The sequence below is a fragment of the Pezoporus flaviventris genome, unplaced genomic scaffold (assembly GCF_033815535.1).
Source record: "Pezoporus flaviventris isolate CSIRO_AGI_PZ_B2104156 unplaced genomic scaffold, CSIRO_AGI_Pfla_v1 ptg000073l, whole genome shotgun sequence".
In the NCBI taxonomy this organism is placed as follows: Eukaryota; Metazoa; Chordata; class Aves; order Psittaciformes; family Psittacidae; genus Pezoporus; species Pezoporus flaviventris.
Genome location: NW_026892621.1, coordinates 6,227,757 through 6,514,723, shown reverse-complemented (window position 1 = coordinate 6,514,723; position 286,967 = coordinate 6,227,757). Strand labels below are relative to the sequence as shown.

Here is a 286,967-nt window from a genome sequence, read left to right as displayed (position 1 = left end):
TTTAATAAGTTTGCCCAGAAACTACTGGATGCATGCTGTCACATGCATGCTGTCACAACTCCTTATAAAAGTATCCTATTTGAAATGTGGAAACTGGCTTCAGTATTGAGAAACTCTCTTCACAAAATGGTCAATTCTCTCTCCAGCCCATCTGTTGAGCAGTATCTTCCTTGAAAGAATCTGCACTATAAGCCTGATTTCAGTAAGGGATCTAGAGAGAACGGCCATTTATACACATATACTTATGTGTTAGTTTCAGCAAAATAGCTACTTCTTTTGTTTTGGTGCTGCATTTTTACTAATTGCTGATTATTGAGTAATAGTTGCAAGATAAAGCTAACTCTGATCAGTAGTTTTTGATCTTTAGGTTGCTTTGCCTGCTGCACTGGATTTATGGAGTTATATTGGATTTATGTATTACAATGAATTTAACTACATATTGCTGATACCAGTTTGGAAATTGGTATTTGTTTTATATGGATACTAATGACATTTAGCAATTGCAATTGGTTTAAAAGTCTCAAAAGATTTTTTAGCTTTGGAACTACCACACAGATGGGTCCTGCAACAGAAGACAGCAGGTTTCTCCTGGGCTCCTGCCTGGTAGGATACTAAAAAGCTACTCCAGACCATACTGTATGCACATATGCTGTGCTATCCTTATCTCATGTACAGAACCATAACAACATTACAGCAGAGTTTAAAACTAGGTTTGGTAACAAACATGTACGTGATCTATTTCTCTGTTCCCTACAACACACTCCAAAGTGAGTTTGAAAAAACATAAAAATACCCATTAGAATCTTACATTAAAATCCAGTACCAAGAAATGGCATAGTCTTTTTACTCAATTTTTACTCCAATTGATCCTGCATCCAGGACATTATTGATGATTGAGAAAAGACAAACCAGAACAAAGGTTGCTTTAGCTAGAAAAGCAAAATGTACTTAAACAAACAAATAGGCATAGTGAAGAAATCTGAAATATCTTTTCTAATGGCGAGTATATCACTATCCTCCAGCTTCAGTTCCATAACCAAGCCAACATCAACCATCGTGACCCCAAAACAACTGTAAAAATGCCCATACAGCTCCTGAAAAACCTTTATTAAAAAAGCTGTGTGAGTTCTCACTCTCACCAGATAGAACTGACCCTTATGTCACAAGTGCATACTGTTCAGATGTGCGGTGCACCAAGAGCCAAATAGTTGTCACTCCTGAACTGCTAATAGCAGAAAAGCAGAAAACAGCTCAGTGAAGCAAAAGGAGGACTTCTTGGAGTTGTTTTCCTATCCTGGAAAGTGCTTGCCCATATTAATGTTTTCCTAACATTAGAAGAAATTAAGAATCTTCTTATCAAAGGACAGACAATATAGTCGTAGATGCCAGAAGAAGGAAACTTTGTAAGCTGTGGGCATTCTCACTGCTGGTAAGGTGCTAGAATGTGGTAGCCTCAGACAGAGAGGTAAGAAAAGGTACCCCTGTGCTCCAGACAGGCTGAGGATGGAGAGCAGCTGGAAAAGGGAGGCTACTGATGTCGTTTTCTCTCATCCTGGTTGCTACCCAGGACTGGAGATGCTTGCTGTCCATCTGCAAGGGAGGTGCTGTCTGGCATCAGAGCCCAGAACATTTCCTTTGGACCTTTATAGACATGTGCTAAAAACAGGAGCATGCTAAGGAGGTGAAATGCCAAAGTACTAGGACAGTTCACAGTAGTAGAAAGGCTGTTGTAGGAAGGTAGAGCTGAGGCCATTACTGGCTGGCCCAAGTCCTGCTGCATGAGGACTTCAATTTGAACATCCTTTAACTTTCCTCGGTACTAATTTCTTCTAGGAAAACCAAGTAGAATGTTTTAAAAACTGACAGTCATTCTGAGGCACACTAAAGATTTTGGCTCCTTGCTCCTTTCTGCATACCACAGTGGTGGTTTTCCCTACTGGAACTTTGCAAGTGCTCTGGCACAGAAACCATCTACTAGCAAGTCTTGTCTGAGTACCCTCAGCCATTTGCTGCAACAGATTCTGATCTTTTTTTTCAATGCCTAAATTATTTCACAGTCTCAGAATCCAACACACAAGCACTAAAGAAGGGTACAACCTACTTTGCAGCTTCCCCAAGATCGGTTATGTTTCTTGTTTTCCCTTTTCCATCTTTGAACATAGTCTGATTTGCCATGGTTAGCGCACCATTCTTTGTGGAGAAGCCCGGGAAGCATCTCTTCAGAGCTATTCAAAATACCAAAAGAAAGCAGAAATGTTAGACTTCACGTCAAGTGAGTTCCACTTTTGTCGCTTGTCTTTTGTGACATATTTAAACAATTTCAGAGTCAAGATGAATTGCTTTTCAGCTGATTATCTAATGGAATGTTGAATTTGAGAACTCTTGCAAGAGCCATTCTATTCAAAATTAGGATTTTTATGCTCAGGCATGGTGGGATCACCACTTTCAACTGGAGATACTAGGTGCTACCGAATAACAACAGTAGGATATGTAGCAGTTTAAGAACTCGTAATAAATGCAGAGCTTACCCTCTGTCAGTATCTTGGCAGCCAGCAAAAACTGCAGCTTCTTCTTCACAAAAGGTATTAGCACCCAAAACAATACATAACGGCAAGTGTCAGCTCCTCATATGCCAGGTGAGCTTCAGCAGTGGCCACTATCACTAGGCATTCTTGGAGAGGAAGCAACGGAAAAGAGACAGAAACTATTGGTTAGACAGAGGAAGGAGGAGATTATAAAAGAGGGAGACAAGGACAGAAGTTGACATACTCATTTACGTTACCCTGCTCTTTGCTGCACCAAGTCCTTGGTTACATTCCAAAGGGAAGAGCAGGTCAGCCCTCCTGCACACCTGTACTTCACCTTTATGTAACGGTTCTGCACTTTCTGTATCAGGTTCCAATTAGCGCTGATGCCTGGGCTCAATATTCAGTCTGCAGTATCTACCCCCCCCCCCCCCCAAGTTATTCTCAGAAAATAATTAACTAACATGTCTCTTTTCCTCCCTCTCTAATCTTCACCTCTGGCTGTAGTCTAAAAGAACATAATAGCTTCTTTGAAAATGATTTCCTGTCTTTTGCATCAGTACATCATTTTTCATACAGATTTTTATTTTTTTATCATTTCACCCATTATTTTCTCTTTTTGACAGCCTGTGCCTGGCTTACACAATCTATGTTTTAAAGCATGGAAAAATAAACAGCAGTTCCTTATTTGCAGGAGTTTCTAGGCCAGTGACAGATACTCTTGAGCTCTGACACTTGGGGTTGTCTACTCAGAAACGCCTGCTGACCACAGTGACAAAACCAGCTTTTTGTTCCCTTAATTCCTCTGCCTTCTTGCATAGGCAGCACTGTGCTGTAACTGTGCTCAAGTACCACCTGAACTTCAAGAGCTGCCCAGATGAGCCTTCCTACAGTCATGTCATTTCCTTCATGCCAACAGCTTGGCTTGGGCTGGGTTGGGTGCTCACATGTTTTAGAAGGCACAGTTTGCGCTGTAAAGCATTTCTTATCAGTGATAATTTAAGAGCAAGAAAGAGCTCAGTTTGACCCAATCACACTCTGAGTGTCCATGGATGGCTCTCTAGAAAAAATAATACTAAATCTTTATACTTTCAAATTGTTTAAAACTGAATGGGTACCACTGCTAGGTAACAGTCAGTGCCTTGTGATCTTGTCACAAAACACTTTTCAGACTGGAGCTGTGCTCTCATGTGAACACTTCCAATCTGCTAAGATGTGTGTAAGAAATAGAACCACTCACAAGGCCTGCTTGGAATGATCATCAAAGGACAATCTTCATCATGAAGGACTTGAGCAGCAGACTAAAAAGGGGAAATATCGGAATGTTGAATACACAGCAGAATAACTTAATTTTGTTTCTTACACACTCTGAGAAAATGCCCCAAAATGGACTCTGTAGCCTCCTTCCCAAACTTGACTGGTGGAGCTGCAAGACACATTCATGATGTGAGAATCCAACCTCTCTCAATGTGATTTGGGAAGAGACTATTCTTTACTTTTCTAGTGACAGAAAAGACCTGTTCACTTTGGATCGGCAGGTGAGGCAGCAATGACTGGGTGATCGTTGCTCGCTTCCCCCGTGCTTTTCTCTTAGAGTAAGAATTTAACACAACTAACATAGCTGAATTGCAAGGTGGTTTAGAGATAGGAGAAATAACACAGTACATTTGAGTCCAAAATCACTTCCATGAAAGACAGACTTCTTTTCCTAGCTGAATTACTGAGGAGCTCTATATGACTCAGGAGCCTTAAGAACTGGTTTGAGACACTCTGCTCTACTGCTATGGAGTACTTAAGTACTAAAGGACACTTGCCACAGTGCTGCAACCACATGGAAGTATTCCATCACCTCCTGATACATACAGACCTTGTGAGGACTGTTACCATGGGGCTTGCAGAACTGCTTGAAGTAATTCCACTGATCACGTTTGTATCTGTAGGACGCCTGAACATCAGTGTACGTCACAAACCTGCCTGGGCTCTTTGAAACACAAAGCTGCAAGAAAAAAAGGGTTTGAAATACCATGACTTCAAAAGGCACACTCTGTGCTTAAAGACAACATCACCTTTGGGAGACAGACACTCTCTGTGGTAAAAAAGAACGCTATCTTTGTACAATCTACGAAACTAAGCAGCTGCAAACTGCTGCTGTAGTTAAACAGTAAGGTGGGGTACCACATGTCTACCGGAGAGTTCTGTAATCAAACCTTAAGAGGACATAAATAAATAAAGAAGAGGAAGGGGCCTGCTGGACACCTGCACAGACAACACACGGCCGGGAGCCTGTCCACAGAGCACCAGGACAGTCTAGAAACAAGAGACTTCCCCAGAAACATTCCCCTGGAACATATTCAATTCATCCTCAAATAACCTCCTGTGACACTACACTCATTTTCAGCTGCACGCAGTGACTACTCAAGTCATACATATTTTGTCCTGTAGGGTGCTGTATACATAGGCTGCGTACTGGGCCATCCACAGCTGTCTCATACATTAAAAGCACTAGGATTTAAAAGGTATTTGTAAAGCTTTAATGAGAGAAACTCCGTTTAATCTTTAGATGTGAGACAAGGGGGACACAAAGTCACGAAATGAAATATATAAACCTTTAGAATCAGTTTTAAGTAATGTTAAGTTTGATGGCTTTGTAACAGTAGCAATGGAAAATTACTGAGGTGAATGATTCAGAGAGTAAAAAAATAGAGTACAGCTAGAGAACATACTGAGAATTCTTGTATAAGATAAACTGTTGTAGTTGATGTAGTTATGACCTTAGTACAAAATGAGTGTAAGAAAAACAGGATAGAAAAAAGGGGATGTAAGGATAAGGAGTATCTGGGAATAGCAGGTGTCCAGGATGGGCTGCAGTTAAACTAACTGATAAGCAGGACAGGATGATTGTTGTGTCTGTGGTGTTAACGAGACAATTAAGCTAGTATAAACATCTACTGCAGGTGCTTCAAAGGCTGCCAGAAATACTGAAGATTGTTGGAAGAAGTAAATGACCCTCAGAGGCCACCACCACATTTTTGTATGAATGTGGGGAAACTTTCTAGAAGAATGATGTAATCTATACGTAGCCCCATGAATATGTATGTATACCCAGTGGCTATATGAGGACAGCTCGTGTAGCAATACTGGGACACATGTTAGGAGGAGCTATCCCCTGTGTCTCCGGGTGCAGCAATAAAGAATACCTGCTTGTCAACTTGAAAACTTTGTTGGCAAGTTTTTTTCTGGAGTTTTTCTCCGAATCAGAGAGCTGTAAGGCTGGGAGGATAGACAGTGGGTAGGAGGGTATGTGCTTAGTGATATATATCTAAGGAAGATGAAAATATCTAAGTAACAGTCAGTGTAACTGTTCTGAGTTCTGGCTTTTTTAATGTTGAGGCTCTCACTGCGTCCAGGAGCTTAAGGACTGATGGGGGCTGATCATGGGGAGTAGGGAAAAGCAAGTCTTTCAGCTCTCTTTGATTAGATGAATAATGGAGAAGGTCAAAACCAAGAAGTGTCTTGCTTGCCACAAAGCCTCCAGAAGTCCCTTTTGATCCTGCAAATTCAGCAGGCTTTGGGTTGCCCCTGGGCTGAAGAGGTGCTCCAGAGCAGGGAATGACAGAACTGCACATAGGTTTTCCTGGAACTAAATGGGACCAACTGTCTACAGATACACACACACATTCCCTCTCTCAGCTCACACTTTGCCTCACCCCTTGAACAACATACCCCTTGTGCACAGGCTGTTCCCAAAGGGGAGAGAGCCAGCTCCCTTGTCTTCCTTTTATCCCTGATGCACCTATGGAAGCTTTTCTTGTTGCCCTTGACATCCCTGGCCAGATTGAGTTCTGTCAGGACTTCAGCTTTCCTATCCTGATCCCTGGCTGCTCAGACAATTTTTCTATATTCTTTCCATGCTACCCATCATTGCTTCCACCCTCTGTAGGCCTCCTTTTTATGCTGGAGTTTGCTCAGGAGCTCCTTGTTCATCCACACAGGCATCTTGGTGTTCTTGCCTGACTTCCTCTTTATCAGGATATATGACAAATATATACAGGAAGAATGGACTTGATAGGAAAATTGTGAGGCTGTGAAAGATGAAACTGGAATTTGGACTGTTGGAGGAAAACATATTTACTGAGAAAATATGTAATCACTTTGGCTAGGCGGTTTCATGATAAAACACATGGAGAAATGGCAGCAATTGCCAACTGGATTGAAAGAATGCAGACAGCCTCTGGAATATATGTGGTAGTAAAAAGAATTGTGAGTTCTTGTCCCACATATTTGAAGTTTTTCAATGCAAAGCCCATACTGGAGTCTGGAGGATGACCATGGGCATACTTCCTATTTCAAAGACTGCAAATTGATTATGCTGACATGCCTCATGTGAGTGGACTTAAGCACCTGCTGGTAAACATGGATCAAGTGTTAGGATTGATAGAAGAAGCTTTTCCTGCCAGGAAGGCTGATGCTGTGAGAATGTTCAAAGCACTTTTGTGGGAAATCTTTCCCAGGTATGGGATACCTGTCCATAGTCCTCAGGACAGGTGGAAAGAATGTACAGAACTGTTAAAAATAAAATTGCTTGAACATGTAGTCAAGTAGGTTTTAACTGGCCTGAACTTTTAGGAATATTGCTATTCTTCTACGCTACTCTAATACTGCTATTAGAAATGCTCCTCGTTAACCTCTAAGGTTGTCATCAGCAGAAATAGTGTTTGGCAGGCATTTAGCTATACCTGGAAAGCCTTATCCCAGATAAGACCAGCCTCTTAGATGGAGACAAATGTGTTATCAGATTTGCACTGGGGATACAAAACCATCTGCAGTAGAATAGTTCACAAACCCAACAGTTTCAACCAGTACCAGCAATAATGCAAGTATGTGACAGTCTGGGGATACAGTGACGATAAAAATCCACACTTGCAAAGCAAAGTTGAACCCTAAATAGGAGGGTCTGTATACTGTGTTATTAGCATTTTACTTGGCTTTAAAATTTACAGGGAAAGAGAATTGGATTCATCACTCACACATTAAATTAATTCCTAAATGAATAACCACCTGCCATGCAGATCCCTACCAATAGTTCCAAGGGAGATTAAAGCTGGGACCATTCAAATTTCCTAAGGAGGAAGGAATTCTGGAACCATGTTGCTTTGTTTCCTTTCTAGAGCTGCCTGAAATCATCACCAGATACAAAGTAAGACCAGGGAGACAGTTCACTTTTATGTCTCTAAGAAGTCCCACTCTAAGTTTCAGAAATCTACAGAAAATCTGCTTCAGCATTCAGTGTGAGCATTTGTGGGTTTTAATACTGTAGCAAGACAGATAATTTAGTTATACCTAAAATTCAATGCCTTAAATGGAGGAAAGGTATAGTAGGTACCTATATATAAACTAAAGAAAAATAGTCTGAGAAAAGATAATCTCTCTGATTTAGTCTAAGCATCCATTAAAAATACAAGAATTTCTATATGGCTACGCATTTGTGCAAAAGTCATCCGTCAGTTACTGTATCTCTATAATTTTTATATGTTGGTCAGACTCGCTTACAAAACCAGCGGTATAATGTTCATAATCACAAACCTTTTCCTTCCCTGGCAAACTGGTATAGTTCTGCTGAAATCAAGGTTGCTATAATGTTTCATCCAAATATGCCTTGGTCCTGATAATAATAAAGAACTAAAATTTGTGACACCATTGTTCAATTATAAAAACTAGACCTTGCTATGACCTGTAGGAAACAAGTATTTCTTCTGTTTTGCAAGAAATTCTTAACAGATGCGGTTTTGACATAGGAAGATGATTTAAATGGACACTTCCAAGATTATGTTAATTCACTTATCAGGTAACATGAAATTAGAAGAAGCAAATCCTAGAAATACCTTGTTTCCGGTTGGCCATAAAAGGTGGCTAAAAAGGTGGCAACAGAAAGATGGTGACATTGAAGAAATCTTACGCATAATCCACCCTAAATTTAGGGAATAAAGACACCTTTCACAGACATCCACATCAGGGTGCCAAATACAACACAAGACATTCGGGAAGCCTGACTACAAGTAGTGTTCCAAGGGATCAGTATTGGGGCAAGTTATCTTTAACATCTGGACCTGGATGAGGGGATCCAGTGTACCCTCAGTAAGTGTGGAAACTTACAAACAGCCCCCTACCACCTTTGTTCATTTGCTGAACAAAGACTGACAATATCAAGGAGGCAGAAGTTGTGACCTCTGCTACAACAGAGTAGTTCTCAGCTTCCACATAGAAAATGCTTCCAGGGTCCTCTCCCAAGATACCAACCTCTCATGATACATCCAGACTTTTCTCCAGAACTATACTACCTTCAGCGAGCTGGTGGAAGTTATTGCCGAATGGGAGGGCAGCTCTACACAGCTCAACACAGACTAACAGCACCTGCTTCAAATGGTTTTACAAATGATGGGTAACAATGAAACTGATGTCATCTATGGGAGCTGCAGATGTGTGTAAAATGAAAATTAAAACATTCAAGTTTTCACTAAGAACAGTGCCTTTACTCAGGGTTTGGATGGGCTTGGAGAGGTATTTACCAGCTGCAAATGAAAGCTGGAGCACTACTGAATTATTCGCACTAATTGCAGGAAATGGTCTTTGTCCACACCCCTGGCCCACCTCTGCTCCTGTTGCTTTGACACAGTACCAGATTCTATCAGCAGCTCATCAGCATGGCCAGGCCATGGAGATCTGGGAGGTGACAAAGAGGCATGGGGCCAGTGCACAGCCTGGGGGCATGGGGAGCACAGGCCTGCAGCTGGGCTGTGGGAATAGGGTTTGCCTTCCCTGCAGGAAAAATATCCACGTCAGGGACAATCCCCCAGTTAAACAGCAGATCAGAGCAGAGACGTATACCTATGCCATGCTGGGCATGCCTTCGCCTATGTGGCCTACAATGGCCAGGACTTCCTCAGCTTTGACACGGACAATGCCACCTGGGTCGTCTCCCAAGACACCAGCCTCTCACGGTACGTCCAGGCTTCTCTCCAGAACTATACCGCCTTCAGTGAGCTAGTGGAAGTCCTCTTCAACGAGGCCCACACGCCACATGCACCACAACTCTAGAAGGGCTTATTCTCCCCTGGCCAAACCCTGTGAACCACAGTGCTGTGGGCATGACTGAATTTTCCTGACAGCCGGAGTCATCTGTTGATTCATGACATGTGCGGGGCTCAAGAGCCTCACTGGAGGAGGAGTGATGCTGAGTCTCTCTGAGCCCTTGCTGAACTAGGACACACAGATGAAACTTCAAGCTGCTCACAGGTCTCACCTCCGGGCTGAGACCCTACAAGAGACCCTACAAATACACACACAGAAGCCCCAAGCATTTCAAGAGGGTATTGAGGTGTTTCAGCCTGGACAGGGGGGTGCTGGTGCCCTCACACTCAGTGCAGCACCCAGAGGCACTTCAGCCCTGCACACTGTGCCCCAACTCACCCAGCACAGCTCTGGGACTAGGAGGGGTTACAGCCCTCACTTGAGAGTGGACTGCAAGGACCACTGGCAACCTGAGGGGACTGCAAGGACCGGTGTTACCAGTGGGGTCTGAGAGGAGGAGTAGTTACATGAGGTGGAACTGTAAAGTCCTATAGGGACTTGGTGGGGGTGGACCTGCGGTCACCTGGGAAGACTGTAAGAACCAACTAACAAAGGGAGTGACAATATCAAGGAGGCAGCAGTTGTGACCTCTGCTACAGCAGGTAAGGAAGTGGAGGGAAAAAAAAACATGAGGTCAAGCACATTCGATAGAGAAAAGGAAGAGCCAAAGCAAAATTTCCCCCACTTCCCTCATTTCCCCCATGGCTGTGCTTTGCCATCCCACCAGCCAAGCAGCCTCCTCTGACCCCAGCAACTGGTGGCCCTACTGGCAGGGATGTGGCCATTGTGGTGGCATGGCTGGACATCCCCTGGGGGTGCCGAGGTGAGCTGCTGGGGAAGTTGGTGCCATTTCTGGGCCTGCCAGGCCACCACAGCATGCCAACTTCTCTGTGGGACAGCTCCATAGAAGGGAAGGGGTTCGGTGTCCTTGTCTCTCCAAGCCTGACTCAGTGTCTTGGGGTGTTGGAAGTCAGCCCACAGCAGCCCCATATGGGCCTTCCCCATGTTCCCACCACAGCTTAGGACACCTGAGATGGAGACATGCAGCAGGCTTGAACCAAGTTGTGCTTGGGTCTCATGGCATCCTGCCACATTGCAGAGGGGACACCTCAGCCCTGCTGGTGTTTGGAAGTTATCAGTGCAACCCCTCAAACTTCCCCTTGGCTGTGGATTCAGTTCTGCCTTTGCCCCCCAACATGAGCACTCCCAAGAAAGGGGAAGAGAAACTGTAGGGTGAGGAGAGATGCCACAAGACAGCCAACGAGGAGCAGTGAATAAGGGACGTTGTGCGGGTGAGGCCAGCTCTAGTCACCCCATTGTCCTTCCAGTGCTGGACAGTGGTGACAGTGGAGACAGAGCAGGGAGATGATCCCCGCCATTCCTGCTCCCATGCTTAGGGGGCACTTGAGGAGGGGGACAGGGTTCCCCACTGAAGTGGGTGGGAAGAAAGGGGAGTGCCAGGCTGCAGCCCAGCCCCAGGCACTCTCTTGGAAGCGTCTATGGGAGAGTCTGGGCTCCCCAGCACTGCGAGGTGCGGCAAAGGGGAGAGGCAGCTCCCAGGCCCCATGGCTTGCGTGGTGTTCCATAGAAATAGGGAGGCTGCTCATCACAGCAGGCCCCTGGAATGGGCTTTGGAGTGGGGGTGAACCATGGTCCCATCCCTGTCCCAGCTTGAGGATCCTGCCCAGCCAAGTGCCGCCACTCCACATGCTGTCCAATGTCTGTCCAGTGGGAAACAGCCCCTTCCAGGCCCCACAGCCCATCTCTGCCCTTGAGGACCATCGCACTACAGCTCCTCCAGCCCATCGACTGCCTGTGCCCCAAGAGGAACTCCTGGAGCAGATGTCTCCTCCAGCCCTGTCTGCACCATCCCTGATGTCGTGGCCACAGCCCACACTGGAGCTGCTCATGACCACCTGCCTGGGAAGCCCCTTCCCCCGGATCAGGACAGTGGTGCTGAGGGGTCAGGGGATATCATCAGCTCTCCCCATTCTCATCCCCCAGAGCCATTCATGGCCACAGTCTTTGTCCACACCCCTGGCCCACCTCTGCTCCTGTTGCTTTGACACAGTACCAGCTTCTATCAGCAGCTCATCAGCACGGCCAGGCCATGGAGATCTGGGAGGTGACAAAGAGGCATGGGGCCAGTGCACAGCCTGGGGGCATGGGGAGCACAGGCCTGCAGCTGGGCTGTGAGAATACGGTTTGCCTTCCCGGCAGGAAAAATATCCACGTCAGGGCCAATCCCCCAGTTAAGTAGCAGATCAGAGTAGAGACGTATATCTGCGCCATGCAGGGCCAGGCATGCCGGGCATAAGTGGCACCGAGGGGCACTCCTGTCAGGGACAGTGGATGAAGCCGATGGCCAGGTGGCACGTCCACCTACAACGGGGATAGAAAAGAGGGATCAGTTCACCCACGCTGCCCTGATTGTCAAGGTGCTGCTGCAGACGTGAGGGACCCCTTCCCACAGTCAGTGGGATGGCCTCATTGCCACCCAGGTCCCAACAGAACTCAAGCCATAGACCAGCCCACCCCAAGCAGGAACCTCAGGGCCCTCCCCAAGACCTCATTGCCAGACCCATTGGCTGCCAGGACCACTAGCATCAGCAGACCTGCCCAGGCGGAGCCATGCTAAGGAGAAGTGTGTAGCCACATCTCTCACAGTCCCTTTCTCCTGCCACTGCTCTCAATACTGCATGCTCAGGGCCTCGCTGCTGGCTCCATGCAGCCCTGTTGCTGCTGCCTCTTCCTCCTCTGCGTCTTCCACCTCTCTGGGACATGGGCAGACCTGGATGGTAAGTGACAGCTCTGGCTCATCCACACCTGCTCCCATGCCCCTTTGGGACCCCATGGACAACAGGCTTTCTGCTCCCCGCCTGCCTTGGGCACTTTCCTCCTCACCCCTTCCTGCTCCACGCACCTCCTGCAGCAATACACCCACCAGAGGTACATGCAGGGGGTGGGAGCTCTACCTGGCAAGGATGCAGGGGGTTTATGCAAGGCCTGCAGGTTCCTGCAACCCTGACAACCCATCCCTTAGCCCCCACACTTTTCCCAGCCCTCTACTCCCACTCCCGTTTCCCCCTGAGGCTCCTTTCTCATGTAGGGTCCATCACTGTTCGGCTGCTCCAGACCTCCTTTTTCCAAAACGCATCCTTTGTGGATACAGAGGGGCTGGGACTGCTGCAAGATATCGAGCTTGGTTCTCTTGATAAGCACACCTGGTCCATCCGCTTCTACCAGCCCTGGGTGCACCCAGCCCTGCCCCGCAGTGACTGGGACACCATTCAGAACATGATCAGGATCTATTTGCAGCAGTTCATCCACCTGATCAGCGAAGGTGCAATTGAGAAGAATGTGCCCTGTGAGTATCGAGTCTTCTCTGCTCCCCTTCTCTGAACAGCACCGGGGAAATGAGATGGATCTGGCTGTGCTCAAGCTGCACGGGAGATAGTGGCCACATCCAGAGGAAGGCAGTTCCCAGCCCCTCATACAACCTCTCTCTCCTTTCTGCCCCTCCAGACCCGTTTGTGGCCCAGTGCATGGCAGGCTGTGAGATGTACCCCAACAGGACCTCGCGAGCCTTCGCCTATGTGGCCTACAATGGCCAGGACTTCCTCAGCTTTGACATGGACAATGCCACCTGGGTTGTCTCCCAAGACACCAGCCTCTCACGGTACGTCCAGGCTTCTCTCCAGAACTATACCGCCTTCAGTGAGCTAGTGGAAGTCTTCTTCAACGAGACCTGCGTTGATGACATGGAAGTGTTAGTGCACTATGGGAAGGCAGCTCTGGAGAGACAAGGTGAGACCACCCTGACCCTGGCACCCTGGCACGGCCACCACAAAGCCCCACACACACACTGCAAACAAGCGTTGTTCCACCAGGGCTCCCCCAACCCCTTTGCTCTTGCCCTCCAGAGCCTCCCCTGGCCACAGTCTTCGCCCACACGCCCAGCCCAGCCCAGCTCCTGCTGGTTTGCCGTGTCACCGGCTTCTACCCACGGTCCATCAGCGTGGCGTGGCTGCGGGATGGCCAGGAGGTGCCACCAGGCCCGGCTCTCAACACCAGTGCCATCCTGCCCAATGCTGACCTCACCTACCAGCTCCGCAGCGTCCTGGCTGTGTTTCCCCATGACGGGCACAGCTACGCCTGCCGTGTGCGCCACCGCAGCCTGGGCACCCGCACCCTCCTCATCCCGTGGGGTAGGTAACACCCATGGGGACAGGGATGGGGGTCCTGGGCCACCCTGTTCCACGGGATGGAACAAAGCGGGGAAAGCTCATGGCAGTGTCTGCTTGTGTTTCCCAGGGAATGCAGAGATTGTCCTGATCGCAGGGCTCGGGGCTGGGCTGCTGGCAGCCTTGGTGGCGGCAGCTGTCATAGCACATTGGGTGTGGAGATGCAGGTGAGGCCACTTTTTGCCCCACAGAGCAGCACTGGGAGAGGAGTGGAGGAAATGCCCCAGTGGACTGCTGTACTTAGCACTGACGCTCCTGCTGTGGCTCTACTAGCCATTGTCCACACCCCACAAGGTCTCTTCCATGGAGTACCCATGAGTCTTCTCCCTCTCGTTTCAGAAAACACCAGCAGATGGAAGTATCCGAGTCCAGGAACTCCATCCTGAGCAAAGAAGCTTAGCCCTGAAGGGAGCCAACAGCCCCTCCCTCCTTCCACCACACTCCCAGGGACAGAAACTCTACCTTCTAGTGCTTTGACAACATTTGGAGCACTTCCAAGTGTAAGATCAACTTGGCTCAGAGGCACAGGGGGGAAGGCCTGGGGGGACTTGTTACCCAATTCAATTTGCTAAGCAGACAAGTATACGAATCTAAGACCTTCTCACTCATTGCGCACAATCATCTCTTACCTTGTGGCACCGCGCGTGCACCCACTGAAGCTCTTTACGGCACCCCATTGCCCAGTGGCAATTTCTCCCAGTTCTGGTACAATAACACATTCATCAGTAAGCAGTAAGGTGTGCCCTTCTACTATTGCTTTCTAGTATTTCCTTTTCCTGAAAGCTGCTTTTATTAACCATATTCCAGAAGTATTTGTGCTGAGACTGAACTGTTCTACACAGACTAACAGCACCTGCTGCAAAGGATTTTACAAAGTGCTGGGTAACACTGAAACTCTGATGTCATCCATGGGAGCTGCAGATGTGTGTAAAATGAAAATTAAAACATTCATGTTTTCACTAAGAACAGGTGCTTTACATCGGGGTTTGGATGGGCTTGGAGAGGTTTTTACCAGCTGCAAATGGAAGCTGGAGCACTACTGAATTATTGGTGCTAATTGCAGGACATGCCAAAGCAAGGAAAGAGAAAAAAAAAAAAAGGGTGTGTTTGGATATACAAACACATTCTTACATATGCCATGGAGATAAACAACTGTGCACATGGGTATAAGGTGCCCCAAGCCTCCCAGTTAAGGAGAAAAGGGAGCCAGCCTCCGAATGGGGACAACGGAGTTCAGAAAGGCATGAAAAGGAATTTAGTTTGCGCGCCCAATCAACCACAGGCTTGAACGTGCTGTTTCAAAGGGTTTGGTTTCATATGGCAACTTCCTGGCAAATTTTCAAGGGACAAGTCTCTGGCAGCCACGTGTGAGCCGACTATTAGCTGAAGCAGAAGAAAACCCAGCTGGCCTGTGGCCACATGCACCACAACTCTAGAAGGGCTTATTCTCCCCTGGCCAAACCCTGTGAACCACAGTGCTGTGGGCATGACTGAATTTTCCTGACAGCCGGAGTCATCTGTTGATTCATGACATGTGCGGGGCTCAAGAGCCTCACTGGAGGAGGAGTGATGCTGAGTCTCTCTGAGCCCTTGCTGAACTAGGACACACAGATGAAACTTCAAGCTGCTCGCAGGTCTCACCTCCGGGCTGAGACCCTACAAGAGACCCTACAAATACACACACAGAAGCCCCAAGCATTTCAAGAGGGTATTGAGGTGTTTCAGCCTGGACAGGGGGGTGCTGGTGCCCTCACACTCAGTGCAGCACCCAGAGGCACTTCAGCCCTGCACACTGTGCCCCAACTCACCCAGCACAGCTCTGGGACTAGGAGGGGTTACAGCCCTCACTTGAGAGTGGACTGCAAGGACCACTGGCAACCTGAGGGGACTGCAAGGACCGGTGTTACCAGTGGGGTCTGAGAGGAGGAGTAGTTACATGAGGTGGAACTGTAAAGTCCTATAGGGACTTGGTGGGGGTGGACCTGCGGTCACCTGGGAAGACTGTAAGAACCAACTAACAAAGGGAGTGACAATATCAAGGAGGCAGCAGTTGTGACCTCTGCTACAGCAGGCAAGGAAGTGGAGGGAAAAAAAACCATGAGGTCAAGCACATTCAATAGAGAAAAGGAAGAGCCAAAGCAAAATTTCTGGTCCACTGCAACAGTGGGAGAGATGTGGGGGGAAATATGTGGGGGACGAACACCTCTGAGCAAAGTCAGGTGCTGCACCTGCCCTACACGCTACTCAGCCACCAGTGATAGCTCATGCACAAGGCAGAGACCTGCTAATGGCCTATCAGCTGCTCAGCAAGAAGTGACCAAAAGTCACCCTTATAGGGGAGGACAAATGGTCACCCCATAGCACTGCAAGGACAAAAGCCCCCTGCCCCTTTCCCCCACTTCCCTCATTTCCCCCATGGCTGTGCTTTGCCATCCCACCAGCCAAGCAGCCTCCTCTGACCCCAGCAACTGGTGGCCCTACTGGCAGGGATGTGGCCATTGTGGTGGCATGGCTGGACATCCCCTGGGGGTGCCGAGGTGAGCTGCTGGGGAAGTTGGTGCCATTTCTGGGCCTGCCAGGCCACCACAGCATGCCAACTTCTCTGTGGGACAGCTCCACAGAAGGGAAGGGGTTTGGTGTCCTTGTCTCTCCAAGCCTGACTCAGTGTCTTGGGGTGCTGGAAGTCAGCCCACAGCAGCCCCATATGGGCCTTCCCCATGTTCCCACCACAGCTTAGGACACCTGAGATGGAGTCATGCAGCAGACTTTTTCTTCTCCTTCTTTTCCTCTCCTTTTTCCCCAGAAGTTCTGCCGGGTCCAGCACTCAACCTGAGCACCAAGGTGCCTAATGCTGACCCAAAGCATCACTTCTCCACTGACAGGACCATGGCTGTCTTTGTCCGCCCACAGCTATAACCCAAAACCATCATCAGCTGCATCAGTGCCCATGCACCCTACAGGAACAGGGACAGTGGTGACACACCATTAGTGTGGAGGACAAGTAAGGGGGACACAGACTGGGTCCTTGAGCATCCATCTTCTCCTTGTGCCTTTTCCTGTGCCTCCCTTTCTCTGCCCTCTCCTCCTGGCCAGGGTGTCCCCACCTGTCGTGGTTTAAAACCAGGCAGACAGCTTGTTCACTCACTTCCCCCCCCTTCTTGCCCTCCCCAACCCGACCAAGCACTGACTGATACCTCCTCCAACCCTGCAGTCTACCAGCCCTTCCGGCTAACTCCCAGTTACATCCTGGGCATGACGTGCTGTGGTATGGAATACCTCTTTGGCTAGCTTGGGTCTGGTGTCCTGTCTCTGCTTCCTCCCAGCTTCCCCTCCTCCCTGGCAGAGCATGAGGCTCACAAAGTCCTTGGCTAAAGCAAAACATCGCTATCAGCTCTGTTCCCAGGCCAAAAGTCAAAACACAGCACTGCACCAGCTACCACGAAGGAGAAACATGACTGCTACTGATGAACCCAGGACACCACCCCAGCCTCTCACGATACTTGGTGCTCAAGACCTTAGTTCAGCTTTCCTCCAGCCCACGTGACCCCAGCCCCCACCAGTAGGAGGCTCCCAGCTCAGGACCTCTGGGTTCCCCTTGATGTGTCTGCACCAGTCCCATTGGTGGGGAGCTGCCGCTGTGGGTGCCGGGCTGAGTGCAAGGGTAGGACGCTGCAAGTTCTTCCTCTTCCCACAGTCATTGTTTGTGCTGCTTCAGCCTTGCTGCCTGCACCATGCAGTCCTGTCATCTCTTCCTCTTTCTTCTGCTCCTTCTCCCTGGGATGTGGGCAGACCCAGAGGGTAAGTGAGCACCCCAGCTCACCCGAACCACATTCATCCCCCCACACAGCCAGGCCACCAGGCCACTGTCCCTTGTATAGCGTGGATGATCCCCAGCACCAACCCCCCCCCCCCCCCCCCCCCAACTGCACAGCACCCAACGGTGCCCTGTTCCAGACAACCTTCTCTATTCCTGCCTCCAGTTCAGGGCTTCATGGCACACTGGCTCCAGCACAGAGGCTTGGATACTCAAGCAGAAGTGAGGCCAGGGGTCCCCAGTCAGGCCTGGGTGTTGGGGTTCTCCCAGTAGTGCCTTTCTCCTTCAAGGAGCCTGTGGGTGCCAAGGGTGTCTCAGCCCTACATGGTGCTGTGGGCCTCTTACAGCAGACCCTTGTTTGTTGGGGAGCTGCACCTTCATAAGTGTGTTTCAGGTGCTGCTGTCACACACAGCATTTCCCCACAGCCCTGTGAGAGCTCACATTTCTGACGGTGAACAGCAGTAGACATGAGAATGCAGGATTGATCTCTGGGCTGGGCTACTCTCCTGCACCTGTCAGTGTTCTGTGTCCTTAAGCTATTGATGCTGAGAGCCCCCAGACTTGTACAAAATGTCCTTTTCCATTCTCCATCCTCTACATCCTCTGTGCTGTGTGCAGGTGTCTGGCAGATAAGGGTCCTGGCATGGGTGCTTCTTCTGGGGGGAGTATCACCCCAAACAAGCACTGATGTACCCCCACCATCTGCTCTGCACAGCCAGACAGCAGGTGCTGGGCAGGAGGGAGGAGGGGCTGGAAGAGGATGAGGTGCCTGAAATCATGTATGGGAGAGATACACCTCATTGAATGTGAAATAGGGAAGAAAAAAGAATAGTGGAGGCAGAGGAAGTTCAGACAGAAAAGTAACTCTGAGCAGGCTGAAGAGGTACACTTCACAGAATAGCATATGCTTTATAGAATCATAGAATAGTTTGGGTTGGAAGGGATATTAAAGGCCATCTAGTCAAATCCCCTGCAATAAGTAGGGACATCTTCAACATGCTCAGGTTGCTCATAGCTCCATCCAACCTACCCTTGAATGTTTCTGGTGATGGAGCATCTACCACCTCTGTGGGCAACTTCTGCCAGTGTTTCACCATCCTTACCATAAAAAATCTCTTCCTTATATCTAGTTTGAATCCCCTGTTTCCACTTCAGCCTCCCCACTCATCTTTCCCATCCCCACCCTCTTTCCCAGCAGAGCCACAGTTTCTTCAGCTGCTCCACACCAGTGTCTTCACCATCAGCTCTGCTGACGTATCAATGGTGACTCTCCTGGAGGATGTGGCCATCTTGGCACTGGATCCTGGCAACTGGAGCATCCATTTCCATTGGCCCTGGGCCAGCCAGGCAACAGCTGAGGGTGATGCAGAGAAGATCAAGTCCCACTTAAAATTCTTTCTGCGCAATTTCATCCAATATGTGCACAAAACGGCCCAGCAGGTGCAGCTAGACTGTGAGTATGGGGACAGCCTCAGCCAGAGCCCCAGTCCTTTTCCCTGGGTTGCGGCTGTGTCCTCATCTCCACTGGGGTGGCACTTGTGGAGTCTCATAGGGTTGAACAACTCCTGAAAGGGTAATGGGAAATGCTGCGGCTGCCAGGGCACATGACCAGCAGGGCTGGGCAGGACAGCATGCCAAAAACACCCCTCATGCCTCCTGCTGTCTGTCATGGAAGAATGCCTCTGTGCACTGTGGAATGGCCACCAAATCTACTGGGGCTGCCAGACCCACACAGCACAGATCAGGGAAAAAGAAATTTGAGGACAAATATTTGGGAGGACAATATTCTGTTTGAGCAAACATCCCGCACTAATTGTGCCTGTGTCCACTCCAGCCTTCCAAGGGCACTGAGGGCTTGCAGCGTTTCCTGGGGCTTTCTGAAGCATGGTCCCATGCCCTCCTGCCCATTGCACCCTGCTGCCATCACACACTGCTGCTCATCACACCCCATCACACCCCTGCACATGACTCCAGCCATACCCAGCTTTGTGCACCCATGTACCACACACTCATGGGACTTTTCTTCTGGCTCTGCAGACCCATTTGTAATCCAGATCCGTGCAGGCTGTGTGCTGCACCCCAATAAGACAAGCCGGGGCTTCATGGATGTCGGAGAAGGTGGCAGAGACCTCATTTCTTTCAACGTGGAGAGGCAGCACTGGGAGCCCCAGCGGCCATCCACCCTAGCAGAGCTGACCAGCTATGGCCTCACCAGCAAAAAAGCCATCACAGTGTTGCTGGTACACCTCCTCTCCACCTTCTGCCCGAGCTACATGCTCACCCTGTGCAACTACGGAAGGGCTGATCTGGAGAGACAAGGTGAGACCGCCCTGACCCTGGCACCCTGGCACGGCCACCACAAAGCCCCACACACACACTGCAAACAAGCGTTGTTCCACCGGGGCTCCCCCAACCCCTTTGCTCTTGCCCTCCAGAGCCTCCCCTGGCCACAGTCTTCGCCCACACGCCCAGCCCAGCCCAGCTCCTGCTGGTTTGCCGTGTCACCGGCTTCTACCCACGGTCAATCAGCGTGGCGTGGCTGCGGGATGGCCAGGAGGTGCCACCAGGCCCGGCTCTCAACACCAGTGCCATCCTGCCCAATGCTGACCTCACCTACCAGCTCCGCAGCGTCCTGGCTGTGTTTCCCCATGACGGGCACAGCTACGCCTGCCGTGTGCGCCACCACAGCCTGGGCACCCGCACCCTCCTCATCCCGTGGGGTAGGTAACACCCATGGGGACAGGAATGGAGCACAGGTTGCAGTTAGCAGCCACTGGCCCTGCGAGGGGCAGCTCCAGCTTGGTGCTATCACAGTCACAGAGCCACCCTCTTCTCTTTCTGTCCTAGAAAACCTCAGCACAGCTCCAACGGTCAGCATCATCATCACAGTGCTGCTCCTTGTGGCCATAGCCTTTGGTGGGGTGGTTTGGTGGTGGAAGTGCAGGTGAGGTCTCCCTCCCCGCAGCTGCTCCTGCGGTCATGGGAAGTTGGGGAAGGCCAGGGGTTTCAGCAGTAACAGCTCTACACAGATGAATCTTCCCAGTCCTGAGTTCACGGTGCCTCCCTCCTTGCAGGAAAGGTGCCGAGGCCACATGGGAGACCCAGGAATTCACTATTTGAGACCTGGCTGCCTGCCCAGCAATGATATCCTCACTACCAGCTCTCCATGCTTATGTCCCATCCCTGATGCATCAGCAACAACAGGGATTTGCTCTGGAAAACCACTATATTAAACAAACTTCCTCAGCTGCACATGGCTCCTATGGCTCTCACTCTCCTTCCCCCTCATGAGGTCACCCGAGCAAACCATCCAGTGAACCTCAGAGACCCCACATTATGGCCAGGAAGACTATCCCTTTTTGTGGACACTGGCCGATTTCCCTGGCACATCAGGAGGAGCAATTCATCTGCCAACCTCTCCCACATCTCGGCATCCCTGTGGACAGTGTCTGTCCCTAACCCTGACCCAGGCCAAACCAGTGTGGGGACACTGAGTGGCATGGGGGATGGAGCAGGCCACAAAACGGAGAGATGGAGGAATCTGAGCTGTTTCACTGGGGACAGAATGGGGAGGGGAGGTCCCAAGTGGCATTTCCAATCTCCTGACACGGGGAGGTGTTTCAAGCAGTTGCAAAGCTGCTCCAGCTACAGTGCTGATCTCATCCTCTGTCCAGGTTGGTCTTGGGTTGGGATCTCCTCCACTCCTGACTCCTGCCCCTGCAAAAGCTGGAGTGATGGGGAACAGTCACCCTCCCAGTATGCCTGACGCCTATGAAAAGCCATGCTGAGGCTCTAGGGGACTCTGTATTTGAGTGACATGCTCCCAAGAAGGGGGTGCGGCAGGTTGACCTTGGCTAGCTACCCACCAAGCTGCTTTATTACTGCCTTTCCTCAACTGGGCAAAGGAGGAGAAAATATGACAAAAGGCTCATGGGTCAAGATAAGGACAGGGAGGTCACTCAGCAATTACCATCACAGGCAAAATAGACTTGGCTTAAGGAAATTAACTTAATCTATTGCCAATCAAAATCAGAGTAGGATAGTGAGAAATAAAAACAAAACTAAAACCACCTTCCTCTCCCTGCTGCCCCTCTTATTCCTGAGCTCAACTTCACTGTTCACTTCTCCACCTTCTCCTCCCAAGCAGTAGAGTGGACTTGGAGAATGGGGACTGCCATCTGTTTATTATGCGTTGTCTCTGTTGCTCATTTCCCTGTTCCAGCATGGTGTCCCACCCGTAGCAGACGGCCGTTCATAAACTTCCCCATCATGGGTCCTTCCCATTGGGTGCAGCCCTTCAGGAGTGGACTGCTCCAGCACAGGTCCCCTGTGGGGTCACAGTTCCTGTCAGAACATGTGCTCCAATGTGGGGTGCTCTTCAGAGGACCACAGGTATTCAAACTCCCAGAGCCACATGTCCTCTTTCATGGACAAACAACTCAAAGGGTAATCATAGATTTGGGAGCCCTAGGGCTGGGGCTTTCATGAAGGTCTATTTAATGCCATCAAAATTTCCCCTGAATTCCGGAGTCCATTCTAGCAGTTCTTCAGCACCTTTGGTTGCCGCATGTAATGGTTTTGCAATTAAACCAAAATTTGGAATGCAAAGGTGACACGATCTGGCCATTCCCAGAAATTCCTTTAGTTCTCTTTTAGATTGCAGGGAATGTAGGGGAAGTAGAGGAGTTGTCTATAAATGGCTTCTTTTCTGTCATTTCCCAGTTTTTGTGGTCCCTGGGAAATCTCAAATCTGAGATAAATTACAGTCTGTTTTGCAATTTGTACTTTCTTTTCTGACAATACCCAACCGTTCATGACAAATTTAGGAGACTAACAGTCTTTTCTTTACATATTTCAGCAGTATCTACCCCTAGCAGAATATCATCAGCATACTGCAGGAGGGTTATTTGACTTTCCTTACCCAGCCAGTGATCCAGCTCCTTAGTCAGGATTGCTCTAAAGATGGTGGATTCAATACAATCTGGCAGAGCTGAGTCCTCTTCCCAGTCAATGAGTCCTCTCATTCAAAGGCAAAAATCTTTTGACGGCTTTTGTCCAAAGGTATGCAAAAGAAAGCATCTTTTAGGTCTAAAACAGAGAAATATGCATTTGATTTTTTAATAGTGGTTAACAATGTAGATGGATTAGGGCCCAGTGGGTTCATGTCCTCTACTAATTGATTTACTGCTCTCAAGTCTTGAACTGGTCTGTTATCTTCATTATGCAGCTTTTCACTGGAAGGATGAGAATATTATGTTTGGATTGACAATGTCTCATTTTCCTCATATTTAAGGAAATTATTCACTATTGGCTCCAAAGTTCTTCTGGCTTCCCTACTGATAGGGTGTTGTTTCCTTCTGACTGGCCAAACTCCCGATTTTAATTCAATTTTTACCAGTTCAGTATTTCTCGCTTTTCCCAATTTTTTGGTTGCCAATACAAACAGGAGTACCTGCATTCCTAACTTCTTCTGGAACAATTTTGAACTTCTCTGTTTTCTGTTTCTATCTGTAGTAAATGTATTTGATGTTGCCAAGCATTAGCTTTAGAGAAATTAACTTTCAGTTGGAACTTTCCGGTTTCAAAGTTAATTTGTGCTTCTAATTTATGTGATAAATAACATCCTAGAAGAATCATTGGGCACTCTGGTCAGTACGAAAAATCACGCATCACTGTCTTTTCTCCAGGTTTACATATCAATGGTTTTAAGAATGGTTTAACCTCTTGCTTTACCTGGGCTCCAACCACAGACGTATTTAACAAATTTACTCAAGAGTCCTTTACAAGTATTTATAACAGAATATTTTGCTCCCGTATCTACTAAAAACTTAAGAGTTTCATTCCCCAATTTTACTGAACCAGGGGCTCCCGTGGGAAGATCTCTTTTTCTGCCCTAGGTTCCCATCATTCATATTCAGTTTCCATCGTAAGTAAATCAGCTTCAGGAGGTAATTCCTGAGGCTTGCTAATTCTTTTATTTTTTGGACACTCATTTGTCCAGTGTCCTTGCCCTTTGCAAATGGCACATTGATTGATTCTTTGGGATCTTATCATATTTCCACATGCTATTCCGCCGCCTCTTCTTCCTCTCCCCTAGGAAATCCTTTACCTCAAGCTGACACATGGGCTTGGGCAAATGCAGCTGCCAAGATTGCAGCTTTTTGTTTTCTGTTTTTTAACTTCTCTTTTTCTATCACCTTTTTCTCTTCTTTTTCTCAATTGTTAAAAATTTTATTTTCAATGTCAGTCAATTGTGGTATGGTGACAAGTATCTCCTCCTGGGACTACAGCCTAGCAAAGACAACGTTTTACAGGGTTTTGTTGCTCTCAGGTTCCCCCTACTGTAGAGGACTAAAAGTATGGCTCACTCTGTCTTTCCCATTATGACTATTCCCAGTGTGTGGAGCTACTAACATTTGTACACCTTCATCACTCAATTTTAAACACCTTTTTTCAGTGCTACATGCTGAACAACAGCATGAATCTGTATCCCTATCATCACCTTCATCATTACATTAGAAACAGACCTTCACATTTTCTTTGAGTTTCACAATCATTTTTTACAGCAAAGAACAAATCAGCATAGGCTACTTCATCCCATTTGTCTTGATGTTGACAAAACAACATTAATTGCAAAATACTGTTATACCTTAATGACCCTTTCTCAGGCCATTTTTTCCCCCATCTTCCAACTTATATGTAAATAATGGCCACCATTTACTACAATATTAACAATTGCATTAACAAGCTGTTCCCTTGTTAATGCATCTCTTCCAAATTTTCCCCAGTGTTTCACAATACACCCAAGAGGAGAACAAGAATTCATTTTAGATGGCTGAGTTCCCATATTTTTACCCTCAAACAACATTTTGATACACAACTCCAGCTGTCACTGTCAAACGCACATGAATTTTATGTACTTTATCAACTGTTGTCCAAAAAGCAGATTTGTACCTGGTGTGCAGTAACCCTATTCCACATGCTCAGGAGATGCTGTGTTTATTCAGGCCTGGGTGATCAGTGGTCTGTTCACAAATCAAGCACACCAATAGGAAGTTTAGTCCTCTTTTATAGTCAAAACTCACACCCGCTACATACAGGAGACAATTGAGCTTTGCTCTCCCTTTCTGCCTTTTCTCCAGCACAGGCACTGCTTGCAGGTGCTCCCAGGTTTCAGGACATGCCTCCCACATAGGGATCACGGCAAGACTGCCTGGCACATGGATTTGTTGGAAAAAAAAAAAAAAAAAAAAGGAAAAAATCCTGTATCACAGAATCATAGAATGATCCTGTATCACAGAATCATAGAATGGTTACAGTTGGAAAGGACCTTAAAGATCATCTACTGTCAATCCGCTCCCCCACTGTGTCACGTTGGGGTGTATCACCAGTTTTGGGATGGTGATTGTTCATGTAAAGGTTTGATAGGGTTTTTTAATGCTGCATTGACAGCCCTGCAGAGAAGAGAAATGACCAACCTGGTGTGGAGAAAACTAGTAACTGTTTGCCCCGCCCTACCTTGTCCTCATGTTTGCACTGATTCTGTAACAAGACAGGAGGGGTTTTAAGAAAACTGCAGTGAAAACAGAGGTGGAAGTGCTAATTTCACCCAAGAAATTGACATTCTAGAGTTGGCAAAATACCTGTTGTTTTGTTTTATGCATGGGAGGATTTATTTCTGGGTTTAAAATCTCCAAAATGACATCTGAACAGTTTGTTTCTCTTTCCATATTTCTAAATAAATGGAAGTTTAGAATGAGCCACTGACTGAAAATAAAAACAAGCCTCTTATCTTTCTGTATCCTTAAATAGAAGGTGGGATGGACTGCATTAATCAAGCCTTGTTTGGAAGTCCTATGTAGTTTGGGTGTACTGGATAGGGAGACCTGATAAAGCTCTCCCTTCTTGAAAAATTTTCTGTTCCTCAGGAGTTCTTCATCAAGAAACAGAAACTTTTGATAAAAAATTGTCACAGGGAATTTCTTTGCTGGGCTCTTACTTTCTTTGTGCACATGAATCAAATTGTGATTTGCCAAGGCTTCCTCAAGACAGTTCCTAACCCCGTGGGTTCTTAGTGCACTGTAGTAAACAACAAAGTATTATGGCCCCTAAATATTTTCTGCCTTTGTCTGTATTTCACCATGAATGTGCTCTGATCTTGTATCTAAATTTTGTCCCATTAGAGTTAGACTTTTATTTTTTGGTCTTATTGGTCATGGCCTGCTGTCAACAGCTGCTAGATTTCACAGAAATTACAAAGGAGCAAAGAGGTTGCCAGAGCGTACATCATCTGCCCCACAACCTGCAAAGCACTGCACTTGTATACCATCTGCCAATTCAGCTCAGGGGTCCTGTTGTAAGGATTTTCCTGTACCATGGTTTATCACAGCAAGACTTCTAATTATTTGAGGAAACCAAGTATGAGCCCTGGTCATCTGTTGTTTTTTCTCCCTCTTCCCTCAATGCTGTGCCACTATAAACCACAGACACAAGGCATCAAGAGTGTACTAGCTTTGGGGAGAATCCTTCCTCAGTTCCTATGACTCTTCTTCCATATGGTTATATGTAGCAGATGTTCAGGCACTTGGAACCATTCAGCTGCATGAAGCGGCTTCTCTGTCATCAAGTATCCAAAACCATGCTGCTGAGATCAGTCTACTAAAACTGCCAAGAGACGCTCAGAAGTATGGTTTTCAAAAAATGCTTCCTGTGCTTGGCTTTACCAGCTGTCAGACTCACCTCATGCCTGGGAAGGCACATGAAGGACAGGGAGGTGATTTTAGACAGCCAGCATGACTTCACCAAGTCTCACCTGGCCAGCCTAGTGGCATTCTATGATGGAGTTACAACATCCGTGGACAAGGGAAAAGCTACAGATGTCATCTATCTGAACTTCTGTTAGGCTTCTGATATGGTCTCCCACAATATCACTCTCTCTAAATTGGAGAGATACGAATTGGATGGCTGGACTGTTCAGTGGATGAGGAATTGGTTGGATGGTCACATCTAGAGGGTAGTGGTCAACAGCTTAATATCCAGATGGAGAATGATGTCCCTCAGAGGTCCATACTAGGACCAGAACTGTTGAGTATCTTCATCAATGACATGCTGGGGTGAAGTGCACCCTCACCAAATCTGCAGATGACACCAAGCTGAGTGGTGTGTTTTACACACCTGAGGGATGGGACACCATCCAGATGGACCTGGACAAGCTTGAGAAGTTGGCCCATGTAATTCCCATGAGGTTCAATAAGGCTAAGTGCAAGGTCCTGCATTTGGGTTGGGGAAACACAAACAATATCAATGTATCAATATCAATCAAAACCTGATGCACCAATACAGGCTGAGGGATGAAGGGATTGAGAGCAGTCCTAAGGAGAGGGACTTGAGGGTTCTGGTGGATGAAAAGCTGGACGTGAGCTGTCAATGTGCACTCACATCCCAGAAAGCCAACTACATCCTGGGCTCTACCAAAGGAGCATGGCCAGCAGGTTGGAGGAGGTGATCCTGCTTCTTCTTAAAGAAGATAATGTTGAAAATAATGGTTTATTTGGTTTAACAAATTTGTAATTGATAACACAACAATGCTATCTGTGTTCAGCAGCCTCACAGAGAAATAAAGCATAAACATGTAGGGTTTTAGGACATACACTACACATTAAAAGAGACAATACTTAAATGTCCCTATGAACATACGCCAAACACTTGTTATCTAATAAAAAAACTTGTAACCAGCATTTTGCTCCCCACCCCCCAAGCACAGCTTGATCACACATCAGTTTATCAGACACTGGGAATTACTGTGCAGAAGACAGCTGTGTTCAGCAATATTGTCAGTAGCCAGAATACTGAAAGGTCCTGGGTTTTAAACACAAAGTGATTTATTTTTGCTAAGTATTCAGAAAATAAGTTTTCAATGTCTAGAAAAATGCACTGGTGAAAACGGAAGAGCCAGAGTGAATAATGATGGGATAGGATGCTATCTGAAGGCACTGCTTGGTCTTAATGCCATACTTATCTGTACCTAGAGGCTGAAGCCAAATAATAGACAAATTCCATATTTGCTAAAATCTGGAGCTATCTAAAACTCAATTGATTATTTCTGCTGGGGAAAAAAAACAGGCTTAGGGGGTTTGCTTTTGATGTGAGCCACTATCAAACTTAAACTGCTAGTGCTTCTCATCAAGGAATGAGCTGTAAATGTTTCACACCACCCAGCTGCTTATAACTTGAGCAAAATTAAATTAAAACTTTTGGGGAGCATTATTATTCACCTTGCTCAGCCATATTTTATTCACTGGTATGGAAAGTGGGTTTATTCAACCTACACATGCAATGCTTGGCACGCACTAGCAGACAGGAGTTAATGGGGTTTAGCTGCTGACAACCCTCTTGGCAGCTGTCAAGTTTCTTACTCCTAGGTCAGGTATTCTTACTCCGAGTTCAGGCTTTCTTACTGGTTCAGGATTCTGCTGTGAAGTATGGAGGGCAATGCTCAATAGCAGGGCAACGTGAAACACTTCCAAAATAAAATTCGGAATAATAAAATTAATTAAGATTAATTAAGATAAAGGGCAAAGGAATATTATACATATTATATAGATATTATATATGATATGTATGATATATATGACATATCATATATTAGTATTTTTATATATGCATAGGTTTGTGTTTATATATATAAAAAAATCTGATTATCAAAATAATTTGGAAAATTGCCTGACTGGAACCAACTGAGGGACATAAAGTAGTCAAGTAAAAAGCAATTCCAGGTAATCTCTGGATGAATCAATTCAGTGTCTCAGCTAATGCAGCAGGTCATGAATGGAGGCAGCTGGAAAGCCAAAGCATATTAATTTCAGCTAATTCTATTCTAAAAAAGGGAACAAGAGGCCTTAATCTCCAGCAGGACAGAACAGGCAGCTGTGGGAACTGATTTGCCCCCATAAGTGCCTCCAGAAGATTTTTGGGGCACCCTAATGAAGCAAAGGAGCTCAGAACCAGTGTCAGCATCTTTGTACCATGTGTCTGTATGTCAGAGCAGAGGTCCTCTCACACAAGTCAGTCAGGAGCTGAGGATGATATAAAACTGAGATTAGTTAAGAATGGAAAAGGTACGGAGCTATGTTAACCAAGCAGCTAGTGGCAGATGATTTCCATTTGGTGAACAGTTCTTAGTGTAGGTTGGAGTACTGACATGCATGCTATGAGTTTCTATGCCAAGAGGCACATAGTAAAAGACCTCAGCTTACACAGACCCATGAAACCTCTTCCTTCTTATTACCAGATGTATAGAAGACCTCCAGAGATGGAGAGGCACAATGATTTAAAGGTAAGTTTAGAAACACATGCATCAGAGAAAGAGGTAATATCAACTTCAGACAGGAAGTGGTGGAATGTTGTTTTCCTTAATTCAGATTTCAAGATAAGGCAAGGAATCAGAAGGATGATTTGTAATTGTCATGCCTGTTTGAAAACACAGAGCCATGCTGCATCATCTGTCTTGGGAAGACATAGAGACATGATAACACAGTCTAACCATTTTACAAAGTACAGAATGATCAGACCTCTGTGGACTTCACTGTCATCATGTCATTTCCCTCTTCCTCTCTCTTTCTGTATGTGCGTATATAGAAAAAATATGCATATAAAAATACTGAAAATACCAATCTTCCAATTTCATACCAAAGCAAGGAGATCTCCTGCTTTGGGTGGGATATCCTGCAATTTCAATTTTTTTTTTTTTTTTTGTGAAATATCTTGTGCTGGCAGGCACGGCAGGCAGAACTCTTGAGAGACCATGGTACTGGCATGTTTGCACCAACAAAATAGAAGCTTATGAGCTCGAGGGAAAAACCTTTTTTGTAAAACAAATTAACCAGTGGATATTACAAACTGAAAAGATTCAAATGTACCAGGTCTGTGAACCCTTTACCCCTCATTCAGACAATGAGTCTCTGAATGCTTTTAAAACCTTCTCACCACTATCAGTGTATCAGCAGCTGGCTGCAAACCACAAGCTGCAGAGCCAGGCACAAACCCCATGGGAGTTGGAAGATCAAAGAATATTCAAAGAATAGGCATTTGGACTCTGATCCAGCCATGTCCTACAATCATACTAGTGACCTTGAGAAAGGACAAGCCCCAAACACTAATAATTAAGGTTTCCTAAGCCATCAGTTTCTCCCAGATGGTCATTAATCCTCAGGAAAAGTGTGCTGTGCCTCAGTTGTTAATGCCTAATTAGCCCCATAATGGCAACACCTCTGCCACAGCTACAGGTTTGCTGTACCTCCTTAAATGTATAGAAGACCCTGATTCTTCTCTGTCAAGGCATATGCTTCCCAAGAGGTACAGCAGACTGTAGCCTATCAGCCACACTACTGGTAAAAAAAGATCCTTGTGGAATACAGATAGGTCAGATGAAACTTTTACAGCTTTAGGAAATGCATTAGCAGTAAAAACCTGCTGATCCTAAGACTGTAGAAGCATTCCAGATCCCTGTATGCAATGCTCCCTTGAAAGTTATAATACAGAGGAGGACTGCCAGCTTTAGTGACTTTTCTTGCAAAATATGCTTTCCCAGAACTTCCTTCAGCTGTTGCACATGATGTGGCTTTCCAGGATTCCTGAAAATGGTGCCTATCACTGAACTGATCACAGCAGCAACAAGCAACCATGACTAAGTAGTTAATGTATTTTCGCTTCACTAGCAGTGGGTGACCCAAGTCTTACCTCCTGCATCCATGATAACCGTTGATCCTTCTAGCTGTGACACACAGTAAAGGCACTGATAATTCACAACAGGGAGGGGATATTTTGACCCCCATTTTAGAGAGAAGGAGCTAAAGCAAAGAGGGAGCCCCCTCTCAGTTCATCCATGCTGGACAAATTTCTTTATTGCCTTCTCTATTTCATTATTTTCTGGTGCTCTAGAAACCTCTCTGAGAGAGATGCTGAGCTGATGCTCTGTGCTTGCATGGGTTGCCTGCAGCACAGTCCAGGAGCTGAAGTGCTGGGAAAGGTTGCAGGAGCTGTTTCAATCATGCTTTAAAATTACTTGTTCCAGATTTTTGCTTCTGTAAATAGTCTTAGAATTTTAATAACCAACTCCAAATTTGACAAGAGATATTTTTTCTCTAAAAGATAGAGATAAGCTAAATACACACTGTTCCTATTTCTCCCACCATTACAGAAATCATGATCAAAACACCTAGCAAGTTACTCCAGCAGGCTTGATCCCTAATTGTTCTCTCACGCTTTCCTGACTTACTTTGAAGGTAGAATTAGAAGGTCTTAAACTCTGTGCTCAAGGACACAGCACCTTTCAGAATAATCTTGATACATACCATGGAAAGAAGGGTCAGGAATCCACCTGGCACCTATTAATCCTTTGCCATTGTTATCTACCTCAGTTTAGCCCTTTTTTTGTTTTAATCCCTAGATGATTCCAGCCCACCATTCTGAAGCATCGGTATGTTTATTTTAGCTTGTAGCAATCTGGCAGCTGGAATCACTCAGCCCCATGCACCACATCACCTTCCAACAGCTCAGACCCATAAACATGACCTGTACAGCTTGCTTGGGATGTTTCCTTGTTTACATCTTATTTCAGCTTCACCTTTGCTACCTACTCACAACTGGCCTTAATTAGCATTGCAGTGTGGGTGTGCCTGCTATTTAAAAGGTATGGTCCCCCAGGCCTAAAGGCAGCATTGTGTGGACCACATGGGATGGTACTGTACAGGCAGAGTGATGGAGGGCAGCAGCTATGCTGTGGAAGCCTAGGATCAAGGTCTCTTCACTGTGGGTGGCAGCTTGACACCTGGAAGTTGCCTTATGTTGCCATAGCACTTTCTGGCTTTCACAAAGTGCCAGAAAGAGCCATGATGTCTGCAAAAGAAAAAGCAGCATTTAAAGTGGCAGTAGTCAAAATGAAAGGGAGTTACAGCTCGAGCAACCATAAAGCTGCACAGATGGATTTGAGTAACAGAGTAAAGGTGAAATCTGAAGATCTGTCTTCCTTCTCTTTCTTCATCCCATCCTTCCTCTCCTAACTCCCCCAAGCCAGAGCAATCTGAGCATTTGTGCTAATTCATAAGCTGAATTTTCCTTGCAGATGACAGAGTTCACCTTAAGTCAACTATCAGATTCACTTCGATAAAAGGCTGTTTGGAAACAGAATGGAGGCATTACCACTTTTCAGGGTCTGGCATCTGGGTATTTGGTTTCCTTCGTGGACTGGGACATGTCTATTTACTTTTTCTTTTCTTTTTTTTGGCTGTTTTTAATTTCTTTTAAAGTTCTGTGTGTAAGGCCTGAAACATAAAAGGACTTCAGAAATATATATAGTAACAGCAATAATAGCATGTTAAATTTTAATCCTCGCAGCTGTGATAAACAGAGAAAGAGCACCCAACTCGTTCTTTCAATTTGCATTAAGTGTATTGATGCTGACAGACTGTGTCTCTGGGTTGACTGTTTCTCTGTGGTTGTTGTGTAGAAAAGATGGCAGAAATTTCTCTTCTTCTGAAACCTCCTTTGCCTATTTTCAAAGCGATCAGGCAGTTTCTTTTTTCCCCAGAATGAGTTTTAACACTTTGAAAAAGAGTGGGTTTGGGTTGGTTTTTTTTTTCTCTGACATAGGCTTAATATACTGGATTTTAAAGAACATTTTAAGTTCATTTTTACCTAGCCTGTAGGGCATGATTTTTTTTTGGTCTACTTGTTCATCTAAACTTTTCATTAGCTTCAATGGAACTGGAATTACGTTTGGAAATTATCTGTCTTACATTTAAAACCTATTCAAGCCTACCAACTTTACCCTAAACCCCACCTTAGCATTCCTTGGAGCAAACAGTCGAATCCCAAGACATCACATTCACAGCCACCTATGCTATCAAATGGAACTTTCTGAATTTGGATACCCAGGTAGAAACCTGGGAGCTTTTCACAGTATCACAGTATGTTAGAGATTGGAAGGGACCTCAAAAGATCATCTAGTCCAATCCCCCTGCCGGAGCAGGAACACCTAGATAATGTTACACAGGAATGCGTCCAGGCGGGTTTTGAATGTCTCCAGGGAAGGAGACTCCACAACCTCCCTGGGAGGCTGTTCCAGTGCTCTGTCACCCTCACTGAGAAGTTTCTTCTCAAGTTTAAGTGGAACCTCTTGTGTCCCAGTTTGTACCCATTACCCCTTGTCCTATCATTGTTTGCCACTGAGTAGAGCCTGGCTCCATCCTCGTGACACTCCCCCTTCATATATTTATATACACTAATAAGGTCACCCCTCAGTCTCCTCTTCTCTAGAGACCCAGCTCCCTCAGTCTTTCCTCATAAGGAAGATGCTCCACTCCCTTAATCATCTTAGTTGCCCTGCGCTGGACTCTCTCCAGCAGGTCCCTGTCCTTCTTGAACTGAGGGGTCCAGAACTGGACACAATATTCCAGGTGCGGTCTCACCAGGGCAGAGTAGAGGGGAAGGAGGACCTCTCTCGACCTACTAACCACCCCCCTTCTAATACACCCTAGGATGCCATTGGCCTTCTTGGCCACAAGGGCACAGTGTTGGCTCATGGTCATCCTGTCGTCCACTAGGACTCCCAGGTCCCTCTCCCCTACACTGCTCTCTAACAGGTCGTTTCCCAACCTAGACTGGAACCTGGGGTGTTCCTGCCCAGATGCAGGACTCTACACTTTCCCTTGTTATATTTCATCAAGTTACTCCCTGCCCAACAATCCAGCCTGTCCAGGTCTCGCTGGATTGCAGCACAGCCTTCTGGCGTGTCAGCCACTCCTCCCAGCTTAGTGTCATCAGCAAACTTGCTGATAGTACACTCAATTCCCTCATCTAAATCATTGATGAATATATTAAATAATACTGGTCTCAGTACTGACCCTTGAGGCACTCCACTGGTTACAGGCCTCCAACTAGACTCTGCCCCATAGACTACAACTCTCTGGCTTCTCTCCTTCAGCCAGTTCACAGTCCACCTCACTACCTGATCATCCAGACCACACTTCCTCAATTTAGCTGCAAGGATGCTCTGGGAGACTGTGTCAAATGCTTTGCTGAAGTCAAGGTAGACCACATCCACCGCTCTGCCATCATCCATCCACCGTGTTATATCTTCATAAAAGGCTAAGAGATTGGTCAAGCATGATTTCCCCTTGGAGAAGCCATGTTGACTGCCCCTCATAACCCTCTTATCCTTGATATGCCTTAAGATGGCACCAAGGATAAGGTGTTCCATCACTTTCCCAGGGATGGAGGTGAGGCTGACCGGTCTATAGTTACCTGGGTCCTCCTTCTTGCCCTTTTTGAAGACTGGAGTGACATTTGCTTTCCTCCAGTCCTCAGGCACCTCTCCCGTTTCCCAAGACTTGGTAAAAATGATGGAGAGCGGTCTAGCAATGACTTCTGCCAGTTCCCTCAGCACCCGCGGGTGCATCCCATCTGGACCCATGGATTTATGGATGTCCAGATTGCTCAACTGGTCTCTAACCCATTCCTCATCGACTAAGGCAAACCGCTCCGTCGACCTGACTTCATCTAAGGTCTCAGGGGTACAGGGCTCTTCAGGACTGCCTGCAGCAGAGTAGACAGAGACAAAGAAGGCATTCAGTAACTCTGCCATCTCTGTATCTTCTGTCATCAGGGCACCCATCCCATTCATCAGTGGGCCTACATTGCCTCTGGTGTTAGTTTTGTCTGCCATGTACTTGAAAAAGCTCTTTTTGCTGTCCTTGACCCTTCTCGCCAGGTTTAATTCTAAGGAGGCCTTAGTCATCCTAGCTGCCTTCCTACATCCTCTAGCAGCAGCCTTATATTCCTCCCAAGTGGCCAGCCCCTCCTTCCATGACCTGTAAACGCTCCTCTTCCACTTGAGCATACCCAGCAATTCCCTATTTAGCCACGCAGGTCTCCTGGCCCTCTTCCTTGACTTCCTACGTGTCGGGATGCTCCGATCTTGAGCATGGAAAAAGCAATCCTTGAATGCCAACCAACTATCTTGGGCCCCTTTACCTTCAAACAGCCTTGCCCATGGGATTTCCCCTAGCAATTGCTTGAAAAGGCCAAAGTCTGCCCTGCTAAAGTCCAGGGTTGCAATTCTACTAGCTATTCTACTAGTCCTACCACACAAGATCCTGAATTCCACCATCTCGTGGTCACTGCAACCAAGGCAGCCCTCAACCTTTACTGCTTCGACCAGACCCTCCTTGTTAGTGAGGATGAGATCCAGCAGCGCTCCTCTCCTGGTTGGCTCATCCACCATTTGCAGGAGGAAGTTATCATCCACGCACTGGAGGAACCTCCTGGACTGTGGCTGGGTTGCCGAGTGGTCCTTCCAGCAAACATCAGGGAAGTTAAAATCCCCCACGATGACCACAGCCTGTGACTGTGAGGCCGCTCTCAGCTGCCTGTAGAAGGCCTCGTCAACTTCCTCACCCTGATCTGGTGGTCTGTAACAGACACCCACAACAGTATCCCCCCTGCCAGCCTGCCCCTTCATTCTCACCCACAGACTCTCAACTCGCTCGTCATCTGTCCCTGGACAGAACTCGGTGCATTGTAGTTGCTCCCGCACATAAAGAGCAACCCCACCACCCCGCCTGGCTGGCCTGTCTTTCCTGAAAAGGACATAGCCCTCCATGACTATATTCCAGTCATGTGAGCTGTCCCACCACGTCTCTGTAATTGCCACCAGATCACAGTCTCCTGACTTAACACAGGTTTCCAACTCCTCCTGCTTATTTCCCATGCTGTGCGCATTGGCGTACAGACATTCCAGGGAGCGAGCTGAGCACACCGATTTCACCCTAGGATTATAGGAGGCCTCCCAGTCTTCATCAGTTCTGGAGTGCTGCCCCACTGGGGCAAGCCCAGCTACAACCCCATCCCCCTTCGAATCTAGTTTAAAGCTCTCCAAATGAGCCCTGCTAATTCGTGCCCCAGCATCCTTTTGCCTCTGTGAAGTAAACCTTTCCCACTTGTCATTGTCCAGGCTGGTGCCCTATAAAACCAGCTGTTATCAAAGAATCCAAAGCCCTGCCTGTAGCACCAGTCTCGAAGCCAATTGTTTATGAACTGAATCTTCCCATTCCTTCCCACATCATCAGTGGAAGATGGAAGGAGTGAGGAGAAGATCACTTGAGCCCCAGACTCTTTCACCATCCGCCCCAAGGCCCTGTAGTCTTTCTTCATCCCCCTCAGACTGCGGAAAGCAGCTTCCCCCTCACCTGTCTGGAAGATCAACAGCAGGTAGTAGTCTGTCGGGTGCACCAGGTTGGGGAGTGCCCTAGTGATATCCCTGATCCAGGCTCCAGGCAGACTACACACTTCCCTATGATGAGGGTCAACTCTGCATATCGGGCCCTCTGTTCCTCTCAGAAGGGAATCGCCTACTACAATGACCCTTCTTTCTTTCTTATCAGAGGCAGTCTTGAGGTGCAAAGTCGACCCCCTTTTCCTATGTGGCCTTGTGGGCTGGCCTTGCCCCACATTCTCACCTACCTCTCCTTCAAGATCCAGGGCCTCAAACCTATTACGGAGGGACACCTGGGGAAGCAGGGCAGGAAGGGGGGAGGGTTTCTCACGACACCAAACCGGAACTCGCTTCCAACCCTCGTCATCTTTTTGGTCCCCTACCTCTGTGCAACAGCTACAGGGCAGGGGCTGTCTCGGGCCATCCCCCTCTGTGTGAGAAGGCAGGGGGTCCTTCCCCTTTTGGGGGGTATCCCCCTGGAACCGTTCTGACTGGCACACCAGGGAGTTACTCCACCAGTTGATCTCCCTTTCACATTCCCTGATGGTTCTCAGCATCTCAACCCCCTCCTTAAGTCTTGCCACCAGGCTAAGCAGATCTTCTACCTGCTCACACCTCACACAGGTGGAATGCTGTCCTCCCTCCCCTGGCAGCAGCAGGCTCTGGCACTCCCTGCACCCAGAGACCTGAACAGCCACGGTTTGGGACGGGGTCTCTGTCCGAGTTGCTGCAGTCACCTTACTGCAAGCTCTCTTTCTGGAGGCGATCATATTGGTCCGCAGTCGGACGTCAGCAACAGGGTCAGCAACAGGGTCAGCAACAGGGTCAGCAACAGGGTCAGCAACAGGGTCAGCAACAGGGTCAGCAACAGGGTCAGCAACAGGGTCAGCAACAGGGTCAGCAACAGGGTCAGCAACAGGGTCAGCAACAGGGTCAGCAACAGGGTCAGCAACAGGGTCAGCAACAGGGTCAGCAACAGGGTCAGCAACAGGGTCAGCAACAGGGTCAGCAACAGGACCTGCGTGTTCCGCCTGGCGGCCACCGACGTCGCGGCCCTCTCTGAGGCTCTTTCAAGGCAAGCGGCAGGGGCGTGGTCACCGTCACCGTGGGCACGCCCCCCGCCACGTCAGCCTCTCTCTCGCAAGGGCTGCTGGGGCTTCGGGGATCGGGAGGTGTCGGGAGTCGCGAAGTCTCTGCGCTGTCCCCGCTGATTTTCCTAATCTCCGTTGACCCTCGCGGTCGCTGAAGCGTGCCGGCTGTGGCTCTAGCTGGGCTAGCTCCGATCCGCTTTTCTCCGAGGTGAGCTGATCCCCACCACACTGATACAGAAGAATTGGATACCACCATTTCAAGGAACTCTTTATAAAAGGGTGAGAAGTCAAAGACAGCCTGTGGCCCAGACCTTAGGACAAAACAGCACAGATCTGCCAGACTGTCCACTAGATGGAAGTGTTATACGGTCCCTGCGGAGGGGATGTACAGGATTGCCCCTTGGAAGACTTGAGAGGCCACGAAAATCCATCTCGAAGTCCCTTACTGTCCCATTTCCCCTGCCACCAGTTCCCTCAGCTTGAGCAGAGTGCAGCGAGGGGCACTTGCACTGCACTGAAGGCACTCACATGCCCACAGCTGGCACACTGCTGGACTGTCTATCCTGGTATGTTCCAGTGCCTGCACAGAGACTCAGGTACTGCTGCAGTGACAACAGTCAGTGAAAATGAAACAGAAGACTATATATATATATATAATTTTTTTTTTCAGCTTTTCCTGCTACAGTCATCACCTGAAATCCTAGACACAGCTTGTTCCCCTTTTGTCTGTTTTGGCCATCCTCTACCTGTTATTTCTTTATTCCTGGCCTCTTTTTTTTTTTTTTTTTTCTTGTCTTTCAAAAGATCAGGTACTGCATAAATATTGTCTTCATTATTACAGCCACCTCTGGGTCCTGCACAGTTGCTCCTTCTGCCAGAAATGCCCTGTGCTCTCCTGGCATGTTCTGTGTTCTGTACTTCAATTATTTTTCCTTTTTGATAATCCTTCCAGAAAAACTTGGCTCTTTGAGAGACTGCTCTTACCTTTGTCTCCTTGTTAATAATCTCCACACCCTCCTTTTCCTGCACTCTTGAGTCAGGTCTGGTCATGCTTACCTTCAATTGGAAACACCCTGAGGCTAGGGAGTATGTGTAATTATCAAAAGGATGATTAAATCTCATTTCTCTGAAGAAATTACAGTTAACAATGTTCTCAAGAAGCCAAGCAAATGTGTGATGCTATAGGGAGAAGGAAGAATTACTATATAACATTTTTGCCTTTTCAAAAAACAGTCTCAAAGCTTATTTTTGTCCAGAATCTGGATAAACCCATTATAATCTTATGCTGTCTTTACTACTAAAAAAAAAAAAAAAAAAAAAAATCTGATTCCTGCTTGTGGCAAGGTGTCGCATCAGATTCTTTACATCAGAAGAACACTATGTGCTGCTAAAACTGTGCTTAAAACAATAGAGTGTCATATAAACAAATAAATAAGTGTCATATAACTGGAAAAAACATAGGATCAACAGCCATACCCATGTGCAATTGCAATCATCATTGATCTAATGCTGTCTTCTTGTTATAGATACTATTTCCTTAGTTATTGGCAGGACAAATGCAACTGTCTGAGAGAGAAGCATTAAGCAATAGGTCACAATGTTTAGACTCTGAAGCCTCACTGTGTACTAGTAAAAAGGCTTGTCCTCATCACAGTTAATGAGGACTAACTTCAGTGACTTTGCTCTGAAGTACCTTGCACCCACAAGCTTCTTTCCCTTGGGTTTGTTTTGTTTTTTAATAACTAAATATTTGGAGGAATCATTTGGCACTTGCATATATGATTAAACCCATTTATAGTGATGCAAGACCTACTGCCTTTCAACAAAGTAGGTGTGCAATCTTCTCTGTCACTCACTGATCAGGTCCTCCCATGTTGCCCTGCTGAACCCTGGCTTTTCACCTGTGTTCCCTCTGTGATGACAGGTCCTCCAGGCAGCTGCAGCTTCCCTTTCGTGGTGTGCAACAAGGTTTGTCCTCTCTGATGTTGGCTTTCCCACCTTCCAGTACTTGATTGCCTGACAGCTTCAGGGAGACCTGTCCTGGCAGCTGGGGCTGCAGGGAAGCGTGCCAGGGCAGGTGAGCTGCTTGCCCAGCTGCTCCTGCTGGTCCAGTGACAGGGAGACAGAACAAGTGTGCCCTGAGATATTTATATAGCCTGAATATGTTCAAAAGCAAGGGTCATCCACTGAAATGTTTGAAGTGGGAATACAAGGAATGTAAACATGCAGGAGAAAGAATTACGGCAGGAGCTGAGCTAAGGGCTTTGATGACATAGCTCTAGTAAAGGAGACTGTGGTCTGCTCCAGCTGCAATCTAAAGGTGGGGTTGAGCCTTTTAAAGGTTTACTGGAAGGCAAATGGCATGAGGGAATGGCAGCAAAAAACCTGAATAAAACAGAAATTGAACCCTGCAAGTAAAGTTGTATGGGATCAGTCTTAACAGAGACATCATCTGTCTGCCAGGAGAAAAAGGAAAGGGCAACCTCAGCATCTATTTCTCAAAACACTCTGGTTCCACCCATTCTTAGTTCATGTAGAATGTAAACAGTTTAGTAGAATACAGACCCTTGAGGTAGGGGAATGATGAGGACATGGAATAAAATCTTCTTGAGATGACCCCAAGGGTATCTCACCAATCTCAGTTTTCTAAATAACTTTCTTAATTCTCACTCTCACCTCAGATCTCCTCACTGGGAAAGTACATTGCAACCAGAGCCTGAATAGCCATAATGACAGAAAAAAAATACAGTGAAATGACAAACATGTGGAGCATCTTTTCAAGTGTGACAGATCTGGGATGCATATGGGATATCTGCATGGAAAGTATGCTGAAATGGAAACAGGAGAATGCTGGTTATGTCTTGGCATAGATGTAGGTTTTCATTTATGGTAGCACTTTTTCAGTGGACCTTTTTATTGTAATGATGGAGTATAATTACCATATAATTTTCACTCATTACTGACTATAAGAATTGCAAGTATTCCAGTCAAGAATAGGACCTTTAGCATTTCTTTATTTGTGCTACATGTTGAGTGATGTTACCTGTCTAATAGCATGAATTTCTTCATGACAGGATGATAGATGGTTGCAGTTCTTTGGACATGGTTTCACATCAGGCTACCTCTGGCTTCCAGTTCTCCCCCTCCAACTACAGGTCTTTTTCCAGATATGGTGATGAAAGGAGTAGCTTATACTTTGGCCAGCCTATAGTCTTCCCTGGAAGAAGAAGAAACAAAAATCTAATTCTATTTTTGTTCATATTTCTATTTTTGTTTGTATTTTTGCCATCAGTTTTCTTTTTTTTTTTTTTTTTAATGTGTTATTGACAGTCCAGCATCATATAGCAAGCCTTAGTCAGCTACCAGACAGGCAGGTGCTAAGAAGAATCATAGAATAGTTAGCGTTAGAAAGGACCTTAAGAGCAAGTTCCAACCCCTCTGCCATGGGCAGGGGCACCTCACCCTAGACCATATCACCCAAGGCTCTGTGCAGCCTGGCCTTGAATACTGCCAGGGATAGAGCATTTATGTCTTCTTTGGGTAACCTGTACCAGGGCCTCACCACCCTCACAGTAAAGAACTTCTTCCTTATATCTAACCTGAACTTCCCCTGTTTCAGTTTGAACCCGTCACCTCTTGTCCTATCACTGCAGTCCCTGATGAAGAGTCCCTCTCCAGCATCCTTGTAGGCCCCTCTCAGATATTGGAAGCTGCCCTGAGGTCTCCACACAGCTTCTCTTCTCTAGGCAATTAAGTGCACCTATTCCCTTGCAAGGACCTAGTGGCCAGTCTGGTGGGTTGACAGTATGGATGCAGGCATCTAATCCCACAGGTAATGCTTATAAAAAGCTGTGACATGTCTGCTTTTATCTTTCTATGGAATGTAATGTTTATAGCAGCAAAGAATTTGACTACTGGGTATAAGCATGTGCTTCTGAAGTACTGCACTTCTGGGTTTTTTTATCAGTGTAAATATAGGCTCATCCTGCATTTAACAAGGTGTGATTAACATGGAGGCTGTTCCTTCGTTTTCCTGAATCGACCAGTGAGGGCTCTGAACTGAGCAGTGAGGCATTTTATTGTATTTTAATTGTGGATTTTACCACATCCAGTGAAAACGCTACCCATATCAACAAGTTAGTTATCCTTTTTCATACATCTGATGTTTTTATAGTTGCCTGGGTTGCTTTCTTTTCGATTTGGGGTTTTGGCTGTTTGTTTTGTTGTTGTTGTTTGTTTTATAGCAAGTGTTTTTAATCAGTTCTGGAAAGGCAACATTATCTGAAAGCCAGAGCAGAGATCAATACCAAAGGACAAAGACTAAAGTATAAGTCTATTATATTCCTAACCAGAATTATAAAGCAGGATATGGTCTCAGTTACCAGCTGCTGACATTGACCGCAAGGATACATTTTGCTTTTATCAAACATTTTAACTAGGAATAATACGAATTTAATATGAATCCAAGTTATTAGTAATTAATACAGGAATTACGGCAGATGTCAGTAAGATCTGTGAATTCCCAAATGAGTAAATAGAATTAACATTCTTCCCAAAACAATAACTTTCTGTCCCATAACTCATTAGTTCAGTGCTAAAAGCACAGACCAATTCAGCTGGCTTCTGGGTCACACCCTGTCTCTTTTATGATACTGCTACCAGTGAGCTGGCTGCTTGACAGCGTCCCCCTGTGCTGTGACCTCTCTGTGCTTCTCGCTTCTCGACCAGCCTACACAGCTACAACAGCCTTCTGAGTTTTCTTTTATAAACTTGATGCTCGTCATTGAGTGCCCTTACATATCTTGTCATTGAGTGTCCTTAATATAGCAGAAGAAAATAACAGTGAGCTCAGACCTACTGTGAATTCTTCAGTTGATTAGCTTTTAAATCGATGAAATTAATTCCACAGTTACTTTGGGGGATTTTTTAAGCTTTTCCTTAATCGCAAAAACTAGAAAACGCCTAAATCCCTAGGAAATGGGAATACTGTGTTCAAAACAGGGCTAAAAGAGTGGAAGACTAACAGCTATTTCTCACCTCGTTGAGGTACTTAACAGTGCAATGGACATGTGAACCGATCATCAAGAAATGTAATTTACAATAGGGCTTCCTTGATGTGGGGAAAATGCTCTATTTTTAATTTATGGGTCATCTATTGAGTGACATTAAGTCATCCAAAATAGATCAAATTCTGTCCCAGATACGAGGTGCCACAGAAGTGTGCTTCCTTGGAAATAGAAACTTTTGGAAGTGACTTTTACATGAGCCTTCTCTTAAATCAAAAGCAGATCTGATGCACCTCCCAGAGGCTTGCTTTGTATTAGGAAAACTGGCACTGTCAGGAAGTTGTTCTAGTGAGGAAATCATCTGACTGAGAAATGCTGCCTCATTTTTTCTTCAAAATTATTTCTTAAGCAAAAATGACAGAGAAGGAGATGCCAGCAGCATCCTGGGATTCTGGCAAGTTGCAGGGGGTTGCAGAGACACTCTTCAAAGACACCAAATCTGTTGTGTCCCATTGGTGTTATAAAAGCATCCTCTCTGGCACCAAAACTGACCCACTGACTTTACCCATGTCAGTCAACTGACTTCAGTAAAAATACCTGCTGGGTGTAAGAGTGCAGCCAAAAGCAGGTCAACCACTTGGGATGACCAGGCCCTTTCTGCAGACACACAGGAGAGGCTTCCTCTGGTGAATGACACCAAGGAAGAAAAATGCTGAAAAGCAAGAGGGCACAGCACGGTCTAGAGAAGCTGTAGGTAGCTCTGAGGGAGGTGCTGGGCTTGCTGTGCAGGGGAGAGGAGGAGAAAGCAGGGAGAGGTCTGGGGTAGGTGTGGGAAAATCCTCCCTTCCTCTCTGGCTTGTTTCCCCCCAGGGCAGAGCAAGGAAGTATCCTGAGCATCTGCCCTGTGCTGTGCCCAGCAGATGGTGTGCCAGACATACTGCTGCTTGGACCTTCCAGACATTCCTCCTTTGCGGCTCCTGGCAGTGGGCCAAGTGCTTATCAGGTTGGATATCCAACTGCTCAGGTCAAGGAGAAATCCCTGCTCCCAAATCCAGCCCAGGCATTTCATCAAATGGCCAAAGCTAAGTTGCCTCTTTCTCCTGATGCTTAGACATCTGAAGACTTTGGTTTCATGACAAACACCTCGTAATTTCTCTGCTCTTTTCTGGCAGGCAAGTGCTCTCTCCAGCAGCTTTTTGCCAGGAACTTGACAGGCTCTTGAAAATCAGTATTTTCAAGCCACCTGGGCCTTTCAAGTTCTTATTTTGAAGCATGTTTTAAGAACAGTCATTTCCATACCTTATGCAAACATCTAGCCAGTCCTGAAGTGTCTTTACCCCTGAAGTTTTTCTTTTTTTCTTAAATAGAAAATGAGAGCAGGATTTGGAGACTGCTTGCCAGGGTTTCTTACAGCTGTGTCAGGCCAGTTTAAAGATCTTTTCTTATTCTGATTTTGCTATAGCTGACCTGTACACAAATGCAGTGGATAAAAGAAGAATGAAGAAATGATGCTCTACCACCTTATTTTGGTACACTTGAACTGATCCAAATTAAGATACAAAAAGAAAGGCATTTTTAAGGATTCTTATGTCTGCACAGTTAAGGTTGGCCTTCCACATTCATTCAGCAGGGATTATCAGAAAATTCAGCTTGTTTGAAGCTGATCATGCCTGCAGATACCTGAACATTTTGCAGCATTGGACTAAAGCACCTACCTGCTTGGGGTTTGGACTCAGGTTAAATAAAACTAGCATTGCATAGCATTGCAGGGCTTTGTCTTTGCTGTGATTTTTCCACTGGGGAAACATTTTTCTGAGGGTTAACTACCACAAGAAGAAAGACTATCCAGCTTTATTTTAGTATTCAAGATGGTTCTTGTGTAATTCTACCACCTTGTGCTCAGTGGTTAGCCTTAAAATCACAGTAGAAAGACTGACTGTCTGCCTTCTCTACCTATTGTGTAAGGTTTATAGCACCACTGTGATGCCTTGAATCAGTGGGTAACAGCTAAACCTTTGCATTAATGGAGTCTGGGGATAGTGAACTGCACCAAAATGGGCAGTGGCCTCTGTGCCCATGAAGAGGTGATGGCCACCAGCCAGGCTGCGCTAGTGCAGTCATCACAAACTTTTATTATGCTGCATCATTACGTTGAACAATTATGGGAAACTTAGCTTTGACAAGCCACTTCACTTTTCTAAAACTGCAGAAATGCTTTTGAAACAGTTATTACAATATTTATAATTGCTGGTGGATATTTGCCTTTGCATCTTGGGCAATTTATCAAAACAGCAAAGTGTTAGCAACACCATCTTAGTTTTAAGAATGACCTTGAAAACAAACCATTACACAGTGACGACACTTGTGCTATGATGAGCCGACCAACTCATCTTTATTAATCCTCAAAGCTGGTCAGGTCTCACAATTTACTTGTAAACACAGCAATATTCAGGTTGTGAACTGAAGCTCCATGTCCTGAGAGCATGTCATTATGTGCAGATTTCAAGACTTCAGTTTCAGAAAGGGAGGAGCACAGAAGGGTAGCTGATTTGTTTGAGTCTGGAGTTGCAAAGAAAAACCTTAGCACAATTAAGGCTCAGAAAGTATGAGGTAGAAGAGAACAAGGTAGTATTTATTATGTAAAAAAATCTTATTGATTAAACAGTTGTGCTACGTAGCAGGGTCAAACAAAAGAAAACATAAACAGCAAAAGATTTGAGAAGAAATCCTAATACTTCAGAACATAGTGGGGCAGAGAATCTGAGAGGCAATGTTTCTGTGTTTCTCACTTGGGTTTAAAAAAGAATCAGGATGTTTAAACCCCCTAGATACATTCTAGGTTGTACAGTGACCTGATGGCTGTGGGGGTACAGCAGCATAAATCCAGTATAAGAGAGTAAAGATACCTTTACATAAGAATCTGGCTTTATGGAAATAACATTGAACTTTAATTTTCACATTAATTTCATCTGGAAATGGTGGGTTGCAGCTACTCCTATTTTAATATGGGCATTTCTTGATAAATGCACAAAGGAGGCAGTGTTGAAAACCACCAGAGCTTGAGCAGACCAGGAGCAGGAGGTGGCATTGCCAGTTCAGCTGAGTGTGGCTGAGGCAGGATTTTAGGGGATGAGGTCGAGTGAAGGTCCCCTGTCAGGCCTGGATCTCTGCCTCCATGTCACTCTTCCCCTGGTGGGTTTCAAAATATTCAGAGCTGGTGCAAGATTCCCACCACAGAGCTGTAGTATGGTTTGAGTTGGAAGAAGAGAACTTTGTTTATTTATACGTCCTTTATGATATATTTTTCTGCCTTCCTAACGTGTTGGCTACTCCCAGGGACAGCTGAGTTAAGGGATTAAAAGGAACTCTGAGGAAATATTACTGATTTTAAATGACCCTCAGTCATTTTAAATGACCCTCTATCTCCACTCTGTTCTTCATGAGATGTACCTTCTCTCACTGAGGATACTTGTCAGAAGCGCTTCTCAATACCCAAATCCCAAACTGCACAATTCGTGATGAAGTAACTACCTCTCTTTGGGGTGTAATACTAGAATTTCCCTGGGGAAAAAAAAAAACAACAACCAACAACAAAACAACAAAACCCAAACATAAAACAAAACCCAAAACCAACCAACCAAAAAAACCTCAACCAAATAGTAAATAGTTGAAGTCTCAAGTTTCGGGTAGAAGTTAGAAATGAGAAAAGAAAGCTGTTGCAGCAGCGTGAGGCAGGGTGCTCTCCTCCATGTCCTTAGCTGCTGTCAGCCTACCAGTTCTCATATGGGGTAATGGAGCAAAAGTGTATTTCAATAGTTTCACATGAATATGGGGTTGCCTGGAGGTTTTACAGTCCTGCTGCCTTATGGTCTGAATCTACTGAGGGCAATGTTATGTTCTGCACCAATCACAGGCAGCCCAGGTAGTGACTAGAAGTAACAGATACAGATTTTAAGTGGGCTTCAACACATGCAGCTGACATGGCTTCAGAGGAACATAAAGACCTGACACTGTACCAATGCCGACATATTGATCACAGAGGGGGTGCATGACTTTTTTCTGGCTTAAGCCAACCGATATTTATTTGCTATTAACAAAAAACTTCCCTGAGGACTTCTGAAAATATAAAGCTAAAAGAATTTGACATACGTAACATAGGCTGAGAACATTGACTTGCTAGTTCTTCAGTCCAGGTGACTGAGTGTTGCATTGGTGCTCATGAGACAAATACATCCCTGCACGTGAAGCACAGAGAGCTTCAAGCAGTTTCAGGGCCCTGAAGAAGAAAAATCGGCTGAGGCAGTTTCACAAATAAGAGGCAGTATCCAGCCATTACACAGTTTATGAAAGGCATAAGGGTTTATATGTACCAGGACAGAGGGTGAGGAACACAGACAGAAGCTGAAAGTAGTTCAAAAACACCCTGTGGCTGCAGACAAGTTGCTTTATGTTCTAGACCTTGTGGAGTGCTTGAACATGTAATTGCTTTTATTATTTTTGTCATGTGCTTACCAGTTCAGTGATGAGGGGGGTGGTGGTGTGTGTGAAGCAGTTCTCCCCCCGCCTGGAAGTAAAGCAGAGGCACATTCACATGGCCTCTATAGAGCTGCTTATAAATTGCAATGGTCCAACTAAGAGAGGTGTTGGGCTCTGTTCAGCCTTCATTATGGTTTAGAAATTAATGTTACCTGTGGTGGAGAACTGAATATCCCACTTGCTGTTTGCTGCCATACTTGCCCAATAGTGTACCCTGTAGCAACAGCTGATCACATTGTCCTACTAGACTGGCAATTCTTTTTTCAAGAGTGTAATAAAGTTGCCCAGGTATTAGTCTCACAACTATTTATGCCAGTTGAACTTCTTGTGCCATTTCCCTCCTTCTATTGAGCAGTCCTGCAGTATGCAAGGATCTTGGCCCGTGGATGTGCTTCTCCTCAGGATGACACTGGGGAAGACAGTTTTTGTTCCCTGTTGGTGGATGGAGAACTACTTGAAGCAGGAACGGCACTGAATATATGAAACATGGGAATCAGGATGCTGACAGTCTTGCATCTGGAACTGGGGCTGACACCAGTACTTCTCATGTTAATTAACCTTTTATGCTTTTCACACTGGTATGGTCTATGATACCCTCTATTCTGGCAAATGGGAACCATCCCACCATAGCCATGATTTTATCCTCATGTGGGACTTGCTGTTGTATCTCCCTTGCACAGTATTCACCTTTTTACACTCAGCTGCTTCCAATACCTCCTGACTTTCAACCGTCATAGAATCATAGAATCCCAGACTGGTTTGGGTTGGAAAGGATCTTAAAGCTCACCCAGTTCCAGCCCCCTGCCACAGACAGGGACCCCTTCCACTAGAGCAGCTTGCTCCAAGCCCCTGTGTCCAACCTGGCCTTGAACACTGCCAGGGATGGGGTCAGCCACAGCTTCTCTGGGCACCCTGTGCCAGCGCCTCAGCACCCTCACAGGTGCTCTTCTGCCTAAGATCCCATCTCAGTCTCCTCTCTGGCAGGTTAAAGCCATTCCCCTTGGCCTGTCCCTACAGGCCCTTGTCCAAAGCCCCTCTCCAGGTTTCCTGCAGCCCCTTTAGACACTGGAGCTGCTCTAAGGTCTCCCCTTCAGGAGCCTTCTCTTCTCCAGGCTGACCCAGCCCAGCTCTCTCAGCCTGGCTCCAGAGCAGAGCTGCTCCAGCCCTCACAGCACCTCCATGGCCTCCTCTGGCCTTTCTCCAACAGCTCCACGTCCCTCTGGTGCTGCTGCCCCAGAGCTGGATCAGGGCTGCAGGGGGTTCTCCCCAGAGCACAGCAGAGGGGCAGGATCCCCTCCCTGAGCTGCTGCTCACGCTCTGGGAGTGCAGCCCAGCACACGGGGGGATTCTGGGCTCAAGCTCACACTGAAGCCGGGTCACGGGGAGCCTCTTGTCAATCAACACCCCGAAGTCCTTCTCAGGGCGGCTCTCTGCCCATTCTCGTCCATCCTGTGTTTGTGCTCGGGATGCCCGGCCCAGCCGCAGGCCCTTACATTGTACCATCCTGCAAGCAGTCGTCAGCGAGGAGCCCGCGCTGGGGATGTGTGCGGGGGGTACATTTTCTGCTGCACACTCTCCCTTGGGCTGCTTTAGGGTTTATTTTCGATGCCGTGGCTGACGGGTGAGCGCGTTCAGGACGATACGTCCTCCTCCCGGTACGACTTCTCCGGCCCCACTCAGCGTGCACAGCCGCCGACGCCCAGCAGGGGGCGCGCTCCTTCCCCGTTACCACCACCACCGCCCCTCGTCGTGCACGCTGGGAGTTGTAGTTCGTGCATACCGACTTCCCGCTGGACGCGCCGGCCGCCGGACTACAACTCCCAGCGTGCTGCGGGGCGCCGGGCCGGCCGTTCCTTTTGAATGATTTCACTGCGGTCGGCGCTTAGGGCGAGCATCGCAGCAGCGGCGCTCGGGGAGCGGCGGCTCAGAGGGCGTTTCGCCCGCGGATGGCAGCCCGAGGGGGCCGCGCCATGGCTGTGCGTGGGCTGCGGTGCTGCTAGGAGCCGCACACGGGCTGCGTGTTCGCCTCCTCGCTCGCTCGCCCGCCGGCCGAGCCGGCTGGGAGCCGGCGGGTGCTCCCGCCGACATGTCGTTGGCCATGGAGGAAGAAGAATACTCCAAGCTGCTGATGGAATCAGAGCCCGAGTGGCTGCGGAGCGAGATCAAACGGCTGTTCCAGGAACTGGGCGAGACCACCCGGGAGAAGATCCAAGCGGCGGAGTACGGGCTGGCCGTACTGGAGGAGAAGCAGCAGCTGAAGCAGCAGTACGAGGAGCTGGAGCTGGAGTACGAGACCATCCGCACCGAGATGGAGCAGCTAAAGGAGGTGAGGCGGCGCCGGGGGAAGGCGCCTTTTGGGAGGCGAAGGCGGCTAGGGGAAGGTGGGAGCGGGGCAGGTCACCGTCAGGGGAGCCCGGGGCGATGGGGCTGTGGTGGGGCACGCGGGGAGTCCGGGCTGCCGGAAGAATTCGGAGGCGGGCGAGCAGGCCTCAGTGTTGCTGCCTGCGGCGCGGTCAAACCGTTCTCCAAGATGACAGCTCTTAGAGACAATTGATTTTCAGACCAGGAAAGTGGAAAAATAAAGGGGGGGGGGGAGGGCGTGTATCTGCCTCTAAGCCCCTGTGTTGTGCCGGGGGAATGTGCGAGGGAAGCGTGTAAATGCTTTTGTGTCTCTTCCCGTCCCCTCTTGTCTCAGGCTTTGGTGGCAGGTCGGCCTTGGGGCTGCAGCCAGGAAAGGAAGGCTGCTCTCGGCCGCCCCCAGCGAAGCGGTGTAGCGCTTCCCCGGCGGGGGCTGTCGGCACCGACCGCTCCTCCGAGCGGGCGGGGCCAGGTTCGGGAGCATCTGGAGGCTTTTGTGTGGAGGGAGGAATCCTGCGTTGGTGTCAGTAACTTCCGGACCGCGGACCACCACAGAAATAACATAGCACAGAAAAAGGCTTGAAGACAACTTATTTTTGTTCTTATAGGGCAGCAACACTTAAGAAGATTGTAAAAGTTATTAAAAAAAAAGGGGGGGGGGTAAGAAAATGGCAGGATCTGCAGTGATTCACTCCTTTTTGCTTTTAATGTTTTGAAGGTTTTGCTTTGTGTATGCATGTCTTGTTGTAATTAAGTCGAAACCTGGGAGGCAAACAATTCTGGCAACAGCTTGGAGACCCTCCTAGGTAGCCTACACAGGGAAAAAGCATTGCTCCTCGAGTTTTTCTTGTGATGCTGTAGAAGAATCTGGTCTGCATTAGATCTTTTAAACCTTCAGCAGATGCATGAAGCGTGCTGTCAGAGGAGGAGTTTGTCTTTGCTGCTTATTCAACTTCTTGCTTTTCCCAGGCACAGCTAGAGGAGTGTTGCATATAAGACTTGCCACATGTCAAGCTCCAACCTAAAGGGACTCCACCTTGGGTTACCTGAGGTTGTTCTTGGGGAGGCAGGGGATTAATGGGTAGCATGTCAGACTAGAACAGGAATGCTTTCCTTCTCTTGCTTCTTAACTGTGACTTCATGCAGGCTTTTAAAATGCAGCAGTTCTAGTCTCTATAGATTTATTCTTTTCTACTGTATCTGGAGCCCTCAATAGCACAAGGCCATGTTATGCCAACTGTTATGAAGGCATACAGAGAAGTTTCCTGCACTGCTTGGGTGTTGTAGGTTTGGTTAAACTTTAATGTTATAAAGCACCCCATATCATGGCACTGTTCATACTGTAGGCAAATGGGCTCCCAGTTTAGGAAATTTGTAATATAATTTGCGGAAAGTGCAGGCTGTTCTGCTACAGTCATCAGATCTTTCATAGCTTTCTGGTCAGGTTCTCCTACCTGTCTCCCATCCCTGACTTTGGCAGAATGTCATAACCTTAACCTCCACAGTTTTATCTCTTTGGTAAGTGCAGATGGCATCCTCAGAGCTGTACCCCATTTTATAAAGATGGCTGTGTGTATTTCCAGTGTTTGCAATTCAAGTCCTCCTGGTGAAGCTGGGGAGCTGTTCTGTCTTGCACTGAGGGTCCACACCAACCTCTCTTTAGTCATGGTCCTTGATAAATTGTCAACTCTCCTCAGTTCGTCCCTTTATCTGCTTTGTGTGCATACTTGATCTCAGATCTTTTATGGTAATTTGTGCTGCATTTCTTCTATCGATTTGAGAGAGCTAAATTTAAATACAAACTGTCTTCCTAAGTAAACTTATTATCTTGAGTTTCACCTTTGCTTTTGTAAAAGGGAACTGATTTCAAACTTTTATTAAACATTATACATGTGTTCCCTAACTCAAAGGAATAAGATACTGGCTTTCTTGGAGTGACATCGTCACATTGTATGCGTATAATTTTTACTGCTGTTTTTTTTCCGCTTCTAGGAGATGTAATAACGAAAAGTTGTTTCTGTAGGCTGTGTTCAACTAGTAAGTCATTTGGGAGCCTTTGTCTGCAGTCGTGCTGATCGTGTAAATTACAGGGCTTCTGACCTGTCTGAGCTGTCGAAGACAGGTAGGGCCAGCTCTCTGCATGCTCCAGCCTACAAAATTGATTGACTGGGGGTTCTGTTATTTGTGTTCTTGATGATTTGTAGCGGAGGATGGCATAGAATGTTAACTTAAATAGGGTAGTGCTTCACTCAGTACTTCTGAGTTGCTTTTGAGATGTCAGTTAGATTGATAACTATGAGCTCAGTTATAAAACTGGCTGCTGTCCAAAGCTTCTTTCTGATTAGGTAGTTATGTTGCGTTGGTGGTTATAGACTTGCATTTAAATCCTTTGGAAAACATGGGTGTTATGAATTACTTAGTTCTGTAATATAAAAGTATGCAAATAGACTGTGGCTGTCCTAAGAGTCTAAAAGCATGTGTCAGTGCATCACAGTTAATGTGATGTATATAGTTTATATATGGGGGGTAGTGATCTGTAGGGTGACCTTATATCTGCTGGCTTTTTTTTTTTTTTTTTTTGCTTTTAAGGATTGTGTATTGACTTTATGCCATGATTTGTATTGTCTAAAGGATTCCTGGTAGACTTGGAAGCTGTCTTTGACAGAAAACATTCAAATAACACATTCCTGCTTTGTTTCTGACTAGGCTAAAGTGGGGTGTCTTATGCAGCTGAGGTAATATGTTCCGGGCTGTAATATTTGTGCTGTTTATTTAAATGTGCTGCTCAGGTGGAGTGTACAGTATCTGTGATCACTGACAGAAGTTTTGATTTGCTTAATTCATTTAAATATGTAACAGTTACTTGGATATGTGATACATCATCCAGATTGGTTTAGTGTTTTTACTGTGCACCTTCAAAAGTAGCGGTGATTTTTCCTTATTGTGTTAATCTAATTTCAAAACATTTTACCAATTGTACTACTGTATTGCTGTGCTCATCTTGTGTGTAGGAACATAAGGGCAAAGAAGGTAAAAATGGCTGGGCTAGAGTCACATCACAAGCCAGTGGCAGATTGGGATTAAATCCTCTGTGCTCATAGTTCGGTGCTGGATTGACTGTTTTTTCCATTCTGTCACAGTAAATAATGATGTTCAGTAGCTCTATGGCCTCAGGTACACCTCTGCAGCCTCCTTCTAATAAACATTCAGGTGTGATATTGATTCCTGCTGAAAGGGAAGGACCTTAATGACATTTGAGATTACCCCTAACCTTCCAGTGCTGTTAAAGGAAATGTGTTTGGTGGTGTTTGTTTGGTTTTTTTTGTTGTTGTTGTTGTGTTTGTTTTTTTTTGTGGTTTTCTTTCTTTTTGTGTGTGTATGTGGGTTGGTTTTTTTTTTGTTTGTTTGTTTGTTCTTTTTAATAGAATTTAATTCTGCTTATACACGTGTAAATCTAGAATAAGTACAACTACAAATTGATATTGGGGAACTGATATAACTATTTTCCATTAGTATGTGAAAACTCATACTTCTGTGAACCTATTTTGTGGATTTAATGGCAATTTTTACTTGGACCCTAGCACCTGCAACAGCTCAAATGTTAAGAATAGAACAGAATTGCTGTGTCTAGTGTAGAAACAGACTGGAAACTGGTTGAGGTAAGTAAAATGCTCCCATGTAAACTAAGTTTCTTATATTTTGGTAAGTCATAATTGATGTATGTTAAGAATACCTGTAATTAATCTGATGCCTGCAGTGGTAAAGACCCTTAGTACTGTATTTTGGAAAAGCTACTTTTCTTACATATCCTTATTTTGGGAAAAAGAAAATCTGGGAAATTAAACATTCCAGTTTTTCCTGCTGTACTAGAAATAGTAATCTGTCAGGCTTCATGTTGCTAACTTCATTCTCTTTGCCACTGCTGCTTGAACTGCCTTTCTTAAAAATCTGCTTAATTATATTCTTAAAGTGATGATTTCAAATTATGTTCTTGTGAAATTGCTGAATTTTATTATTGGCCTTTTTCTGATAGAATTTCCTACACCTGAGGTAATATAACATCCATAGATATTTGGGTGACTTAAGTTGTTAGAAACACCCATGTTTCCAGAGTAGCGGTTTTCTCTAAGCTGCTGTAGTCTCAGTTGAGAGCTGGGTCTTGGTGAAACATCATGTTTTACTTCTGTTTTGTGATGCTTTTCTGTGCCTCAGCCCTCAATGAGGCTGTCCCTGACCCTCCAGCAAGTATTAGATAATGTGTTTCTAATTTTCTACATTAGATTAAACCCAAGGTTCAGGAAACAAAAGCTTGGCAGCAGTAGTGCCATTTACTGTATAGTACTGGGTGTTTGCTGTCCTGGTGGAGGGGATAAATGAACTGTGCTCTTTTTTTACTGTGGTTGTTTTTTTTGTTTTTTTGTTTTTGTTTGTTTCTTTGTGTTTTTTGTTTGTTTGTTTTTTGTTTGGTTTGGTTTGGTTTTGGTAGCAGATTTCTTCTTGCTTTCGAGTTACGTCAGTTCCCAGATTTGGGTTTCAGGTGTGTGCTGCTACCGCGTCTCAATGAACCTGTGCAGTAGCAGCAAATAGTTAATGAGAGGAGTATTTTAAGCTAGCCTTGCTGCTGAGCTTGACCATTAAACTGCTGCCTGAATAGTCCAAACCCCACAGCCTGTGCAGTGTGCGTGGGTCCATCTCATCGGGCTGCTGGGAATTAGCAGTCCTGGGGTGCTGCTGTGGCAGCAGCATTATTGTCAGGCTGGCAGTTATGGTAGTGGTCCCTACTGGGATGTAGTCTCTCTTGCAACGCTTTCTGTCTTTACCCAGATAAACTGTTCCTGTTAGAGACTTGCATTTGGCATCATTCAGTGCACAGTCCCAGATGGGGACAGCTGAGAGTTGAGGCTCTGCTTGTGGGCTGGAGGGCTGCTGTGGTGTTGAGAGACAAGGTGACAGGGTCAGCCCCAGGGGACAGACAGTCTAGGCAGAAGAAATACTGGATTAACTGCTTGAGGGATGGAACACCTCTCCTGTGACGAAAGGCTGAGATACTTGGGGTTGTTCAACCTGGTGAAAACTCTGTGGAGATGTTATTGCAGCCTTTCAGTAATTAAAATGAGAAAGATGGGGAAAGACTTTTTATCAGGGCCTGTTGTGATAGCATGAGAGGTGACTATTTTAAACTAAAATAGATTTAGGCTGGATGTGAGGAAAAAATTGTTTACAATGAGGGTGGTAAAATCTTGTCACAGGTTGCCCAGAGAAGTGGTGGATGCACCATCCCTGGGCACATTCAGGGCCAGGCTGGATGTGGTTCTGGGCAACCTGATCTAGTTGAAGCTGTCCCTGCTTCACTGCAGGGGGGTTGGACTGCATAAGCTTTGAGTGTCCCTTCCACTCTTAACTATTCTGTGGTTCTTCACACTGGCAGTCCCTCTCCACAGGTGCCACAGGGTAAGATTATTTCAAAGCGATATTCCTAAGGGCTTGTGTGAACCTAGAGGGGTTCTGACAGGCGCAGTTCTGCACGTGGCAACTGTGTGTTCGTACATCCCTGGAGTGGAAGTTTGTGCAGCCCTGATGTGCTAGACATGCTGCCTGGAAACTGAAAGTCTTAAACCTACAGTCATCAGTGTTTTGTCACGTGGGGTTTTTGTGTAGCTCTGCTGTGGTGATACCCACAGTTAAATCACAATTCTTACTTGTCATTTCAACATCTGCTGGAACGCGCTTGCTAGTTTCTGGGCTGTTAATGCAGAATTTGTACTTTGAATTTCGGACCATTTTTCTTAGAATCTGAAAGAAAATTCTAGTTATTTGGAAAATTACCTGGTTTCCCTAGGAGGAGGGCGAGTGGGTAGGAATAGTAGTTTTGGTCTGTTTCCTGTCTGTCACTGTTGAACAGAACTGGTCCTGTAGTTCAGCTCTGGTTCCAAGGCAGAGAACTGTATTGACCTAATGCATGAATAAACTTATTTCTTCTTTCCTGTGTGCTACCCCAGAATTAACGGATTCACCATTTCCTCTTTTGCTGTACTGTGTGTGAGGTTGTGACTAATCTGTAGGAGCGTGGGGCCATAACATGATTTCCAGAGGGTGGTGCTTCCTTCAGGCATTAGTTTGCTTTCTTTCTCTCTTTTGGCAGGCTGCAGAGAATTGTTTGTTCAGTTCTGGTAACCCAGCAACAGAGGAATATAAGTGGGTTGGAAATATGATCTACAAAACCTTAGCAGGGGCAAGTGACATAAATAAACTGCAATCCAAATGAATGCAGTATCCTCCATTTTGGTGAACAGCTGAAGTTTTAAGTGTAGTAGCTGCAGAAATGTGACTTTCTCCATATTTTTTCCCTTCTTCCACCTCCTGCTTTCCTTCCCCTTCTCTCTTCCCGTCACTGCTATGGCTGAAGTGGAGTCTGCTTCCACAAGCCAACATCCGTCTGCTTGCCTGCAGACAGGCATCACTTTGGAGTGGGTAGACGGGACCTATCTGAAGAGTGTGCTAAGTGCTGTGGTCTGTCTTGCCCATAAAACGGGATGGTTTGCCCCTGGGGCTGTAGGGAAGCAGGGATCCACACAGAAAACATCTTGGCTGTGGGATCTTGTGTGTGTGGACATGGGCCTAATTGGGAATGTTTGGCCCAAACTGAAGTGCAGTGCGGGGATGGTCTTGGTTTCTCTGCACTGCTGTGGCTGTGTTTGGCACTTGGGCTGGGGAGCAACTGTGCAGCACTGGGACCCATGCAGTTCTCAGTGAAACAAATGGTGTGCCTCGTGGTGTACTGCTCTCTGCTGTGGCATATGCCACACTGTTTTGTTTCTTTAAATCTTTTGTTTTCACCCCTTAATTGCTTCTAACATGCAGCCTGGATATTGGATATAGGCAGTGAAGCAGTATTATGATAAATTCATTATAATAGACTTCATTAGGAAGTCTCTCTGCATGTCCTGTCATTGTTGAACAGAACTGGTCCTGTAGTTCAGCTCTGATTCCAAGGCAGAGAACTGCATTGATGTAACGGATGAATAAACTTATTTCTTCAGTATTGCTACAAACTAAAAGGACACTTGAACTGCCATCTAACCTGCTGAAATCAAGCAAGTTTCACTGCTTCCTGTGTACAGAGATTTTGTTACATCCTATTTTAGTCTCTTTCCATGTTCAGAATCGTTTTGTTTTGAAATGATTGATGGATGATGTTTGTTTGGCACTTGTTCTGTTGCATGAACAGATGACTCTAAAGTTGAAGAAATTTTCTTGTACTCCCTGCCCACAAGGCTGGGTATGTTTTCTGGGAGGGATTTGGTTGGGATATCCATTGTGGCTAAATATTGTGACATGCATGCAACCCAGCCTGGCCCACTAGTTCTTGCTAGAGCTTGGCAGTGGGTGCACTGCCAGTAGCTGTGAATGAAAGCTTATAACAGTACGATGCTAGGAAGGAAACAGAGAATGCATTTTCAAGCATTTGGTATAGAATTATTTTGTGGGTTTCTCTGATCAGGTAATCATGTTTCACATAAATAATTTCTTGTGAAGTGAGGAACAGGGATTAAGCTATTAATTTCCAGTTCAAATTTTCATTTGTCCCTTTCAAATTTTATATAAATGTACATAATTTAACAGCTATAATGTGAGACTTGACCTATAACAAAAGTTGCCATTTTGCCCTTCATCAAATACCTATTCTTTCACACAATTTTTTTTTTCTTTCTCAAACTTTTGTGGCTTCAATCTCATATGTTTCTCATTGCAAAATCCAATTTACATGTTTGGCAATGGCTTTTATTCTGTCACTCGGCAGTACTGGGATGATGTTCATCATCTTACGACTGTGGTGGTACGCAGAGGGTTTTAAAGAAGAATCTGCATTGTGATGAAACATACAAGAAAATGCAAACCTTTGTGCACCCTCTGAAGTATTTGTACCCTTAAGAAGGCTTTGTCCCGGCCTTGTTCTCTAGAATAATATGCAGATTTTCTTTTATCCGAATTATAATTGAGTGCTAAGCTTTGTGATCTTAAATAAATCTGACTGCTGTAGCTTTTGTCGGCCAGCTTTGTCGTCTTTCATAACAATACAACTGGTTGTTTTTAAATTTGAATGGCTGGTTGGTTTTCGAGATGAATTAGATCCTGTCATGTAAAAATCTGCCTTGTGTGTACATAAGAAGTAGGCCCAATTTGAAAGTAGGATCTTTAGCATACTGTAGAGCTACAGAAAAATCTGCATTTAAATAGTGTAAATAAGTTAACTTCAAGTGCATGAAAACCAGAACATTTTGTTAAGTTGGAAAATCCCCTTACCGTGGCAGGTTTATTAGGCCTTATCTGTGTGTTTGTGGAGGCTTTTTTTCCCCAATGGCAAGGAGAAATTTGCAATTTCAGGTATTACACTGGGCTTATTTTTAGTCTTGTTTTGCAATTTCTTTCCTTGTCTATCTTTAATAAGAATTTTACTTTAAATCCAAACTTCTATAATTTTCATGTCATTGGTTTTGGCAAACAGCTCTGATTTTCTCAGTCTGCTTGTGTTAGGATATAATGGTCTTTTCCTGCTGGTATTCTTGTGATCAAAACCATTTCAGGCAGGCAGGAAAGCACTTACCTCTCTCATGTCAACTGCAGAGGTTACAGAGAGCTGACGAGCAGAGTAGTCACTTTCCCTCATTTCTAAGATTTCTCTAACAGCTAATGATTCAGTTGTGATGAGGTCCTCTGGGACTTCACTGGGGACAGAGACCAGCCTCATATCACTTTGTTTCATATGTGAGTTGTGACAAGCTTGCCAGAAGAACTAATTGAAGTGAGAGGAACTTAGGAAAACATTAAATCCTCTTTTCTTCTGTGTGCTGGGCTCACACAGGATGTGGTGACATATGTGCCCTGGTGCAGCAGACCTGTTCAGGGGAGACAGATGTGAGAAAGCTGCCCCTCTAGCCTCAAATACAGCTTTTTGTAGACAAAATCTTGGCTTTGTGCATTGCCTTTTTATTGGCAGTGTTGCCAGTCTTGAATGCCAAGAATTGAGCCTTAAAAAAGAAAAATCATGCCTGTAGTTCTTTGAAGTAAGGCCTGAGGAAGGAGGAATTGAGAATTGGGTGACTTGTTTCTTTTGTGCACCCACAGAAGCTAGAAAGCACTTGAACTGCCCCTGTGTTTCCCCTCCTCCTCTCCTGAAGAGGACTGCAGTAGTTGTATTTTAAATGCCAGATCATTTAAGACCTCTGATACTCGTGTATGTATGCACATACACATCTGAGATGTTAACTCAGTGTCTGACCTTGTACAGATGTTTGTACTCCTGAGCCCAAATGTAAACAAAGGCATGCATAAAACCATACCCGGAACTCTGTAGCTGCTGTGAATTTAACGTGGGTTAGGGCTCATGTGTTCAAAGAACCTTAGTTGCAACTTTTCTAAAACCAGCACAAAAATGTATTCTGTTGTGCTCTAGTTACTTACAAATGGGATGTGGACAGACCCTGAAACCTAAAGACCAGGACTGCTTCCCTAACAGGAAAATGATGTGCTAGCATTGCTTTGGAGAGCAGGCGCTGCAGCGGGGAAGTTCAGTGAGACACCTTCATGAATACTTGGATTCAGTTCTGCAGTTGCAAGCACCAGACTTTTGTCTTGTTTTTCTCCCTCCTTTATTTTAAATGGGTTAGGAATGTTTTATGGGCAGGAAATGGGAATGGCTGTTTTGTGAGCACAGCTGTTTTAAATAAACTAGTGGAAGAAACCCTCCCCTTTTGGAAATGGCCAAAATTCCCTTGGAATTAGAGTAGCTATTTTCTTTTTGAAACAGCAGACTTAGCTTTTAAACAGTCCTTTTGTATCCTTGGTTTAAAGCATCCCAAGTTTCCTTACTGAGGCTACTAAGGATGTTTCCCTCATTAAAATTTGTGATAAACTGAAGGAAAGGGATTTTAGATTTTACTACTGAAGCTTAATCTAACATTCACTCTTCTTTAATTCTGAATTTTTAATCTTGTTACCCGTGTTGAGAAAGGAGCTACATCCCGAAATTCCACAAATGTGTTTTCAAGTAAAACTTAATGTACTTAAACAATTATTGATAAAATTACCTTATGTACAGTCCATGAGATTAGCACTTCCTCATATGTGATACAGTACAATTAAACACTGAATGGATGGACTTGGCTAATTTAATGTGACCTTGGTGAACTGCTTTTAGAAATCTCTTTGAACATATCAAACCTAATTGTAAACAGAAATTTCCCCATGACACACAGCTAATACAATGCAGGTTTCTGTATTACATTGGAAGTTAATGAAGCCTAGATGTGTATCGAGTATCTTGCAGCAGGAGGCAGCTACTTCTATTTTTATTCCTTACTTTCTGTGTATACACATGCATGTCTGGCAATTTCCAGCATTATGAGAAGACTGAAAGAGCTGTTCTTTGTTTTTTTGCGTACAGTAGCTAAATACAAGAACAAAATATCTTCAACCTGCAGCTCTTTGTAAGAATGTATTTTGAAAAATGCTTATGATCATTCACTTACATATACATATAATGAAAGGGTGTGTAAATCATTGTCTTAAGTAGATCTTGGCAGCTGCTGTGGGGAAAGGGGTAAGGAGTACAAGTGTGGTATGAGCTAGGACTGAGCTTGCAACTTTCAGTCTTTGTTTACATGCCTCAGGCTTGTCCAAGCACAGCGCTCCACAGAAACCTTCCTAGAGCTGTGGCCGTGGAGAATGTTGCAGCTTTCTCCCATACCTCGCAGTCCCCGTCCCCGTCCCCCGTCCCCCCCCCCCCACCAGTGGGCACTGTGTTTGCTTTCCAAATAAACTTTCCTGGAGACTTTCATTGGATCTGTGACAGGATTTTTGATGGCATCTTTCCCAACAGTGAGTTGTGAAGTTGTGGAGGTGCTTCTCCCATTTTCTGGCTCCTAGAAGCATTCAGTCTGTGAAGGTTTGTCCCTTTTGTTCAGATCCCTTCTGATGACAGTTGCTGAACTCAGTCTCCTAATTCAGTACGCATCAATTTGGTCTTAAAGTTTCTTCAGAAAGATCAAAAAAACCCTGTCTTTTCATTTTAAATTCTTTTCCCAAAAGAGCTGTTTCTCACACCCTCCTGCCTGTCTTGTGCGCTCAAGAGTCACAGTCTTGATGGACTTGAAAGGGAGTCTCTGAGGCTGGGGGTAATGCGAACTGGGCAGGCTGGACAACTGGGAGGGTGGTAAGTGGGTCTGAGCTCCCCACAGGAGCCAGGAGAAACTGCAGTTGCTCGGTTCAATAGACCACAAGCTCCAGCCTCCTGCCTGTCTTGGGGCTGTATGTTTCTCTGTAGACCCTCAGGGCTTTGGTTTTGTTGTGTCTCTGTTGCTGATTGTGAAAATCAGTGCAGCTGGGGAGCAGAGTACTTTACATAATCTTCATAAAATTTCTCCTTTTTCTGTTCAGGAAGGATTTCTACCAAAAGGTTGTCAAAAGTGGAGTCTCAGATAACATAAAAAATACTAGTTTTATTTGAAATTTAGCATTACTAATCTGTTACAAGCCTGTAATTTTTCTTAAAATGTTAGCAATTACTGTATGTAACTTTTGCTTTCAGTTGTGCACGTACGTCACATTTTGTCTTGCATGGTTTATATATGTAGGTAAAGATTACACAGTAATTTCTATATTCACTATGTAATATTCTAGCAATGGCAGGGGTACAAGTATTTGCACCATTGGCTTAAAAAGAAAATGGTAAGTCTTGGCCTTTGACTGAAGCATAGTTAAGCAGTGAAGGAATGTTATTTTGCCTTGGGACAAGTAATGTCCGGACAAACTGTCTCCCTCACTTGTGAAAATCCAAATACCAGCCAACTTCAAATGAAAGCTTATCTTTGCAAGACTGATAAAGTTTGTCAGTGGTGGAGAGCTGATCATGATCTTACAGAAGACTTGCATGTTAATAGCTTGATGCTCATGTGTCTTTTCTTGATCAAGTGGTGGTTTATCTGGAGTGAGCATGCTGGGTGCTGTGATGATGAGCACTGCAAGAGAGAATAGTGCTCTGGGAGGCTGCCACACAGAGTAGCCTGTAGCTGACTTACAAACTGCATTGAGAGACTACTTTCTGCATGAGAACAAGTGAGATTAGCCTTGAAATAGTTCCAGGCTGGGATGCTGATTAGGAATTGTAGGAATGTGTGAGTGTGCACTAGATTCTTCCAGCTCTTAGGTGCAGTTTGATGGTTTGAACATAACATCTGCTAGCTTCCACCTTCAGCTATGTCAGTGGCTTCACTGTAGCCACATTTGACTGAGAAACAATAGGCAAAATATAAGGCAGCTATTTTTGTAAGTTTCTTCTTTTAGAATTACAGAATCCCAGCCTGGTTTGTGTTGGAGGAGACCTTAAAGCTCACCCAGTCCCAGTCCCTGCCACAGGCAGGGACACCTTCCACTAGAGCAGCTTGCTCCAAGCCCCTGTGTCCAACCTGGCCTTGAACACTGCCAGGGATGGGGCAGCCACAGCTTCTCTGGGCACCCTGTGCCAGCGCCTCAGCACCCTCACAGGGAAGAGCTTCTGCCTAAGAGCTCATTTCAGTCTCCCCTCTGGCAGGTTAAAGCCATTCCCCTTGGCCTGTCCCTACAGGCCCTTGTCCAAAGCCCCTCTCCAGGTTCTCTACAGCCCCTTTAGGCACTGGAGCTGCTCTCAGGTCTCCCCTTCAGGAGCCTTCTCTTCTCCAGGCTGCCCCAGCCCAGCTCTCTCAGCCTGGCTCCAGAGCAGAGCTGCTCCAGCCCTCGCAGCATCTCCACAGCCTCCTCTGGCCTCTCTCCAACAGCTCCACGTCCCTCCTGTGCTGCTGCCCCAGAGCTGGATCAGGGCTGCAGGGGGTTCTCCCCAGAGCACAGCAGAGGGGCAGGATCCCCTCCCTGAGCTGCTGCTCACGCTCTGGGGGTGCAGCCCAGCACACGGGGGGGTTCTGGGCTCAAGTGCACACTGAAGCTGGGTCACAGGGAGCTTCTTGTCAATCAACAGCCCCAAGTCCTTATTTGGGAGTAAGAAGTATGTTTTTTCTTGCATGAGTGCAGGCTGTGATCTCTACTGTGAGTCTACTGTGCTGCACTCTACTGTGCTGAAAGATTGAGTAGCTGAATCTAGATTTTAGCAAGAGGAGCATGTGAGATATGTTAGCTGTTTGACTGGATTTCAGGAGGGCTGAAGGAAAATTGACTGCTGTAACACTTGCAGCATTACCTCTTGTGAAAGGAATGTTGAGATGGGTTGTCTTCTGTCACCATAGGCCTTTTGCAGGCTTTATAGTTTTATGCCCATGCTTAGGTTTTTGCAGTGATCCTACTGAACACTCTCATGTTCAGGAGTTTTGAAGCCCTCCTCTCACCCCTCCCTGTATTCTACATCAGTCTACCTCCTCTCCTTATGAACTGCTATTTAACTCCTAGAATGGTGTGCATGAATTATGGTCACCTTTAACTTCTCTAGGGTTCTGGGATGGGAAAAAATCCTGTATTTCAGGATTAGGTTTGACATGAGTGAGCCATTATACTTTTCCATCCTCTTGGATCCCCAGTGGAGATAAGTGCCATGGTGAATTAGAATCACAGAATAGTTAGGGTTGGAAAGGACCTTAAGATCATCTAGTTCCAACCCCCCTGCCATGGGCAGGGACACCTCACACTAAACTGTATCACCCAAGGCCTCGTCCAACCTGGTCTTGAACACTGCCAGGGATGGAGCATTCACAACCTCCTTTGGCAACCCATTCCAGTGCCTCACCACCCTAACAGGAAAGAATTTCCTCCTTATATCCAATCTAAACTTCCCCTGTTTAAGTTTTAACCTGTTACCCCCTGTCCTGTCACTACAGTCCCTAATGAAGAGTCCCTCCCCAGCATCCCTATAGGCCCTCTTCCCCTAGGAATTGGAGGGATACTGTACTTGGGACTGTCCATGGCCAGTAGGATGAGGCTTGACGTATGTATCTTAGCCTGCTGTTAGCTCCTCTGTTGGGAGGTTTTTAGGAAGATGAGAGATCTTCTTAGTGTGTAGGTTTAGTGTCAGGGCTGCTGGCACAGCGGACTTGAACAGCATCTGGTCTGTAAATTTGGAGGAAAATTTTCCCATCAAAACGTTGTACATTTCAGCCTCTTACGAATATGTCTAGGGCAGGGAGAGCATAGCTTTCACAGCAGTTTTGTGTTTAAGACAAGCTTCATCCAAGGACTTACTTGCAAATCAGCTTGTTTTTATCCTCTCTGTGGAAGGAGAGGAGAAATGTCTCGGTAGATTCCTTGCTGCCTACTCATTGAATTTGGAAGCCAATCAACAGCAGTGCAGTAAGAAATATGTTGACAGGGAGCTGCTGATACCTGCAGGTACATCTGCATAAAACGGAAGCCGTGTGGATTTACATTAGCTACTGTAATGGTTTGTAGCTGTCTGTTCTAATCTAGCCTGTACAGGCAGGCACTTTAAAATACAAATGAGTTCTTGGGACTGAAGCAAATGGACCCTTTTAATGTGACACAAAGCCTGTTAACATCAAAATTGGTCTGATGTTCCTCTGACATCCCCATTGTTAGGGTTTGTGGGGAGTATAGTAGGGTATTCATTCCTTTCATGTTCCTCAGCCTGTGAGACTGCAGCTGGGAACCTCTCTTGGAATTTGGCTCATCCGGGGCTGGTGAAGCTCCTGCAAGGCATCTGTTCACTTCTAAGGTCTTGGCTCTGACAATTGTGAGAACTGGTCTCAAAGACTATGGACCCCGTGGTTTACCAAGCTTCTACTTGATCAGTGTGGGGTTTGTTGCCTCACAACAGTCCTGTCCTGTACTTACAATAAGCCTGAAATAGCGTTAAAGTTAACACTGTATTTTTATGTGTGCTTCACAGGGAGTGTATTTTGTCATCTTATTATCATTGTTCTCTGTGGCAGGGTCATCTCCATAGAAAGTGATTAATTTGAAAATATTTCTCTTGCCCTGGGCTCCCCTTTTGCTGCGTGTGTTTGTCATGTGTTAGCTTTGTCTTACTGCACATAATACTAGGCTTTGTATGAAGAACGTGGCCTTAATCTTCAGCGGGCTCTGCTATACAAGGCAATGGAGCTTCCACAAGATGTGGAGTTTATGCAGATCTGAGTTTTGTTCCATTGCCTCTTGGTTTTATGAGGCTCTAAAGGTTTTACTTGTAAAAGATTGCCAGAGCTAACAAGAACAGCCCAGCACTTGGTTTCTTCATGCATATGAATGCTCTACATTACACAGGCTTGGATTTTTAACCTTCCTCTTGAGTTTTAAGATCGGTGTTAATGCTGCCTTTGGTACCGGTGTTGCAGCAGAGCCTAGTTAACAGTGTTTTCTGATTGGGCTTAGTGATCTAGTGTCTTGAAATTTCAGGACTGTAGATAATGTTTTTATTTCTGTTTCTCTTTCTTGGAGTGCAGAAAACTGCTGTAGTAATGGAAAAGGTTATGTTTGAGTAATTTGAATAACATCTGCGAGGACAAATCAGTTCCTTTTACTCCATTTCTTCAGTTTTTCTTCTTTGAGGCCTTTGTATGCCTGAAAACAGTGTCTGTTTATGATGCAACAGAGCACCTTGCCTAAATTCCATCTCTGGATGTAAAATGAGCTCTTGGAGAGACAGGGAATTCTTCCTTGTAGTCTTAAAAAATAAAACTGATCTGCTTTAGTATGTCACCAAGTGCAAGATGGGGATCTCTGCTTCTCCTAGTTTTGTGTTGACATCATAGTCTGGTTTTGAATTAATCATGCTGTACAGGTTAGTCCATAGATGTTTCTTTGAGAATGAACAGCAAGAGTAGCAGTGGCAGTGAATGTAAAGTTATCCAGGGAAATGGTGGAATGGGTGCTTGCTGTTAAGTGTGCCTTTAAGAGCTGTGTGTCTGATTCAAAAAGGCTGGAGAATGTAGCCTTAAAACTTCCTTCAGTCCTGACTTTACTCTTTACTGCAGTCTCTTACTTACTGTTCTAAATCTGAGAAAATGTACTTTTAATGAATTACCTTCCTGTGACCAGAGTAGGGCAAACGTGAATGGAGAGGTGAAGCAGCAACTCATGAAGCTAAACACAGAGGTGTAGCTTAAGGCACTCTGTGGCACTGTACACATCTCTGCACATCTGCTGTGTCCCTGCTGTGTGGCTGCATTAAATACATATTGCATATTTGGGGTCTGATTTCCTTCCAGGCCCATTCTCCGTCTACATATAATGCATGTCTCTTAGCACATTACATCTTAAATGTAGTTTGATGCTTTCAGTTGGCAGCAACTTCAACATCCATACAGTTGCACCCTAGCATTCAGAATTGCTTTGCATTTAGTTCTGAGAAGAGCGGCAGAGCAACTTTTATCAGCATGCCAAGAACAGGGTTTATTGAGTCTGATAATATTAAATGAGTACTCTGAATATGTAACTGCAAAAATTATCCCTCATAAAAAAAAAACCAACCAAACCCAAGCAAGTCAGAATCCCTTTACTGTTTGATCCTTCAAGACAAGATCCATCTTGAAGTCATTTTTGAGCGTCATGCCAGGCTACCGGTGTTGAAGGGAACTAGAGAAGAATGCTCTTGGCAAATGATGCAGTTATTCAAGTCAGGTATTGTTCTCAAATAAGTAACAATGTTTTAAACTAGCGTATGCTTACATACTGAACCTGCGTTTTGGTTATCCACTTCGTTTACTTGAGCTTCTGCCACAACTTGAAGGGGGGCTTGCATGTGTGAACAGTAGTCAAAAAGACTAGTTCTTTCACACTGGTAAGTTTAAACTAGCCCTGTTCCTTGTCCCAGCTAGGATAATTTCCCTGTCCTGTATGAAGGTTTAGACTGAAATAGTGTCTTGAATGGACTTGTGTCTCTGACAGTTGCTGGTTAGCTAGATTTGGTTAACGTGGGATGTTTTTAACAACTCTTGCACAGCTCTGTTGGAGATGATGCTTTTTGCATTTTACCTTGGGAGGCTAGAAGGGGAGACAAACTGTAGCCTTAGGCTAAGAAGTTGGAACCAGTTACTGCACAAAGGGGATAAAGACTGTTGGCTGCCCATTCATATCTGAAGGGCAGTGTGGTCAAGCAGCTACCTACAGACTTGCATCTCCCCATTCCTACTTCCCCTGCCCTTCCTTTTCCTCAGTTTCCTACTGAACTCTGTTGCGGTCTCTGCAGTGCAGGTTCCCTTGATCTGCCAGCTGTTGTTCTTACTCTGTGGCGCTATCTTGGCTGTCTTCTCTTAACCTTTTCCTACAGACAGGTGTTCTTTGCCTTATCCATTGACACTAGTGGTTCCCATGGCTTCTCATCTTATCAGTCTTTTCCTGACAGTTTTCTTTTTCGGTTCCCAGCCCACTTGCTGCAGAACCTTTCACCACTCCCTGGTTTCAGGATGTTCCCATGGCTCAGCCAGATGGGCATCATCTTTCAGGCCTGAGGTCATCAGAAATGCCAGGGAATGCTAAGCTGAGTAGAAAGTGGAGGAGGAGGAGGTTTAATCTTGGTTTAAGGCTGTGCCTATGCATAGAAATCACTATTTTACACTAAACTTTTCAAAATAAAGCTGAGTTGAGTTAAACTGTGCTGTAGGCTCCGGGGTGTCTTGATTGAGCACGGATGTAAGACAGGCGTCACTGCAACAAAATCTGTTTGAACAAGAATTGCATTTTCCTGGAAGGATATTAGAATTGCTCCAAATTAGATGACATGTAATGGGCTCCTGAGCTACTGGCCCTTGATAGGGTTCCAACCACACTGCACCTAAGGCACACAATGTGTGTCCTCCAGCTGCCTGAGCACACAACGCAATGCCTCTTGCCCCATCACCCAGGAATAGCTGGGGAGGTTCCTCTGCTGACCTGGCCCAGCTGACACAGAAATGAAAGATACCAGCATCTCCCTTGTACCTGCACCAGCTGGGCCCTGACCTGAGGCCCAGTGTGTTATTAACATCTGAGCCTGTCAAAAGGCTGCAGCTCTTCCCTGTGTGTTGTGGCCAGTGTCTCTGCCCTTCAGCACCGCTGGCTCTTCAGGTTCTCCCTGATTTGCACACCAGTGGGGGCCTGGGGGTTTGTGTCCCCACTGGCTTCTTTGCCCAGACAGGGCTGCCTGGTTGGAAGCTTTGCAGGAGGAAGGCTTTTCACTGCTGCCTCTGTCTGCCAACTTCTATTGCAATTAAAGGGTAATCTTTTCTAAATGGTGCTAAATTAAGGCTAAATCCCTCCCTCATGCCACATAAGAGGATGAATCTCCGGTTTTCTAAAAACAGCTTATTGTTTGGGCTACTGTCCAGCTGACCTGGACAACAATGGCCTGGGCAATTTGTCTGTTGAGAGGAATCAAACTTTTTGTTCAGTTTCTCTGTGTAGACCCTACTCAAAGGTCTGCTATGGGGGATATGGAGAAGCAGAGGAGTTATTTACCACTTTCTTGTATTGTATTAGATTTGAAACTTATGAGGAGGCTTTGTTTGCTGGAGTGCCCATCCAGGCTGCCGTGGCAGTGGGGAGAGGACTATCCTTGTGTGCTGGGTCTGTGCTGTCAGCTGCAGCTCATCAGCTGCTGGCTGTGCATGGTACGAGCGTTATGTTGAAGAAAAGAGTCCTGGCAGCTTGTGTTGGTTTGTTTTAATCAAGGCAACTGTGTACATAAAACTTTAGCTTAAATTATTGTTGTTTGACACAAGGCTATAGCCACAACATAAACTGGTGGTCTGGATTAATACACATGATACGCAACAAATTTCACCTTTGGGGAAAGGCAGGGACTGCGTTCTGATCACTTGTTAACACTAGGCATTTATGCCTCCTTCTAGGTGAACTACTGTGTCCATAGGGCCAGCTGCAATCAAAAGTTGTATTTGCTTGAAAATATGTGGAGGTGTTTTTAAAAAGGTTCTTAAATAAGGAAATGAAGTTGAGTAGGAGGCAGGGGGCAGAATGTGGGAGCAAATTGATGCACAACTGATCAGTGAACGTGCTATTGTAAAATGTGTCCAGAAGCTTGCTTTTATTACGTGTTGTAACACACGTTCCTTGAATGGGGTGGGGTGGGTGGAATCCTGTAGTATTATAAAGTATTATGATATAAAATCCTCTGCTATACAAGATTTTTTTTTCTTTGTGTTCGCTTATGACCAGATGCATACACATCTGTAACATTCCTATAAAGATCAGGCTTGGTTTCGGCTTTCTTGGTGTGCTACCAGGCTCCCGGAAGAGATGACTCCTATAATACTCTTGTCTCACTGAAGTGTCAGAGTTGCTGGTTCTCTGCTGGCAGGTGGCTTCAGATGCACAACCACCTCAAGGCAGGTGACCGTGGCTGAACCTTTATACAGATCTTTGGGATATAATTAATGACAATGAAACCTGCATTATGCTCTTAACTAAATGTGAGGTCAGAACTTGAGTCAAGATGTTTGAAGATGTTTATCAATGAGCTGTAGCAAGTATTCCGAAAGCAGGCAGCACCACGTGAAGGGCTTTGCCTGGAGATACATGTAAAATCTCTAACAGGCACTCCCTGTCTTGGAAAACAACATAAGCAAAACTGAAGAGCTGGATGAACAGCTGTGCCGATGGAAAGTGGCCTTTGAATTAGTTGTTGCAGCAGTTAAAAAGTGAAGTTTCCTCACATGTCTAAAATCCAAATTTTTTTTAAGTTGGTAATGACATTTGTTTCTTTTAGTGGGTATGGAAGTTGATGAGAGCGGGGTTGAGAAATGTAAACATCCTTGCTTCCTGCTGCTCTCTGCTGCAGGCTTCTACCCTGCTGAAATCAGGAGCATGATGAGCTTGTGAGCAGAAGACAATAAAATTAGATTCATTCTACTTCCTTCTTATTTTTAAACAATATTTGCCACCACTTCATTAGTATTGCTAAAAAGAGTTAGTCTGAGCTTAGCCCTTACATCTTTCTGTTTTGTTTCTGTGTATGCAGCTCTGTCTTGTGGTGTTTAACAAGCAATTGGGGATCTGTGGGAGGATTTTACATTTATCATCCTGTCTGTGTTTGATGTCTGCCATGCTAACTACTGAATTCACACCTTTACACAAGGGATGTACAGTCATACTAGATCTACATATGTAGCACTTCAGTTACTCATGGAGCAAGGCAGCAAAAATGAGATTTTTATCTCCAGAAATGAAGGAGAATATTTAATTATTTTTAAATCTGTTCGGAAGGAGAGAAAATCAGTTCACTAGGTATACATATGAAGTCTCAGTCTTCTTAGTTGGAAATAAATTCTTTAATGAAATACAAGATGTATTTATGGTTTGACTTGGCTATGAACAGATGTATTACACCAGCTATTTTAGGAGCTCTAACTATGATCTGCTTTCAAAGACTCCAGAAGGCACAGACTTACTTTATTGCCTTTTATTTCTGAATGTCTGGGGCTTTGGAATAAAGTAACAACGTGTAGATTATTCAATTTTCTTGTCTTTGATAATCTTGAACAGATTGCTAAAGTTTGATCTACTTCTTTCTTTTGTAATGTTTCTTGCAGTTTCTCACTGTGTAAATCCATCATGCTGTTTGAACATCTTAATTGGTCTTCACTGGATCTTTGTAGCTGTAGTGTAGTTTCAGGTTTCAGACCTCGAATTTGGACTCGCAAGACAGATGTTTTCAGGACAGTCTTCTGGAACTTGTAATGATCTTTATTTCTGTTGATTTCTAACTGCAGTTAAGCTGCTCTTCGCATGTTTATTAAATGTCTGCTGAGCAATTCTCTGAAGAGTTTGGTAATTCCATCATTTCTGTGTTTGAACTTGCAAGCTTTGAGGCATCTTTTAACTTTAATTTTTTTTTTTCTTTTTTTTTTTTTATAACGGTTTTCTGTTCAGGTGCTTTAAAGTTCAGGCAATAAATTAGAAATGTACGTGAGTCTTCATACTCTTTTAATAAAAAAAAAAAACAACAACCAAAAAACCCCTTTGGCATCACTAAGAATAATCAGGCCTTGTTCTGTTATCATTCAGTCCTTTATTTTAAATAATCATTCTGATCTCTTTTGAGTAGGGTGTGATTGTGTACAACTAATCTGCAGTTTGAAGCCAGACTATTCTTGTCTCTTTCCTGTTGCTTGTTTTCTGGTGCATTGCTGGCAAGGACAGGCTCCTGACTGCTGGGTTGTGTTATTTTATTTTTTGAAGACCCATTTTGGGTTTTAGTGTGGGGTTATTTTTGTTTTTGTTTGTTTGGTTGGTTGGTTTTTAAATGACAGTTCCTCTGAAACTTTTTTAAGGCAGGAGTAGACCATGTTCACACATCATCTTGGCTTTCTCAGATTACATCCAGTTTAGAGAATTTTGATTTTTGAGATCTTCCCTGTGAGGGTGCTGAGGCGCTGGCACAGGGTGCCCAGAGAAGCTGTGGCTGCCCCATCCCTGGCAGTGTTCAAGGCCAGGTTGGACGCAGGGGCTTGGAGCAAGCTGCTCTAGTGGAAGGTGTCCCTGCCCGTGGCAGGGGTTGGAACTGGATGAGCTTTAAGGACCTTCCAACCCAAACCAGTCTGGGATTCTATAATTCTGAGTTTATTCTGCTTTCAGACAATGGGTATTGCTGTGGTAAGGTATCTAGACAAGGATTCTTCCGTTGCACTTCACAGCTCTGTCTTGCAAGTGATGAGTCTTGCTCACTTTCTGTCTTCCTGTGGGCAAAGGTTAGATCTGTCCTGGTGGAATTGAGAACCTTCTGTATGAAAAAAATGTGTGTTTTACACTGCTTGTTTTGAAAATCTTGAAATATGTAACAGGCTTTCATTTTTCTTAGAGCTGTAATTGCTCTCAGGTAGATCACGCCTCACTTGTTATAAAAGTACTGTAGCACTTGGTCCTTTTCCTGCTTTTCCGTAATCTGTTTGAACCCAGCTAATTCTGGGCATCCACAAATGTGGATGTGAACATATAAGTCCTTATCTGTGCCTGTCCTTAGATCGCCTTCTTCTAGTTAGCTACTCAGTAATGAAGATGAAAGTAGTGATATCACAGTGGGAACTGTGATGTCCTCACTCTTAAACCCAAAGGCGTGTTGTTTGCCATAGGAGCCCATCAGATGGAGGGTGTGCACTCTCTTACTATATAAAAAAGATGTGGACAGGCTGGAGAGGGTCCAGAGAAGGGCTACCAAGATGTTCCAGGGACTGGAAAGCTGAGTGAGGAAAGGCTGAGAGAGGTGGTCTTGTTCAGGCTGCAGAAAAGAAGGTTCAGGTGTGACCCTATCACCAAGTTCTAGTATTTAAGGGTGGGCTGCAAAGAAGATGGAAACTCTTTTGCAAGGAGTCCTGTGGAAAAGTGGAGGGCTGATGGACACAGGTTACTCCTGGGAAAATTCTGACTAGACACAAGAGGAAATTTTTTCACAATGAGAACAAGCAGCCACTGGAATAATCTCCATAGGGAAGTGGAGACTCCGCAGCGTTTGGGCACTGTTAAGATTCAGCTGGACAGGGTGCTGGAACATCTAGTCAGGTCATGCTCTGCTAAAAAATATTGAACCAGATGATCCTTGAAGTCCCTTCCAACCTGGTATTCCTTGATTCTGTGCTTACATACACGATCTGGCATTTACTTGCACAAGGGCAAATCTGCAGTGTGTCTGGTATGATTAGTGGAATTGCATCCCATAAACTGTGCTGAGTAAACTCTGGGACTCAAGCTTTCAGTGGATGATGCTGACTTGTCCGTCTTTTATTTTTAAAAATAAATAAATAGAAGGAATTTGGAAAGCCATTGAGAAGATGGATTTTTTTTATTTTTTTTTTTTTCCCACTGACATTTTGGTAGAAGTATCGAAATGAACCAATTCTGCCATAAAACTCATGCTGATCTAACTTGTATTTGGCTGAAAAATTGGGCAGTTTGGAGGAATGAGATCTGTTTGGTTTTGTTTTTTGTTTTTTGTTTTTTTTTAATCAGCTTTAATTACTGTGTTTAGTGAATTTTGAGCAAAGACCATTATTTCCAGCTGAAGTGGCCGAAGTCATTTGTGTTATTTCTGTTTGTATTTATGGGGCTGAAATTTAGGGGACATGCCCCCCTTGGTACATAAGGGGAAGAGTAGCTCTGAGAAGTAGCTGCCACAAGTAACTATAGCTCTAGCAATCTTTGTGCTGGCATGCACTGCTTAATTCCTGAAATCCAGACTGTGTGGCCTCTGTCATGGAATTTCTATGAGTGTTGTTTTTAATTTACCTTCTCTTTGTTTCCTTGTTTCCATGCTAACTTGTCTGTCACTTCTTTTTCTGCCCATTTAGCAGGAGCAGGACTGATGTGCTTTTTGATGATTGTCAGCTGTTGATTGATTCCTGGTGTAGCTATAATCTCTAAGTAAAAATCCAGTACCTACTAACAAACTCTTTACTATTTTGTGCACTCTGCACCTGTCTATGTGGGTTTTTGTGTTTTGCATTTGGGCTTATAGTTTCCTTGGCTGTTCACCTGCATTCTTCTTACTCTTAACCTGTTTGTGTTTCCAGTAACTTGATTCTGTTGCAGTTCAGGCAGAATACATAGGATAATAAAAGCTTTAATGTCTTAATGCAATCCATTTGGATCAATGCTGTTCTGCCGCATTGTCAGGGAGGAGGACCTACAACAGCAGGGAGAGTGCCTTTGGGCTGTATCTGGCTGCTGATCTCACTGTGGTCAGTGTGGAATAGTGTTGCAGGCATCCTGTTTGCAGGGCACAAACTGGACACCGTAATGGGTGACTTCCCATTGCTTCATCTTTGTTTCTGCAGCAGTTCTATGCTAGCGAAGATTCCCTAGTGTTAACAATACCTTTTTGTTTTGTCTGTGCATGTGTTAGACTAAAGCCTTACGGGGAGACCTCTATACTTAATGGTAATAAATAAAGTGAAAAATTATAAGACTCTCTGTTAAATTTAAATCTATTTGAAGAAACATGAATTGGCCATAGGGGCTGCAAGACTATAAAGTGACATGGAGAGTTCTAATTTAAGGAATGCTTAGTGTTTTAAACAGAAGGGCCTTTCATAGCTGGAAGAGTGGCAATCGATGCTTTTAATGGGGATCTGTAATTCACAGCAGCAGGACTTCTGCATTCACGGCTTGGGAGTGGTAATTTTTTTTGTAGTTCTAAACAACACTTGATGCTTATTAACATCAATAAGAGCTGAAGAATTAAGACTTTGTTTTTATATTTTATTTTATTATTTTATTATTTTTTAGCACTGACCATGGAAAAAAATTAGCATCTGTATTGAGTGAGGCTTCCTGGGTGCATTCAAGTTGTCTTACTAACATCAGCAATAGTACAAAAAAAGTGGCAAGAAATCACTACCAGAATGGCATAATTGCAGTTCCAGGAAAATGTTGAATGTACCGAATGTTTTGTTTCTTTCTGTGATACAAACAGAATCTAACTGTGTAGCATGTATAAAGACTTAGATGTCTCTTCTGATGTGGTCTGTTTTCCATACTTCTTTCTATCAGTCTAAGTCTTTACCATCTTCCACTTTCATTCCTGTAAATGAACACAGAAGTGAAGCCCTTGGTGTAAAATTTAGGGCAGGTAGTGGGAACAGGAAAAACTTTGTACTGAAGTTGCCTTTTTGAGCCAGCAATTAATTATGGCTGGAGATAGCAAGAATAGTTAACTACAGAGGTCTTTAAACTGCTCCTGTGATGCTTTGGAGTTACTCAGGAGGCAGAGGAAAAATGCCTTTCTCTCATACCATGACACAACTTGTGACGAGCATTAGGAATTCACAGGGAATGAAGGCAGACTATCCATGCTTTAAAGAAAGGTCTTAGGTTTTATTTGGGATTGTCAAGATGTTTAATGTTATGGATGTCTTTTGTTCTGACTTCATGCTGAACTTTGTGACTCCTCTTGATGCCGTTATATGTCAAGGTGCTGCAGCCTTGATGTCAAGGAAATTAAAAAAACGGGCTTATGTTAATGTTGATTTCATCAATGTATTAATTGGTGTTCATAAGCAATTCTTTAAAATTCTACAGAATTGTAGGTCATAGTTGAAGAGCCTAACATTAATGAGCAGTGCCCAGTGCTGGAGAGCTGGATGGTTTGTCTTTGCCTGTGTGATAACAGGAATTAAACCACCTCTTATTTGGTGCCAAACATGGACATCTTTTATTATTAAAGTGGAGTCGGTGATAAATTCTGAGGTTTGTACACAAGGTAGGTGGATATCTGACTCATTCCTCAGGAACATGGAAAATGAGTGTCTGGAATATTGTGTATCTACAAAATATTGGGATGCTGGAGAGGGACTCTTCATTAGATACTGTAGTGATAGGACAAGGGGTAACGGGTTAAAACTTAAACAGGGGAAGTTTAGATTGGATATAAGGAGGAAATTCTTTCCTGTTAGGGTGGTGAGGCACTGGAATGGGTTGCCCAGGGAGGTTGTGAATGCTCCATCCCTGGCAGTGTTCAAGACCAGGTTGGACGAGGGCTTGGGTGATACAATTTAGCGTAAGGTGTCCCTGCCCACAGCAGGGGGGTTGGAACTAAATGATCTTAAGGTCCTTTCCAACCCTAACTATTCTATGATTCTATTCTATGATTCTATCTAAAAATTGGAGGAAAATGAATGTGAAACTGAGATTTTACTTTTTTAATTTTCTTTTTGAATTTATAGTGTAGAACAAGTATGTACTTCCTAGCTACGCTATGGGTATAAAATGCAAGCAGGAAGCTTTCTGATAATATCAATTGCCAATGTTCTCTAATTATTAATATGCCACTTGAAAGAATCTAGAAAAGAGGTGCCAAAGCAGCTTGTGGTACTGTCAAGTCTGTGCTTTGGAGACTGGGTTTGCTTGTAAGGTGGAAAACAAAAATGGACTTAAATCATGAGAAGTACAAGGAATAATATGGGCCCTCTCTGGAAGCTTAAGGGAACACTGGCTACCCTAGATTTGAACAAGGCTGAGGTTCTCAGTGACTTCTTTGCCTCAGTCTTCACCCGCAGGTGCTCTGACCACACCACCCAAGCCTTGGAAGGCAGATGCAGGGGGTGTGAGAATGAAGGCTTTAGACCCACTGCAGGAGAGGATCTGGTTCAAGACCATCTTAAGAACCTGAATGTGCACAAGTCCATGGGACCTGATGAAATCCATCCATGGGTCCTGAAGGAGCTGGCCAGTGAAGTTGCTAAGCTACTGGCCATCATATTTGAAAAATCGTGGCAGTCAGGTAAAGTTCCCGACAACTGGAAAAAGGGAAATATAACCCCCATTTTCAAGAAGGGGAAAATGGATGACCCGGGGAATTACAGAGCAGTCAGTCTCACCTCTGTGCCTGGCAAAATCTTGGAGCAGATTCTCCTGGAAGGCATGCTAAGGCACATGAAAAATAATGAGGTGGTTGGTAACAGCCATGGTAACATGGCTTCACTAAGGGGAAATCCTGCGTGACCAATTTGGTGGCCTTCTATGATGGGGCTACAGAACTGATGGACAGGGGTAGAGCAGTTGACGTCATCTACCTGGACTTGTGCAAAGCGTTCAACACTGTCCCACACAACATTCTTGTCTCTAAATTGGAGAGACATCAATTCGATGGATGGACCACTCGGTGGATAAAGAACTGGCTGGATGGCCGCATGCAAAGAGTTATGGTCAATGGCTCTGTGTCCAGCTGGAGACCAGTAACGAGTGATGTCCCTCAGGGATTGGTGTTGGGACCGGTCTTGTTCAACATCTTTGTCAGTGACATGGGCAGTGGGATTGAGTGTGCCCTCAGCAAGTTTGCCGATGACCCCAAGCTGTGTGGTTCGGTGGATACGCTGGAGGGAAGGAATGGCATCCAGAGGGACCTCGACACACTTGTGAGGTGGGCTGATGCCAACCTCATGAAGTTTAACCATGCCAAGTGCAAGGTCCTACACCTGGGTGGGAGCAATCCCAGGCACAGCTACAGGTTGGGCAGAGAAGAGATTCAGAGCAGCCCTGCGGAGAAGGACTTGGTGTTGGTTGATGAGAAAATGAACATGAGCTGGCTTCAGTGTGTGCTGGAGTCCAGAAACCAACTGTATCCTGGGCTGTATCAAAAGGAGCGTGACTAGAAAGTCAAAGGAGGTGATCCTGCCCCTTTGCTCTTGTGAGACCCCACTTGGAGCACTGTGTACAGTTCTGGTGTCTTCAACATAAGAAGGCCATGGAGCAAGCCCAGAGGAGGCCATGAGGATGATCAGGGGACTGGAACACCTCCCATATGAAGACAGGCTGAGAAAGCTGGGGCTGTTCAGCCTGGAGCAGAGAATCTGCGTGCAGACCTCATAGCAGCTTTCCAGTATCTGAAGGGGTACCTACAAGGATGCTGGGGAGGGACTCTGCATCAGGGACTGTAGTGATAGGACAAGGGGTAATGGGTCCAAACTGAAGCAGGGGAAGTTTAGATTAGATATAAGGAAGAGATTCTTTACTGTGAGGGTGGTGACACACTGGCATGGGCTGCCCAGGGAAGTGGTAAATGCTCCATCCCTGACAGTGCTCAAGGCCAGGGTGGACGAGGTCTTGTGTGACATGGTTTTGTGAGTGTCATCCCTGCCCATGGCAGGGGGCTTGGAACTGGATGATCTTAAGGTCCTTTCCAACCCTAGCTATTCCATGATTCTGTGATTCTAAGTATGAGAAATATTTGAATGTTTGGAGAGAAAGAGGCACTTGCTTTGCTGTTGATAGAGTTATGAGGATTTGGTGATTTAGGACCGTTCAGATGGCTACAGAGCAGTAACACATCCCAGTATAACTCGACCTGGGTGCAGTCTCTTTGGGTACCATGGCTGCTGCTTAGTGTGGGCTGGAGCAGAGGGATAGGATCCATAATCACTTCAACATGTGTGTGGTTGTCTGACAGTCTGTGTTTTGTACTACAATTTTAACAAAACCTCTTTCTCCTTCTGGCTGCCAACAAGAACAGTGTACGTTATTTCTTTATTTTGACAGGCATTCTGCTCCGAAATAAGCAGTGAGGGCTGTAAGCCTGACCAGGCTATGTAAAAATAGCTACCAGCCTATTTGGGGATGTCATGTGGTGGGCCTGCTTCCTTCCAGCCTGCACAGCTTGTTGGTGGGAACCCGTGGGGAGGGGTGTGCCTATAAAGGAAGCCTTTGCTTCCTGTTTGCTGGTGTTTACCAGCAGTTCATTTTCACCTGTATTTTGTAGATCTCTTTTCCCTAATCCTCCTCTTTCCTTCAGAAGGTGTTATGGGGAGTTGTGTGGATTGAAATGCATTTGTCCTCCCTTTTTTTTGATGGTGGAAAAAGCCTGTTCTTGAATCGTTTCTTAGGGTGGTATGGTATCACAGCTAGGCATTGGAGCATGCGGCTAGCTCCCTAACATCGCTGCCTCTGACTGTACCTCCCAACAGCCCTGCTGAACATCAGCTCAGCAGCACGTTTCAGATGAAATGGTGCACACCAGTGATTTGGCTGTGTGTGCTGTCACAGCTGCTCTCTACTGTCTGTAGAAGCTCTGTTATGAGGAGAAGGCTGGTTTGCTTTGGTTTTGATTTTGTTTTGTTAGGTTTGTCATTGTTTTTTTTCCTTTACCCTTGCTTTTTAACTCAAACCGTAAAACAAAGGCACAAATGTGTGTCCAGTGTTTTGTTTAGTTTTGTGGGTTTTTTAAACAATACCCAACCATAATGGGCAATGCTAAGTGGGTATGCTGTGGTTCAGTGTGAAGCCTGGAGGTAGGCTGCAAGCAAGAAATGTGAAATGGAATGAAGAGACTCGTCTGGAGTTCATTGTAAATACTGCCCTAGCTGATTATGAAGTTGTAGTTGGATTAAATTCTCTGGGCCTTTCTTTAGCCTTGAAGTGGAAAATAAATTTACTACTCGGGTGTAAGGAGATTTTAATAAAAAATCTATTAAAATTGCAAGAAAAAGTCGGCTTTTGCAGTGCAGAAATTGCTACTAATTGTATGTTTGATAATATACTTTGTGCAGTCTTCTATGTGGGTGTGGAGATGATTGAGGACCACTAAGACCAAAAAGCCTTACTGGTAGGTTTGATTTTTATGAAGCTGTCTGTGTACAGGGTGAGCAGCTGAGCTCACGTGAGGACACGTAACTTTAGCATATGCAGTAATGATTCCACAGTTACCATTTAGTCTCCTTTGCTATTTCAGTGAGTGAAAGTGTGCTTAGGTATTTTAAATACTTTGATCTGAGATTACTTTTTTTAATTTTCCCCTAAGGTGCCTCTTATCTTTGTGCATTCTGATACTAACAACTTGCAGGTATTTACATGTGCTGGACTGTTTACGCAACTGTGTTTCTTGCTCCTTGTGGAGCAGGGTTTGTTCACGAAAGCCTTATTAGTGCCACACAAACTTAAGAAGCCGCTATCCTGTTCAACAAGCAGCAGAGTAATGAGCTTTACATTAAATATGTTTTGCAGGATGCAACTTGCTTCCTCTTGTTTCTTGAGTGTGTGTGTGCACACCAGCAAGCAAGCAGTGTTCTTTTGTCAGGAGATTCCTCATGCTGTGAGAGGCCAGTGTCCATTAAGTACTATATAATGGAAAGAAAATTACATATTACTGCAGAATTTTATGCTCACTGTTAGCCATGGAGATAAAAGATCATTTGTTGGGGTGTAAAACCTTCCATAGTGCACTGAGTCTCAGTGCTGAAGAGAGTGCTGCACTGTGTGTTTATAGGTGATCCTTTGGTTAGCAGTGATTAAAGAGTGAGTGGAAGCTGTGTTTTTGTGTGCCTCAATGCTCAGACTTGCACTCAGTTAAAACACTAGTCTTCTCAGTTCTCTAACTGAAAATGCTGTGTTGAGATATTGCAGCAACATCTCTGAATTGTTAAAGTTAACCCATCCTGTTGAAGGACATTCAGCAGGCTTTTATAAGAGCCTGGTACCCTGAATTTGTGCAATGTCGTTTGATTTCCTCAGTTACATTCTATTACTTAACAGGCAGCTAACAGTAAGCGAGCTCTGCCGCAGGGTTGTACCACAGGACTATCCTGCTTCAGCTAATACCACATGTTCTAGAAAGGCAATCTATAGAGGTTTGTGTTTTGTTTTTTTTTTTTTATTAATTGGGCTTTCACCAAAGAAAGCATAAACCATCATTTTAACAAAATCAAAGGCAGCTGAAGGGCTGGACTCCTTCATGGAGTGCACCCAAATCTTTATCATTGCATCACCTCTTGGAAGATGAGTTTGGTGACTGTGTGTAGGGAAGTGATGTATTGTTTTGGAAAGCCTTATTACTTCCTTGTAGGTACTGGGTGAACAGTGAGCTGATACTTGTGAATCTACTGCTGCTTAGCTAAGGTTTATGTTTGGGCCCTGGGGATATTTGAGTGTGTGGCCTGCTCCCAGAGTTGTGGCAATATGAGAGCTTTTGCAGTGGCGAGGAACAAGTGAGAAGGTCTGTGGGCTTGCACTACATGGTGTCTGGCCACAGCGTGGCCATGGGCCAGGGCTCTGGAGGAAACGTGGTGGTGCTGGGTGCTGGGCTGAAAGGCTGCCATGAGGGCATTCTGCCACATCTGCTTCAATCAAGGCCACACATGTTCTCACTGCGTGTTCCCCAGCAGTAAAACTGTTTGCATATATTCAAATATAAACAAAAATCTTTTTGTCAGGGGTGTCTGTGGGGGTCCATTTTGGTCTAATTTGAAGGACATAAAGCATCTCCTTGCTTTGTCAGCTAAGTATAATTCCTTCTACCTTTAAATATGGTCACGTGTGTATTTGGATTGCAAAGATCTCATTTGATTTTTCTTTCATTCTCTTGCAGAAATCTTTAGTGGTAACAAAAGTTCAACTGGCTCTGTGGAAAAAGCCTCATGATGTGATACATAAGGCTAAATGTAAAAGAGCAAAATAGCACGCACATTGGGGGAAAATGGTGGTGTTAATGGTATTGAATATTAAGTTAATTGATAAGTATTAACTTATCAATTCCTAATTATCTTGCTGTCAAGTTATCTTCATAGATTAAAGGTAGAGACAAGAAGGAGTGCCATACTGTCAGCAGAGGTGCCTTTCCAGGGTTTTATTGATCAGGTACTTGCTAAGCAGCAATGGATAGCAGTGTTTAATAGCATTAGATAGGAGTTTTATCTTCTATGATTTTTTATAACAAAATATTATTTATCACATTTATATATTTTATAACAAAGGCTGTGTGAGGCACGTACTTAAGGTCACCCTACATTGTCCTTCATGGAGTGTGCAATTTCAGTATGATCTTCCTGAGTTTTAAATAAAGAGCTAACATTTAAAGAAGGAACAGGCTTTTGCTAACATTACAAGTGTCCAGTGAGAAGAGCCTCACTTCATTGCATACTTCTCAGGACTGCTGATGGCCTTTAGTTACTTATGCTTTATGGTCAGCTACTGGAGTCTACTGCTCACTGATCTTTGTTTTCAAGTTTTAAAAATTATTCCAGTGTAGGTAATGCCTACATCAAAGTTTCCTTGTTTTTTTGTTTTTTTTTTTTTTAATGCTAGTCCAATGCTCAGCTCTAGTGCCTGCAGAAGAGTGACAATCTTAACAGGACGCCATTGTTCCTAATCTATGCAGTCACTTCTTGATTCATACACAGGAGAAGATGAAGACTGGATAGGCTACTTAAACATGATCAAACTGATGTTGTGAACTGGCCTGTATAAATAAAGCATTTATCAGATTTAGCAGAAGGGTTTAGAAGTCAGAAGTTAGAATTGGCAATTAAAATTTCTGTGATACGATTTTGGAAAGAGTGAGTTTTAGCTGTGCTTTGATACGCCAGTGTGCGGGCATCCTGTGCATGAGTGAGTAGAATTCCATAGTCTCTTCAGCTCTCGAGCTACAGAATAGAGCTGATGTTCAGCAGCATTAACTCCTTATCCTGCGCATTTCCATCTATTGCAGAATCTGTCTTTACTCTGAGGCCTGGGTTGGAGCTGAGGCCTGGATTGGAGCTGTGGAGATGCTCCTTCACCCTGCAGGCTTGAAAGGAGGACTTCTTTGTGTTGATTCCTGTGTTGCTTCCCTTCACCTTCCTGCTCCCGCATGCTCTCCTTTATTCTTTATTTTTAAGAAAGCACAAATGTATGCACACTGGAACCCCATTCCTCTCTAATTTAAGCTCAGCAAAGTGCATTCAGGGCCTTCTAATTTTCCTTTCCTGCTATATGGTTACAGCTTTTTTTTTCTTTAAAACAAGCAGAAAAACCCAAACAAACAAAACAAAAGGAAGAAAGAACCCCCAAACCTCAGCTTTATGTCCATTCTGGTCGTTGAGAACTGCTAGAGCAGCTGCTGGTGAGCCACTTACTTGCAGGCAGCTTTGAAGCTGGCTGCTCTCCGGCTGGCATTTCCAGGAGGATGAGTAATGGTGGAAGCAGCAGCAGGTTCTGATGTCATCAAAGGGGCACTGTCCTGATGGTTCTCCCCAGGGCAGGATACTGAGGGCTGAGGAAATGTTCTGTGCTGTCAATAAATGTATTTTAGATGTCAGTAGTCTCATGTGAGTGACAGAGAACACATTTTGTGAAGATACGAATGCTGGTTTAAAGCACAGACTGTAGTACAAAACTAGCATTGGCTTCCTCAGGGGCAGGGTGTCTGAAGGCGATGCTTACCTTCCCTGAGCAGTAATGAGTGAAATACCTTGTGACTGATGTCCTTTGGCTTTTAACTCCAAGCTTCCCTTGGAAGTCAGAAGGGATAGTAATGAGTACTGGTGGGGCTGGCTTTGCTCACCCACACCAAAAGGAGAGGATCTGCGCTCTGAGCACATTGCAGTTGAAGGATGTGTAGCGTGCTCCGTTAATGCAAAGCTGAAATGCATCTACTAGAGTGCTCTCAAAGTGCAAACAAGCCCTCTGCTGTATGCTTATTCCACTGATGGTATGTATGTGACACTGCTCCCTGGGTGTATGCACACACAGAGACGTTGCTGTGCTTTCCAAACTTTGAGAAAGGCAAGGGATTATTTTCAGACAAGCTCTCTTATATCACCTTTCTCCCATATCTCTCCCTGTTTTTCTGTTAATTGAGCTTGAAACTAATTCCTCTTCTTTTTAACATGCCTCTTGGAGGAACACATTATGGTTTTTCCAGTCTGCTTGTGGTGCATGATAATGTGACTGATAATAAGAAGGCCTGAAGCAACCCCTAAACATCTTGAAATGAATGAAAGCAAGGGTTAATGCTTCAGCATCGACTCATCTGTTGAGAACAGCTAGCGTCATATAGCAGTATTTCACTGGAGAGAAAAGGGCAGCATGGCATTTATTAAAAACAGCACCTCACAGCTTGGCATTTCAGCATTAATTGGGGCTGGATGCGCAGCCTGGAAATGGGGAGAAATGGGCAGAAATGGGCTTTTTGGCTGGGTCAGCACTGCTGGGGACAAGCACAGACCATGTGGGTGCCACTTGAGCAGAAATGAGCGTGAGAAATGCTGGTCCTGTTTTCTTGATCTATTCCTTTATGAAAAGGTTAAAGGAAAGAAATATGCACACTTAGGTGTGTAGACTGTAGGCAGTCATTGATGCCTTGTCTCTCACTTCAGCTGAGTACTTCAATAGAGCCTGCTGTGATGAAGCCTTCTGACTCCAGCGTCTCTGCAGTTGGGCAGGAGTTGTGTAGTTTGCTGCCAGCATGCTTTATGGTATTGCATTGAACCTGTCTTCATTATGTTCTTCAAACCTTTCTTTTGTTTTTGAAGGTTACCTTTTAATCTTAGAAAGTAGATTACTGAAGTAATTGAGGGATTGGGAAGGCCAGTGAATAGCAGAAATGCATTCGTTTTCATGAGCATCCTGGTGCTCTGTACGGGACAGAATCATAGAATGGTTTGGACTAGAAAGGACCCAACCCCCCTCCCATGGGCAGGGACACCTCACCCTAGACCATGTCCCCAAGGATCTGTCCAGCCTGGGCTTGAACACTGTCAGGGATGGAGCATTTACCAGTCTTTTGGGCAACCCGTGACAGTGCCTCATCACCCTCACAGTAAAGAACTTCTTCCTTATATCTAATCTAAACTTCCCCTGCTTCAGTTTGGACCTGTTGCCGCTTGTCCTGTCACTATAGTCCCTAATGAAGAGTCCCTCTCCAGCATCCTCTGAGGTCTCCACGCAGCCTTCTCTTCTCCAGGCTGAACAGCCCTAACTTTCTCAGCCTGTCTTCATATGGGAGGTGCTCCAGTCCCCTGATCATCCTCATGGCCCTTCTCTGGGCTTGATCCAAGAGCTCCATGTCCTTCTTACGTTGAGGACACCAGAACTGTACACACTGCTCCAATGTGGGGTCTCACGAGAGCAGAGTAGAGGGGCAGGATCACCTCCTTTGACTTTCTGGTCACACTCCTTTTGATGCAGCCCAGGACACAGTTGGTTTTTGGACTCCAGGACATGCTGAAGCCGGCTCATGTTCATTTTCTCATCAACCAACACCCCCAAGTCCTTCTCCGCAGGGCTGCTCTGAATCTTTTCTCTGCCCAACCTGTAGCTGTGCCTTGGATTGCCCCAACACAGGTATAGGACCTTGCACTTGGCTTGGTTGAACTTCATGAGGTTGACATTGGCCGTCTCTCAAGCCTGTCAAGGTCCCTTTGGATCCTGTCCCTTCCCAGAATATCAATAAGAATGGAAAAAAATATTGTGTAATTGCTTTCCATTCTGTCATCTGATTCAGGGTATAATAATGCAAATATGCTCCTTCTGGAGACTGTGCTTCTGGAGGGATGGCTCTAGGCCAGTGGTGTGATCGTATGGAAACACATGGGAAATACTAGTCATGACTTGGGGTGCAAGCAGGGAGTAAGCACAAGCGTCTTGTGTTCAGTATGATGTCCACAAGTAATTGCTCTCCTTGCAACCCGAGTTTGTAACAAAGTTAAATGAAGAAAACTTACTAATTCAAGGACTGTGAAAACGACTGCAAAATATAGAAGTGCTGGGGTGTTACCAAGGCTGAAGTTTGTCCTTCTTCCTGGCTGTATAAATCGCTTCTGGAGATAACCGTATTTTTGGACTAGTGCTTAGGTTGGTTTCACCTGCTGCTTCATATAATGGAAGAATGCAGTAGGTGAAACATAAACCCAAAACTTGTTTATTGTGTTCCTGTCCTCCTTTTCTCGTAGACTTACTGCTGTCTTGTACTTCAGAGGGCATTGGGACTCTTGTTTCCCTACAGTAGGTCAGGAAACTGAAGCAGAAAGGCCAGTCTGGACAGAGCTTGGAGCAACCTGCTCCAGGGGAAGGTGTCCCTGTGCCCGTAGCAGGGGTTGGAACTGGGTGAGCTTTAAGGTCCCTTCCAAGCCAAACGAGGCTGGGATTCTGTGATTTTTCTCACAGGTACCTTGATGGATCACCTTTTCTGCATGTTGCATGCTTGTTTGTTCAGTGCTGTAGTGACCAGGCACAGGCTGGATAGCTGGATACTACTGTTTGAGAAAGTGTGAAAGCAGAAATAAATTCTCAGTGTAAGTATTTGTAGGGAGGCAGAGAAATGAAGCTGAAGGTTGCCTGGTTAGGAGACTCTGCAGGCTTTGGGTTTGTTCTTTCTCTCATGTTGATTGATGTTTATCCTTGAGTAAGGCCTTCAACCTGTTTGTCTCATTTTCTCTCATAAAGAAGTAACACTTCTTCCTTTCTGTGGGAGTTAAATTTTCAGGATGAGAGAGACTGTAAAAATGTGCACGACTTCAGTAAATAGCTTGTCGGTTCCCTTGTTCCAGCATCTTCTAAGAGCAGCAGAAATCAAAGATGTAAGTGTAAATCCTTACCTAGTGTTATGTGTGTGTTACAGTAAATTGAGACCCTTCTGTAGCTTAATGCAAGTGTTGATCATGTAGGTCTTCTCTCAGAAAAAGAGACCTGAGGTACTGAAGTCTGCAGCATGAATTCGCTACCTTAAGCTGCCATCTTCTCTGTGCAGTCTGAGCGACACACAATACAAGTCTTTTACTTTCCATCAAATCCAAAAGCCTTTTCATAAAATGTGTTTCATTACTTTTACACTGCTGTTCAGTGTAGCATCACACCTGACACAACCCTTGCAGTCTGTGTAAGGGTGTGTGTTCCAGGTGGATGGGAAGAGTGTGACTCATCTGTGACTGGCTTTTGATTTTGCTTTTAGTAATAGCACAGAGCTATTGGCTTAATCATAACAACTCATGGGGAGGCTCCTGTGAATTATGTGTGACAGCCTGACCCATTTGCAGGCCCATCTGTTTGCAGTGCAGGGGAGGTCACTGCAGTCAGAGGGATTGCCTTTGCCACGAAGGCTGGTGGCTGCTCCCCGTGGTGCTCCTCCATGGCTCCTCCCTTCCCAGTCTGCCTTTTGTGTCTCTGTGATGCTCATGGGGCCATTTTGTGGGATGACATGTTAAGCAGATGTTTTAAATGACCAAAAGCAACCTTTGCCCCTCCTAGCTGTGTTTTATCTGCATACCATGAGGAAAATAGGAGCTGCCTCATAAATGTAATTTGGTAGTAGGGCAGGATGGGACAGCCCAAGAAGTTTCACCTTGTGTCAGGAGTGTCCAGCAATAATGGCTGCTTGCATTCCTGGTGTGTGGCCTTCGTAAAACAAAGGGATGGTTTTGATATGGGCAGGTGTCCGTGTTATGACAACTTTGAAATTAAGAAAGCTGTTTGAATGCGTGAGATGAGTGGGGAATTGCTGTGGAAGGTGCACAGCTACATTGTCCAAAGAGATTTCTAGTTTCTCTGGGAAATTCTCAAAATAGCACTTTTCTAGTCCTGAAGTATGTAGCTCTTGCCCTATTTGCATGCAGGTCACAGAAGAAGTCTGGCTGGGTTGTTTTGCAGTACAATCTTCACACTGTTGGTTTTGCTGTAATTTTTGCCTTGTGGGTTTGTGTGGGTTTTGTTGTTCTGTGTTGGGGTTTTTTGTTTGTTTGTTTGTTTGTTTTTTTCCCAAGCAGTTGTCAAATCGAACTTCTGTGCCTGGGGAAGAGTGGTTTATGGAAATCTTGTGCCTTCACTGCTGCTGCTGCCCTTGCTCAGCTCATGCTGTCTGATCTGCCTGCACTTAGTAAGTCAGGCAGGATTATAACGCTTTGCTTGCTAATGAGCCAAACCTTTATTGCAGAATGAGGGAGCAGAAGGGCAAGAATTGTAATGTATAGGAATAGCTTCCAGGTGACTGGCCAAGTAGAGAGCAGGCAGGGAAGCAGCTCTGCCTCTGCAAGGGCAGGTAAGGTAGGGCCAGGAAGGGAAGAACTGACGCTATTGATTCTCCTCATGCTGGATCTTGTGTGTGCTTCTAAATCTCGTGACTCAAGGCCTGTCATGTTAATGCCTTTTCACATGAATTCAGTCTGGAAGCATACTGATTTTTAGCTGTTTGAGCGATTTCCAACCTGCAGTCAAACTCTGTACTTCAGTAATCTCTTCAAACCTTTAGATCCCTTGGTTCAGCCTGGAAGAGGATCCTACATACCAAATCAGAAAAGTGATGGAAACGGAGCACTCAGGCCTTGAACAAAAGCAGTCAAGTGCTGGTGATTTTAAGTGGAGTGGTTCCTGCATTACTCTGAGCCATTTCCGCTGCTTTCAGTTGCCTGTGATTTATCCCTCAGATTTACATACTATTTTTGGTGGGTGATATCAAAGGAGTATATACTGAAGGATGTGAGAGGAGGCTACAGCCCCTTCCCAGCTGTGTCCAACATCTGGCCACTAGCTCTTGTAACAAGATGTAGAGTTGCTGCTTAGCTATGGATTTAGGCACAGTTGCCTTTAGCCCTCTGGACTATGCAAGTTAATAAGGTTAAATGTCTAGATAACTAAGCTGACAGGCTAAATTAGACTCCTGTCATCAAATCTTTTCATCCCAGTGGCAGTGCACTGAAGCAATATATTCTAAATATAGGCCTCCGTGTGTTTTTACCATTAAAAAAAAAAACAACCAAACAATCCCTCTAAATCATCTCTGAAATGTTCCTGTAATCTGTGAAGGGAGAGCACTGTGATCTTATAAGGCATTTGCATTTCTTCCTGCTGAATTTGAAACCTTGTCAAATCTTGGGGAAGTTTGATCACACTAGCACAGCTTGAATGGATGCAAAGGAGCACCAGAGCTTGACCACTCTGCTGCCATCCTGTCCTTCCTGGCTCATTCTTCTCTGGCATTGCCAAAGCTTCCCTTCTGGGCTACTGGGGCAGGTGCGTTGGGGCAGGGAGACTGTGCTGCTGGCTTTTCCTCTGCCATGCTGCCCTCCTGTCTCTGAGGGGAACAAATAGGAGCCTGCATGGGAATAATTCATGCAGCACAAGACCCAGAAATCATCTTAACCTTCAATTGTGGTATCAAAAAAACCTCATGTTTGGTTTTGGGAGGTTTTATTTTCTTTTTGACTCTCAAATTTCGGTCTCTTAAAAGCATTAGCTCCTGTAGTGCACTTTCTTCCAGTATTGTTATGGCACAAAATGCCAGTTCTGTTACAGCTGTAGCTTCCCTAGTGCCTGTGTGTCATGGCTTAAGCCCAGCTGGTAACTCAGAACCACACAGCCGTACACTTACTACCCACTGCCCCCACACCCTCCCCCTGGGTGGGATGGGGAGGAAAATGGAAAGAATGTAAATCTCATGGGTTCAGATAAGAACATTCCAGTGACTAAGGTATAACATAAAACCACTGCTGCTACCACCAAGAATAATAATAACGATATGGGAAATGAGGGGAGAATATAAAACTAAAAGGGAAAAGGAAAAGAAAACAATGAACACAAGTGATGCGCAATGCAATTGCTCACCACCTGCTGACTGATACCCAGCACGACTCAAGCTGTGATCTGGGCCTTCTGGGTAACTCCCCCCGTTTTCTGTACTGGGCATGATGTGCTGTGGTATGGAATATCCCTTTGGCTATTTTGGGTCAGGTGTCCTGTCTCTGCTTCCTCCCTTCTTCCCGTGCCCCTCCTCCCTGGCAGAGCATGAGACTCAGAAAGTCCTTGGTCAGGGTAAACGCTACTAAGCAGTAACTAAAACATCAATGTGTTATCAGTATTATTCCCAAACTAAAGCCCAAACCCAGCACTGCACCATCTACTAGGAAGGGGAAAAAACCCAAAACCAACTGTTACCGCTGAATAAAGGACACTGAGATGAAGCAAAGCTCCAGTTGAAGGTCTTTCAGCAATTTAGAAGTGTGAAGGAGCTCAGTAGCCTTGCTGGTATTAAGGACTTTGGTCTCAGTGGGCCATCTAAGCAGGCTGTTGCTGGAAGGAGGTGTGTCTTCTGGCCCCAGTCTGGGCCCCTCCATCAGTCCATCCCCTCCATCATGCCAGTACTACCATCAGCCCTGGTCACCCAGTGGAGGGATGTGGGAGCTGAGTGGAACTGCTCAAGGTTAGGTCGTACTCAGAGGATTATGATCTTTCTGGGAGCATATGAAAATGCTTGTGTTGATACAGCTTCAGGCTTTGATACAAGTCTGGTATATTCAGTTAAGGACTCTGCTGAGAAACTGTTAGTCAAAGCGCTGGTCTAGTAAGTGAAGAATGCACCACCAACCATGTAAGAAAATGAAAAATGAAAGCATATGAATGCAGTGCACAAGAGGAATATGACCCCTTCTATTAAATTCCTTGCTCTCTGTAAAGAGGCATCAGTCCTTTCAGAACTGTGTTTTTGCACTCTGCTATTGCTATTTTAGTTCATTATGGTTATAATGATTTTTTTTTAATTAATGAAAAATGCGCAATGCTTGCTGAAGCCATGGAAAACATCTTTTAATTTGAATCTGATAAGCAGAAGGAATTAGGTTCTGAACTGGTGCTAAAATTTGTGATGAAATTCAGACTGACAGTGTAAAAATATGAAAAAAAAACCTGAGTGGCTTTTAGTGCTAATTAATCTTCTGTTGCATCTTAATATACCATGATTGATAATAATGCTAATGAGACATATTGATAATTAACATGAAGTTGCTAGGAGCAAAATATGAAAATGTGGGATCTTCTCATAGAGAGGGGAGAATACCAGAATTGCATGGTAACCCAATGACAGTATCGTGGAATGGTTTGGGTTGGAAGCTCATCCAGCTCCAACTCCCTGCCACAGGCAGGGACACCTTCCACTAGAGCAGCTTGCTCAAAACGTGTGAAAACTGTTTGCAAAGGTGGTTGTAGCTTGTCTGTTGCCTGGCCAGCTCTCCTGATGAGAAATGCTTTTCACAGTAAGATCAAGAGGCCTATTTAAACTCATTTGCAAGTTGGGTTTCCACACAGCAGTTCAGAAAAGCCACAGTCTGCAGTTCTGTAGGTAAAATTGCCCTGAGCAGATTAAATTCCCCAGAATCCCAAACTGGGGGAGAAAGGACAGGAGGTGAGAGACTGGGGAGAGGTGGGAGCTGGGGGAGAGACTTCTTGTGCAGGTATGCCCTTCAGTGCCCATTGTCAGCCTGGGCCTGTTTGCAGGATGGGTGGCTTGATTTAAAGCATTTCTCCTCTCATGCTCATTTGCCTGTTTTTGTGTGGGGTTTTGTGTGTTGGTTTTGTTTTCTCATGGCACTTGAGTGTGAGGTTTTAAGAGCAGCTGGTCACTGACAGCAAAAGCCAAGGTGCTGCTCTCGATGTGGGAAGGGGGTACAGGTGCACGAATGAATCACCATATTGAATCAGATTTCTCATCTCTTCAGTCCAGCATGTTTCTGCCAATGACCAACATCTGAAAAAAGGCATTTAGAAGGTGCAGAATGATGTTACCAGCACAGGGTAGTGATCCCTAACGGCAAGAGACCAGCTTAAGTCCTAGTGCCTGACCTTAAACAACTCTTCCAGAATGTGTTGACCTTTGCTTCTATACTCGTATGTTGTTTCTGGGGTTTATGTGCAAAATGGCCAATGTCTTGCTGGTATTTTCATCCCAGTAATTTGATTCGATGTCCTGTAGCAACCTACTATGGTTTATTCTTTATATTTTTATTGAAATAGTTTTTTTGTTTGGTTTTTTTTTGCTAGGCATTAGATGAAAACAAATTTGAAGTCACTCCAGAAACGCACATAACTTCCTTCCAAGGTGGATATAAAATGTTAATTGCTTTACTGCAAATACATGACTAACATCTTGACTCTCCTTCAGCTGAAGGATTTGTGGTTGAAGCTAGGATTAATTTTTCTTTTCCATTGCAGTGGTAGTTGTGTTTTCCTTGGTTCATTTTCAGTTACAGATAACTGGCAGGATTTTAGAATTGGTCTTTGATTTTATTTCTTTTTATTTCTTTTTATTTTTTTCTAAGACTCTCTTTGCTTTTTTGTTCTTGTACCAAGTTTGTGGAATAAGCAGAGAAACATTCTCAAATTTCAATATCAGTGGCAAGAAATATCTGCAAGAGACCTGTGATTTTTATATGCTGTTTATTCAGAGCTTGTTCACCAAATGTGAATGCTGTCTGGAAATCTGTGATAAGCAGAGACCGTGTAACTACAGCTTCTCCTAGCTCTGTATTTATGTGAATCAAGCAGTCTGACCCCTCAAGATAGCAAAATAACCTACCATACAAAGAAGGTGTCTCAAATACAGTGGCTTGGGGAAACAAAGGAAGGTTGGCACCTCTGGGTTTAGGCTCTCTGTAGTGGGGAAAATTAAGTCATGGCCTCTAAAGTATGTAAGCTTTTGAAACCTGCAATACTGAATTTTTTTCATGCCTAAATCAAGCTGGAGCTTGTATGTGCTTCATGGTTTGTAATCTGGGTGTTGTTTGTAATGCATGTCCATGAAGGTTTTTTGGAAAACCAGGACTGCTGGAGGTAGCACTCTACTGTCAGCAGGGGAGTATGGGGGCCATGCATTCAGCACTATTATGCATTATGGGAGAAAGGAAATTAGAACTTTTAAGCTGCTATTAGTAAAGGCATCCAGTTACCCAACATTTTGAAAAATGGTATGAATCTTGAAAGGGCAGTGCTTTTATGTTTGTTACGTCCCCAGCAGTTTCAGGTGGTTCATTTGTGTGGCTCCAAGTCCCTGATCCTGATCAGTATGTGAAGGCTTAGGGTTAGATTCCCCGCTCCCTATCTGCAATACCTTGGGGACAGTGCTGGCAGCTTTTGGCACAGTCTTGTTTTCTTAGTGACTACCGCTTATGTTTCCACCTTGGAGCATTGCAGCTGTAAAGCTGGTGTCTGCTCTCAGCATTCTGCTCAGAATCTTATTTTCCTCTTTGTTCCATATTTCTACAGATACTTAAGCAGCTGCATCCCATGACTCCTTAAAAGGAGTCCTGTGTTTGTAATCAATATTAGTAATCAGTATTAGTGAACCCTTCAGCCCGGGCAACTGTACCTCTGGATGGGGAATGCCAGAGGCTTATTGCTTTTGGCAGCAAATTGTTAGGAGGCGCAAAGTGGAACATAGATGTCTCTTCCCTTTATTCCTTATGCAAGATGGGTTGTGTACCCTCACTTCTAAGCAACTTTGGAATTGACTGATTGATGTACAGGTCAAAGACTAGCTGGATGGCCATCATTTACCTTCTGGTAGTGCTTCTTACTTGCTCCCTCCATTGTAATGCTCTCGCATGCAATATCACCTTGGTGACTTTTTGTAGGTAAATCCCACTGAAACATGTATTTGTAAAACAGTGAAGTTTTTTTAAATTCAAGGTTTTGCATGGTTTTCTGATTTTCTTCATGACATTACCTTATGATTCCCCTTTGTAACTGGGATGCAGGGTCACTTGCTTGAAATTCGCCTCTGTCTTGGGAATTTGTACTGGGAGCCCCGAGGTGTCCCTGCCTCCAGAGCCCAGGACTCAGACCTCAGCTGAACTTCATTCTGTGTCTGCCCTGCTAATGGCATTAAGCTTGACTATTGCCACTTCACCCTTTCTGATGTTCTTGGTTCAAAATTTAAGTGATACTTTGTGTTGGTATTTTTCAAGCTTTCTTTATCCTTGTTTAGAAATAGCAGCTTGATTTTTAGGTCTGTGAAGCATTAGGAACAAAACTGCACTGTGTTTGGTCATCTTTTTCCCTTGCTGCCCCTTGATAGATGTGTACAGCTTGGTTGCTGGGAGTGTCCTGCTTCTCAACAGTGAATATGTCCTCTGTCTAGTAGTACAACATCTGTGTATGTGATTGTGGAGCAACTGAGGATTTTATAAATGCTGTCATGCAAAAAAAAAAAAAACACCAAAACCAAAAAACACCAATCCCCATCGTTTGTACTCTGCTCAATGTCTGTTTTGGCAGTCTCTGTGCTCTAAGGACTACAAGCAAGCGGGAACTGTGTGCAGGGGAAAAATGGATGATTTACTTGAATTTTATCTTATCCTCTTTTTCCTTTGCTCTTGAACTGTTTTTCTTTAGGGAAACAGAACTGGTGCACAATAGCAAGAATTTATTCCCTCCGAGAAGCTGTTTCTCAGTCAGGTGATGCAACCTGGACAGTGTTAAAGCCACCTAGAGGCTGCAAATATCCTTGGCTACCTTTCAGTTAAAGGTGGTAAAAGCAATTTACTGTTATACATGGGGTTTCTTATGCATCCTTGATAGGACTTCTGTAGACCAAGAAGGATGTGTTCAAGTTTGCGGTGCTTTCACTTCATGAGTATATGTAAATGCGTATTTCAAGCGATATTAAAGCAATATTAAAATCACTAACAAACAGCTTTAATGGTTTTTTCTCCCTGCTGCTCGTGAGAGCAGCGTTTAGTAACCCATGACCAGCTGGGGTGAGCAATCAGTACGTGAGAACAAGCTATGTACTGCAGCGGTGGGATGAAGTTGCACATGGCTAGTTGGAAAAAGGACAGCATGATCCATTGTTTGTCCCCTGTGTGAAGGGGCATGAGCAAGCTTGGTGACATTCTCTGCAAATGGTAACCAGCGTGCAGTACTTGACTCTAGGTTGTGTATGAACTGGTGAAGCAAGTATCTGCATCTCCGAAAATCTGACCTTGGTTTCTGATGCATGATTGAGAGTATGTTGTGGTTTTCTCTTGTTAATTCTCAACTGTTTCTATGATAACAACCAAAGTATGTGAGATAAACTGACCAAAGGATTTTTCTTTAAAAAGATTATTTTGGCTTATGTTGAGGCTGGAGAATTACACCAGTTACACTTTTTTTTTTTTTTTTTGGGGGTGGGGCGGGAGAAGAAGAGGGGAAGCTTTTCATGTTTGCTACAGGCTGAAATTTGGGGTTTGTTTCTTGTGGGTGGTGGTTTTTTTTTCTTCCCCCTTTTGTTTTTTGTTCATTTTAAACCTGAACGAATCAGATTGTAGCTGCTGCTGGGATGACATGAGAGGAGCCCTAAGCCCCCTTCCAAGAACTCCCTCCCTCTTTCTTAGGCCTTCCAATCATGTATAAGCAGTTATTTTACCCTGCCCCTAGGTCTAAGTGGAGAACATTTTAATTCTGTTTGATATGACAAATGAATTCATAAGCAACTTACCTGACAAAACTCCTTCACTGAAACAGTTTTTTGTTGATTTCTTGTTTCTTGGGTGTATTCTTTCACGGCACAGGAACCTCCCCATCATTTTGACTGGCTAAGAGGGAGAGATCCTATTTCTGCTGTTTGCTTCAATGTGATGGAAGGGGGAGGGGGGTGGTGTGACTATTCCCTTGCCCGTGTGTCTGTTTTAAGCAGCACTGAGGCTTTTTCTTCACCTTTCAATTCTTGCTCTGGTTCAGCATGTGCTTCAACTTGCACACTAGGTACAAGCATTGTGCGCAGTGAGGCAGCACAGGGCAGCTTCCAAAGCCTTTAGGAGTCCCTGTGCAGCATGTGGACTACTGTCAGATCTCAGCAGACCTTTAGGGATGCCAGCTCTTTGCAAATGCTGGCCGAGGATACTATGCTGGTCTCTTGCTCAGAAACAGCTCTTCCCTGTATCACCTTTTTTTGGCGGTTTTGGTCTTGGTTCATTCCATAACTTTCCCCAGGCACTGAGGTAAGACTAGTGCCATCTACTAGATGGGGGTGATTTTAACCTTCTTCCAGTTTTTTGGGATGTCCCCCTATCTCCACAGTCTCTCAGGGATTATGGAGAGTAACCTCATGATGTTGTGATGTTGCCAGCCAGCTCTCTTAACACCCTCGGGTGGATATTGTCAGGGTCCATCATTCTGAGGGGTCAAACTTCTAAAGTATTTCACACACCAACTCTTCTTTCACTGATTGTGGGTCTGTGTTTGCATCAGCCTGCATTTTTGTTCCTAAGGCCTGGGGCTCAACAGTGCTGGTAATGACAGAGGTGTGAAGAAAGTGTTGAGAACCTCTGCCTTTTCAGCGTTCTTTGTGACCAGTTCTCTCTTGCTGAACAGTGGGCCAGTATTTTCTTTCTGTTTTACTTGTTGTTGATGTACCTGAATAACCCTTTCTTGTAGTTTTTGATGTCTCAGGCCAATTTCAATTTGAGCTGAGCTTCTGCATTTCTAACTGCATCTCTGCATACCCTGGCAGTGACCTTGTAGTTCTTAATGGGTATTTATTTGCTTTTTCATCTCCTGTATGCTTCTCTTTTGGTTTTGAGCAGACTCAGAAGCTCACAGTTAAGTTAAGGGGATCTCTTTCTCCATCTACTTCCCTTACCTTTAAAGGGGATAAACTGGTTTTGTGTTTCCAGGAGAGTGTTCTTGAAAATCTCTCATTACTCATTAGTTCCTGTATCTTCTGTGGAAGCTTCTCGTGGAATCCCTCCCAGTTGAGTGAGTGAACTGAAGTTTGCTCTTGTAGAATCTAAAACCTTTGTCTTGGCACTAACCTTCAGCATGCTCAGCTGGATGCCCAACTTCACAATAGTATGATTGCTGCTGCCAGGGCTGTCTCTAACCAAGATACTTCAAAGCAGGTGTTTGGTTTTTTTTTTTGTTTGTAAGGAGCAAGTCCTGTTTGGCACATCTAATGTGTACAGGGAAGCAGTCCTCTGCATGTTCCAGGAACTTGATGGGTGGCAGGTGGGCTGCTGTGTTGTTTTTCTAACAAATGTCTGGGTGGTTGAAGTCATCCATAAGAACTAGGTTCTGGTGACCCAAATATTGCTTCATTGACCTTATTGTCTTGGTTTGGAGGTTGTTAGCAGATACCTACTCCAAGGTCCCCCTTAGAGGTGACCCATCTGATCTTGAGCCAGAGGCATTCAGTAGGGCTTCCACAATTGCTGTAGTTGACTTACATATATTCAAGGCTCTCCTTAACATAGGGAGCAACTCCTCTTTCTTCTCTCCTCTGCCTAAGAGAGCCTATAGCCATCCATCGTAATCCTCCCATCGTGTGAGTTGTCCCACCATGTTTCAGTTATTACAATGATAGGATATAACTTTCTGACTTGGTGCAGAGTTCCAGTTCCTCCTGTTTGTTCCTCAGGCTGCATGCATTGGTATACACTTCAGGTGGTTCATCTTCTGGCTCTCATCTTGGGAGGTACATTTAAAGGAGCATTTGCCTCTCCTCTGGTTGGCCTGGCCTATCCCAAAGTTTGCATCAAAGAAATAGGAGCATAAATATTTTCAACTCTTTAAAATAGAAGTTACATAAAATTCTAGGTTTACTAATAAAAGGTGTATTTTCTGACTGTCCTAGGCTTTTGGGCAGGCCCATACCAACCACAAGAAGGTAGCAGCAGATGGAGAGAGCAGAGAGGAGACCTTGATTCAGGAATCTGCTACCAAGGAAGAGTACTACATGAAGAAGGTTATGGAGTTGCAGACTGAACTGAAGCAGCTCAGAAATGTCCTTGCCAACACTCAGTCTGAAAATGAACGCCTTAATTCTGTTGCACAGGAGCTGAAGGAGGTGAGTGAAGGTGTGCAGTGCGTACCACAGCTTGTATTGTAGTTATGTGCCCTTGTCCTGGGTAACAAAAATAAGGAAAATTCTTGAGCTGATCAGTAATACTGGCAACTGATAATATGTGTTGTCTATTTAGTGAAATACTACATCCAGATGAAGCTCTAATTCAGCAGTGCAGTAAATACAGCTTTGTGGATCCATCCACTGAGCCAGCCTGTGGTGGCCACAGTGCTTCTGATCCAGTACAAATTCACTCCACCTTGTTCAAATACCTGCTAGTTCTGCACAAACCACTGCACTGTCTCAGAGGTGATTTGACTGACAGATGATTGCCTGTCTGGGCCACACTGATGCTCTGGGCGTACCCCACATCAGTTCCTGCTGCATTAAAAAGCAGAGGAATCTGTTTAGTCCAAGCATAGTGGTGTTGTGGATGTACTTTTTCTGCCTTGCTCCCAATTCTTGCTGCAAAATACTTGGGGCATACTTTCCCCTTTTATCTCTTTTCCAACCCTAACTTTTAGGATGCGGGAGCATAACATAAAAAAGGAGTAGCAGTAAAGTTTATAGTCTTGTGTTTTCTCTCATGGAAGTGATGGGTTTCATTTTTTTCATAGGTTGCTCATCTTGCTAACTCAAAGTACCTTTAACCTTTTATTGTTTAATATTGAAACTGCCTGTTTCTGAGAGGAAATAGTTGCTGAGAAATTGACATAAAAAAGTATAATTACTTATGAAATCTGTAGCTCAGCAAGAGTTCTGTGGCACTGATGAAGAAAAGATTGTTTTGAGAGCTCAAGCCATTGCTTAAATTTAGACAGCAAAAGTTAGAGAGATTGCAAACCATAGATGGATGTGGTAAACAGCTAGCAATTACGACTCATGCGCTTTCTTGCATTTTCCTTTGAAGCGCTGGGTACTAGTCTCATCTAGACCTGGGATAATGGAGTGGCCTTCCTTGCCAGGAGAGGAGGTTACCTAAGAGCCCACGTCTTAATCTCCATGTATAATGCACAACCACAGCCAAAAATCAGAAATGTCTTATTTAATTTCTTTATGTCATAGTAACAAATACGTGGATAATATTTGGTGGTAAAATTAATGAGGAAATGTGGATTACTTCAGTGGAGATTTGGGGGTTCACTACTACCTCTCTTTGGGTATGACAGAGAAGGAGATTTGTGGGGCAAACTGTCACAGGTGATCAAACAGGCCAGTCAAGCTCCCCTTGAGGTCCTGGCTGTGGGAGAACAGAGCTCGAATCAGGCCATATGCTCTTCTTAGGCAAGGAATCAGTCCCTGCAAGCACACACACAACTCTTGTCTGTATTTCCTAACCTTTAAGGAGAGTTTAAAAGAAAAGCTCCTCACTCTGGAGGCAGCGTCATGTCCATAATGGGTTCCAGACTCTGTCAAAAGCATGTGGTCGGCAGATTTCAATCCAGCTCCCTGCATCACAGCAGCTGAAGGTGATTTTTTTGTTCTAGATACTGCTGCATTTCAGCCACCTCTGCTTTGAGCTGTGTTTTGCTTTATACAACACTTGAATGAGCTGTCAGTTTGCATGGATTTAAGGTGTGTTTTTTTTCTTGTGCTTTGCCTTTCTACCTCACTCACACCCCCTTTTACACAAACGAGTTGGACTCCAGGGAGAGCTGGAGAGTGCAGGAAGAGGGGAGGTTGGGGATGTCAGGATTCTTGTGAAAATTTTAATTTGGTTTAAATACTTTTTTTTTTTTTTCTTTTAAATGCTCTCATATGCTGAACAGGGAAAGATGCAGTTAGTTACTTGACTGGAAATAAAGGCTCATGATAATTACTGGATGTGTCTGATGTTGAACTTTGAATGGAAACCTAATTCAGTTAAAGAAAAATAAAAATTAAAGCCTAATTTGGTAAATAACTGGAGTTTTGAAGTTAGGGGATTCCCTGCCTGTCACTTCGTGTCATCTCAGTGTGTGTGTTCTCCCTTGCCTTTTTTTAGCCTAGCTGTTTCTTCTCCTGCTGGTAAATTCTGGTGAGGTGAAGAAAGGAGGAGGAGAAAAAGAAATGGCATGAAAGCTGTAGTGTTAAAGTAAAAACACCTGTGCCAGTTGATAGTGTGTGGTTTGGGATTCTTCTGAAGATGAGAAGACAAAAATCACAGGCTGGTTTGGTTTGGAAGTGACCTTAAAGCTCATCTAGCTCAAACCCCCTGCCGTGGGCAGGGACACCTTCCACTAGAGCAGGTTGCTCCAAACTGGCCTTGAACAATTCTGAAGATGCCTATTTGTGTGTTTCATTTTGGTTTGAATTGCCTTGTAGTTACTGGTAGGAAACAGTGACACACGGTGTGTGAACAGAGATATCAGCCTTCTCCTGGCCCACCAAAAAAACAAGGCAACATGACCATCTTGAGGGACATGGCTTTTCTCTCAAAAGGTGCATCTGAATGTGGCAGAATTTCAAATAGTTGCTATTTCTCCATTGCTGTCCAAGTATGTAGAATCAGGGCGATATGCACAGGCCTCCTGTGGTGATTTACAGATCTAATAGCAAATTTAATTTCTTGTGTAAGAGGAATCAGGGAGGAGGTGTTGTAGGTGTTGTAAGGTAGTGAGCAAGATGAGGAGTGGGGTTTTCTCCAGTCCCTGTTGCCAAGCTTAGCTTTAGCCCATTTCGTAGTTAAAGTTTTATGTTGATACTTGTCCAGGGAAATTCTGTGCTATAGAGTTCTGCTGTAGTCTGGAAGTGTTGGGGAAGAAGGCAGAATATGATCTACTCCTTTATATACCGTGGAGATGGTTGAAATTACTACCTTCATTTCTTCTGGTTGGTGATGAAAGAAAAAATGCTGTGGCCATTTTCTACAAGATGGAGTAGACTTGCAGGCAGATCTGTTCTTTATAGTGTGTATTTTGGAAGTCCAGTATTGCCTGACTTGCAAGTTGTCTGGGGGAATAGGAAACTCTGCTTCCATTGCAACTGTTCTGGATTTGCTCCAGATAGGAGGAAGGATGTGGAAAATGTGTGTCTGTGTCGTCTGGCCAGGCAGAGGGGCTTCTCCTGTCAAAACAAAAAGGAAGTTTAAGAGCAAAAGAACCCACCACCAAAACTCAGGAAATTAACTGAGGCTGAATCTCTGCCTTATTTTTAAGGGATATTTGCTTGGCAGGGCTGGTTGCAAAAGTTTTTGCAGCTATCTGAGAGGACACAGAGGTTTACTGTTACTGAAGCTTTTAGTAGCATCCCAAGGAAGATGATTGAGTGCATCAGGCAGCAGCTCCTCTTGAGATGCTGCTGGCAGTAGCAGTGGTGGTGGGTTGAAACCAGAGGTTGACCCACATGGGTTGGAGGTGCGTTCATGACTGTGCGTTTGAGATGCTATCATTCCTTTTTTGTCTTCTCAGGACACTTGCATAGAAGCAATGAGTTGTTGGAAGAAGACATTCAGTACACCTGGGGTTATTGGAGCAGGCACAAGTGGTTTTGATGCTTTCTTTTGAATTACCTAACTTTGGCCTGTTGAGACAAGCTGCAGAGTAATTACTGATTATGAGTTTTACTGCTGTCATTAGCTAGCTCAGCAGCTCCTCTGTCCTGGAAGAGTCACTGGAAGGAGTAATTGCTCCTGAGTAATTGCTAATTGCTGTTCCTTTTTAATATTCTTCATCTCTCCAGTGTTTTAGTGGCACCAAAAGAGATTTTGGAGGGTGATTTGGCTGTGAAGTCATGAGGTAGCCGTGCCCAGAAAAGCTGAAAACTAAATGAGCAGTTCTTTCCCAGGAAAGTAAAGGGTGTTCTGATTATGTAAACTAAAGAAGGAAATATAGTTTAATGAGTATATTTAATTCTCATAAAATGTATATCTAATAGGTTTTATCAGGAAGGTGTGTGTCAGTCTGAAGGTTAATGAACGGCGTGTGGTTTCCAGGCCCTGCTATGTGCGGGGGGACTCTCTGCTGCTTTGGTTGATAATGCTGGGATTCTCAGGTCTGTGTCAAACACAGACATACAACTGTTTATCCTGGTTTGGTCTGGGTTTTTTTTAATTGTTTTTAACCCTCAAGAAAAAGAATACCCAGCACATAAACCTCTATAAAATTGTCAGGTTTATCCCTCCATTTTATCCCCTTGCCTCACACTGGAGGAATTGGTCATGAGTTTGTTTAACCAGAGTCTCATGCTGTCAGGGTCTGATTAGAGAAAACCCCAGTGCCAGACCCTGTTTCAGTTCCTGACCCCAAGAGTGAAATCAAAACACAGATAAGGTCAAGGACCATAATTGGACAGTTTGTTTATTAGAAATTACAAAAAGACAGTTATTATAAAAAAGGAAATTATTGCAATAAAGGTGATAGCGATAGGACAGATTGGAAAAAAGGCAGAAAATGAAGCAAGTATTCGGGGTGCAGAGAGTGAGAGAGTCACCACCATGGATCCAGCAGTGTCCCAGGGTTGCATTGTCATCATCGTCAGTGGTGGGAGTTCTTCAGGGTTCGTAGTTGGTATTGGAGCAGAGTGTCCCCCAAGAGTCTGTTGGAGGTGGTGTCCTTGTGTAGGCGCCCTTCTGGAGTCCCTTTGAAGGTACCCCATGGAGCGGGTCTTGTGGAGTTGCCCTCATGGCGATGTCTCATGGAGGGTGTCCCTCAGGGTCCGTAGTAGTCATTAGTGGAGTGTCCTCACGGAGGTCTTTCTGGAGTCATCTTCATGGCCATGGCTCCCTGGCAATGTCTGTCTTGGTGATCACCTTTTTCCCTTTTTGCGAAGAGCTGGGAGGAGTACCTCTGCTCTTCATGTCACGTGTTACACGTTCCTGGTGGCCCACTTTCCCTGGTCTTGCAACCAGCTCTTTGACTGCACGCATCTGCACACACATGTGTCTGCAGCAATTCTTGGGATAATGGGTTGCAGTTCCTCACACCAGTCCTCAAGGTAATGGACTTATGAGTCTTAGCTCTTTCCTGCTCATCCCTCAGGCAATGGACAGTGGAAGAGTCTTACCTCAACTCCTCCCACCCATCTCTAAGACAAAAGATATGTGGTATCCCATCTCAGCTTCTCATACCAGTCTTCGAGACAGTGGACAGTGGAGTCTGATTTCAGATCAGTCTCTCACACATGCTCTAGTCAAATCCTGTAAATAATTTTAACTGAGTTTACGGCTTATGAAGCTCACCCAAACTCTTTAGTAAACCTAAAACAAATAACCAGCCAGCACTGGCATCTTTATTCTTCATTGAAGACCTAGAATTCGGTCTCTGGTTGTGGGCAGCCAAACACTTCACTGAAGGACACAGTTGCCAGCACTCTGATTAGAAAAGCTTTGAGTGGAAGCTGATCTTCAGTCACTGGATACAAGACATGTTCTATTAGATCCCTTTGACCATGACTGCCTTACATGTTCAGTAATGCAATTGCCTGCAGTCATCTCTCCATATCCTCGGATGCAGCAGCACTGCAGGTGCTTGTGTAAGCTTTCTTGGCCTTACAGTTAGAACAGTGAACATACTGTGAACTGGGCTTCCCAGCAATGTCTCTCCCACCTCTGTTCACATTTCTTCATCAGGAACTGTAGTGATAGGACAAAGGTAAAGGGTTCAAACAGGCAAAGTTCAGATCAGATACAAGGAAGATGAGCTTCCCTGTGAGGGTGGTGAGGCCCTGCAACACAGAAACTCTGGCTGCCCTGTCACTGGCAGTGTTCAAGGCCAAGTTGGATGGGGCTTGGAGCAGTCTGGTCTAGTGAAAGCTGTCTGTGCCTGTGGCAGGGGGTTGGAGTTGGATGAACTCTAAGGTTTCTTCCAGCCCAAACCATTCCGTGACTCTGATTCTGATATTTGACTGTTTTAATTGCTAAGAAGCATTTATTTTTTGGAGCTTTCACAATGGTAAGCCATTAAGTTGTTATATGTGACCCTGTCTGCTCAGATTGATGGTGGCTGACAAGTCTTTTGTAAATACACAGTAATCTGATTGCTGAAGTTCGTCAGGTTTCTTTAACATCATCAGTGAAGGAAGGGTATTCCTAAGGTTATAGTTATTGTCCTGGGTTCAGCAGGAGCAGTTATTTTTCTCCTTAGTAGCTGGCACAGTGCTGTGTTTTTGACTTTAGCCTGAGAATAGCGCTGATAACACCGATGTTTTTAGTTGTTTGCTAAGTAATGTTTACTCCGATCAAGGACTTCTCAGTCTCATGCTCTGCCAGGGAGGTGGGGCAGAGGAAGGCAGGAGGAAGCAGAGACAGGACACCTGACCCAAACTAACCAAGGAGGAATTTCATACCCAGCACGTCATGTCCACTATAGAAACTGTGGGGAGTTACGCCGAAAGCCCAGATTTCTGTTCGGGTCAGGCTGGGTATCGGTTAGTGGGTGCTGAGCAATTTGTATTGTGCATCACTGGTGTTCATTGTTTTCTTTTCCTTTTGCCTTTTTAGTTTTATATTCTGTTCCCTTGTTATTTCCCTTATCATTATTACTATTGATGGTAGCAGTAGTGGTTTGTGTTATACCTTAGTTACTGGAGTGCTCTTATCTCAACCCATGGGAGTTACATTATTGCGATTCTTCTCCCCATCCCTCCCGGAGCAGAGGAGGAAGAAGTGGGGGAGTGAGAGAACAGCTGCATGGTTCTGTTACGGGCCACGACAGGTATACATCTCTTTCCCACTAGGATTTATAACTAAGATGATGAATAATCCTTTGGGTTGCTTTCTGTTTCTCCCTCTTGAACATGCTGGTAACTCATACAGAAAAAAAGCACAACAGATTTCCCCTGAAGCCAAGGAAGCAGAGCTTCCATCTCCTGTGTGCCCTAAGAACTGTATCAGGAGTCATGATTGAAGGAGGCATTGCTTTCATTATAGCAGAGAATAAGCGGAAACAACATTTTATTGTGTTCTCAGTTATAGACTCTGCACTACTGGTAAGTGGCCGGAAGTGTGTTAGAGTCGTTTATTACAATGTATTCTAGATTTAAAGTCCTATGGTTCATGTAGTCAGATGTGTTTCTGCATCAAACAAGAGGGCTCTTTCTTCCTTTTTTTAAATAAACAGGAAGGGGGGGGATACATTTTTGATGCAACTAAATCATATTAAATTCCCAACATTATTGCTGTAATATTTTTGAATATATTGCAAAGGTCAAAGAAACTTGAGGTAATGTTAATCATATAGCAAAAATATGCTTACAGAACACTTCTGTACATGTATGCATAGTGTGAAGTAAACTATTTTCCCCATTTTGAATAGTATCTACTATGTAATGCTGCTTGTATAGGTGAACAGCTTAAAGAAGTGAAAGTGCTGAAAGATTTATTGTCTTTCATGATAAGAATCTTGAGGAGGCAAGGAAGAAAAAACTACTTGATCTCTAGAATTTTTTCCAAGCAGAAAGGACAGTAGCAGAGGAGGATTTGCAGCTCTTGGAAGCGTGAGTGTTGAAGAATGGAAAAAGAGGTCTGAATGGCATTAGTGTCAAATGGAGAAAGCAGGAGAAAAGGACATTTTTGATGGAGAATATGACTTAGAGCAAGGGAAAAGAAGATGTCTGTAGTGGTAATATTTGGATTAATTGGAGTGAGGAAGGCTGGAAAGTTCTGGAAGTTGATGGTAGATTTGGTTGCTGTGGAGCACTGGAGCTTGGAGTTTTGGCAGTGCAAGAGTTTTGGTTATGCTGAAAGAAGGTATAAATAAAAACTTCTGCCTTGCCTCTAGGAGGTACAGAGGGTTGGAGAGCCCATGGAGGCAGGGTGAATTGGGAGAGAAAAAGAAACAGAAGCAGGATGGTTAATGTAGATAAAAAGGCGAGAAGAAAATGGAGAGTTGGGGTTGAAAGTTGACGAAGAGCGAGGAGTGAGCTCCTTTCGCTTAAGGAGCTAAACCAAAAGGGTAATGGCTTAGTTGAAGAATATGGTGAGCCTTGCTAGAAAGCCTCTGTAGCAGGGCTTTGAGGGTGGCTTTATGCTTCAGCTTTGTATACCATATGAAGTTGCCTGAGTGCTGATGTAACCACCAGCAACCCAAAGTTAGAGTGGAAGAGTTGGACACAGAGGGTGGTGGGCCAGTTCTACAGCCAAGGTGCTGACAAAAACCATACAAGCGAACAGAACTGTGTGAGAGAGCTGAGAGCTTTGCATGAACTTCTATAAAACCAGGTTGCAGGCTGGTGAGTTGTGGAGAAAAGGGTATTTTGGTTAAAAAAGAAAAGAAAAAGCACGGTGTTTGTCCTGCTCTGCCTGGTGGGCTACAGTGAGATCTTCTGAGGTCTTGATGTGGTTGCCCGGCCTGCAGGAGAGGCTGCAGGGTTGATATCCCACATCATTGTGTGCTGCCATTCCCTACATGGTACGGAAGAGGCTGCAGGAGAGCTCCTAGAAACTGGTCTGTTCATCAGCACCGAATCTCGGAGCAAAGCAGCCGTGTGGCATGGCTTTCAATGTAGTGCTGTGGGGATGAAGATGATTCTTCCCTACTTCTTCTTCAGGAATTCCATAACAACGCTTAACTTCTAATGGAAGAGCCTCTGAGCACAAAGGTTCTGGCAGAGCTGATTACCTATGGTTTATTAGGTCCCTTCTGGATTCCAGTGTGATGCTCAAATAATACCCCGCAGCCGTGTATAGCAGATCCTCATTGATTCATTACTATTTTTTTAAACTGTGTGGACAGGATTGCATTCAAATGGTGCTAAAATACGCTGAAGGAGTCACATCTGATGTGAGCAATGCGGCTGGGGATCAGATAAGCTTTTTTTTTTTTTTTTTGGTGTTTGTTTTTAAGAATGATGAGAGCTGAGTGTTTTTACAAGGAGGAAGCACTGCATGTAGTTGGTAACCATTTGAAACATAATAAAAATACATTCCAAAGAAGATGAATTGTCACGGAAATTCAGTTGGCTTGCTTTGCACAGACTCAAGGAGGCATCTGCTTGTGGTTTCTCTGTTGTTGTGCACTGATATATTCAAAGGGAAGATGGTAACCGTGGTTTGTCTTGCTGTAATGTCTGCTGCCTAGTCACCATTTGAACACTGTATTGAACAGTGTATTTTCAGATTTTAAAGAAATATTAAAATAAATAACTGTTCTTCTGACATGATAAAACTACATGATTCTCAAAGTCTTAATTCAGATTCCACAATCCTCCGTTGTGTGGGGAATCGTAGGTAGCGTGCTTACCGTGCCGGGTGATCTTTTCATTGTTCTGTTCTGATTAAATTGCTAGGTGCCTATCAGAGCTGCAGGAAGAGCAGGATGAGTCTTTCTTGTTAGTCACAGCTCCTGGTAACCTTCATCACAACCTTTAGCCTGCCCAGGGTGTCTTGACTAGCATGAGTAGTGGAGGGAGGAAGTCTCTCGTATGCAGCTATGATCTTATAAAAAATGTGAAATCGATATGCACTGTTGCAGGGGGAGCTGGAAATGCTCTAATCAGTGAAATCATGGCTTGAAGTTACTTTACAAACTTTATTCAAGAGGTTTGTTCTTTCCCTCCCTCTCCTCAGTGAAAACTTCTGCTGTGCTGGCAACACTGTGTTAGGATGCAGAAGCAGATTTGCCTTTTTGCACCTGGGCTTGGCACTGCTTCCATTGAAGTAGATGATCCTTGGCCATCCAAGCAAGATTTGTTTAGGTCAGAGTGGAATTCTTTTGAAAATAAGAGCATGTAGTACGGTATGCCACAAAGCAGTACTGGGATACGCTTGGGGAAGAGATTTGCTTTGTCTCGCCTAGCAGTTCTGTGCTGATGGACTGGCTTAGAACAGCTCCTGAGATTTGTGTTAGAGTCACATTCTGTAGGTTTTAAGAACATGGCTTGTGACAAAACACCACTTGGGCAGAAACATAAGAAGCCAGTGAGGGGCTGTGCCTATACTGTCAGAAATAATATTGGGCTGTTGCCACACTTGGGACCGTATCAAAATCTGTTCTTTTTTTTTACCCTGTGTTTTGGCTTTGAAGTTTAGTTTTGATATACTTTACTGGTATTCCTCTTGATCTGTTTTTAGGGGAAGTAAGTTTGGAGTGATAATGTATGAAGTATTCCTCCGTAGCTCTCTATATGCCCACTGGATCATCTGTAGATGGAGGGGGTCCAGATTCTTTTAATCGACATTGCTCAGTATTCTTTCCCTCTAGTGAAATTGGCGATTGACTCATTAACCCTGCTGCTTTCAAGCATTTGATTGCCCAGAGGAAGGTGTCTGCTCCTGTGAGAGTTGAGCAGGTGAGAGAAACCCAGCATAGCTGGCATTGCCATGAACCAAAGCTGCCTCTCCGTTGTGTGTTAGACTGACAGGGGAAACACTGAACAGAATAAGCAGGTATTCAGTAATCGCATGCAGTGAAATCCAGTCTGCTTATGCACGGGGTAGCTTAGGCCTGAAAGCAAAGAGGTATCCTTGGGTTTCCTTAACTGGGTTATTCTGACCCTCCAGTGTTGCAGAGATTGAAAAAATAACTGATTTCATCCTCATAAGTAACAGATTAGACAGCAGTACTAGGAGCAGTACTGGGACTATTTATGGCTAGCTGGCAATGTAGATGGGTGTAGCAGAGGCACTGACAGCTGCTTCCAAAAATGGGGTGCCACTGCTTCTGCTGTTGTGGTATTTTGCCCCAAAATGAAGAATCTAGAATTAATACTTGCCCCTTCTGTGTTTTAATGTTGGTGATGTATGTTCTGGTGGTTATTCTAACAGAGCTGTTTGATCTTCACAGTGTCTCAGCCATTTGAGTTCATAGGAACTTGGACAAAAGCTCTTTTAGGAGGAAAAGCTAGCATGGGGTCAATGAACATAGCTTTTCATGACGAAAGGACTCTTCTGTTTTGCTGCAAATTTGCCTACATGTAGATTTTTATACAGTATAATTTTAATCAAATCAATTAAATTCAGTTTAATCAAAAGAGTTCTTAGAAAAATAATGGCCAAAGATGGATTTTTTTTTTTCCTTCCTTTATGGAAATATAGGTCAGTGGCATAATAACAGAGTGTGCACTTTGAGTGGAGAAAGCAGGATCTTACTAATTACTGGTACACAGCTTCAGTGCACCAGGTTCTGCATGTACGACTTGCCTGCTCCCTCCACTGCAAGGAAAAGGCTACTGTGGTGTAAGTATATTCAGAGCAACTGACCCTGTGGTACTTTTGGCTTTTCAAAGCCTCTCGTAGCTCTAAGATAATAGTTGAGAAACAGAGGAAATCTCTGGAAGCAGCTTCTGGTCATTGCTTGATGAAGATCCAATTGCTGCGTCCCCACATTGTTTGTTTCTGAAGAATTCAAGCTTGATGTAACACACTGTCTGAAATACGGCTGTGAAAAGGGAAGGAGGTTTCATAAGACGGATGGAGTAATTGTATTAAGTCATCAGAAAGTTACTAAAGTCTGTCTTGCAAAGTGGTAAACAAGGCTACTGAAAGATTGGGTAGTGTAAACTAAGCACTTTCCACATCCAGGAGGTGTGGCTCCTTGTGAAAACAGGCCACTAATGCTGGGAGTGCAAATTTAGCCAGAGCTTTTTTCTCATGCTTTGCATAGAAATTAGTTATGGCCAAATTAAGTCAATAGGAGACCTCTAATTTTTGGTACTGTACTAACTTCTACTTTTTTTGTCAATATTGTTTTAGTTATAAATTTTGTTAAGTCTGTTGTATTTATGGTATCTAGTGCTGCAGACCCATAAACTTGCTGCTGGCCTGCTGCTACACTGCCAGTGTTAAATCTGCCTGAGAAGGACTGTCACCACTGTGAATGGATTATAACCTTTAAAATAGGCCTTTAATATTAAAGCAAGAGATAAGAGTAGGAAAATAAATGAGCCTCCAACAGACCTTGGAACAGGGGATGGCAGTTTTTAATTAACAAGAGAATCTTGTACTTATGATTATTGAAAATATGTGGTTTGTGGATATTCCTGGTGGGACAACCTTAACGTGGATTTGCAAAGGGACAACAGCAGAGTGCAACTGCAGTTTTAGACTATAGAGCACAGCACAGAGTAGTTCTTCTGTAATGTCATTAAGTGGGAGGGTTTTGGTCAGTAATTCTCACAGATTAACAGATGTTAAAATCAGAAAACCAAGGTAACAACGAAAAAAAACATTGATCAGGGAGAAGAGCATTTAGAAGCTATCAATGGGCTAGAAAAAGAGGTTTATGGAAATACTGAAACATTAGACTTGTTTTGGCTTGGTTATGAACAAGCAAGACTATACAGGATATCAGCTGCCATGTCAAGGAGAGGTCTGGTGGTGGTTGAGGGATTCCCTGCCACATCCTCACCATTACTGCCAGCTCATCACTGCGTCTGTCCTGAGGCTGTTCTGTACCAAATTATCACAGTAGGTTTCATGGTTTTGACTTTCCTAAGACACCTGGTGCATTAGAGGAGTCTAAATTATATGCTTCAGTTGGGAAATGAAACCCTGAGAGCTTTCAAGGTTTGAAATCAGTTTCATCAAATTACTGTTTCAAAGCTTGCTTTGTGATCTCTTGTTCTGTAACTCTTTAGAGCCACCACTGCTTCTCCAGGCAGAGCAGTTATCTTGCTTGTAGGTTTTATGGCTCTTTTCTCTGGAGTGCAGACATAGGGTAGACCAACTTTGGTTATTAGCTTTTGATAAGCAGTCTCAATCTGAAATATATAAAAAAAGTATGTTTGATGTCACAATGTGTGTGTATATATATGTGTGTCACTATATATATTTAGTTAAATGTGACTTAGAGCTACTGTTGGAAATACATATTTATTACTAATTTATTCCCCTAATTGTGGGCTGTAGGCTAAACTGAGAAGAGACAGCAAAGGCTCTATATGCTTCTGATGTAAATCTAGCTAGTCGACTGTTCATTCTGTTTGCCTGGAAGCATGCTTCATCTAGACAGTGTCTTGCTAGTTTGCAGCCACAGGGAGAACTATTGCAGTCAGAACTTGAGTTCAGCTATTCCTGAGGTGTATCTGAGTTCAGCTGTCTTCCAGGGAAGGACATCCCTGTGCCCTACCCAAACCTGGCAGAATGATGGGCAAGCCTTGAATGCAGAGGGCTGTTAGCTACTGAGCTCTTCCTTTTCCTTTCAGCTTGAGGGAAGACCTCAAGCTTGTTTCGTTAGCATCTGAAAATGCAAACACAGCACATGGAAAACCCTTCAAAACCTACTTTGGGTCACGTTGTGTAGCAGTGACCCTTCTTAGAGCTGGTTTGGCTCAGCCAGCCCTTCTGGAGTCAAAAGATGACAGCTACCTAAAAGTTTATTGTCAGGCTTTGGAAGGGTTAAATCTTTTCTATGTGGCAGTAAAGGACACAGAAAGCTGCTAAGAGTTTAGATTTGAAATTTGAAAAGCAGCTGTAGATGGATTCAAGAAGTCATCCTCTGATCTCAGAGATGTATCAGTGCCCCCACTTCTGATCACAAGGCTCATTCCAGTCCTCCCAGATTCTTCTACAGCACTGATCTGTTTGTTTCTGTGAAGACATTGCACCACTGCTGCTGTGTCTGTGGGCTTGCACCTATGCCACTGTTTAGTGCCCAGTGGACTTCTAGACAAAGACCACCCGTTAGGGGTCAAGGGGGGCGTGTTTTTATCCTCACGTGGGTTGTAAGCTTGCAGTTGGAGAGCGTCGCTAGAGCAAGGCTTCATCCTTATACAAAGAACTTAGTCAGAAGTGAGGGGTGTATTACTACAAGTGTTCAGATGTTAACCCTCCCCATGAAATTTAAAGGGTTTGAGAATGTGCTTTGGATTTTACTCTGTACTGGATCAAATGTTTGAACAGATACCAAGCAACACATTAAGTAATAGGATATACATACTGTAGTAAGACTTAATGCTGACTAAGCAGTTGTCAGTTTTAAGTGGATCCAGAATATGCTATGCAAACTGAGTCTCAGCTCAAGTCTCTTAATATTGTGCAGAAAAGGAATTCATGACAGTGCATTTTTTTGTTCTCCAGTGTTGTGATAACCATTCTTAATGTCACAGTTTCACAGCTTTCTATTTAATGGTTTAAAAAAAAAAAAATCAATAAATGTTGAGCTGAGTACATCAGTAGATGGTGACACAGCATTAATCACAACTAAAGAAAACCCTGAGGTGTATGTATCCATGCTAAGAGGCTTTGCCACAGATTCATAGACTGGTTAGGCTTGGAAAGGACCCTAAGGTCATCTAGTTCAAATGCTTTGCACAAGTCCAGGTAGATGATGTCAACTGCTTTGCCCCTAACCATCATTTCTGTGGCCCCATCCTAAAAGACCACTGAATTGGTCAAGTAGGATTTCCTCTTAGTGAAGCCATGCTGGCTGTTACCAACCACTTTGTTGTTTTTCCTGTGCTTCAGCATGGTTTTGAGGAGAATCTGTTCCATGATCCTGCCAGGCACAGAGGGGAGACTGACTGGTCTGTAATTCCCTGAGTCTTCCATTTTCCCCTTCTTGAAAATGGGGGTTGTATTTCCCTTATTCCAGTTGTCGGGAGCTTCACCTGACTGCCATGAGTTTTCAAATGTAATAGGCAGTGGCTTAGCAACTTCATTAGCCAGCTCCTTCAGGACCTGCAGATGGATTTCATCAGGTCCCATGGACTTGTCATGGGGCAAGTGTTTGGGTAGCCACAGAATCCCAGAACCCAGTTTAGGTTGGAAGGGCCCTTAAAGCTCATCCAGTCCCAACCCCTGCCACAGGCAGGGACACCTTCCACTAGAGCAGGGTGCTCCAAGCCCCTGTGTCCAACCTGGCCTTGAACACTGCCAGGGATGGGGCAGCCACAGCTTCTCTGGGCACCCTGTGCCAGCACCTCAGCACCCTCACAGGGAAGAGCTTCTGCCTAAGAGCTCATCTCAGTCTCCCCTCTGGCAGGTTAAAGCCATTCCCCTTAACCTGTCCCTACAGGCCCGTGTCCAAAGCCCCTCTCCAGGTTTCCTGCAGCCCCTTTAGGCACTGGAGCTGCTCTAAGGTCTCCCCTTCAGGAGCCTTCTCCAGGCTGCCCCAGCCCAGCTCTCTCAGCCTGGCTCCAGAGCACAGCTTCACCAGCCCTCACATCACTAATAATGAGAGGACAGGTAAATAAAAAAACCCTGAAAAAACTCCAAACAAATAAATAAAACAGTATGAAAATAAATACGTTAAAATACCCCCAAACCCAGCCACCCCACAACCAGAACGAAGGCCATTTGTGTGCATTTGCGATCAAAGTTTCAGTGCAGCTGCTTGTTTTCCATTAAAACTTCAGAGCTTTTTTTGAGCATTATCCCAAAACACCCTCAGTGAGATCATAAAGCATGTGCAAGAAAACAGAGGGATCAGGCCCAGTCAGCATGGATTCATGAAGGGCAGCTTGTGCTTGACCAACCTGATCTCCTTCTATGATTAAGTGACCTGCCTGTTAATGAGGAAAAGGCTGTGGACATTGTGTGGACTTAAGTAAAGTATTTGACACTGTCTCCTACAGTTTTCTCCTGGGCAGATTGGCTGTTCATGACCTTGACAGGAAGATTCTTCACTGGATTGGAAACTGGCTGAATGACAGATCCCAAAGAGCGGTGGTGAATGGCAGCACATCTAGTTGGAGACCAGTCACTAGTGGTGTCCCTCAGGGCTCAGTGTGAGGGCCAGTGTTTTCTAATATCTTCACTGATGATCTGGATGAGGGGATCAAGGGCACCCTCTGTATATTTGGAGACGACACCAAACTGGGTGGAAGTGTTGATCTGCTAGAGGGTAGGAAGCTCTGCAGAGGGATCTGGACAGGCTGGCTTGATGGGCTGTGGCCAGTGGGATGAGGTTCAACAAGACAAAGTGCCGGGTCCTGCACTTGGGCCACAACAATCCTGTGGAACACTCCAGGCTTGGGAAGAGTGGCTGGAAACTGCTCATGGGAAAGGACCTGGGGGTGCCAATTGACAGAGCCAAACATGCGCAGCTTGCGCCCAGGCAGCCAAGAAGCCAATGGTGTCCTGGCCTGTATCGAAAATAGCATGGCCAGGAGGGCCAGGGCAGTGATTGTCACCCTGTACTGGGCACTGGTGAGGCCACACCTCGAACCCTGTGTTCAGTTCTGGGCCCCTCACTTCAGGAGAGACATTGAGGTGCTGGAGTGGGTCCAGAGAAGGGCAATGGAGCTGGTGAAGGTTCTGGAGAATAAGTACGATGAAGAATGGCTGAAGGTGCTGGGGAGTTTAATTCTAGGTTGTTTAGAAGGGAGGGCTCAAGGGGACCCTTATCACTCTCTACAACTACCTGACAGGAGGTTGTAGTGAGGTGGGGGTCATTCTCTTCCCCCAAGTAACAAGCGAGACCCCTGGAAGTGTTCAGAACCCATGTAGATGAGGCCCTCAGTGACATGGTTTAGCGGTGGTCTTCACAGTCCTGGGATAATGGTTGGGAGTGATCTTAAAGGTCTTTTCCACCCTGGTCGAGTCTATAATTATGTATAAACTATAGGAGAGAAAAAAAAAACTACTGTAAGTTCCATTAGATCAAACTGTTTCTAAGCTGTCAGAACTGTTCTAATTATTTGAAGCCTCAGCTTTTGCACAGCAGTGGAGATCACCTGCATGACAAGTCTGTTCGCAGCCCCTGGCAGTGGGCAAATGCTTTTGGGGCAGAGGCAGACCAGCAACCGTGTGTAGCCAGCAGCACCTTCTTATGATGGCTTTCTCTCCCTCATCTTCCTCTGAGCCAACCTGACCTGATTTCTTTTTCCTAACAGAAGTTGCAGTATTCTTGGACCAGGAGACAAGATCTGAAGATCTCCGGTTCACATGGCACATACCCACTGTTTCTGAGCACAGTCAGGTTGATACCCACAACAGATATCCTGCAGGGAATTAAAATCAGATGAGGAGGTGGAGTATGTGCAATTCACAGCACATTTATTCTCCTGCAGAAAGTGTGGAAAATAGCATCCTAGCTGTTTATCATAGTTTACATGCAAGCAAGGGTGGATTCAAACTGGTCCCTGTGATTTCTAGCACTGTGCAGCCCAGAGGGGTTGTTCAGCCTGGAGAAGAGAAGGTTGCGTGGAGACCTCATAGCAGCCTTCCAGTGTCTGAAAGGGGGCTATAGGGATGCTGGGGAGGGACTCTTCATTAGGGACTCTAGTGACAGGACAAGGGGTAACAGGTTAAAACTGAAACAGGGGAAGTTTAGATTGGATATAAGGAGGAAATTCTTTCCTGTTAGGGTGGTGAGGCACTGGAATAGGTTGCCCAGGGAGGTTGTGAATGTACCATACCTGTCAGTGTTCAAGACAAGGTTGGACGAGGGCTTGGGTGATGTGGTTTAGTGTGAGGTGTCCCTGCCCATGGCAGGGGGATGGAACTAGATGATCTTATGGTCCTTTCCAGCCCTAATTATTCTATGATTCTATTCTATGACAAGAAAATGTTAAGAGCAAGCTGAATGCACAGCTTGCTAAACAGCCAATAAATCTGGGTTATATCTTCCTTCCCCAGTCAGGAAGCAAGGGAGCTATTTTTAAATCTGGCCTTTCTGCACACACTGAAATGGAATGATTTATCTTGTGGTAGGCTGAACATGGCAGTACTTTCACATTAAGTAACGAGCTCTTACTGTTGCTCTGAATTAAATGGGCACAATTAGGCAGAAGTCATTCCTTCTTCAGAAAAGACAGGCTCCAGTGATTTTTCCAGGCATTGATCTCTGCAAAGATTATATCATCAAGAGAGGAAGAGGAGCAATGCAACCTGAATGGTGGGGAGAGCAGTGCACCAGTAGCTTTGTGGAAAGTCTTCCATTTCACTTCAGAACTGGGTGAAACTTCGGAACATTTTACTGAGGAACAGGGAAAATTATGGATAAGGTCTCCTAATTTGTACAAAACTCTTTTTGATACCCACAGCAGGCTATCCTGCGGGGTACAAAAATCAAAAGAGGAGGTGGAATGTGTGCAACTCACAGCACATTTATTCTCCTGCAGGAAGTGTGGAAAATAGCATCCTAGCTGTTTATCATAGCTTACATGCAAGCAAGGATGGATTCTAACTGGTCCCTGTGATTTCTAGCACCATGCAGGCCAGAGGGACTCCTTGCAGAACTCTGCTGAGGCAAAGCTGAGAGGATGACTAACTGTTAAACAGTTTGGATTCTCTGGCTGAAGGCTCTTTCTGCCAAAGGCAAGAGGTCTTCATTGCAGTTGTTAAGGAGGAAGAAGTCAGGATGTGAATTCATGTCAGCCTGTAGCCTTCAGATACCTGCAGGTACCTTTCCCTTTGAGCCCTGAGTCTGTGCAAAGATAGAGCCAACAGTTGCCTAGGCCTGGAATATGGAATGTGGCAACTTTTCATTTGCATTGCTGTGCTGTAGTGTCTGGTTTCAGCAATTAATGTTGATTTTTAGCTTCTTAGTGTGCTGGGAAGCAGTGGTCTTCATTGCTAAAAATAAGCAGCCATGTTTCTAGCATATAATCTTTCTGTACCTGACTTGTGGGGAGCTACAATTTACATGTATTGGTCTTAACAGTTGCAGGTGATTCTGTGTTTGTGTTCAGAACGTATCAGATTGAAGTTTGCTCCTGCTGTGAACATTTCCTTTAACTCTTAGTGTTCTGTAGGGGTCTGTTGATACTTCTGTTGTATTTCTTCTGTGTATTCCTGCTGCACGCTTGCAAAGGGACTGAGATGGGATTTTATTCATTGGTGGCATTCCTGTTTCTAACCAAAAGTGGAGAAATCTAAGGGAAGCTGAGTTTGTATACCAGAGGATGTGGCTTTCCCAGCTAGGCTGCTAGATAGATGGAACCAGAAACAAAAGACGTAACCTGTGTAGCTGAATTGGTAGGCAGCTTCTTTCATGAGCTCACCTTTGTTTTGCACTGATTTAGAACTGTTTGGAAAGCCATCCTGTCATTTCACAGGTACAGCTGCTAAAATATCTGGACGCTATTTTCATGGGCAACTATACTGCCTATTTTCCCATCTCTGAAGAAATTTCTGCTAATGTTTCAGGACATATTTTCCCCTTTGTTTTTATTGAGGATTTAAAATGTGGCTTGAAGGAAAATAATGTTGAAAAAATAAGTACAATGAGCCATTCACACAACTAGATAGTGCTAGCTCAATTTATTTAGGTGTCTTTGTATAGTCACAAAAGATCTAAAGATCATCCTCCATCAGTATATTAATTTTTTAATTATTTTTTTTTTTTAGGTCTTTCTTTGAGGTCTTGCAAGTCTTGAGGCTGAGGGGAGGGAACATTTTATAAGTCAACCACAGTTGCTATTTCTTTCTACCTGGATCTTGGATTTCATTTGAAGTTTAACTCAGTCTCTCTCTCCAAAGGGTTTCATTAGAACATATTTCCAAATTATTGTATTGGGCATAAAGGGAAGGTCTGTTGAAAAGCAGCAGCAAATACATGTCCAAATGTCTGGAGTCATCTGCATCTGGCTGTCTCTTGTGAAAAGGTCCGTCTTGTTTAAGCGTTAACAGATTCAGGCATTGACTTCTGATCTGGAAAGCCAGTGAGACACAGGTGTGAATGTTGCTTTCCCTGCTTGCTCATTGACTTTTCTCTGAGTCAGGGGTGAGAATTTGTAAGAGAAGGCAGAAAACAAAATCTAATTATTGTGTATAAATGACTTGGGTTTCTGTACATCATTTGGGAGAGTGGAGGAGGTGGGAGGAAAAATTTATTTGAATAGAATCTAATTGATTAGTGCACATAAGAAAAAATAATTATATCTGTCCAAATCACCATCATTGTGGGGTTCATTTGTTTTTCCAGGTCAATCAGAATGTGGAGATCCAAAGGGCCCGTCTACGAGATGATATTAAGGAATATAAATTCAGAGAAGCACGTCTGCTGCAAGACTACACTGAGCTTGAAGAGGAAAACATCTGTCTCCAGAAACAAGTGTCTGTTCTGAAGCAAAACCAGGCAAGTTTTTCAAAATAGTGAGCATTGTTTTGGTAGCAACAGTTAATTCCTGTGTTACAGCATGGTTCTGTTTCATTTCAGCATCCAACCACTTATTTTCTATACTGCTTTTGAGACTATAATCTCTATCTTTTAGTACCAACAGTTGCCCCAAAATGTTTAAGTCCTTTCTGTCTCTATTTATACACTGTCTTAAGACTTTATTGCTTCTGCTTTGACCTCCAAGTGTCGTGGTTTAAACCCAGCCAGACAGCTTGTTCACTCACTTCCCTGCCTTCTTGCCCTCCCCCTACTCCCGGAGGGACGGAGAGGAGAATCAAAAAGAATGCAACTCCCCGGGGTTGAGATAAGAACAGTTTAGTAACTAAGGCATAACACAAATCACAACTGCTGCCACCAATAATAATAATGATAAAGGGAATAACAAGGGAAGAGAATACAACACCTCACCACCAGCCAACCAATAACTTGCTTCCCCCAGCCTGACCAAGCTCTGACCGACATCTCCTCCAACCCCACAGTCTCAGCCCTTCTGGGCCCCTCCCCGTTACCTTCTGGGCATGACGTGCTGTGGTATGGAATACCTCTTTGGTCAGTTTGGGTCAGGTGTCCTGTTTCTGCTTCCTCCTGGCTTTCCCTCCTCCCTGGCAGAGCATGAGGCTCACAAAGTCCTTGGCCAAACCAAAACATCATTGTTATCAACTATGTTCCCCGGCCGAAAGTCAAAACACAGCACTGCACCCGCTACCAAGAAGGAGAAAAATGACTGCTACTGCTGAACCCAGGACACCAAGTCATTCCACTGCCTTCTCTGTCTTTGATGGAAGTGAAGTTTCTACCAGTCTGCTTTGTTACTTGGTTTAGTCTTTGCTACACTAGTTTTTCAATGTCTCTTTGCAGTACTCTCCCATCCACCCATCCGTCTGTCCTCTTCTACAGTATCTGTAAGCAGATATATTTCTGAACGTATGTTTTTAATGCTACTTATTTCTTACTTTGTCTCTCCAGTTGTGTGCTCTTCCTCTCTTGCAGCTACTTTCATTAAACATGAGCTACTGTTACATTTGCTTTATAATGTCAGACCTGGATGACTGTTCATCCAAAAGGTCACACTTTTAATTACACAGTTCCAGCTGTTTTCAGAATTTTAGAAACCTGCATTTTTTTGAACAACTGAAGAATTTTCCTGAGTCACCATTAGCAGAGGTAGTTAGCTTAGATGTGTTGTTAGATGTGGCCTTTGGCATGATTTGTTTATCTTCACCTGTCAGATGGGGACTTGTTATTTTTATTCTTCAGATACCCATCATCCTCATTATATAAATTAAAACTTGAGATTCCATTGAGGAAATGGTATAATATTCCCAAAATACAAGCTCCTGAAAAAAAAAAAATAGTGTTAATACCACCTGTTGTAATGAGCACATAGCAAAAACCTAATAGGATTTGCTGTTGGTGTTCATAACTTCAGTGTAAGAGAGGTTTAAAAAAAGGCGATTTTATACATAAAACTTAGACATGACATCAAATTTCATGTAGCAGCATTGGGAGTCTAAAGTGTAGAGTCTATGTATTGTAGCTCTCTCAAAATGTGCTGAAATGATGATGGTGACAGAGATGATAAAATGTTTTATTTTGAATATCTAAAGCAGAGTTTGCTGCATCCCAACAGTTTTAAGCCTGGTGGGATATTCTATCAGCAGTGCAGCAGAGTGTCAGAAGCATAACTTTGTAATGCTGGATTTTGAAAATGTTGAGCTTGAATTTGTGGTAAGGTTGGACAGGGAATTTGTTAATCAGAGAAGGAGTTTTCATAATGTGCTAAGAAAGCCTGTTTTGTGATTCTTTTATCACATCCTATATTTCCCATGTGTTTCAATTAAGCTGGAATAGATCAGCTTGTTTATGGTTTGCTTAGAAATTTTCTTCCATCCTCTTTGTGAAGGTAAGTAGTGCAAGCAGCTTAGAGTGAAAGTGCCAAAACTAGACTCTAGTACTGAAAAAAATGAATCTATTCTCACCATATTTGCTGAACCAAACATTCAAAAGTAAAATTATTTGGTGCCTTGCAAGGCAGACATTTTCATTACTGTTCCCCTGTGCCCCCCTGTGTTTGTATAATCTCCAGGTGGAGTTTGAAGGCCTGAAACATGAAATCAAAAGGCTTGAAGAGGAAACAGAATTTCTCAACAGCCAGCTAGAAGATGCCATACGGCTGAAGGAGATCTCCGAACGTCAGCTTGAGGAAGCCTTAGAGACACTGAAGACAGAGCGGGAACAGAAGAACACCCTTCGTAAGGAGCTCTCTCACTACATGAACATCAATGACTCCATGTACAACAGCCACCTAAATATTTCTTTAGATGGTCTTAAGTTCAGTGATGAGGCCACAGAGCCCAATAATGATGAAATCATGAATGGATTCGAACAAAACTGCCTCAGCAAACTCAGCAATGGCAAGAATAGTACATCAACACCCAAGAAAAATGAAAGCTTCCCACCAGCCCCAAGTCTGGTTTCAGATCTTCTAAGTGAATTAAACATTTCTGAAATCCAGAAGCTGAAACAACAGCTTGTACAGGTATATGGGCTTCCTAAACAACTGTGTACTTCCAGGTAGCTGCTAGAGTTTACTGGGGTTGTTATTTCAGTCTTTTCAGTGTCTCACATGGACTGCATACAGTATGAACTATGTTTGTAAAGGCTCTGATTGATTTAGAACTTGAGGATGTTAAAAATTTGCCAGAGAAAAAATGCAGCATGCTGCTGTTTGTATGTGCAGAAAAACTAGCAGTCTTGTCCTGTGTTTGAAGGACAATTGTAGTGCATCTTCTGTGCAGTACGTGGTGTGTCTACTTCATTGTGTCCCTAGCGAGAAAGACAATACTTTGTTTGAAAACGGATAGTTACCCCAGTCATCTTCCTCAAAAGTTTTATACATCAGAACTCCTTTCTCTAATTAGTTCAAAGAACATGACATTTTTATCAGGACCAAGCATTTCTATGATACATTTGTGCTTTTGGGAGGTTGGAGAGTTTGAAACACAGTGTATATTTATGTTGCCCAGAAATGTTATAAAGTTTTGTCAAGCACTTTTTAAGTTTTTCATAGAAAAAGCCTTTGTGGAAAAAGTAGATGGATTTTTTTAAAATGAGACCTTTCAGAGGAAAAAGTTTCAGTATTTCTGAGTCTTTTCATGAAACTCCAAGTTTCCACCATAGGCTAGCTGCAAGTTTTCTAATTGTTTTTTTCTAATGCTATTTCTCATAACTTGATAATTTGAAAGATAAAAGTAAACTTTTGCTTATCTTCAGTTGGAAGAATATTTTCACACTGAGACCATTGGCTATGGAAGAATGTATAATATGGATTTTGAAGTGAAAATGAGAAGGAATTGGCAAGGAACAGTGTGCTCGAGATAGCTTTAGAATAAATGAAATAGCTTTTTAATAAATTAAAAATAAATAACCTTTAGAATAAATTAAATAGCACATGTAATGTGCAAGTGGTTGGGTTTCTGTAACCATATGGATCTTGGCTAAATTGCTGTCTTTTGTAATAAAACCATTAAAGTGATAGTTTCCTTTATGTATGTGTTTGTGTTCGTGCATTTCAGATGGAAAGAGAAAAGGTGAACTTGTTAACAACACTACAGGAGTTGCAGAAGCAGTTGGAAAATACACGGGGGGCCCTCTCAGAGCAGCATGAAAAGGTTGGCAGACTCACAGAAAACCTAAACGCAATGAAGAAACTCCAGGTTAGCAAGGAACATCAGTCTGCCCTTGACAATGAGAAGGACAGAGACAGCCATGAAGATGGAGACTATTATGAAGTTGATATCAATGGGCCGGAGATCCTGGAATGCAAGTACAAAGTGGCTGTGGCAGAAATTACTGACCTAAAAGAAGAGCTCAAAAATCTTAAGGCCAAATACAAAGAATGTGAGTCTAAGTATGAGGAAGAGAAGAGCAGATACGAGACCGAGAGCCAAGCTCTCACTGAAAAGATCACCTCCCTAGAAAAATCCAGTAGGCATGACAGAGAACAGGTGGCCAGGCTGGAGAAGGAGCTGAAGAAAGTCAGTGATGTTGCTGGAGAAACACAGGGCAGCCTCAGCGTGGCCCAAGATGAGCTAGTCACCTTCAGTGAAGAACTGGCCAATTTGTATCACCATGTCTGCATGTGCAACAATGAAACTCCAAACAGAGTGATGCTGGATTACTACAAGGAAGGTAAAGGTGGACGCAGTAGTCCAGAGGCCAAGGGAAGAAGGTCTCCCATTCTCCTTTCTAAAGGGCTGTTAACTATAGAGCTAGGAAAAGCAGAGAATGGAAGTGGTGACAGCAGTCCATCTCCAGTGTCATTGCTGCCATCACCTGTGTCAGATCCTCAGAAGGAACCAATGAATATTTACAATTTGATTGCTATAATCCGGGATCAGATCAAACACCTGCAAGCTGCTGTAGACAGAACCACCGAGTTGTCCAGGCAGCGTGTTGCCACTCAAGAACTTGGGCCAGTGGTGGACAAAGACAAAGAAGCACTCATGGAAGAAATCCTGAAGTTGAAGTCCCTGCTGAGCACCAAGAGAGAACAGATAGCAACTCTGAGAACCGTACTGAAGGCCAACAAACAGGTAGCTAGGTCTAAGAGATGTGAAGATTATAGTGTCAGGGAGTTAAGTCATAAACACAAGGGAATGAATCGCTGCCATACCCTCAGCTCAGCAGGGCTTTTGTTGCTGGTACTTGTTTGGTACCAGACTGAAGCAGGCTGTTTCGTTAGAGGCACACAGCTGTCCTACTGTAAAGCTCAGGATAGTGGCTTTAACTGATTTTTGCTTGTCACATACTCATGAGGTTGTTTATTAATCTTACTGCCTGTCTGAATTTTATCAGATTATATTTCATGTAAGACACCTAAAATGAAGAGGTAAATCTTACTTTCTACTTGAAAGAATCCTAGGAGTAACCTAATTCTAGTATTAATTTTGAGTAGTAACTCAAAATAATTAAGTACTCTTCTCTCTCAAACTGCAAAATAAAAGCCTGCTAAGATGAGGATGTGATATAAGAGCATGGTCCAAATAACAGGGGTGGAAAGGTTAAAAGTAGGGCTTGGGGATTGGTCTGTGCCATTTGATACACCTTAGTGCATCAATAACTGCCATTAAGACACATGTGACGTGCTTCATTGTCTCCTCTGAAGTTAAAGTAATACAAATTAAAGTTGTCTTTAAAAAAAGCATAGTGTTGTTTAAGAAATATATACATTCTTTCAGGGTGTTTTTGCACATTTTAATAAAGGTGTCTCGAAAGGCAAAATGCTGTAGGGGTTAGGAATTGTGCAAGTGATTGATGAATGCATTTAAATATAGAGATACTAGGTAGACTATTTTGTATTTGAAGTATGTGAAGTTTAACTTCTTTTAGTGGCTGGAGATGGGAGTCACTTAATGTATATTCTGTAACTTCCCTAGATGCTGCAGGGTTAATGGGAGTAGGAGACCCCTATGTCCAATCTGTTTCCAGTGTTCAAAAACGAGATCTTACTTAATCTGTACAAGAAAAGTTGACCAAAATTTTAACATTCCAGTACAGAGTAAATGTTTCATCATGTGAATAGGGATTACAGATGCCTTAGCCAGCCACTTTGTGAAGAGTTTCATTAACTAGCACGTTTCTGTTCTTTTTGGTAAACAGACTGCAGAGGTAGCCCTTGCCAACCTAAAAAGCAAGTATGAAAATGAGAAAGCTATGGTTACAGAGACCATGATGAAGCTACGAAATGAGCTGAAGGCTTTGAAAGAAGATGCTGCTACATTCTCTTCCCTGAGAGCAATGTTTGCTACAAGGTAAAGAACATAAGAACTCTGCAAAATGTCATTTTCTTGCTTGTGTGGGGGAAGAGCTTAACACCCACTTCCCCATGCAGAAGAGAAAAATGCCTTTTTCCAGGTGCGTTGCTTATGGTGTTTGTCTGTGATATGTTCTGATTGATGAGAGAAATGCCAGGGATATAGTATGTTGATACAAACCAAGAACCTGTGGTGGTGGTATTTAATTTGGGTGCAAGATTATCCCAGGTTCTTGAAGCCATTAACTCTGAGAAGGAGTGACGTTTAACAGGACAAATAGAGTGTTTATTACACAATAAAGATATGACTCTGCATGACCTGTAATAATCCAGAAAAAGTAAAGATTTTGCAGACATCTTACTATTCTTAGTTTGTTCATCCTGCTTTTGCCATCTCTGACATTTCATTTACCTGCATGAGCTGATTTGGGTTGCACGTGTCTTTGGAACTTTCTTCTGTTTATTTGTGCTTGCTGACATACCACATGCTGTAGATGTGATAAATGCTACTTTGATCTGCATGTTGCTTATTGCTACTATCACTGATTTCTTCCTTAAGTCTACATGTTTCTTTTGATGAATGTTGAGGCAACAACATCACATTACAAAATCCAAATCTGCTTCACAGCTAAGGAGCATTCAGTTGCTCCTGTGTGGAGATGATCCTGAAAGATGGGAAAAGAAAAATCTTTATCTAAAGGTTGCCAGTCCCAGCTCGGTGGGGTTTACAGGGACACCCTTGGTAATATTCATATGCCTGCATATTCCGTGCATTGCCTAAAGAAGGTAGAGAAGAGAGACTGCAAAGGATGCTGTTTAATGTAACCTAGACACTTGCTTTTAAGCTAACCCAAGGAGATGGGGGAGTCTGTGTGCACTGTATGCTGCTGCCTTCTGTGGGCATGTTTAAAAAAAAAAAAAAAGCCAACATCACAGAAAAGATTTTTTTTCTGTCATCTGCTAAAAAGTACCATAGAAAGGAATCAGAAGAGTGCTTCTGAGGATTCCTGAGGCTTTTCAGTATGGGTCTTTTGTGGGGCTGGTTCTGCAGCTCCTTGGCTAATCTTAGGCTTCCTGATGATACAGCCTTTCTCAGCAATATCAATGCATGTGGGTAAGCATAGAAAGGAAAAATGGATACCAAGGAATGCTAAAGGTTGAATTGCAGCAGCTCATTACGCCAGAGAAAAGAATGCCCCTGTACAGTCTGGATTTGTCCTGCTTGCTTTCCCCTCTCTCTCCTCCTCTGCAGTGTACTTAACATGCAGAAATTGCAGTCTCTTTGTTAGCTGTAGATCAGCGTGAAGCTGAGAGGAAGCATGCTCTTAACTTTCAGTTCTTTTTCCTAGATGCAGAGAGCTAGCTGTCTGAATTACACATAACTGCAGTATGTTTTCCCTACATATTTATTTTTCTGCCTCAGTGTGAAATCAAGTGACTGTGAATGATTTGGAGAGGAGCTATCAGAGACATGCTGGAGGGTAATGCTCTCTCTGCCTTTCTCTTGATGCATTATCTAGAGGTCAGTTTTGTCCTTTTACTGGGAAGACAATCAGAATTCCTTGATGTGGGGAAACTGGAAGCAGAATAATGTTTTTTCTGAAAGCGAGACTTAAGAGCTCTGTCCTGGAGCTCTCACAGATGACGAGAGGCAGGAGTGAACTCTGCCTGGGGATGCGCAACCGATCCTCTGCCTAAACGAACAACTGCAGTATCTGCAGTTAAGCTTTACTTAGTAAGAGCAGTGAAAAAAACAAGGGGCCAAGAGCAAAGGAAGGCTATAAGAAGTGAGGGTGGAGTGAGTGGAGATGTGGTCTTCTGAGCTGCAAGTCCTATGAGCATCTGCATTCCCAGTGGAGGCATGGCAGGGAAGCAGCCAGGCCTCATATTTTGCCTGGGACAGCGGCAGTTGCGCCGATCATGAGGAACTGCTGCTTTCTGCCACTGTGCCCAGTATTTCAGATGCCACAATAGCTATCAGGAGCTATTACTGCAGGTAGGGTACTGCTACCCCTTCCTCCCCGGTCTCTGGTCAGAGACTGGTAGTAGCTTGGTGGTTGGCTGAGTGCCTTCGTCTGTCAGTGGCTGTTTCATCCAAGTCTCTTTCAGGTAAGGTAAGTTTGGAAGGGGTATTCTTAAGTGCTTTGTCAAAGACAGCCTCAAAAGCCACTTGGAATCTGGTGTTCAGGTGTGTTTCATATACCAGAAGTATGTCTTCACCGTCACAAACCTGTGAATTGAGTCCCTTAAAAGTGCGCAGTAAGTTGTGTTTTTTCTCTGGCCAAGATATTTGTGTCACCAGATCCTAATCACAAGTGATGGGTTCTTTACCCCAATGTGTTTGTTTTGCTGTTATGTTCAAGTGTGGGATAACAGACTGCTGCTGCCCTGAGATAGGTATTTTCACAGGAAAATGCCCATTTTGTAAGATGCAAAAGAGCTGTAACAGTACATGAGAGTTGAAGGCTGAGAATGAATATAGTAACTGACCTAATTTCCTTTTCAAAGTAGGTTAATCCCACTGATTTGACAATACTACAGCTATTTTTAATAAGTAATGAAAATACAGAAAGACCTCAGCCTGATAAAAAGGAAAGTTTACAAAACACAGATAAACACGTCAGCACTGAGGGTCTGCTCCAGCACTCTAGATAACACTGTATGGCTAAAATCAGGTTGTTGGACAAAGGAGTAAATCAGGGATTGTGTAAAGTACTATAGATATACATGCAATAGCTGTGTTGTTAAAATCCAGAGTTTCTTAATTGAAACAAATATCCCTGTTATATGTACAAACAGACTGGAAGCCGGGTGAAAATCTGACCTGTAGAACTGAAAATGGAAATATCTGCTTAATTAGACTGCAGTCGGTATTTATGTGTCATTGTATTGCAATCAAATATTTGATGTTTCATTGGTAAACTTCATAATCTCCTGAAAAATAAAAAGAAAAGAATGCAGTCACTTCTCAATTTAAGATCCAAAGGAAAGCTGAACATCTCATTTGTTTTACTGTGTCAAGTAAGCTTACACTTGCTGCAAAATGTAAATCAACAGCAAACAATATAGCAAATGTTCATTAGGGTGCAGCCTTCAGTTTTATTACAAGATGTGAAGTGGTGCTTCTTTTTCTCTACAGATACCAACTGGCTCCTGTACTTTACCAGCTCTTTGGAGCAGCTGTTTGAAAAGAGAATTTCCCAAAATAATCTTTCTCAAAATTCATTGTACAAAATACACTAGTGTGGTTACTGGCTTTTAGAGGGTTATAAAAGTATTTACTTAGTCATTTAAAACAGAACAGCTTGTCTTTATAAAATTGAACATTGTTCAGAAGGCAGTCAGTTTTACACTACACTTGCAACATTGAATTACAATAATACCTGAGTATGTTCTGTATTTTAAAGACTAAATTCTTGCAAATTGGTGAAAGAAAATAAGGCTTTATACAAACCACTCAGAATTTTTACCATCATAGAATCATAGAATAGTTAGGGCTGGAAAGGACCTTAAGATCATCCAGTTCCAACCCCCCTGACATGGGCAGGGACACCTCACACTAAACCATGCCACTCAAGGCTCTGTCCAACCAGGCCTTGAACACTGACAGGGATAGAGCATTCACAGCTTCCTTAGGCAACCCATTCCAGTGCCTCACCACCCTAACAGGAAAGAATTTCCTCCTTATATCCAATCTAAACTTCCCCTGTTTAAGTTTTAACCCCTTACCCCTTGTCCTGTCACTACAGTCCCTAATGAAGAATCTCTCCCCAGCATCCCTATAGACCCCCTTCAGACACTGGAAGGCTGCTCTGAGGTCTCCACGCAGCCTTCTCCAGGCTGAACAGCCCCAGCTTTCTCAGCCTGTCTTCATACAGGTGGTGCTCCAGTCCCTGATCATCCTCATGGCCTCCTCTGGACTTGTTCCAACAGTTCCATGTCCTTTTTATGTTGAGGACACCAGAACTGCACACAATGCTCCAGGTGAGGTCTCACAAGAGCAGAGCAGAGGGGCAGGATCACCTCCTTCGACCTGCTGGTCACGCTCCTTTTGATGCAGCCCAGGATACGGTTGCTTTCTGGGCTGCAAGCGCACACTGAAGCCGGCTCATGTTCATTTTCTCATCGACCAACACCCCCAAGTCCTTCTCCACAGGGCTGCTCTGAATCTCTTCTCTGCCCAACCTGTAGCTGTGCCTGGGATTGCTCCAACCCAGGTGTAGGACCTTACACAGTATAACCTAAGAACTAATTTGTTTCAAATAAATTCTTCAAAAAGGCAGAATGAGTCTTTAAAATGCAGTTTGCGCTAAGAGTTTGAACTGCTTCTGAGTGTTAACTACACTATAACAAAACAGTGTAAAGACCACATATTTGCACGTAACTCGTCTTACTCAGGTCTTTGTTCAGGTATATATGAATCAGAGGGCTACTTTCAAAGTGTTTGTTGAGTATTTATTGAGTTTAGTGTGACCAGCACCCTATGTTGAAAGCCCCATAGAAGGAGAAAGCAATGAGTGAGAAGTTCCCAGATTAGTAGTAGATCCTATGCTGCTATTCAGGTTACTTCAAAGTGGTGTGTGGGGAGCACAGAGCTAGGAGCTGCTGCTGTTTCCTTTCTGGCAAAAATTTGTAACTTCCAAAAACATAATATGGTAGGCTTATATTATTTTTTAAACTCTTATCTAACAGCTTAAAAAAATAGGAAGATTTTTTTTTTTAATGCACAAAATAATATAAATCCCTACAAGGAGGGAGTTTAGTAGCAAATTTGAGATTAATTAATTCATCTTCCTTTAAAATATTGTCAGAAGAAAGACTGATTCCTGTCTTTGCTATACAAAGTGCTTTTCCCAAGGGCTTTGAGGGAACATGAAGTGTGTATGTCCTGTTTTCCAATGACTTGGGGTGGGAGTGAAGCAGTTTCCTTGTCTTGTAGGTCAAGGTATGTTTCTAGATTGCCTGTAAGCCATTTGTCATTCAAACTTGCAAGCACATTAGAGTTTAGGTTTCTTAAAATGGATTTTGGAGGAAACAAATACTGTATCACCACAGAGGAGAAAAACCTAGCTTGGAATTTAAGTTTGAGTCTTGTTTCACTTAACTTTGCATTAAGCAGGGAGAGGGTAAGAAGGCTGTAGGGTTCTGCTAGTTGTTTGGAGAACACCTCTGAGCCTGCAGTTTCCAGAGTACACTGTCATTAATAATGAAGCACAGGTGTGTAGATGCACCAACTCACGATTCAGGTTAAAGTCCTTAAAGGATGGTTAGATGAAAAACAGGAGGCCAGTATGGCCATCACTTCACAACCAAGAAAAGAATTCATTGAGAAAAGCTTGTAATGGATTGGACAAGAGAGCAGTTTAAACACAAATCTGCATGTTAAAAAGCAAAGGGTATTTATTTTGCTATGCTAGTCTTTTCCTTGAGTTTGAATTAGTAGAATTTGAGTAAGCATCCTTATAAAATTTCTACTAAATCTAGGAAATGGCAGAAACCATACACAATGGAAGTACAGCATGGTTTTTCAGCTTTCTCTTCCCTGTGTCATTTTACTGCTGGTTTTCTGTCATTTGATATAGCCTGCAAGTTTCTTGTCTCTTTAACCTACATGTTGAGTACTCGTGCACTCATGGGAGGACACCATAATCTCTTTTCTCTAGAAGTACCTCCTGTGTGACAGGTCACAGCCAAACTGTTGCAGTGGATGGAGTAAAGCAGGCTAAACCCAGCCAAGCTGGCTCCTTCTTGGCTTATGTGGTCAAGGAAGGCAACAAACCCAAACAATTATATTCATATGAAGTTGCATTTGTCCTAATAAACCTTGACAGACTTAAAATGTTTCTGAGAAGTGACTTGGGACACATCTTCACTCCTCTGATTAAAGATGCAGGTTTCTCAACTTTGCTAGTCATGTGTTCTCTGTTTCTTTTCCAGAGCCTGAGAAGAAGCAGAGATAGTAAGAGGACAGACATGTCTCATCCCTATAAAATGAACATAGAACAGTAATCAAGAACTCTAGCAGAAGGAGAAGTTTTCAAAAGCAGAGAACAAATGTGCCTGCTTGTAATTAATGGCTGTTCCCATGTTCCAGTGTTTCATAAATTATAAGTAAAGGGAGATACAAACAATTGCAACAGTCAGCAAGGGGACAAGTGGTTAAACAGTTAGGTCATACTGGAAAGACCAGCAGCGCTTAACATGAGCTTAAAATTACAAGAGAGGGCTTGTGATAAAGAAACAAAGCCATGATTACACATAAGGAACAGCAGCTAGCTTTTGTTGATTAATAGAGAAAGGTGTTTCAAATGAATGCATACAAAAGTTAAGAGTAATACAAGCTCTGTCAGTTTTCCAAGTATCCAAAGCATGTGGGAAAACAGTCTTGTGTTCGTGGACAGCAAAGGCCTGCAGAATATAAAGGAGTTTAAACTAATGCAGAGAACAGTGCAGAACTGAGAACGGTTGCTAAAGGGTCTCCATCCTGGACTCCACACAGTAGAAGAACTACTCAACTTCTCTAACAATGTCCTGTAGAGTAAATGCTCAGAGGTCCCAGACACAGAAAATACAACTTTGAAGATTTCCAGAATGGGATTCCCAGATGGAAGTAACAGCATTTGCCTCCTATTCTTGATGCTAGATATAGAGGTGATGAATGATGTCTGAAGAGAAAAATGCCTGGGTTGCCAGCACACACATGAAAGCAAGGAGACATCCAGGCTGAACAAAGGCATTCAACTATCTTATATACAGGCTACAAAAGCCCATGAGATATGTCTTGCACACACTCATGGTTAGTACACTAATGGGCCTGCTTTAGACTGTAAATGTATCTGGCAGTTAAAATATGTACTGCAAGTAATGCTGCATATATTGAAACTCAACCTTGGTGATTGTGCCCCTTGTAGGTAGACCCTGGACCTGGGTTGCAAGGATGAGTTCCCACTCTTCTTTTCCCAGATATTCTTTAAGCGGCTGTGTCCACACCACTGATTCCTCTGTGTGTGGTGCTTTGTTTGTATGCCTGCTGTTAAGGAGAGTGAAACATAGGAGGTGCCTTAGAAATATTCAGAGTAGTGACAATACCAACTCTTGTTGCCTATTTGCTGTTTTGCTTTTAATGAAAATGGAAAGCAAGTTACCTTACCTGATACGGGAGACTACTGCAGCAGCAGTTATTTGTATCCACAGTGTTTTAGATAGGCAAGTCTTGGTTTCATTTGGCAATTAATGCAAAGTGTCAGTGCTCATAGCCTGTAAAAAACAAAGCACTTGCACATCTTCAGTGGTCTTGGGTAGAAAGGGATGGGAAATTCAGGATTAGTTCCTCCAGGCCTTGCTACCTCCTTCAGTGAAGAACTGGGAAAAATGCCTTGCCTGTGTGATAGCTTTAACTTCATTATAATGTAGTTAATAGGGTTGTTAATTTCAACCTTGAAATATACAACAGCAGCCTTTTTTTTAAATTCTAGGAGGAGGGAATTTGCCATAAAGTTTATGATTACTCCTTGAGAGTTTTTATCAGTGGACATTTAGAAGAGCGGCAGCGTCCAGCAGCGTTGAGCTGATTGTTCCCTTTCAGTGCTGGAGATAATTCTTCCCATATGCTTCAAACTACAAGAGAGATTTGTGGTCTGATTACTTTAATAGTTTTTACTAATGGACATTGATTATACATGGCTTATTAGCAACATTCTGGAAAACTATCGCTGGTTATAAGCCATTCTCTGTTCTTAGTGAAAATCACAATGATTTATACAAATACAGGCCAAAGGATTTATTCCCTTCAAATACAGAACTCGGACAAGATCAAGGTATTGAGGAAAATTAGTAATTAGCTAAGGTTTCCATAGATATTCCCTTAAACTTGCTTATCTGTAATCCTGAACTGCCTAAATCTGGGATTTCTTTCTTCTGCCTTCTTCAGGATTTGTGCTTTATTTTGTTCTTCAGGGATTCTTGAACACCACATTACTGAAGCTGGGATGTGCATGGCTTACAACTGTGCAAGCCTAAAAATGTCTAAAAGATGCTTACTCAGTAGTGGGCCTTGTTTCTGCAGTCAAGTGGGGGAAGGTGGTAAAATTCAGCCATTAATATTAATTTCTAATATAAAGATTCAGTTTGAAATAGCAGCTGGCTAATAGCCCTTATAGCAGAATGCAGGCAGTGCTCATTTACATAATTTTAACTGCTTCTCTGCTAATATGTTTCCCAGTGGGTTTTTTGTTTTTTGTTTTTTTTTAAATTATCCCTGTTTTAATTTCTTATGTAGGTCTTGTGATCTCTTGAGCTAAAAGTTAAAGGTTTCCTTCAGTCACATCTGTTTTGCTTTCTTGGAAGTTGTCACGGGGTACTATATTGATTGCAGAGGAGGGGGAAAAGTTGTAATTATGTCCAGGTGCATTTGGTTACATCCCTTTTTTCTTTCTGAAACAGATCTTGAGTCAATACTAAATTAAGCTATAAATGTTATTGAATATAGTACAAACTAAAGCTTAACTAAAATGGTATGTAGAAATAAGACACAACTGGCATTTGTGGGAAGCAGTGGTATGCAGCTTTTGAAAACGAGACAACTCTTCTAGTTTTCAGTAATTTGGCTTCAGACAGTGTTTTAGAGGATTTAGTTTTTATTTTGTATCATTACATTTATCACTCAGGATATTTCCTCTGTGTAGATACTTGCTTCGGCTGTTGTTTTTAAAAATCCAGTTGATGTCTCCTTAAGATCCCTTTTTGTTGTTAATTACCAGTCATAAGAAAACAGGCAACATCAAAGCCTTCTATCCACTTAAAACTGTGAATGTGTAAATGTACAGCAGGTTTATAGTAATTTCATATTCTTTAAAGCATGAAAGCTCAATTATTTTCTGTCAAAGATGGTTTTAAAACGACAAAATTTTCCGTCGTTGGCTTTTGTATTGAATATATAGCTGGGAAGTAGCTCAGCACATGGCAAATGAAACTGGAAAAGGGAAGGATCTTTTATCATTGTATCTGCAAAGCCACAGGAATAGATACACATACCATAACAATACGTAGCAACTACCACTAGGTAGAGCAGTGTTAGCGGCTGCGTCCTCTTCAGTGCTTAGGGAGGCTAGCTTTTTGGAGAAAATTAAATTGGGAGTCAGTGAACAGAAGGCAGATCCCTCTCCACATGCAATGTCTACATCCACTTCTAGGAAACTTTTCAATCCCCACTTGTTCTGATCAAGTGAGCAGTTGCTGTGTTTTGCTAGTGTAGGTCTTGAGGCTGTATCACTTCATTTGACTTAAAGATCAGGACAACAGGTTTAGGATGTATGACTCTGTGTGTAGTCATAGTAGTTAACAGTCCTGCCTCTCCCTGATCCTCCTCTGTATAGGAGAGAACACTTATTAGAATACAGTAAAAAAATGCAGCTGCAGGAATGCTACTGGTAACACTTCTTTTTTGTTGAAAAGGAAGGCAGAACTCGTTGAATTGAGTTTTATGGGAGGGAGGGATGGGGAATCTAACTAATTTAGGTATTTGAAATAGTGAATGCCTTGTAATTTCTAAGGAGAGTCATTTGATGTTATAATTTTAAACCTCTGTGCTAACAGAAAGCTTGATGAGATAATGACTTTCTACAATAACCTTTTGGAATCAAAATCAGGACTTTAATTATAGCTTGGCTCACGTCTGAACGACTGTATTGCCTTCTAGACTCTTGACAAGCTTTGTCTGTGTTACCAGTGAGCTCTCAGGTTTGGCACTGTGTTAGATCGAGAGGCATTTGAACACCAGAAACATTTAGAGAAGAGGATGAAGGGACATAAGCAAGACTATGTGGCATTCCCTACTCTGTTTTACTGCAATGGTTTTGTTTTCTTTTTATTTCCTCTTTTATTTCTAAATGGGGCAGGGAGTCAGGGAGAAACCTGCCACCTGCCTTGGCTGGCTTTGATTAGCGCCTCTAAGTAGACAGCCTGCAGTAATCTTGACACTGCTTCACTGCACTGGAAACCCCAGGGCTAATTTAACATCCTGTTCTGTACACAAAAAAAGTGGATACATTTTGATTCACAAGAAAGGAGCTAGGAAAGGGGGAGCATGGAAACTCCCCATAATTTCACCTTGCCCTTATCTCTTGGGAGAGTAATACTGAGAGTGAAACAAGGGTAATGGGGACAGGTCACTCCAGTGTCAGATCATATTTTGCTGAGGCAATCACTTTACATTCCTTGAGGAATTTGTAACACTTTCTGGACGTTCTCCTGGTTTGCAGGAGGGGAGCTTTGAAGGAATCAGGTTTGAGGTGTGGGTAGAAGAAAGGTAACTCGTGATATAACCAGACTTGTGCTTTTCACCTCAAATGTCAGGAGTGTTTGAAAACTGGAGAGAAACCCCTCAGACCTCCCAGTCTGTGCCTTGCTCCCCACCGAGTGAAGAAAATACATCTCTGGCAATGCAGAGCAGCAGGCTGCATGGTTAGTGGTCATGTTGTGAGCTTCTTATTTCTGTAGCCATGCCCTCATCCTTCACTGAGAGGGGAGGATGTTGTGCCCGCAAGATCTATTGTTGCCTTTCAGAGCTCCTGGGGCCATTTCAGACTGTGTTCTTCTTTAGTGCTCATGGCAAATGGGATAAGGTTTGGCCCTTAATGAATGATGATAAATGTCCCATTAAGTCAGAGGGTTTTCCACTTTGATGTTAAAAGAGGCTTCTTTGGGATTGTTTTTGCTTTTACGAAGAAGTTTTATTTTACAGATGTGGTCACTGTAAATTCCAGCTGGTACCTGTGTGTACTTATTTTTCTATCATATATGTAATTGGTCTTCTATGTGTGCAGTAAATATGCATCTACATGTAAAGACACAAGTTTTGCCATGACGCACTGTGCAATTAAAGTTGTAGCTTTCAAGCTCAGTGAAAATGACCATAGACTAAACAGCTTGCAGGCATCTATACAGCTTCCCCACACACATGCACACAGCATTCCCAGTAACACTCAGTTCCTTTTTTTATCTGTTTTAAAATTAATTTTGAAGGTGAAAACAATTATATAAAGGCCACTTGCTGTAGAGATAACAGTAATAAACCAATATTTATAGATTTTTTAGGAATCTGAATAGGTTAATGTAGAATTATGAAGGATGCTTGCTTGTAACATTGCTGCTCAGTCACCAGTGGAAATCTGTTGTTTGTTCTTTACTGTGAGGGTGGTGAGGCACTGGCATGGGTTGCCCAAAGAAGTAGTAAGTGAGCCATACCTGGCACTGTTCAAGCCTTGGGCGACATAGTCAAGGGTGAGGCGTCCCTCCCCTGATGGGTTAAACTAAATGATCTTAAGGTTCTTTCCAACCCAAAGTGTGAAGTAACAAACTATGAATTTCAGGTGCTCATCAAATGATAAAATAGCAATGGTCATTTTGCAGAACTCCTCAGACTCCAGCCTAAAGGTTAGAACTATAGTGGTCTCTGTATAAGTAGACAGAAAAGTGACTTGACTGCATTGTGTCTGCTCACTTTGGAAGGACATCTGACAAATCTTTAGACATGAGTACTTCTACATCAGGTCCCACACTTTCATAGTTTAAGGTTGCTGTTAATTCTGCCACATCCTGAAAGGCGTGAACGTGTGGTATGTGGAATTGTAAGAACTCCAGTGAAAGTAATTGTGATTTTCTACAGTGTGGTTGAAATTTCTATGTAAAAGAGTGCGTATGCAGACAACTGCAAAGCTATCCCTGCTAATATTGGCCAGACACAAGGGATTCATGTGTTACAGATGGAAACAGGATTGCTAAAGATTGATATATTTCATTGCAGATGTGACGAATATGTCACACAGTTGGATGAAATGCAGCGGCAGCTTGCAGCAGCCGAGGATGAGAAGAAGACTCTGAACTCCTTGCTTCGGATGGCTATCCAGCAGAAACTGGCACTGACCCAGCGGCTGGAGCATTTGGAGCTTGACCATGAGCAGTCCAAAAGGGCACGTACAAAATCTTCCAAAGCCAAGAGCAGTAACCCAGGCGTAAGTCATATTCAGTCCTGCGGAGACAGGTCTGAAGGATCTGTCCTTAACAACCAGGTTTTTTGTAATGAGAAATATAAAATCTATTGTGACTAGGACAGGTATGTAGAAAAATCACATTATGCATCTTATCTTATGCTGTAACTGTCAGCGTAAATCCCCACTATCTAATGTCACAGTGAGTTGGCTTGTACTAGTATGTTGTTGAACCAGGTAATACAAATTGTATTATGGTGGTCTTAACTGTAACTAATTCGTAAGTATGGGGATGCTATTAACAAGTTAATAGTGGAAAGGAATTAGCTTTTTTCCACAGTTAACATGTATGGGTTTTGCTGTTTATGGTGAGTGTTAAAAGAGTACACCTGATATAGCATATCTGGTGCTACTAATTGTAGTTTGTGTAGTACAAATGTGATCCTTTCTCCAGGGTTGCAGCATACTTCAGGAAAAGCATTTACAGGCAGAAACAAACAGAAAACCTTCCTTGTTATTGTGGCTTAAGAAGTGATGAAAAGCAAATGTTAAAATGCAGAGCATTTTGAAACTGGAACCAAACTTAATTTGCCTGTTGTGGCAGATATTAAGAACTTGCTGTCAGATCATCACTGTCCAAAGTCCTAAAGCTTTTATAGGCTATAAAAGCTACAAGGAATATTGGTAGGGTATGTTATTTACACTCTGCTTCCCTCTCTTCAGAGGGTTAACAGAATAAACTTGCACATTTATATTAAAAATACGCAATATTTACCCCATCTGATATAAAACTTTAAATTTGAAGAATTGGGATCCTATGTGGTAGACAGTTCCACTTTAAGAAGTTATGCTGTGGAAAAGTGTCATGTCCTGAAAGGATCTTTGTGGTCTGATATTGCTCCTTGCAAAGATAATGCTTTGAAAAGAATCTGTTTTATGTATTACTGTAGCCACACAACATGTATGTGTAGAATTAATGTGACTATGGTCTAGTATTGTCAGTCACAAAACAGGTTTTCTCAGCTTTCAGTATTAACCTAAACAGGGTTAGTATTTCAGAGCTCTGATCATTATTTATTTTTTAAATGCACAAAAGATACTGCATTCCTTATGCAAGCACATGTTTCATAGGGCTCTACATTATAGGCACAGGAAATTGAACCAGATCATTCTGCTAATAATTATTTATGAAGTAGCTTAGTATACATGTTAATCTTTAAAAACAAGTAAACCTTTGTCTGCTATTAAACTTCTAAGAGGCCTTTTTAGCCACTTAATTACAGTATATTTGATAATATAGAAGTGTACTTCATAATTGGTGCCTACATAAGAGAAAAAGATTGAAAATGTTGCTTCTAAAATTGTGGAAAACTTGTGGAGCACAGGAAGGCACGCTTCTCTAAACCAGAGTTTTAAAGTGCCTCGAACTTTATTTTAGTGTAAAGCCCTGTTCATTTTGTACTCTTTCAAATAATTTTGTATGCCTCTAGTATTACTAAAAGCAGTGTGAGACTGCAAGTTGTCTGCTTCGTTGTGCTGTTTTATAATGCCATTCTAATACTCCTGGTGTGGTACTGCCTCATCTCACTACCATTTCTTATAGATGATCAGCAGCTTGCTTCCTGCACATTGCCACTCTGCTTATAAGTAGTCAGGAGGTATCACAGTACTAATATAAGGTAATAAGGAGCACAGCTTGTTTTTCCAGTGAGGGGAAACCAGAGGGGATTTTGGCTTCCCAGATATTGGGGGATGGAGAAGGGGAAGACTTCTAAATTCATGCAGGGAGACTTTAAACAAATGGAATATTAGAAACCTTGCTACAAAGCTGGGAACATTGGAACACCACAGCTCAGTGCCAGAATTGCATTTATCATTATTGAGAGGAGGAAAAAGTGATTTAACTGTAATATGTTAACTTCATTAGTACTCATATATTCTCAAACTTCACTGCTTGATAAGTTTAAAGAAATAGCAATTCTGGCTTTAGGAAACCAGGCCCTGTGCATCTAGTATTACTTTCTTTTTAGAAAACATTGAGTTCTCCTGAATTTGAGCTTTAATATTGCTAAGTAGCAGGTCTGATATTTTAGAAGCGAGACATCTTTTAACAATTTTCAATCCTGCTTTTCTTGTTACTGCACAATCTTCCAAAAGGCCTTTATTCTTCTCATTGTTGCATTAAGAATAATTTAAAAATACTTTGTAAAAGCCACATTTGAATGCTAACTTTCTCTGCTTCTATAGAAACAGTTACAATTTTGTTTCCACTACTAAAGGTAGGAATCTTTAATATGCTTTTCACTGCTTCCATGTCTCTAACAGCAGTAATTTTGCAAAATACTAATGGCAAAAAGGTAAATTGGAAACCATAATTGGATGCATTGTTAGTTTATTTCAAATTAATTGGAACTTTCTTGAAAGATTTCAGTGTTACCACCACAGGGGTACCAGACAGTGGTACCAGACTATTACTATCAGTCTTGACTCATGCTTTTAGTTCCAAGTAGGAACAATTTTGCTGTTATGCCAGTAGTCTCAGTAGTCATTTTCATCTTCATTAATTTCTGTGAATCATCAAAAAAACAAGCAAAAAAGCCAACCTGACTGCTGTTTGAGCTTGTCAAGTTTATGGGTTGACTTCTTGGAGCACGTGTTACAAAAAGAAGTGAAGAGTGGTGATAAGGTGACTTGATCCTGCTATTTGTATTTTTAGATATTATTTAAGATTGAGTCTTGTCATTCTTGATTAACAGTTTCTTGAAAGGTACATTTTCTGTAAGTCCTTCATATCACTTCCAATGGGTTGGGATAAAGCATGGAAAATTCCTTAAGCTGTCACCTACCTCTGCAAGCAGGCTCTTCTTCTGAATTATGTTCTCTGCATTGGCCTGCATGATATAACTGACCTGCATGTCTCTGGAGAACCTGAAGCTTCACTGAAAATGTTTCTTGCACGTTCATCGCTATTAAGTTGTGCTTGAACAGCAAAGCTTTATTCAGTACTTGTAAGAAATGTTCTTTCTGCAAAGCTATTCCTTCCAGGCTAAACTCCTACAGCATTGTTTGACTGGTGAGCTAAGGTAGCTGCTTCTACCCCAATAAGCTAACAGACACCCTCAGCCAACTAACCTGCTTTTGCAGCACGTTGTTTTCAGTTCTTTGAGAAATAAACAGGTTCTGATATTTATTTTTTTTTCCCTAACGCTATTTTATTTTTCCATTTTCCAGCTGTAGAATAGTCCCTGGAGAAGGCCTTTCCATCAGTGCAACAACATTTCTTAGCCTCTTTCATTATGGTAGCCCATTGCACAAAGAATGAAAACCACTGACCTGATCCTAAATTTTGAAAACACCTTTTCCTATATATACTACCTGAAACTTCCTTTTTATGTCTGAAGCTATAAAACAAACAAGCTTTACCTAAAAGTGCTGCTGCAGTAAGAAAACTTACAAGTGCTGAAGAAACCTACTTCAAATGTAATGATCACCATGTTAGTTTATGATCTACTAGAAATGTTCAGATGGAGGAATTTCTTATTGCAGATGCTCATTTTTGTCTGATTGTTAAACCTCTGCACTTTTGATATTTTGATATTTTTCTTTAGCTTCTTTAATTCCTTTTGTAGAATGATTTATATAAATGCAGTGGTTTGTGCTCATAGTCTCTCTCCAATTTGGGCTTGTGATATTTGACTTCTGCATCAGCATGTGGCAGAGATTTTTTGAGGACTCTAGGTTGTAGTTAGAAAAGAGTTTCAACAAAAAGCAGGAGCTCTGCTAAACTGTGCTGTGCTTCAGCAGCTTTTTATTATAAAATATTAAGCTTTATATGTCTAAATTACTGATTTTTTTTTTTTTTTTAACTGCCATGTTAATTAAGAAATCCAGGGTATTCAAATTCTGGGGTTTTTTTCATATTGTATTATTATTCTTAGGAATAGTTCAATGTAACAAGAAGAAAACTTGACTCTGCTCTGGTTAAAACAGTAATAGGCACTTGAAAAATATTAAAGTAGTATTACCTATAAATTCCAGAATTCCTGGGTTCTAGGAAGTTGAAGTATTATTGATTAACAGAATTTTATACAACTATACCAGTTAAATTCCAAATTGGAATTGTTTTGTTACTTTTTCATTTTATTGTGCCAAATTATGGTACATCTAGAAAGTAAAATTCTAAAGTTGTCAATGATAGGCTGTTATATATCAGCGCCTTTCTGTCATTAATTATTGCCAGTAGTGCCTTTAATCATTTTAAGGGAGACTCTTAGAATAGCTTAGTCTAAGTCCTGTAACTTAGAATAAATGGAAAAGCTGTTTCGGAATTTATTGAAGACATGGAGCAATAAGTGAAACTGTGTGAACTCCCCCTTCGCACGTTTTAATGGGTAGTCTTACATAGAGATTATATATTCAAGGAATTGTAACAAATTCTGTTAGTCAGTGATATTTCATCAGGCAAATCCTTGCAAATTCAGGGCTGTAGAGGAAAAAAAAAGAAACAAAAACAAACAACAAAACAAAACCATCAAACTAAACAAACCCAAATACATTGTGGGAACCAGACTCATGTTGAACAAAGAAGCAAGATATATTAACACATCTGTGGTAACAGTACAGAAAGCATATTGGGATTGCTGGTATTACGTTAGCTTTGTTGGTGGTGGATGCATTTAACTATAGTATTGTTTGCGAATGTGAACAGCAAAGCATTGATATCTTCTCTTGCATGTTGTATCTAATTGTAATTTCAGGAAACAGAAACAGAGAAGTGCATCAACAAGCTGTGCCTATTGCTCAGCTGTTTGTTGAGGCTCACATGTATGATTAAATTGGTACTTGCTGAGGGGGAGCATTCCCACTACTCAAAAAAAGTTCAAATTGAAATAATATTGACAGTGGGGAAAAGATTTCTGTTTGCTGGAAAGAACATTATTATTCCTAGACGTGGGGACTTGTACTTCCATCTTCTGTTACAGTATTGATTCATAAGAAATATTGTTACATTTAAAATAACTACATTTGTATGTGGGTATTTATTTGGAATGATGTCCAAGTACTGTATTATGTTTTATGTGCATTACCTTTTAGTGGTGGATTGGTCTCCATTTAACATCATATGCATGTATTCCTGCCAAGTAACCTTTACACAGATCTGGAAAAAAAAGTAAATAAAAAAAAAAACAACCAACAAAAAAAAACACAAAAAAAACCTTAAAGAGAATGTGGAAACTTCTGTGAAGTGTAACTGTGTGTCCATGGGTGACCTGAGGGGTAAAGAGGGCAAAACCTTACTTCCAAATTAATAGAAATATGTTTAATGTAGGAAAGATCTGCCTGCGTAAAGGTAGTCGCATCAGCAGTATCAATAAAAGAAAACAGGAATTGCATTTTCTGCTTGGTGTTTTTGCTTTGAGGCAGCATCATTTCAATTAGTCTTCCTGAGCCATTTTCAGTGTGGGGCTAAAGAAATGTTAATTTTTATCTGAGAGAAACTAAAAACATAAACCTCACTTTTCTGCAGGTCTAGAAAACTGATTACTTGTCTTCATATTTACCCTGTGTGCTGTTCCATGAGATTTTCGGGGACTAGCTTTGGCCCTGATCAGACTGGTTTAATCTGTTTCACTGAACAAGCATGCAAACACTCGTATACTAGTACACAAACTAGTACAGGGGAGAGTAGGACTAATGCTTTTGGTGGCAGTGGTGACAAGTCTTCCTGAAGTTACATCTTAATTTCTCATATACTCGCCAAAATGTATTAAGATGTTGTTTATCCAGTAGAATTGACAAACAACCCTGAAGGAGTATGCTTACAGTCTTGAGGGCGAGGCTGAGGTTTGCCCCATCAATACAAGGATATTCCTTGATTGATGGAATATGGTTCTATACTATAGTTTAACAACTCTTCAGTCCCCACGTGGGATTCCTAGAACTGTTTTGTTTATTGTTTATATTCCTGGTAGCAGTGAGTTGCATTAAACCAGCTAATCTGGGACTCTTCATCAGGGACTGCAGTGGTAGGACAAGGGTGAATGTCTTTAAACTGCCAGAGGGGAGCAGGAGCTCTTCCCTGTGAGGGTGCTGAGGTGCTGGCACAGGGTGCCCAGAGAAGCTGTGGCTGCCCCATCCCTGGCAGTGTTCAGGGCCAGGTTGGACACAGGGGCTTGGAGCAAGCTGCTCTAGTGGAAGGGGTCCCTGCCCGTGGCAGGGGTTGGAACTGGATGAGCTTTAAGGTCCCTTCCAACCCCTTCTGTGATTCTAATGAACATAATTTATATTGTTACTGGAGAGCAATGTGACAGTTTTTACTTAGGCATTGAGAATATTTTTTGAATTGTGTGCAATAAATTATCTGAACGTATTTGCTAGGATACTTGCCCTGGTTGTGCAGTTCTGCATTTGCTGTAGTGGAAGCTTTATCTGCAGGGTGATCTAAGGGAGAAGTATCTTGTAAGTATCTATATGCATACAAATGACAGAAGAACAAGAACAGACCTGCTGAAATAGTACAACAGTGTGATTCAAAAATGCTTTATTAAGAAAATGAGAAAAGAGAAGGAGAATATTTAGTTTAAAAGCTTGTTTAGTGAATGGCTCCATTAAAACATTAATGTCTTTGACTCTTTCTGTTTAGGGAAAAAATGCAGTGCCTGGAGGGAATGTCGCCTGTGCTGAGTGGGGCGGGTGGGTCACCAGCTGCATTCCAGGCTGCAGATGTTGCTGGATTTAGTCTCCAGGAAAGGAATCTGCCTGTGAATGTAACACTCCTGGGTTCTGTGGCTTCAGTAATTCATTAGTGGTTGGTTGTTTCATGCAAGTAAGGCTTGAAAACAAACTCGTAACTTCCCAGAGGAGGAACAGGGCAGAATTCAGATGGGCTTAAGAGGCCTAAAGACAAAGAGAAGCAGACCTGAAAGTCCCCATGTAGCTAGTTTCATGAGATTAAGGCAAAGAAAATTAGACATAGGTGCTTTTTGGAGATGCCACTGGAAAAGATGGTAAGATGCACAGATATTTACAGAAGTTAGTTTCAAAAATAATTCATATCCTCATGGGTTTTTTTTAAGGCTGATGGTGTCGATTGACCTACAGAATGAGGAAAAGCTATTTTTCTACCCAAAGACGAAGCAAAACCAAAGTAAAACTGTAAAGATCGCTTCTGTGAGCACAAAACCAAGCAAAGCAGCTAATTAATATGATTATTTTGAGTATATTATCATTATGTTGAATGTTTATCTACAAAAGCTTCAAGTGCAAACATTCATTAGTGGTTGCTGGGAAAATCACTCAGGTACAAACTACTCAAAAGATTACTTCATCCTGTGCCTTTCTTTTCTTCCAAGAGGCGCTGACCTTTCCCACTAAAGGAAATTTCACTGCTTCTCGGTGAAAGGGCAAATTTCCACAAGAAGGGGCTATCGGAACTGCAGAGTGAACTTTCTTTCCTGGGATACTGAGCATGGTATCTCCAAGGAAATCTGAGCCCTCAAGTCATGCACTGGAACTGCATCAGCCAGCCGCACCACATTTGACCCTGTGACTCTGGGACACACTGTTCTTAAATCATCAGATTTGATAATTATTAAGTGAAGTGGTTGTAAAATGTCTTGGATCCAGTAACCGTGTTAACAACAACAAAAGTCAGCAAACAAGCTGTATCCAGTTCTAGATATTAAAGTAGACTCTTTCTGAGGCCTCCAACACAAGAGGGACGTGGAGCTGTTGGAGCGAGGCCAGAGGAGGCCACGGAGATGCTGCGAGGGCTGGAGCAGCTCTGCTCTGGAGCCAGGCTGAGAGAGCTGGGCTGGGTCAGCCTGGAGAAGAGAAGGCTCCTGAAGGGGAGACCTGAGAGCAGCTCCAGTGCCTGAAGGGGCTGCAGGAAACCTGGAGAGGGGCTTGGGACAAGGGATGTAGGGACAGGCCAAGGGGAATGGCTTTAACCTGCCAGAGGAGAGACTGAGATGAGCTCTTAGGCAGAAGCTCTTCCCTGTGAGGGTGCTGAGGCACTGGCACAGGGTGCCCAGAGAAGCTGTGGCTGCCCCATCCCTGGCAGTGTTCAAGGCCAGGTTGGACACAGGGTTTGGAGCAAGCTGCTCCAGTGGAAGGGGTCCCTGCCTGTGGCAGGGGTTGGAGCTGGATGAGCTTTAAGGACCTTCCAACCCAAACCAGTCTGGGATTCTATGAAGTAAAGAGAATACACCAAGTGGCAGCAGTGTAGGGAAACCTGATTTTTGTGGTAATGCTGGAGGAAACCTAGAGAATTTTTAAAAAATATTTAAAACCTCTTATATACTTAACTAGAACGGTGTATGTGATGCAGATCAAGGCTACAGACATATACAAAGTTTGAGTTAGCTACATATAGAAGTGAATTTAAGCTAGGCTGAGTTAGAAGTATGTACACTCAGATTTCCACTAGCTTAGCAAGTAAGAGTCAAAGTTGCTTAGCTGATTTGACAGTTACTTTCTGGGCAGAACCCACAAATACTATGGCATTCTCTGAATCAAATGTTGGGTTAGAAGGACACCCTGGGAGGCTAAACCTGTACCTGCCCAATTCTCCTCGTTGCAAGAATTTTGAGCAACTTTTTTATTTTTAACGTAATTCTGCAGTTTTACTTGCAAAATTGTCAGCAGGTGGATATGTGAATTGTCACTGTCCTGTGCTAAAAACATCGCCACATGTTTTAACAGGCAGGAGAAACTTCAAAACTGACATGGCTTTAAAAGAGATCACACGTATTGAGCAGGTTTTTATAAAATAAATACTTGCTAGCATGTGTATAGTTGGTTATTGTCAATAATCTCAAATGTTACTTAGTTTTTCCTGTAGTCCTTCTACCCTGGATTTCAAATTAATGCAGCTCAAGGCTTTATCAGGGGATAAAGAGTAAAGTATTTGATCCAGCAGTAGAACATTACCTTCCTGTTGCTGCCAAATGAACAATGAGCCTTTATTAAGCCAATCATCGAAGTCTTGGAGAACAGGAATTAATATCTCTCTGTTTAGAAGACTGATGTCTCTGTCGGGGTGACAGGTAACTATGCCTATTGACACCTTTGGGCAGAAGGATTTTAAGTGTGATCTTACCTGGGTCTAAAGAATAGCCTAAACTTGGGCCTTATTAGGATGGGGAAAGCATTAATTCTTTTTAGCTGGCAGTCATGCGGTTAGTAACAGCTGTCAAACCCAAGATCTGATTTGTACAAAGAAGTTCCTTGTGTGTTTGACTTTCTCCATAGGGACAGAATTCCTAGCTATCAGCTATGACCGGTATATATCGCCTAAGTATGCTCTTCATACTTAGGGTGGCAAGGTTTTATTTGGTCAGTGCAAATACTTGAGCACAGGGCCAGGACCCTGCTGGCAGGGAGTCACCTACGTGGTTTTAGCTGCAGGTACTGCTCGTTAGTTTATCTCGGGTACTCACCACTACAGCCTGACGTGACTGAGGTCTGATGTGCTTCACATCTGTTGGAAAAAAGTTAGTGTTTGCTCTTTCCTCACTCCAAATGCTTTAATCTGAATAACAAATCATGTAACTGATTCAAAATAGCGTGCAATAGTCAGCCTATAAAGATGCTATCATATTGGAGGATGAAGCAGTTACCCAGCGGAACTGGCGATGAAGTTGCGCATCTGACCATGCTCGAAGAGCTGGGACAAAAGAAAGCTGACTGCACTGTATCACTGCTGTGAAGCATCACACCAAGCACCCAGTCTTCTGTCTGTTCTCCCTGTCTTTGGCCTTCAGATCTTGCTGCAAACGTGAGCAGTGCTTTTCTCTTGCATGTTTGTGTCCTGCTGTTGTGTTTGTGTGAGCAACTGTTAGGTACCAGTTTTGGTCTTTGCTGACATTACTTTAGGAACAAGCTAGAACAAGAACGAATCCAATTCTCAGGCACCATGTACTTTGGTTTTTAGTTGCAGGAGCAAAGCCGTCTTGCTCTGTAAGACCTACTGGCTCTTTTACAGGACAGTTCATTGTGGCTGGCACCTTCCATTCTGCTGCTGGTAATTCATTAGAATGATGGCACCTTGTAAATGTCTCTAAATTGCACCTTTCTATAGGCTGCCAATGAAATTACATGCCTGATGTTGCACCACCGCTAGTGGGTTTTAGGGTTTGTGGTTTTCTTAAGTTGCTGCTTTTAGGTATGATGCTAGAATGGGAGGTGAAGAGAAACAGTCTGCTCCTCATCTTGGCCTTTTACCTTTTATTCTTTTGTGCTCTATGGATAAAAGCCTGGGTGGTTTATTCTTTGAATAGCCTGGGTTATTCTTTGAATAACACGAACCTGTCCCTCCCCCTAGCCCTTCCCTCCATGCCCTGATTGGATCTTGATTTTCTGTAAAAAAAAAAAAAAATTTTGCTAAAAGCTTGTTCAGACTCTAATTGGAACAATGAGGGCAGGGAATAGCTGAGAACGCTTTTCCCAAGAGCTGTCCTGCAGAGACTGACGTGTCTTTCATCTGCTCCATGCAGTTAGCCTCTCAGTGATGTTCACAACCTCCCTAAGTTAACAACAGTCTACAGCAGAACTGGAATTACAGCCCACAGAAGGGCTGAGAGCTAAAGATGATGCTTGTGTTCTGCCTTTCTAAATTGCTGGTTGGGCAGTGGAAGATATGGTAAGAAGACATGCCATTCCTCCCCTTTGTTTCTTACTAGTCGTAGAGTCATAGTTATCATAGGTTGTCCTGATTCCTTGTCTGATTTGAGTTAGGCTCTTCTTTCTCATCTGGAAGGCTCTTTCAGAGAGAAACCATCACTTTTGCTGCTTCTTCGTACCTATGGATCTCAGGGCTCTTCTAAGAAATCTAAAAGAACATCTGCTAGCAAAGGGGCAACAAATAGATCTTCCTCTGTCTCTGTGCCATTTGTAGGAGGCAAAATTGTCATTGTTGCTCCTCCCACTCCTCTGAAGCCAGTTTTCACCAGTGTCTTGTTTCAGAACATTTTTCCTATGAGAAGCAGCCACTGGTCCAATCCCAAATATCTATTTGTAGAAAATCTGATGTGTTTTGGGGGGGGGTGGGGGGGTGGGGTGCGGTGAGGAGAAGGAAAGTGTCAGGAGGAGAAATGAGAAAGTGGGGGGCAGGAGTGTAAGCATGAGGCAGATCTAAAAGGAAAGTACACAAGAACATAGAAGAGGCAGCAAAGGAAAAAATGGCAATGGATTAGGATGGACTGTTGAGCAACATGGAGCAGCTGGATCTGCCTGCTGTGGGCAGGGACTGTTTGGCATAAAGCCTAGGAACAGCTCAATTCCAAAAAGGCAGCTGGCATTTTCATGTAGCCTGGTAGTACAGACTGCCTAGTGTGCATTTCTCCATCTGAAAGGGATCAGCCAGCACATTTATTATTTCCTAGCCATCAGGGGCTAGGAAGAGGCACATGAGAACACAGAAAAAAGAAACAGTGCAAGAAAATGAGGAGAATGTGGAAGAGGAGCATGTTCCCTGCCATGTTTGAATGCTTTATGCATGGTTTCGCAATGTCTCCTGCAACTCTTCTGGGTTGCAGCAATCCTCTTTCTTTAAGCTTCAGTTCTTTGATTTCTTATCAAAGTATATTTCTTCTAATTACTGAGTCAATCTAAATGAAGCTACGCTTATCTGACTGTCATATCAAGTGTAAGCAGATGCATTTGACTAGGCTTAAGTTAGACTCCTTTTAAACATGATTTTAACTAGATCAGTTTCTATGTTGTTACATTTTGAGAGCTAAGTTTGCTGCCCCAGCTGCCTATGGAAAGCTGTGAGCCAAGTCTGTGTCAGTCCCAGCTTCCAAAGCTAAAGCAGGCCAAATGCTCATCCCAGTGATGGACAGGGTCCTGGGAGAGCTGGGGGATCTGTGACCCCAGGACCCTCTGAAAACTGTGCAGAAAGTAATAGAGAGAAACCGAAGGGTGATTGGGCAGAGGCAGGACAGCAGGACAGGTCCACAGAGGGGGAGCCACGAGATTGGTACAGGTAATGTGGTGGCCAGCCCCTGACTGGTTTAGAACTTAGTATTCACAGCTGTGGTATCGCTGTGATGACCACAGTGTCCAGCTCTCCCTTACTCATTTAGAGCCTGCAGCTCTGCAATGTTCTTACTAGAAGTCCCTCCGGTAGCCTGCATTTGGTGCACACAGCCAAACTGTGGAAGTGCAGATGCTGTTGTAAGTCTGCTGCTGTGGTTTGTTCCTGAAAAAGGGCTGCAGGGTTTGTTCAGTTACAGACTACCAGGGCTCCTGACACAAAATACAACTGTTCTTATGTGTAGGTGTTAGACTGGGTGTTCTAAAACTGGTTTAGGTAATGTGAAGGACATTTTTCCAAATGAGTTTTGTGACTAGAGGGGAGGCAAGAGTGCACATCCCGGCAGGGCACAATGCCAGCACCAACGGCAGGACAGGTCTTTGGCCTTGCTGACTGTGGATTTTATTCTTGGTATCCAGTAAATCAAGGTATAGATTTGGACAGAGGGATTAAAATTTGTACTTTAGCAGATCAGTTTATGCAGAGTGCCTGGAGTATCTGGCCAATGTGTGAAGGTGACTATTAAGTCCTATTCTTTACAAGTCTAGCCATCACTGAAGATTCAGTTCTTCTACCATGGCATTTGTGATGAAAGTGCCAAATTTCCCACTCAGCCCCCTCCTGCTCTTTCAATTACAGAACTTCTCATAGTTTGGAGCTATGCTCTTTGTAATCGGCCCTGTGAAATAAGGTTGATTGTGGCCTAGGAAAAGGCTGGAGAATCCAGAATGGGAGATAAATCTTCTTCCTATCTTACCAAAAACTCTTTTTCCAGATATCAGGATACAGCAAAAAATTCCAGCAAAACAAACAAAACCCCCGAACACTACCACCAAAAAAATAAAACAACCTATAGAAGGCCAAATGCCAAAGTTTAAACATAGTGCTAGCAGCTGCTTTTGAGGTCTTGCCTATAGAACGTTAAGATATTTTAAAAGGCAAACCCTATGAATAAGTTCACTGAAGCTCGCTGGAAAAAGACAGGATGTCCTGGCAGTTACTTCTTTCTCTGTGTTCCCCCAGTCTTGTATAGGGTTGTTTCATCCTTGTTCCCTCCTTGATTCCAGGTTAAGGGTAGGTTCCTGCAAGAAGCACTGTAAAGTTGTAACCAGTTCTCAGCTCTGTGCAACACACTTTCATTCATAACTAAATGGTAAAAAAATGTTAAAGGGATGTGTGCATTATGCTGGAATCCGGCCTTCCAACTCCCTGGCTGTGGGATTTGCAGCACTTCTGCCCGGCAAGCAGGAGATGGCAGCGCACTGCAGAGCAGCTCCTCATACAGCCTGGACTCAGCATCCCCGGTTAGAGAAAAGGAGCTGAGAGCAGAGCGGACGTTGTCATTTTTCTTCCACGCTAAAAGACTTTTGTCCCAAGAATTCTTCTTCCCCGCCCCCTTCTTCTTCTGTTTAGCTTTGCCAGTTTTCCCCTTGGGTTTTTGCAGCTCATCTTGAGTGTATTTCTCGCTCTTCTGACAAGTTGCTGGCTTGGCTGGTCTGGAACATTTTATGAACAGTTACCATTACTGCAGCTGATTACCTTTTGAACCATGGGATAGGCAATAAATGGAACCACAACCGTGAAGAAATTTTCATAGAATCATCACAGAATCCCAGACTGGTTTGGGCTGAAGGGACCTTAAAGCTCCTCCAGCTCCAACCCCTGCCACAGGCAGGGACACCTTCCACTAGAGCAGCTTGCTCCAAGCCCCTGTGTCCAACCTGGCCTTGAACACTGCCAGGGATGGGGCAGCCACAGCTTCTCTGGGCACCCTGTGCCAGCGCCTCAGCACCCTCTGGTAACTTGGCTTGGTTCCCCAGCATATGCCATTTGTCAGCGTGCCACATCATCAACTCTTTTGGGCTTGTGCTGTACCTGCCATGACCACAAACCTGCCTGCTAAATTTAATGCCTATTAGGAACAATTTGTGGGTCAGCAAAAGCTGTGTTTCCAGCTGCACATTAGGTCAATTGGCTTGAGAGTGGTTGTCAACCAAGAAGAGCACAACCTGTATCTTCCATTTTGCCTGTCCTAATCCAGAACTTGAGAGTATTGTTTCAAACCAGCATGGCCAAGCTGCCATCATGGGTGAGCAAAGCAGCCTGTGGCTGGTCCTGGGGAGGCGGTTGCAAATAAATGAATACTTCTTTGTAGTCTCAGCTCACCACTTAGTGGCATTACCAGTCTGTGCAGGGTCTTTGTGAAAGGTAATCAGCTAGGCAAGCACTACAGACATTGAGTCCCATTGTACAGAGAGAAACAAAGCTAAAACTGTTGAAATAAATCATAAATCCCATTAGCCAATGGATAGCACATCCACACATGCATTGCCAAGAAACTTCAATATGGCATTTTATAAAAGCTGTTGTGCTTTGGCTTTCTTCACTGTCATGCCATCACTGTTTAGGATCTCACACTATTTTTAGAAGTCAGAGAACCAGGAATCTGCTCTTGCTTTGCAGCTGATCAGGAAAAGATTTAGAACTGATGGGCAAAGCACACTGGGCTTCCTGCCATCCCAAGCTACTTTCCATTAAGGAGGGATGTTGAATTCCTGCATCTCTGATTTCCTCATTGGTTGTTTCTTGCTGGTTTCTGTTCTAGCTTGCTTCGACATATATTTTGGGAAAGGTGAACTTGTCAGGTCAGGGCTCTGCCATTCACTGAATCACTCAGAGACAGGATAGCTTTGCTCATGGAACGTTATGTGCTTGGGGATTTGTGTGTCCCCTACTCATTATGCCTTCAATGGCAATTTTCTTCAGTCACTGCAGGAAAATCCAGTGCCTAGTCACAACATGATGAACTAGTCTGAAAAGTTACGAAGAAAGATGTGTCTATCTGGTTACTCTCTTCTGCACTGGACCTGAGCCCATGGTGTACTTTTTTGGTTACTGTTGCTCTTCACAAAAGAGAAGTAATGCTATAGATGCTTTTACCATCTGGTAAAAACCAAACCTCAGTGCCTAGCAGCCTGTCTCTGTGATAAGACTGAATGAAAACCTTGCCTTCAGTGGTGAGCTCAAGTACTAAGGCAAGAAAAAGATGATGGAACTCTGCTACTGAATCATGGTAAGATGTGGGAAAAAATTGGACCAAGAATGTTTCAAGGGAATTTGATAATTACACAGAAATTACCTGAATGGCTTGCACTGATGCTGCCACTTTCTTCTTTTTTAACGGCTCAGTCTTCACAGAATTGGGGTCTTCCTCTCTTTTGCAGAATGGATTTACAAGCAGATGTGTTTTGTTCCTTTCTGGATGCTGGTGGAGAACCGCCTGAGATAGATTACAACACTGAGCAAGTTGAGGTCTAGGTGACCCATTTCTAAGCACCAAAATGAAAAGGAGGTTTCATTAGTTTATGAAGTTTTGCTGCCTATTGCTAATGTAGAAACTACAGTAATTAATTCCAATGGCTTACCTGCTAAAATTGGTGTAGTTTCTCAATAGTTAAACCTGCTATATCAAAAGTCATAAATAATTCTATTATTTAAAAATTAAAGGCTAATAGTGCTCCAGGAAAGACTTGATTTCTCTCAGAGATTTAAACAAACTAAACCAGAAACTCTGCTTTTGGGTCTGTAGTTCATCTTCAGTTATATTCTATGATGGGGCTACAGATCTGATAGACAGGGGCAAAGCAGTTGATGGCATCTACCTGAACTTGTGCAAAGCGTTCAACACTGTCCCACACGACATCCTTGTCTCTAAATTGGAGTGACATCAATTTGATGGATGGACCACTCGGTGGACAAAGAACTGGCTGGATGGCCGCATGCAAAGAGTTGTGGTCAATGGCTCAATGTCCGGCTGGAGACCAGTAACGAGTGGTGTCCCTCAGGGATCGGTGTTGGGACCAGTCTTGTTCAACATCTTTGTCGCTGACATGGACAGTGGGATTGAGTGCGCCCTCAGCAAGTTTGCCGATGACACCAAGCTGTGTGGTTCGGTGGTTACGCTGGAGGGAAGGAATGGCATCCAGAGGGACCTCGACACGCTTGTGAGGTGGGCTGATGCCAACCTCGTGAAGTTTAACCATGCCAAGTGCAAGGTCCTACACCTGGGTGGGAGCAATCCCAGGCACAGCTACAGGTTGGGCAGAGAAGAGATTCAGAGCAGCCCTGCAGAGAAGGACTTGGGGGTGTTGGTTGATGAGAAAAAGCATGAGCTGCTTCAGTGTCTGCTTGAGCCCAGAAGCCAACTGTATCCTGGGCTGCATCAAAAGAAATGTGACCAGCAGGTCGAAGGAGGTGATCCTGCCCCTCTACTCTGCTCTTGTGAGACCTCACTTGGAGTATTGTGTGCAGTTCTGGTGACTCAAGAGGGATGTAGAGCTGTTGGAGCAAGCCCAGAGGAGGCCACGAGGATGATCAGGGGACTGGAGCACCTCCCGTGTGAAGATAGGCTGAGAAAGTTGGGGCTGTTCAGCCTGGAGAAGGCTGCGTGGAGACCTCAGAGCAGCCTTCCAGTATCTGAAGGGGGGCTATAAGGATGCTGGGGAGGGACTCTTCATCAGGGACTGTAGTGATAGGACAAGGGGTAATGGGTTTAGATTGAAATAGGGGAAGTTCAGGTTAGATATAGGAAGTTCTTTACTGTGAGGGTGGTGAGGTGCTGACACAGGGTGCCCAGAGAAGTCGTAAATGCTCCATCCCTGGCAGTGTTCAAGGCCAGGTTAGACAGTCTTGGGTGACACGGTCTAGTGTGTGGCAGGAGTTGGAACTAGATATCTTAAGGTCCTTTCCAACTGTCATGGTTTAAACCCAGTCAGGTAACTTGTTCACTCACTTCCCCCCTTCTTTCCCTCCCTTTACTCCCAGAGGGACGGAGAGGAGAATCGAAAAGAATGCAACTCCCCCGGGTTGAGATAAGAACAGTTTAGTAACCAAGGTATAACACAAATCGCTACCGCTACCACCAATAATAATAATGATAAAGGAAATAACAAGGGAAGAGAATACAACACCTCAGCACCAGCTGATCGATAACTCGTCCCCCCAGCCTGACCAAGCACCCACCGATACCTCCTCCAACCCTGCAGTCTCAGCCCTTCTGGGTAACTCTCAGTTACATCCTGGACATGATGTGCTGTAGTATGGAATACCTCTTTGGTCAGTTTGGGTCAGGTGTCCTGTCTCTGCTTCCTCCCAGCTACTGCTACTGCTGAACCCAGGACAGCAACCCAAGCCAACCATATCCTGGGCTGCATCAAAAGGAGCGTGACCAGCAAGTTGAAGGAGGTGATCCTGCCCCTCTGCTCTGCTCTTGTGAGACCTCACCTGGAGCATTGTGTGCAGTTCTGGTGTCCTCAACATAAAAAGTAACAAGTTGGAACAACTCCAGAGAAGGGCCATGAGGATGATCATGGGACTGGAGCACCTCCCATATGAAGACAGGCTGAGAAAGTTGGGGCTGTTCAGCCTGGAGAAGACTGCATGGAGACCTCATAGCAGCCTTCCAGTATCTGAAGGGGGCCTATAGGGATGCTGGGGAGGGACTCTTCATTAGGGACTGTAGTGACAGGACAAGGGGTAGCGGGTTAAAAGTTAAACAGGGTAAGTTTAGATTGGATATAAGGAGGAAATTCTTTCCTGTAAGGGTGGTGAGGCACTGGAATGGGTTGCCCAGGGAGGTTGTGAATGCTCCATCCCTGGCAGCGTTCAAGACAAGGTTGGACGGGGCCTTGGGTGATATGATTTAGCATAAGGTGTCCCTGCCCCTGGCAGGGGGGTTGGAACTCGATGATCTTAAGGTCCTTTCCAACCCTAATTATTCTATGATTCTATGATTCTATTTTTAATCTTACAAGTAAAGTCATGTGGTAGAATAGTTGGTGCATTGAAGCTTCACAAACCAATCCCTGGTTAAGACCATGTTACCTAGAGCCTGCTTTTCCTCATTACAGTGACCTTTAAGAAATATAGGTATAAAGAAAACCAGATAGTCCAAAATCTCTTGTATATATCTTGTCTGTTATGTTTATACAAAATACATGCACAAGGTAAAAAATATGTCTACTACATAATTCAGTAGATCAAGTTTTTCCATCTGTCTTGATTGTCAGAGATTGCAGGTTTAGTAACTCTCTCATTAAAGCAACCAACTGACAGAACCTCAGTGTGGCCAATTTTAGGGTACTGAAAACTTTGGGATAAAATCTACAATGCCCTTTAGATTATTTAAATATTAAAGTAATAATTTCTGAAATGGCTTAACCTAAATCCTGTTCAATCTAAGAGCAATTAGGCAGCTCTCTCCTTTCCCCTTTGAATAATAGAGTTAATGTTCCTGAAAGACACTGCTTTTGAAAAATTTCACCTTCAATGCATCTGTGTCAGATGACTCAATTCATACAGCATATCTTGTTTTTGAGGGGAGTATGAAAGTGTTGTTTGAAAATGTTTAATTGGTGGGTGACAAGCTGTAATTGTTCATTTACTTTATAATGTGATACAAAGTAGATTTTGAACATGAGAGTTGAAAGGAGCTTCTGGGTCACTGAGTTCATCCCCAGTTCTGCAGTGGAACACACACATTTGACAAGCCTACAGCTTTCAGAAATCTAAAAATAAAAATGCAAACTCAAAGTGAGCAAACTAATGTATGCATAGAGGTGTCTGCAGCCCTGCTGCATTCCACTGTAAGTTTAACCTCGGTATTCTGGTCGCTGAGCTAGAGAGGCCCTCGCTAAGAGACCAAGAGTCTTCTGGCTGCCACACATGTTGCTTTTTAGCTAAAGAGGTCACAAGCACCACCTCATTCTCATCATCCTTTCCTGTGAGTGTGGATAGTCACACATTAAATGTAGCTTTTTTGGTCAGGATATTAGGAGTCCCCTAATGACCCAGGGTACTACCCTCATTTTACACCAGAGACAAAAGAAACAAGTGGATCCACCACCCTTGTAGTTCATTGTTATTTGTCAAGTAAGGGCAACAGGATTATTGTTTTCCCCAGCCCAGTATTTACAAGATGAAGAATGGCTCTGTTACCCTCCTTGGGGACTCCAAGAAGAACATTTTTAGTTGTGAAGATCAAGCTCTGGAGAGAGGTGACACACCAATGATGCATCATCTGCTATATGAACCTTTTTTTCTACTTTCAGAGAATCCAGATATCAATTCTGATGTCTATTACCTTTAAAAATTCTGAATCAATTTATATGGAAAACAACTGTTAAGCTGGTGTATAAAAAATACCAGTGAAATTAGAAAGCCCAGGATCTGAAATGCCTTAGTGTTAAGGCATACAACATTAACATTGAGTCAAAATACAAGCCCTAGTAAATATTTAAGTTCAACTCCTTTAAGTAGTGGAGATAAAATACAGCCTATTCCACTCTGCTATAAAAATCTAATGCCAGAGCATAAAAGCTGCTACAGGACATGTGTCCTGAATAGAAGACTGCTGTACTTTTATCTGCAGTTTCTTGGTTTTGCATTTCTGTTTTTCTGTGGGTTTTTTCCCCTCTGGATTCCTGGCTGCTCTGGTAACTGCTGTTGGTGAATGTGGAATAAACTTCTTTTTGCTTAAGGTATCATTAAAAAAGAAAACCAAAACCCTGTCTCAGAAGGGTTTCAGCTTCAAAATATTTCCCTAGAATGCTACCTTTGATGAACCATTTTTTCCCGCTTTTTTTTTCAAATTTAAAGTGAAAGCAACCAAATTAGTTTCAGTGCTGCCATCAATGTCAATTCTTTTTTTGTTGCAATTGGTGGTTTAATCTCATTGTGAATGAGAAATAAAGCAGAACTTCTCTCTCTGCAATTGAAAAAAAATTCAGTTTCAAATTCACAAAAATGAGATTGCATAAATACTCAAAAGACATATTAGAGTAATCTTCAAAACTTCATCTTCAAAAGAAAAGTAGTCTCTTTAGAAAGGGAGGAAAAAAAAGCTATGATCAAAATTCTGGGAGTCATAAATAAGGACTCTGTACACAAAAGAACTTTGTAGACTCAGTAGAGTGTCATATGATGGCAAAAGCACATGAGGGTCACCCTGAGGTTTACATCATCCAGAAGAGAACACAACATGTCCCTCTTACATGAGAAGCATGTCAGATAAACCCCGTGTATTTGCAAAGCCTTAGCTTCTTGGTCTCCAGTGTCTCATTAAATCTATAAGAGGTTATTTTTACCCTCTTGGGGTTTATCTTCCCTGGGCATGAAATGGTAATCCTTATTTAACTGCAAAGCCTACCATGAGGGAGAATTAATTTGTGTTGAGAGAGCTCTTCCTGTAAAAGAATTTTTATGTGATATGACAATTTTTTTTTCATTTTGGGGGAGAAAGAATGAGTATTTCTGTGAACTTTACTAACTGCTTACACTTATTCATTGACCCTCTTTTCTTACCTTTGCATACATGTGCATTAGAAATCAAGGGTTTGAAAACAATAAAAAATATTCCATGATAAAGACCACATTCAATGGAACTGTTGGAGCATGTCCAGAGGAGGCCACGAGGATGATCAGGGGACTGGAGCACCTCCCGTATGAAGATAGGCTGAGGAAGTTGGGGCTGTTCAGCCTGGAGAAGGCTGCATGGAGACCTCATAGCAGCTTTCCAGTATCTGAAGGGGGCCTATAGGGATGCTGGAGAGGGACTCTTCATTACAGACTGTAGTGACAAGACAAGGGGTAACGGGTTCAAACTGAAACAGCGGAAGTTTAGGTTAGATATAAGGAAGAAGTTCTTTACTGTGAGGGTGGTGAGGCACTGGAATGCGTTGCCCAAGGAAGTTGTGAATGCTCTGTCTCTGGCAGTGTTCAAGGCCAGGCTGGATGTAGTCTTGGATGACATGGTTTAGTGCAAGGCATCACTGCACATGGCATGGGATTAGAACTAGATGATTTTAAGGTCCTTTCCAACCCTACCTATTCTATGATTCTTTGACATTGTCCAATGCTTCAAAGCTTAAAGGAAAGAAGTAAAATGTACTGGATACAAACTGCAATTTGCATTTGCAAATAAGATTTAATAAAACTAAGACCTTAAGGTGCTCAGCAAGATCCATTTCAATGCAGAAAATTCAGTTTCTATTCAATGCCTATTCAGTTTCTATTCTATTTAATAGAAACTTCGATTTCTTTGAGATTAAGCCTAGGAATGACAGAAGTGAAAGAAATGTTGACAAGAGGGACAGACTTGTTCCCATTAGGACTTCCTGCATGAGACATTGAAGGGAAGCAGCTTGGGTACCTGAAATAGCACAGTCAGGAAGACTATCCTTTTTGGATACCCATCTACAGCCTGCTACTCAATAAAAGGTTGAATCCTGTGCTTTTGATCAGGAGTCATTAACTGTGCTGCAAAGCACAATCCCGGTTTTGTTCCTCAAGCTTTTAAAAGACTGGATGCCTCTTGATTCAGAGGGAAAACAAGTTACAATATTCAGAGGAAGTGTCCCAGCAAACCCCTTCCTGTTCTAAAACCAGATCTGTACAGGTTTTCGTTTTTGCTGGTAGTGTCAGCCCACCTTCTACTATTCCTTCAACTCTCTGACAGAGGTGCAAAAAAAGAGCTCTTCTTTTCTTCACAGTTTATCTGCTGCAACTGCTCCCTGAGACTCAGCACTACTCACTCTGGCTGAAGAAATGGCTGATTCTTAGATGTGAAAAAAATTAAACAGGCCTTTGTTGCAATCTTAGCTGGACAAAAGTAATGGTCGCAATTTAATGTTTGCTTCAATTGCAAACTCCCTCCAGAATTATTCCACTGATTCTGGTCAGATACAAATGAGACACTGTAAATACCAGACTCTGAGAGTTGAAAAAAGCACCTACAATAAATATAATGCTCTGTTTCCATGGGGAGTGGGGGGGTGGATCAAACCAAAATGCTGGTTTGTGTGGGGAAAGAATTGGTCAGGAAATAAAAAAATCCTTTTAAAGAATGCGGATTATTTGGTGCTCTGATTCTATATCAAATACGCTTAGAGTTGTTTTGTGTCAGCTTTATACTTTATAGCATTGACAATGCTGGCTTGGAGTTTGTTTCTTCTGCTGAACACTCCTTATATCTGATGAGCATGCAGCACTAGTTGGTAAGATAAGATCTGCTCTGGTGAAAGTACTTTAGAGATTATTGGCCTCACTATCTTGAAGGACAGGACTGATTCCAGGGAGCTAGAACTACTTCATACAGCAATAAATGTGGGGAGTCTCACCAGTGAAATCATTAGCACCTGTATGTTAATGCTTTGAGTAGATTTTTGAAAGTAACAGGTACATTTCAAAAGTAACCTGAAGAAACCCAGGTTGGTTTATTCATGATAAAGCAGACTAAGAGTTACTCTAGAACTGTTACTCCTTTTTTATCCTGGAATAATTAGTTCAAATTAATAAATTTTAAGAACTTCACTACAGAACTATTTTTTCATTTTACGATGCTTCTGAAATTACTCAAAAGTGTATTTCCATAAGGGGGCCTACATCAAAGTTGGACATTTCAGGGGAAAGATAACGTGCAATGACCAATTACTGGGTAATAAAAAGTAGACTGAAGTCCAGTGTAGTTAACTTCTGAAGTTACTGGGCTTTGGGGTTTTCTTTTTCCCTGAAGGTAAGTGCCATTGTGAAGATAGTTTTACACTGTTTCATTCTTTCAGAGACAGAGTGCTTGATATATACTTTCAAGCTTAATGCATTTGTTTTGCTCAGTATTATTCACTCCTTGCAATGAGGAGCCGAACCCTGAATTCTCCTTTGACACGGACCTCTCATAACAGACCGGTTTCACTCCGGCTGCAGCAGGGGCACTTCACCAGCGCCCTGCTCATGGCCTGCTGCCCGCCAAGGCGAGCGTCGTCCTCCTCGCTCCCGGCCAGTCCTGCTCCCTCTCCAGGGCAGAGAGCAGGGAGCCGGGGAGCACCGCCTCGGCTGCGGCTGCCCAAGACGCCCTGTGTGTTGGCGTGGGTTTCTGGGAGAGGGCACAGGTTGTCTGTGTCTGAGGGGACGAAACACCAGGGCTCGCGTCTGCGTTGCTCGGACAGTGCCTGCAGGACACGCCGTTCCCAGCCGGATCCAGCAGCTGCACCGAGCTTTCGGCTCCAAAGGCAGCAGCTGCTGCTGCGGGAGCCCGGAGACCTCCCCTTCTTTTGCCTTTGCCACGATTTTGGACTTTGCCTTGGGGACAAACTGAGCAAGGAACCAGGGAGCCTCGGAGCTCCGATGTGCGCGAGGGCTGCGGCCCGGGTCCCGGCAGAGCCCAAAGGGCTCCCCTGAAGGGAGCGGGACGCGGCCTCCGCCCGCTCGGGACTAGCTCGCTTCAGCGGGAGCTTTCAGCAGCGCTGCCCGCGGGGCCGCGCAGGCGGGTGGGCGCTCCTCGCACCGCAGGCGCCCGGTGCCCTGGGCGGGAAGGAGGCGGGGGCCGGGGGTCTTCCGCGCCACCGAGGCCTGCAGCGCGGCCCCCGCCTTCCGGCCGTACCGAGCTGCAGGGTCGGGCGGGCTTCTCCTCTTGGGCCGGGAGCGGCACGTATTATCCCGGCAGCCAGCGTGGCCCCCGCGGCCGGTCTCACTGGGCCGGCCCGAGGCGGGCGGCTCCCGCCTCCACCGCCTTTGGGGGCGCCTTGTCCCGCTCGCGGCGCCTCATGGCGCTTTGCAGCTGCAGTGGGAGGGAGAGGAAGCCCACCCCCCTCTCCCGGCGGCCGCCTTTGTAACCGCTCTGCCCGGCTCGCCGCCCGGCCCGACTCGCAGCAGCTTAGGGAGCGCCTGAGCGCGGCGGCGGGAGCACATGGAGCCGGAGGGTAAGGCTGCGCCCTCCGTGCCGGGCCCCGCTGCCCGCCCGGGGATCTGCCCCAGCACCCTTGGGCAGAGGTTTCCGTGGGCGCCCCGGGCTTGCCCGCCAGGTCTTTTCCTCAGCGGAGGCTGGGGCGGGCAGGGGCCGCGGGAGCCCGGGCTGGGGAGTGGGGCGGGGGGGGAGGTCTCGGTGGGGTGAAGTCTGCGGGGTCACCCTGGTGGGCGCGGAAGAGGCCGCTCCCTGGGCCGGCTCCGCTCCAGGTGTGCAAGGCCTGGAGGGGCAGCGCTGCCCTGTCGAGCAGTGCGCCCACACCGGTCGCTGCCATGCCCTGCCCGGCCGGCCGGCGCTGCCTCGGCGGTGGGGCCTTCCTCTGCTCGCTCCCCTCGCCGGGTGCTGAGCCTGGCCCGGAGCGGCGGCACCCAGGAACGCGGGGGTCGGACTGCCCCGGGGCGGAGGTCCGGCCTGCCCCGGAGCAGCCTGGACAGGTCCGGAGGCACGCTGAACTTTTCTTGGTGTTGATTTTGTTCTCCCCTCCCCGCCCTCCGCCGCGGGCTGCTGTGCGTCTGAGGCGAACCCATTGTCTGTGGGGGCCCGACCAGCCCCTCTTCAGGCCCGAGCTTTGAAGCTGGGACTGGCAAGTGCTGCTGCCCCGGTCCTGCTAGGTGGAGGTGAAGTACTCCTGCGGTGTTTCCCTTCAAACCTGGTGGATGTCTGCAGGCACCGAGCAGCCTTGTCCCTGCGTGGCTGACAATGCTCAGAGGTTGCATGTTTGAGTAAATATAGTACTATATGTGTAATAGTACTATATGTGCAAATAATAGTGCTGTATGTGTAAATATATTTTTAGTTCTCCTAAAGCCACATAAAACCAGTTTTGTTACGTGCTTACTTTAGTGAGACTAGCATTAACTGCATAGATTGAATTTATTTTCTGCCAATCCATATTTAGGCACTTATGCTGAGTTTTTCTCCACTCTTGCCTTTTTAATACCTTTTGGAGCTGTTAGTACTTGTAGTGTAAACCATTTCTAGTTGCAAATTGGAAACCTCTGAGCCATAATGGTCCGTTGCATTTAGCTGGCTGCCTCTTGTAAGCCTTACATTCTCGTGCAAAAAAAAAAAAAAAAAAAGGAAAAAAAACCCACCCTGAAAACCCTTATGAGATTCATGTTTAGAAAATTGGCTGCATACATTGTAGCTGTTTTTTAAACCTCAGTACCTAAGTCACATTTTCCATTCCAAATATTGAGTGGTTAAAATGTGTTAAAGGGATATACTCTACCTTAGCTCCCTTGCAAGCTTTAGGGAATTTTAACACAAAGGAAAATGGCTCTACAGTTTACAAGAGTCTGGGACTAACCGCTTCTTGCAGTGCCTGATCTGCAGCAGCAGCAAGCAGTGAAGAGACTGCTGGCAATTGTTAATGACCAGAATTGGGTTTGTTGCCCAAGCAGAGAAGTGTGCAGAATGTAAATGGGATATTGATAAAATTATTTATGTATGGTTTATAACAAATATATATTTAATATAAAGCTGGTTTTCACAGTGCTGTTACAATACTTCAGTTATACAAAGTAGCAGAGCTGTGTCTATAATCATACCATGAAACAAGCAAGCTGGGTTTGTTCTTGATTTAGCGCATTTATGACCTAGTTCTTTATATTGTATATCTACTTCTTTAGTAAAACTAGAGAAAAATGATAACAATGAAGTTAAGTTTAAAGGAATTCCTTCCTTTGAAGAAATAAATACTCAAAAAACTGAAAGTTTTTGGCCCACTTCTGAGGTAGGTAAAGGCAGATCAAGATTCCAGCGAGCTGCAGGCCTGTTGAGGTTCCCCATCTGCACTGGGTCCAGGAATATTCAGCCAGTCTGACTTCTGGCACCTCCTGAGCTACACAGGTACCAATCTTCAGTACATTAAATTTGGAGATGGGTCCTCCCACATGGGTTGGACACTGCAGGAGCTGAAATACCTGTGTTAGCAACCTGTTAAAAGGAGCTGGGACTCTCACGTCAGATCCTTGTGGATAGGTACTATAGATATTCCACGGTATGTGTGAATATGTAGTTTTGTTGATTGTGGTTGTCTTCCATGAGTTATTTCTGTGCTCAGAGTTACAGCACCTGGACTCTGGTGATCTCATGGAATGCTGTAGAGACTTAAGCTTGCTTGCTCCTGTGACTTTGATCAGATGTGTTCTGCTTGTGTAGTCCTGACTCAGTTCTTGAATGGAGCTGGAATTGCCGTTGTCCAGTCCCTTTTGGTGCAGCTCTTTGCATTTAAATTATGTCTAAAACTCTTGATGAAAATGAAGTCGGGACTTTCTTCCCAAAGGAGCTGCCAAATGTGCAGATGCAAGCTGTTAATAGGTATCTTCCACAGAGACAGGGAAGAAAAAGTTGATACTTGGTTGCCTTTCATCAAGGAAATCTAGTCGAGCGTAGTATGCCATGGCAAATACTGACCTGCAGAGTTCCTATGGATATCTCTGAGGCTCCAAACATTGATTGAGGTGGTAATGTATGAGGAGATTGGGATTTGGAAGCTTATTTGAAGTGTCTCAGGGATGCAAGAGAGGATGATATGTTCAAACCAACAAAAAGAATGGAATCATAAATGGAGTGGTGATGGTCCTCATGGCTTGCTTTCTGTGTGGGATGGGCTTCCATAGTGTGATCCAGAATGAGGAAGACTGTCTTGGGTCAGTAGCAGTGGAAGCAGGTTGTCAAAACCCTGGGCCACTCTGAGGGAAAGACTTCAGAAGTCAGAATCCAAGGTGATAATTTTTTATTTGTGCATTGTTTGCATTGCATGTTTTCAGGACAGGCTTTGTGGTTGAGTTTTTCAAAGCATCCCAAGGGTTTTCTGCTCTGAACTCCCTGATTAGGTCGCTATGGGTTTGGTTTTGGGGAAGTCTTGTTCTCAAACTGTGAGATGGGATGATATGGGGACTGCTGCCCTCTGACATGCTATGTAAAAGCCACGTGCTTCCCACTGGTTTCAGATGAAAAATGAACTAACTTCTGTAAGAGGTCTTTGGAACAGCTTTGTCTTCTTGTGTGTCTGTAAAGCGTCTGCCTCAGTGTGCACTGGATGTTCCTGAGTGGAGCTTTCCTGCTGACCTAGCTCAATAATAATGATTACATGTTTTTTTCCCAAATTGTTTCTACCTTTTTTTGTTCTAGGGGTCTTGTTGAGGTTGTCAGACATCAATAATATTGGTGCAGATGATCCTGCTGTGGTTAGTGAGTGGGACCTAGTGGGCTGTGTGAGGATTGAAAGCTCAGAGAGTGCAAATGCAACAATGATGTAGTTAATGCTTTGTTTCTGCTAAGACTATACACTGGTTTCTACTAAAGGTATGCACCTATAAGATGCTTCTGAGTAAGATTAATTTTCTTCTTCGAGCTATTTTGTAACCATTTAAAATATTTTTCATTTACTAAATACTGAAAACTTCCAGAATTCGAAACCATTTAAAAAAGGTGAGTGATAAAAACAAAGTAGCTCTCAGGACTGGATACAGATACTGTGTTAGAGGTCTGAGCTGATTGTCTAGATATTAACTTGTTTGAGTAAATAGTGTGGCAGATTAAAAGTAGCAATAACTACTGCGGTATTTGTTTGTGTTGGTGCTGCCAAAGTTTAATGTGAAAATGAACGTTTCCTGACAGCCATTGGTTTATCATTTTTACATAATGATGAATATTGATACCATTGGTAAAAAGTCTCTTGTTCCAGATTCTCTGAACGAATTGGAAGTTTCTTTCAAGTTAAAAAAAAAAACAAACAAAAAACCCCAACCAAAACCAACATCTTTGTATATTTTTTGGATGCGGAAACAGAGAATTTGGGATAGCCTGAGATGAGGTGGACTAAGGTACAAACGAGAGAGAGAAAATATGAGGGAGTATCACTGAGGTCCTGAGCTAGTTTCTTCCATGATGCGGCAGCTCTCAGGTCACACTGTGTGCTCACCACCAGCTCTCAGGTTTCTTAATTTTCTTGTCCTCTACTAGCTCCTATGAACTCACTGAGTACGGAGCCCAGTCCCCCAGGCACAGGACCCCAGACCTCCACCATGAAAATTTATGTGAAATTGGGAAGAGATGTTTGCAGATCAATGTTGTGTTCAGTGGAGCATACAGTAATTGGAAGGCAGTCAGTCACAAGCACGGCACTTCAGCTGGTTTGGAGGTTATGAGTAGTGAAATTTGAGAAGGCCTTTGTCGGTGGAACAATAGTGGAGGTACACTGGAAAGTGCTTCCAGTGGAACTTTTTGCCCCTCCCACTATCTCCCCCCTCCTGTTCCCCAGCCAGCTCCTAAAAGCAAGATTTAGTATAACTATATTTACATCTAATGCTTGGCACTATCTTAAAATTTTATGGGTCTTTGAATTTGATTTCACACTTTGTAGCTTTTCACTGTTTATCTGTTTTAGCTGTCATTAGGAGTTTTTGGTACTGAAGTACTGCATGCTTGCTATGCCTTGATACCGGGCAAATACTGTCCTGGCCAGCACAGAGAAGTGCTAGCTCATGGTGTCTTCTCCTGCAGTGCTAAATGGAATGACAGCCTGACGTGCACCTCTGTTTCCTCATTGATATGGCCACTGCTTTTTCTGGCAGTAGTCACCATGTATGTCTATGAGCAATACCAAGGTGTGCAGTTGTGACCTGTCTTCTCAGGGTTAAGTTACTGAGTTTAAATGGTGCTATTTCAAGCGTGTTGCCTTCATACTGTTCTCAGAATGCTGTTCTTCCTGCTCTTTCCTCTGGTGTTGCTGACTTTCTTTGCTATTTTCACCTTTATGTGAAATGCAATTGTATTTCAGAGTTTATTGATATTACCCACTTCCTTGTTTTCTGGGTTGCTCTTCTCTTATTGTTTAGCTAGGCTTAAGACCCTGGTGTGGGACAGAAAGTGATGTGACTGCTATGGGAGGGCTTGGTGGGGAGCTGGGCTGGAAGGCTGGGGAGAGGAGGTTGTTTACGTAGTATAACCTCAGTCCTCTCTTGCAGGATTCCCTGCAGGGTCCTTGGTGGGTTCAGAGAGGTGATTTCATCAGCCATCTTCAGAAGCTCCAATAACAGAGGCTCAAGGTTTCTACCTCAGAGCTGGGCTACCTGAATAACCCTTCAGTTATCATCAGGATACATTTCTCCCTTTGTCTGTGTTCTCCTCTTAATATGGTTACTGTTTTGGTTCTTGTCCAGGGTTTGGCTGTAACAGTTATTTTTCTCCTTCTTAGTAGCTGGTGCAGTGCTGTGTTTTCAACTTTAGTCTGAGAACAGTGCTGATAAGACACTGATGGTTTAGTTATTGCTCAGTAGTGCTTACCCTGATCAAGGACTTCTTAGTCTCTCATGCTCTGCCAGTGAAAAGAGGCACAAGAAGCTGGGAGGAAGCAGAGACAGGACACCTGACCCAAAGATATAAGAGGTACACACCATGGGCCACCCTATGGTTTTACTTGAGGGATCATGGAGAAGACAGGAGAAAGTGGGATGGAAAACCCACCCCACTTCTGGTTGAATGGATGCGTGACTTGAAAAGGAAAACAACTGTCAATGATGATATCACTGGCATTGATGATAACAGCCTGTATCCTGGGCTGCATCAAAAGGAGCGTGACCAGCAGGTCAAAGGAGGTGATCCTGCTCCTCTTCTCTGCTCTTGTGAGACCTCACATGGAATATTGTGTGCAGTTCTGGTATCCTCAACATAAAAAGGACATGGAACTGGTGGAACAAGTCCAGAGGAGGGCCATGAGGATGATCAGGGGACTGGCGTACCTGCCGTGTGAAGGTAGGCTGAGAAAGTTGGGGCTGTTCAGCATTGAGAAAAGAAAGCTGCATGAAAACCTCATAGCAGCCTTCCAGTATCTGATGGGGGTCTATAGGGATGCTGGAGAGGGACTATTCCTTAGGGACTGTAGTGACAGGACAAGGGATAATGCGTTAAAACTTAAACAGGGGAAGTTTAGATTGGATATAAGGAAGAAATTCTTTACTGAGGCACTGGAATGCCTCAGTAATTCCAGTGAGGCACTGGAATGGCTTGCCCAGGGAGGTTGTGAATGCTCCATCCCTGGTGGTATTCAAGGCCAGGTTGGACAGAGCCTTGAGTGGCATGGTTTAGTGTGAGGTGTCCCTGCCCATGGCAGGGGGTTGGAACTAGATGATTTTAAGGTCCTTTCCAACCCTAACTATTCTATGATTCTATGATCATGCAGCTGATGCTACATGGAATAAGTGGTCTGCACTGATCACACTACGAGCTTAAGTAGGAAATCCCAGTCGTCTAGGAATCTTGGAAGTGATCATGGACTGATCTGAAGGCAAAGACTTAGAATGTCACCAGAGGGGGAGGTGACATGCTGAGGAGGCCCCACTGTACAACAAACTCCCAGACAGTGAAAAGCAATATGCCTTGTTTACTGATGGGTCCTGCCATGATGTGGCAAAGCACTGGTGATAGAAGGTGGCTGTATGGAGTCCCCTACAACAAGTTGCAGAAACTGTTGAAGGAGAGGGTGAATTGAGTCAGTTTGCTGAGGTGAAAGACACCCAGCTGGCCTTGAACATTGCTGAATGAGAAAAATGGCCAGTACTTTATCCCTATACTGACTCATGGATGGTGGCAAATGCCCTATGGGGGTGGTTGTAGCAATGGAAGCAGAGCAACTGGCAGCACACAGGTAAACCCATCTGGGCTGCTGCACTGTGGCAAGATAATCACTGCCTGGGTGCAGAACCTGGTGCTGGAGATACGCCATGTAGATGCTCATGTATCCAAGAGTCGGGACACCAAGGAACATCAGAACCACCAACATGTGGATCAAGCTGCTAAGATTGAAGTGGCTCAGATGGATTTAGATTGGCAACATAAGGGTGAATTATTTTTAGTCCGGGGTGGCCATGACACTTCAGGCTGTCAAAGCAGAAACGTGGAACGTGCTGCAGTTAAGCAAGCCAGATGGTTAAAGCCTCTCTGGTGTGGAGGGCGATGGCTGAAGTACAAATATGGAGAGGCCTGACAGGTTGACTATATCATACTCCCACCGACCCACCAAGGCAAGCGCCATGTGCTTACCATGATGGAAGCAAGCACTGGATGGCTGGAAATACACACTGTGCCCCATGCCACTACTCTGAATCCTATCCTGGGCCTTGAGAAACAAGTCTTGTGGCAACATGGCACCCCATAAAGAACAGAGTCGGAGAATGGGACTCATTTCTGGAACAACCTTATAGACACTTGGGCCGAAGAGCATGGTATTGAGTGGGTTTATCACATCCCCTACCATGCACCAGCCTCTGGGAAAATCGAATGGTACAATGGGCTGTTAAAAACTACACTGAGAGAAATGGGTGGTAGGACTTTCAAGCATTGGGATACACATTTACCAAAAGCCACTTGGTTGGTCAACACGAGGAGATCTGTCAACAGGGCTGGCCCAGTCTAGTCACAACTTTTGCATACTGTAGATGAGGATAAAGTTCCTGTGGTGTGCATAAAGAATTTGTTGGGAAAACAGTCTCAATTATTCCTGCTTCAGGTAAAGGCAAACCCACTTGTGGGATTGCTTTTGCTGAGGGACTTGGATCTACTTGGTGGGTAATGCGGGAAGATGGGGAAGTCTGGTGTGTACCTCAAGGGGATTTAATTTTGGGGGAAAACAGCCAATGAACTTAATTGTATGCTATTGCCTGCTATATAACACTTCTGTAGCCCCTTAACTTGATGCCTATCTCTGCCACTCTGGGTTTTGAAAACAAGATACGTGCTGTCATGATCATCAATAGAGAATAAAATCATTGGAAAGCCAGCAGCAACGGAACTGTCCTCAGGTCACCATTGACAGACCCTGACTTCCCTCAGATCATCACCCCACCACAGAACCTTGATGAAACCAGATGAGCTCAGCAGTGACCAGACCGAGTTCAGCGGTGTCATCAGCAGGCAACAGTCCAACACTACACACTGTCTCTCATGCCCTGAGAGACTGTTACAACAGGTGGACCCTGACAACATGGACTGGATGAATTCAGAGAACGTTATAGGGATGGTCCATGGACTAAGGAATGATACCTCTCCCTTTGTGTATGTGTATACATACATATATATGTGTATATATATATATATATATATGAGACAAAAAGCAATGGTTTATTGAAAAATGTGGGATCTGAGCATGACATGAATGCTATAGAATAAGGGATAGATAAGTGTTCTGAGTTTGGCTGTAACAGTTATTTTTCTCCTTAGTAGCAGGTGTAGTGCTGTGTTCTCAACTTCAGTCTGAGAACAGCGCTGATAACACACTGATGTTTTAGTTGTTGCTCAGTAGCGCTTACCCTGATCAAGGACTTTTCAGTCTCATGCTCTGCCAGTGAGGAGGGGCATGGGAAGCTGGGGGAAAGCAGAGACAGGACACCCAACCCAAACTAGCCAAAGGGGTATTCCATACCACAGCACATCATGCCCAGCATAGAAGCTGGGGGGAGTTACCTGGAAGACCCAGATCACTGTTTTATTGTTTTCTTTTCCCCTTTTAGTTCTATATTCTCTCCCCTTGTTATTTTCCTTATCATTATTCTTGGTGATAGTAGTAGTGGTTTTGTATTATACCTTAGTTACTGGACTGTTCTTATCTCAACGTGTGGGATTTACATTCTTTCAGTTCTCCTCCCCATCCTCCCATGAGCGGTGGGCGGACAAAGGAGAGAGTAAGCGAGTGGCTTTGTGGTTCTGAGTTACTGGCTGGGCCTAAATGATGACAGTTCTGAACTCTAAAAACCCATGGCTCTTTGACAGTCTTCGACTGTGGTCGAAGTTAATTTAGGGAGAAGGCTGAGGTTCTCAGTGACTTCTTTGCCTTGGTCTTCACTGGCAAGTGCTCTGACCACACCACCCGAGTCTTGGAAGGCAGACACAGGGGCTGTGAGAATGAAGACCTTGGGCCCACTGTAGGAAAGGATCTGGTTCGAGACCATCTTAAAAACCTTAACATGCACAAGTCCATGGGACCTGATGAAATCCATCCATGGGTCCTGAAGGAGCTGGCTAATGAAGTTCCTAAGCAACTGGCCATCATATTTGAAAAATCATGGCAGTCAGGTGAAGTTACCAATGACTGGAAACAGGGAAATACAACCCCCATTTTCAAGAAGGGGAAAATGGATGACCCGGGGAATTACAGAGCAGTCAGTCTCACCTCTGTGCCTGGCAAAATCTTGGAGGAGATTCTCCTGGAAGGCATGCTAAGGCACATGAAAAACAATGAGGTGGTTGGTAACAGACAGCATGGCTTCACTAAGGGGAAATCCTGCCTGACCAAATTGGTGGCCTTCTATGATGGGGCTACAGAACTGATGGACAGGGGCAGAGCAGTTGATGTCATCTACCTGAACTTGTGCAAAGCATTTGACACTGTCCCACACAACATTCTTGTCTCTAAATTGGAGAGACATCAATTTGATGGATGGACCACTCGATGGATAAAGAACTGGCTGGATGGCCGCACGCAAAGAGTTATGGTCAATGGTTCAATGTCCAGCTGGAGACAGTAATGAGTGGTCTCCCTCAGGGATAGGTGTTGGGACCGGTCTTGTTCAACATCTTTGTCAGTGACACGGACAACATCTTTGTCGCTGACATGGACAGTGGGATTGAGTGTGCCCACAGCAAGTTTGCCGATGACACCAAGCTGTGTGGTTCGGTGGATACGCTGGAGGGAAGGAATGGCATCCAGAGGGACCTTGACACGCTTGTGAGGTGGGCTGATGCCAACCTCATGAAGTTTAACAAGTGTAAGGTCCTACACATGGGTTGGTGCAATCCCAGGCACACCTGTAGGTTGGGCAGAGAAGAGATTCAGAGCAGCCCTATGGAGAAGGACTTGAGGGTGTTGGTCGATGCAAAACTTAACATGAGCCGGCAGCGTGTGCTCACAGCTCAGAAAGCCAACCGTATCCTGGGCTGCATCCAAGGGAGCGTGACCAGCAGGTTGAAGGAGGTGATCCTGCCCCTCTACTCTGCTCTTGTGAGACCTCACCTGGAGCATTGTGTGCAGTTCTGGTGTCCTCAACATGAAAAGGACATGGAACTGTTGGAACAAGTCTAGAGGGGTCCACGAGGATGATCAGGGGACTGAGCACCTCCTGTATCAAGATAGGCTGAGAAAGTTGAGGCTGTTCAGCCTGGAGAAGGCTGCGTGGAGACCTCAGAGCAGCCTTCCAGTATCTGAAGGGGGCCTATAGGGATGCTGGGGAGAGATTCTTCATTAGGGACTGTAGTGACAGGACAAGGGGTAGCGGGTTAAAACTGAAACAGGGAAGTTTAGATTGGATACAAGGAAGAAATTCTTTCCTGTTAGGGTGGTGAGGCACTGGAATGGGTTGCCTAAGGAAGTTGTGAATACTCTATCCCTGTCAGTGTTCAAGGCCTGGTTGGACAGAGCCTTGAGTGGCATGGTTTAGTGTGAGGTGTCCCTGCCCATGTCAGGGGGGTTGGAACTGGATGATCTTAAGGTCCTTTCCAACCCTAACTATTCTATGATTCATTGAGCTGGTGAATTAATGTGAAAGGCTAAACCACTGACACTTTGGAGTCTGGTTATTTGTTAGCCTGTTGTTGGAAGTCCAACCTCTGTCCTTTGAACAGAGCGTTTGGGTACAGTGTACGCATGAGCATGCACAGCTGTACACATCATTGTGGCTGTCTGGTTGGAAATTCTGGGAGGCTACCAGCCTTCATGTTAAAGAATGTGATTTCTAAAAGTCCAAAGAGCCAAGTATTTTTTTGAAGGCAGGGAGGCATCTGAATATTGCTTGGATGTCAGAGTTTTCTTCTGTTTACTTTAGACTTCTGAAAAGCAGGCAGGTGTCTGACTATAATGAATGAATTTAAAACTGGGCTTCTGTTTTCTTAAACTTTTGGCCTCTTTTTATTCTTTCTTTTTCAGCTTGCAGGCTCTGAGAAGAAATTCTCTCTTGGTAACTCTACCCTGAGCAAATATTTACATTCATGAGATTCTTCTACTTTAGCAGTCCTTATGGGCCTTGAGCTTGGTACAGGGTGAAAGTTACTGTACCAAACATTGGGGGTGGGGAAGGAATGGGGATAGGAAGCCTGAAGAAGCCTCCAAATGGGATTTTACCTGTTCAGCGTGTATCAGTTGTCACTCCACAAACATTGATGTATTTCAGAATGAGATTTGCAGAGATACCACAGAGATATCCTGCCACTGGCCCTATGCTTGTGATTTGAATTTCACTTATGTCTTCAAAATGCTGAAAAAAATATTTTTGTGTAAAAACTGAAGTGAATGGAGTAGTAGAAGGAAAGAGCAAGATGGAAAGGAAGGAAAAAGTGAATGGAGTAGTAGAAGGAAAGAGTAAGATGGAAAGGAAGGAAAAAGTGGAGAGTACAGTGCAAAAACCATTGCAAGGGGTGTAAGAAGACATTTTGAAGGAAGAGGGGTTTAAAGTCAAAATTGATTAAGAAATCTGAAGTTGTAAAAGAGGAAACCCATACAAAACGCAGTTTGAAATTAACCTGTGGACGCTGCAGAAATAAATGAAAGGTTCTCCGAGGTACAGAGCAACAGAGAGCTGACTCATTAAGGCAAAGGAGGGAGTTATGTCCCCTAAAACCAGTGGGTGAAAATACCACCAGATTTTACCCTCATGTGTGTTATTTTTTTCTCTAGACTTTACTGCTGTTGTCCAGCAGCATGCCCTGTGCTGGCTGCACTCTGAGAAAGGGGGAAGATGACCCTGAACTCAGTTCTTACACCCTTTGTGGGCGGTTTCTCATGGGGGATCTTAGCAGAGAGATGTGGCCAGTGATGCAGCATCCTCTCCCAAGCTCATCTCTCCCATCTTGGGTTGGGGCTGTGCAGGGAGTCCTGTGGCAGCGGCCAGGCCCTTGGGCTGAACACTGCAGCTGACGGCAGGAGCACAGGAGAGTATGTACTTGTATGGGAGAGCTGGCCACATAAGCAAACTGGGCACTGTATTTCCTCTTAAGTTCCTGAGATGAAGGGATTGTGCCCCTGCAGCTAAATTTGTACTGCTGGTTGACATGGTTCTGCTGGAGCCATGGCTGAATGTATAATAACTTACACTGATTAAAGGTCTAGGCCCCAGGCTGTAACAGTGTATAGCTACATGTTGGAACTATTACCCCTTGCACTGGAGTAGCATATATGGTTTTTCTATTATTTTTTTTTCCCCTGTTTGTTGGATAGCTGCAAAGGCTGGGTTGGGGGTGGGTGAATTTGCCTGCAGGGAGATCTCAGCGGTTCCAGTTTCCTGCTGCAACCAGGTGTGCCACCTCCTGCATTGCTCCCACCGGCTGCGGGAGGTGTGCGCTGGGAGTGAAGCTTCCCATGAAGGAATGAACAGCGGCTGCCTGCTGAGCCCTCCTGGATCTGTTCCACTAATGACTATTGAAATTCTTGCAGCTAGTTTCTCGGCTGTAAAAATACAGAGCGAAATATCAAGGTTGAGGAGAAGAACCACCCTGGTATTATTACGCAGTCAAGAAATTAAGTTCTTGAAAAAGCCTGCCTCATCCATACTGTCTGGAGTTTCTGCAATTGGGTTGTTGGTCTGAGTTACGGCTCCTTGACTTTAATGGTTGTGCAGTCAAAAAAGTTGCTTCACTGGGAATGCAGAACAGATGCTCTTCTTATTAACTTGAAAGGAAAGTCTAATTTTTTTTAATTTTATTTTTTTATTTATTTCCCAGAACATGAAAGTCCCCAAAGTTATTTTAAAAATTGCTAATCCTCTTTTTAGGACAAAGAAACTGTGGAAATGAATTTTGAGGGTAAAGGAGCTGCTGTGTTCATTTAGTGCAGGGTTCAAGCTCTGCCCCTGCCCACAGCCACTGCTTCAGCCATGAAAATCTTTGTAGTAAATGGTTATAGAATAGCTGGCAGCAAGAGGTACTTTTATTTTCAGTTTTCTTCCCTCTTTTTCCCCCAGCTGTTTAAAAATGGGATTGTGTCGTAAGGAGAGTTCATAAGCTGTCAGAACTTGTGGCGTCCACCAAAATAGACATTTTCTTCTGTCTGGTAACAGATTTAGGGGTTTTAGTAGATCTTATAAAAAAAAAAAAAAGTTCATTTCTAGTTGTTAAGAAGATATGTACAGAGTGGTGTCGTTTTTTTACTTGTATGTTCAAAGTGTTAAACCACTGGATTTTGACAACTTAGTTGGGGAGATAGGTGCTGTTCATCCCTGCTACCGTGTACATGGGCAAATAGAGAATAGTTAGGGTTGCAAAGGACCTTAATATCATCTAGTTCCAAAAGTTGCATTTTGCATTTAAGCTGACACTCCCAAAACAGTAAGAAACCTGCAGATAAGTTGCTCCATTTGGGGTACAGTGTGCACTATTTTGATGTTCCCTTTTCTCTCCTCCATCCTTGTTGAATTAGGTTTCAAGCAAGACCACTGTTGAAAATTGAGCAGGATCTTGCTTAATGATTATTATGGCAGCAGAGCCTCCATAGGGTGATTTCTTGAGTTCTGTTTAGTGGACAGTTGGAAACCCAAGACCCATAAGGGTGTCTAATTTGGGAATGGCTTGGTGAAATGCTCTTAAATGCCTTAAACTGGACATTTGATTTCCACTATATCTACTTTTGCATCTACATTCCTTGAGTCTCCCAGCCACACAGGTATTAGCTGCTAAGACTATATTCCAGATCTGCCAAATGCTTTAGATTATCCTGTTTTCTGTTTCCTGATTTATTCCATTAGCTTCATTGGATGAGCCTCAGACTGCTGCTGAGTCCTGTTACCTGTTTGTCCTGCTTCAGGATGACTGTGGAACCTTTGAATGCTACGGAGGAGGCTCAGCATTGGCCTCCCACTTGCTTTTATCCATTTCTCAGTGTTCTTGATATTTTACCTCGACTGAAATCTCTGGTACCTTCAGGATATTCCTGATGACATCTCTTTCCAAGATGTTTTGTTTTTTAGATTTTTAAATCCAAAACCTTGAGGTTTAGCTAGATCATGTCCATGCAGTTTTGATACTGTGCTGCTGTTTCCCTGTCTCCCACCCCCACCCCTCTAATTTATGTTTCTCTATCTTGTGATGGTAAAAGAAAATGATCTTGTGTATTAAATCAGACTTTTGAGACAGTGTACTCTGGGTGTAGTTTGCAGAATTCTGGATGTGGTGGTATGACAAATACCAAGATTGATCATTGTTGTCATTCCGTAGAACTGTGCATCCCTATAGGAAATCCCTCAGGTGCCCTGTCTGTGAGGAACTACACACTGAAAACTGCCTTTTTCTTTTATTTTACTATGTAGTGGGGGGTAAAGAAGATGAGTCTTCATCTAATGTTTATTTGATTAGTAAATTCATACAATCATAGACTCAATAGAATAGTTAGGGTTGGAAAGGGCCTTAAGATCATATAGTTCCAACCCCCCAGCCATGGGCAGGGAAACCTCCCACTAAACCATGTCACCAAAGACTCTGTCCAGCCTGGCCTTGAACATTGCCAGGGATGGAGCATTCACAACTTCCTTGGGCACCCTGTGCCAGTGTCTTACCACCCTCACAGTAAAGAACTTCTTCCTTATATCTAACCTAAACTTCCCCTGTTTCAATTTGAACCCATCACCCCTTGTCCTATTGCTACAGCCCCTCCTGAAGAGTCCCTCTCCAGCATCCTTGTAGGCCCCCTTCAGATACTGGAAGGCTGCTATGAGGTCTCCACACAGCTTCTCTTTTCCAGGCTCAGCAACCCCAACTTGATTTATAGCTCCTATCAATCCCCCTTTTGAAATATATTAAAAATGTTTAAATATCACGTGCTTTAGTTTCTAAAAATACTGCAAAATCATCATTTGCAGTGAAACCCTCAAAAATTTTTTTTTTTCGTGGCATATAATTGAAGTTTCTCTTTTTAAGATTTTGGGTAGGATTTTCAAAGGGAGCACAGTTAAAGCGCAGCTTAATTCTATAACTTCCATTTCAGTTTTGTTTGGGTTTTTTTAAGACTTGAAAATCTGGTGGTGGTTTTTGGTCTTTTTAAGTTAATGTGCATGATTGCAGTGGTGTCCCCTTGCTGAAAAGGCATATGGCAGACTGTAAAGTTAGTACTTTTCAGTCTGCCATAATGATGGAAGAGAATACTGTCATTTATTTTGCTTAGAAGCTGAGTATGCAGAGTACTTTGTTTTTTATTTTTTTGTCAACTTTGATGTTAAAAGACATGTCCCAAAGGAATTTTACATTTTTATCCGTGACACTTCTGCTGCAACATCTTGAGGGGAGGTCACGCTTAAAGGGATTAACAGAAGATGGAGCAAGATAAAGCTGTGTTGGAGCTGCCTGAGCAGGAAGGGCTTTGCATGGGTATTGATTCTTCTTGGATGTCTTATAATGTCAGTGGATAAACAGTACAGGACTATAGTCAATCAGCCATAGTGCATGCCTGGAGATGCCTAGAGACAGGGAATCTGTTTGGAAAATGCTTATCCAAAAGGGGAGCCTGGCCTGGAAATGCTGGTGGTGATGTTCAAGTTGCTGTTAAAATTACGTGCAGAGTTCTGCTTAAAATGATGCTTCTTTATTATATGTTTTTTAGGTAGTGTTATGGCTGGTTAATAGACTTATGGAAATGTGTTGAATGAATGTGTAATTAGTGCTGAATATTATGCGCAGAATAAAAGAAATGTAATTTGCAAGATCTTCATAAGGACTGCATTTAGAAAATAGGTTTGTTTTTTCATGTTAGGAACATGCAGAAAGCTGCATGTAGGTTGTTACTATTTCCTGCTTTGGCTCTGACTTTTATTGAATTTGGTTTTCAGTGATGAAGAAGCATTCCATGCCTTTATCTGACTCTTAACTGACCCTGAATTTGTCCCCACTGCCTGTGCCCAGCTGCCCTGTTCAAAATGGTGCGGAGGGTCTTCATTTAAACTTGCTGCTATTGATTGAAACTGTAGTGTCTGGGTTTTTTTTTCTCCTTTTAAAATCTGTTAAATGTATTTTTCAGAGCTCCCTGCTGGATTCACAATTGCAGGATTTGAGCTAGTTTGCGTAAACAAAAAACCCAACACAAAACCCAACAAAAACTGGAAGTCTGCATTTTTTCTGCGTTGTTATTTTTGTGCCTATTTAATGGCAGTCATGATAAAGTCTGATTTATGTATGGTTTGTAGCATAGACTCAGCTGTGGATTTTTACAAGCAGAATTTTAGAGTGCTTAGAAGTGTTTGTAGAAGTTAGATAATGACAGATTTGGTGCTGTGCCCTGGCTGAAATACATAGCATGTTAAATAAAGATACCGACATATCTGATCTTGTATCTGGAGCTTGTCTAAACAGGGCAGTGTTGCTGCTCTCTCTTCAGGCCTACCCTGTACAGGCCCGTCTCTTCTCTACATAGTCTGAATGTAAGGGCTAAAATCTAGTTAAATACATTTACAGTTTTTGTTGACTATTGAAATGAAATCCCAAGTGGTTTTTGGTTTGGGTTTCGTTTTGTAGTTTGGTTTTGGTTTTATTTTATTTTTTCTTTGCTGTATTAATTGCAGCACAATCCCTTCTTGAGAGCAGTCAGCAATATGACTTCTGGGCTGTTTTTCAGTGCTGACAATTGTCTTCTATGTATTTGGTCTAAACCATCAGTCAGACTTGCTTCTGAATCCATTCCCAGCACTGTAACTATTACAGAAGGTTAATGCAAACCCAGTTTCTTCCTACCCTCAACTTCTGTCATACTGATCATGTAAAAATAACCATTTCTGATTAAATTTGAATAGTTTCTGTTTGCTAGTCTCCAGCAGTGCTCCATAAGCTGTCTTCTGCTAAGTCATCTTGGAGGCAGTCAGGACCTGGCTCTCTGGGGCTGAATGTGTGAAGTAGGCTGAGATATGGTCAGAGTAGTTAAGGGTCTGTTGACTGGGAAGACAGCAAAATCTATATTACAGGTACTGTTTGTTTGTTTGTTTTTTTTTGGGGGGGGGGGGCTTGGCTTTTTTTTAAGAAGGCCTTTGAAAATAACATCATCTGTTGTACACATGATTAAGTACCTCTGTCCCAGCTGAGGCAAACAGCAGATCCTTGGCAATATGAGCTCAATTTTAGTTTGCATTATATGTTGTCAGATCCCTGGATGGATTTGCCACTAGGAAAGGAATGTTATCTTCTGCATTCTGGTTGGCTAACGCACTGTTAAAAGCGGGCTTGCTGTGTTTGTTAGCTAGGGTGCACCATACTCTTACGTCATGTAGCCAGGATTATTGTTTCTTTTTATGCTTTCTACTCTCTGCACAGTCATGCTTAGTGGGATGACATTTCAAAACATTTTTAGTTCTTTAGGCAGCCTGCAATACTAAGCAGACCCTGTACAGCAGGAGATAAAATATTTACCAGTGTCTTGTCAGGAAAAACAAAGATTCTTCTGAGTTCAAAAGGAGTCAGTATATTTTCTTGCAATTACATCCAGCTTTGTAAGACAAGTGGTATTTTGCTCACGTTTAGGTCGTTAAGTATGCTCAGAAACCTGAACCAAACTCGGAGTTCCCTGGAAGTCATGGTGCAAGTTTTCCCTCCTTTAAGTTCAAATGCTGGGTAAGACTTAGATTATTTTAAAAAGTGTTTTAGGATACAGATTATAAAATAACATCAGCATTTAAGATCTAGGCTATTTAACAATTATTTTCCTCACCATATCAATATCTTTAGGAAAACCCCAGTCTATTATAAGTTGTTTTCTACTATCTTTTCTACTAATTACAGGCTTGATACGGGTTTTATCATTTAGGTGGCATGACAGACTTCGGTCAGTAAGAGCGCGAAATGACAGGGACAAATGTTTGCTGTCTGTTACACCCCTCTGTTCCAATGGGAAAATAAAAGTAGGAAGAAAACTTTTATTTTCCCCTTCATTTTCCCATTTGTGAGATGAGTGTGAGTTCATTCTGATAGAAATGAGTCAACGAGACTCCATTTGCAGTTCTGCTTATGAAGAACATGGGTACATCTAGAAAGGCTAGATTGTTTTGCACTTGGGAGATTAGGGCAGTTTGCAGCAGTCAAAGGTGTCTGTCATTCCTGTGGTGAATATGAGATGTTTTAGGATCAGTGGCGCAGGGGGTTGCATATATACCTAATGAAGGCAGTGGGAAATATCAGAGCCTGGATGCTAAAAAGTGAGAGGGTTTTGGTTCTGTCAAAGAAAAGAGCTTTGCAATGATCTTTTTCTGTGGGGAATACTATAAACTGTTGGCTCTGCAGCAGTTCTTGGTGTCTTACAGGGAGTCACAGTGGTAGCAGAGCTTGTCTTGGTGTCTTATACTGCCTAATCAAGAAGACAAGCATGGCAAAGAGAAGAAAAGCATCCTGTGCATTTCTGCAGCAGTTCACCAGTGCTCTGCTGGTGTTGCAGGAAACTCCTAATTGTTAATATTTTTAGTAATGCTTCACCCTCTTGCTCCCCACTGTTGCAAGCCTGAGTTATTACTGTGCTGGCAGACAGCATACTTGGCACCAACGTTAAAGGCAACGCTATAAAGATGTATATTTAAAGAATCTGTAAGATGTATGTCAGGAGAAGATTTCTTTAGCTGGCAGCTGGTGCAGTGGCAGAGTTATGTCTGTTTGTAGTGAATAAACTGGCATTTAATTGAGTCCTCAGAAGACCACAGATCTCCCCTGGAAAAAGTGGGTGTTGTAGGAAATTCTAGATATAACCGTGCTAATTCTCGTGATTTACGAGAGTTTCTTTCTCAGTTTCTTTCCATGCCCCTAAACATAGGGTTTGCAATCCCTAATGGGATATGAAGACACTGCACTGAAGTGGCTTTATTTGGCACTGTGTTAAGACATGTTGGTGCCTTGAGCTGTAACACAACTTGATTCTGGCATCATTGCTGCACTGCAGTTCGTGGAGGAGGGCTCCTCTTATCATACATGCAGAGTTAAGAGGTTTTTATCCTCCTAGGACTAATAGCAAGGACCTTGGAGCACCAGGGGTACATGCGTGGGCAGTATACCCATTATTCATTTTTTTGTTTGTTTTAATATTTTAGTCTCCTTACTTGCCTTAAGTATTTTTAGATGTCATGCAGAAGCAACTGGGCATGGAGCTGGGAGGTTACTGGAAGGTGAGGTGCTGCTTAAGTGACTTCTTTCAGCTTTCCTGCAATTAGGCAGACCATGTTTACACTCAGTTGCTTGAAAGTTTTTAATCAGGAGAACCAGAAACTTACCCTGTTTCCAGTACTGATTTACACTGTATAATTTAAACAACTGAACCTTTAGAAGTTAGTATACAGTACCTGCAATTTAATCTGACACTGAATCAGCTGCCTTTGAGCATTGAGGTAATGCTTTTTGGTCTTTGTCAGCTCAGCTGGACTTGGCAGCTGTTGAGGAAGTTGAGAAGATTGTTTCCTCTAATCTGTTGCTTTGTTACCTCTAATCTGTTGAAGCTTTTTGTCTCTTTGTTAGCTCATCTGGGGCAGTTGAGGACTTCATTTGGAGTATGGAAAGAAAAAAAAAAAAGAGGATTAGGTTATTTAAGGCTGCCCAAAAGCTTGGTTCAGATCTAGGCTAGCTTATTACCAGCCAGGCAGCTCTTTCTGTGAACTGGTCTGTTGGTGTTTTGAGTAACCTTTGAAGTTCCAACTTGAACTGGAGTGCGTGAACACATGGTCTCCCTTGCAGCCAGATGGACCAGCTGGCTCTCTGTGGCATCGGCATCTATCAGTGGCAGCTGCAACTTGGGATACACAGGTGAGCAGTCCCTCACAAATATTTTTCCAGTGGGTACTGCCTGTTAGAAATCCCTGCTGAGAAGCTTGCTCTTGCCTCCTCCTGAACAGCCTGCGCTTCATTTTAAAAAATGCTGCAGTGGTTGGCTTCTCTCTTGTGTCAGGTTTGGGGAAGGACTTGATTTGGTTAGTAGGTGAGGCATATAAACAATGTTTGGAGTATTTCTGTTCCTGGTTCAGGAGTGGGAAGCAGTTCCAGTTGGTATAGTCCATATTAAGATGTATTCTTAGTTCTTAATGTTTAGTAGTAGGTTTTATTTAGGTTAAAAGTATCAAAGAAAGGAAAAATAGTTTAAGTCAGCTCTGTCTGCATCAGCAATAAATGTGGCCTAGAAAAGTGGATCTACAGAAGGAAGACAGTGCTGAGGACCCTACATCTGCCCTGTGTGTTTGGTGGTCTTTTACATTAATTAGGCCAGCTCTAGGTAGGCCCTGTGGGTTGAATGCGTTAGCTGCTGTTGGGTGCTAGATGCACTCACTAAATGCCTCTTCTGTTTCTTCTGAATGGTATCCAGGTCGTATGCTCCCATGCTGCAGAGCTACAAGCCAAAACTCAGTAGGGTAAGGCATACAGGGAGACTGGCTTTAAAGGATCTCTCTGGTCAGGACTGAAGTGGGGTCGGTGACATATTCATCATCAGCCCCATGGCAAGCAAGCACAGCAGGGTTGGACAGCCAGCTTGGTGGGGCTGTTCTCCAGTTGGGTCTTCTTAGTGCTTTTTGCCCAAACCTTTGATCCCACACATGAAAGGAGCATCACGAGCGTATTGATTCTGTATGCAAAAAGTGTACTTTGCTTATCAAGTTAATTTTGGATTAATACTTGAACTTGATGAAGTCTAATTTGCGTAGACCTTGAGAAGCAGAGCCGAGTTGTGCTGCCTGGTTTGCCTTCTCCAGCCGTCAGATTTTCAGTGGTTTCAAACAGTTAAAAGTCATTTCCATTCCATTGATAGCTGTGATCTTCCACAGATGAAATTGTTTAAAAGTTCAGGAAGATACTGTTGATTTTCTACCTTAGAACTTGATTGACATTCTTCTTTCTAAAATCTTCTGAGTGTTTCCCAAAGGCATCTGCCCCATTTACTTACCAGGTTTGCCAAATTACATATTTAAAAATCAGTGTCTTTAAAGTAATACATTTGGGGGGGGGAGGGGGTAGTTGCTTTCATAGTTGAAGCATTAAAACTGATAGAAGTTAATTTTCTGGTGGTGATCCTGGCAAAAGCTTTTACTTTTCTTTCTTATTTTTTCTTTCTCTTTAGCTCCATTAGGAGGTTGTTGAAGTCACTCTTCTCTTTCTGGCTCGGTCTCTTACTTCTCTTCAGTGATGTATTTTTGTTGTTTTTCTCAGAGGTAGTGAATCTTGGCTTAGAGAGCAGAATGTGTGTTGAGAAGGCACAGAAGAAAAATAGGAAGTTTGTTTTCTAGTTTAATATTTGCTCTTTTATTTAAAACATTGCAACGTGCTTGTTGGCATTGATTAGGGCAAAAGTAATTTGACTAAGGTTTTCTTGATGTCTGTGCTGGAAACGTACAGCTTTTTAGTAGCTTTCTGAATGCTTTTTGGTAGCTTTTGGACAGTAAGTCACAAGTAACCTGAGTTTCTCAAATTTGAGGTGAGGCCATCAGATCTCTAGATGTGTTATGAGAGGCTTATAGCTGATCCTCTTCTAAACCTGTACACCTGATGGAGGTTTGTACTTCTGCTCTTTGCATTTCTGAGGTCCTACGTAAATATTATCTCAGCTTAGTTTGTTTAGTTTTACTTTTCCAGTAAGATTTGCTCAGAGGAAAGGTTACTTTCAGTGCAATTCTGTGTCAATCCACCAGATGACACTTGATGCTTAAAGATGAACGACATCCTTGTCTCTGAATTGGAGAGACATCAATTTGATAGATGGACCACTCGGTGGATAAAGAACTGTCTGGATGGCCGCACACAGAGTTGTGGTCAATGGCTCAGTGTCCGGCTGGAGATCAGTAACGAGTGGCGTCTCTCAGGGATCAATGTTGGGACCGGTCTTGTTTAACATCTTCGTCGCTGACATGGACAGTGGGATTGAGTGCACCCTCAGCAAGTTTGCAGATGACACCAAGCTGTGTGGTTCAGTTGATACCCTGGAGGGAAGGAATGGCATCCAGAGGGACCTCGACACGCTTGTGAGGTGGGCTGATGCCAACCTCATGGAGTTTAACCATGCCAAGTGCAAGGTCCTACACCTGGGTGGGAGCAATCCCAGGCACAGCTACAGGTTGGGCAGAGAAGAGATTCAGAGCAGCCCTGCAGAGAAGGACTTGGGGGTGTTGGTTGAGAAAATGAGACATGAACATGAACCGGCAGTGGGCACTCACAGCTCAGAAAGCCAACCGTATCCTGGGCCACATCAAAAGGAGCGTGACCAGCAGGTTGAAGGAGGTGATCCTGCCCCTCTGCTCTGCTCTCGTGAGACCTCACCTGGAGTATTGTGTGCAGTTCTGGTGTCCTCAGCATAAAAAGGACATGGAACTGTTGGAACAAGTCCAGAGAAGGCCACGAGGATGATCATGGGACTGGAGCACCTCCCGTATGAAGACAGGGTGAGGAAGTTGGGGCTGTTCAACCTGGAGAAGAGAAGGCTGCGTGGAGACCTCATAGCAGCCTTGAAGTATCTGAAGGGGCCCTATAGGGATGCTGGGAAGGGACTCTTCATTACAGACTGTAGTGAGAGGACAAGGGGTAGCGGGTTAAAACTTAAACAGGGGAAGTTTAGATTGGGTATAAGGAGGAAATTCTTTCCTGTAAGGGTGGTGAGGCACTGGAATAAGGTTGCCCAGGGAGGTTGTGAATGCTCCATCCCTGGCAGTGTTCAAGACCAAGTTGGATGAGGCCTTGGGTGATACGATTTAGCGTAAGGTGTCCCTGCCCATGTCAGGGGGGTTGGAACTCGATGATCTTAAGGTCCTTTCCAGCCCTAACTATTCTGTGATTCTATGATTCTATGAAAAGATGAATGCTCTTGCATTTAAAATTCCATGGTTGATTCAGAAAAATCGTAAAATTCAGAACATTTTATTTCCAAAATGTAAGTTTTCAGTTGTGTGTATTAGAACTGTTTATATGCTGTACTTGGCCTTCTCCAGTGTGCTCAAAAGAAAACAAAAATTGAAGGGAGACTTTTTTTTTTTTAAATAAAGGTTTTGAACAAAACTGCAGATAAACCCAGAGTCATCATCATGTTCTGATGCGCTGTTACTAGACATGTTACTCTTCTTCAAGAGAGGTTAATGGTGGGAGGAAAGACATTCTTAAGGTTGTATTCTTACACTTAAGCTTATTGGAAGGGAAGTGTTTTTTGTCATCCTTTTGTGTAATGGAGTTCTGGTGTCTTTGCAGGCTACACCACAATATTGACAGTAATTGCAAATAGGTAAATGGTTTAGACACAGCTTTGTCAACGCAGAATGTTCTTGAGCACAGACCTGTCCATGCAAGCCAAGCTGTACTGTAAAACCAAGGGAAGGTTGTTCTGTTTTGTACCAGTGCAGAGCTGAACTCCCTTTACAACACATGTGATGAGTCAGAGGATTAAAACTGTGGTGTTAGCATACATCTCCTGTATGTATTTTTGTGCATATAGAAAACAGAGTAGACAAATGAGCTGTAGCAGTATTTATTTTTTTTAAAGTCAATAAAATAGTATGTTGCAAAAGGTCTTGGGAGATGTTTTTTGTCAACCTGGACTCATGCCATCAGATACTGAACTTGGAGTGAACAAGTGCTGGGAGAAGTGGGGTTCTGTCCCTTTGGACAGATCCCGGAAGGGTGCACATCCACATCTCCATGCTCAAACTGTAGTTACTTCAGCAAGAGCTTTGTAATGTGTAACTGTCTCACTGCTGCTCATCCTGAGAAGCAGCTCATAGTTAGAGATGCATCGTACTTGGCTGTTCCAGTTCCAACCGTGTAGTATCTAGGAAGCTTATAGATGTGTAAAAAGGGCTGATGGGTGGTTCATGGGTAGAATACATACATTTATATGAAGTAATCTCCCTCCCGCCAACTAACTTGTTTTGTTGCACCTCTTCACATCTTTTTCTTTACCCTCTGCTTAAGATATTACTAAGGTGCTGTGCCTAAGCCGTGTGATCAGTTACACTGCAATTTTTGGAAGCAATGTACCTCAGTGATGTTTTAATCAAAAGCTTTAAGATTAACCTAACATCTTACTGATACTGTCTTTGAAATAACACAACTTGAGCACCTAGCACACAAACTATATTACTTCTTCCACTGAAAAACATCAACATGTGGTTGTGCCTTACTTGCTTTCCAAGTAACTTCTTTGTATTTCTTTTTTAGTTTGTTGAGTAGCTGGTTTGCATTGCTCAGCAAAAGGTCTGCTTTGAGACCCTTGGTCCCAGGAAGCACTTTCGCTTTATGTGGCTATGACTTGGCATTAGTGGTTCAAGTGACTTTCTTGGAGACACTTGACATTCTTGTTGCTCTTGATGCTGCTTGTGATAATTAAAGGAGCCACAGTGCGTACAGACCTTTAACAGTGGCATTTGCAATCTGACACATCGGGGTGTAGTCCCAGGATCTGGGAAATGTTCTCCTGGTAAAATCCATAATCAGTTAGTTAGTGACATTGCAGTTTAGATGCTGGCAATTCCACCTGTGTTTGAAATCTGTCCTAACATTAATCTGGGGAAAAACAGGGATGGGTCATTTTCATTACTGGACCCTTGATCAGGAATTTGTTTCAGGCTCATGACTGGAAAGATTATGTTGTCTGTCTGTTCACAGCTGTGGGTTTTAAGGAGCTGCAGATTGATGCTCTGTGGCCCACCCTGTAGGTTTCCACTTCCTTAACTTGAAGGGAATACAGAGGAGGCTTGTAGAATTGCTCCTGAATAGTGACCTGGCCTAGCAATAAGTTTTTTCCTAAATGATTGTAGAGAAGAAAAAAACGAGGAGAAATACTGGACATGTGGAGCTGTAGGCTCCTCCTGAGAGGAGGCTGGAGCAGCAGGATGGGTGTCTTCTGGAGAGCTGCTTCTCAGCCCTAGGTTAGGAGCTGCTGGAGCTGAAGGAGTGTCCATGGGTGGCAGTGTTGGCTGTCAGCCTAGCAATTCCTTTAGTTAAGGTTCAGGTTTGTAGAATTCAATGTAAATGAACAATCATGGAATCACAGAATAGTTAGGGTTGGAAAGGACCTAAAGATCATCTAGTTCCAACCCCCCTGCCGTGAGCAGGGACACCCCACACTAGACCATGTCACCCAAGGCTTTGTCCAACCTGGCCTTGAGCACCGCCAGGGATGGAGCATTCACAGCCTCCCTGGGCAACCCGTTTCAGTGCCTCACGACCCTAACAGGAAAGAATTTCTTCCTTATATCCAATCTGAACTTCCCTTGTTTAAGTTTTAACTGGTTACCCCTTGTCCTATCTCTACGGTCCCTAAAATACAACTCCAGAACTCAAAATCAAGATGTGCTTTAAACACCATGTACACTTTCACTGAATTAGTATAAAAAAAGTGGTAATCCTGGCAGCTGCTTTGCTGGTATTTTATTTATGGTTCTAGGATTTAAGCTGACTTTTGCAAGTACACAGTTCTACATTTTTCAGGTAATGTGCATTGTCTTTAGCCCGGACAGAAGTTCAGATGTTGTCCCGTTCCATCAGAGGATCGGTCTGGGATTAGTTTGGAAATAAAGTTCAGAATGGGTTAGTTGTAAAGCTCTGTGGTCTGTCTGCATGTGATGCTACAAGACCTGACTATCAGGTTAGCTCCATTTAGGTGAGAGGTGGACAGTGCCAAACACAACATGGAAAGCCCTTAAATGTCAGGAGAAACACTGAAGTTTGTTTGGAGGGTTGGCAAAATTGAATTACATAATTCCTTTCTAATTTAAATCCTCACCTCTCTTTCATTTTTGCTTCCTCCACCCTTCATACCTGGGCAGTGTATTAAAATAGAGGAATTGCATGTCTGATGGCACAAGAGCTAAGGAGGGATGAAATAGTTTACAGGGCATACTATGCATTTGTCATGTTCCTTGCAGCTCTTCCTCTTCCCTTTCCATCTATTACCCAAATATTTTGTTTTTAATTTTCAATCTTATTTTTCTTTTCTTAGAATTGTTATGGTCAACTCTTTTGTTACTCCTCAGTTTTGTTTCAAAACCCCACAAAAGAATTACACTAAAAAGGTAAAGCAGTAGTTCCTAGACAAGCTGCACTTTTAAACTGTGTTCAAAGGAGGTTTGAAATTAGGTGATGCGAGTTTATGAATCCCTGATTAGAGGCAAAGTTAAGGGACCATGACAGATTCATTGATGATCAACCTCAGCCCTGATTAAACATCTGCTGAAGCTCAAATTAATAAATTACAGCAGATTACTGCTGCCTGAGATGCAGTTATTGTTTGTGGGGCTCTGGAGGAGCCCCATCACAGTGTGTTAGGGGAACTAGTAATAGCAGTCTAGGGGCTCCATCCATTCTGCCCAGTTTGCTGCAAGAGATAAAGCCCCTTGTCCTCCCTAACGTCAACATAACTACTTGTTTCTTTAAAAAAAAAAAAAAAAGAAAATCTAGAATCTCAAGGTGTTCTACTGAAGGGAACAGAAGATAGTGGAGAAAACTTCATTTTCTTTTTGATTAAGGAGGATCTGAACAGATCCTGAAGGCAGACAGAAGGCTGTAAAGTTTGAAGGGTAACAAAATATTTGGCTTAATGTGAATTTGAGCTTACTTGTGCAGAAAATCATGTTTTACAGGTTGGAGAAGAGTGCAGCAATCATAAGGAGCTTCAGTGCAGCTTGGGTTAGTGCTGGTGAAGATCACCTGGGGCTTGGGTGGTTTGTGTGATTCTGGCACATCTTCCCGCTGTGGGCAACCCAGGGATTTCTTGAATATGGTGTTTTGCCTTTCCTCACTGCACTCAGGTGTGTCCAACTTCTTTTTTCCCTTTATTCCGACAGATCCAAGATGTGTTGTGTTCTGTAATCAGTATAATAGTTTCTCGCCTTTTCACCTTTTTCATATTCATTTAGCAGTATTGAAAGATATTTCCTTGAGAAAATGAGTTTCTTGAGCCAAGAGTGCATTGCCAAATGTTTGTCTAAACCGTGTCATTAGTATGGACGAAACAAATGATAATAAGCACAAATTGAAACCTCTTGGCAGTAAGCTAGAACAAAGAACTCTTTTGACTCTCTTGTGCCAAACATTTAAACCCATGCAAGAGACTGTGCTTAAAAGAACAACATTCAAAATAGAAGCCCTGGGTACCATAAAAGAGGCAAGTTTGTACAAGACAGGAGGGCCTGGTACTTTATTCCTCAAGCCAGGATGTAGTTTCATGGCTATTTGAAAAATAAGAGAACAAAGTAAATCCTTTTCCTGCAAATACTGAGCTTGTGCTGGCTCCAAAGCATCTCAGGCTGGGCTCTGGTCATGGAGCCATGGTCCTCAGAACAGAAATGCCCAGCAACTCGGGATGCTGCAGAGTGGCAGCTGGCTCAGAGGTTGAAGCACTCAGTCCATTGATTCGTATTTCTTTGGTTCCCTTAAGCAAAAACCTGCTAAATCTTAGCCAGGAGGTGATTGGATTTCTGTAATAGATGTATTATTTCATGTCAATAGAAAGGTTACTTAATGAAGTGCTTTGGGGTTAGTTTTTTTTTGTTTTGTTTTTTCTTTTTTTTGGTAAAGTCTTTTGCATAATAAATCAGTAAGTCTGATTAATTATGATTGAGCATATTCTGAAATCCAAGATGAAGGCTTTAGAATATGATTGAACATATTCTGAAATCCAAGATGAAGGCTTTAGAAATGACAGGCTTGAGTTGAGTGTGCAGGCGCTGATTTTTGATCGATGCAGTGCAGACATTAATAGGAATGGCCAGATTTTTTCTATTTATTTATTTATTTTATTTGTGTCCCTACAGTTTTAACTTCTCCCGTGGTGGAGCAGGCTGCACTGATTGCCATGCTAGGCAAGTGCACTGCTGCAGGTTACTGGCAAGGAAACCAGGTCATTTGTACCTCTTGAGCCTGATAGAGAAACAAGCAATTGAGTGAATTGTAGCCTTTTTCTTTACAGCAAAAAAAAAAAAAAAAAAAACCAAACCTAAAAAGACCTTTGCTTTGTTTTACATGAAAGCATACATGTACAGATAATTGCAAAAGCTGCAGAATAAAGCCTTACATGCAAAATCTTTTTTTATAAATCAGAAAGTGGAGTGATAGTCCATACTAAAATTGCAAATCTAATCATGGTCTCTGTTGCTGTGCAAATTTCTGCAGAGTAATTTGTCTAACACCATTTCTGTTGTTTCTGAATCGATTTGGAAACGAAGTAAGAGAAAGCAGCAGAGCTCTGAGTCCAGTTGTATATTTAATTGGAGGGAGACAGTGCAGTGCTCTAACTCCTCTGGCAGGAGGTGCTTGTACTGAGCTGGAAACCAGTGTAGGGGAGAAGACTCTCCTATTATCATAGACTTACAGAATGGTCTGGGTTGGAAGGGGCTTTCAAATCTCATCTAGTCAAATCCCCCTGCGTTGAGCAGGGACATCTTCAACTAGGTAAGACTGCCCAGAACTACATGTAGCCTGGCCTTGAATGACCACCATGTCTCTGGAAAACCTGTGCTAGGATTTTACCACCCTCATTGTAATATTGGGCTCTGTCACCTTTACTCATGAAAAGTAGCTGCTGACTCAACTAAATTAATTCAGTTAAACTTTTCAATTCCTTTGACTAAGACTGTTGTATTTTGGCATATGGATGAGAATTGGTCTCTGTAGCATTCCATATTTGCATATAGGTCCTTATAGAAATACAGTTTCTGTTCTGCATAAATTTACTTTGATATAAATTTATGTATGGGCCTACCTGCCTTTTACCATGGGCCAACCAATACCTTTAAAAGCAATTTTTGATAGAGGACAAGACCTTTCAAACATTAAACCTTGTAATGGCAGCTGTGGAATGACCCTGCTTCACTACAGCACAAAGAGGAAGCACGTTCTTTGAAAAACTTGAAGTTCTTCTTGGAAGCACTGATTTCAGTCTTTAAAGGGAACAACTTCTTTGCAAATACACTTGCTGCCCAGTGCAGAAAATCTGTGTGGTAGAATAATGTGTTCTATTTAGTATTTCTTGCAAAAAAAACCCAACTTTTTTGCATTGTGTCTATTCTCTGTGTGTTCCTTTTTTTTTATTATTATTTTTTTAGTGGGACTTTGGGGGGTGGAGTGGGGTGTCCTCTCCCCATTCCCCCGCACAGAATTGCATAATCTGTTTGCACTGGGCCATGGCTAATGTATGGATTTGCTTTCTGCAGCACCTGTGATGTTCTACCAGTATGTTAGCAGGGGAATCCCACAAGAATTTCCCTGCCTCTCCCATGGAGCAGGGAGGAGGTGTATGCATCCAGAATACTTGAACTTCATTCATTTACTTTGGCGAATGAGAAAACAGAGGCTTTTTTTCCTCTGAACCAATACTAGCAACTTGTTAGCTGTGAGGGGGGAGAGGCAGCCCTGGCATGGGAGCTGGGCAGGATGACCACTGGCCAGGAGTCTGCTCCAGTGCTCCTCTTGCTGGGAAACCTTGGTAACATTCCTTTTTTCTTCTTTTTCCATTCATTTTCAAGCATTCTTTGTTTAGACTGTGAACAAAGTCTTGTTTTGGTAAGTATTTGTACAGTGCCTGCCTCTGTGGGCTCTGCTTTCTTTGGGGATTGTTAAGTGCTTTTGTAGTAATTATAAAATTAAAGTTAGACGCTGGAACAAGCTGCTATCAAAGTGCTCTCACCAAGAGCAAGGACTGGCATTCCTTATCCCAAATCTTCTGAAAAGGTTACCTACATCAAATGTATCCACATCCTCAGCTAGTTGCAAAGACTGATTCTCTTCACTGCTGTTTCTCTTCCCACTTTCCTCCTGCACTCCTCAAAGCACCTCTAAATTGTGTGTCCACCTTTAGAGCTACATGGAGGAGACCATGACCATGGTCACTTAGGAGAGGGTCAACGGAGACAACTGCTGTGGTTTGGAGGTGTGGGTTTATCTTTGTTTATTTATTTCATGGAGAGGATGAGATGCCGTGAGATTCTGGAGGACCAACTGTGTCTGGGCTTTGGCAGGAGAATGGATAAAAGTAGCTTTAGAAAATGCTACTGAAGGTGTCTCTTTGCAGTTTGCCCTTTTGGGAAGGATCCATGCCTTAAATGCCCATTTTAGGATTTGGCAAAATAAGTACTTTTGGGCATTTTCCTGGCTGTCTTTACTGCTGAACTTTTTCTGATATCAGGATGATATCGGACCTTTACAGACCTGAGCACTAACAGTATGTTGCTCTCTTGCACTGCCTGCTGTGGCAGCAGAGATGGGAATTTTTGGAATAAAGTTGTTCATTGATGTATTATTTGTGAATAAGTTTTCATTCCTGTTGTTCTTAAACAGACGATGCATAAAATTATGAAAAGTTAGTATAACAGCAGCAAACTACTGCTTTGAGAGTTTATAGTTAGAGGGAATGATTGTCAAGGTGAATGTGTGTGTGTATATATATTTATATAAAACATATGTACGCATGTAGGTATATATGTATATAAAAAGTAAGAATTATATGTATCAAAAATTTAAAAAGAATTGGCCTGGCTCCTGCTCTTGCTGAAGCTGTTTAGTGTTATGCACCGTTCAAAGTACACAACTGGTTCCCCTGGACAAAGGCTATCTTTGTTTTTTGTGTGAAGTCATGGTCTATTTAAAGCTCTGTGTTTTAATAATGAATTTTGCTGGAAACTGGAGGAAGTGAGACCATAGGGTTTTGTCTTGATAAAAACCAAATTGGAAATTGCAGAGACAGCTGTGAATAAATACACGTCACATTTTATTGTTTCTGCTTTCCAGTTTTGTTTCTCTGATTTAAATGTTTTGGAAGAAATTAAAAAGCTCGAATCAGTGACTTCATACAAGTAAGTTTTATCTACTTTTAAAGCATGTGCTGACCATGGACAGAAAATGAGAATGGTTAAGGCACTTCACACCTTTCAGATTTGTTTTTAATAGGTTTCGTTTAATTGGACTTGCCGGACTGACCATGTTCCCCCTTTTTCTCACTCTCACTGGTCGGGTCTTGATTTTCTCCTGACAGTCCCTGGCATGGTTTTAGAGTAGAGCACCCTGGTGACATGCAGCCCTGGGCTTAAAGTCTGTCTTCAGGGTTTGCTGCTTCAGGTAATCCTCAGCATTGCCTGTCTGTTGTTGATGTTAACGAAAATAATAATCTATTACTAGTACAATGAAATTTAATACTTTTATCGAACATGTGGAGTGAAATGGTTGTATCAAAGATATCTTATAAAGACCCATTCACCTAGTTTTATTGCAGAATGTATGTATTTTTTTAAGAAGAATAATTAGCAAACTTCAGTAGCTGAAGCTATTTGAGACTTAAGTCTTTTGACACCAGTTTTACCCTGCAAGTGATTTAAACCTTTCGCTTTTTTTTTTTCCTACAGAAGTGTCTAAAATAGGTTGCAGAAATCTGTATGACCAGGGCAAAATTTTCTGTTTAGGTTGTTTATGCCTAAAACAGCCAAGCTGCTATGGTCAAAAAGGAACGTATTTTGGCAGCACAGGTGACTGGCAGCAAAGCTAGTTTAATTTTCTCAAAATCTATTAGGTTTTCAAAACCTTATCTTTCCACTGAACAGTGATAAACACCCATTTCTGGCTTAATGCCACCAAGGAAACTCCAAGCGGGTTGGAGCAATCATCATTTAAAGTTGCGGTGCCCTTGTAGTAAAGTGATCTTCTGAAAAAATCACTTCAGCTTCCTTTATGGTGACTTGGACTGGGTTAGAATGTGTGTAAAACCTGCATGGCTCGCAGAAAGCCTCGTCGGGTGTCTGTCTGCCCACACAGACAGCTCTGCATAGGAGGAAATGGTAAAATACACCTTGCAAACCCCAGACAGTCCCTGTGTGTACCTCTGTATAGCTTCATTTTCATGAGCTGGCTGTTTCAGTTGTAGTTGTTCAACTTGGGGAGCTATAATGTATTTACCCGGTGTGCTTGTGTAGCTCTCGGGCAACTTGATAATTGTAGAGTTTTTGATGGTTATTCAGATGCTGTTATTCCACTAAAACAATGCCTCTGTTGCACAGTGCTACTGGATGGGTGCTGCTGGATGGGTGCTTTGTGGCATCTTCTGGTGGGGGTTGAGATTTTTTTATTTTCCTTTTTCTGCATGCAGCTACTGATACTACTAATACACAGCGCTTCAGGAGTCAGCATTACGTACACAGCGTTGCCGTTAGGCAAGCTGACAGGGTTTTCCTTTGCTTCATTTGCAGGTGAAAGTAGTTGCCAGTATTAAATAAAGAGTAAACAAACAGCAGGTGCCTCCTTGTTCCCTGTTTTGCTGTGTGCACAATTTGAAGTGTTTAACAATGGCCTTTTTTCTTTTTTCTTTTTTTTCCTTCTTCTTTTTTTCATTTTTTTTTAATAACCTCTTCTTCCATCAAGAGGTTGTCAATAAATCTATAAACTACCAGCAAATGAGAGATTAATTCTTCAGTTCTTTGCATGTGAGCAGTTATAATAAAAAACGTCAAGAAGATTGCAGGAGGATCACACAATAATAAATAGCCATTCACTTGTCATTTTTATTCCATTTAGTCTTCTTCAATAAAAGACTAAAATCTGTTGGGTTTTTTTTCCCTCAGCTTTGCACATCTGGTATCTTGCCTTGTTACCAGGAGATGCAGGTATGATCTGTATGTTGTGAATGCTCCATCCCTGGCGGTATTCAAGGCCAGGTTGGGCGAAGCCTTGAGTGGCATGGTTTAGTGTGAGGTGTCCCTGCCCGTGGCAGGGGGGTTGGAACTGGATGATCTTACGGTCCTTTCCAACCCAAACTGTTCTATGATTCTGTGGTTCTATGTTGGTATTAGCCACTTAATCCCAGGGGTGTAGGCTGGTAAGAGTCAATTGCTGCTTAGGTGTTAGAAAGTCTAAACCAGGAATGCTTTTTTATTTGTTCAGGAAGTCTCTGAAGAAACCTGCTGACTATCCTTTCCAGACAGATGGATATGTGTGATTTTTATATATGTTTCAATGGGTACATACCTATACATGTTCCTTGACTTCTGATAAACAATATATGCTATTCCTGCAATTTCTTGGCCTTGTACTGTGCTTCGATTGCTGCCTTTGTCTCTCCCTAGCAGGCTAACTTTTAAAGGAAAGAACAGTACATCTGAGCTGCTCCCGTGTGGATTCCACTGATCCTGCTGAACTTCCTTGGTAGTCAACACTGTGGCTTTTTAACCTGGTTTCCTGCAGAAGTGCCAGTTATGCAGTTTTCTCCCTGTCCCCTGGTGCTCAGTGACCAGGGGCTCGTTTCTGAGCAGGCTGATAAAAGGGACAAAGGGCTCCAGAAAGGTTGTTTTGTTTTTTAATTTTTCCTTTCATTTTTCCCCAAAAGTTATTAACCAAATAGGCAGGTTTCTGGAAAGGAGGAGACAAGTGGGCAAAGCAGTCAGATTGGCAGCCACCAACTGGGCAATGGATGCATGAACTGCTCCAGATCAGGCCCCCACCCACGCTGACCCATGCACAGTGAGAAGCTGGTGCTGGGCTCAGGGGATGGGCCTAGGAGCAGGCCAGGCCAGGTGTGCCCCCCTGCTCCTCCGCTCACCCTGCAGCCCTTGGGCTACTCTGGTGTCTGGCTCTCTGGATTTTTCAGCATTTTAACCCTTCCCCATTACTTGTTTGTAGCAGTTTTTTGCCAGTGCGAGCACAGTGTTTTGCTGTGTTTGCATTGGCTGATTTAGCTCTGCTCTCCCTTCAGTTTGCATAGGAATTGGGATTCTCTTTAAGTGAAACTTAGTGGTTATAAAGCTGTGTCGTGATTTAAAACCCGCAGAGGGTTCGTTCACTCACTCCCCCCCTTCTTTCCCTCCCTCTACTCCCGGAGGGACGGAGAGGAGAATCAAAAAGAATGCAACTCCCACCGGTTGAGATAAGAACAGTTTAGTAACTAAGGCATAACACAAATCACTCCTGCTACCACCAATAATAACAATGATAAAGGAAATAACAAGGGAAGAGAATACATCACCTCACCACCAGCTGACCGATAACTCACCCCCCCAGCCTCACCAAGCACTGACTCATACCTTCTCCAACCCTGCAGACTCCCAGCCCTTCCAGCTAACTCCCAGTTCCATCCTGGGCATGACGTGCTGTGGTATGGAATACCTCTTTGGCTAGCTTGGGTCAGGTGTCCTGTCTCTGCTTCCTCCTGGCTTCCCCTCCTCCCTGGCAGAGCATGAGGCTCACAAAGTCCTTGACCAAACCAAAACATCATTGTTATCAGCTCTGTTCCCGAGCCGAAAGTCAAAACACTGCACTGCACAGGCTACCAAGAAGGAGAAAAATGACTGCTACTGCTGAACCCAGGACAAGCTGTGATGGTGGGGGCAGCTGCAGGAGTACAGAAATTCACACCACGTGAGCTGAGTACCATGTCGTCAGCAAAACTTACTTTTATTGTGATGCTATAAGTAAGATTTTGGTTTATTCGTATTACACTTCTTGATTTGTGGCCTGGTAAAGAAATGTTTAGATCCTGTTTGGCTGCAGAGGAAAACACAAATATGTGGATAAGGCTGTATGCTCCTTGCTTTGCAGGAAAGTGGACTACATTCCTGCTGGGGTTTCTCCCCTCCTGTACCAGCCGTATGTCTTCTAGGGATGGTATATGTGTAGATGTAATATTACTTCATCTTCCTGCTGTGAGATGATGTTGGGAAAAAAAATTTTTCATTTTATGAATTTTTTTCCCATCTCTCAAAGGAAAGATGCTCTTGCAAAAGCTATATTAGTCAGAAAGGGACCCAGCTTAGGCTATTTCTCTCACCAGTTCTTCCCTGTCCTACTTGGTGGGAGGTATCAGGCACATCTCAAGTGGTGCTGGGATCACAGTGATGTCTCTGGGGGGATGAGGAGGGAGTTCCAGGGAGAAGGCTCTGGGTCTGGGGCAGGCGTGGGAGCAGTCACTTACAGGGTTTCTGCAGTGAGTCTTTTGCTACCTAGTGCCCAGCTGGCTTGTGACTGTTGTGGTGTCCTCACCTCAGCGCTGTCCTTTTGTGTGACTCACAACTCGGTTCCTTTCTTCCTGACTTAGCTTTTTAAGCAAGCCCACTGGAAATAAGTGAACATGTCATGGAATTTGGAGGGGTTTGCCCGTAGCTGCTGTGCTTACAGACCCAAAATGGTCTGCTGGGTGATGCAGGCTTCTCGGTGTCCTCCAAGCAGTGAGGACGTCTGGCTAATGTGCCAAGGTGGAACGCTGTTCAAGAGCTGTTATAAAAAAAACCTTTGGCAGTTCCTATGTATTCAGATGGTGCACGGGGACTTCTTCACATACAAAAGTTAAATGCATTCGTAATTAATGGTAAACTGATGTCTATGGAGTTGCTGTTGCTTTGTGGCAAATATTGGACAGTGAGTTTTGCACTTGGTCAGAAGCACTACATTAATGTCATTACCTAGCAGCTCTTGAATTGATACAAATTAGATTTGTAGCACATATAATCACTTTGATGAAATTGTATTGGCCATCCTGGCCAGGATTTTGGTTGTAGGCTTCAGCCTACCATGTCTTAGTTTAATTGACGTTTAATGGGAATGCTGACAAACCCAGGGAGAGGAACATGGCGGTGGATGAAGTTGGGATCTCACTGGGGCAGCAGCCTGGAGCAGGCAGTTGCAGTGCCTGCCCTGCTTTTGCTGATGGGCTGTTCTCATTTCTGCAAACAACAGCAAAATCATTGGGGTGATCTGTTTCATACTCTGCCTGATAATTGTGCGTAACAGAAATGCTGCCCTGCATCTTAATAAGCTGATGCTCCAATTTGAGCCTTCCTGAAACTAATCATCCTTGCTACAGCCTCAGCTCTGCAACAGGTTCATCTTTCTCAACCAATTTTTAATTGGAATTGAGCATTAATTCCCATCTGTGCAAATTCTAATATGTAAATGAAGTTCCAGTTCTTCATCCCCTCCTTGGAGGCTCTTACACCACACTTGTTTCAAACAGCATCCCCCCAGCATCCCTTAGCAGTTTCATGCTTTTCAGCGGTATGGAGTCTGGTGAAAATGAAAGTAAGTGCATTGTAGTGTTAGTAGTAAAACACATTTTATTCTCCTGGTGCACAGTCCCATGCAGCCTGGCGTTAAAGCATTTCACCAAGCAGCAGCATTGCTATCAGTGAAGCCCCCTCCCCTTCCCACATGTATTTCCATGGAAACCCAGGGAAGGCATTCTGCAGCCTCAAAACTACTTTTGCTCTTTCATCATGCAAGCTGGCATTGTCAAGGGCTGAGTGTATTCCTACAGCTTTGAATGACTAAAAAAAAAGCTGAATTTGGATGGGCAGTTGTTATTTGGGAGGCCCTATAGCAGAAAAGAACGGACAACCTTCAGGTGACCTAGTGTCTGTACATTGCTTAGTAAGGCAAACCCAGTCTTGCTACATTAATTGATTAACTTGGAGGGTGGAGATTATCAGAAGGATCCTGTGAAGCGAATCCAGTGATTTCCTGCAGCAGCTTGTGGGGAAGAAGGGGCAGATGGCTGGGTAGGCGTTGCTGGCGGGCTGCTGGTAAGCTCGCGTGTGTGATCTGCTGGGAATCTTGCTTTCTCATGGAGTCTTTAATGTCTTTTCAGGTATCGTTTAGAAAATGGTGTCTTAACAGATTCCTGCTCTTTGACTACATGATGCGTTTACGTTTTATTGGTGTATTAAGTGGGAATGTTGAGCAGCATTTGGAAGTGCATGCTCGGTGTGAGCAATTCAGGGGCTGGTAGTAAAATGTTTGCTGTGTTTCCTGCCATAATGAGCTGGAATGATTCTATGATCTCTGCGGTGTGGGCTTTCTAAAATCTGTATTTGTGCAGCATTTGGGTGGAGGTGTTTAGAGGATTTTATTATATTTGAGCAAGCTGAAGCTATTTGATTGCTGTGTGTGATACGAGTAGTATGTGGAACCAGTAGCACTTGGTTAAAGAAAACCGATTGCTTGCAAATAGTCTCTGCAAATGGGGAAGAATGAAATGATGTAAGTTATTATTTTTTAAAATATTCTGAAAGCAGAAACCTGTCTGATCCAAGCGTGCTCAGAACTGTTTCATCTGGTACCATCAATTGAGTGGTCAGCTCACTGGTTTTTAATTTTCTGCTCCTGTCTGTTTCCATGTTGTCTGAGTCCAGGAATCACAGTGCAATAATAATATTGATTGAAATATTTCAGGGGTGCTGCCTGATCAGAGGGTTGGATTGCCATTTAACTGCCTTCTGACATGCTGGCAGGAGTTTTGTTTTTCCTTCCTTGCATTATTTGGTTGGGAAGAAGTAAAAATGTAGCTTTCATCTAAATGTGTCTGAAGTGCATAATGGCTGTGAAGTCACCATGACAACACAGGGACCTGGATCAGATTTTTCTCCACCCTTTCTCTGTTCTCTTGTTTTTTAAATCAGTGTTATTAATGCATTCTCTGAGACAGTTGAGGGGGTAACTTACAGCCTGTGTTGGTATGGGACTTTTAATGCTATCCAGCCCTGGAAAGAATGTATGTTTGCAGGGTTTTCTTTGATTAAGCACAGTTCAATGTATATAATTTGCGCTACAACTAAGGTGGGATCTGAACAAGGACATGAGCAGCTCCAGCAGAAGTTAAGGATCTACCTTTCCCACAATTACAGTGTTGCAGCCCTGAAAACTTCTGCTGAGCTCTGTCATGGTCCCAGGGCTTCCCATGTTCTTGTGGCATTCCCATGTGGGATGTGGAGCCTGGGGATATCTGAAAGTTATGTATGAGCTAAGGTGTAAGATCATCTTAATTGGAGTTTGGGGCAAGCTGGAGGACAGGAAGAGAAGAGTCAGATGGTGGTGAAGAAACAATCAGTTCTTCCACACTTCTCTGCTAAGGGACCCTGAATGCACTTCCCAGGTAGGAAGAGAGTGGAGGGTTTGGCTAACCCTTCCACTTGTTGGGACTTACTAAATACACGCTGCCCAGAGCAAAGTGAGGTTGGTGTTCAGGTCCCCTCTTGGGCTGAGGCACTCAAATTTCACAGTTTTTTTCCAGCCTGCCAAGGGTTGGACTGTACAGGGCCCTTCAAGCTCTTCTGCAGCACTGGCACCGTTCAGAAAGGAGTCAAAGGCGCATCAAGTTAGGGTGTGCGGGATGGGCAGCGGCTGCAGCACACTGCAAACACTTAAGACTGCAGCACACTTAAGGGGCTGTGTTGGGGAGTGATGCTTGGAGAGCATCTGGCTTCTGGTCTCCACTCCCACAGCTGCAGGCATCTGAATGGAGTTAGATAGGTGCCTACTTTGTGGTTAGTATTTCAGCATGACCCAACTTCGGAATCTTCTAGGTATTTACTTTGGGGAGTAGACACCTTATCTGGAGATCTCTCCCTAGTGCCACCTTCTGCCTCCTCTCAGCAGGGTTTGTAGGATGGAAGGGAAGGTGTTTGTTTCCTACTTGTGACAGCAACCCGTGTAATTTATAATGTATATAGAATAACAAGTAGCAGTAGATGCTCTGTGGAGGTGACATTTCAACGTCAGTAGAGGTGGGTAATCACATACTTCTAAGCTATCATACTTATTGATGGAAAAGGCTACTGTAATTTGGGTGAATGGAAGTAGAAATCATTGCAGTTGTTGCTTGTGCGTATGTAAATCTGGAAAAGTGCAGTGTCTGTGACGTTTTCTGAGAACATACAGACTTAGTTGCCCTTGTGCAGTTGTGGTATTGAGACAACTGGAAAGCAAATACAACATGCCAGAGAGGGACTCTTCATCAACGACTGTAGCGATAGAACAAGGGGTGATGGGTTCAAACTGAAACAGGGGAAGTTCGGGTTAGATATAAGGAAGAAGTTCTTTACTGTGAGGGTGGTGAAGCACTGGCACAGGTTGCCCAAAGAAGTGGTAAATGCTCCATCCCTGGCACTGTTCAAGGCCTGCTTGGACAGAGCCTTGGGCAACATGGTCTAGGGTGAGGCGTCCCTGCCCATGCAAGGACTGGATGATTTTAAGGTCCTTTCCAACCCAAACTATTGATGGTGACTTTTGTCTGTGTCTTATAACCCTGCTTGACGTGACAAAATGAAGAACTGGGTATTTTTCTTTTCACTGCTATCAGCTTGATGTCTTACTTGCTGTTACATGAATAGTATAACTTCTTTTAATTTGGAAAAATGTTGAGTTCTGTCTAATGCTGGGGCTGAAGCTCCAAGTAATGTTTAACAGGAATTATCTAGAGCTGGGTAGGATTATGTCCTTTGAAGAACCACATGTCTACATCACAGAACCTAGTTCCCTTCTCCTTAATGTTACCTGATGTTATCATTTTGAATATAGCAACTGTGCAGAAAATCCAGTCCTTTGGAAATTCATCTTGAGTATTGGAGAAGAGATTCTGTTTGAGCCAGAGGATCAAAAGAACGAGCTAAATCAGTGCTGGGAACAAGAAGTAAGAATCTGATGAAGTTACATTATACATTTTTTTGTGGTTACATAGCTTTCAAGATCATTAAAAGTTAGGAAACATACTGTAAATGCTAGAGTCAAAACTTGAAAGTCGTGAACTTGGAAAAAGACAAGCACAAACAACAAAACAAACCCCCATCTTATTTCCAAGGTTTGAGCCAAGCCTTGTGCTGTAACAAAATCTAAGCCAAAAGAAATCCCTGTAGATGTATAAAATTGCAATGGGGATAAGACACATGGGCAGTGAAGATGGCAATACAGCGTTCTTGGTACTTAAGAGTCCTGGAGATTGAAATTATGCTTTTTACTTCATCTCGTGGTAGCAACAGTGATTGAAAAGCTCACCTACAATCACCTGAAATCAAAGCATTCATATTTCTTTTTTTCCCCTGCTAATTTTCTCCATTTCTAAGTGAGGAAAGGAAAAACTTGATTTCAGTCCTACAGAATAGGGTCATGTTCATTTGTAGTACTTTATTAGGAACAACTTGGTTTTGCTCTGTGTCAGAAAGTGGCACTAAGTTGCACTGTAACTGGTCTTCCTAGCCTTTCCCAGTACAGGGGGAGTGTTGGCCTATGCACTGCCATGAAGAACTGCATCTGAGGTCCAAAAATTCTTTTCAACTTACAGGGTGTTTCCCTCTTGCAAAAAAGTGAAGGATTCACCATGGTTGATAAATTAACAATTAATTTTAAAAACTGAATCCTGCTTTTATAGAGCTGTTGTTCTTTGCCCCTCTTCCCCCTTCAGAAAAGCTTTTGCATTTGCAGGTTCCAAAAGGAAACCAAAATTGAGCATTTTCATTTAGGCGTGGGATCTATTAAGTTTCATTTTCCCTTTAAATGCAAATGTGTCATTAAAAAACCCTTGTCACAAGAATGATAGAGGTCTGGACAAAACACCTTGTTGAAAAGACTGAAGGTTTCAACCTCTTTGGTTGTCAAAGACAAGCTGGTTTTAACTGGGGTTAATCTTGGGTTAGATTTATTGAACAACTAGCCAAAATGCCACAGTCTGAGAAGGTGGGAAAATGAAACTGTGGTTGTTTTGCTTGTAAAGGTGACTTTTTTTTTTTTTTTAAGAAGAATGAAAAATATCAGGTTTTGGATACTTCTTTTAGCCAGTGAAAGTCTTTTATTGCAGAGCAAGGGGTTTTGTTTTTTACATGCTGTTAGATAAAAATAATTGTGACACGGTGCTTCTGCTTAGTAGCCAGTTGAGTTGCTGTAGACCATATTGTTCCAGGGTCCCGCCAGAATAGCAGCTTTACCTGTTGTCCTACAGTGGGAGATGTCACGGAGTCCAGTTCCACTTTGTGCAGCCTGTGGTTTTGTTGGCTTCCATCCAAGCACAGTCTGCTTTCACACCCCTTCCCTGTGTATGGGATGAGCTGAATCAATGCAGAGGTGGGGGTCTATTTATTGACCTGACAAAACCCTTCTAACCAAGAATCATGTGATGTCTGGTTGAGGGAGCAGAGTGGGAGGAATCCACTTGGAGGAGCTTAAGTGCAGTAAAAAACCTGCACCATTAGTCCCACCATCTGTATCTTGCACCTGTGTTAATTCTGTCCTTTTGCACTGGGTAAACCATTTCTTTCTGCTATTGGATATTTGGTCTGGTTTGTTAAAATGTCCTCTTTTTGGAAATATTGCTGTGAGTAGCAGAATGAATGCCAGTTGCCATTAACTTAATATACTGGCATGGAAATAGATGTGACACACAGAGGACTAATGGAGCTCCAAGGCTGATCCCGCGAGGTGTTGAGTTTCCCTTCCATAGAGCACAAGCATAGTGCTCTTGTGTTCCTTCTGAGCATCCTGGATGGAGAAATACAAAGCGCTTCAGGACCAGACCTTTCAAGAGTTAAATGCACAGAATCAGTGAATATTTAGGTCATGGAGGACTGAGACTGGAGAAAGACTGAATGTTTCTGGCAGCTGATGGGCTTTGTGCTGGTAAGAGAGACTAGAGAATATCTTCTGTCTAGTATTAACATTAGATTTTGAGTTTCTGATTTTACTTTCTGTTGAGTTTGTGTTCTTAGTTGCATTTCTGTTGCTTTGCAAGAGGTGAGGTGTGCAATGGGTCTCTAAATGGGCTTTCTAGGACTTTCATCAGCTCCTACAGCCCTAGTTGGAGTTGACTTCCTAGTAACAATGGATGTTTTGAAGATTAAATATGGGTAATTTGCATTTTTTTCTGAGGAAATGCTTACAAAATTCAGCGTCTTAACTGACTTTCTGCAGGCCTTTGACCCATAAACCCCTTCTCAACGATATGGATAGTCCTGGCTTTGAAAGCTGAGTGACCGTTTGCATGGTGCGTGTTGTAACTGTGGTCCTGTGAGCAGTCCCTCTAACTCATGTGTCTGGCCATGTTGACACTCAGGCTTGAAAAACTGTTATTTAGCATCCTGGGTAAGGTCTGCAGGAGTCAGGTCTGGTCTGTTATGTCCTTTCTCTGCACTGGGCCAGACATGCCCTGGATGGAAGCTTGGTCTGATCATGCTTGCCTGCAGCTGCACCGGATGCAACAGTTCTTAGGCAGACTTTCATTCAAGCCCAGCCATGCTAATGTGGCTGGAGAAGTAAAGAAACTGGATCAGCACGGAATTTGTAATAGTGTTGTGAGAAGGGCTGGGTGTTGATGGTTTGGAGAAGAATCCACTGAATAAAGCTTACTTACTGAAATGCTGTTAATAGGACTTCTTTTCTTTTATGGTTAATGCCTGTGTTTACCTGGGAAGAGTAGAGTGGGAATGAGTAAGGGACTCTGAAACGCTGCTGTAGAAAAAAGTGGACATGTTTCCAGAAGAAATAGGTTTTGGAAATAGATGTATTTCATGCCTTTGGTCATGATGGTTGAATTTGTAAACTGTCATTCAGTGAAAAACATACTCTGTAATTAATTTTTTTTTTCTTGTCACTGGGCTTGTTTTTTTCTGATTGGTTTCTTGTCTGCTTCAGGAGAGGTTTGTCTTTATTTTGGAATGAATTGGCTTTTTGCTTGGCATTGTTGAGAATTGCTCAACCTACACTATTATCAGCAGTGTTCATAGGAAATTAAAAGCACCTTTAGTATAGGTATAAACGCTGAGCACCCTCACTTCTGCATGCGTGGTTAGTGAGGTAACTTGAAAATGTTAAGGAAAGAGGCAAGCATTCCCATTAACATGGTACGTTCTCCTGGTTTCTTATATTTCCAGGGGAGTGGAATTACATGCATTGTTAATGTTAAAAACAGATAGCATATACTTTACTATGTAAAATAGAACTGTCCTGGCTTCCTACTTTCCTAATAGTTTTCTTTGGCAATGGTTTTTAGCATGGATAGATCAAGACATTGCTGGTTCAATTAAATGGTGCCATCCTTGTCACTGAGAAAGAATATTCACAAAATTCAAATGTAGCTTTAAGAGAATATCTGTAACCTTGATTTGAAAGCTTGTTCTGTTATTTACGTGAAACAGTAATTTCTAGAATGTGCATTTGCTGAGCAGCAGCCTCTTGTGCCTGTTCTGAGCAGGGTATTTCAATGGCAACATGTCATTAACCCTTTACTATTATTAAAAAAGTTGAAATAGAATCTGACAATCTGGCGCCCTAAAGTGTTCAGTTGATAGCTAAATTATCTACCCAATACATCCTCACTTACTCCTGCACTTGCCCCATGTTGTGTGCCCAGAACACAGCAGTTTGGGTGAATATGTGTTTCTATGCTGATGTAGGGTGAGAGAAGACTAAGAGAACATTTCAAAGTAGGGAAAATCCTGCAGTTTTCCCTCATCCTTACGTATTTGGAAACTGATTGGAGAGCTCTCTCAAACAGTATGGGAATCTGTTTATTAAATTATTGTGAAATAGGTTTATTTCTAAGCCACTTTATTAAATCTAGGGGGATGTGCAAGCCTTTCAGGCTGTGTATGTGCTGCCAGTATGAAGCATGCCCAGAGAGAAGGGCTGAGCTCAGTGGGTCAGGCAGCAGTGTGGTGTGCTGAAGTCAGGGTTCTGGCAGGTGAGTGGTGGGGAGAAAGTTGCTTTGACCTTAAAGACAAAAAATAATTGGAAAGGTCTGAAGAAAAGTGATGAAGCAAATTGAGCTGTGCATGTCAGGAACTTTCTACAGACATTTTCTGCTTAAAAGTGATGTCCGACATTGGTTTACCTGTTGGCTTAATTACTGAATAGAGCAAGCAGAGGAAAACCAGTGTAATGCGCTCTCTTTGACTTCAGCTCCATTTAAAAAAAATTTTTACTATGTTGTGTTGTCTCCCTGGTGTTGCTCATGGTTTTCATGAATTCGTCAGAATAACTGATTGAGAGCCTACATTTAAAGTGGATAATATTTCCATCCTTACATAATTTGTATTGTGTGTATGGATCAAAGCCCACAGTTCCATGGGCAAAAAGATAATTGGGCTATGCAAATAAAGAGTTGTCCTGCTGAAAGGAATGTCAGCTACCATTGTACCCTGTTCCCATTACCTGCGGCATGTGCTCGTATGGTGTGTTTGGAGCTCCACTGGGAAAAGCAGAGAAAAGGAAAATGAGAACCCAGAACACAAGTTTTACATGTCATGGACTTATCAACATACATAATATCAAATCACTTCATTGTGGAGGCAGAAAGAAGACATTACACCTAATGGTGGGAGAAAAATTCCTCTGATGGATATGGACAGATCCATTGCTACATGTAAAGTAGCTCCCAATAATACTGTAAGTCATAATCAAAATGAGAAGAATTCAGATGTATCTTTTAGAGAGACAAATTTACAATACCTTTGCCAAAGGTTTACTTATTACTATTTGTTATTACTTATCATTTAATCATAAGAATTAGACTGATCTAAGTGAGTGGACTAATGATAGCCACCTCAGAATGCCAAATTTCATACAGTTTCATTAAGCCCTGGATTATTCAGCTCCCTTCATAATGAGTTGTCCCGCTATGTCCTCCCTTCATACTGAGTTGTTTCTCAGCACAGCTATGCGTAATATAGGCAGTTGGGTTTTGGAAATCAGTATTGTTGTTTCATGCAATGGTGAAATACTGCTTTATTGTTTATTCTTCACTGGTTGTACGACTATTAATACTTTCTTTGGTGGTATAGATTACATTGCTTTCAAGCTTGGTAATTACATCATCTTCAGTGTGGTAAAATTCAAGCCATCCTTGACCCAGTGGGGACTGTCTGCTAATGAATAGCTGCATTCCCTGGGGGGGGATGGAAATGCTGCGAGGGCTGGAGCAGCTCTGCTCTGGAGCCAGGCTGAGAGAGCTGGGCTGGGGCAGCCTGGAGAAGAGAAGGCTCCTGAAGGGAGCTGCTTCTTAGAGCAGCTCCAGTGCCTAAAGGGGCTGCAGGAAACCTGGAGAGGGGCTTTGGACAAGGGCCTGTAGGGACAGGCCAAGGGGAATGGCTTTAACCTGCCAGAGGGGAGACTGAGATGAGCTCCTAGGCAGAAGCTCTTCCCTGTGAGGGTGCTGAGGCGCTGGCACAGGGTGCCCAGAGAAGCTGTGGCTGCCCCATCCCTGGCAGTGTTCAAGGCCAGGTTGGACACAGGGGCTTGGAGCAAGCTGCTCTAGTGGAAGGTGTCCCTGCCCGTGGCAGGGGTTGGAGCTGGATGAGCTTTAAGGACCCTTCCAGCTGAAACCAGTCTGCGATTCTATGATTCTCTGGTACTCAAACTTGCTCTGATTCTTCAGTGAAGAACTGGACTTTGGATGTTAATTATGCAGACAAAATCAGCGATTGTTTTAAAGCATTGTTAAGCACAAAAGCAAGAATCAATAGCTTCTGCAAAATATGGCACTGTGAATGGCACGGATACCATCTGGTGCAATTTGTCTGCATACTTTTGAAAGCACTGTGCAGAAATACGAGCTTAGCTTTCTGAGATGATTACCCTTAGTGAGTATGAATACCAGCCTGTTTCTTCCTCCATATTTAAAGATAAAAGAAAATTCTGTCGTGTACTTCTGTAAAAATAAACAAACAAACCCAGGCAAATTAAAACCTGGCCTTAATCTTGCAGTCCTCCTAAATTGTCACTGATTTCAGTTTTTGTGTTCATGGGTTTGTGCTACACAAGAAGTGTTGGCAGTGTGGGAACTTGGCTGTCGGAGCTGTGTGGCAGTAAACCCTGTGTTGGAACAAGGTTGGGCGTTTTGTAGTGTCAGACTAGGGGGACAGTTGTGTCTGTGTCTTTGTATGTATGCGCACACATCATTTAAGCTACAGTCACAACAGAAATAAGTTGCAATCGCACAGATTTCTTCTGATTGTGAGAAAGGAGGCAATGCGCATACAAAACCAGGGTTTGACCTCATAAATGCCACGTTGTACTGCTTCACTCAGTGAATGAGTTCTCTTACTTTCTAACATGGCAACAACTTAAAAAGTTTTTTCATCTAAGAAATGCATGTGAATGGTTGTGTGGCACATGCAAGACCTTTAAACCAATTTCTCCATACCCTTTATAGTCTCACAGCCAAAGTTTGGAGCCTGAATTATTTAGGAATGCCTTTCTTTCAAGCCATATTGTTACCCAGGTTGTCTTGCTTAATCTGATCTGCTCCCTTATCCAAGTACCTACAAAGTAAAGTGGATTTAGAAATAGCAAAGTGTTGAGCCTCTTTTGACTGCGGATGAGTGCTGCTGTAAGGAATTATACTTTTCCTTAATGAGACTTCCCTCTGTTCAGTTCTTCAGAGAAAATCTCAATTTAGTGGAAACCAGAATGTTTGAGAAACCTCCAGGAGTTATTTCCACCCGTTGCTGCCAATTTAACCTCTGAGTCAACTGAGAAAACAGGACAAAATGTGGCTTCTGCAGTGCCAGATACAGAATCCTTTTGTGCTGTTAGACCTTGGATCTGTTCTCAGGTAGACTGAAAATGTTAATGGATTTGAAACAGTTAAGGGAATCCAGGAATGTAGCTGTTTGCCATCAAATTAGGGTGGAACAGTAAGTTACCATTGATCAGCTCACATCCTCAGTGGTTAATGTGCAAGCTGTTGCCTGCCCCAGTTTTGAGATAAAATGTGTCAGTTTGAAGTTTCTTGTTCTCTGTGATCACACAGGCCATCCTGGCAGGTCTGAGGAGGAGGAGGCAGGCATTTGCTTAGCTGCAGAAACTCGGGATGCTGTTATCCTGAGCTCTGCTCATGCTGCATTCTCCTACCTGGAGCTGATGGCAGAGGGGAAAGGAAGATGTTTGTTTTTCTTGGTGCTAATTTCTTGCCATTGCTTGCCAACTTCTGGAGTGTTTATTGCTGATACCCATCTTACGATGCAATGTTGGGTAGAATATGAGTTTTTACCTAATGAAAAGGGAATGAAAAAGTTATTTTTACTGGTGGAGAGCTAGTACCGTGCTGGGGTGACTGTCTGCATCTCTGTGAAACAGTGTGAAGTGCCACCCATCAGCAGACTAACTGATTTCTACAGTCATCTTGCAAGAAAAGACGAAGGCCATCAAGGAAGATTAAGCAAGAGCAGAGTGTTTCATGTTATTGCTGGTTCTTACCTGTTCATGCTCTTCCGTTAGTCACAGGTTGACCTTCCTTCTCCTCAGTTTCACAGCCTGTTATAACTCTCAATTATGTTTGACATCACGCCTGTCATTGTAGCATCCGAGTGTTTCCAGTGCATCATCTGCTTATTGCAGAGAATTCTCAACTTTGTGATCACCTTCCTTCATCAAACAAGTTAAAATTAGACATGGGGAGGAAATTCACTTTCAATTCAAGCTGAAGTAAATTTCTTGACCTCTTTGCTCCCTGTTCTTCCTGCCATTACTGCTGCCCCAAATGACAGGGAGAGCCACACGGCCAAATGCTTTCTCTTTGGAGTTCTTCCCTCTGCAGCACAGCCCAAGCTCTCTGTGTTGCACAAGGTAGGAATAAGTGTCCCAACTGTCTCTTCTGTGCTTGTTGCTGCAGATATGCTGGAGAAATGGAGTGCAATGTGCACAGGCTTGCTCAGAAAGGCTTACACGAGTTCTGCTCATATGGCTTTGTTCTGTCCTAGCAGAATTTGATGCCCGAGGGCAAGGCTTTTTAGTCTTTAATCTGTCTGTAAAATGTCACTGAACATCTATGGTGTGGTGTAAATAACAACTGTAATGATAGTCTTGCCATGTGGTGTATTTCCTTGGGGAGAGCAGGGACTCCGCCTCCATGATTCCCAGTCCCTGATTCCCAGATGGTGGTGACTCTTAATAGACTTGTTTGCATCCTCTTTGAGCACCAAAACTATGTGATTTGGTAGTCTTTGACACTTCAAATGCAGTCATTATGAATCCTGCAATCTGCCTTTCAAGTGTTGATTTTTTTATTATTTTTTTAAATGCCAAGGCCTAGTGATTTAATTTAACATGATCATCTATATTTCGAACAGATTGCTGAGTGGATTGGATTTTTATGCTGTTAAATGTGATTATAATTTTAGTTCTGTGTTCAAAGAAAATAGTGTGTTGTTATGGCTCTAGATTTTATATTTGTAATTCTGAAAATGTTTTGAAATAAGATATATCTTACTGTTTAGAAGAATGAGGAACACCAGAGTAGATTTTAGACTATGTGATAAATTGATTTTTCATTGATATGAAAAAGTTTATAGAGTTTTCATGGCTATAAGGAATTATTTGATTTAACTGTAATCTAACTGTTGTAATTCCATTGTCAGATTAGATCAGTGAACTGAAATATTTGGGGAACATCTCTGGTTGGGTCACTTACTTTGAAAACTGTACGTGCTTTGTGTATGCTATGCACTCTTGCATACAGGTATCATTGAATGTTTTTAAATTACATGTTTTAGTAATCTCAGAATTCTGTACATGTATTGGGTATCCACTAAATCCTACTTGTCAATGCAAAACTAACCAATCATTAACACACTTTATGTTTGTTACACTTAAGCCAGTCATGCTTCTGTCAAATGCATCTCCTTGTTTCAGGAAATGGAAGATTAAGGTAGTATTCCTCAGCTGTAGATCTTATGCTCTATGCCTTCTTAACATAAACCTGCAAAAAAGGATGTTGCCTTTTTGTGCATCTAAGAATCTAAAACTGGCTGCTTTGTGGAGAGAAAGAAGCATCCGTTCAGTCAAGGAATGGTTTTCCTAGATAGCTGGTTAGGAAAATAAGGCTGTAGATGTTGCATTCCCATATCTAACTGGGTGAAGAAGGTGCATCACAGTGAGAAAGAAGAAATACACTTGGATCCATGACCAGAAAATTGGAGAGATTAGCTAGAATTTTTTTCCATTTGTCTGTGGTTTTATTTTGGTTGTTTTATCAGCAAGCATGCATCTTGCAGTGAACAAAATACAGGCTCCTTCATGATCATTAGTGCAAATGAGCTTTTAAGTTGAAAACCACCTCTTAACAGTTACTTGCTTGATGGTTAATGTTTTTCCTCTGCGGTCATCCATAATGAAACCTGACCGGAGTTGTTTCGTTTTGAGAGCAGGCCTTTAGCTGAGGGAACCTGGAGATCAGAGTCGATCACTCTGAGTGGCACCAAGCAGTGTGTTCCCAAGGAGGCAGAATGTGTACTAAGGAATTTGGAGATCTACTGGTATTACCATGTCATTGTTTATTAATGATGCTAACTCAGGTCCTCACTTTAGATTTAAAGATACTGCTTTAGAAGGTGTCTTACTCATCTTCTTGTGATGTGACATTGACAGCAGTTCAGGCCAGCTGAAGCCAATATGTGATAATAATAGATGTAAAAAAGCTCAAACCAAACAAAACCCAGTTATCTGTAGCTCATTCTGAGGAACTGATACAATTGTGATCATATAAATAAATCATACTTTCATTGTCAATGACTGTAAGAGCTCAGAATTATAAACACATTGTAAGAATCATTAATTATCTGAAGTAATCTTGTAATGATCTTTTCTACTCTTTTTCTTATAATGAAAATTCTTTGCATTTTTCTTAATAGATTCTAAATTTCTGTAATCAGGTTTATTTTTAAATCCCTCCATTATTTCCAGTTATCTTTTATCCTTAACAACGCAGCTTTGCCAGCAAGCGTACTTTGTATGCATTGAGTATTTTCTATCCATATAAGGACAGTATCAAATAATGACATTGAAGTTTCATGAAAACCAGCAATTAGTGAAACAGCAATTGCCAGACAGTAAATGCATTTTATACAATAAAATTTTAGACACAAATACTCAGGTATGTCCTGTGTAAGTAGCATGGTTGATTATTATCCTTCTTAACTGTACATTTATATTTGAAAATGCTAGTTGCCAATCGCATTGCATGTAATGATGGACTAAACTCTTTCTTAGCCTATGTCAGGATTGAAAAATATCATCTAAGAGAGAGAAAAAAAATATATATAAATATATTTTATTATATATATATAAAATATATTTTCAGGGTATTAATTTAAATACATATTTTGGGTTAATGATCCGATTCTGAAATTGTTGCCTGTTCATCTTGAGCTTCAGATTTCTTCAGAATGTCTTTAAAATCATTACTGGCAGAGTTGTCATGCATTTTTTGAGATGAAGTATATATGTTTATTTCTTTAGAATGAAGGTATAGTTGTCAGTCGTAAGGATTTTATTATTTGTGATTTATAACTGTTGTCCCAAAGAATCACCTGGGTGCTTACAAAATGTTCTTGTTTTCACACCTTGTAGTTCTTGATTTGATGAAAGTGCATTTAAAGATAACAGGAGAGATGAAATAGTTGCTACAGATGTAACAAATTAGCTGGAGTTTTGTTGGGAAAACTAATAATAGTTCCTTTTACTGAAGCTGTTTTCTGTAGTCTGTGTTATAGGCCTTTGAGATGGTGTTACTCTCTTTGGAGCTTGCCAGGCTGAAAAAAATATAAAGGGTGCTTTATACCATCCTGTCTCCGTTCTGGGATCCAACATACTGGAGCCAGTTCAGTGGTTTTCAGTCTCTTCAAATTTATTTATCTGCTTGTTGTTTGTGTGGACCACCTTTAACCTTTCCAGGTTCTTTTTCTTGCTCTCACTTCAGCCCTTAGAGAGTTGTGGGTCACAGAATGAAGAAGCATTGGTCTAGGTGAAGGAGATGTTAGTGCGAGGGAACTAATGCTTTGTTCATGGTTCCTCCATCTGGAAAGTATAGAATATGCTTGTATATCCCCTTGGAGTTGGAAGCAACATGGGTTTCAACATCAGGAGCACCTGGAATAACCTGACAGACTTGTACCTGCTGCGAGGATGCAGTCTACAGAGCCTGAGGCTGCACAAATGATGGTAGGAACTGTGTTTTCTATTTAGCTGTGAAGCCTTTGCAGTGTGGCATGGACCTTTGGTCATTGTTGTAGGCTGCTCAGTGCCTCTAGAGAGTGGTGTCTAGGTTCCTGGTGGCTGGACCACTCTGAGGCTTCCATTGCAATGGCTTTGCAGTAGCCAAAGTGGTATTGCTTTTTCACAAGTACAGTCATGAAGCAGTGGCTCAGCAGTAATGATGCTCTTGTTTTTAGCCTCTCATTTCTGCACAGCTGCTCTAAACTGTGGTTGCTGCTGTAGTAAATAGAATAATTCTCATAGATGTCATACCATTATCACAGAGTCACAGACTGGTTTGGGTTGGAAGGGATCTTAAAGCTCATCCAGTTCCAGTCGCTTGCAGTGAGCAGGGACACCTTCCACTAGACCAGGTTGCTCAAACCCCTTGTGTCCATCCTTGGAGATAGTCAAACCAGGTCCTAAACAACCTGCTCTGTGTGACCCTACTACTTTGAGTAGAGGGGTTGGTCTGAATGATCTCCAGAAAGACCCTTCCACCCTCAAAGACTCTGCAGCTTGGTCATTTTCTGTAAATTCAATTTTCAAGCAGAAAGTTACCAAGAAGCACTAAGAGATTAAATATATTCTCCTTTAATGATTATTGTGAACTACTGGGAATGCACTATTGTGAAATTGTTCTGTGTTTTGCAATGTGCAGCTCTGCTACCAAAATAGTGCATCAGTGTAAAAATACTCATTATGCTTTTCAATAATGAAGTGAAGACAGTTCAGCTTCTACACTATGGGGTAACAGCATGTTGTGGTGACAGAGGAAAGCTGGTCCTCTCCTGCAAAGAAAAAAATCTGAGCTGAGTTTTACCTACTTTTTATTTAGTACCAAAATAGACTTTGAAATGAGCAGAGGCTAACTACTGTTTTACTAAAACTAATAAAATTATTCAAGATGAAAAAAGAAAACCAGTCGTTTGGGACACTGTTGGAGGTCATCTATTGTCACTGAATCTTAAGCAAAGGATAATTTTTATTCTCCTTGCTGGTTAAATGAGAGTTTACTTACAGTAATAATGTGTGCTATTAAGAAGATCCACAAGCACATCAGCTGAGCAGTGTGAGAGTCTTGCAGGGTGCTTTGGTCATTAGCAAAACCAATCAATACTCTTCTAGTAGAAGGAGAAATGAAGCACATAAAGCCTATTTTTGTGACACAGTTTTAAATAAAGGCTGGAATCTGGCTTATGGAGACAAGCATCTGGTTGTTTCTCACCTTTGGGTAGGATAGTCTTTTAAATGACTGAAAGGTGGGCAGCATAACACTTTTCCCTCATTTTTTAATTTATTTTTTATTCTCCCTCTCCCTTCCCACAATATAAACAATTCTGGGAATTGCACATCTGCTATCTTCCTCTTTGAGAACAAAGAGATTGGGAGAGATTCCCCAAGACAGTAAAATCACCAGATGCAGGTAGTCCAAAAGGAACAAATGAAATGGCTTTGGTTGGGATCATTTGTTAGTGTCTAACTGGTATAGACTCTCTAGATTTTTACCGTAATGGATTGCTCTGGCGTGATGATTCCTGTGTGACGGAAGTAGAGATGTGAAGTCCCTGGAGTATTATTAGCTTGAAATATGTTCTTTGATTTGCATAATCAGTGTAATTATAAATCAGGACGCTTTCATCATAATGAAAAACCTGTTACCTGTCAAGAGAAAAAGACCAAGACCCAAACAAACTGTGCTCATCTAAGGGGAAATCTCAAGACCACTGAATGGCGATTCTGCTTGCTTCCTGTCAGCAGGGGTCCAGCGTGTGCATCTTCTCAGAGGAGAGGCCAGGTTGCAGGCATCAGTGAGGGCTCTTGAGGGTGTCAGATAGACGAATGGTGGCTTTAACTTGGAAAATCCGTGGTGAAAAAGTATAGTTTGCAGCCACATACTGCACTTTGCCCTCAGTGACCTTTCAGCTCCTATCTGAGGACACTATAGGAATCAAGGACAGTTTTGTGGGGGACCAGAGGTAGTCCCTAGGTGAGCATCTCAGTGTTGTGCAAGAAACATTCAGGCTGAATCCAGAGACCAGAGTTAAACTGAATTAGTAACAAGATAAGGATGTGATGAGAAGCCAGTTTGAATTGTGGAGAGTAACAGGGAGGGAAAGGTAAGTTGAAACACTGGTGCTCTGCTGCAGGACCCTGTGGTGGTGGTATGAGAGACTCAGCCTGTGAGTCAGTGTCCTCTGTTGTCTGCCCAATACTATATAATCCCACTAAATTTTTTTTGTAGTAAAAAATCAGGAGTAAATGAGGGTTTATTATCTGCCATCTTCAGTGAATCTTTCTGCCAAAGAGAAAACAGAAGCAAACCAAGGTTGATGAGCTACTGAATGCTGGGTCTCATTATAAAGATAATGAAATATATGAATGAAAATCCAGTTCTCCCTCTATCTGCTAAATTAGGCACCTGCAACAACTTCAGCTGGACTTCTGGTAGCAGTCTTGCCTGCTGCAGGAGTTAAGTCTGAAATTTGAAGTTAAACAAGTTGCTTTGCACTTCAGAATGGCAAAATAGGACCTGTATGCACCAAGGACATGAGCCTGGCTGCTCTTCTCTTCCTGCCCACCTTTCTGTTGTAGAGGAACGTCATTTGGCAGCCCCACTTGATGGCTGGATCTCCTGCAGTGTGCCGTAAGCAGGGCTCTCTCACCCACAGTGTCGCACTGGCTGACATCTGCCCCAGGCTGCTTCTCCTTTTCTTTATGCCACAGTGTTTATACATACCACCTGCCTTCCTTACTAGATGGAGGAGTCTCAGGGTTGTTTTTTTTTTCCCTTACGTTTGATCCTGGTGTCATGGAAAGTTACTGTGCTTATTATTTTAGGCTAGAGTAATTCAATGGTGCCATTTCGGGGAAAAATCAGCTAAATGCTTCCTCCAGAAAAATGAGTTTTTCATAGCTTGTCCCTTTTATTTTGTTAAATCATGAAAGTTCATAACTCTGCCTTCCAGTTATGGGGACTTGATGTTCAGTATCCCTCAGTGTTTACTCTGTGCCTACATGGAAAGCAAGCTGCATGTAAATGCTAAGAAAACTATAGGTAAATTCAAGGATTTACTTACCCCTGAACAGTCTCCAGCACTAGAGTGAGACATTAAACATATTTTTTTTAAAACTGGAAGTGTTTCCTTTGCCCTCTGCCTTGAATGTCATTGGAGGCTTTAAATTATATTGCCAAAGTTTGGGACCAGATCTAGTAAGATGTGTCCAAGTTCTGAGATGTGATAGAAATGCTGCTGTACTGCAAAGGTTGCTGGTGGGCATCTGTGTCAGGCGCTGTGGAAATAATTGCTAAGGGCAGACTGGTATTATCTGGAATAATAAATATAAGCAAAACAAAAAAAAAGCAACACCCCCAAAACCCAACAAAACAAAATAAACAAAAAAAAAAACCAACCAAACCCCAAAAAGCAATTACTTTGGTTCAGGTTTGTCACAAAATGAAAGAAGGAGCTTGAGGATTGCCACTTGGATATGTGGTGAAGTATGGATTTTAACAGTGGCATCAGTCGGGTCATTGACTGTAGTTCAGTATCATACCAGAGAGCACATGACTACTTAAAAAAAAAGCCCCCCAAACAAACATAAAGTTCATCACCCCCCACCCATACTCCAGCAAAGTTTGAATTAAACTCACCTAGAGGTTTATTGGCCACTGAAGGGTTTTTAGAGGCTGTGCAGTGCAGCCAGTCCTGACCTCAGTGTCCATGTGGATGGTACAGAGGACTTGGTTTGCTTTAAAAGGAGCAGGTTCTTTAGTGTCACTCATAACCTGAGGAAACACGGGTAAGTGACTGTTGGCTGCAGCAGCATATCCTGTTTCATGCAAAAAAAGAAAATGTTTCTGTTTTGAGCTTTAGTGTGCGTGGTGTTATTCTGGTGGAGAGTGCGTTATGTGGTGTTTGACTCTGGTTTCTTTCTTGTTTTCCATTTAAGTGAGTGTATTTTCGTTCTCAGTATGTTTTTTTCTGGTTGCTACTTCTGCTTCTGCAGCCCCTTTGGAATCACTGGGGTTGGGAGCTGGTCCTACCTCCCTTTCAGCTTCTGTTCTTTTCCTTTTCCCTTGTATCTAGTGACAATTGGCTTGGCAGCCTGCTAGAAAATAATAATACATACTTTTTTGGCTAGGGAAAATGACCTTCCGTGCAGTTAATGCTAGATTCTGCCTTTTTTTTCTCCTGGAAAAGTAGTTTGAATTTTCTCTGTTGGCAGCAAGCGGAGTTGATCACACCTCAGCAAATGCTGTCATTCCCACTCTGGTGGGATTGTGGAATATCTGAACAGTCTTTCAAGAGTCCTTGCTTTGTGTTGCTGTGGTTGGTGTGGTGGCCAGCTGTAGTCAGAGCACCATGAAAAGCCTAAACCAAGAAGCGAGTACTGCTTAGGTTTGTTGTCTGGGTTTTTTTTCCCTGTGCCCCAGTGTGAAGTTGTGTGTAATGACTTTCTAGCAGCAGGGTTTCTAAGACATGCTTGTCTTTTCTTTACATTGTCGCATAGTAAGTATAAAGGAATTTGGTTTACACATCTATGTTGTGCTCTAATACATACTTAGATGTGAAGCTCATAATTTCCATGGCTCAGAGATCCTCTCCTGACTATTTTATATTGTATAAATGTATATAAATTTTATAGACATACATACTTATAAATTTAGAGCAAATACTTAAAAATAAATTCTGTAGCCCATTTTTAATAGCAGTTTGCCAGCTAACCCATACCTAAGGGAGAAGCCCTGGTGACCAAACTACAACCAGCAGTCCTGGGAGGCAAGAGAGCTCATGCTGACAGATGCAGTCCTGCCTTCTGTGTTGAGCTAACAGTACCACCAGTAGTTCTTGCTGGACAAAAGGGTCTGGGGAGTGAGGTTTGTTAATTTACATGCAGGATAGAAAATGAGAACTGTGCTGTAGTACCCTGTCCAGGCAGTGTTGAGTGGGACAAGGAGTATGCTTGGCTGTTGTGAGGAGAAGGCTAATATATGTCTGTGGAAAAGCTAATTCTTTAAGTGAAATAAAATTAGATTAAAGAAATCATTAAAATTCTGTGATGAATTCTTTGTAATAGCTGTGGAGTAATGCCTGGCCGCACAATTAGGTGTGAAATGTCCCAGAGGCAGAGGAGGGTTTGAATGGCATTGCACAAGATCTGGGTTAGATGTTGTTCTGGATAGAGCAATGAAAAAGAGATTGTAATAATAGATACAGACACAGCACTGAAATGAGTGTGTAAAAACAGAGAAGCGCTAGAAAGAGTTATGAATACCAGAATCCCAGACTGGTTTGGGTTGGAAGGGACCTTAAAGCTCATCCAGCTCCAACCCCTGCCACGGGCAGGGACACCTTCCACTAGAGCAGCTTGCTCCAAGCCCCTGTGTCCAACCTGGCCTCGAACACTGCCAGGGATGGGGCAGCCACAGCTTCTCTGGGCACCCTGTGCCAGCGCCTCAGCACCCTCACAGGGAAGAGCTTCTGCCTAAGAGCTCATCTCAGTCTCCCCTCGGGCAGGTTAAAGCCATTCCCCTTGGCCTGTCCCTACATCCCTTGTCCCAAGCCCCTCTCCAGGTTTCCTGCAGCCCCTTTAGGCACTGGAGCTGCTCTCAGGTCTCCCCTTCAGGAGCCTTCTCTTCTCCAGGCTGCCCCAGCCCAGCTCTCTCAGCCTGGCTCCAGAGCAGAGCTGCTCCAGCCCTCGCAGCATCTCCATGGCCTCCTCTGGGCTCTCTCCAACAGCTCCACGTCCCTCCTGTGCTGCTGCCCCAGAGCTGGATCAGGGCTGCAGGGGGGTTCTCCCCAGAGCACAGCAGAGGGGCAGGATCCCCTCCCTGAGTTGCTGCTCACGCTCTGGGGGTGCAGCCCAGCACACGGGGGGGTTCTGGGCTCAAGCGCACACTGAAGCCGGGTCACAGGGAGCTTCTTTTCAGTCAGCACCCCCAAGTCCTTCTCCTCAGGGCTGTTCTCAGCCCAGTCTCCACCTGAATGACCAGTGAAATCTCATTCCCCTCTACAGGCAATAGTGAAGTAGTCAGTGGTCAGACAAATACCCTTAATTTCAATGAAGACTGTGCAGCTAGCTCCACTTGTGGCTCTCCCACATGGGAGTGCGGCATGGCTGTATGTGGGGAGCTCACTTCTAGGAGCACTGCTTAGTGGTATGACAGGCCTTTGGTCTGGTTTTGAGAAGAGCAGAAAAAGAGCCAAAAACTGGTTTCTCAACAGTATGTAAGTTCTGAATCAGATGATGAGCGGCATAAGGTATGTGCTGGTGCCTGTAAAGTGTAGCCTTGGATTACTTGGACTAGCATGCAGGAACTTGCGTTAAAAGCAAGTTAAAGGTGTGAAGTCTTGATGTAAGTTTATGGAAGATACTATGGCAGTGATGTTTAGTAGTGCCCCTTGGGACGCTATGGAAATGTCTGTTAAAAGACACATCCTCAGTGAAGGCATTTAAAAGTAGAACAGGATAAAAGTACAGTAAATCTCAAAATCCCAAGTCCTGCTACTGCAGGTCTGCGGAAGCTGCTCCTAGTGCTTTGTATGCACAGATCTGTTTATTTTAGCTATTTGGTTCTTTCTGTGAAAGATCTCTTTTTTCTTTCCAGAGATACTTCTGTGGTGTTGTATGTGTGTTAAACTGAATTTACCAGGTTCCTCTCAGGCCTCCTCAGACTAAACAACCTGGGGTGCTTTGCAGGCTGTGTGGACCTCTCGCGATGACACAGACCAGTTGCCCTCCTGCAGCTCCCAAGGAATGGTGCTTGCCCTGAAATGAAGCGTTTCAGTTGAAAACTCTACATTTTGTTTCTTCCTCGATGGTTTCCCATGGTCGGATTCTGCTGGGAGAGCAGGAAGAGGAGGGAAGCGTGGAAAATTTTCAGGCCTTCTGATGGAAACCTTTTAACCAGCCTCCTGAATTGCATTTATTGTCACTTCTGTGGCTGTTTCATAGAGACTTAGCGCCTTTACCTTCAGAAAGCTATCTAGATAACCCAGGCTAACCCTTCTGGGAGGTTACATATGGTTGTACCAGAGCCCTTCATTCCCCAGAGGGGCTGGGAAGCAGCCTGAGAGTTTGAGTGCTGAGAAGTGACATTTTCTGGTTTGTTTTCTTTCTGTGCCATGTTACTGCTGTTACTGGCTGTTCTTGCATATAATGCTAGACCAAGCAGAAGGCTTTCTAAAGAGATCCACATTTCTTTTCTGCTTCAGAGAGATTCGAGCTTCCAAGCCATCCACATCCTATATGTTGCATTTCAGACATGTGTGAAACATAAAACTAGAGAACGTTTTTCTGCAGACTCGCTGCAGTCTCCTGCAACTTGTTCTCAGTAAAGCTCCTCCGCCTGCTTTTGCCACATTTCTGTTCTTTGAGTCACCCAACCACACTGATGGTCGGAAGTGGGATGGGGGGGTCAGTTCCTGTGAGCATGGCATTTTAAGCCATGAAATGAGAGCTGCAGCGTGAGCTGGTCACCCTTATTTTTAGTTGTCTTACAGCTTGAGCAAATGAGAAAAAAAGTGGGGGTCTCTGCTCAAACACAAGTAAGTAATACATCTCTCTTTTGATCTAGACTTACAGTCCGTGCTGGATTCTCACTCGCTTTTGAACATAGATGTTTTCCTGGTTCTGTCTTGTTTCTTAAAGGTGTCATTCTTTTTATTGAAGTTGACATTTTGGAATGACAGAAAAATAGTTGTCAGGTGAAGTAACATGGTTACACTGTCACTGTCATTGAGGTGGGTTTGACAGGAGGGCATGTGTGCAGCCCCGGCATGCGCTGCTTTACACTCCTCAGGGGGTTTACAGGCCATGGGCACGAGGAAGAGGTGAGGTTTTTAAGTGGATTGGAGGAAAACACTGGCGTTAATGAAGCAGCATAAGAGGGAAAAGAAGGGTATGGAACCACAGACTGATTTGGTTGGAAGGGACCTTAAAGCTCATCCAGCTTCAAACCCTGCCACAGGCAGGGACACCTTCCACTAGAGCAGTTTGCTCCAAGCCCCTGTGTCCAACCTGGCCTTGAACACTGCCAGGGATGGGCTGCTTCTCTGGGCAACCTGTATGCCTGGTGGCAGGATGGGAAAGGCTTTGCCCCTGTTTTGTTCAGCAGGAGGGGGTTAGGCGCTAGTCCAGTGCAGGGCATCGTGGAATTGGAGAGATGAGGAAAAACAGAGGTTCCAGAGCTTTTGGTCCTGGACCACTGGGAATAGTGTTGAGTGGTTTATAACTGATTGTAACAAGCATGATTGATGGCTTTTTGCCATTGCTAGAGCTGGCTCCATGGGATAATTTCATTGCAGTATATGACAGGTGAGGCTGTGGGCACTGGGTTTCCCTACAGTGTAGTGAGTTCTGTAGCTTCTTGAAAGATGTCCTTACTTAGATGTGTCTGCAGAACAGCCTGAGCATGAAGGACAGAGCATTATACTACTCACCATATTCCTGCTGACGCAAGGAAGGCATAATCAGCACCTTTTATTTTGTGTCAGAGTTCCTCTTAGCAGTTTGTTTTTTTCTTTGAATACAGACATCAGCTGTGACCTTGAAGCCCTTTGCTTTCTACGGAAGTAGGTTTCCGCTGCAAGAACAGGCTTTCCCTCCTGAAAGGCTTTTACTAAGGAGGAAGAGATGAAGGAAGAGAGAACTTCACTGTCAGTGACAGCATTAGGGAACTCTCAAGTGGATGTTTCAGTTGAAAAGACAGGAATGCTTGAGCTGGACATAATGAAGCCTGTTGACAGAGATTAGAGGTACATGGTATATGCTTGGTTTATAGCCAGACTTTGAGAAGAGCTACATTCCTGATAAGATGACTGTTAAGATGGTTAGGCAAGGAACAGCTTTTGAAATAGCTCTACCTGTCAACAGCTGAGGGGTTTGTTGTTATTTTAAAATCTGGTCAACATGTTTAGTTGTCCAGATTCCTGTTAGCTGCAAAAATGTCTTTTACCATTACACAGATTGTAGTCCATTTGTCTTTGTGCGTTTTCCTGCAGGCAAGTTTTTAATCAGACTGGTTATGATTGCTTATCCCTTTAATGTGTGTGATGCATATTATGGAACAGCATTAGAAATGGAGACAGCATTACTGGATGCATTTGTGGATCCAACAGCCAGTTTCACTTTCAGATGCTTGAAGATGCACTTTAGATGCTTAGAGAATTCTAATGTCTTCCCATGCTTAGAATGGGACTTGGGTCGCATTACACAGCCTTTTGGAGCTGTTGACTTCGCTGATGTAGCAGAGAGCCTAAATCAGCAAAGAATTAGGAAACTGGAAGCTCCCAGAGCTGTGGGTCACAGCAGTGGGTGATAGCAGTGATGGCAGGAGTAGGAAAGCCCTTCCACTGGTTGGTGACTCAGTGTTTTCTCTTCCCTCCAGATGGCAGGGAAAGTTGCCCAAGGAGGAGCAGGGGCTCCATGGCTTAGGGTCACGCTGCCTGTGGGGAGCTGGAAGCCCTGGGCAGAGCCTTCCCTCTCCTGGGGTCCAGATTTGGGTATGGCAGAGGGCTTGAGAATTGCCCCTGGACAAACCTCCCTTGAGCGGGCATTCAAAGTCATATCCATGGAATCACAGAATCAACTGTTTTGGAAAGACCTCTAAGCTCATCCAGTCCAACTGTTCCCCAGCACTGCCAAGGCCACCACTACCCCATGGCACTGAGGGCCTCATCTACACACTGTGTGAACACTTGCAGGGATGGTGATGACTTCCCTGGGCAGCCTGTTCCAATGCCTGAGCACCTTCTTGGTGAAGAAATTCTTCCTAATATCCAATCTAAACCTTCCCTCCATCACTCTAGATGGGAGGAGAAATCCCCCAGCGATACTAATTCTTGGTGAAAGCAAACTTCACAAGTAGGTGTTGTTTATCAATGTCTTTCCAGCATGTCTAGTCTGCAGAGCCTTTTTCTGTTGGTCCAGTATTTATCCTCCCCATTACTCCTTACTCCTTGCACATTCTCCATACCTCATGGAGGGGTAGGAGGTGGGCTTGCCAGATGAGGTATGAGCTTACTTCCTTTTGACAGCAGAACACTGCAGAACTCTCTTCCTCTAAAAGAGAGCTGGGTGAGAGCTCCTTCTGTCGCAGCAGCAAACATAGGATGTGCCATACAGATAGCTTGTCTTAACATTACAGGTTCTTGCTGCTGTCATAGGCCTCAAAGGTATTTTTTATTTTAAACTGGGGTTATTTTTGAAGGCTGCTAACTGGGGCCTAGGTGCCAGGCATAAGATCTGAATCTGGCTTGTGCGTGGGGAAAAAAGCCTGAGAAAGCCTGACATTCAGCATCTTGGGTTCTACTGGTCTCTTTACTGTTACATTCAGTGGAACACCCCAGATCCTTATATTTTATCTTAGTCCAATAGAAAAACGTTATCATGGACTCTCAGAGTGGTTTGGGTTGGAAGGGACCTTAAAGCTCATACAGTTCCAACCCCAGCCATGGGCAGGGACACCTTCCACTAGAGCCTTAAATACATACTATTTTATTAATAGTGCAAAAGCATATCTCTGGAAAACACTGTCTTTTCCATTTTCTGCTTGGATTGGTTTTGGACAGAGAAATTGTAAGCAGTGTTACTCATGTGAGTATATATGCTAAAACACATTAGAGACACAAGGACTGCACTTAGCAAAGGCGAGTTTCACAGCAAAGTGTAAGATGTTTGGAAGTGCTTGCTCAGGCTGTTAAAGCGCTGCCAGATGTGTGTGCTTGGAGGTGCTGGCATGTCCATGTCTGGGCAGGTGGTGACTTTCTGTCTGGAGCTGTCACAGATAACCAGGGATCAGATGTGAAGTCAGCATCAGCCAGGGTCTCTGGGAATAACAGTCTATTGGCAGTAGCTTTTTATAAGGTTTGGACAGAAATAATCACTTTTTATCAATTTGCCCATACCAGTGCACATCCCAAGTGCTTCCATGGTAATTATGGCTAATCTGGTCTAGGGAAGGTTCGCACAATCCAGCACTGGATCGGACTGCAAAGAGGAGGTGATTTCTACCTTGGGTCCTGCAGGTAAGCACAGGAAGGCAGTTGATGGGGGTCCCATCGCCTCTGGAAGTGTCTGGGAGAGCCACAGACATTTGGGGGTGGCTCTGTGGGCTATGCCTGGATCTTGTTTATGTTTTCCCTCTCCTCCATTCCCAGGAGCACCCTGGAGTGTGCCCAGCAGACAGTGGGTTTTGCTTTCAGAGAATTCCCTGTGAAATAATCCAGTAAATCTTGTTCTCACAAATAATAAAGCACTTGAAAAAACATGTAAGGAAAGTGGATTTTTGTCTTGTGTGCAAAAAGCACCCCCTGGGGCCCCATCAGAGATGAATAGAGAGAGCCAGCCTGGCTTCAATTGAATAAAAAAGAATGAAAGCCACTTCTGTGGTTTCACCCATGCATATTTGTCTTGATTTAGAGCCAACACTACATTTGGTATTTAAGGACACATTTGGTGGCTTTCCAAGTTCCTCTTCTTTCCAACTACTTACCAATTTCATTTTCTTCTCTGTGCCCACGTATTCTTTGCATCAATAAATGCATAGATTGGGTGTGGGCAGTAGGTGAGCAGTGATATATTTTCAGCAGTAACGTGGATATGCAATGTGTAAGATGAGACAAAATACTGAGGTTTTAGATGTTTTGTTTTGGTGGTGATTTTTTTTTTGTTGTTGATTTGTTTTTGGGTTGTTGGTTGGGGTTTTTTTGTGGATTTTGTTTTTGGGGGGTGGGGTTGGGGTGTGTTTTTTTTTCCCATTAGTATCAGGTCTTGTTTAATGGGAAGTAGCATAAGGCTTTGCTAAGTATTTAACTGCAGATGCCTCTGACCACTAGTCCTTGAGCATTAGGCACCAAGTTCAGAGCTTGTTTTGGGCAAGATGGATGTGTTTGTTGAGTGCATACTTCTGGAGGGTTTCATGCCTTGATTGTTTGATAAGTTTATGCAGTAGAAGAGAAAAACTTCTATGTGGATTCATCAAATATGCATCAAAGTGCTCTACTTCTCAGTAGTGTAAGCAGGTTGTAAGAGCTTTTACTACAGAGATAAAAGAGGTGTCTGGTGGTGCCATGCACTTGAAAGCAAGCAAGCGAGCACAAGCTCTTATTTTTATCACTAAGAAAGATGGTCGGACCTGCTTTCTCAACAGTGAATCTTGGTAGGAAAAAGAAAAGAACTGGATTTCAATTCCTTTTGAAACTTTACAAAATGGTACCAACCATATAGTCCTTTTTGTGGCATTGGTTGAAGACGAACAGGGAATGTTAGGGCAACCAGTACCTTAACCCAAGTCAGCATAAGAGTAGCTGGGCTCAGTTTAGGATGCCCAGCTGAAGATACCCCTGGGTTGTGGAACCCGAGGACAGAGACAATGCATCCGTGGTCAAACAGCATAGCATGGTTAGAGATGACTTCTGATCTCTCCTATAGCTGTTGGAGGTACAGAGATTTGTCCACTGAAGATCTGGATCGTTAAAGTAATTTTTAGGAATATACAGCATTGCCAGCTTGTCTTCCAGACACAGGCACTGGTGAATACCTGCTTAAACACTGAGCTCTCTTTTCTGCCCTTTTCATTTTCTTGAATTAGAGCTTTTCCCTTAAGCTCGATTTTAATTTCTAGCTGTGTTGAGCTACTGTTAATAAGGAGAAAGTCTTGGTTGTTCCCCTGAAAAGTCATCCTGCTGCAGCACTGCTCTTGTTGTTGCTGTCAGAGGGATATCTTGATACTCAGAGCTGAGGCATCTGCATAAGCTCTTCCTATGATGATGTGTTTGCAATAATCTATTAATCTGCTCTAATAATCTGCTTCCATTTTCACTACCTTTCCCTGATAAGTGAGATTATTTTGAATAAAGCCTAGTACTTATAAATTCCTGGTTTCAGCTGGAAGGATATTATAATAGCTGGTCTCAAATCTGCTGAAAAGCAGATTTTGTGCTAGAAATGCTAATGAAGCTTCAACAGCAGCACCTGTCAGCCATACCGAGGGGTTCCAGGGTTGTATATTTGGGTGGCAGACATCAGTAAATACACTTGTGCCAACTGACTTGATTTTTGTCAGCAAAATTGACTGTACTGTTAAAAAAACAAAAATGTCTATCTCTGTGGGAGTTTGTGCATTTTAAGCCTTCAACTCATCTCCCCAGGCTGGCTGGATGGCTCAGAGGTTTTATTCGGAAGGTCACATCCTTATTTAATACTATTAGTATAAACTCAGGATAATTTAGCTGATGCGGATGGAGGTACTACTTGTCAGTTCAGTTTTTTGATCTTCATATAAACCTTGCCAAGAGTAGGTTGCATTTGTGAAGCTAATGCCATGTTCTTGAACACATCACAGGAGGGCAAACATTGGTGTTTCACATTTAGACGAATCCTTTCTAGAGGATGCAGGTTATTTCAGCTAGTCTGCTTTAAAATGGGAATATGGAAAGAATGTTTGCCATTTTTTCATGAATTAGCATTCAAATTTGTACATTTGGTATGTTTTGCATTTCTCAATACTGCTGGAAGCATATTTATTACTGTGTTCCATTGCAGCAGTTTTAAACCACAGTCCTTTTTACACTCTTTTTTTACCTTCTTATGACATACTAGAAAAGCTGTAGGCTTGCCACAAATCCAGAAAATCCCAAACCAAATAAAACAATGCAGCATCCACTGTGTGAAAGTGGATATATGGGTTTATTTCCACATTTGCCACACAAATGAATCAAGAATGTTAAATTAAAACACAAACAAACATATTAATCACTTCTTTCTCTATTTTGCCACTGCATTATATCTTAATGGCATCTTCCAAAACAGAGCCTTTTGAAAGAATATTAGTATTTTATTAAAGAAGAAATAATCAATAGCAGTAAAGTGCAGATTGAATGATTACATATCTTGAAGGAATGGTTATTATACCATTCTCCTCACGCAGACATGTTTGTAATTCACCATAACTTAGTTGTATGTTCCTAAATAACATGATATTCTATGTGGAGGCACTTGTGTTTCTGTTTGGTTGGAGAAATCCTTTTGAAATGTTTTTTATATTCTATATTTACTCTTTTATTTTGTGTGTCCTTACTAAAGAAGTAATTAATTAACTGGGGATTTGATTACCAAAACTCTATCTGTCTTATCAGTCAGCCAATTTGATTATCATCAGCTAGATGATTGTTAAGGCTGGATATATTGGTTGTAATAACCTGGAAGCTCACCCTTCTCCTATTCCCCTCCCTTTCCTCAGGAGATCAGATGACTGATATGCTTCTAAAAGTAGCACAATTTTTCTTCAGGATTAATAGAACAAAATAAGTACTTTTTTCTCCTCCTTCCTTCAGGTTGCCCTTGCTCTCCTTTTCAAATCAAATGTCACATTGACTCAAATCCGGTGTTGGAAGCATGTGGGGAACTGCAGCACATCAGCCCGGCGCAATGTCTCCATCAAACTGGAAGGAAGCCCAAAACCAAAACTCCACTGGCCAAAATGCATCCTCTGCAGAAACCCCAAGGCAAGTGGCTTTGTCCTTCTAGCAACTGTACAAGCTTCCATTGCACTTGAAGTGTCGTATTTTTAAAATGAATTGGTTTTATTTTAGGTCACAGCAAAATCATTATTTTTGTGTTGGAAGGTTCAAGTGCAGCTGGTAGTGTTTGATTACCTTCATTTTTTCCTATGTTAGATAACCTCTTAGGGAAATCTTCAAGAAGAAATTGATTCAGGAGTAACAGATTACTTAGCTGGTCGATTTATATTTCCTGTGTTGTTGTTATACCTCATGCAACTGTAAAGTGTAAGTTTAATTTAGCAATATCATTTCCATTCTTTAATAATTTTTAAGTATTTAGGTAAGAATAGCTTATTGTTAAAAATTGCTCTGTTTTCCATTTACTGTCAGAACTGTGCATAGCAGCAGGAAATATCTAAATGGAACAAATGCATTTTGAAAATGAGGAATAGAAGCTAAATCAGTCACATGCAAGGGTAGCATGTGTGCTGTGGTGATAGCGCAGACCTGCCAGACTCATAGCCAAGTAGATGGCAATCCCAAAGCATGGTAGAAGAGAAATCAGGAAGATAATCTATCTTGTCTGCAGGCAGGTCTTCTGTTCTCCCCAGCTTTTCTTCCCTAAAACTTGGGAATGCTAAAAAAAGACTGCAGTAAATTTCTTGAAAGAGGATAATTTTTTTCATGTTTCTCCATCAGTGAAATGACATGTGGTCTTACTTTGTCATGTCAGTTGGTCAAGTGCCTCCCCTGCCACCACACTCTTGTATTGGTTAAAATACTGTATAAAATGGGTGCTTGCCTTAAGGGAATTATAGATGCAGAAAGCATATAGTTCGAGGTGTTTGGAACAAAGGAGAGTGATCCCAAAGGATGTTCTGAGTTCATAAACCAAATATTATATAAGAAGCATGTCCATGTGATAGTTGGTCTTTGTCACATGAGAAGAAAAGATATTTTGGTCACTGCTGTAAAAGTTGTGGAAGAAAAAACAGGATTCCTAGTGAAAACTCCCATGAGAGACTGTCATGTAGTACCGAATTCTGGAAAATCGTACCACATACTGGTGTCTGACACTGAACCAGGTTAACCAAAGTGACAAATCCACGTTACAAGTCTTGGTCATGGATGTGCCAGTCATCTTCCCGAAAGACACTTCTTTGTCATCAACTCTAAGTAATAATTTATTTTTTCACTTCTTTATAACAAAGCTACTTTTCAAAAGTATCTGCAGTTAGCTTACATCTGACAGGAGAGGACAGGACATATGATGCTTTACAAGGAAGGGAAGATGGTACAATTTTTTTTTCTGTTAACTTTTATTGACTTTGAAAAGGCTTTACTTCCCTGTAGAGTTTGTTGATCTCCTGTTACTGTATGAGTTGTATACCCAGTAAACAAATGAGAACACTTAAAACACTTAATGCCTCTCCAGAAAAATGAAATTGTCAAAATAATAATGCTAATAATAATAAAAAAGTTGGCTTTTATTGAATTAACTGTATTGAAGTTGACATTTTTCCTGTAAACCATCCTTACTTCTTCTCAGTGTCTGTGTACATTGCCTTGCAGCAATAGAATTATACAATCATAGAATAATTAGGGTTCTATGAGGAAAGGACAATGGGCAGGGATGCCTCACCCTAGACCATGTCACCCAAGGCTCTGTCCAACCTGGCCTTGAACACTGCCAGGGATGGAGCATTTACCACTTCTTTGGGTAACCTGTGCTAGTTCAGTGAAGAACTTCTTCCTTGTATTTAACCTGAATTTCCCCTATTTCAGTTTAAGCCCATTCCCTCTTGTCCTATCACTACAGTCCCTGATGAGGAGTCCCTCTCCAGTATCCTTATAGGCCCCCTTCAGGTACTGGGAGCTGCTCTGAGGTCTCCATGCAGCTTCTCTTCTCCAGGCTGAACAGCCCCAACCTTCTCAGCCTATCTTCATACAGAGGTGCTCCAGCCCCCTGATCATCCTCGTGGTCTCCTCTGGACTTGTTCCAACAGTTCCATGTCTTTTTTATGCTGAGGACACCAGAACTGCACACAATGCTCCAGGTGAGGTCTCACAAGAGCAGAGTAGAGGGGCAGGATCACCTCCTTTGACCTGCTGGTCACACTCCTTTTGATGCAGCCCGGCACATGGTTGGCTTCTGGGCTCACGCGCACACTGAAGCTGGCTCGTGTTCAGTTTCTCATCAGCCAACACTCTTAAGTCCTTCTCTGCTGGGCTGCTCTGAAGCACTTCTCTGCCCAACCTGTAGCTGTGCCTGGGATTGCTATTTCTCCTGTTTTTTGTTGGTATTTTTATGCAACAACCTTTCTTCCCAGGGCTTTCTCTCTAGAGCTGTATGGATGCCTCATTAAGGCCTGTTTCCATGCTGGCATCACCTGAGTAGAGCAGCTCTCTACCCCCACCCAAGGTTGTGCCTTTGGGTTGCTTATTCTTCTTACGAGTGTGTTCACTTGTGAGGGAATAACCCTTCATAATCTCCTTCATCATGTATGTTTTTTAAGGCCTTTTCTTGTCAGGGGACCATAACTTAAGCAAGTGAATTTGCAAGTAAGTCACCACTTGAATTTCTCTGTATTAGGTCCTCCCAGCTTTCTCAGTGAGTCATGACAGACCCACCACCACTGAGTTGATTGATGGGAATGCCACCGTCAAGTCACCAATAAATGCGCATTACTGTAGAGGAGGCACTTGGGAGAGAAATTCATGGCCAGGGGGCTGAAGTAATGCAAAAGTCAAGATGCTGGTTTGGCAGTGAGGAAAGGGGCCTAATTCTCTGCTGTTTTACAGCCCCAGGCTGTACCTTCTCCCACGTATTTAACCTTGTCTTTTTTTAATTCTGTCCCTCTTCTTCTCATTGTTTCACTTGCTTCTTCTGCAACAGAGCTTTTGTGTCTTGGTTTCTGCCTCCTCCAAATAGCTGTAGACTGCTATCAGAAAATCATAGAATGGTTTTGGTTGGAAGGGACCTTCAAAGCTCATCTAGTCCAGCCCCCTGCCATGGGCAGGGACATCTTCAACTAGATCAGGTTGCTCAGAAACACATCCAACCTGGCCTTCATTGTCTCCAGGAATGAAGAAGGACTGGGGAAATACCATTCCAGCGCATGGCTTCAGCCTTCAGGCACCACCTGAAGTGTGCTACATAATACTAATATCTCTTCCATGCAGCTGGCTTGCTTCCTTTCTCCACCAGTTTACTTGTCTGTGTGTAGAACAGGCACTGGAAGCCGCATCCAAGGCTGTGCTGTTTTGAGGCTGGGACCTGCAGCAAGAAAATAGCAGCTTTGGTTCCTGCATGGGCTGATGTGTGGAAGGTGGCTTCAGAGCATGGGCAGGAGGGCTTCCTGGGCTCCCACACTGGGTCCTGGATCCCCACCTAAAACAGCACCTACTTTTTTTCCAGGGCTGACTGCATTTAGTACTGATGAGCTCATCTGATGTGGTTTGCTTTTAGTGTGCAAGTCTTTCATTCACTCTTTTGTAGCAGTCTAAAATGGTTTTGAGTTTAAAAGTGTGTGTTGGGATGTGTAAATTCTGAATGTAGGCTTTTTGTGCCAGCTCTGCAGTAGATATCTTGTGTGGTTGAATTTTGCTTCATAAGTCATGCTTGATAGGCTTTGCCTCAGTGCTCAAAATTATTTCATTAAATAAAAATTCAGAGCTAATAGAAGTGTTTTCCTCCTTACTTTTTGTCCAGTGTGGAGTGTGCTGTCTTGGGTGACTCAGGTGAAGTCCACTAGCAGGAAAGACATAAAATGTTCTCCTGGACAGCAGTGACACCCATTGCCATTAGTGTAAATGCTTTGGCAGTGAACTTCTGGGTGTTGTGGACCAGTCTGAAACTATGAAGGGCATGACAGGGGATGTGAGGCAGGTTCTGTCCTGTCTGCCTGCTGCTGTTATGCCCCTTCTGTAAAGAGCCTAGAGCTTGCTTTGCTGGCTAGATGAGCCAGATGGCTGCATGGATACTTTTTTTAGGTTTGGTTTTGTTTTTACAAGGAAGTGTGGCTGGGCTCTCACTGCTCATGCAGTGTGTGAGTGAAAACCCAGTGACTCAAGCATAGGGCTCCACCATTCCATTCATACACAAGATTATTTCCTTTTCCTGCTCAGCTGTTATTCCTGTATAAGGTTTTATGGTGGTGGTTTCAAAATTGAACTATTAACACCTTTATTTTAAGACAGGAATTCCGGCTGGTTTTGGAGACGGGGTTAATAAGACCTTTTTATAGGAAGTGTCTCATTTGGTACTGAAATAAATTCAGTAATGTAGGTAGTTTAAAGCAGACCTTTACTTGGAGCAAAAACACTCTTTGAGCAGTCCTTTATCACAGATTTCAGACAATGACCATCCATGGCAGCTCCTGATCTGCTGGAGCAGGGAAGACATCTGGACTGGTGCTGGAGCTCAGAACAGATGCAGAGCCTTCTGCAGGGTAGGGACAACAGCAGTTGGCTTTTTGGGTACATAGGCCTCCATTTATCCTCCTACAGAAAGTAACTCTGAAATTATATTCAGAGCAGTTGCTAATTAAAACTCCATTACAATGTTAATCACATTATGCTGTTCTGCCATCTGGACCATTTAAAAATTGGAAATACCTGAAATAAATTGTTCTTGAAACAAAACACACATTTAGAGTTTCCTCCTTTACTGTATTAACTGTGGATGGTCTGCACTGGAGGGGATGCTTGGCTTTACCTACCCATGTAGCGTGTGTTTTGGGAGTATTCATGCAGTTGGTTTTCCTACCTTGTGATGTCAGGTCTGCCCATGTGAGGCTGCTTTCACTGTGAAGCTACAGCAGCACGTGAACCTGTTGCCAGGGGTTACTGCTTGCGTATTTTCAAACCCATGTACTCTGCAAGCAATGCAAGATCTGTATAAATATTTTAAAATGACATGTTTTTAAAATGCTGCATTAAATGTTGTACCCTCACCTCCTGCTGAGTCGTTAAACAGAATGTGTATGTTATACAACCTGTGCTTTATTTATATCATACAGAACTGAATGTAGAACCAAAAGAGGAAGTGAAGAAGCACCACAGACGATGGGGGAGGGAGAAGGAAAGGAAGAAAAACTGCTATGTTCTGCCTGTGGTGCTTGTGACCAAGCAAACACAAGGCACTGAAATCCACGCTGGGATGAGTTTTGGTGGTTTGGTTTGGGTTGCTTTTGGTTATTGTTTTCCAGTATAAGAGGTTCAACAGAGTGCCTGAGTTCTGAAAAGTCTGGGAGGGGATTTCGATGGTGAGCATATTTGCAAAACCGAAGGGTGAGCTGTGCATCCTGTTTCATAACAAGGAAGCGGTGAAGTTCTGTGAGCTGCTGGGCTGTTATCAGGACACAATAGGAGAAACACAAAATAGAAGCCTGTTGTTTCTCTTTAGTGTACGGCAGCTTGCTTTGGCTAAGAAATACTTCAGGACTGCGCCTGTGCCATTTATAAAGGATGGGGAAAGAATGGATAGCCTCGATCTACACTGAGTGCTTGGATTTTGTTCCCAGTTTAAGATGAAGAAGATGGAGATTTATCCTCCCACTTTTTCCTCTGTCTTTTATTAGTACCTCCTAAGCCTGTCCATCTCAAACCTGGGCAGGAAAGAATTCCTCCTGCACCTTCTCGGCCTTTGCCAGCTGACCCCAAGTCGTCAAGGAGCTTAGCACCTGGAGAAGAAGAAATACCCATATCAGCAGGAGTCAACACACTCATTGAGAGATTTGAAAGTATTAGGTAAATATGGCTTTGGAGATCTGCTCTAATCTCCCTTTTTTGCATTTTTAACTTGGAATTTAACCATAGAAAACATCAATTGTAATTATCATGTAGAAACTCCTCTCAAGATGTTTTCTACTGGAAGTGCAAAACTTGACTGACTACACAATGAGTTGCTTTTGTTTATTTGTTTGTTTTTATAAAACCATATATTACAGCAACTCTCAGTTTGTAACACATAGTTGTTCTTAAGGAGCTTAAGACCTGCTGAGTTTGGTAAGTGTTCTATGAGAAACAAGAGGTCAAGAGTCAGCTTTCAGTACATTGCTTTGATGTCAGGATTGGGTTTTGATCATAGGAACTTGATCACTGTGATATAAAGTAATTGAGTTTTCTGCCTAAGATTCAGTAAACACCAGACATGTTGTTAGCTTGCTTCTTCGAGGCAGGGGAGAGTTAAATCACAGTGTACTGTGGAACAACATCCTGTAGAACAGCGTTTCCTCTGAAACTTTATATATAAGGGGCATTAAATGATAAAATATATGTATTTTGCTGTAAACCCAGCTTGTTTACAAATACATGAAAACTCTCCAAAGACCAAAGCAAGCCAGACTGTTCTTTAAGGCACCGTTGGGAGTATTGAAGGCCCAGGGTTCTAGTGGTACCATTTCAGTAAAACTCACGGCTAGGGGTGGTGTATTTTTACTGGGAATTGTTGGGTGAATATCATTATGGCAATGTGCACACACTTGCCTCCTAGGATTGTCAGAGGGGTGCAAGAAATACAACTTGAATCAAATAATAATCAGGCTCTCCCTGTTTTGGGGCACTCTTGAAACCTCTGGATGTTATTATGAATGGCTGTGGTGCTTTCTCTTTGCCTGCAGGCAACCTGTACATATTCTTCAAAGAAACCAGCTCAATTTAGCACTTAAGATGGACCCTGGCCTGGACTCATCCAAACAGCCAAGCTCGTGTGACTGTGACATGATGGCTTCTAGCAGTTCTTCAAATGAGAAAAGTGAACCAGATGAAAACGAGCCAGATGTCCCATGCAGCGCAGATCTGACCAACACAGACATCATGAAAATAAAAGAGCTAAGCATAGGGGATAACAAAAGCTGTGAAGACTGTGCTGCTGTGACTGTGAGCAAAGAGCCGTCTGCAGAGCTTAGCCATAAAGACTCAACTGCAGAACTGAACGGTAATGGTAAAATTCCCAACAGAGACAGTGGCATTGACAGTCCTTCTTGTAGCGTGGCAGGGGAAACCTTCCCCAGTGAAGAAGGTACAGAGCAGAAAAAGCCTAGCATGGCTGGGAATCCAGGGGAGACGGAATCTGACAAAAAGGGCACCAAACCTTCCTCTGCGGAGCAAAAGAGAGACTCCGCACAGGAGGAGGACAGTGACATTGATGAAGGAAGCAGCGAGGAGCAAGAGACGGTAGAAGTGCCAAAGTTAGAGTATTTGGATATAAACAAGGTAAGGTAATTTGGTTCGTTGCTGAAGTAGTCCCTTGCGTCACTTTCATATGTTGTTTGGGGTTTATGTCAAAGGATCATAACAGTCATCAAGATTTCCTGCTTGATGCAGGCCATAACTTGCTCTTGACCTAGATAGAAAGGTTCCTAGTCTTGATTTAAAAGGTTTTATATAAAAGAATACATCACAACCAGAGGTAAGGTGTTAAAATTGAAGTGCTTTTGTCGGTGATCTTTTTTGTGTCTAGCAGCTTCTAGCTGCTAGATCATGTTTTCAGTGGGGCTTCATGATCTGCAGAGGGCAAATTGGATAGTGCATCTTGCAGGGTCATAGCCTTGCATCCTACAAGGACGTGCATGTTGGAATCTCTTCCAACAGTGATTTCTTTTTTAAACAAAGACTGTGCTTCTATTGGTGTGATTACTTTTTGAGTGCAAAGAAGTGTTTTGAGGTGGATATATCAAATTACTCTTCAGGAAACGGTAGCTAGAAGAGATGGTCTTTGAATCTAGACTAATGTAGTCCAGGCTGTTGTGCATTTGCTGCATCTGCCTAAGAGTAATAACAGATTCCTTTCATTATCTGTTTATCAAAACAGTTATTTTTAGAAATAGTGATGATAGGATGGGTTAGTTTTTTTTCTGAAAAAGAAAACAGAAGGTGCTTTGAGCAAAATGTCTGCAAAATATTCCACTTTTTTTTTTTGGCGGGGTTTTTAGTTGGTGTTTGGAGATGTTTGGATTTTTTCCTTTTTCCCCCCCATCATGACAGTAAAGTTAGTATAATGGATTTTTGTTCTTCAAAGTATATGGTGAGCACCAGCAACTAATGCACTGCAGCATCGGCACCTCAGTTTGTGCCAATTGAGTAGTTCTTTTGAAATCGTCAAGTATATCCCGATTTGTGTGTGTCAAGAGCTTGTTCCCTTGGAAATGTGGCAGTTGAAACTCATGCAGTAGCTGCTGGGTCAAATCAGGCAGTGACATGATGAAAGTTGGATGCATGTATGCGGTAGATGGGGAGGATGTTATCTCGTTTGCCTGTCTCTGAGTCTGCAGTCCCTGGCAGCTGGTGCAAATGCAGGAGGAGGTACCCCTCAGCCTGTCCCACATCCATGAGAGCCAGGGAGCATGCCCTTGCCTTGGACTGCCTGTGCTGGATGGAGCTACCTGGGCATGGAAGGCTGTGCTGCAGGTTGCTTGGGACTTGCACAGGAGTACATCCATGGCATCAAGTTAGGGGATCCAGTAGGACTGCAGGGTCTGTACTGCTAAAGGAGATCTCTGTCTTTTATCTTGTGTGCAGGAGTTTAAAGTGGGCATCTGCAGGAAGCATCTTAGAGATGAAGACTCCAATTCATGTCTTGCTATTAGCATTTATTGCTAATGCAGTATCTTGTGTTATCCACATCTGCACCTGTAAAATCATGGGAGTGGTGGATACATGAGGGTGGTGGGACACTGGCACAGGGTGCCCAGAGAAGCTGTGGCTGCCCCATCCCTGGCAGTGTTCAAGGCCAGGTTGGACCACAGGGGCTTGGAGCAAGCTGCTCTAGTGGAAGGTGTCCCTGCCCATGGCAGGGGTTGGAGCTGGAGGAGCTTTAAGGTCCCTTCCAACACAAACCACTCTGTGATTCTATGATCTATCAACACATCTAACACAGCCATTGACATCCTCTGTCTCCTCAGTAGTCTGCAGTGAACACTTCTTTACGTCTTATATGGGCAGCATCACCATCACAGTGCATGGCTTCTTGCCTGCTGCTGTTGATTTTCCTCATTTGTGTGTTTATACACACACACTGTGAGATACTGTAATTATTTTATATTCATAATATGTGTGCATGTGTGCAACTGAAATCTTATTTAAAAGATTGGTTTTTTAGTGGTAACACGCCTGCAAGAAAATAATGTATTGAATTAAACAAAAAATATCTTTAATATGGTAATTAAATTTACTGTTTGGACTAGGAATGCAGTATCAAACCAGCTGTGGCAAGCTAAGCAGAAGACTTTGCCATGTGTTTAAGGAGTGACTTGCTGGCAAATGCCAGTGTCTTGTGATACATCAGTTTTGATGGCTGTTCTTTAAGTCTTGTTCCTTGGGTTAAGTATCTGTATAGTATGAAATAATGCTGATAAAACACAGAGTTATGAGACCATAATTCTCTGCAGGATGCTTGGTGAATTTATAAAAGAGATCTCTCTAGAGGATGATCTTTCTGTTTTGTTTTCTTGTGTTACTTTCCTTCGTGAAGTGCATTTAGATGATGCATCTCAGGTTCGCCCTTGTATTTGGATTTCATTTCACCTTCCAAAAGGCAGTTTTGATGCTGTTAGCTTGGGTTTGCAGTCAAGTGGAGGGGGAAGGCTTAGAGGCCTGGTGACTCTTCTGCTGTGTAAGGGTTCTGCTCTCTTCTGGGGATGCAGCATGTGAAGCCAATGCACATGTGCACATCATCCTCCTGCTCTCGCCTTCAATTCTGCTGCATATTTGGGGCACTATGGATCAAGGCTTAAGGTAAAGGGCCATAGCTTCTAGCAAGGAGAGCCATTGTGATTCGAAGTTGACTTGTTCTGTGGTTATTCTTAGGCTGAAGTTCACATCACCCTTGACAAAACTGGGAATTTTCCAGAAAACAAGGTGCCTGTCCTGCCTGAAGCAAGAGAAGAGTGCGGTCAGCGCCAGCAGCTGGCTTGAAGGCCGGGGAGACCCCAGCTTCCCCTAGAAAGCTTTGTATAGGGAGCCAGCATCTTTTTCCTGTGTCCCCTGTGCTATCCCTAGTACCAGGCTCTGCAACTGCACAACAGGGGTAACCAAGGGCTGCTTATGTCTGCAGGTTTCCAGAAAGCTTTGTTATAGTTGGAGGAAGTTGCATAAGAAGTACAGCTGCAGACTGATTTAGTGATGTCTCAGTAACTCTTAGTATGTCAAGCTAAGGGAAGCTCATGAATAAACATAAGTAGGAGAAAAACATAAGTAGGAGTTTTGCTTCTCTCCACTAATTTTCTGCTTCAGGTCTCTCTCCATCCACCACCCAAGCTTTCACACATCCCATGGCTGGTGAGGCAATGCTGCCTGATGTAGGACTCGTATTGTTTTATTTAACTTTGCAATGTGATGTGGCTTCCTGTGGGAGTCTGCAGCACAGTTTAACTGGTCTCACTATTAGCTCAAAATTATTGGAATATGGTTTAAAAGCTCAGGAGTGACTTACTAAGCTTCCCAGTTATCTCTTGTCAAAATGAAAATGAACAAAGGGAGCTTATTAGTTTTGATGATGTCTCAGAAAATGTCAGGAGCTCTGAAAACTGGGGCATGTTAGCCTTGATGGTTACAAAAACAAAAAAAAACAGGCATGAAAGTGAGACTGAGGGGCTGTCATGCTCTATAGTCACATACCCAAGGCTTCTGCTGACTGCCTGGGAGCAACAGAGTAATGCTGTGGAGAGGGCTAACACTTCTTCATATCTTTTTATTTAGATATTTTGCACTAAGAATAGTATGTGCTCATTAGTAATTACCAAAAAATGCCTTCCTCCATCTGTCCTGCTTCCTGCTGTGTGAAATAGTAGTAATGAAGTCCCATGTGGGCCTTACACAGTCCCTGACACATGCTTGCGTTCTGCCTGGACGTGGCTGGAGTTTGACTCCTGTTTTTGCCGGAAAAGTTGTCCTCCAGTCCTGCAAGTCAGACCTTTGAGTGGGATTATCTCCATGTAGTATCTCCACGCTGAGAAAAAATTTCGTAAGTCAATGTTTTAACTAGTCATAATGCTGGCTAAGAAAAATCAGATATGTTCTCATCATCTTTTCTTAAAATATCCTAAGGAAAATGAGATCTCAATGCAAAAGATGATCACCAAGCACAGGACAACTTTTCTGTCTTGTTTTCAGCATTTTCAAGTAGGAAGTTGTCTGTCATCTTTCTTGGACTTTCTGTGTTCTCTGTAGGTGTGGCTGGTGGGGTTTTGAAGCATAACTGTATGTGATTTTAGCCTGAGCTGTGTCCCAGCAGCTTTCCTGCAGGATTCTTTGGAAGGCCCTTGTGACAGAGGTGCTAACTAAATACTGTATGGGATTGTGCACAACCAGTTGTATGAGCACTGGTTGCTGCAGGGTATTGTTCAAGTTTTCTCCTATCAAACCTTTGTTTTTTACTTTAAATGTTCATTTCCAGTTTGCTTTCAGGACAGATGGGTCAGTCTCTGCATCCAGCGCTCTGTGGCCTGGGTGTGCTCAGTGGAGTAGGTGAGTAGGATTGCAGGAAGCAGCAATGCACTTGAGGGCACTTGACTGCACAAGTCAACTCAGCATGTGCCATGGCCTAATCTGTGTCTGTGACTGGGATATTTCAGATGCATTCCCACCATTGATGTGTATCTGACCTTGGAAAGAAGGTCCTTTCTCTTCAAAATGTGTTTTGGACAGGAACAGCTGGAAATGAGCTTTTGAACCTTCCACAAAGAAGTGAAAGAGCATCATGTTGCTTTGAGCACTGGAGTGAGTTTTCTGTGGTGTGAAGTCGTAGAATAGGATCACAGAATAGTTTGGGTTGAAAGGGACCCTCAAAGCTCATCCAGTCCAACCCCCCTGCAATGAGCAGGGACACAGAATCATAGAATAGTTAGTGTTGGAAAGGACCTTAAGATCATCCAGTTCCAACCCCCCTGCCATGGGCAGGGACACCTCACGCTAAATCATATCACCCAAGGCCTCATCCAACCTGGTCTTGAACATCTTCAACTAGATCAGGTTGCCCAGAACCACATCCAGCCTGGCCTTGAATATGTCCAGGGATAGAGCATCCACCACCTCTCTGAGCAACCTGTGCCAGGATTTTACCACCCTCATTGTAAACAATTTTTTCCTCACGTCCAGCCTTAATCTCCCCAATTTTAATTCAAAACCATCACCCCTCGTCCTGTCACAACAGGCCCTGCTGAAAAGCCTCTCCCCATCTTCCTTATAGGCCCCTTTTAAGTACTGAAAGGACACAGTAAGGTCTCCCCTTCAGGAGCCTTCTCTTCTCCAGGCTGACCCAGCCCAGCTCTCTCAGCCTGGCTCCAGAGCAGAGCTGCTCCAGCCCTCACAGCATCTCCATGGCCTCCTCTGGCCTCTCTCCAACAGCTCCACGTCCCTCCTGTGCTGCTGCCCCAGAGCTGGATCAGGGCTGCAGGGGGGGTCTCCCCCGAGCACAGCAGAGGGGCAGGATCCCCTCCCTGAGCTGCTGCTCACGCTCTGGGGGTGCAGCCCAGCACACGGGGGGGGAGGGGGGGGGGGGCGTCTGGGCTCAAGCCACACTGAAGCTTGGGTCATGTCCGTGTCAACACCTCCTGCTTCCCTTTTCTCATGTTTCATCTGAATTCAGCAGCGAAACAATTTTGACAAGGCTCTGCAGTAGAGGTCCAGCTGGGATGTGCAACTGTGGAGGACAGTCAGAACATGCCATAGCTGTGATGTCAGCAGATGCATTGGGCAGAGCAGGATATAATCTACATTTGAGTTTGCAAATTTGTTGTACTTTTCCTTTAGAAGCACAGACTGTGAAATACCGCGTTCATAATGAACTGAACTGTGGCTCGGGCTTTGTTGAAGCAGTCCTGCTCTGGGGACTGCATCACCTTCGTTTATCTGCTGTTTCATTTAAAACGTTTTGTCCATTGAAAAGCAAATATGTTGCAAATTAGGCTGAGAAATGCCTCGCTGCCCCTAGCAAAGACAGCGCCTGCAGATAGAGTCGCTCTTTAGAACTGAGCTCAAGCTGAGTCTGTTTAGCTGCTACTTAGTATTTAAGCAGATGTCAGCAAGGTTTTTTGGAAATACAAGCTTAATTGCAGATGGTGAAGGTGCAGAGGTTAGGAAGCGCCTGTGCTGTGTAAAGGTTTACTTCTGAGAACAAATGTGTTTGCTTGGAAATGATTTTTCAGATTCTGAATTCAAAAAGTTCAAAAGATGCTGTTGGTGGCTGGCATGCTGGCCTGTTCCGTCAGTGCCTCATTTGGGCTCTTTTCTGTGCCCTGAGTTCGAATGGCCAGCAATGCATTTCATTCTAAGCTGTAATGTTGGGGTTTTGTTTTTTTTCTTTTCTCCTAAATATTAATATATATCACATAAATGAATGGAGCAGGATGTTCTGTGCACTGCTAGGATATCTTAAGACAGTATTTGAATTTGCTTGAAATCATTTGAGTAGTGGGGTAGGCAGAGTATGTGCCAAAGCTTTATTCCTGGCATGGTTGCCCATCTCCAGGTTTGTGCCTAGGAAGAGAGGGATTGTTATAAAAGACTGATGTGCTTTTAAACCCAGAAAAGCTGTTCACCCTCTATAATTACTACTTATATCATGGAACTGTGGGTAGTTCATGCTAAGTGGTATCTCATTTCATGTAGGGTAACCGTGGATCTGGTTTGTTTGAATTCTTGGCTAGCTTTGAAGAGTCCTGGAGGTCTTTCCAATTGTATTGCAGTTTGCCTAAAGGGAGGCAAGGGGGTGGGGGTGTTACTTTAATATTTTCTTGTCAGCTGTGTTTGGAAACACAGGAAGGTGTTGTTGAAGAAGCTCAAAGAGAGCATTCAGTTGACCCTTTCTGGCAATCTGGTGGTGGCCCTCAGGGCTGTGCCTAGAAGTGCCTGACACAGGTGGTGGCAAGTGCATGGAGATGGGCATTAGGGATGGAAAGCTCTGCTCCTGATGAGAGGCCCAGGTGCTTCCTGAACTGGAGACAGCCCTGTGTGTTTAACAGACTTCAGCTGGACTTCTGCTCCATGGATTTGTTCAGTCCTTTTGCGAACCTGCTTGTCTGCAGTGACATCTTGCTTGAGGAAGTGGCTCTTGGTCTTTAAGCAGCACCTTGGTAATGTTTTTTGATGCCCTTTAGTTTTCCTGCAGATAAATAGTGAATAACTGCACCCAGTTGTTGCTCACTGTTCCATTGATCATTTATACATCTCTCTTAACTTTATGGCAGTTGTCTTTTTTTTGTGGATCCAGCCCAGTAAAATTCCCCTACTTTGATCATCCTTGCTGCCCCTTTTAGATGTTTGTATTCCTGACCACAGAACAGCCAACCCTCAGCTCTGACTGGCTTGGTAATACATAAGCATGGCATTGAAAACCTGCACCCTTAAAAAGCTGTCTAGAGTGTGTCAGAATGCTAAAGCCTGTGTCCTAATAATTTGAGTATTTTAAGCACTTGGCGAACAAGGAGTCTGTGTCTTTTGGCTAAATTGTGAATAATGTCGGTGCGTTATAACTGCGTTCAGGTTTTTTAATTAATCCTTTCTCATTAATTTTTTGAAAGGAGTTTCATGAAAGACTTCGCTGAGTGACTCAGGTTCTGTTCCTGAAAATTCTTTCCAGGGAATTGGCTGGTCTTTAAAGCTGTGCAAAAATCGCAGAAATACAGCAGGGAGAATAATGCTGTGCTGGCCAGGGAGAGAGACCTGTGCCCAAACTGGTCTGGTTTCTAGTTTTCTTTTTAGTCACAGGACCTGAATCCAAAAAGGAGAACAGTTGATTTATACTCTCATGCCTTAGTTACCAAATACAGACTTATTTCCAGATTTAGCAGATGTTTAGCGGATGAAATCGTAATGAACTCAATTGATATGCTGACCAGCCATTGACTGCGTTACTAATTGCTCTTTCAGGAAATAGCTTTCAAAGTGTCTCTGGAGCAAACTGATCCTTTGATGAGGGGTGCAGAGCAGACTCTGAAATGTGTTACCATCCTTCACTTCAGGTGTCTCTGCTGGCAGGGAATCTGGCCCATTGAGAAAATGGAAAAGAGAAGAGGTGATGAAACTTAGATTTGGAGGTGCGGATGGATTGTGTTATTTGTAACTTTTTCTTTCAGTGTACAGAACCCCAAAAGCTATTCAATATCGCAAATGAACTGCTCCATACGGAAGAAGCATATGTTAAAAGACTCCATCTGTTGGACCAGGTAATTTGATTTTGGATAAACTCTGCTTTCTTTTCTGTGAGCAGCAAGGATGTCTCCTGTTCATGCCCTAACCTGTAGCCCAATAGTGTGAAACCCCTGTTTAGAGGTGGGAGATGGGGACTGCTTGCCAGGCGGCGTGCCTTGGGTCCCAGAGGTGAGCTTTTGGCAAGGGGGATCCCAGAGCTGGAACCCAAGGATTAGGATGTTGGAAAGAAGAATGGGAAAGCAGCAGCCCAATGGTATACAGATACCATCAACATTTGGTTATTCCCTGGGGCGTATGTGGAGAGGAAATCACAGGGACACCGGAGGCACTGTGAAATTATGAAATCAGTGATTGCTCTGTAATGTGCAAGAAGTTTGAGTTTTACTAAAATCAGGCTACATTGGTAAGTCCTAGGCTCACAGAAATTAGGGGTTCTTTTTGCCCACTGTGTTTCGTAATTGTTTTCCATCATGTTTACACATGGGGATAAGGTAAAGCTGATGTGATGAGCCTGAACCTTCTTCCACTTAAACACCAAGGCAAGTCTGCAGAGTTCAGGCATTTCTATAATTAGCTCAAATTAAAAAAACAAATCTGAATGTGCAGGAAAAGAGTAAAAATGGGTGTGAGTCACATTGCTAACAGAGGGCTTGTTAAAACCAGGGCAGGAAGAAAACTGTCACCTTGTTAAAAATCTTGTTAGAAGCTGTAACTTGCAGAGCCCTCTACGCTCTGACTCTAGGACTCTGTGGAAGACTTTGCAATGTTTGCTTTGGATAATCAGAGACTGTTTCAGGACCTTAGAAATCATGGGTGTCTTTCCCTGTTGTTCAGTACACAGACAAACAAAATAATCACACAGTTTATTTTGCATCACAGAAATAGGAGTAAGTGCTCTTCAGGGACTGGTTGTCCTTTGCAACTGGCACTCCTAAGTACAAGATGCCCAATCTTCTCGTTAGCTCCAATCTTTTTGATTTACCCTTATCACTATGGCCTAGAGGCACAAATCTAACCCTGCTTGGCAGTGGGCTTACGTTTTCTGAACCTCCTGAAAGACCCCAAGGAATGACTACCAGAAGTCAAAAGTTGTAGCTCTCTTCTAAGGCACTCAGCTTTGTAATACTGCAATCTAAAGCCAGCATGTCCAGGGATGGTTTTTGTAAATATGTTGGTGCTGTCTTGTTGTCTTACGCAGGTTTTTTGCACTAAGTTGTCCGAAGCAGGTATTTCATCTGAAGTGATCACAGGCATCTTTTCAAATATTTCTTCCATCTATTGTTTCCATGGACAATTTCTTCTTCCTGAGCTCAAAACAAGAATTACACAAGAATGGTGGGTAACTGTCATTACAATTGTTTTAAAAATGCATTTTCAAGAAACCAGAGCAACTGTAAGGCTTCATCTCATTCCAGATTTTCAGTTGTTTAATGCAGCAGCTCACTTGTTGTTCTATACATTAGTCTGGAGTCCCTTGAGCATTTCTGACTTCTGGAGTAGACTTGAGCCCTCAAAATCTGGAGTGCATTGTGAGAATTTTTTCAGTCCAAAGTTTTCCTCACTGTACTGCCACTCTCCTGTTAGTGCAGTACTATGAAATTGCACAATTGGGAAGGAAGGAAATTGCTTGTTTTGGCTCCCTAGATAAAGTACTTCACCCCCACTCTGAGGTGCTAAAGAACCTAGTTCTCAAAGCGGGAAAATGCATTGTCATGTCATAGCCCAGGCTCGCATGCCATTTTGGAGGTGTCACCAGAAACAACCACTTTGTGTGGGTTTTTTGAGTTTTGTTGTGGTTATATAAAATTTAATGTTAAAATCAGCATTGTAGCAGTCAACCAGTGGAAAATCTGGGCAGATGAGTTGGATGACTTCATATCTATAAATCTGCTTATGTTGTTACACAACTACTTCTGTTGTTGAGCACCACAGCATTGTGTAAGTTTTTACCCCAGAATTTGTTGGCCTTTTGTTCTAGGAGATAATAAATATTATTGGTATACCTGCTTTCTTCAAGAGAATAGGTGCAGTTATAGTTTTTGGATTGGCTTTGGTTTTGTTTCTTTGGGTTTGTTTTTTTTTTGGGGGGGGGGGGTTTGAAGGTTTTATTGGGCTTTTTGTTTTTTTAACTTGGAGTTTTTGTTTTTCGCTGAGTAGTAAAGGCTCAAATTTGTCAACCTCATAAAGTTGTAGATAAGGCAGAAATACAGCAATAGGTGGAAACGTTAATTGTAAGGCAGACGTTGGAAACTTGATTTGAGATGACACATTGACTGCATAGTGCCCTGCAGTGGAAGTTTCAGATAGTGCTGCCCCTTTCCAAGTACCCTGACTGGTGAAGACAAGACCAGAGTTCACATCTCTCTTGACTGAGGCCAGTCTTCATATAGTTCATCAGTGACCAGAGGGAATTAGTGAGTATCAGCATTCTTGGACCTGACTTGGCACTTACAGGTACAGCTGCAATAAGGGGAGGGAAACCGCAGAGTCTGGAAGTCAGAGAGGGCAGAAGCTTGTTCAATAGCTGAAGAGTTCAGCAGGAGAAGAAAGCTGGGAGAGAAATGGCTGTCCTCTGCCCAGCTGTGAATTTGGAGAAGACAGATGTCTCTGGGACTACCCAGCTGTACCGAGTGACCTCTCTGTATTAAAACCTCTTCTGATATTTGGCTGTGGTGGAACAGATGATTTTAACAAAGTAAAAGTTTCCTGCAGAAGTTTCCACTGGACAACAGACATCTATAAAAGTCTCTTTTAACAGTGTGTGGTCAGTTTGAATTTGATCCTCACTTACAAGAGTGACACTAGGGGCAGAACATCTGTATGTCTAGATTAATGTTGGCTTTTTCATCTAGGATATGACATAGATTGCTTTAAAATTAGCCTGAAATATCTTCATTGCATATGTGTGTAAGTGCTTGTGCATGTGGGAGACAACTGTGAAAGTCTTGCAGTTGTGGTTTTTCTCAGAAGATAGTACTGATTTCCAGAGATTTCAGTGCTTACCTCTTTCCCATAGGAACGCCAACCCACGGCTTGGAGATATCCTACAGAAACTTGCTCCTTTTCTGAAGATGTATGGAGAATATGTAAAGAACTTTGACAGAGCAATGGACATGGTGAACACATGTATGCAGAGGTCCTCTCCATTCAAAGATGTTGTTCAGAACATACAGGTATGTGGTTAATTGGCATAACATGGAGATACTTAGTCATTTGTGTGACTTATTTTTTTCCCAGTATGTGACACACAGTGTTTAGCTACAAGATAACACTGCTCTAATACTAAGAATACATCATTTTTAGTGCCAGTCGTTTCTTCTCTTTTTGCTGTCTGACATGTATTTTTCACCTATGTAGCTTTTTTTCTGCTCATATATTTAAGAGGAGTATCAGAAGTCACAGAACAAAACCTTGCTTCTGGCCCAGCAGTTCTGACTGAACATGTCCATTTATAAATGCTTTTTGATTTCTTTTCCTCATCACTAATTTTAATTGCTTTTTAATAAATACATTTCCATTCTGAGGTGGGTGTGTTTGAGTTCAAGTGTGTCACCAGCAGCGTGTGCTGCTGGTCTGATTTTTGTGAGGCTCAGGAAGTGGCATGCAGCTCTTGGGGCTCACAGCTCTGCAGGAAGATGCTTATCATGGGTTTTCATGTGTTTCCTCTTAATTGTATAAAAAGCTGTGTGGGGAGGGGGGAAGAGCTCTGCTGATGCTGGTGTATCTTTGAAACCTCTCTCTACAATCAGGCCCAGGGCCAGCTGAAGGGATAGAGCAGGCTCCAGCACACTTGAAAGCATCTCTCTGCCTGTGCTGGGAAAGCAGATACCATCCTTTGGGAAGGGCGAGCTGGCAGGGAGTGGGTTAAGCTGAGGAGGGAGCGCAGCTGCCTGCCCTCAATGGGAGGATTGTGGCTGGGCCAGCTGTAGGGAATCAAGTAATCCCCAGCAGCATAGGGGAGAGAGGCCCCACATGGAGGGTCAGGGCTTGGAAGAGTAGGGAGTGGGGAAGTTCCTCTCCTACTAGACTCTCACTCCACATGGCCCTTTCTTAACCTTGTTCTGTATGAACCCAGCTTGGCATCTTCCCACCCTGTCTTTTCTCACCACCAAGTTGCCAACATAAGCCATGTGTGTTAGCTGGCAGTCTGCAGAGCTGGTCTCCATCTGCCTGAGACCATGACCATTTCTGTTGTTGCTTGAGCAAGACTTTGTGAGACAGTGTGAGTGTGCAGGCAGTGCATGTTAAAGGTGCCGTTCTGAACCCAACCGACAGCAGGATTTCATTGTAGGTTATTTTAGTGGCAACATCAAAGCACCTTTTGCTTCTGTCAGTGCCCATACCTACAGGAGGCAAAGATTTGACCAGGAATACTTAGTTCACTCTTCTGGCCTGTCGCTGTTACTTTTCAGAATACCAGTTGCAGTTTGTTGTGGTCCTTCAGTAACAAACTGTCCACCTAAGCTGTTAGTGGCAGTGAATTGCAGTGTGAACTCTGTGAACTTTAAAAAAATCTCACAGCATTAAACTTTTCCTATTTTGAACAGTTTATTTTGTCACTGCTGGCTTTTTTGGTAGGGATACACTTGGCATGTGAATACAACTGATGTAAGCCTTGATGTGACTTCCTCCTCTGCTTCCTTATTGCTGTTCAGTGTTAAGATTCATTGTATTGCTGGAGTAAAAAGGCAATAGAGAAGGCTGTAGTAAGTGGATTGGAAGTATAAATCAAGCACTAACATGCAGTAGTGAAGTTCCATGCCCTTTTTAGTTCTTCCTGGAATCTCTCATTCTTTCCATCCCAGTTGCATTTTCTGGGAAATGTGGTTCTGTAAAACACTGAGAGAGAATAATTTCACTTTATCTCCTATAAACAGGAATATTGTTCAAGCTGTTCCACTGTGACAAGAGAGTTTTAACAGCAAATTTACATCTGAATTTCTGGAAATATAGCTTTTCCTTTTCTCTCAGACACTCATTAACTGCAGGCTTTTCCTTGGGAATTGGGTGAGCCAGCAGCGTGTGATGGGTGTAATATTTATGAGGAAATTGCAAATACCTGAAGTGAGCACATTTCCCTGAGAAAAACATGTTGAAATTCATGTGGTTGTTGAGGGGCTGCTCATAGTAGGGCAGACCAGCACGTGGCATTAGTGTGCTGACGTAAAATGATTGCTATGGAGAAGAGCATGTGTGTGGTTAACACACTGATGTGGGATTCAGGGGTTGGATTACATCACTAACAGAAATTTCCTGTGTGCTTTAAAGCAAGTAACTTATTTTCATAAGATCCCTATGAAGTGAACGGACATTTCTATTTGAAAGAGGAGAGGAGAAATGAGAAACACAGGAAGAATAAGTACACTGCAATACACCACCACTGCAAGCAGAGCAGATCAGTGCCTTGTTGGGTAGTAGTTAGTGTAGTCAGTCTCAAACCTACCCCCTTCTTGGTCAAATGGAAAGAAAAAGAAAGAGAATTTGAGGCAGCTCCTTTTCCAGAGGGGATGCCTGAGCAGTGTGTCTGCTGCTTGTGCTGTAAGCTCTAGCAAGCACTATAGTCCTGTGGGATTTCTGACTTTACGTATTCTTTGGGAGGAAAAATGCTGTGTAGCGCCATGGAGGGAAAGAGCTTTTCTGAGCTTGGGAAGGAGCATGCAAAATCTGAAAGAGGATTGTTGCATGTCTGCAGACAATGCAAGACATGGCACCTAGATTCACATGAAACCTGTCAGCTCTGATAGCTGCTGGTGGACAGGAGGCTCTACAGGGGGATCCAGACAGGCTGGACCCATGGGATGTCACCAGTGGGATGAGGTTCAACAAGACAAAGTGCCAGGCCCTGCACTTAGGCCACAACAACCCCCTGCTACACTCCAGGCTTGGGAAGAGCGGCTGGAAACTGCTCATGGGAAAGGAGCTGGGGGTGCTGATTGATGGAGCTGAACATGAGCAGCTTGTGCCCAGGCAGCCAAGAAGCCACCAGCATCCTGGCCTGGATCAGCACCAGTGCGGCAGCAGGGCCAGGGCAGGGATTGTGCCTCTGCACTGGGCACTGGTGAGGCCACAGCTCGAATCCTGGGTTCAGCTCTGGACCCTTCACTACAAGAGAGTCATTGAGGTGCTGGAGTGGGACCAGAGAAGGGCACTGGAGCTGGTGCAGGGCCTGGAGCACAAGTGTGATGGGGAAGGGCTGAGGGACCTGGGGGGTTCAGTCTGGAGAAGAGAAGGCTCAGGGGAGACCTGATCACTCCCTACAAGTGCCTGACAGGAGGATGGAGCCAGGAGGGGCTGGGCTCTGCTCCCAAGGAACCAGGGATGGGACAAGAGGAAACGGCCTCAAGCTGCACCAGGGCAGGTTTAGATGGAGCTGAGGAACAATTCCTGCCCCAGAGGGTGCTCAGGCATTGGAACAGGCTGCCCAGGCTGTCTCTGTAAGCACAAGTCATCCCTGGAGGTATTTAAAAAGATGTGTAGATGTGGTGCTTGGGGACATGATTTAGTTGAGGACTTGGCAGTGCCAGGTTAATGGTTGGACTTGATATCTTAAGGATATTTTTCCAGGCTAAATGAGTCTGTGATTCTATGATAGCTTGAGAAGCTGTTTTACAAAGCCAAACTCTTCTGTGCTTGTTTTCTCTCTATTACAGAAACAGGAGGTGTGTGGAAACCTGACATTACAACATCACATGCTTGAACCAGTGCAAAGAATTCCTCGTTATGAGCTTCTCCTAAAGGACTATTTAAAGAAACTTCCAGAAGAATCTCCAGATAGGAAAGATGCTGAAAGTACATGCAAACTCTTCTCTGTCTAATAAGCACAATTAAAATCTTGGAGTTTTTTCTTCACATGTTCAGATTCTTTCAACTAGGGCTATGGTTGAAATGGAGATCTGAATGAATAATTTATTCCCAAATATAGCACAAAGTGATTTTGAATGCCCTTAGAGAATAAAAAGGGTTAATATGTTTGCTCTAGGAATAAAGGGAGGTTTGTCAAATAAACAGTGACAAAATATTGGAGTTTGTAATGGTAAAATATATCTCATTTTTATTTAATCCATTGTATGGCCAAGGACAAATACAGGAGGACTTCTCTGCAATACCCAGAGGAAGAAAATAATAATGGCCTTAAATGCATATGCTTGCCAGCAAAGCAGGTTAGACTCTGTTGAGAAATGGACTTCTGTTGGTTTCTTGGAGTCTGTGATCTCAGCCGAAACAGGGTTCATGTTACTTCATGTTACAGCACAGAAGCCCTGTTTTGGGAAAACACTCTTAGAAACATGTTTGTGAAGACTTGGCTTAAGTGAGACTTAAGTTAACTTTTAGTAGGTTGATTCCCAGAAGATGTTTACGGTTTTTGCCGCTGTGTGCTTTGGCTTGCTTAGATTTCTAGGAGAGAAATACTAAACACTTGGGTGCACATGGGCCAGCTGAACATGCAGAAGTGATTGTGTGTATAAAGCGTTCCTTTTACTTCATGGAAGGAAAAAATACACAGTCCTTGCTTTTGCAACAGGAATTTTGCAGGAAAATTGCTAATCAGAGAGGTGGAAAAAAAACCAAGTTGTTCTTAACAGACGTATTTTGGAGAGTGCATAACTGTTGCTACCTTTATTGCAGAGTCACTGGAGCTCATATCTACAGCAGCAAACCACTCGAACGCAGCCATCCGAAAGATGGTGAGTAGGAATTGCATAATAGAATTGTAATCTGACTGGAACAGTTGGTTGGACCAATGGTCCCCCATTACAACAGGCTCAATAAAGCAGGCTGGGGTTGAATTTTGCAGTACAGTGAGTCAGGCTTTAAACATCAGTTGGATATCTTGAGTTCTCTTTATCATAAATGATCCTGTTTCATTGACCATGGATTGTTGGGCCACTTCCCTTCTCCCTAATGACCGAGTGGGTTGAAAAAGGAGGTCTTTATGAAATTCATTATTTGCTTTTAATTTAAATACGTTGAAAGTATTCCAATTGTATCCGTTCAAAAGGTGTTCTTGCACATTTTCACTGGTTTTTATGGTCCTACAGTAATTTGCCAGACTGGAGATTGGTTTGATTTTGCCTCACCTTAGTGCATTTAGTATGTGTCAGTAGCTTTGGTAAGCTCTACTTGTCTGAGACTGTCGGGATTCTGAAGGTTAGCTTTATGTGCTTTGTATCCAGAGCAACAAGTGCATTACTATTAAAGTAAATGGACTTTATAGTTACAGATGTTACCCCTTTTGTGCACCCAGGTGCCTTGGGAGCTTTTGTATCTAATTGATCTGAAATGCTACGTATCCAGCTTAACACTCACTGACCACTTGTGGGTCTTAGTTTTATGTCCCCTTCCTTATCAGAGACACACTTCCTTCCCCTTGCTGGTGGGGACACCATGAAACATTTCCTGTGGCTGCTGTAGGGAAGTACCCATCTGATGTCTGTGTTTTCAGTATGTCACAGTGAAAACCGGTTTTGAAACCATCTATGTCTATGTGCGTTTAGCTTGTTCTCTGGATAAGGATATATTTTGATGGAGATTTTCCCACTTTGAGGCACTAAATAACTACTTTGCTGGGGACTGTGCACAGTATCTCCACAGAGAGGATGAATATGAAGCCACCAGCTAGTTGCTTTCTGTGTTGGATTTTTTTCTTTTTTTCTGTTAGTACACAAAAACCTATTGGAAAAGGCTGCTACAATAATTCTGCACCCCCAGTTTATTTCTGATAAGAACTTGAAGCCTCTAATCAGGGCTTCTTATTATATTGAATTCTTCTGTAGTTCAGGTTTTACCTGAGCAGAGACTCGAAGGAAAAATACCTGAGTTAGAATTTCAGGTTTGACTTCACGGAACTGCTCTTGGTGTTCTAGTTCCCCCTTGAAAAAAACCAGCTCGATAAGTTTACTGGTTTTTGTTTGTCTTTAAATTAATGGGATCTCTTGCTCATCCTCCCATCTGGTGCAAGAAGTCTGCTTTTGGGCTTAGGTGATTTCCTTACTTGCTTTTAGTCCAGAGCCTGCCACCATCCATTGTGTTTTGCAGTGAGTTTATGTTAATGGTTAGGTTTTGTTTGGTTTTTTTTGTTGGGGTTCTTTTGTTGTTCATTCTTTTAATCATTGGTCAGAAGAACTGATTAGGATAGGAACTGGTGTGATGTGTATTTGTGGTGAAAATTCTCAAGCCAAAGGGTGTATGTAAAGACCTGAAATTCCAGCTTAATCTATAGATGGACAGAAGTGTGATTTAGAAACAGGCTTGGGCATATATTTGGGTGTAATTGCATGGATCTCTGTCCTCACATTCTGAACAATTGCTGGCAGTGCCATTTGGAGCACATCAGTCCAGCTTATGGCTAAAAGCCAAACTTTTCCAAAACTTGGTAGCAAGATTTACACACCTTTCTTATTTTGACTTGTGAAAGCTGCTTTGACTTTAATATTTGGATGACTTAATATAGGTGGAAACAGTGCTTTGCTGAAAAGGAAAAAGTAATCCCTTCATAGAGAATTTTGATGAAGACATAAGGATGCCTGAATGACATTATAACTATAATTCAAGCATTTTGGCTTTGCCTGTTTCAGAGGTACGTTTTTGCCATGGAGGCCCCTGTGTTAGACTGCAGCATTCCTCATATAGCTGTGGTTTCAGATTTAGCTTAGAAATGCAGAATATGACCATACTTCCTGATGGAGACCTAACTGCCATTGTATCAGCAGTAGTACAAGAAGCAAAACTTCACTTTGTACTTGCAGGAAAAGATGCACAGGCTTTTGGAAGTCTATGAGCGACTTGGTGGTGAAGAGGATATTGTTAACCCAGCCAATGAGCTCATTAAAGAAGGGCACATTCAGAAACTGTCTGCAAAGAATGGCACAGCCCAAGATAGATATTTATTCCTGGTGAGTTTTTCTTGTTGCTTTCTTATTTTCAGAGTTGTACTCTGAAATGGTACATTTCCATCTCCCTATTCTCAGATACAAAAAAAACATTCACCACCTGAACCCAGCTGCTCCTTCCTCTGAGCAGCAGTTTTCTGGATGCTATTTCCTTGAGGATTTCCTTCCTTCTTTCATGCTTGTGCCTTTGCTGATGGCCCCAAAGGGGGTTTTCCCACCTCCCTTCTCAGAGGCTGCTGCCTGAGGACCACCTTGCCATGTAAGGTAACCAACTCTTTCTGACACAGAATTACTCTCATTTGCCTTCAGAGCAGCCAAATTGGTACCAAAGAGAGGGGAGAAGGCAAAAGCGACTGGCTGACATGTTTCTGTCTGTCCACTTCTCTCAAGTAGTGATCTGTGAACCTAGCTTACTCCTTAAATCTCTTCTTGAGAACTGCAAAGTAAAACACACCACTCCTAAATGGCCAGAATGCATGAAAACCCTTCATTGAAAAATCTTCCCTTGTTACAGTTTAACAGCATGGTGCTATACTGTGTGCCAAAACTGAGGCTGATAGGCCAGAAGTTCAGTGTTCGGGAGAAGATGGACATTGCAGGACTGCAGGTTTGCATCTCTTCTTTTCAGTGCTTTAATGCTTCCACACTCAACAGCATCAGATTCCCCCTTAATCCAAAATATAACAACATATGTAAGCAGAAATAGAATAAAATTCAAAAATCCAGCTTTGAATCTCTTGGGGGAGGATTATTATGAGGTAATTATCCAAAAGTGGGTTAGAAAAGGGTGACTGTCCTTGCTTTGATTGGAAGCCTGGTCTTGTCACCTAGTTGATACAGGAGCCACCTTTTCCCCTATGGCTGTAGGGGATGGGTTATGGAAACAGATTCACAAGTTTTGTAGTAAGACAAGTAAGTAATTATAGAAACAATCTTTGGGTTTTGTACCTCTGTACTGTATTCTGAGTGATCCTTTCTGACAAGTTTTTCACAGAATGACTGTATTTGTAAGTTGATTTAAAGCAATGGAGACTGGTAAGAAGCTGACATGTTCTTTTTACAGGTCCAAGAAATTGCAAAGCAAAACGTGGCTCATACATTTTCAATAACGGGAAAAAAGAGATCATTGGAACTACAGGCCAGGTATGGTGCTTGTTCTGTCTTTCAGGGTTTCTGAATATCCATGTAGAAATTTACCATCTAGGGGATGTGGCTGTGCTAGTATGACATAGCTTTAAACCAGGAGATGAGCACCAGAGATACCTAACTTCCATATGCAAGGATTATGTTGGTCCTAAGTCAGAGTGTGTTAAATTGCTATGTCGGTTTGCTTCATTGAATGCTACCAGTGCTTTTAATAGTGCTTGTAGGTTCCACTGTATTAGTAATTCAAACTTTTTGGCATTTTTTTGGTGGTGGTTGAGGTCAATTATTATTAATATTGTTTATAAAATGGTGGATAGCAAAGCTAAACTCTTGATGCATGTAAAGCTGTGAAGATGTGAGTTGAATTTACTGAAAATATTGGAAGTAGAATGATGATGTTTTCTGTATTTTTCTTTTGTTTTAACAGGACAGAAGAGGAGAAGAGAGAATGGATTCAGGTGAATACAAAACCATAATGAAATGGGTGGAAATCACCATGCAATCAGCACCTGCTGTTTTTAAAATGATCTTTTTCGGATTCCGCATGAAAGCAGCTGTGCGAGAAAGCTGATGTCCACTCTGGTGAAGCTGCTTATGTAGAAATGCGGACCCAGGCAGGCTCCCACTGCTGACCCACTGTCTAGAGGCGGTGCACGGGCACTTCAAGTGGCTCCCCATTTCCTGCCATCCTCAAGCCCAGTGAGAGACTGAGACATCAGCTTAGCCTTGTATATTCTTGCAATCTGATTTACATACTGTCTCATAGCTCTCTTAGTTTTGAACTTGAGCAGTAGTGTGTTAACAGCACCATTCATAGTTATTAAGGTTTTGAAGTTTTCATTTAATGTATGCAAGCATAAAGGGATTTTACCGAAATGATAACCCTAACCATCTTCCTATGAGAGAATTTTTCCAAGGCTCCTTTTATGAAACTTGTCATCTTTGCTGGAATTTTTATTTCAGGTCATTCAAGCAACAATTGAAAAGCACAAACAGAACAGTGAGACATTTAGAGCTTTCAATAGCTCTTTTTCTCAAGAGGAGGAGCATCTTCCAGATTCCTCTGTAAGTCTTCTTTGCTATCAGTTTTACCAACAGTTAAAGTAGACTTACATAGTTAATTTTAAAATAGTGTCGTCTTGTTCTTAATTTTTATGTTACATTACAGTACAGCTCCATTTCTCGGCTCTCAAATGCGTATCAGCCATAGTTACTTAGCCATGCAGGTATGGAATAAATTACCCAGGGTAATTCAGTGCAAGAGATCTATTGGTCATTTTTTCCAGACTAGTGGCTAATTTAGCATAACAAGTGTAATTCTTCCATGTTATGAGTGGTTGGCTGTCTGGAAGAATGTTTGTACGGCTGGGAGAATTTGTTCATTGCTTTTCCCCATCTCCTCAAAGACACATTTTGGGATTGCTTCTTTTTTATTATTATTTAAAGAGTTGAAAGGAAATTGATGCTTTTTAAAAGGATCTTAAAATCATAGCATCATAGCATGATTAATGTTGGAAAGGACCTTAAAGATCATCTAAGTTCCTGTCTTACAGGTAATAAATATATTTCAGGAAGGATACTCTTCAACTAAATACGCAGAATAGTCTTAAATGGTTTCTCTACATCTGCAGTGTATTGCACTGTGATGTGTGTTGGTGGTCAGATATGGTGGGTCTTGGAGAGCAGGGAGAGAAGAACCACCTGCAGAGTTAAACTTGGGGGTCATTTTATCTTCCTCATGTATTTTTTTGGTGCCTAACCATTTGGAAACCTCTCCCTTCAGTGACTCAGTAAGGCTGGATTTTTATCCAACTGATTTCCCAGGGGGCTCAGGAGAGATGTCAGATATTCCTCTCATCCCAGCATTAGTCAGACTGACAATGGCGATCATCACAAACCTCTGTCACAAATCAGCAAATGATCCTGTTGCTGATAGCAGCCAGCAATGAGTCTTTTTCAGAATATGGCCTAGCTTGATCATCAACTACTCATCAGATAAAAACAATAGGCTAAAAGACGGAAAATAATCAATTCATGCCTCTGCTTTTAACTCAGGGCTGCCTTCAGAACCAGGATGCTCTGATCAAAAAAATTACCCCTTGCTAATAAGCAAACTAGTAAGCGCACTTCTTTCTATCCAGTTAAGACGTGCCTGTTCAATCTTGCTTTGTAAATTCTGTTCTATTTTGCTTCTGTGTAAATGGTGTAGCCACATGTTTATGCTCTACTGCTTCATGACGGTCAAGTAGAGCAGAAGTCTGGTTTATCTCCTGGCTATTAATGCAGAACACACCTTAATTTCTTTTCTGCCAGAATGCTGCATTTTTAGGAGGTTATCTTATCTGGGTAATGAGCTTTGAAAACTGATGCTATGGGTAAATGTGTCAGAATTGCTGCCGCTTAAACAGAGATAAAGGTAGTTCTGTAACGAAAACTGAACAAATACTGAAAGTGTTCTTGGTAGCAATATGCTGCAGTGGGTAGCATCCACCAGAGGTATTCAGTCATCTTTACGAAATATCGGGCAGCGTGCTTTAGAGAAACAATGACAGTAATCTTCTCTTTTTTGGTCTCATGTCTCAAGAAATAGGTATACACTCAGGGATTCCGGCCTGGATCTGTAACAGCTACTAGAAATTGGACTCTGGTTCTAATAAGCCCATAGAAAAATAGCCAAATCGCTCTTCTCTCCTTGGCTGTACATTTGATACATTACAGTGCTTATGAGTTATTTTAGCTGCATGACCAGCACATGCCTTTGCATGCAACTCTTAGCATGCTTTTGTTTTCCCTGCTGATTTACGTAAGCTCATCCGAGCATTAAGGGTTGGTCTTCAGCCTGTAATTTGCCTCCAGAAGACATGCGGTTTCTTGGAGGTGCAGGGATCTGACATTTGAGTCTTAAGATTATGCTTATGCAATAATTCACAGCAATTAATAACCTCCCAACTGTGAAGAGGTGAATATTTGGTGTCATTGCCAGGCAGCCCTGGCAGGGTGACTGTGGCAGTGGCCTTTTATTTAATGAAGTCCTGTCAGGAATCTTCAGGGTCCTTTTGCGGCTTAGTTGCTTCAGAAGGAGGGCACGCATTTCCCTCTTTTCCATTTTCATCTGTAGCATTTCGAGGGTATGTGAAGGGTTTTTATAAATCCATCTATAAATGTTCTCGAGGAAAAGGACCTCTTTTACCACTGCGTGATATTAGAAGAGTTGGAGGTTTGTGTGGGGGAAGGACCCAGTTTGTGCATTCTTAGAAAGCTGGCAAGGAAAAATGCCACAGGGAGCTGAGCTCTGTGGAAGTGCCATCCCAAAGATTTGAGGCGTAGGTGTGCTTTTGTTGGTTAAATCATGATTTTTAGATCCTGTTAAATCATCATGATTTCCCACCCCTGTCTCTGTTCCTCCCCTTAGGTCTGGGGTAGTTCAGAGAAACCCTTTTGAAATCTCTTCCAGGTTAAGAGTAGAGGGTATCTGATTTTTGGCACATTATTCCAAATAAATATTAAAAGGGCATGAGGATCTGAATGGGCAGCTAGAAATATTTACTCTTTCCCCTAAACATGCTGGGAGTTTTCTTCATCTCTTTCAGACCCCATTTTCTTTCCTCTTTTTGCATTCCATTCCCAAGTCCTGTGTCACAGCACACACATGTCCTTTTACTAGGCAGAGATGGCTAAATACCTGGATTGGTTAGGATTCCCATGGAAGGAAGCCCTTTTCCCCAGGACTGGAGAATAGATAATGTGAAGCCCATCGGGTTGCTGGTTTTGTGTGGAGGCAGAAATAATTGGCTAGAGTTGAGTACATGATGCTTCCTTTAATTAAGTTGCATTTCCTGAGGAAGTGCTCCAGGGGTGGCACAGCCCTAGTCTCAGGGAATGCATTTGCTTGTTCTCCAGATTCAATTGGTTGTACTGGTATATAAATAGATAAATTAAGTGTTGGAATGAGTAGCTTTTCAATTTGGCTACTTACAGTTCAGATTGTTTCTAACAACAGATTAAACCCTTTTCTTTCAAAGGGAATGAAGGGCAGAAATGCACTGGAGATTTGGATAACCTTGATATAGGAGATGTTCTCTGATTGGCAGAGTAAGAATGATCTGTGGGAATAACAGGAAAATTTATCATAAAGAGTCTAATGCTTTGAGATCACCTGTAAACTAGAAAACTCCTTGTAAATTAATGACAGATAAGATGGTTTTCCTTCTAGGATGTAGCCTATGGTTTTGATGTACATAAGCTTGTTTTTTGCCCTTTATATGTATTGAATACATATATGTGCCAGTTTGCATTTAGTAAGAGACTGAGAGATGTATTGCATTTAAGAAAAGCTTAACTTTTTAACTCCGTTGGAATGGAGTAAATACTCTTACTCCTCAGAATGCACTGACTATGCAAAGCACCTGCTCCTTTGGCTTGCAGGGCTGACATGGAATTCAAAACATGGCTGTTTATGTTCTGTGGTGCTTGTGGGGAATTAGGCACAGGCTGCAGGGAAGAGCAGGCTTGGCAATCCAGTGCCATCTGCAAAGTCACCTGTTTCGTAGTCAACCCAGCACTGGAGGGTGGCTATGAACATGTGCAATTATAGTATATTCACAAGCAAATGGATGAGGGGCTAAAAGCAAATGATGCCATGTTTTCTTTTTCAGCGTTTAGTATCTTTTAGGAGGCATGTCGATGTTGAAATTCTTCTGTGTCATTCTGTTTCCCTCAGATAGCAAGCACCAGCTCGGTGGAATCGATGCCAGGAGCAGATGGTGGTGGTGCATTTGGAGGGGTCAGTAATCTGAAGCTGATGCTTTGGGTAGAGTAGGGTGGGTGGGTGGTTCGTTCTTTTTCTTCTATAGCAGGAAAAAAAGCCCAGAGCTACCTCAGTGTGCTGGTGTGTATTCTGCTGTCTGTTGCTGCAGCTGTGTTGTCCTTAACGTCTTGGCTATGTTACACCCACAGCTACAGTTTGCAGCATCAGTGCACTGAAATCCTCTTGTTGCAGATTAATGCTGCACTTGTGTGTGAACCTAGTTATAGGGTACCCAGCTTGAGGAAAGCCAATTGGTACTTTTGTAGTGTTGGGGTTTTCTGTTGTGGTTTGTGTTTGTTTGGTTTTAAATTCTGATATGGAACTCCAGGGAATGCTGGTGGGAGGGTGGGCAAGGAGAGGCGAGGAAACCTGCCTGCTTAATGCTGTCATATTGTGTAACTCGGGATCTCATCTCCAGAACTGGATTTTGATTAACGCTTCTTTCATAGTGTGCTTTACATGTTTCTGCCAATACAGAGGGGGAGATTATAGTACTTTCATACACCTCTGGCCTGTAAGTGATTGCCTGCTGCAAAAGCAAAAGATGCTTTTAAAGGTATTCTTTCATTTTGCTCTGTACAATGCCTGTGACTGCTGCTGAGTCAAGCCAGAGGTTTTGAGTCCTGATAAGGTCTATCTTTTAGTGTTCATATCTCTCCCTTCTAAAATGTCTTCTGAGAACAACAGATTTTCAGGAAATGCATTAGGGTCAGATAAGTTTACTGAAAAAAAATCTCCAAAAGAAGAAGCAATAACCCAAAAGCCCCTTATCTGTGGAGACATACCACAGGATATATAGTATTAGCATGATGTTTTTAGTAACAAAGGAGCCACTCAGCAGACTCCTCCAGACCTCTGGCTTATTAAAAATAAGTGTTTATAATTAGCGTGCTCCTTGCTGTTTACTGTTTGTTCACACATCATCTTTGCCCTAAGCATTTTTTTTATTTGTAGTCAGTTTTGTGATTAGTGCCCCTGTTCATTGAGTTACAGATGCCCCAATGAGCTAGCTACTGATTGAGAGTATTTAAAAACAAACAGAAAAATCCTTTTTAGTCTCAAGTTTCTTAGGGAAATGTTAATTCTAGTTGTAATAAAATCTTAAAAAACAGATCTTTGCAGTTGATTATAAGCAGTTGCGCAGTGTATCTGATACAGGAAGTGATTATACATAAGTTGCCTATTTTTGATAAAGAATTCCTGAGGTAGAACTAAAAATGGAGTTCATCAAAAAACACAGCTGAAAACGTCACAAATTTTGTAGTGTTGATTCTGGGATCTCATTCTGCTGTATTGTAGCAAATGTATAACATCAGCATGAGTAATGGATTCAGATGTTACTTGCAGCTTTAGAAACTAATCTTTAATGATGACATCCCTTTAGAAAAATCTCAGTGAGGGCATGAGAATGAGTACATTCTATGCTGGACGACTTCCACATGCAAACCACTTGGTGGTGGTGGTGGTCAGCAAACTAACATCTCCTTCCTGTGGTTCTGCTGAATCTGGTAAAGAGTCTGCAGGGGTTTCATTAGTGTTGCAGGTTAGCACAACCAGACAGTGGAAACGTGCTGCAGGAAGTGTAGTCTGCTTGCTCTGCTGCACTGTGGTCCCTGTTTGCTGCACTGCACTGCTAGAACAACTTTTGCTCAACCTTCTGCCTGCATGAGGAAGGTACAAGCCAGGGGAAGATTGTCTTGCATGTAACATTGCATGTATGACATTGGGAAATAGAGAAACATGCTAAACAATTTTGCTGTATTACAAAGTACAAAATAGACTATATAATTTAATTTCTCACATATGATCAGCATTTCACTGAAGCCTATAGAGGGTGGAAGCAAGGGCAAATAGCCTGGAAGGAATACAGAGAAATTGTTGGGGAGCCAGAGATTAGGTTAGGAAAGTAGAAGCCCTGATAAAATGAAATCTGGCCAGGGACATCAAGGGCAACAAGAAACGCCTCTATCTGGTACGTTAGTGACAAAAGGAAGACAAGGGAAAATGTGGGCCCCTTCTGGAAGGAAATGGGAGACCTGGGACATGGAGAAGGCCGAGGTATTCGATGAATTTGCCTCAGTTTTCACCAGCAAGAACTCAAGCCTCATCAAGCAAGTTGTAGAAGGCAAAGGCCGGGACTGGGAGAATAAGAAACTGTCCACTGTAGATGATCAGAGAGAACATCTAAGAAACCTGAAGGTGCACAAGTGCATGGACCTGATGAGGTGCAGTGCCTTCAGAACCCACAGATATATTTGCCAAGCCATTTTCCATCATATTTGAGAAGTCGTGGCAGATGGGTGAAGTTCCTGCTGACTGGAAAAGGGGAAATATAAGCCCCATTCTTAAAAAAGGAGAAAAGGAGAAGGTGGGGAAATACAGGCTGGTCAGTCTCGCCTCAGCGCCTGGTAACATCATAGAGCAGATCCTCCTGGAAGCTGTGCTAAGGCACATGGACAATAATGGGGTGGTTGGTGACAGCCAACATGGCTTCACTAAGGGCAAATAGTGCCTGAGATATTTGGTGGCTTTCTATGATGTGGCTATGGCGTTGGTGGGTAAAGGTAGAGCAACTGATGTCATCTACCTGGACTTGTACAAAGCATTTGACATTGTCCCTTACAACATCCTTGTCTCTAAACTGGAGAGGCACAGATTTAACAGAAAGACCACTCAGTGTATAAGGAATTGGCTTGGTAAAATCATAGAATCAGCCAGGTTGGAAAAGACCTTTAAGATCAAGTCCAGCCATTACCCCAGGTGTGCCAAGACCACCACTAAACCATATCCCTGAGGGCCTCATCTACATGGGTTTTGAACACTTCCAGGGCCGGTAACACTTTCTTGGGCAGCCTGTTCCAATGCCTGGTCACCATTTTGGTGAAGAAATTGTTCCTAATCTCCAGTCTAAACCTTCCCTGGCACAGCTTAAGGCTGTTTCCTCCTGTCCATTGTTCCTTTGGAGAAGAGACTGACCCCACCTAACTACAACCTCCTGTCAGGTAGATGTGGAGAGTGATAAGGTCCCCTTGAGCCCTCTCTTCTAAACAACCTAGAACTAAACCTCCCCAGGTCCTTCAGCCATTCTTCATTGTATTTATTCTCCAGAACCTTCACCAGCTCCATTGCCCTTCTCTCCCTGCTCCAGTACTTCAGTGTCTCTCTTGTAGTGAGGGGCCCAGAACTGGACACAGGGTTCGAGATGCAGCCTCACCAGTGTGCAGGGGCACAATCCCTGCCCTGGCCCTGCTGCCACATTGGTGCTGATCCAGGCCAGGATGCTGGTGGCTTCTTGACTGCCTGGGCACAAGCTGCGCATGTTTGGCTCTGTCAATCAGCACCCCCAGGTCCTTTCCCATGAGCAGTTTCCAGCCACTCTTCCCAAGCCTGGAGTGTTCCATGGGATTGTTGTGGCCCAAGTGCAGGGCCCGGCACTTTGTCTTGTTGAACCTCATCACACTGGCCACAGCCCATGGATCCAGCCTGTCCAGATCCCTCTGCAGAGCCTCCTGCCCTCCAGCAGATCAACGCTCCCGCCCAGCTTGGTGTCATCTGCAAATAAACTAGGAGAGCAGGCTCCATGTGAGCACTAGAACACCCTGCGGTGAGGGGGCGCAGAGGCTCTGGGACCCTCCCTGGTGATGGGACAGAGGTGATGGCTGAGGGACAAGGCAAGGATGCCAGCACAGCACAGCCTCCCTTCGCTCCATTCTCTATTGGCGGTTTCCAGCCACTCTTCCCAAGCCTTGAGCATTGCAGGGGGTTGTTGTGGCCCAAGTGCAGGGCCTGGCACTTTACCTTGTTGAACCTCATCCCATGGGTCCAGCCTATCCATATCCCCCTGCAGAGCTCCCTACCCTCCAGCAGATCAACGCTCCCACCCAACTTGGTGTCGTCTCCAAATATGCAGAGGATGCCCTTGATCCCCTCATCCAGATCATCAGTGAAGGTATTAAAAAACAAAGGCCCTAACACTGAGCCCTGAGGGGCACCGCTAGTGACTGGTCACCAACTAGATGTGACACCATTCACCACCACTCTTTGGACTTGGCCATCCAGCCAGTTTCCAATCCAGTGAAGAATCCTCCTGTCCAGGCCATAGGCAATGTCCTCCATTTGTCCAGGAGCAAACTGTGTGAGACAGTGTCAGATGCTTAAATCCAAATACAGAATGTTTATAGCCTTTCCCTCATCAACCAGGCAGGTCACCTTATCGTAGAAGGTACTCTGGGACCTGCCCACTAGACCAGGATGGCTGATAGATGACTGAGGGTGGCTTAGAAAGCTCCTCTGCCAGCCCTTTCAGCACTCTTGGGTGGAAACCATTAGGTCCCATAAACTTGTGCACATCTAAGTGGAGCAGGAGGTTGCTAACCATTTCTTCCTCAATTATGGGGACTTCAGTCAGCTCCCCATCTCTGCCATACAAATCAGGGTACTGAGTACCCTGGGGATGGCTGGTGTGACTATTAAAGACTGTGGTGAAGGCAGCGTTATGTATCTCAGCCTTTTCGTCATCCTCAGTCACTAAGCTTTCCCTAGAATCCAGAGAGGATGAAGGTTTTCCTTGGCCCTCCTGTTATTGCTAATATATTTGGAAAAATACTTTTTATTATCTTTTATGGCAGTGGCCATATTTATTTCCATCTGTGCCTTTGACTTTCTGTCTACATAACCTAACAACATCCTTATACTTTTCATGGGGTAACAGTCCCTTCTTCCACAGGTAATAAACTGTCTTTTCCTGAGTTCCAGCACTATCACCCTGTTCAACCCTGCTGGTCTTTACCACCAGTTTGATTTTCAGCACATGGATACCGCCTGCTCCTGCGCCTTAAGGATTTCATTCTTGAAGAGTGTCCAGCCTTCCTGGACCCGTTTGTCCTTCAGTAATGCTTTTGAGGGAATTCTGCCAACCAACATCATAAACAGGCTGAAGTCAGCCTTCCAGAAGTGTAAGGTGGAGATTTTGCTGACCGTCTTCCGGACTTCTCCAAGGATTGAAAATTCAGTCATTTTGTGATCACTTTGCCCAAGATGTCCCCCAACCATCACTTCACCCACCAGTCCTTCTCTGTTTGCCAACAGCAAACCTAGCCAGGCATCTCCCCTGGTTGGCTCACTGCCAGCTTGGTCAGGAATTTATCTTCCACACCCTCCAAGAACCTCATGGATTGTTTCTTCTCTTCTGTGTTGTACTTCCAGCAGACATCTGGTAGGTTGAAGTCCCCCACGAGAACAAGGGCAAGCAGTGGTGAAACTTCCCCCAGTTGTTTGAAGAACGCTTCATCCACAGCTTCATCCTGGCTGGGTGGTCTGTAACAGACTCCTACCAGGATACCAGCTTGGTTGGCCTTCCCCCGATCTTCACCCACAGACATTCAGCCTTCTCACTCACAACATTGAGTTCAAGGCAGTCGATGCACTCCCTACCATACAATGCAACCCCACCCTATCCCTTCTGAAGATCCTGTAGCCATCCATTGCAGCACTCCAATCATGTGAAACATCCCACCACATTTCTGTGATGGTGATTATGTCATGATTTCCCTGGAAGCACAATGGCTTCCAGTTCCTCCTGTTTGTTGTCCATGCTGCGGGCATTGTCATAAATGCATTTAAGTTGCCCCATGTATCTGGACTGCAGCAGCAGCACGCTACCCTTGGCTCATTTCTAGAGAGCCTGGTGTTATCCTCTTCCCCTTCAAACCTAGTTTAAAGCCCTCTCTATGAGCCCTGCTAGCTCTTGGGCTAGAATCCTTTTCCCCCTTTAGGACAGGCATAGCCCATCTGCCACTGGCAGGCCTGGTGCTGCCTAAACTGACCCATGGTCAAAAACCAGCAAATTCTAGTGCTGACACCAGTCATGGAGCCAGGAACTAATTAATCTGATTTTTCTGAGGTAACCGTTATCATTGTGACTGGCATGAGGGACAAGAATACTACTTGGGCTCCCGAATCCTGAACCAGTCACCCCCCAATGCCCTGAAGTCCTTCTTGAGTCTCCTCAGGCCTCTTGAAGAGATTTCTTCAGTGCTCACCTAGAAGACTAATAAAGGATAGTAGCCACAAGGCTGTACCAGGTGAGTGAGTTTTCTGGTGACATCCCTCATTCTGGCCTCAGGAAGGCAGCAGTGAGTCTGATCAGGCAGGCATATGGGGCCCTCTGTTCCCCTTAAGTTGGTCACACTGAAAGGGCTGTTATTATCAGCTCGATGTCCAAGTGGAGATCAGTGATGGAGTTTCTCAGGGGCTGGTATTGGGACCGGTGCTGTTCAACATGGACAGTGGGATCGAGCACCTTCAGCAACTTTGCCAAAGACACCAAGCTATGTGGTGCGGTCGACACCTTGGAGGGAAGGGATGGGATCCAAAGGCACCTGGACAGGCTGGAGAGGTGGCAGCATGCAAACCTCATGGAGTTCAACAAGGTCAACTGCAGGATCCTGCCCTTAGGTCAGGGCAGTGTCAAGCACAAGCACATGTTGGGTGGAGGCTGGACTGATAGCAGCCCTGAGGAGCATTTGGGGGTGCTGATTGACAGGAAGCTCCCCATGACCCAGCTTCAGTGTGCACTTGAGCCCAGACCCCCCCCCCCCCCCCCCCCGTGTACTGGGCTGCACTCCCAGAGCGTGAGCAGCAGCTCAGGGAGGGGATCCTGCCCCTCTGCTGTGCTCTGGGGTGACCCCCCTGCAGCCCTGATCCAGCTCTGGGGCAGCAGCACAGGAGGGACGTGGAGCTGTTGGAGAGAGGCCAGAGGAGGCCATGGAGATGCTGCGAGGGCTGGAGCAGCTCTGCTCTGGAGCCGGGCTGAGAGAGCCGGGCTGCGCAGCCTGGAGAAGAGAAGGCTCCTGAAGGGGAGACCTGAGAGCAGCTCCAGTGCCTAAAGGGGCTGCAGGAAACCTGGAGAGGGGCTTGGGACAAGGGATGTAGGGACAGGCCAAGGGGAATGGCTTTAACCTGCCAGAGGAGAGACTGAGATGAGCTCTTAGGCAGAAGCTCTTCCCTGTGAGGGTGCTGAGGCGCTGGCACAGGGTGCCCAGAGAAGCTGTGGCTGCCCCATCCCTGGCAGTGTTCAAGGCCAGGTTGGACACAGGGGCTTGGAGCAAGCTGCTCTAGTGGAAGGGGTCCCTGCCCGTGGCAGGGGTTGGAACTGGGTGAGCTTTAAGGGCCCTTCCAACACAAACTATTCTGTGGTTCTGTGATTTCTGGTGATTTTCTGCCCCATTGCAGGTGTCTCCAAATACATAATTTGTAAATGGAAACTACACAGCAGTATAAGGGTAATGAGAAGAAAGTATTTGAAATGCCTTTGTTTCTCATGCATCTGTCTATGGAAGTGTCTCTCAGTGTGTCTGTATTGTGTATACAGCATCGAGGCCTCATTTCTGCTTCCTGTTCCAGACAGGATGAAATATAAAGCAAGTCATAAACCACAGACAGTCTCCTGAGCCCACTGTGCTTTTTCTTCCAGCCCTTCAGTGTTTCCTCCCCCCTTTTCAGAAGCAAATGAAGGCTCCAGTGGTTCATTGAGCAGGCCAAGCACAGGCCTTCACCTTGCAGTCACTTAGGTCTAGGTAGGAGTTGTACCTCTCATTGAGGTCTATACACTTCTTCCACCAAAATTTTAAAGTTGGAGGAAACTTTCAAGATTTAGAGAGTTAAATACAGCTGTAGGGTAAAAGCACAATAGTGGTCAAAACAACCCAGTCTGAAAGAAGTTATTGTAGATTCTGCCTCTGAACTTGATTTTATGCAAGCGTTTTGTCGTGTCAGGTTCACCAGTTTCAAAACAGAGCTGGGTACAGGAAGAAAGATTCAAGTGCATTATTAAGATAGTTGAAGATAGGGCAGCTTTGTACTTCTGTCTTAACATACATCAACAGTAAATACTGTAGCTTGTGTAATAAAGGACCCAGATGCCGAGTGACTGCTACATTTGTCTTTGATGAGCAAAGTTTGTAAATGACAATGCATGTCCTTGTTTTCTACAAAAGCCTCTCTTTGATAGGTAGAGTATGTGGCAAGGTCAACCTGAGCCACTGCTGGGTGGGATTAGGCGGCTGCCTGTGCAGCAGGATCCCATGGTTTCATAGGGATGGAAAGCTAAGGACTGCTTAATTCTTTCCCAGTGTCAACAGTTAAATAATATAATACTGAGTAAGTCATTCTTATGTAATTGCTCATTGGAATTTGCCAAGTAATAAAGAAAATATGTTTTCATTTTTATTATCTTTTCTACAGCTGCAATAGCAGTGTTTCAAACTCTTGTGTTCTCACTGTATTCTCATAATGTTGAGAAATGTTATGAAACATTTCTGGTATTCATCAAATGCTAAAGGCCTCTTTATACAGTGCCTTTTTTGATTAATGAAGTTAGTATTAAATGCTTATTGTATGCTACAGCACAAGTTAAAATACAGTGCTCTGAAAGAAAAGCTCATATGTAACTCATAACAAATCTTGACCAATATAATACCCTTTTTGCTGTCTTTCCTTTGTTAAATATTTGGGTTGTGTACTTCTGCCAGTGAACACTGTCTAGGCTGTTTCACATTGAGGAGAAAGTCAAATACGAGATCCATTAGAGGAAGTGTTCAACTGGAGTCTTACCTGTGTTACAGAAACATGCATGTGGGTGATGATAGATATTCCTGTTGAAGTACAAAAAATTAACCAATTTCTACATGAAGCAGTACATTCAGTTCATGTTAGAGGAACTTCAGTATTTTTCCTGTGCAGGCACATGTAGGTATCAATTGAAAGCAAAAAAAAAAAAAATGGTTTTGTTTAGCATTTACCAGCATTATCTTCCAGTCACATCTCACAAAGCTAAATGGTACCTTCATTTACTCCCTTGCCATTCCAGTAACACTAGTGATGATGTTACCATCAGAATTAAATGACTTGTTGTGCTATATGCAAATTCTAGTAAGGAGAGAAAAAATAGGTTGACCAGTGAGGAAATGCTCTGATCTAAGAACTGAAGAGGAACCCATCCCTAGCCAGTGGAAGGAAAATCAGTCTTCTAAAACAATTAATAGCATTAGTATAAAAATCAGAGTGAGAAATGGCTGACTTTAGCCTATATATATGATATAAATAACAAAGTTACTCTGTAGGTTGCTAATCAGTAAAAGCTTTTCAAATTGCCTATTAAGGCAATACATGCCTGCTTTGGAGGAATCTGTTCAATCCTGACAGGAACATTTGTGCTGGTGATTCATCCGAGCCATTGTTCAGTTAGTGTAATTCCAGTGGGACTGGTCACATCTGGTTCTTCACAAGAAAAGTGAAATTCTGCACTCCGCTTTTTGGGGGGGAAGGCTCAGATTTGCAGGAATTCTGGTTTGCTGAGCAGTTAGCGTGTGGGTGTATGGGGCTGTGGTGATTTTCCTGAATGAACAAATCCTTCTGGCTGTGCTTTCCCAGGCTGGATTCCAGTGTATTCTATGTATTTGTATACAAGTTTGAAACATTGCTATTGCAGCTATAGAAAGGACAATGAAAATTAAAAGAGCCAATACAATTAGAAGTAATTAGTGTGGGTTTGGTGTGTAATGCCATTACAAGCCAGGGTGCTTTCAGCAGCTCTGCTGAAAAACAGTGAACTTTCCTCTGTACCTAGGGAGTCTGAAAGATGGGATTGAGGTGTCAGCTTTTAAAACTGATATTTTATTTTTCCTAATTGGCCTGAAAACATGTTCTAGTGACTGCTGCAGGTTAGTTGTAACCACTGAGGTGAGAGTTTAGAGTGAGTGTCAAGGTTGCCCTAATGCTGGTGCCACCAACCTCTGCTCAGTTTAATTGCTGCTGCCTTTCCTCACACCCCCACATGCCCACATCCTGTGTTAAAGAAAAGCTTTGAAGAAGGGGAAATTTGTTGAGTGAATTGTTCTCTCTCAAGTGGATTTAAGCTGTGACATAGTATGTGCTAGTACTTTAGAGGGAAAGGGGGGATTGTCAAGGAGTCCGGAATCTGTGTAACAAAGGGCCTGGCCTCAGCTGGTTGATCTTCAGAAAAACTGTAAAATATCTCTTTTCTTTTAACTTAGAGAAATGTTTCTTCTCCCAGTAGTGTGTTAAATGAGCGTGCCAAGCAAGCAAAGATGAAGTTACCAAACCTCTTCTCATGAAGGAGTTGGGCCAGAGGAACATGATGCAGACACATCCTTGGGGCATGTGTCTCCAAGCAGACACTACCTGGCTGGAGGTGCCCTGGGCTTCCTGTTCCCTTGCACAAAACCATCCTGATTAGGAAGGAGGAATGATACTTATTTATTTAACAAAAGAGAAAAAACAGGCAGTCTGGTTGAAGTTTTCTGTGAAACTGTATTTTTGTGAACTGCACATTGTGATGTTCATGGTCTTCAGTTTATCAGAAAATCGTATGATTGAGTTTAATTACACCTCTGCTCTGGAGCCAGGCTGAGAGAGCTGGGCTGGGTCAGCCTGGAGAAGAGAAGGCTCCTAAAGGGGAGACCTGAGAGCAGCTCCAGTGCCTAAAGGGGCTGCAGGAAACCTGGAGAGGGGCTTGGGACAAGGGATGTAGGGACAGGCCAAGGGGAATGGCTTTAACCTGCCCGAGGGGAGACTGAGATGAGCTCTTAGGCAGAAGCTCTTCCCTGTGAGGGTGCTGAGGCGCTGGCACAGGGTGCCCAGAGAAGCTGTGGCTGCCCCATCCCTGGCAGTGCTCAAGGCCAGGTTGGACACAGGGGCTTGGAGCAAGCTGCTCTAGTGGAAGGGGTCCCTGCCCGTGGCAGGGGTTGGAACTGGATGAGCTTTAAGGGCCCTTTCAACCAAAAACACTGTGTGATTCTCTGAGTGACTTTGTGTACTAGCTTAGGTGCTTAGCTTAAGAGGCTGAACTTGCTTGGCTATCTAGACAGATGCTAGAAAGTGTCTGCTGCCCAGAGCAGTTGATAGTAGGTCCCTTATACGGTGTCCATGTTGTCCTAAGTAGCTTTATGTTTCATCATGGGCCTGGAGAGAGCCTAAAGAAACTCCTTATTTCAGCATTTGAAGTCAGATGGTGCAGGAATCCACTGTCAGCACCGTTCACTTCTTGTCAAGCCATTTTCCCCAAAAACTTCACATTTCCTCCCCATGAACAGAAGAGTACAACACACTCACTAGGTCAACAGCATTTACCTCGCTTAACCAAGTCATGTTGTGGTGGCGGGGGGAAGAGGTGAGTTCTGGAAGGAAAGCTGCTCCTGAGAAGCCCACATAGAATCACAGAATAGTTTGGGTTGGAAGGGACCTTCAAAGCTCATCCAGTCCAGTGCCCCTGCAATAAGCAGGGACATCTTCAACCAGATCAGGTTGCCAGTTCCTCTTCCTCCTTACCAGAGGGCAGTGAGATGAAGTCACTCAGTGGCAGGAAGGGCACAGGCGGGCAGAGAGGGACGTGGTGAGCTGGCTTTAGTAACTGAGATCACATAATGCCACCCCAGAACCACCCAGTGGCTGGGCCATCCACCCACCACACACCATCAGGAGTTGATGGGAATTCTTTCCTAAAAAGGTGTGAGTTAATTTGCAGTCTTTAAATGGAAAAGAAAAAAGTCACAGAATTGCACTTTTCATTTCAGAGTGATTCCTGTAGGAAATCTTCCAAATCCAAGCGAGACAAGGAGAAACAGGCTTGCAAGAGCTGCAGTGAAAGCTTCAACTCCATCACTAAAAGGCGGCACCACTGTAAGCAGTGTGGGGCAGTAAGTATCAGGATGCACTAAGCTCTTTAGATTCTTCTGCTGAGGCTGTTGAAGAAATTTGTTAATGTTTTCCAGTGCAGGAACTAAAAGATGTTCTGGTTTGTGGCAGGTCATTGACAGCAGATCTTTCCACTTGCTTTACTCCCTGGAATCTGGGGAAAAAAAGAGCAAAATTCTGGGATAAGGGGCATAGTCTTTGCTGGTTTAAAGGCAAATATAGTGCCTCGGTGGATAACAGGACAGGTAGTGCTCCCTGGGGATGTCCATATATGGGGAGGGAGCTGTCCCCTATACTTCCTGTGCAGAAATAGAATGGCCCCCCGAAAGCCTCACTTCATAAAGCAGCTCTTTCTAGGATGAACAGTGAACATACAATATTAAAGATAGATGGGTTCCTCTTCCCCTGAAGCAGAGTTGTCAAGAATTGCTTGTGCAAAGTTGTTTTGTCCTGCTTGAAAAGTCATAAAGAAAACAGTCCTGGAGATTCAAAGCCAGATTACTGAAGGCACTTGGCCATCCTTCCCCAGTTCCATTCACTGACAGCTTAATTCCTGGGGAGTTTTGTCTGCAGATCACCACAGCCAAAATGAGATTGATTGCTGTAAATGTGACTTGAAACCTGCCTACCATGACTTCAGTTGTACAGTTCAGTGTTTCTAATGTAACTACTACAGACAGAATAGTGTTACTTAAATGCCATTATTCATTTGAACTGCAGAAAAATTTTCAGCTGAAGAGAGACACCTAAGTGTGTAATTATGATCTTTAAAGAAACCTCAGTTCCAGCAATTGGAATAAAATTGCTGTGGAGGAGACACTTTTTGCACTGGGGGTAGGATTTTCAACCTTCTTGGTTTTTTTTTATTAATGATTACTAAAATCACGAAATACATTTATGGAGGTTTAAAATGTTGCGTTGCAAATATTAGCTTCCCCCATGGCCAGAGAGATAACAAGAATTGCATTATTAATAATCTGCTGTTAAACAGTGGTTGGTTGTGCCATGTCTAGTGATGTGTCAATGGCATTCAAATTAAAGAAGTTGATTTGTGAAGTGTCAGCCACCTTTACTCTCAGAATCAGTCCTTCCTAGACCATTGGATGATTGGCATTCAAAAGCACAAATTCCTTTGTCAGCCTAAGCCCTTTTGGACTCCTGAAGGCTTATAGGAAAAGAAAAACAAACTTGCATGGTGTTAATCATAAAGTATTTCCCAAAAGGCATGTGTTTTCTTTAGTTAGATATATTGGTACACAGCATGGGATCACAAAACCATTAATTATTAATGGAGGTAAATAAAGTAAATGTTCAATTGATCTCTCTTATGCTTACATTATGTTTCTGGATTTTGCTTTAACGACAACCGTTCTGCAAATCACTTTCTTTGTGTTTCGATGATTCGTAATAGAGCACCATCTTTCTGATGCAGGTGATCTGCGCAAAATGCTCTGAGTTTAAACCACTTGCAGATAACAGCCGTCATAATCGAGTGTGTAAAGAGTGTTTTCTGCAGTTACCAGCAAGCCCTTGCAGCCCTGGAGTGGAAGCAGTGGGAGAACACAAGAAAAGACTAGCTGCAGAGGTACAGAATTTTAGCTAAGAAACTTAGGGTGTGCCAGCTGCTTGAGTCTTGTTTGAAATAAAGTTGTTTGATTATCTTTTTTCCCCCACCATGGTATTTGACCCTTTAGTCTCTAAGTTACATTGAATGTGACGCAGCCTGACTGCTGTTTGCAAATGGCTAGTCCATCAGAGGATGCTGATTACAGGGGGCTGCAGACAGGTGGTGCAGCTGAGCTTCAGATTTCAAAGTGAAAAAAGTAAGAGGAAAAACTTCTGGCTTTTTTCTTATGGTACATTTCAAATCCTAAGTTGTACTCAGTAACTGTTGGCAAAATAAGGCTTTTTTTTTCACTTTTAACTCCATCTACTTTTGCACTTGCACTCCTTATTTTGCATCCTGTCAGAATCTCATTGAAATGAATTTTGCCTTAGTTGCTTACGTAAAAGCATGGCATCCTTCTGAAAGACCATCAGGATTTGCTGAAACTTTCTCAAATGTGCTATAATGCAGACTCTTTCCTGCAAGATGTGACTTCCACAAATTATATACTATGTGAACTACTGCTCACAATTGCCACAGATGTCACTAAGCTTTACACCATGGTAGCAGCACATCCTACCTGTATTTTTTACAAGAACAGAAACGTGTTGGCAAACTGCTTTATTTTATCCTCACCCACAACAACTGCCCATTTTAGACTAAAAGCAGAGCTGTGAGTACTATTACATGCCGTGCTTTTCAGGGGCCACCTTAAGAAAAAGGTTTTTATTTTACCTATGAAATATAGCCAGAAATCACTGTGTGTATAAAAGAGGACATTCATCTGAATTGGAAGTGGACCCACAGGGACATTGGGCTCATGAAAGAGACACTGACACACTGAGAATTTAACTTCATTGCAAACCATCATTCCCGCTGATACAGTGACGTGCACCATCCTGCTTTGATCACTGCATGGAGAACTGGGGAACAGTTGCAGCCTATACTGAAAAACATCTTCTCTTGAAAAACATCTTTCTGGAAGCCACCCCTCAGAGCCATTACACTGCTCCTAGACTGTTATATTCCTTAGGAGAACCAAACTACATGGAATATAGCTAGACTGAGCAGGAAATGGAAACCTGCCAGTGCATATCCAGAGCTCCTGTTGTAAATGCTTTCTCAAATAGTCTTCTTAGACCCTGCCCCACTGCTTCCCAGCATGTCATATTTCTTTCCAGGCTACTAAATATACCTATGCAGGTAAAATTACACCAGAGTGAATCCTGCTGCTCAGGTATTTTGTACTCAAACACTTCCAGAAACTCAGGAGTACCAAGTGGGGTAGAGTTACAAATGTGCATTGCCCTTTCCTGAACTGCTGTGTCTGCAGAGCACTGATGAGATTCTGGATCCATTAAAAACTTCAGATATATACTGCATTATATACAGATACATAAGCTATGCCTATAGATGATGAGCACTTAATATGCTCATACTATAGTCTGTGGTATCTCCTGATAAACTTTATAGCACTGTTTCAACAGAGCTGTTTGCCTGAAAAATGAAAACCTGCAGCTAACCCAGCCAAGAGCTCTGTTAACCTGAAAACCCAAAAAGCAAACCAGGGAAATATAACCTGTGGCTTGACTCTAGAAAGCAAATTATAGCAAAATGTTGTAAAAACCCAAGGAAAAGAGTAATTTTGCTGTCATATGCTGAGGCTTCTAGCCTTCTGCTCAATCTTCAAAGGAGCAGATAAAATGTAAGAAAGTGGGTGTATAAAAAAGAAAGATCAGAGACAGACTTTTCCTTTCAGTCCTGTTTACATTAAACTTTCTTAACAAGCTTAATGGCAGCTGAGGAGATTGCCACTTTACAGATGTTATTATCAGATGCCAGGAATCCCCAGGAGATGTCTGTGCAAAGTCTAATGTGAGCAGGAATTCTGTTTTTCTTCCTGTCAGAAGGCAAAAATCTCTTTCAGTCTCCCTTTGCCCTAGTGCTCTGATTTGGCTCCTGTCTCTCTGCATCCAAGCACAACAGTATCTGTTAATACACCTTTTTTATTAGTATGAATTCATCCTCCCAGCCTACTTTGCTAATCAAGAAAGTAGCTGCATCATCTTCATCACCATTCTCCGTGTACTTGGTGGAGGTGGAATTGGACTTCGTGTCCTCCGGGAACACTAGTTCAGCGTCTGCCTCTATTACATGGAATTGTGCAGTTTCTCAGTAGTATATAATAATGATTAAGCTTGTATTCATTTATATGCTATCCAGCATTTGCCCTACAGTAGTATTTGACTCTGAACAACTTAAATTAAGTATGCTTTATACTTAATTCTTGAAGCATTTTGCCCACATAAGCATCAATAGAAACAAACAGCTCTTTTCTTTTCTCTTTTTTTTCTCTTTTTTTTCCCTTTCCTCCAGAAGCAAAGCATCTTGGCAGCTGAAAACAGCCTCTTCAGCAGCTACCTCCAGTTCCTTGAAAAAGGGAAGACTTGGTACAAAATGTGGGTGACTATCCCCAAGACTGAACCTCTTGTTCTGTATCTGCAAGGGAGTAGTCAGGTAAAATGGCATTCGTGGATAACACAGAGCAAAAAGAAAAAAGCATTAAGTTTAAATATGTCACACTGGGAAATAGGTCAAAGGGTTTGGCTTGGTTTCAACAACAAAAATGAACATGGTATTCAGAATATATGGCACAAAGCCTCAGAGATTTCAGATCTTTGCTATCTGTAGCTACTGCTGATATGGTATGAGCAAATGTTTAAGCTCATTGCTTTTCTTCTCAAGTTTTTAACCAAAAAGGACAAAATAAGGTTAATGTGGTTGTGTTTTGGGCATTTTAGAGGTTTCTGACAGGTGTGTTCAAAGGTTTTATTAGGGAAAGCCCTGCCTGGTAAGATGTATAGAGCTGCAAAGCAGTCTGAATATTGCAATTACTGGTTCAAGCTTTTCTGTTTTTTTTAAACCTAGTTCAAGGTTAAGAGGGTGGAAGGTTTCCTGGAAATGTAGATGTTGTTCGGCCTCAAAAATGGACTGTATTTGGTAAAGCTTCTTGTCAGAGCATCATGGAATTTTATCTTTACTTGAAATAATCCCTGTAATGAGTGGATTCTGGTTTTTTTTAAAGTGTGTTGTTGAAGCTAACTAGCATTTGTGTGTGATGAAAGTCAAGGGATAGAAATATCTGTATCCAAGACAGACTATCCAAAATAGAAATATCAGTCATGCTTCCTTAGTGCTGAAGGTAAAGAATGACAGTGCTGAATACCATACCCAAGTTTGGTTTTGGTGTTTGACACTTTTATATAGAGCTTTGTTTCATCTCCTAGGTGGCATGGAAGAAGAAGCAGGTCCAAATTCAGCCTAATCTGCTGAAGTAGTCATGATGTGAAGGGTTTATTTTTTGTTAGCATCAGTTTGAATGGCTGTAGCAAGGAACAGTCTGGGAGCTAAATATTACTCATTATTTTATACAGGTATTCAGAGTAAAGCTTACCCTGTAGCAAATATTCAGCAAGAAGAACACATCTTTAAAAGTGCACTAGTTTTGCTGCTTGTCAGCAAGAGCACCTCTGGTTTTAAATAAGCATGTGTGATATTTTATGTATAGTGCTTGAAGAATCTCAAAGCTTAAATGTGGAGCTCCAGACACAGCCCACTTGGCTTTGTCTGGGATTCACACCCTACACTGGGTAAGCTTCCAATTCATCCTGCAGGCTATGGGCTGCCTGGCTTCTCTCCTACTAAACAGGAGATGCATGACTGAAATTACCAGTTGAAGAAGCAAAGGGCTTCAGACAGAGCACTGAGATGAATGCATCAAACCCAATCTTCAGATCTCTCTGGAGTCAGAGTCTGGAGAAAGGAAAAAAGGTTTAAAAAACAAAGCAAAGAGAATGGCTTTGCTGGAAAACTTTTCAAGTGATGTGAAAGCTGTGTCTCTGCAACAGACCAGCAGAAGCCCTATATCCCATACATATCAAGACAGAGTGTCTCACACAGAGGCAAGCTTGAGGAAGGTGAGTGGGATTAGAGGGAAGAAGTCTTAAATTTTTGGGCTTCCTCACTCAGGAGCAATGTATGTCATCTAAGAGATGACTGGAAGGAGGAAATGAGAGGAAGAAACATCTCTTACATGGTTTGACCTTGGAAGATAATTTCTCCTAGTGCCCAATCAATTGTTGCAGGACAGTACAAATTATAACCCATGGGATATACATCAGCTGCATTTAATGCAGAGCAGAATGATGCTCAGTTCTCCAGACACCTTCCTGACAGTTGTAAGAAGTCAGGGTTGAAAGCTGTAGGAGCTTCTGTGCTTCAGATACTACATTTTTTGTTCCATGTCCTGCCAAATTTGATCTTGAGCCTCTGTTGATATTATTAGTAAGGTCCTATTTCTTATGGGGAAAGGGTGCCTTTGACACTGATAGTTAATTTTATGACAGTCAGATTTAGTGGGTAGTGTCCTCAACTGTTTTAGGTGTGAGATAAATCTCCCAGTAAAGCAGGGAAAAAAGCATACAGGACAAGGTTGATTTATCAATAACTAAGCCAAGATTTACTATCAGGAATCAGCAGTTGTAGGCTGAGACTATAAGGAACAAAAATGAATTCCTTCTTTAAGGGCTTACTATTCCCACTCGTATACTTTTTTCCATTTGCATCCACCTGAAGGAAAAAATTACAAAGCAAATCACATTCTTTGGTATTAACCCAAGTTAATAATTAACCCAAGTTAATGTTTACAGGGTATACACTAGAATCCTGAGAAAAATATCTTCTAGAGCTTCTTTCCTGGTGGCTGTGTCAGCGGGAAACACTCACGTGCTTGAATGTTACTTACCCAGGCATTGTTTTATTTTGTAAAACCATCTCAAAGCATCTCACAAACCTCTTCAGGCCTGCAAATAAGCATAAAAGTTTCAGTGCCCAAAGAATACGGGCTTCTTGGGAATAATGTTGCCAAAAATGGAATTAAAGGTCTTCAAACACAGGCCAAGTGAAGCATGGCTGCAGGAGTTGGGAAGTTGGGGTGCTGCTCTTCAAAACAACAGAAAGAATAGCTGCTTCCTGGGAGGAAGGAGTAAACCAAAGTGAATCTGGAGCTTCTGATGCAGTAAAAGCACTGACAGCATTTGTCTTCTGCACTCCCAGCCCTCACACTGAAGATATGCAGAGGAAAATACAACTCACAGGCTTTAAAATAGCAAGAAAACTGCTCTTCTGCTTTAGATCCATGTTCCAGCAGAATTAATTAATCTGCTGAGCATTCATAGTTCAAGTAAGTCTTCTGTAAGGCAGTAAGGATAAAATTCACAGCTTATTTAGGTATGGAAATCATACCAATTTTATCTGTCCCCAGACTAAACAGAGCTTATGCAGCTGGATTTTAAATGTTGGAGTAGAATTATAGAAGTTTGCTTATAAGCAAAGACCACCTCAAGCTTAATGATCAGGGTTGTTACAGACATTGGTCTGTCTTTCGAAGAGCTCTGGAAGGAGCCTTGGAGAGAACCTGGAGCTTCTGCCCCACTGGACTTGTAAAGTGTGCAGCTGCCACCACAGCTCTGGCATTAACCCACACCTGGTGAAGAAATGAAGAATTAGGGAGTCCCAGATAGCTAGAAAAGCAATGAATTTTGGAGAAATACGGAGAGTAAGTCTGTACTAGTGAGAGCTAGTGTATGTAATAGTCACCAGGTTGGATCAAAGAGAAAACTGCTTTCTGAAGAAATATCTTTTGTTAATCATGTAGATGTGATTTACTCCTAGAAAATATGGGAGTAGCTGAATTTGAAGTTGAGCTGAAGGGTTTAGAGAAGTATTTTTGGGGCTTGTTTGTTGACCCTGTTTAGGTGAAGCTTTCATTGGACCTGTGCAAAACTCAGCCTCACCTTTTTCAGGATCCTGCAGAGCTTTGCATCTTGGCACACCATTGTATCACAAAAGCACAGACAGGTTCAGGCTGGACCTCAAATCTCGACCAGTTCCACCCCCCTGCCATGGGCAGGGACACCTTGCACTAGACCAGGTTGCTCACACCTGATTTTGCTATTGCCAGTATCTAGGTAAACTAGACCTGTGGAGTTTCTGATACTTAGGCACTGCTGGCCTTGTTAGGATCTGCTGCCCAAAGCTTCCCCTTGAGCTATCTCTGAAGCCTGCCTGTCTTTAGCACCTCTGGTGCCCTCCTAACTACCTTGTGAAATCTGCCTCTCCATCATGGTGCTGTCAATTTGATGGTTCCTCATCGTTAACTGTTAAATCCAGTGGTTTTTCATGGTCTGTTCAGTGAGTTTGATGTCAGGCTAGGGACTAGCGACCTTCCAAAATATCTTTTCTAAGGTGAACATTGTATCACATGTGTCTGAAGTTGGAATTAGATCGTAAGTGTGTAGAGTGGTATTTGGATAAAAAGAACAGGGATTTTCTAAGCCTTCTCAAAAGTAGGAGGGGAGGATGGTCCATCAGTGGGTAACTTGTTCAGTGTATTTGTGTGAGAGAGCTCATATGCTGCAGAGAGTTGTGCAGCGCAGGAGGCATGTCTGTATTGAGGGGGGCATGAAATAGAACTGCCTCAATGTGTGTTGTAATGGCTATAATAGAGCAATAAATAAATGCTGCTGTGATTATCTAGATAAATAACCCATTATATGTCACTGCTTAGAGTCATGATGAGTGCACAATGCTTGTGATTACTGACAGTGTTCCACATCCAGTAGATTTTTGTGTATCACCCACTATCTCAGGAAAAGGAATGAAATCAACGCTAAAGCAAAGCTCTCCTCAGGACTGGGGGTTTTGGTTTGACAGGATACTGATACCATACAACCCTAGTATATTGCATACACAAATATATAAAAAAAAAGTAACAAAACACCACAATTAAACCAGCCAAATCCAGTACTCTTAAAATGGAATGTGAAGTTTGTCTCTCTGTGTAGGTCCTGAATTCCTTGTGTGTGCAGAATAACCCCTGTATTTGCTGGCCTCCAGGTAGGAGGGGAAGGACTCAGTGGAATAGAGGGAATCCAGAGATGCTCATGGTGCTGAGATCTGGTCTGAGTGTGTGGTGTGGGGCTGTGCTTCGCCTTTATCTGTCAGTAGCGCAGCTGTGCAGAGATAATTGAAATCCCTTCCTTTTGGATCAGGCAGGTACACAGAAAGTCGCAAAGGCATCATATTAAGAAAAGGGAGGAAGCAAGACCAAAGGCAGGCTCTTAATTTGCCTGTGTCTGCACATGTTGGGTAGGTGTAACATGTACAGTTCAAACATCAATTTGCTCTTACACTGCACTTCTTGGCTACAAACAATATCATTTTCCATTGTCATGGACAACCTCCAGCTTTACATGTGGCAAGTCCTAGTGCCTGTTTTCCTAAACCAAGTTCAGTGAAGCAGGCATGGTTGAGCTTGCATGTGCTCTTGTGCATTTTGTGTTCATGAGTCCCATGCTGCTTTGCTTTAGCACTGCCACGTATGCAGGTCTGTTTGAACCCCTGCATGTGCAGACCTCTCTGTTCATACTGATGGCTGTGGTGTCAGAATCTAGAGATTGTATGCTGCTTGTAAGACAACTGCTTATGCTCAAATAGGAACTGAATTCTTCAGTGTTTGACCTAAAGCTGCAGTGAATCTCCTTGAATAGTGCTTGGTCTTCAAGAGATGGGATCTGACGTTTTTGCATAACAGCAAGAAGGAAGCCTGTATTGATTTAATAGTGTGTAGACACATGTTTTACTGTGTAGTTTTTTCCCTTTGGTTAATGTATGTGTTTGCACTGATGGGAGCAGTTCTGAAACTTGAATTACTTCGGTCTGAGGATTATCAAAAAGAAGTTTTTCTTTTTTTGTTTGCCATTGATTTTCAGAGCCGTGGTCCCCTTCCAGATTTGCCAAGTCATCTGCATTCCATATGGGGTGACAAAAGAACAACTTTGCCACCTCTTTGTGGGATACCTTGTTAGCTTTGGTATGAGGCTGCTACAGAAGTAGCTGCTACAAGAGGCAACAGCTTCTTACAGATACTTGATGCTTGTGTGGTTTATACCTCAGTTTGGGAACCTTTGCTGGCATCAGTTGAAATGAGTTGCTCTATGATGCCATAGTCTTGCCTTGCTGAAGTATACCTTTCCTGAGAGCTTAGAAGAGTTGGTTGGTGCTCAAGATCTGACTGTTGGATACCTGTATTGCTCCTTAGGTCTTTGAGTTAATTTAGCCTTGAAGGGATGTTCAAGAATCTGAGCTCCAACTCCCCTGACCGCTCTGAAAAGCAGCATAATTAACCCAAGACCTTTTTGAGAAGATTCACCAACTCATTTAAAAGCTGAAATTTTCTTTTATTTCAGTCTCTTCCCTGGTGGTTGTATTTATGCCTCTCAGTGCCCCACTCTGCTTATTTGTCTCCTTTTAACCAGTCCTACAAATGTCCCTTGAAGTTCAAAAGGGACCACGCTGACCTGTCCTCAGCTGGGTCCAATTGCCTGTACCTAATGCAAAAGGGTTTTTTTGTAAAAGACAGTTTGCATTAGTTGTCTGTGAAATTGTATGAGGAAAAGCCCCAGCCATGCCACTGCTGGATCCATATTCTTGCTGTGAAAGGGACCTTGTTAAATAAGAATAGAGCACCAGTAACTCTTTGCCTTTTGTTGTTCGAAGGTAAGCAGTCAATATAGCCTCTTCTCTGTGTTGTGTGCTACAGTCCTGGCTGAGGAACTGACCGTACATGGCTCTGGAACTGCATTCTTGTGCTGGTTGAGGTGTGTGCGTGCTGGCTCTGCAGGCGCTGGCACGGGCCAGGGCAGGGGGGTGGTGTGTGAGCTGGCAGCACACCCTGGGATGCTCCGGTGCCGGGGGAGCTGTGGTGTAGCTGCTGCGCCCGAGGCTGTGCCTGGTGACTGAACCCCAGTGCGGTGTAATGCATCTCCAGCCACATTTTAGTACTGCAGAGCGAGCTTGGAACTGTTCGAAATAGGCTTTTCATTAATCCCACTGGGAGGGAATCTGTCATTCCTCCACAGCAGACCTCCGCTCCTCCCGTTTCCTAAGTACCATTTGTTGCTGAGTTTTTACATTTGTTCTCTTCTTTAGGATGGACGGAGCCCACGTCCTATTCCTCTGCCTGGATATGAAGTCAGTTTACCAGGTTCTGGTGAGAAGTTTGAAGTAAAGCATATCTTTAAGCTTTGCCAGTCCCAGCAAACTCTGTATTTCAGTGCGGAAGATGAAGAACTGCAGATGAAATGGATGGAAATTCTCACCAAAGCAGCCAAAGGGGAAACTGAAGATACAGCTGAAGGGCTCAGCAACCCGTAGAGCAAGTTTCGTTTAGTTTCTTTCCTACATGCTATAAACCATCATCACTTGAATTTAGTATTCATGGCACTTTGGAATCTGTATGGCTTTATATTTTCATGTGTCTGCATAGGAAATTCAGTGGTTTCTCTCCTTTTATTGTACATTTTTCACATGCGGTAATTATCTGGCATATGTTATGTTAATGGAAAAAGTAGTTGTAGTTGTTGGTGGTGTCGATGCTGGTTTTAAAACAAAAGACAAAGAGAAAAGCATTAATTTTATCAAAGGTAATGGAAAAACCATTGGTCTCTTGTTTTCCTAAATGTATATTTTCCAGTCCTTTTGATTGCTGTTTAGTGCAGGATGTGTATAGTCTGTTATTAGTTCTATAAATGCTGCCTTTTAAGTTAAATGTTGTAAAGGCTTGTGCTGGGCACTGACATTCCATTCTCTGTCCTCTCCCTCCTGGTGAAAAGTCTTTGTGAAGTGTGAGCAATGTCCTGAGTATTTTCCCTTTGCTAAAACTATGTCTCTGCTATTTTGAGATGACCTGTTCACAAGACAAATACTGTAGAAGGGACTTCTAAAAATGACTGCAGACTGTGCAGAAAAGAACATTACGAAGACTCATTGATTTTAAGCATTTATAATATTGTTTTGTTTTCTTTTGAAACCAATACCTTCCTTCCTTCTATTTGAACCCATTTTGATGTAAGTGAACAAACGTTTTATACTGCAAACTGGGTTATGATCAATAAACAAGAACATTTTTAGTACACGCAGTACAAAAAGGTGACTTTTCTGTTATATTGGTTAATTTAAAAGTGACCTAGGATTTATTTATATAATTTGTAAATAATGTTTCATAAGTATTTTAAGAATTTTTTAAGGTCTCAGCGTAACACAATTTAGTGCTTAGAATAAGAGATATTTGTATGAACTGAATTTGTAATTTAATTTTCCTGTTCACCTGTATTTGTCTCATTTTCAAAACTAAGTGCTTATCTATTTAAATAAAAATTCATTCAGTTAACTCCTGAGCCAGATTTCCAAGGCACAGCAAGCTTTAGGTCAACATTTAATATAGGTTTAAAGAAAGAAAAAAGCAAAAAAAGGCATGTCTGTTCCTAGTGGTAGTAAGCATGTAGTACTGAGAAAAAATGAAATAAAATCTGTCACAGTACTGTATTTTTAAATGGTTTGGTTTAACTTTTGTTTCCTCTTCAGCCTTTTACATGTTATATTGGTAGGAGCAAAGAGCTACTCCATACAGACAGTTTGTTAAGAGTGTTGAAAGTTGGTGATCTGCACCAGCCAGTACTTTTATTACCTGTAGAAAAGGATTTGGTTTTTCCCTTGTTTGGGGTTTGTTGGGTTTTTGTACATTGGTGTCATAAATACTATAGCTGAAGTCCATGATGCTAAAAATGAGAAGCCATGTATTTAATAAGCTACTGAGGCTCACATCTTCCCCCTCCTCCCTGTCTGCACCCCACTGATCAGTTGCCATGAAAGAGGGTTCTTGCAGAGTAATTTTTACCATATAGTTCATGAAAAGGAATTCTTTTCAGCATATGCTATTTTCTCCCCCAGGCTTCCCTGAAAATACAGTAACATAGAATGCTTGCCTTGAAAATATGCTTGTTCTGGAGTATTTCTGGTTTGGGGTTTGGTTGAGGGTTTTGGGGTTGGGTTTTGGTTGGGTTGGGATTTTTTGTTGTTGTTGTTTTAAAGTTTTTCCTTTATTACTCCACATGCTTGGGTCTTTTTCTTTGTTACCAAGAGAGAAATGGGAAGGGAAAATGTTAAACCAAAACAAAATGAATGCATCTTAATGCATCTTTCATTTCCTGTTTTTATTAACCAAAACTTTAGAACACCTTTTTTGATTTTTCTCCATTTTATTCTTTTTTTAAAAACTATGTCAGAATACATCTAACCACTTTCTATTCCTCAGGTCACCCTTTTATAATAAAAAGTATTTGTATTGTACCTGCGGTGTTAACACACAGGATGATGGCACCCAGAGGTGTTTGTGGTGCAGGTCTACTGCAGCCCCTTTGTTTCCAGCGCATCTCCACTTTGGGGTAAATGGAAAGGAACCTGGCTGGGGAATCTCTGCTTTATGACTGATCGAGAACTTTTATAGCTTAAAGTCAGCAACTCAAACCTTGTCAAAAACTAGCACAAGTTACAAGTGTGAAAATGCTCAGCCTAGAGACTAAACTGAAGCAGTTAATGGTGTGACAGACTGGGATCTGCGTCCCTCAGTCATGGTCAGGAGTATGACTGTTGTCTGCCTCAGTGGCACTTCTTCGATAGAGACTATTATCTTCTTTCAAAGCCTGATTTAGGTCCTGGTGAAGCTGAAGGAAAAGCCTCTGTTGACCACAGTGGCAGCCGCATTGTGTAGGATTGAGAGAACTCTCATCCTTTTTGAGGCGTGATTCAGGCTTCAGGTTCTTCTTTCCTATTCTTGGGACATGTGTGTGTCTTTTACATAAACAAATTCAATTATATGAAGGTTAAGAACATGATCCTGGAGATTAAGCTTTCAAAGCATCTGGATGCACAGCTTTTAAGAACACCAAAAACAATCCCTTCGTACTTGCTTCAGTCCCAGTTAATTCACGTATCCTGTGGCCTCAAGGAAATAAGATGCTTTTTTCTTCCCTTTTTTTTTTTTTTCCCTATGTTTATGAACACAAAACAAGGCCTGAGGTGATGTCAGTCTAATTCACATGAACACAAACAGGCATGCCAGTATTGCAGGCAGCTGAGCCAAGCAGGGTCCCTGAGCTTCTAATATCTGCATTCTCCCCATTTAGTTCTATAGCTGTGCACTCGAAGTAGAAACCTTAGTTGGTCCCTGGCTGGCAAATGGATGGGGCTTAGGAGTGCTCTGGGAAAAGCATCAGTAAATGTTTTCTCTCATGCATGCTCTTCCCTGCGCATGAGTTTGATTACTGTCAGAATCAAGATGCTGGTTATATGAAGCTGTAGTCAGCCTCATTCTCTGTTGGTGAAACAAGAATATTTTATTTAAATGACTTGTCAAATGAAGAGTTGCAACTGAGAAACTCGGTCAGTGGGATGAGGGAGATGGTGATCAGTCTTCAGTGTTGGAAAGCAAAAGAACCTGCAAAGACAGATGCATATGCTACCTTAGTGGGATTATCTCCACTGCTGTCCATAGACCAGTGCAAAGCATGGGTAAAATCCTCTGCAATATTGGAACTAGCATAAGACATGATTCAAATAAACTTCACAGGCAATTAGCTCTAACGAGCGTAATTCTTAGTTTAAACCATTACTTTTTGTACTATCATTTCTGCCTGTGATATCTCACAGATCTATTAGATGTGCACTCACTCCCACAAATAATTGCATGTGCAGAAGAGGGGGAATTGTGTTGTAGCTATTTATTCATATAGAGCAGATAAATACAGCACAGAAACCTCCCAGCACTTTCTCTGATCATCGCATGGGTGTTTTGTTGGCTTTGCAGAGTAGTTGAAAATAACATGTCAATTCAGACCAACAAATGGCATTTGCAGGAACCCAGAGGTGTATCTGGCATGTTTGTCTCCGAGAGCCACATGAGTTAGAAAGAAAAGTTTCTTATAAATCAGTGAATTGAATGGCTCAGTCGTATGTAACTGAGTCACTCAGAGGAGAGTGATGTAAATGTCAGGATTTTTTCTGGTTTCAGATAGGAGAAGGAGATCTCCTATTTCTTGTAGAGGACACTGGATTTCCAGCATTGCGGCTGTTCATAGAAAAGAACTTATGGCAAATTATAAAGCTAAAAGTGTTATTTATTCTGAAAGAACTATGTTACATTGGTTTTGATCCAGCTCTGAAACTAACAGAATATCTGTCTTCATGTATTTGGTTTGCCTAAAGGAAAAAAAATCAGGTCATCAGTTTATCAGACACAAAGTGAGCTCCAAGGCAAGAAGAGATAAACATTATTTTTAGTGGCTCTTACTCACAGGAAAAGCAGCATTAGTTGTTTCTTGTTCTTTGGGGTGACCTAACAAAAGATGAGGGTGTTTATGTGTCTGGTTTGCATTCTAACATAGTTCTCAGAAAGAGCTGCCCAGCAATACTGAAACTGTAGATTAAAGTTGGTGGTTAACCTCTCTGACAGCTGCTTCACTTCCCTCCTTGCCTTTCACCGGCATGGAACATTTAGCTGCTAAATATAAGTGACTGCATATCCTGTAAACAAGCACCTTCCCTTTTTACTTACCTACCATTTCTCTTTTTCTGTGCTTTGGTCCACATGGGGCATGGCAAGGCTTATCTCTAGCTTGTGCTTTTGTCTGGGTTTTCACTTGGGGGAGTTGAATGTTTCAGAAAGCAGTTCCTGGCTGTCCTCACAGATGCTGTGTGATCTGTGATCGCAGGAGATTGAGCTGGAGGAAGAATTCTGTTAGGTATCTCTAAAACAAGGTTTTGAGGAGCTGTAACCAGCTTACGTAGATGACGCGCTCAAATGCAGAAAAATAAACTCAGTCCTCTTTAAAACTGCTGCTAGCATCAACAATAAAAGACTGTTGTCTTGTCACCACCTCACAGGGAAGAACTTCTTCCTAAGATCTCATCTAAATCTACGTATCTATCTAATACAGCCATGTTTAGTGTGAAACTGGTGACAGCAAGTACCAGCTGACTTCCAGATTGGGTTAGAATACTTAAATACTGTCTGAGACCTGTGCAGACATTATTAACTGCACTGTCCACATTTGACAGCACATTTTTGTTTTGACAACAGATGCAGTATTGACTCAGATTGTACTGAAGCTGTAAAGGGGTCTCAGGAAGTTTTAATTTTCAACCCTAGAAAGTTGCCTGTGGTGTTAAGTTGGAAGTAGTCTGAGTGCTTTGGGCAAATCTGGAAACACTGGCTTGTTTTCACAGGTAGCTATGGGTAGGAGCGCATCTTAGGAACTCCAGGAAAATCATATATTGGAGTTTTAGAAGTCCCTTTTAAAATTACAGTAAATACTGTTGAAACCACACCATGGAGAAAGGGAGTAACTTAGCGACAGAATTAGAATAGGAAAGCCTTTGTGCTGAAAACAATGTGAAAGGGAAATAAACTCACTGTGCATTTTGTACAACCCTTAGCACTAGGAGGACTTCAGGGGTGGTGTTTCAACAGCTGGGTATGGGGAGCAATAATGTACTAGTTGTGAGAGAAAAAATCTGCAGCCTATTCCTTAGGCTGTGCCAGAGACTCTTTATTTTATTGCTGGAATAATGTTGGGGTCTGTGCACATCTTCACCTGGGAGGAGCAAGGCCTATTCCAGAACTTGAGTACCCAGAGAGAGGGTATGGACCCACGTGCTTATCAATTCATATGAGGAAATCCCTTCTGATAACCAAGGTCCAAATCCCTCTGTTACCCAGTGTGAAGAAGCATCAAATTCTGGAGTTGTGTGGCAAAAGATCTCTTTAAAATCATGTTAAGTGACAGCATGAGATTGGATTGAGTTTATCACCCACAACAGGCATGTCTGTCTGCGTTTGCCAGTAGTTTATTATGCAGTGCTGTTTCGTGTCAGCAGGAAGGGGATTTGCTGCACTGCTCTTGTTCATAAAAGCAAAGATTAAAGATAAGGGGATGGTGCTCTCCTGTGAGTGAGGGAGGTGGTGGGATTTCTGATTGCATTTTATACGGAAGGAATCGGTCTGTTGCATCTGTTAATAGAAAAGTTTCTGGCAAAAGGGAGATAGAGCATACCTGTAATCATCTTACATCCACTGCATGAAATGAGGAAGTGCAAAATAAGCTCCTTGGTTATGTGGATCTGAATCCTCCTTGCAGCAGCTTCATGCTGTGCACTGAATGCATTCTGCAATGCTTGCAGAGAAGGAGATCAAATTGAACATCTACAGACAGTGGGTATTCTGCACATGGCCCGATTCTTAAGTCTTTGGTTTTGCCATGTAATATTTTCCAAGTAATTTCAGGAGGGGGAAAGAGTTGAACGGGTTTTGCTTGAAAGGTAATTTCATTTAAAAAAAAAAAAACCAAAAACATATTCTTTCTCCCACTTTGGTTATTCGGAGAATTGCAACAGCAAAGATTTCTGCTGAAAGCTAATAAATGGAATCATCCTAGTATGTTATCAAACAAATTACCAGAGCCCTCATGGGGCTGTTGTGTCCATAGTTGAGGCTTAAGGCAGTCAGATGAGGGAGGATGTTAGAGCTGGTGATAATACATGGCACCAACACCCAGACAGATGTTTAGCATAACATTAGGGAATATATCACAAAGTAATAAACCGTGACCTGACTATGTTGTTTCTTGTAGGCTGGTGATCATCCACAATTACTAGAGGCTTGCCTTGGTTTTAAAACAGCAAGTTCTGGGGATGCGAAAGAAAGGTCAATAAATAATAGACACAGAAATGGCTGGGGAAGAACTGAGTTAAACAGGGGCAAAAGAGATACTGAGGACAGAGGGAAAAAATCAAAAAAGAATGTACTTACCCTGCGAAGAAGCTTTTCCCCTTGTTGCAGCCACTGCAAAGAGCTGCTTCAGCCCAGTCACACCCTGAGTAGGTCTGGCCCCAAGCAAGCTGTAAATCCCAGAACAACCTCCTGCGGAGGTGTGTAGTACCAGGTGTTCTCAGGCAGTGGTAGGCACTGATTAATGCAGCTGAAAGTTAATTAGACACACAAAGTCATTTAGAGGAACGGCATTTCCTGAAGAAGTCCCGTTTTTCTGCCACCTTCTTTCCTGTCCCATCCTTTGGATGTACCAAATGGCTTTTGTGTTTTTCAAGCTCATTCTTTTTCCTACCCCTGTGGATCACTTTTCTTCCCTTCAAAATTCTACTTTAAGGGAAACACGTTGTATAGCCTTATTTATATGTTCATTTGAAGGGAAAAATACCATCTGGAAGTGGAAGCAGGAAGTATTTACTCTGAGCTGGGGCTGAATTTAAGTCTCCAGAATCATACCACATTAAAACACTCATTTTGTTACAAAGTGGGTACACAAAATTACATTAAAGTGTTCCTAGACTATGATTGCAGGATACTGCAGGGAGATGCAACCTGTCTTCAGGTGGAGCAGCATTATTTTAATCACCTCCTAAATACAGTGCTGTTGATTGAGGTGGGGTTTGCAGCTGGTCCTAGAATATGTTTTGATTTCTCTGCCAAGGAGCAGCTTTCAGGAACTGGTGCTCATTGGGTTCCTCAAAAGCAGGCTCTGCTCTTATTCCTACTTCTTCTTTCCCAACACCTTTTCTGTCCTTTGCTGTCCCTTGTTATTGTTGCTCAAATGGGGACCACATGTGGTGGTGGTGACTGGCTGCTGCAAATGGGTGATGTAGATTGCTCAAAGAATCACCATTACAGGTATTTGCAAAACTGCCTTTAATATTGGTTTGTAAAGGTTCGACTTCACATTCAATAGAAAGGTTTACTCTATTACCTACTACATGAATGAAACACACAAAGGAAAACCATCTTAGAATCAATTTAGAATGAGGGTGTCCCTGCCTGTGGCAGGGGGTTGGAACCAGATGATCTTTAAGGTCCCTTCCAACTCAAACCAGTCTGTGATTCTGTGATTTACACGGAGAACAAAGACACAAAAAGCTAAGGGAGACCCTCCTGTTGAGTTGCGAGGTTCAGGGTCGCTTTCTAAACTTATGGATCTTAGGTGCAGCTAGGGCCAATCTTAGTCTCGGACAATGGTTTATGTCTAGTGGAATTAGCTACACAGATTCATGAGTACTAATTTAGCCTGCTATCAGTCACATGGCGAGGATAATAGGGGTCTCTTTGCCTTGGACGAGAAAGGATCTCTTGGTCTCAAGTAAGGTATCTCAAGCCTTGAAAGATCCCTCCTCAAGGGGAGGGTCACTGGGCCTGCAGTCCAGTTGCCATTTAGAGAGAGCTCAAATTGGACTCTTCTAAAGATCTGTCATTAGTAGAAAGTCTCAGCTGGAGGCAGATCACCACAGCTCTCCACAGGACCACTTAGGCTGTCATTTAGTCATGGGATAAAGTGGTTGTTTCATAATCAAATTGCATGTGATTGGAAAAGTCCATGAGACTCCTTGTATCTACAACTTTCTTTGCTCCTTGATAAAAGAGTCTTGGAAAACCCACCTGCTATCCAGTGTTAATCAGATGATTGGCGTTCCAAGCTCACGTGCAGCAATGCTCACTGGGTCACTGTCCCTTTGTGTGTTTCCTGGTGGAGTTCTTGGCCTGGCTATGGCTCGGGCCTTTCTCTCCTTTGAGGCCTGTACCAAACCTATCCAGTTTGGTTAAGGGGGGCAGGTACATCCATCACACTGACTTTAAAAAGTCTTTCTAAATATAGAGGAAGACAAAGAGGAAGACTGAGCCTTGCTGAACTTAAGAGCTAGAGCCCTCTCAGGAGGGAAAGATCTTCTGTGCAGGGACTGATAAAACTGCGGTGCTCCCCTAGGCAAAACTTGGTTCCTTTAAAAAGAAGTCAGTCACAACAATGCAAGCAAAGAGAAAAAAAATGTAAATTTGCTGATGAGACAAAGCTGGAAACAGAGATGATGACAAGAGGTCTCTAAACATGCCACATTCTTGCTGGGCTGCCAAGTAGGGAAGAAAATGGCATTCTAGCAGCAAAACAATAAACATCTTCAGGATGAGCAGGAGCCCAGAGAAAAAGAACACTTCCAACCCCTTCAGGCTGCCCACTTTTCTTCGCTTTTATTTTCTGTCTGCTTTGTCTTTCCTACATCACTGCAAATGGTTTACTCCCCAGATCTCCTTTCTTGTCGTTTGTCCTGTCCCTGTCCATGAGTTGTTGGTGTACACTCTTGCCCTTGCTGACAAGTGTCTGTTCTCGTGGGCCTTCCAAAGCTCCCTTGCCCAAGGCAGTGACTCTTCCTCAGGTTGACTGGTTCAAATGATACTGTGTTATGTGGCTCTGGTTTAGTGTCTTTAATAAGAAATAAGCTTTTGTTCATGAAAGGTGTCAAATCAACATCTTGGTGATGAGTATCTGGTGCTGCTCCCCACCTCATGCCAGCACGAGAGCTTATGCCTGTTGTAAAATGGGAATTCTTCAAGCTGAACAGTAACTTTCTTCTCTTTTAACCTGGGTCACTTTGAACCTGATCCTGCCACCCCAACAGGGGTGTGACTTGAGTACCTGTGGCCAAAACTGGTGGTAACCAGTACACCCAGTCTCAGTGCTGTGACATTCATACCCATAATTGCAATAGAATTTCCACTGGGTGCCTGTAAGTCATTTATTATTCAGCAATGTCATCCTTGAAGATGAGTAGCTGCTGGATTTGGGGGTTCGCATTTTGACAGTGGATTTCTTTTTTCAAACTTACGGATTTATCCTACTTAGATCTAGTGAGAAGCAACAGCACATTGTTTGGGTATTAATCACAACTATCACACTGTGCAAACTGACAGGCTGTTTAAGCTCACTCCCTTTTATTTTTATGGTTCAATCACCAACATCTATAAAAACACATCCTGGGCATGCCATTTCTGCATAACAATGCTGGAAGTAACTGGCTGCAGTTCAGCCACTTACTAAACTGTGAAGGGGGCTGAAAGGACCATGAATGAAAATGAGAAGCCCTGCCTGCAACTGGGGATGGAGTGGGAGACAGTGGAATGTGTAGGCGTGTGTGCAGCTCCCTTCTGTCTGCCTGGAGCACTTCATGGGGCTCCTGCAAATTCACATGCCTGTTCAGTGACATTTTCCTTACAGTGTCTGTATACACTCATTTCTGTATGTCTATAGACCCATTGCTGTCTATAGTCACTCACTCATCTCACATCCTAAAATTGTACCCAGTTTGGTCTGTTAACTAAGCCTGACTGTGATGCAGCCTGTGATGCTGTGCCGGGTACCACAAGCGCCGCCAATAGAGAATGGAGCGAAGGGAGGCTGTGCTGTGCTGGCATCCTTGCCTTGTCCCTCAGCCATCACCTCTGTCCCATCACCAGGGAGGGTCCCAGAGCCTCTGCGCCCCCTCACCGCAGGGTGTTCTAGTGCTCACATGGAGCCTGCTCTCCTAGTTTATTTGCAGATGACACCAAGCTGGGCGGGAGCGTTGATCTGCTGGAGGGCAGGAGGCTCTGCAGAGGGATCTGGACAGGCTGGATCCATGGGCTGTGGCCAGTGTGATGAGGTTCAACAAGACAAAGTGCCGGGCCCTGCACTTGGGCCACAACAATCCCATGGAACACTCCAGGCTTGGGAAGAGTGGCTGGAAACTGCTCATGGGAAAGGACCTGGGGGTGCTGATTGACAGAGCCAAGCATGCGCAGCTTGTGCCCAGGCAGTCAAGAAGCCACCAGCATCCTGGCCTGGATCAGCACCAGTGTGGCAGCAGGGCCAGGGCAGGGATTGTGCCTCTGCACTGGGCACTGATGAGGCTGCACCTCGAATCCTGTGTTCAATTCTATAACAGAGACATTGAGGTGCTGGAGCGGGGCTAGAGAAGGGCACTGGAGCTGGTGCAGGGCCTGGAGCACAAGTGTGATGGGGAAGGGCTGAGGGACCTGGGGGGTTCAGTCTGGAGAAGAGAAGGCTCAGGGGGGACCTGATCACTCCCTACGACTGCCTGACAGGAGGATGGAGCCAGGAGGGGCTGGGCTCTGCTCCCAAGGAACAAGGGATGGGACAAGAGGAAACGGCCTCAAGCTGCACCAGGGCAGGTTTAGATGGAGCTGAGGAACAATTCCTGCCCCAGAGGGTGCTCAGGCATTGGAACAGGCTGCCCAGGGCAGGGCTGCAGTCACCGTCCCTGCAAGTGTTCACATAGCATGGAGACGAGGCCTCAGTGCCATGGGTTAGTGGTGGCCTTGGCAGTGCTGGGGCAATGGCTGGACTTGATCGTCTTAAAGGTCTTTCAACGTTGTTGTTGTTGATTCTATTATTCTATGATAATCAAAAAG

General features: G+C 43.5%; 4 protein-coding genes and 1 long non-coding RNA gene across 18 annotated transcripts; 4 read left to right on the top strand and 1 right to left on the bottom strand.

Annotated features, from left to right (window-relative positions):
• Window positions 1–3,456: 3,456 nt before the first annotated feature.
• LOC133279386 (uncharacterized) lies at window positions 3,457–5,082 on the bottom strand. Its single transcript, XR_009746872.1, has 2 exons — window positions 3,766–5,082; window positions 3,457–3,585 (listed from the first exon to the last, which is right to left on the bottom strand). It is a non-coding gene; the product is annotated as an uncharacterized LOC133279386 (long non-coding RNA).
• A 4,751-nt stretch (window positions 5,083–9,833) lies between these two features.
• Window positions 9,834–14,846, top strand: LOC133279384 (T-cell surface glycoprotein CD1b-1-like). 4 transcript variants are annotated; one of them, XM_061473050.1, is made up of 6 exons: window positions 9,834–10,255; window positions 12,763–13,020; window positions 13,179–13,460; window positions 13,577–13,861; window positions 13,968–14,064; window positions 14,237–14,846. In XM_061473050.1, the coding sequence occupies exons 2-6, from the start codon at window positions 12,951–12,953 to the stop codon at window positions 14,295–14,297; spliced, it is 795 nt and encodes a 264-aa protein (XP_061329034.1). In that variant the 5' UTR covers window positions 9,834–10,255; window positions 12,763–12,950; the 3' UTR covers window positions 14,298–14,846. The 4 variants fall into 4 exon arrangements, 3 of the variants coding, with proteins under 3 accessions (XP_061329034.1, XP_061329033.1, XP_061329032.1); XM_061473049.1 differs by lacking the exon at window positions 9,834–10,255 and adding an exon at window positions 11,357–12,451; XR_009746871.1 differs by lacking the exon at window positions 9,834–10,255 and having other exon boundaries at window positions 11,357–13,020; window positions 13,948–14,064.
• Window positions 14,266–21,782, top strand: LOC133279385 (T-cell surface glycoprotein CD1b-3-like). 2 transcript variants are annotated; one of them, XM_061473052.1, is made up of 7 exons: window positions 14,266–14,397; window positions 17,592–17,695; window positions 18,911–19,165; window positions 19,750–20,031; window positions 20,148–20,432; window positions 20,560–20,656; window positions 20,787–21,782. In XM_061473052.1, exons 2-7 carry the CDS (start codon window positions 17,629–17,631, stop codon window positions 20,830–20,832), a joined length of 1,032 nt encoding a protein of 343 aa, XP_061329036.1. In that variant the 5' UTR covers window positions 14,266–14,397; window positions 17,592–17,628; the 3' UTR covers window positions 20,833–21,782. The 2 variants fall into 2 exon arrangements, with proteins under 2 accessions (XP_061329036.1, XP_061329035.1); XM_061473051.1 differs by having other exon boundaries at window positions 18,908–19,165.
• Window positions 21,783–48,460: 26,678 nt separating this feature from the next.
• Window positions 48,461–138,835, top strand: BICD2 (BICD cargo adaptor 2). 2 transcript variants are annotated; one of them, XM_061473064.1, is made up of 8 exons: window positions 48,461–48,942; window positions 95,512–95,724; window positions 115,446–115,598; window positions 117,727–118,179; window positions 119,216–120,235; window positions 121,302–121,453; window positions 133,259–133,466; window positions 136,674–138,835. In XM_061473064.1, the coding sequence occupies exons 1-8, from the start codon at window positions 48,703–48,705 to the stop codon at window positions 136,677–136,679; spliced, it is 2,445 nt and encodes an 814-aa protein (XP_061329048.1). In that variant the 5' UTR covers window positions 48,461–48,702; the 3' UTR covers window positions 136,680–138,835. The 2 variants fall into 2 exon arrangements, with proteins under 2 accessions (XP_061329048.1, XP_061329047.1); XM_061473063.1 differs by having other exon boundaries at window positions 133,259–138,835.
• Window positions 138,836–156,882: 18,047 nt separating this feature from the next.
• Window positions 156,883–277,210, top strand: FGD3 (FYVE, RhoGEF and PH domain containing 3). 9 transcript variants are annotated; one of them, XM_061473056.1, is made up of 20 exons: window positions 156,883–157,232; window positions 222,280–222,450; window positions 228,030–228,198; window positions 229,071–229,665; window positions 237,525–237,614; window positions 238,799–238,935; window positions 240,617–240,773; window positions 244,251–244,389; window positions 245,227–245,285; window positions 247,347–247,493; window positions 248,005–248,097; window positions 248,554–248,633; window positions 249,064–249,094; window positions 249,600–249,701; window positions 253,357–253,419; window positions 265,038–265,160; window positions 266,591–266,743; window positions 269,141–269,281; window positions 275,384–275,484; window positions 275,816–276,035. In XM_061473056.1, exons 1-20 carry the CDS (start codon window positions 157,220–157,222, stop codon window positions 275,892–275,894), a joined length of 2,643 nt encoding a protein of 880 aa, XP_061329040.1. In that variant the 5' UTR covers window positions 156,883–157,219; the 3' UTR covers window positions 275,895–276,035. The 9 variants fall into 9 exon arrangements, 8 of the variants coding, with proteins under 8 accessions (XP_061329040.1, XP_061329042.1, XP_061329039.1 ...); XM_061473058.1 differs by lacking the exon at window positions 275,384–275,484 and adding an exon at window positions 273,881–273,973 and having other exon boundaries at window positions 275,816–275,954; XR_009746873.1 differs by lacking the exon at window positions 275,384–275,484 and adding an exon at window positions 273,877–273,973 and having other exon boundaries at window positions 156,884–157,232; window positions 275,816–275,954.
• The last annotated feature ends 9,757 nt before the right edge of the window (window positions 277,211–286,967 follow it).

What these genes read in the sequence shown, in the direction of transcription:
- LOC133279385 (XM_061473051.1), top strand. Translation starts at nt 17,629, where the DNA reads ATGCAGTCCTGTCATCTCTTCCTCTTTCTTCTGCTCCTTCTCCCTGGG. An exon ending in CCAGCAGGTGCAGCTAGACT is followed by an intron (nt 19,166 to 19,749) that starts GTGAGTATGGGG and finishes CTGGCTCTGCAG; the next exon opens with ACCCATTTGTAATCCAGATC. An exon ending in CACCCTCCTCATCCCGTGGG is followed by an intron (nt 20,433 to 20,559) that starts GTAGGTAACACC and finishes TTTCTGTCCTAG; the next exon opens with AAAACCTCAGCACAGCTCCA.
- FGD3 (XM_061473053.1), top strand. An exon ending in TCCTCTGCAGAAACCCCAAG is followed by an intron (nt 222,451 to 228,029) that starts GCAAGTGGCTTT and finishes GTCTTTTATTAG; the next exon opens with TACCTCCTAAGCCTGTCCAT. An exon ending in AGAAGAGAGAATGGATTCAG is followed by an intron (nt 249,095 to 249,599) that starts GTGAATACAAAA and finishes TTTTTATTTCAG; the next exon opens with GTCATTCAAGCAACAATTGA.
- BICD2 (XM_061473063.1), top strand. Translation starts at nt 48,703, where the DNA reads ATGTCGTTGGCCATGGAGGAAGAAGAATACTCCAAGCTGCTGATGGAA. An exon ending in TGAAACAACAGCTTGTACAG is followed by an intron (nt 118,180 to 119,215) that starts GTATATGGGCTT and finishes CGTGCATTTCAG; the next exon opens with ATGGAAAGAGAAAAGGTGAA. An exon ending in TACTGAAGGCCAACAAACAG is followed by an intron (nt 120,236 to 121,301) that starts GTAGCTAGGTCT and finishes TTTGGTAAACAG; the next exon opens with ACTGCAGAGGTAGCCCTTGC.
- LOC133279384 (XM_061473048.1), top strand. Translation starts at nt 12,651, where the DNA reads ATGCAAGGCCTGCAGGTTCCTGCAACCCTGACAACCCATCCCTTAGCC. An exon ending in GGCAGCTCTGGAGAGACAAG is followed by an intron (nt 13,461 to 13,576) that starts GTGAGACCACCC and finishes CTTGCCCTCCAG; the next exon opens with AGCCTCCCCTGGCCACAGTC. An exon ending in CACCCTCCTCATCCCGTGGG is followed by an intron (nt 13,862 to 13,967) that starts GTAGGTAACACC and finishes TGTGTTTCCCAG; the next exon opens with GGAATGCAGAGATTGTCCTG.